General features: G+C 37.3%; 1 protein-coding gene and 1 pseudogene across 6 annotated transcripts; one reads left to right on the top strand and one right to left on the bottom strand.

The window, feature by feature from the left end:
- Nucleotides 1–21,546: 21,546 nt before the first annotated feature.
- Nucleotides 21,547–198,793, bottom strand: LOC129770253 (adenylate cyclase type 2). Of its 6 annotated transcripts, XM_055772963.1 has the most exons (19): nucleotides 198,491–198,793; nucleotides 197,480–197,741; nucleotides 173,357–173,687; nucleotides 90,337–90,467; nucleotides 89,902–90,099; nucleotides 79,521–80,063; nucleotides 78,720–78,847; nucleotides 63,766–63,924; nucleotides 63,534–63,666; nucleotides 52,996–53,461; nucleotides 52,425–52,657; nucleotides 42,843–43,069; nucleotides 42,554–42,755; nucleotides 42,216–42,472; nucleotides 41,609–41,771; nucleotides 32,028–32,348; nucleotides 31,397–31,411; nucleotides 30,741–30,983; nucleotides 21,547–22,887 (listed from the first exon to the last, which is right to left on the bottom strand). In XM_055772963.1, exons 3-19 carry the CDS (start codon nucleotides 173,430–173,432, stop codon nucleotides 22,756–22,758), a joined length of 3,627 nt encoding a protein of 1,208 aa, XP_055628938.1. In that variant the 5' UTR covers nucleotides 173,433–173,687; nucleotides 197,480–197,741; nucleotides 198,491–198,793; the 3' UTR covers nucleotides 21,547–22,755. The 6 variants fall into 6 exon arrangements, with proteins under 6 accessions (XP_055628938.1, XP_055628937.1, XP_055628935.1 ...); XM_055772962.1 differs by having other exon boundaries at nucleotides 197,480–198,793; XM_055772960.1 differs by lacking the exons at nucleotides 173,357–173,687; nucleotides 197,480–197,741; nucleotides 198,491–198,793 and adding exons at nucleotides 122,217–122,831; nucleotides 145,999–146,563.
- On the top strand, nucleotides 93,372–93,485 carry LOC129772398 (U4 spliceosomal RNA; annotated as a pseudogene).
- Nucleotides 198,794–238,353: the final 39,560 nt, after the last annotated feature.

Below are 238,353 nucleotides of genomic sequence, written 5' to 3'. Positions count from 1 at the left end.
CCGAAAGACATTCACCCGAATTCCACTCAGCCGAATGTAACAAATACCCGAATGCGACAGCTACCCGAATTGACACTTACCCGAATGCGACATTCACCCGAATGCAACAATTACCCGAATGTAACAGTTACCCAAATGTAACATTTACCCGAATGCGACACATACCCGAAAGAAAGATATATTCGATAATACTCAAATTTTATTATTGGGAAGTATTTTTATATTTTTTTCTGATCAGTGTTATGTAAAGATTATATTTGTCTCGTTCGTTCATTTCCATTCAAAAAGTATTTTTCGTGGGTATAGCAATTTGAGAAATAGCGGCGTTGAATAAAATCCCTTTCGAAGTAATGAAAAGTGAAAGAATGCAGTTTTATAACGTATTATGATGTTTATCCATTCATATGGATGACGCATCCCGTTTACTTAAAAGAAAGTTGTCAATTTTGGTACATACGCATTATGGCACTGAAGTGCAATTTTGATTATATATTTATTTTTTCGCTGGAATCAATTTTGAGGTCACTGTAATGAGGCGAAGTCCCCATCTAACGAAAACAAGGAACCGAGGCTGCATCTCGCAAGCAAACCTTTGTTCCACCGAAAACTCGGTTAGTTTGAAACACAGGAGACGATCCTCTAGTTAGGTCCGACCGAGCGTTAGCGAGCGTCAGACGGCATACGTTTATCTGGTGCATCATGTTTGCAACCAGGCAATTAAAATGCATGACATGCATAATTAAGCGGTCCTGACTAAAGGATCGTCTCCTATGTTTCAGACAAACCAGCCAATTGATGGAACACAGGTTTGCCTGCGAGAGGCCGCCGCTTTCGACGGCGGGTCGGCGGCCGACTCGGATTGCGTCACCTCGGCGGCTTAGTGCCGCCTCGGTTCCTTATTCTCGTTGCCTCCATTACATTGATCTCAGAATAAATTTCATCACGAAACAATAAATTCATGATAAAAACTGCGCTGCGGTGGTACATACGTACCATTTTTTCTCATCTATTCTTTTCACACTTTCATTTATTTTTTTTTATGTCAAAGTTATCTGCCTAATTTTCGGAATATTTCATAACCTATGCTCATTTCTGATTGATCTCTTGACTTTAAAGAGCAATACGGAAAAGAAAGAAGACATGTCAATTGTGTCTACACTAATTTCTAAATATAACATAGCGAAAACTTCAACATTTTTTTCGAATTTTCTCATTACAATTTCTCATTCTGCTTCGTAACTTCGTAACAGAAGATTCGAAAAAACTCATAACTTGATTTGTCAGAACTTTTCCTTCTTCATTCGGGTAAACATTTCAGTCGGGCAAATGTTGCATTCGGGTAAATGTCGCATTCGATTTTTTGTTACATTCGGGTAAATGTCCATTCGGGTATTTGTCGCACTCGGGTAAATGTCCTTTCGGGTATATGTTGTATTCTGGTATTTGTTACATTCGGGTAAATGTGCTTCGGGTAGACGTGCTTCGGGTGATTGTTATTCGGGTGAATGGGACACAACCGTACATTAGAGTGTATTGGAAAAAGTGCCTTTGAATTTGGTTCCCCTGTGAGATAGTCGGGTTGGTCGCAGCCCTCGCAAACCGCACTACAAAAACACAAAGCAACGAACGATGCACAAGAAAATTTTAAACATTGTGAATTAGGCCATGTTATAAAGACATTAGACGCATAGTTGACGTAGGACTCCGTTAGACTATCTGTTGTTTTTGGATATGTTTGAAGAATTACATCGTTAAACTCTTTGATAATGACTCGGTGGCCCTGAAAAGGGCCGTTTTGTTTGGTTGTTAGGTATTGTTTGTTCACTCCAGCAGTGTTTACCGAGTGATGATGACAGGATAGTAAACAGTCGTTGGATTGTGTGTAAGATAAAAGATACGAGATATGATGAAAACCTCTGTGATCCTAGACGAGATGCCTCCTGTGTTATGCATGGATGGAACAAAGAAAAAAAAACTCACCAATATAATATAATATAATATAATATAATATAATATAATTATAATATAATTACCAATACCGAACACAATTATCTAGTTTCCTGATCAGTAAAAACATGTTACTTTAATATAGAGAAAACATGTTTGAAATGGAAAGGTAATTTTCTTTTATAATTTTTACTTTCTGAGTGTTTATTCAACCCAATGCGAATTTTAATTGGACTAACAACACCTAATACTATATGTAGATAATATGGGAAATCACTTTTTCTAATATTTCTTCACTTTTCCAATCTTTTTCGCCGTATAAACTTTCCTTGGGTGACAATGAACACAATAAAACAGACAGCTTAAATCAAACGTCCCATTCTCGAGCGGGAACACACCTTGGTTTTTATTTATGAAAATTGAAATAAATCGTTTCATATTTCAAGTCATTTTTAACACAACTGCTACCATATACAATTTTACACTTACACTTGTGCTAAATTTTTCACAATACACAATCGGTTATTGATATGAAATTTCACGAAGCAACCATCTTTAAAGTTCCAAATTTAAATTTTATTTGCTAGAATTATTCGTATCACTCACCTTACTTGCAAAATAAAAATGCCCCCGACTTGCATATATTTGCAATGCCGATGTCCCTCGGGCACCTTGGTTACGATGTCTCTGTTAGGGAACACTTTTCGGTGAGAACAAAAGCTCCCCCTACTTTCATGTATTTGCAATGCCGATTTCCCCTAGGTAGCTTGGTTTTGATGTCACTGTTGGGGACATTGTTATAGAGTGCCAAAATCGTTTGATGCAAAAATCTCATCATTCTATCATGAAATGACTGAGCAATAAGCGTTTGAACTTGGACATTTTTCACGATGCGATCGATTTTCGTTTTTCAATTTGTACCCCCATATGTTCCCGAAAGACGTAATCCTACGCCAAAAGTCACTGGAGGGTTGTGTCCGAGACACAACCGGATAGTTGACTTAGGATTCCGTTAGGCTATCTGTTGCATGCTGATTGTGGATATGTTTGAAAAATTTCATCGTTGAACTCTTTGATAATGATTTGATGCCCCTTAAAAGGGTTGTTGTGTATTGTTTGGTCACTGCACCACCACAAATTTCTGCATAATTCGAGAACTAATCAAGCCAATTGAACCAAATTTAGCGTATGGTTTTAGGGTTTAGGTTTAGTTTTAGGGGACAAGAAGTGGTGGTTCGACAATTCTTCCCCCTCTATAAGGAAGCAGGGGGGCTACTGTTCAAATGAACCTCAAATTTTTGCATAATTCGAGAAAAGATAAAACAAATGGAGCCAAATTTGGCACATCAGGGTTTTTGGGAACGCGAAATGTTTCTGGGGGTCCCATAAAAATACAACATATATTTCAATCCACCATGTTCCAACTTAACATGAAAACTCTGAAGGAAAATGGGAAAATTCAGAAAATCGAATTACCTTATGGTCTTCGAATACATCGTGACAAGAGTTGTTAGTTTATTTGAAGGTGAAAACGAATTTTCAGGTTAAAAAAACGCACTTGTAACTATATACAGCCATTCCATGCCAAACCGATATAGTGGTTCGCAGAAAGTGGTAATTTTGTTCTTTAAATAATAAACTCGTATTGGTTTGTTTCGAAAAATCAAGTTTTTCCCCTTTTTTTTTTTCACAAAAATGACTTTTTCCAAAAATTCATTAATTCATTCATAGTTTTTACGACCGATATATTGGAGCCGATGAACAATGAACCTCTATGAAAACATACTGCACTGCCTGAAAAAAAATATGTTGTTTCCGTAATTATTGATTGTATTTGTTTTTTTGACGTAGGATTACGTCTTTCGGGAACATATTGGGGTACAAATTGAAAATCTAAAATCGAGCACATCGTGAAAATTGTCCAATTTCAAACTTTTATTACTTAATCATTTCATGATGGATTTATGTGATTTTTGCGTCAATCGATTTCGGCACTCAAGAACATTTTTTTTAATTGAATCAAATACTATATGTCATGAAGCTAACTATCGAACAATTGAAAAATTTCAACCCCTATTCTAATGGAAATACCCACTTCTGATTGGTCGAAATTGACGACACATGCGGCGGCTCATGTACTTACAATTATTGGTCAGTTATTTCCTGATGGATTTACGAGATATTTGCATCAATCGATCTGAGCATTCCATAACAATTCATCACAATGAATAAAATAATATATTATGTGAAAGTAATTATCAAACAATCGAACAATCTCCAAACAGAAATACCTCGTTCTGATTGGTCGAAATTGAGGATACGGAGAAATCGGCATTGCAAATACATCAACGTAAAGGGAACTTTTGTTCCCACCGAAGGGTGTTTCCTAACAGAGACATCAAAACCAAGCTGCCTGGGGAAAATAAGCATTACAAAGGGGTCTATTCCAAAAGTCGCTCCACGACGTGACAGTTAATTTGCGCACGTGTTTGTATTTTGAGAATCGGCGTAATTACAAAAATGCCAGGTGGAATAAACTATTTTCATTTATCATTGTACTTTTGAGTCGCCCGACTCTTAGAATTGAGTGAGAATTGTCATATAACTCCGAAGGGAAAAAATATACAAAATAATACCCCCAAAATACATGAACCCCCAAATACATGAACGCAGGGGGAGCTTTTGTTCCCACCGAAATGTATTCTCTAGCAGAGATTTCAAATTCAAGGTACCTGGGGGAAATCAGCATATAAATACCCTCGTGGTCGATAGTTTAACAAATGACGCGCACAAATGGATAGTGCTCATTGTGACTAGCGTGGGCATTGCTGATCGCATACGTGCTGGCGAATGAGTTGGGAGCGATGAACCTGTGTTTTCTTTTATTATTTTCGTTCCAATAAGAATCTTTTGATGGATTGATTGAAGAATGATGTTTCAATGAACTGTATAGAACTTATGTTTGGTAGAATATAAATAAAATTTAAATTTGGAACTTTTATGTTGGTTACTTCGTGAAATTTCATATCAATGACCGATTATGCATTGTAGAACTTTTAGCACAATTGTAAGTGTAAAATTGTATATGGTAGCGGTTGTGTTAAAATGACATGAAATATGAAACGATATTTTGATGCGACGAGAAAAATTGTAAAAAGAAGCAGTTCCATGAGTTTTGTTTCTACATTTTATCCATACATCACACAGGAGCCATCTCGTTCAGGGCCACATAGGGCGGCTTTCATGATATCCCATTACACTTTGGCATCTTCTGTCGTGATACGCACCATACAATGTCTAATAACCATCCTTCTATTATCATCACTCGGTTGTGAACAAACAATACCTAACAACCCTAAAAACAACGACCCTTTTTCGGGCCACCAAATCGTTATCGAAGAGTTTAACAATGTAATTCTTCGAACATATCCAAAACAACAGGTAGCCTAACGGAATCCTACGTCAACTATGCGGTCGTGTCTCCTATGCGACTAGACTACATCAATGAGCCAATTTTGACGCACGTGTACTATTTTTTCAAAAGCCATGTCATTTTTGGAAAAAGGGCAAAAATGTTTTTTGGACCATCGGTTAACTTTCAAGAATCATAACTCAAGAACAAAAAATTACACCTCTCTGAGTATTGGATATATTATGTTCAGCTTTCAAGAAAAAGTATTAAAAAATATAGCGTCCTCGGTCCCGAGACCATCTTCTACTTCTTCTTCAATGGCACTAACGTTCCTAGAGGAATTTCGCCGTCTCAACGTAGTATTACTTGCGTCATTTTTTATTAGTACTTAGTTGAGATTTCTATGCCAAATAACACGCCTTGAATGCATTCTGAGTGGCAAGCTCTAGAATACGCGTGATCACAGTGCAAGTCGGAGGAAATTTCTTTGACGAAAAATTCCCCCGACCAGAACGGGAATCGAACTCGAACACCCGGCATGTTAGTTATGACGCTAACCACTCGGCCAAGGGAGCACCCCGAGACCATGTAAACTATGAAAACAAAAACAATCAATAATTACAAAAACAGAATCCTTTTTTATCGCAAGTATTGTGTTTTTTAGAGATCTTTAGCTAATTGGCTTCAATTTAATGTGCAGATCATCGGAATCGGTCCAGTAGTTCGAAAGTTATGTGTTTTTTCAAAAAGTGATTTTCGGAAAAAGTGAAAAAAAAGGATTTTTTTGGACCACCCTTAAATGGAAATGGGCACTCTAATAAAAAACAAGATAAAATACGGGTCTAATATTTTGTGATAAGGACAAAACTAACGCTGTTCACGGAAGTTTGAGAACCACTTTATCGGTGTGGCATGGTATGGCTGATATATAATGCTTTATGTAACACAAAAAGTATTGTTTTATATTCTTTTATAACTATGATGTCTATATCAAAATCTGTGGGCAAATTTAAGCCTGAGATGGACTGTGGTTCACAATGTATCTTCAATACATTATGACACCTTCATCTTGTTTTTCGATAGTATCCACCATGTATCGTTGTAAGCTTGGTGCACACCTTTGGCCACACACACAAGACACAACTCATCACGTTCGTCAAATAACTTACATCCGGTCAAACAGCTTCTCACCTTGGGAGCAAAGCGGATGTAATCTTTCACAAGCTGAAATCTCTGCTGATTCCATTTGACCGACGATTATATCCCAACAGCAAGAAAAGTGGAATATGGTCGTATAGGCTTCCATTTGATCCGTTTCGGTAGAGCATTACTGCTGCCAAGAGACGGCGTTTGGTAGCAATCCTATCGGATTAGATTTTGATATGTTGCGAAATAAACGACAATCTGTTTTTCGAAATGCTGTGAATAAGGAGATGAGAAGAAAAACATCGTTTCAACGGGAAGTGAGAAAAACCAAACAATTCGCTGAATGTATATTTTTTTATGACATTTGCGAAAAAGTATGGTCGGTGTTAAGTCAGAGGGGATCAAATCGCTAACTCTAAAATTTCGAGTTATTGATAGCACTAGGTTAAGCATTTTGTGAGCTACATATCATATTTATCTGATTTCAAGCATACAGCGGGAATAACGGATCGAAGTTGTTCTGAATGATCAACAAAAACCTCTTATAGCACTAAATTTCAAGTTCGTTTTTCTCGAAATCATAAAAAAGTCACAATGTCCGGTCTGACTTAACCCGGACCATATCTGCTTGTGCAGTTAAGGTTTTTTTTCAGCGCATATTGGGTGTACGGATATTGCCGCTCTTTACAGTAGATTCAACAGAATTACTGTTAACATTGTAGAACGTAGCTGGAGTATTATTTTAAAATGGGACGCGACTTGGAGAATAATTTTCTAGTGAAACAAAAATTGCCGGGGGTCTTCGTCAGATGATTGCGCGGTTTGAAAACGACTGACCCGCACGTTAGCAGAACAACAAATGAACTTTATTTTTTATTTATGTTTTTTTTTTGTTATTACAGAGGCTATTATTTTTGCTATGAAATTACGAAGATCACAAAGTTCATTTGCTGCCATATTTGAGAGCGAAAAATCCGAAAAATCTTATTTTTTAACTGTAATACAGTGATAGACATTCGTTTAGCCGCACTTGAAAAAAACTTGAAACATTTACAAAACAACTAGGAATGTTCTTTTTATTAGGATACGTGCGTCACAATCACACACACACAAACATTTAAACGTCGTTTTTTCCCGAGACATACGTTTAGCCGCAGTGCATAAAAATCGAGTTTTCGCATAATCACCAAGCCTGTATCTGTGTTTTTTGAAAAAAATACTTGGGAATGTTCAATTTACAAGATAAATGTTAGATGTGCAACGTAAGAAGTTGGTCAGATTAGTGATTTACGTAGAATTTAAAGGTATGGCGAAAGGTATTCTATAGACGGAAGGGGCGGAAAGTAATAAAGATATTCAGTGAACAAAAGTTTTCTAATCGCTCGATCGTAACAAAAAATGGTCTATCTGAGAAAGTGGTACGGAATTTCTTTATATAGTGCCAGAAATATGGGATATAACGACCAACAAATGGGAACACCAAAGTTACTTTGCGTCTTAAAGGTCGAATAAGACACGAAGCAACCAGGAAATGATGTTTTGCTCATACATTAAGGCAGAATTAAGGCCAGTAACGAAGTGGCATATTGCGCGCATTTTGAATGAGTCACCAAACATCATGTGGAAGAAACTTCAAGGGAAGCCGAAACTGACCGCCACCCATAAGCAGAACCATCTCATTTTCGCCCGGCAATACATGGAATGGAAACGAGAATGGAGAAATGTTGTATTTTCCATCGAAAAAAGTTGAATTTGGATGGTCCGGACTGTTACAGTTGCTATTGGTACAATTTAAGTCAACGGCATGTCGTGAGATCGAAGCGAAAGCATTTGTTTCATTTTCACCCGAATGAACTTCGAAAAGTATCTTCAATTACTGGAGGACGTTTTGATTGGCCATATTGCGAATGACGCTACCGAGGATGTCGTTTTTTCAGCAGGATTATGCATACATCCACGTTTCCAAGCAATCGAAGGCATGGTTTGCCGAGAAGGACATTCCGCTTCTTGAATGACCTGCTCGCATTCGATTGCAATCCCATAGAGAGAACCTATGGAGAATCTTGGCCGAGATGGTCTATGCAAACGGATTTGACAACAACAACCAGTCTCAAGGCAAAAATTCAGGACTGTTGGGCTCTAATCAATATGGCAACGCTTTAAAAGCTGTCTAACTCGATGCCAAATCGAGTTTTCAAAGTGATCCGAAATGAAGGTGGACATACTAAATATCAGCTACCGATTGGACTCGTAATTTGCCGCACAAATTTTCTTTTATTGAAATTTTAGGATGCGGCTAAACGAATGTCCACCCAGATTCCACATATTTGAATTACTTAGAAAATAAAAAGTGAATTTATACTTTTTTTCAGAGTGAATTCGATGAAAATAAACAATAATCGTCTTTTATGAGCAAAACTGTACAAAGAATTGACTTATTTTTAAAAATATTGAGGAAAAATAGGGTGCGGCTAAAAGAATGTCTACCACTGTAGGTGTGTAGAGATATTTATATTCAATTGATTCAAACATCTTTGTAATATGTTCAAATTATACATACATTTTACACTCCATATCTTCCTGTTCAACGTAGTCCTGTGTTAAAAAAACCATTGCAATTATTTCTGTTTTCTATTCAGTGTGAACGATTCAGCTCGATTCAATGCCATAAAGCGCTAGAAGTTCATCAGAACACTGAATCGTTTCTTTATTTAACGACGATCCTTGTATTTCGGGAAATTGCCAATTCATGCAGCTCTCAGGGGAAGTATTTTTTTTTGTGCCCGCGATGCTATAGCTCAGCTGACAAATGCGAAATGTGACCCCGCGAGGGATACTACACGAAAAATGTCGAATCGTTTCATCCTGGTATTGATGTGTTCCAGCCGAAGAGAAGTAACTCGCGTAGAAAAACGAAAACGCAATTTCGCCACTGACATGGACCACTTTCTGGTGCAGTTACTGTGTTATATCCCAAAATGCCAGAAGAGAGATTGCGCTGGGCTTGGAAGGACGAAGAATAGAAGCAATGACATGCAGAGACTTACTTTGGGTTTGTGATTTTTTTTTGTCCCACGGTGTGTCATATTGTTCTTTTGACAAACTCGTACTGCACAATCTACGATAACTCGGGAAGTACTTCATGGGATAAATTTTATGAACCAGCTGTGGTAGTCCGGAAGCGGAATTCGAAATCATCGCGAATGTCGTCGAAATGTCGGTTAGTTAAGTTGTGAGTCGCTGTTTGGTGCATGCACTGAAATTATATTATCTTCTTATTCATAAATTAATTTATATCATCAATTTTGCTAAAGTTGGTGTGTAATGTGTTCTAATAAATTCCCGTCTTCGCTCCTTTGGACATTTTGTCTCCCCGAAAATGATTATATTAAAATATTAAATTTGTATGTATAAATGTATAAAACGAAATGTATAAAACGAAATTGTTTCATAAAAAATACACGTTTCTTGTTCTTAAATAAACTCGACAAAAAATTAGAGGAACAGAGTGCGAAGTCGGAAATTTTAAGTGATTTTTGACATGCTGTAACTTCGAGAAAAATCAACGCATATCGATGGGATGCGCATCATTTTGAAGCTACAACTTTCAGATATTAGTATATTTTACGTACTTATTTTTATCTTGGTGTGTGTGAGTTAGGGTGCCAATGAAAATGGTCATCTGGAATTTCAAAAAGTAACTCAATAAAAAATGTTTTTTTTTTATAATTCGTTTATTTGTACAGGCTCAGTTACATAGGTTTAAAGAAGCCAAACTCTCAACTATACTTTTACTATTAACATGTTTTCTTAATTCTACGGTTAATGAAATAGGAAACCGATTACTCGCGGTCGACTCGAGTTTAGAAGGGTGACACATATAAAAAATGTTCACCACCTCGAAAAAACACCCTATGCAAAATATCAGTTCATATAGTATTCATAAAATATCAGACTTAAGGGAGAGTGGCGAAAAGCGGTCAATGTTTGAGTTTTTTGAAAATCGGAAAATCACCCAAGGGGGGGAGTAAAGGAAATCGAGGTTTTCGATTTTTTTTATGCAAATGTCTTGAAATTGCATGAAACGTCGAGATTTAGTGTCATCTCGAAAAAAAATGTTTTGTCAAAAAACGACATTCTGGGACAAAAAAAATTTCAAGCTAACATATAATTACATGACACGTTGAGATTTACAGTTCTCGACGTGTCATGAAATTTTAAGACATTTGGCATCAACATTTTTTTAAAAAAAAAACTCGATTTCTGGTGATTTTTCGGTTTTCAAAAAACTCAAATTTTAACGTCTGTGACACCAGTAAATGAAGTCCGAATGAGCTAATATTTTGCATAGAGTATATTATCGTGAAAATTAACATTTCGTAGCAAGTTCCGAATGAAAAATCGAGATAACTATTTTTATTGGCACCCAAAACCATACTTTTCGTTTCGTACTCCGAAAAAAAACCAGAATGCCGATTTTTGACAAAAATTTTTTTTTCGAGATGACGCTAGATCTCGACGTTTCATGCAATTTCAAGACATTTGGCATCATTTTTTTCGGAAACCCCTCCCAAGGGGGGAGAGTGATTTTTCGATTTTCAAAAATCTCAAACTTTGCGCCACTCTCCCTTAAGTCCGATTGAGCTGAAATTCGGCATAGGGTGCATTTTCGAGGTGGTGAACATTTTGTATAGGGTAACTTTTCGAAATTTTAGGGTCGATTTTTTCCCATACATTCATTGGCACCCAGGTGTAGGTGTAGCGGGCGACAATATCGGGAAGAAACGAACAATCGATTTTTCTTTGTTTTTCCAAGAATATTCTAGACTAATTTAATTTAAATAAATTTTTATTTGCAAATTTAATTAACTTCATCAACCAGCTTTCATTTGGAACGTTCCTGCAGGACCTTCCCACACAGAGATATTTCAGTTTGAATGAAAAATTACCCCTTCGTCTTTGATGATGAATAATTCAATAAACAACCATTGCACCGCAAACCGAGAGGCAGTTTTGAAAACTCCAATAAATTCTACGTAAGGATAATTTGCTACTTTGACGAATAAAAAATATTTGAAATTTTTTGCATCGATTCCAAAAAAGTGTCAAAAACAGGATTTTTATAGTGCTTTACGAAATCCACTGTAATTCTGCAAATAAGTAAGCTCTAATGGTTGCAGGCAAATTTTTAGCCTAGTGTATTCCCTAAACATCTAGCAACGTTTCATATTGTACATATTGAGTCGAGCGTAGTTTGAAAGATTATATTCAATGTAATGGCCATAAGATGTTGCAAAATTTACCCTTCTTCTAGGCATGAATGTTATATAATAATAATTTTTAGTTTTTTGAATAAAACTCATCGATGAAAAATAATAGTAATCGGGAGGAGCTAAGTATGGTGAATATGCCGCATAAGGTAGTTGACACAATTGAGCTTTTCGATTGTTAATAATTAAACGTTCTACTGGCCGGTCTTACTCGGTGTGATGGGTCATTATCGTAACGAAAAATCGCTTTGTGTTGCCTTTCCTGATATTCCGGTCGCTTATTATTTTTTCATATATGTATTACAATAAAAACAACTAGTTTTAAACTAGTTTTTTTTTATAGACTAGGGGTGCGTTGCTGATCAATGGTCAGCTGTATCCCAATAGGAAGTATCCCGTGTCGGGCACAAGTACATATCATTGGAGACAGCAACATCCCAATTACGAAAACACTTGTGATACTAACCTTAAAAAACTTAAAAGACTTAAAAAAATTGTCATTTCAGAATTTGAATTTGTGAGATTAAAGACAATTTTCTTAGCTACAAATCATCCATACATTCATACATGTTGGAAAAAACTCCAACAACAACTTTTCACCTTTGCTCCATAATTTTTATAATTTGATATAATCTAAAAAAAACCGTAACTCCTATAAAAAGAAAAGAAATTGCGTGCGTTTCCTGATATTTCAATCTTTTATTATATTTTTCATGAATGAAAATTTAATTATATATTGTTTCTGATATTTGAACACTTCAGTATAAGGAGAACAAACAAGACTAGTGTGTGGGCTTCACATTGTCCTCGTTTGCCCACAATACGGGCTCCGTACGCCCTCCACATGCGTATCTCGGCGCACCACTTCTTGGTATACGATAATACCATCCAGCTTTCACTATAATGTCAGAGCCAGCCACCGGGGCTTTTCAAGTAACCGTGTGATGCAATTTTTCTCCACTTTTACAACCACTGCTGACATTGCAAACAGCTACCGGCTTTTGTGTGCCATGCTACAGACAGTCAGGATAATAAAATGAAACGCTTAGCGTGAAAGTAATAACCTGGCAAATCCGGCCATCAACTTCCCACACACAAGAGCCATTATTTGCGCCCGGAGCTATTTTCCAGTGCACATGGAGCGGATGAGAGTGGGTTTCGAAACGGACGGTACGAAAATCGCTACAGGTACACGGAAATGGTCGGAATCCGCTGAAGTTTTGCTTCCATTAGCGTGTCAGCAAAATGCATTATTTGTCACAGAGATGGTAACAAATTTCGGAATAATGAGAATTGAGAATTTGTGAATACAGGTCGGACTCGATTATCCGGAGACTCGATTATCCGGGATTCGATTATCCGTAATTTTAGACTCGATTGTCCGAAGTATTTTATTTTTGATTTTCGGAAATTTTGAATAATTTGTATAATAATTCTATATTGAACAGCTAATATGGGTATCAAAAGAAAGGGCTTGACTAGTAGAATGCAGTTATTTATGAAAAATGCAAATCCAAGATGGCGGCCACTACAAAATGGCGGATTACCTATTTTCTCAGAACCCCATCAATATGGGTATCAAATGAAGGGTTTGGCCAGTGGAATACAGTTATTTATGAAAAATGCAAATCCAAAATGGCCACCACCGCAAGATGGCGCCATATATATATTTTTCACAACCCCATCAATATGGGTATCAAATGAAAGGGCTTGACTAGTAGAATACAGCTATTTATGAAAAATGCAAATCTAAGATGGTGGCCACTACAAAATGACGGATTACCTATTTTCTCAGAACCCCATCAATATAGGTATCAAATGAAAAAGCTTGACTATTAGTTATTTATGAAAAATGCCCAAAAAAGTATCAAAAGGAGGTTCTCGACTGGTAGAACATTTCAGATAATGAAAAATCCAATTTCAAGATGGCCGCAGTCCCCAAACAACTAATTACTTTATAAATGGTTGACCTGTTTATATGTATGTTTGAATGTTTGTTGGGTTGTCCCACATCAATGGAAAATTGACCCTGTTCCTGTTGAATGATTGATCTGAAATTTGAAACATACATTTAATTCTACTGTCATTATAAAACTACGTATTCCATGATCTTGAAAATTTCAATTTGGCCGCCGCAAAAAAATGGCTGAATTTTGATTTGGAGAATACACTACACTATGAACAACATAAATTCAAAAAGGTCGCCGCCACAAAATGGTCGACTATGTATTATCAAATCGAATATTGGTATTAAATGGTATCAAATGAAATGATTTGACTAATAGAATACAGTATAGGTCGGACTCGATTATATACAGACTCGATTATATGTGATTCGTTTTTATACGATTTTGGACTCGATTATATTCAGTTTGGAAAAAAATATTTTTTAAAAATATTTCTAATATGGCTTATTTCATGAAGAAATGTAACCTTTCAACGTTAAGGTGAAGTTCCTAAACTATTAAACTGGCTATTAAATGTACAGTGGGGTAATAATCGTGATTTTTTAAGATTTTGCTTTAATTTTCACCAGGAATTGTTTATATCGATATTGCAGCCAAATTAAGAAAGATAGAAGTTGTGCGTCAAAGAACAAATTGTGGAGCAGTTACAGAACTTCATTTTAATTGATAGAAACAATCTAGTTTAATATAATTTTTTAGGATAAAATTAATAATAACACATTGAAAATTATTGTCTTTTAAGTGTTTCACTTCCAAAATGTTATTAAAATTCTTTGATTTAGTTGTTCCACTACTATATCCTGTACTAATTTTCTCATCTTTCAAATCGTCTTCCGTAGCGTACCTTTTAATGTACAGCCAGTTTGAAGCAACAGAGTCCGAAACAAAAAAAAATCTGTAACTCTGTCATTGTTGAAATTCGAACATATGCGTAGGAGCATTTTTTTCATCAAATATCTATCACCTCCTGAGAGAATCTGGATAGATTTTTTTTCATGTGAGAAAGGTATTTTCTGACTTTAAGGGGATGAATTAAAAATCAAATTCCTCTTTTATTTTCAAACAACGAAAAATACATGCAAAAAAACAAATAAAGAAAAAAAAAGTTTTGACTCGATTATCCGGAGTGAAAAAAAAAGAGTTTTGAATTATTGTTTTTTTAATTGTTCATCCAATTATCTTGTAGTTAAAATGTGAGAAATTAATAAAATTATTAGTTTTTTGGCTACTTCGGCATTGAATGGTATGGAATGACTCTTTTAATATGGTATCTATCAGTTGCTGTGGTTTATTCAAGAGAGATACAGAGGTCGAAACAACACTGAGAATATGGTTGTCTGGTGACAGTTTTCATTGGCTAACCAAGTAATAAGTCTATATATTCCAACAAGTTGAATTTCAAAATTCATCCTAATTTTTTAAACAAATTCATCAGTACACATTTCTCAACAAGTCACATTTTTGCATTTACAAATGCACTTATCTGTTTGTTATATTCTCAATGCATTTCGACATTATTTTACCAGTTCGAAATAAAATCAGAAAATCGAAATACAACAAACTCCCAAATTTCAAAAACGCAATTCTTAGCAGATTGTTTATGTGATAGGGTGATTCAAATATGATAGAACAATCCTAACTTCAGTGAAAATTTGTACACAAGAGCCCTGCTCTATCTCGAGATAGTTTTATAGGATAAAAATATTATGTGCTAAAAATTAGGGTTTTTGATTTTCACTTCCAGAAAAAAAAAACAAATTGTTCCGATTTCATTCTGATGGAATTGCGATCTTTTCTTCAAAACTATTGGATTTCCCTATTGAGCAGCCCTGCTATCACTTATGTTTAGTTGAATTTGAATTTTTTTTCTTTCGAATGAAGTGATTTTCATACGCCTTCGTTCAGCCACCAAAGAGTTATTAACGTTCTGAACCTTGCACTCACACTCGTCACACTCTCGTTTCCGAAACTTTGAACATACACCCCAGTTTGCAGAATAAAGACATAGTCCTACGTCAAAACATGGTCATAATAGATGACGAGATCTACCTGACGCTAGACGGCAACGACTGGTAGGGGATCGGGTACATTATGTCTACCTCCAAGGAGGTGAGCGATGACGTCAAATATATCTTTCATCACACCAAGTTCTCCAAGAAGGTACTTCTGTTCAGACGATCAGCAGAAAGGGCATGCGCATGAAGCTAGTCTTGCCTTCGGGGCTTGCGGTGAATGATTGTTTGCTGTTCTTACCTCACTCACTTGCTTAGGATCAAAACTAAGATTTTCGCCGACTGTCAGTCCCAGATGATGCAGGACGGAAACGAATTTGGAAGAAAGTTTCTATGATGTCCGGAGGAGGTGACCTCGATGTGCTGCAGTCGTTAACTCGTTCATTTTGCAGTACAGTAAGCGTAACACTGTTAATTGACGGCGCGACCAGGAATATAAAATAAGCTCAAAGAATTTTCGTACGAGCGGCAGCCGGATAATGAAAGAGGAATACAACAGGATGTATGGTAAGGTGCCAATGAAAACGGTCATCTCGAATTTCAAAAAGGTACACAATAACACTGTTCACCACCTCGAAAAAACACCCTATGCAGAATATCAGCTCAATCGAACTTAAGGTTAAAGCGGTTAAAGTTTGAATTTTTTGTAAATAGAAAAATCACCCAAAAAAAATGTTTGATTCCAAATGACTTAGAATTGCATGAATCTACTGTCATTTAGAAGAAAAAAATTTGTCATAAATCGACACTCTGGGGATAACTGTAAATCTCGACGTGTCATGCAATTTTAAGACAACTGTCATCAAATTTTTTTTTTAAATATAAATTTTAAATTATTTTTCGGTTTTCGAAAAACTCAAGTTTTAACGTCTGCGACACTAGTAAATGAAGTCTGATTGAGCTAATATTTTGCATTTGGGTATATTATCGTGCAAATCAACAGCACGCAGCAATTTCCGAATGAAATGTCGACATACCTTTTTTTTGGCACCCGAAACCATATTTTTTGCCTCGTATTCGGAAAAAAACGACGGAAAAAATGTCCCACAGTGTCGGTTTTTGACAAAAAAATTTTTTCGAGATGACAGTAGATTCATGCAATTTTAAAACATTTGGCATAATTTTTTTTCGGAAACCCATTTTTTCGTTTGTGAAATGCAACTTTCAGATTTCTTCGAATGTTCATTCTATTCGAAAATCAGTTTTGTAGAACTTTAAAAATAGGTCAAAGATACCTAATACAAAACAAACTATCTTCTCAAAAGACTCTTTTTAAACGAACTGTCCCCTTGGCTACCTTGAGGTTTTAAAACACTTGAATTGTTTACGAAGAATCGGCTCAAGGAAGTTTCAAAATCTTGGCGTGACATTCAAAAATCAAGGAAAGATTTTCCGGAGAAGATACGTAGCTATTGGATACATCTACCGGAAAATAAAGAAGCTCGTAAAGGCTTTTAGAAAAGTTATATAACAATTTAGTAAGTTCAAGCTAATGTTGAAATACATAAATGATATGAAAAAGAATATGTAGGATGAGTGCGTTTATTTTTTTTATATGTATTTTATTCGTAAAAATAGCTTTGCTAAATACAAAACTTTGTTTGATACATCTCAAGAAGTTTAAGTTTAGTTCAGATCGAAAAAGTCCACATCCGACGGAACAACCAATCCGAAATATGTACGGGTGACCTCAGTGAATCTATAAGCACTTGAAGTGACCGTAAATGAGCTACTGGAAAATTGAGACTTTGACATCCATATTATGAATTTCAGGGTGTCTCTTGTATATGGCCTTGGAACTCGTTTCAGCCATGTCTCCGGAGTCTGCGGAATTCGATTCTAAATTCTAATTCAGGACTGTGGGTCCATTTCGTATACAAAAAAAAACAACATATATAGCTGAAATTTGGTTAACCCTGACCATTTGAACAGCATCTGTTAAAAGCGACGTCATTATTACGTACAAATAGCTGTAATGTCAAATGTTTTTATTTTATTTATTCTCAATTGTTTTCGAACAAACACACCATGTTTATATGTTTGTCGTATGTAGAACATGGTAAAGGATGTGCATCGTAGAAAAGTGTATTTTGGTCAAGTTGGCGCTTACGTCAACCATACGTATTTGGGCAGTGCGGAAGTACCCTCCATCCGATGTATGGGTGACTCGTTGATTATTATATGAACTATTCATAAAGTTTCTCAGAATCAAATGAAAACATAACTTTTAAAATATTTTTTTCACGCATATATTTTTTAAAATTTATTTAGATGATTGTAAATGCGCATTTAAACAGAACTTTTAATTTCATTCTCTGTCTAAATTTTTTAGGGTTTTATAGTTTTTGAGTTAGAAATTTATAAAAAAGTGAGGAAAACTGAAAATTATAAAAAAATCTAACCCAAATAACTATGAGACCTAAAAAATTTTGGTCAGAGAATGAAATGCTTATCAACATAAATGTAAAATATAACAATTAACAATTTACATTAATTGCCGGAGTCTCGATCGGACAGACGTCGGGTGCAGACATGCTTTTTCAACGGTCCGCTTTGGCTCTCTGTTTTCTTTTCTCTTCGTCCGACGTGTTTTAACCTGTTTTGCTCAATCTGCTATACCGTTCTGAACCATATTTCTGACAACATCATATTTCGGACACTTTGCTCTAATATCTAGAAATGCTTGGTGCACTGATGATATAACCATTAAAATTATATCACAATTGCTTCTTTAGAGTAATCCCTTGGTTTCACTATCACTTCATTTGAGAATTACATTTGAATTATAACATAATAGGAAAAAATCCATCCAAAATCCAAAATCCACTCATTATCGTTTCTGTTTGACCTTTGCTTAGATAATAGTGAAACTTCCGGTGTTTTCCCCCTCGCGTAGACTCGCGGATTCGCGTAGTTTTATTATCACACAGCCGTATTTTTCGGTGAAGCGGGTTGAATGTGAATATGCGCGTTTGTTCTTCATGCCTCAACATTCGGTTGGTAGGGCTTTAAAAAAAACCCACGATTATTTACATTGAAAGTGTTTAAAGTTGTGCCTTGTGCGCTTGTGAATCGGTACGCGGGGCATTTGGTTGAATTCCCCGGAAAAATTATAAGCAGAATCAGATTGACGGAGTGATAAATTGAGCGAAGCCTTTTTTCGCTTCATATATGTTGGTGAAAACCTTGAAGCTATCAGAGTGTTTGCGATCTGGAACAAGACCCGGGAATGTGTGTGTAGTGTTCTTCCATCATACACTGAGAGGAAAATTTAGTAAATATGACGATTTTTTTGGTACATGTTACCAATTCTCTAGTTATTTTCTACCCTACCAATCATTGGTACATGTTACGAAAGAAAAATGGTAGGAAAAAATGTCAAACAAACTGCGATTTGTTGGTCCAACATTGGTGCAATATCAGTGAAAATGTTGCTTCTCATTTGTGATGATTACCTATCAGGGATTATGAAAATATTTTTTAATAATTATTCTTAATTCAAAATATATATTTGATTACATTTAACTCCACATATTTAGAATACATTATACTAATAACATATAACTTATTCTATAAACAGTATCAATTATTCTACAATATAAAAATTATCATTGTGATTAATAATAACAGTACTTAATAACATCAATTATTCTATGAGCAGCGTACAAAGGGAAAATTACTATCGCAGCCTCAACCACATAAATTTCATATGCATTTCCAAAGTCTCGAGTACTCGAAAAAGTTTCCGTTCCTCTTCCTGCTGCATCGCTCTGGTTTGCATTATTTAGGGACGGGGATAGCTGATTAACAGAGTGTCGGTAGCACAGCACGTTTCATCCGTATTTTGTTCTCTCGTGTCCCCATGAGCAAAGGAAAAACATATGTTAATAATATTAAATATGTATACATGTAATGAAACATAACATCAACAAAATGCTCACCTCCGAATATCTTCGTCTCCAAAAGAGAAATGGCAATTGCAAACTGCGCGCTTCACAGATGTTAGGTATGACAAAAAAAAAACAAGGTTACTAATGGTATGAAGTAACATATACGAATCCTTGGTAAGAACGTTCATTACGTCTGACACCACTTTTACGCGAATTTGGTAATATTTACAAAAAATATGTATATTTTACCAAAGTTTTGGCTACTAAAGATTTGGTAGCTGCTTTTACTAAACTATTTCTCCAGTGTAGCAGTGATAGCAAGTCAAATAGAGGTGTCTGAGTTCAAAAATGCAAACTAATGTGGCCTCGTGTATTATTGTTATGCATACAATGAAAATTGTGTATGCAGTGGTGTTGGTAGGGAAAGATTCAGAAAAACTGGTTTTGGACGCATAAGACTGGCAGCCTCTTGCATACGGCAGTGTGTCATCATCTTCTGTAGGAGCATTGTACCACTGCGACCATTAGTTTGATCTATTGTAGTGAGTGTTTCATCATCATTGACATGTGAATCGTCATCATCATTGACATATGATTGTGATGGATTTTTGCGGTATTTTTATCAGATAGTTTGATAAGGAGGTTATCTTCTTTAATCCAGATAGTCGAAATGCTGAGTTATTAACGGCAGAGAATGTCGATGAAGGGAGTCAGACGCGACGGATGGGTTCTAGTCGTGATATCTCTTATTGCTTAACTAATAAATTTCCTATTATTCAATTTCTTCCTAATGCGGGACTGGAGTTCGATAACGATGATTAATGGAATTTATCGTCGGTCCCAATGGTTTTAGCGGAGTTCTCTCGGTTACCTTTTCAGGTTTCTCAAAGTTATATAAAGTTCTAAAAAGCTTACCCGTGATGAATAATTAAATATATCGCCGGGTCGATTGTTTTTAAAAGAATTCTCTCGGTTACTTTCTTAGGTTTCCAAAAATTACTCTCAGCAGTTGCGATCGGAGTTCTATAAAAAGTATGCGCGATGAATAACGGCATAAATAATCGATGAATCGATGTATAACGGCAGATCAGATCATCAGAGAGATTGATTTCAGAGGAGTTATCTCGGTTATCTTCTCAGGTTTCCCAAAAAAATAAATCTCCGCCGTTGCGATTGGAATTGAGATGGTGTACCCGTGATGAGTAATTGAATATATATTGAATGATCGATTGGTTTTATAGAAGCTATCTTGGTTACCTTCTCAGGTTTCCCACAGTTTTATATTATATAGTATATATTCCATTCCAGTCCGGTTTTCCTTCTCACGATACCTAAAGATAATCTCTGTCGCGTGTTGTGACATATAGGATTTTCAGGATATCAGTTTCTAGGAATGGTCGATAGTGCCGTTTGCATAATCACATCACTTACCTCAGTGAATCCTGATTTATACCTATCCCTACTAACAACTATCCCGTCCTTGATATTCGCTAGGGAACCACGCTATAGAGGCGACCCTTCTGGCCTTCGGGCGCCGAATATCATACTAACATTCCTACCCTTCCCCTGGTGACTGCAAGGACGTGGCCGGCGTCGTTATTGACCATTTAAAGCTCGAATCATAGAAAATTGCACAACGAGAATGATTTGCTAGTCCCAAGCGTCAATCTGTGTGTTCTTTGTGCAATTTGGTTGGTTCAGGTCAATCACGGAGAGCAACTACGAATTGTACAGTCTACCCAAGCTCAAGCTCAAGCTCAAGCTCAAGCTCAAGCTCATTAACAATTTACTTTAATTGCCAGTTCATAACTTATACTACCCGTCTTACCCGCAATTCCCTCAACTGAGACAAGCGGAAAGTATTTCTTTTTTGTTCCATGCTAATGAATATTTTGGCTGATATTTCCATCCAATTGACATTTTTATTAATTCTACAACTGATTTTTTGGAACGACATTTTTAAAAATCTGATGATTTATAAAACAGTGAAAATCGAATGAGATTTATTCAATAAAATTTGTCACTATACTTTACATGGTTTTCTTTTCTTCATTAATTTTATATGCATTTCAATTGCTACTGGTTAGGCAGATGAAAGTGGTATACTTTAATGAACCTTTCTAACTATGCTACGAAATGCTTGCTCTGGAGCCGTATAACGTGCGAATGATGGGGGCAAATTATGGTAATGGCAATGTTAATGAAAGGTGCTTGGTGTGGAGTTATGCTTTGGAGTGGTTGATGTACAAAAATTAATTTGACTCCGGGCCGGCAACTGACGTGGAGCCGGCTCACAGAAGCTAACCTCCCCCCTTCTCTGCGATACTGTTGCTATTGTACTTTCTGTTTACTGTTCTTTGCTTAATAGCGCTTGTTATTTCTTCATCCTGACTGTCGTGCTAGATTCACTCTCATCTTGGCGAAAACGTACATTTTGGACCCGTTTGCTCGAGAGCAGCTCCATAGCAAACGTTCTTGGCACACGTACTTTCCCCAAACGATCAGTGGTCGGAACCAGCAGTTTGGTGCATGAATATTCACATTCATCTAGCAGTACGACATTTGGCATGCCGCCTTCACTCATACTTGATAACGATGGGGCTTTATGTTAATGCTTTGTATCATTTGGGCGACCTTTCGAATTTGTGTGGGGATGTCCGCTTTCGTATTGCTTCTCGATATCAAATAGATGCATTGTACAAACAGTGTAAATTGGAATCTAAATAGAAAATGGTAGTTTTTTTTGTTCATGTTCAATTGTTTACATCAAATTTGCAATCGAGAATGGGAACACGACAAAGTGCAATTAGAAAACGAACATCACTCGGCGTCAGTAACGCATCCTGTTTACATATCATCTAGAGCTCTACGCACTACATTGCTGCTACTATTTAGCCCTGTTTGCTTCCGTTTCCAATAAATCCATCTCACTCACCCACCATACCGATTGAGATGCCGCCCCGGGCCGGAACTGGTGGCGGTGAGTGTTCGGCATAACGAATGTATATGTGGGGGTGGTGAAACGGTATTACCTTATCCTGCAGGCACAGCAGGCTTCATCGTCGTCGTCGTCGTCGTGGCGTGCAAGTTTGCGCCACCAGGAGTGGCTCTTTAGATGCGATCATCGAATGGTGTCTTCACAAAGTACGTCGTGAGGATGCCTTTTCCCTTGACTGGGATGGGACCACGGCACTCGCAGGGATATCCGGCTGCCATCAGAACATTTGCCGTGTTCTCGGTCACCTGTGAGAGAGAGAGAGGAGGGAAAAAAGTAAGCAGAAGGCAAACGGATAAAAAGGCGGAATACAAACAGCGTGAGTTTTCGACGGATAGATGAGGGATCCAGCCGAGATGTGGGGGAAAATAGAGTGAAATATGCATGCTTTAAGTTCTTCTAGTGGGTGGAGAAGCACTTTTTCCGCTTCTCTGACAAACCGAGTTCGCACAGTGGTAATAAAAAGCACTGTGTTGCTATGTCAGTCGTTAATTAGAAACCGCCTTACCAACGAGGGTCGACTTAACGAAGGAGCTGCGAGAAAAGCGGGGTTTGATTGTACATTTTTCCTAAATGAACTCACAAATGGATGGTATGCTGGGTAGTTTGTAAAAATGTTGATTGTTGTATCACTACTGACGCTAGCTCTATTTTTACAGTTCATGAAACACGTAAACTAATCGGAACTGGTAGAGCATCAAGTGACTCTTGTTCATTAAGAGAATTTGCTGCTTTAGGAAGTTTCAAATTGATTTTCCTCGTTTCAAATCTAGTTATAATATACCATATTTGAGTGTACGTTAAACATAAACTGAAAATTCGAGATTATATTTATCATATATTGTACTTAATATAGGTGCAACAAAGTACAAACCTTCGTGAGTTTTCGATACTAGCTAGTGTCCCTTTGATTTCCACATCTCAAAACCGTAATAATTAACAAAGTTTTCGCTTAAAAGTAAAAAAGGCGCAACCCTTTCTTGTTTTATCTATTCGTTTGCCGTTTCTTCCCGATATTTTTGTACAATACATCTATAAACGGCAAGACAAAAATATGTACGTAAAATATGTTTTAAGGGGGTATTCTAGTCTAGAAATCTGAAAAAATCGAAATTTTTTTTTACCATATTTCTGTAGTTTAGGCATTCAAGAATATACTCTAGAAATGACTTATCGAAAATCCTATTATTTACCTAGTTAGAGCCATCTTAGTGATGTGGTATCTAACCTGTTACGGCCATCACAATGAACTTCAAATGCGTTTCTCTCGGAACTAGTTTTTTTCTAACTGGCGTACACGATATCTCAAGTTCTACTGAACCGATTTATGTCAAATTTATATGAAAATAATCTGCATACATCTCTCTATCGCATGAACCAATAAAAAATTATAACTTTTTAATTTTACTATTTTAAAAAAATCGGTAAACGCAAAAAAAAGCGTTTTAAACAGCATTTTTGTTTTCAAACGGCCGCCATTTTGTTAAAACCCATGTTTTTGACTTGTCCGAGGTTCATGCCATAGCGACATCTTTACTGATTCAGAATCTGTTCGATTTTTTTGTTTCAGATAACCAGAAGGACTCGAATCGTGTACGCCATGGCACACTTTTGTTTTGAACACCCTCACTTCACCAGCATGTAACTATTCTAATTATGAATATTTTTTTTCCGTCCTATTTTTGTTTTATTGTTGAAAGATAGATAAACGAATAATGATATAATGGATAGTAAAAATATTCTTTGTTTTATTTTTACGGAGTTCGAAAAAACGTCCGAAATTCGTGTCTCTACACTAGAATACCCCCTTAAACTTAAAAAGTTGAAGCTTTCAAATGACGTACATATCATTTTCATGCATTGGTGTAACATCATTTAGAATATTTATTTCGACTTCGTACTCTTTTTCTCTAATTTTCGGCGAGTGCATTTATAGCGGTCTTTGACGTAAATTGATATTTCAGGTAAAATGGATATGAACCTAATAACCAGCAATTTAGAGTTAGCGGAAAGCTTTAGCTTATAACAATCAAAGTCAACATTTTCATGTTCAACATAATAAATGATTGTAGTCTATGTTTTAAATTCGTTTATCTGTAAAGCTCAATCACCCTTACCTAGTCATCAATTGTATATCCATCAAAAAAGTAGAAGATATCTCCTTGGGAATCTGGTGTGACAAAATCCAGTGGCTTTTGAGCACATGTATTTTGTCGTGGACGATAGCAATGTTTGGATATCACGTAATACGCAGTTTGCTTCATAATCCAATTACCAAGAAACTGTCAACTTTGAGAAGGGGACAGAATGGTACAGTCATTTTATATCAGAGCATGTGACAGATGTTATCCTTCGATACGCAGAACGGCTTCGTTTCTATATACACTCGACAAAAAAATTTAAGTGATTTTTGACATGCATGACATGCAACAGCAAATCCAATTAACCTTATCAACCAGCTTTCATTTGGTTCCTAGAACGTTCCTGTAGGACCTTCCCGTACAAAGATATTTCAGTTTGAATGAAAAATTATCCCTTCGAGACTCATTCCTCTCACTTATGCTGACAAGTACAGCTATTTTGAATGTTCAGTTAATTTTTGACAACTACTTTTCTTACACGTGCTTTGGTTAATCTTCGATTTTTGCCTATTGCAAAAATGGATCAATGAATCAGTATCAACTTTTGTGTGAAAAACAAAATTAAGTGCGCGAACACATTCCGAATTCGGAAGTATACTTCTTGAACAGACCTCATACATTAACATCTTCTGTCGTTGAAAATCGTCCGTTATTTCACCGAAGCTTTTCTCCAAGCAACGTTAGCACCCTAAGACAAAAGAAAAGTAACTTGAAAACGGGCGGAGCTTGAATTGAAACTTTTCCTCTTTTCACATTGTCCGTAGAACGGACGCTGCATTTGCATATCTAGCGAGCGATTTACGCGCGCTCGATTCGCAATGGTATATAAATATTGTGCCTCGCTGATACATTACTTGCACGTTATTGATAGCACGGACATGTAAGCACTGAAACTCACAGTATGGGAAAAGTGGGAATGGTTCAATTTTTCGTTTTGAATACATCAATATCTTCTGCCGACGTTCTGACAATAGAACACCAAAATGAAACTATAAGGCAAATGTTCCGATAGTGGCTTAGTAGGTTTCCTCATTTCACCGGAGAAAGTGTACATGATTAACGGTACACACTATTTTGCATAGATGGACTATTTTACGTGTTTTTTATAAGCAATTTTATCACATGACTACTTTTTACTGAAAAAGAGATTGTTTTGGAAGACGTTTCGGCATGCGCGGCAGATTATACGGGTTCCAGCGGAGGCATATATTTTTTGACGTAGGACTATGTCTTACATTGAGGGTGCCAAATCAGAAAACAGGTCACGTTTTCATGAAATAGAGTTAACGTTAATAACTATTTTTGCTGCGAACGGATTTTAACGTTTTCCATAACAATCGAATCGGAAAGATTTGTTTGATATGCTATACATTACAATCCCATAGTATGTATATGGCTCTGTCTTTTTGTGTGCTTTCCCGAACAGAGCTGTCAATAACGGGCAACTTATGCAGCCGCTAGAATAGAAACAACGAAGGGGGATAGCGAAAAGAGAATATTTGCGAAGTAAACTCCACCCTTGCATAGTGACTAAACTGTCGCTAGCGTATAAGTATTGCATCTCCTCTGAAGAAAATTCTCAGAATTTTTCTGTGCCCGAAACAACAAAGGTCGCTTATTCTGCTCGTTTTGAGTTTTATGTTTTCCCTCGAGTTGTGAACGCTAGCGAATATCATCTGGCATTGCAATTGACATAACCATCCGAGCCATGACAAAGCAGGAGAAAAAAGAGAAAAGTGCAAATGATTACAGGTAGCTTCTAGCCATCAGTGTTTGGCTTTGTGTGTGTCGCTTGTTTTCGTTGCGCGAAACTTAGAACTTGTTCATTTCCTGTACATGTGAATAGCACACCTTCGATACTTTTAGTTGTCATTCGTATTTGATTTCGTGCGCATCGGTTCTGTTATGATGCAACAAGCTCCTAGCTTTGTTGGTGGTTTTGACCGAGGGTCGAGAAACGATTTTTTTGCGACATGCAACTCCCGCAGGGCATTAAACGAAAAGTACCCTTCCTTTTGATTTCTAGCTCTTAAATATAGTACACACCTATATTTATGTCGTTATTATAATTATGCGCTTTCCATTACATTAAAAATCCAATTTGGCCGCCAATACAAAATGGTAGATTTCATATTTTCTTTAAATAAATTTGTATATTATTGTATACTAATATATTTAGTATCAAATGAAATGATTTCACTAATAGAAGAAATACATCATGACCAGTGCACAATGGTCCAGGAGATGCATTAAAGTGGAAATTAGCATTTAGAGCTTGACAGTTATTCTCTAGACAAAAACTGTCTTAGACAAAGTTGTTACTCATGATAGAGCGCTCGCTCGTTGTCAAAAATAGGGTGACCAAAATTTCCGATGAAATAAAAAATCAAACTTTCTTATCTTTATAGATAGAGGTAAACATAGTTCGACAATATTGTAGCTCCAATTATTTGAGACATCTTTGTAAAACAATGTTTTTCTCTATATCTTGAAATAACCGATATGGCGCCTTTTTTCTATGTTACGTTAGGGTCACCATAAAAAAACTGTTTTATTTTGCTCTAACTTTTATGTTTAAAATTTTAAATGCAAACTGTCTTCGAAAGACTTTTAGAGCTTACTAATACAAACATTTTTCGATGCAGAACTTGACAACATCTCAACTTTACTTAAAGTTATTGATATTTCTTCCCAAAAAAATATGCTCTTTCCATTTGTTTGTCATTTTTTCTGGGGCAAACGTAAACTAAGTTTGTTGGCGGCATTTGAAAGAGCATATTTCACTATACATGATGTGTGATTTTCAAAACTATGTTATTTTTTGTGTTTGAGTAAATTTAAATTGAAATCATGACTTTTTGGGTAAAAAACCATCAATAACTTTGATTAAGATTAAGATATAGACAAGTCCTGCATCGCAAAATGTTAGTATCGATAAGCTCTAAAAGTCGTAAGAATACAGTTTTGATGTAGAATTTGAAATATAAATGTTAAAGCAGAAAAAACACGTTTTTTCATGGTCACCCTCATGCAACTTAGAAAAAAGCGTTAAATCGTTTATTTCAAAAGATAGAAAAAAGTTTTGTTCTACAAAGTTGTTTAAAATAACTGGGGCTACAACATTGTTGAACTATGTTTATCTCTATCTATAAGGATAAGAAAGTTAGATTTTTCATTTCATCGGCAATTTTGATCACCCTATTTTTGATAACATAGAAATGAGCGCTCTATCATATGTAACAACGTTGTCAAAGAAAGTTTTTGTCTAAACAATAAATATCTCCCACAAATTTGTTTTTAACGCCTTCTACCTCAGTTGCATTAGGGTAACTATGAATAAACTGGGTTTTTTACACTAACTTTTATATTTAAAATTCTACATCAAAATGGTCTTCGTACGAGTTTTAGAGCTTATCAATACCAACATTTTGCGATGCAGAACATGTCAATATCTTAATCCTGCTCAAAGTTATTGATGGGTTTTCATCCAAAAACTCATGATTTTAATTTAATTTACTCAAACACAAAAAATAACATAGTTTTGAAAATCACATATTATATAGAGTGAAATCTGTTCTTTAAAAATTGCGTCAATAAACATTTTTTATATTTGCCCCAGAAAGAATGACAAACAAATGGAAAGAGAATGTTTTTGGGAAGAAATATCAATAACTTTGAGTTTAAGTTGAGATATTGACAAGTTCTGCATCGAAAAATGTTTGTATTAGTGAGCTCTAGAAGTCTTTCGAAGACAGTTTGCATTTAAAATTTGAAACATAAAAAAACAGTTTTTTTATGGTCACCCTAACGTAACTTAGAAAAAAGGCGCCATATCGGTTATTTCAAGAGATAGAGAAAAACTTTGTTCTGCGAAGATGTCTCAAATAATTGGAGCTACAATATTGTCGAACTATGTTTACCTCTATCTATAAAGATAAGAAAGTTAGATTTTTCATTTCATCGGAAATTTTGGTCACCCTATTTTTGACAACATAAAAGCGAGCTCTCTATCATGAGTAACAATCTGTTTGATCATGAGTGTGCATCTGTTTGATTATTGTTGAATTGTTGAATGGCAATGCACGGAAGATGCCTCTCGTTAAATACCCAGTATTTGAATGCGTGCATTGATATAAAGAAACAACTCGCGACATATGACCAGTTAGTGTATTGTTCTCACAAAGGCAAGAAAGAATCGTTGCTTCTCGAAATGATTCTAAAAAATCACGCAAACCATTGAACCTTTTCAGGGTCCTCGAAATTTTTTTACTAAAAAGTGAAATTTCGACGTAATCGCAAATAATATCCGAAATGATAAAATAACAAATTTAAAAAAAAAAAAAAAGATTGAATAGTCCTACGTCTTAAGCGGTTGTGTCTCGGATACAACCCCTTGAATTTTATCAAATTTCATAAACAGAGCGTCAATGAAATTCAGGGACGCAAATTGTATCACACTTTTATCTATAATCAGATTGTTCCATCAGGTCAAACGGTTGAGGGAGAATATTTCCCCTCTGTGCCCTCGCTTCAATTTCAATTCAAAGTTTGAATGCTGGACTGTCCCAATCTAGAGGAATGTATAACAGGTTCTCGTTTGTTTATGGCAGTATTACCCTAAAAATACTGAAAAACATTATACGAAAAGTAATTACCGATTTTGTTCATTACAAATAAAACACTTTTTTCTGTACATAGAATGAACGTATAAAGATGGGATTTACATCAATTTAAACCTTAAACTCGAGTTTAGGAATAGTTTACGAACAAATTGGTTTGTGTTTTTTGTTTGGACTAACACGATTTTTTGTCAACTAATTCAATAGAAAATCCAATTGGCCTTATCAACCAGCTTTCATTTGATTCCTATAAAGCTCCTGTAGGACCTTTCAATACAGATATATTGTTGTTTGTATGAAAAATTTGGGCTTCATTTTCGATGATTAACTGTTCATCAAATAATGATTGTATTGCAAATCGAAAGACAGTTCTGAAAACTGCAATAAATTATGTACAGAGAAAATTTAAAAAAAATATTTACGAAAGAAAAAATTATTAAAATTTTTTACATCGATTTCAAAAAAAGGACCAATAACATGCGGTTTCGATTATCATTATTTATTGAACAATTATAATTGGAAAATTTAAGAGAAACCATCAAACCTCAAACGATTTGGATGTTGCAAATCACCAGCTTTGAAAATGAAATTCATTTGGAACAATCCAATTATTTACTATCGAAACATTCGTTAAAGCACATAGGAGCAGTATAAGCTCACTTCAATATTATTCCCTGAAGTGCGAACATTATCAGTGCTCAATATATGAAGTAACTGTCTCAATTGTGGTTTATTCCAGGATTATTAATCAGTGAAGAATGTCTACTCTCCTGCACCGTAGCGTCTAATTTGACTTCAAATTTACAGGATTACCCTAATGGACGAGAGATTAGTTTGCCGTTTTATGTTTCAATGAGGTTCGTAAATAGGCAGGAAATCGCACATATTAGGAACCTAGAAAACCCACTTGCGCATCATGCACTACTAAACATTAATTTAGCTTCATTACAGAATAATGCAGCAATTACAGCAATCGAAGAATGCGATGAGAGCTATGGTAATTTGGAGAAAAATTGCTATGTCTCCTTTACACGAAAATAGCCCCCATTCCTGCCATAGAAATGCTCGCCCAACGACAAAGGAATAACAAACATGGAATGGTTCACTGCTGTTCCAGTGTATACGTGAAACACCACCACGAAAAAGTATAACATTTCCGGCATGCTGCAAACTACACTCATCAATTGTCCCCAAAGGAACGCACGTCACGAGGGATACCTGTTGAGCGTGACATTTCCGCTGGACCAATCCAAACAAATAACCATGGTTGTGTTTTCTCTTTCGCTATTTGTAATGTCAACCGCACTGCGGCCAATACCACAACCACCATTCACAACTCACCTGCACCCGTCCCATCACACCGCAGGAGTCCATCCGGGAGGCCACGTTCACCGTATTGCTCCAAATGTCATACTGTGGCTTCTGGGCACCGATTACACCCGCTATCACCGGACCGTGGTTGAGGCCGATTCGGAGACGGAACCGCTGGAATGATTCGCGATTGATTTGATCTAGCGCTGTCATGAGGGCGATGGCGAAGTCCACCAGCACCACGACGTTGTGCTCTTCCGTTCGTTTCTCGTCCTGTTTTGGATGGGCGGTGGGAGCGGCGATCGAGAGAAAAAAAAGTAAATGAATTGATGATGGCGTGAATAGTGGGGGAACTAATTTGGCGGTCGAGCTGATGTCTGATGGCTGATTGCCTTGAGAGCTAGTGATGAGTTGTGATTGTAATTACAATGGAAAATGCGGTGGACTAAGCGGTGGGAGTATGCCTTAATTGGGGATGCTCAATTTTACACGTTATTTTGTCATTTTACGGGAGGGTAAATTAACAAAATAATCGGTTTGAATGCGAAACGAGTCTGTTCAAAATGTGGATCGACATTAAAGATTTATTGCTGGGTCTTCTCGTAGTTTACACCATTCAGACGAGGGTTGTTGTCTGGTTGACAAGAGCGATGTTATCGTGTTGGTTGAAGATACTTGGTACCTACCAGCTCATTATTTTTCTGCCCCAGCGAACATGAAAGTAGACACAAAGAATACAATGAAAAAAGAAATGGATAAGATTTCAACCGAAAAAAGTCACGTTGATAAATTCAGGTTGTATGTGAGCTATGCTGGAGGGGGATACATATAAAAGGTGGCTGCCCAACTCGCCGCCGGTATCCGTCCAGTGAACAGTGTAAAAGGATGGAGAATATATTTTGCTGCGGGGAAGGATCTTTCCCACGATGAGGGTCCTTCGATTTGCCGATAACCCGGCGGATCATTTGCTTCCTTTTTTATTATTTATTGTGTCCATTACAGCCTTTTGATAGTAACCAAACAAGACAGATTGGGTGATTGTTGAACTTTTCGGGAAGGAAAAGAGGAATTATTATTCCTCCCGGCGACTGCTCAATTATGCGAATGATAAAAGAACGAACTTCATATATTTCCCGGGTTGTGTTTTTTGGGGAGCTCCTTTGAGTGTGAGTGTCCTTCCACATCAATTGAAATGGATTTTCCATATATTTTATTCATGGGAATTAGTTAAAAAATCAGTGCACAAATGTTTGAAAACTATTTTACGATCTCCATAGCTCACATCAACTTCAAATGATTCTAGCCAAATGCACTTACCGTAGCCCCCTCCTCCTTACCGGGCCGCAATCCGGATGCAATCATGTATGTGCTTCCAATTGTCTTTATTTTCTCAATTCCACTGAATTTAGGCTTCAGTAGCAGCTTGTCGAAATCGCAAATGATCTCGTTGAGCAGTCGTAAGCACTCGAGGCCCTGCTTGTTGACATCGGTTTCGTCATAGAACTCCTTGTAGTTGGGAATCGAGGCGAACATAACCGCCACCGAGGAGTAACTCTCGTGGTACAGTTCCTGCACGGCGCGCTCCTTCTTCAGGAAGTGCTGGGCAACGTGGGCCGGTAGAATGTTTTCCAACAGGATCTGGATAATGCGAATAATAGAAGATGATTCGATTATTTCAGCTATACTTAAAAAAAATATCTGTGTGTACAGAATATCGAATGGATATTCGAGGCTGATTAGATTATATAAACGGACCACAAAATTTACAATGTCGGAAGTAAGTGGGAAAATATATTGAATTATTGGGTATGCAATTTAATTCGTTCCGTTTTTTGCATGAAAAACACATTTATTTGAATATAAAATGAATTAATACATCATGCATCATAACCATCGGTAGCCGCTACTTTTTCCATCTTTCTGGCAATATACGGATCCCGCCGCGAAAGAAGAGGTAGAAATCCAGGCAAATTTTGGATATCCTGTTCTGAAGTAAAGCGTATTTCACTCAAAACGTTCTACTCCTATCTAAAAAAATGGTAGTCCGAAGAGGCAAAGTCTGGGCCATGAGGCGATCAAGTGAACCATGACTTCCCATCCGCTGTTTTCGAAATAGTTTTTGACTCGAACAAATACTATAAGGCCGAGCGTTGTCATTATGGAATGTTATCGACTCGTGTCTGGTCGCATAATCTGGACGTGAAACCATTTTTCGGTAACGATTCAATTAAAAAAAAGTTCAGGTGATATTTTGGACATACAAAATCGTGTTGCTTTGTATCCTGCGACTTTGAGTCGTTTAGTTTGTGGAGTTACTCCCAATATATGGAAAAGTGCTATAAATCATTGCCATCTTCAATCATACTTTTCGGGTTCAATCACTTTATAAATTTATCATTTTAGATATGTGTGGACATGTCATAACGATTTTAGTTAGGGAAACTTCCGTTCTACGCATAGATGTCCCATGTTCCAAAATCAGCAACTGAGTAAACGCATTCAAAGTTTTATAGCATTTTTGTCTACCAAAAGCTTTAAGCGTTTCAATTAAGCAATTCACCGGGTTTTTTTATAAGCACTATACTATTGTTTAATGAAATGTGATGAGATCCTCTTACTGAATCAATCATGCTTGATTACGGGTGTAAAAGTTCATGCTGGGACTGTTATGCCTATAATATCAACATGGGACAATTGAACTTGATGTTGTTTTTTGATATACTGGGAACAAACAATAAGTTTTTTTTGTATTTTTCCGAAAGATTATGCATAAAACATTGTTTTATGAAGAAATGAGTGATCTGCAACACCTTTGCAGAATATGAATCTCATCGTTATTAGGCATTCGCTAACCAGGTGTACATGTGTTCTGTTCAACTTTTTCTTATTTGTTTGAGAATTAGTTCGTTCTTCCAAACCAGAAATGAGTGCATTAGGCCTGCTGAAAGTGTGACATGAAATTCTTGTACTTGAATTCGATATGGATCTACAAAAAATACATGGTGGGACAGTTATGAATAGAATATCAACATGGGACAAGTGAGCTTGATGTTGTTTTTTAAAGCTGGGAACAAACTATAATTTTTTTTGTTTTTTTTAAAAACAACGTTTTATGAAGAAAAGTGAAAATCGCCAAAAAGTAACATGCGACAACTAGGCGTAGAACGGCAGTAAACAGCTTTATTGAACTTAAAATGTTGAGAAAAGTTCATTGTTGAAGTGTTATAGAATTGGCAACTGAAAGTATCATTCAATTTTTCTTGAGTATACCAGTGTTTTGTCGCGTATCATTTATTTCTAAGCCATAACTGCCATAAATCAGACCATACTTTACATTCTATTTCGCTTCCTGAAGCGAAACAATCGTTCTGGAAACACCGTTCAATCAAACAGGGTAGTTTTCTTTAGCCGACCTGGATGTTTTAATCGATTCTTGGACTATGGGTTTCAATAAAGAGATATGTACGATTAATCAAAATATGAAGGTTGATTTTATAGAGGCTTAGAACTTAAATTTGGAAATAGTAATTTTTATATGCGCGCCATTTTGACAGCTGTCACTTGTTTTGTGTTTAGTATGATTTGCCATTTCATCGTGAATGGATTACGTCCTGCAAATTGTGATTATTTTTTATATTAAAATCATAGTTAAGTTCAAGAAACTCATTGTGTTGTTCGTCAATTTTACGGTTACGGTCATCGGTCATCAAAGGAATTCCATGAATTCATGAATCCGCACAACTTCAATTATACAGAATAATACGCTTAGCTAGGTAATCTTCGATACTAATGTCGGCCCGAACGTAGCAGGTAACGGTGATCAGAATCATGATCACCGAATTTTGGTATTAAATTTGAGTGGCTTACATATGGATGACAGGTGGTCTAAACAAGACGGTGTAACATGTCACGCGTGTTCCAATTGGACTTACACCAAACCAGCCGATGTAGCCGGAAAAAAATGCCTAAAATGTATTGTTGAGAAAATAAAAGTATTACTCCTTCGAGGAACAATATGGACTCGCACCTAAGAGATCAACTTGTAGATCAACTCTATGATATATAGTTCGCACATTCTCTAGAAAATTTACTTGTCGATAGCTTGGAATAGCAAGACGTCATTTCATCGCACTTCCGTTATACAGCAGTTTCCTGTTAGCTTCGCAGACAAGTTGGTGTTTTTCTGCATAAGTATTTTCTAATCGCGCGCGGTTCCCGTCGTTAAACAGATACAGTGCCAAATACAATTTTAATAGTGGATAGACCCTTTTGTGTTTTTTGACGAAGAACTACATCTTTCAGGAAGGGTGACAAATCAGAAAACAGGTCACATTTTCATGAATTAAAATTAACATTAATAACTATTTTTTTCACTAAGAATCAATTTTGACGATTCAAATGATTTGAGATTTGATCCAATCGAATCGGAAATTCGCTAATATTTGTTTGATGTGTAATAAATTACAATTCCCCATTACCTAAACGGTTTAAACATGAAATAAAAAAAAAAAAAATGTCGGTATTGTCGTTTTCATAATAAAACGGAATATTTCAGGTCACGATGGATCTAAAATTGGATTGTTCGATTATTTATCAAATAAAATTTTAATTTCATATTTTTGGGTAAAATTAGGGTAAATGTTTCAGTAAGATGATAGGCAAATCTACTTCATCAGAAAAATACAGTTGAAAGTGAAGCGTTTCAAACAGTCCTTTTAAACAGTAAATAAATATTCGCGTCGCTTATATGAAATATTTTTATATTATATCATATTGTGCTCGATAATTTTGAGAAAGTCGTTCACGTTTTGGTACAGTTTTGTTATAGCAGTTACTGCAAAACATCGTATGAAAAGCAGCGCAACGCTAGTTTGTGCTGGAAAGTAAGAATCACGCCTCAAACTAAATCAAAATTTCAAAATCATAGTTTGAATTTCTGTTACGCTTAGATATTTTTAACAAAATTCGTACAAATATTAATTTGCTAACAAGCAGCATCCCACACTTCCTTATACTTGCTTTGACATATTCCTTCACTGTAAGAAAGAGTGAGTGAACTGCTCAAAAGTACTAGTGCACTTAAGTGAACAGTTTTTACTGAACGGTTCATTGAAGTGATCCGTTTTGCCCATCTCTACTTGCGACTGTGATTTCAAATCGCGGATGGCTTATTTATACCGAATAAGCTAAACTGAATGAGAGAAAAGAATGTATTTATTGTTCGATTTAGACGGTGTGGGTAGGTAACACCCGTGGCCGAGTGGTTAGCGTCTCACATTATCATACCGGGTGTTCGGGTTCGATTCCCGTTCTGGCCGGGAGATTTTTCGTCAGAGCAATTTCCTTCGACTTGCACTGTGGTCACGCGTATTCTAGAGCTTGCCCCTCAGAATACATTCAAGGTATGTTATTTGGCTTAAGAAATCTCAACTAAGTATTAATAAATTACGCTAGTTAATGCATACATTGAGACGGAAAAAGTTCCACGGGGAACGTTAACGCCATTCAAGAAAAAGAAGGTAAGCACATAAATTGACAGCACAAATGCTTAACTGTGATTGGTTGATAAGTTATTTTCGTTAAAAAAATTTGAATTTTCGCTTCATTTGAAAAGCAGTTTATTCAATGATTTACTTATTTATTTTTTTTTATTAAATCGTTTATTTTTACAGGCTCAGTTACATAAGTTTAAAGGAGCCAAACTCCTATCTGTATAGTTACAAGTATACATAAACATTTTTTATTAATTCTAATGTTAATGAAGTAGAGAACCGATTACTCGCGGTTTGCTCGAGTTTAGAAGGGTGACATTTTGTTTCAGGAAAAGGATGGGATATAAGGATATGTTGACAATGTTCACACTCACATTCGCACTCACATTCATCACACTCAATTCTTAAGCCTATCTTATATCTAAAATGTATTTACATTTCACCTTATTCTATTGTTAGTAAGAAGGGATTTGATTTCTCGCGAAGGAAAAGGAAAAGGAGAATATAAGGATATAAGGACAATCACACACGAAGATCGATAGCTTTTAGGAAGACATATATTTGGGACATGTAATCAAGGTCTAACCGAGCCAACACATCTCTCACCGTATGATTTTCTTATGTTTTCAATCAAATAGGTACCAAAGTAGAAAGCTTAAAAGCATCTTGAACTAATATATTAAAAATATCATCCAAATAATACCTGTGCACAAAGTTTAGACCTGTTTTCTGCATCATATGCCTTAAGCGTCCGAAATATGATTCAGAACGGTACAAGGCTCGATACAAGAATGGAATGAATGGAAGACATTGCGAAAAAGCAGTGAGAATCTATTCACAATCACCCCGAAGAAGAGAAAGCCCTTTGTATCAAAGTGCGCTACGACAAGGAGGGTGCCTCATGTGCATACACAGCATTTATTTAGATACAATGTATCTTTCATGGAAGTATGTTTTCAAATCCCAATAGGAAAACATTACCGTGGCATGTGATGGGTTTCGTTCCCACCTTAAGAGGAATATAGGAGCAAAGTTTTTTTTTTTTTTACTGTATTATAGTGACTTTCAACTCATTTGGCTGGTTCGTCACTTTTACTTCAATTTTTGGAAGAATGTCGGGAGTGAGAATTGAACTCGTGACCTTTAGCGTGAGAGGCATGGATGTTACCACTACGCCAGATCGCCTCCTAGGAGCAAAGTTGTTCTTACATAGTTTGTGGTCATCTGAGTGGAAAGGAGAAAGTCGAGTGCGTGTTTGCTGCGCAGTTTAACTACTAACGCGGAACTTAAAAACGGAAAACGATGACAGCTTTTGATGATTCTCTCCAACAGTAATTTGTTGATAAAGATCCGATTTTTGCGTCGAACGTTAGTATTTTTACATTTCCAAATATAGATTCAAATCTTTACCAGTAAGCGGTTTTAATGTTTCATTTATCAGAAAAGTGGAATAAGCCGCGAAAAAAGATGTACAGTGTCGAAGCCTGTAGCGATATCCGACAAGTTGTTTTCTATCAGATTATAACCCCCGAAGGCTGTTTTGAATTGTTCATATTTCGGATGAAAACTTTTAGTTAATATTATTTGATTACATGAAACATGGTGTCTTGATATTTATGTAACCATTTGTGCATATTTCCACAAAAAACTCTTCATTATAATATACAAACCAAATAATATTTTTTTCACAATTTTCACATTCTTTCACAAATTTTGAATTCTCAAACTCTAAAAACGAAGCTCAATGTCATCAACGCGGATGATGGTGATGAAACAAAAACATAATCGCCTGTGGGCGTGTATGAGTCAACTGGAAAAAGACCATCACGATAACTCTTGAAGCTATAATACCAAGAATAAAAATAAAGCTTGCGATGCTTGCGCATTATTCTCGTGCTCGTCGTATTGTGCTCGTAAGAGAAATAATGAATGATGACTCAACCATCTTCAGCTGATTCTACAAAACTAAGACCTTTTCACTAGTAGTTCTATGTCCAATATGCGGTCGTGTCTTAGGCACAACCCCTTACAATTTTCGCTGAATCGATGCTATGACTAGCCATCGATGTCCCGAATTCACACACCAATATTAGTGTGAATCGCTGCTGGATGGCGACAATGTGAGAGTTATGCATAAGTTATTCAAATTTATGCAAAATATGATATTATTTATCAGCCACATAAAAATGTAAGAGGGTGGGGGATCTCCAGTAGTGAAGATTTCCTGCAATGATACTATTGACTCTTACTCTTTCGGTTGCTCAAAAAGGGGGAGGGAAATCTTTAAAGCACGAACTACATATTCCAAAGATCTGACAAAGTATACTTTCGCGACTGTGATTTCGAAGGTTAGTCCATGGCTGATCGAAAGTCCGCCAACCAGATTGTTGTCGACCAACATTTTACACTTGAATATCGCGTTTACATTTTTCACGTAGATGAAATTAAGGGTATGATAAACGAAACCTCATGAGTAAAGGTGTTGGCCATTTAAAAAAATTGGACTCGATGACTGTGAAGACTTCGACTGCCGCCAGTTCGGAACAGTCTCCCATGAAGGGAAAGAACCTGAATTTACGCCTTCCGACTCGTCTCGAGTCACTTCGCTGGTTCCGCTCTCCCTAATTACGTGATGGTAGAGATATTGAGAATATAACTGCAAATGTTTATTTCAAAGCCAATGTCAAATGTGTGAGTCTGTTGGTCACAGCTTATTGCGCCTATAAAGAACGCCGTTCCACTTGCGGAGAGCAACATGTGGGTGGGTGTAAAGACATTGGTTATTCAATCAACTTTGCATACTTGAAATCTTCGAGAAAATATTAGACTACTTTTTGAAAAGGTCCAATTTTTTTTCTTTATTCTTTCCAAAAAGTTAGAACTCAAAAATTATAATATCTACAAAATTCTAGTCAAAGGAAATAGTGTAGGAAATAATTTCAATTTTCATAAAAAAATATCAATTTTTTTAAGGAAAATTAAACTGAAAAAAAATATGTTCAACGTTGAAATTCATTTTTCTCAAAAACGTATTTTTTTAAATTCTTAAAAAAATATGAAAATATCCCTTGCAATTTCCAACAAGTCACCCAAATATCAGAAGATGGGTACTTTTACAGGGAAGAAGTCTTTCTAGCAACAACATTTTCATGTTTTTTTTTGAAAAAATTACTACTCATCTTTCAGATGAAACGTTCACGCAAAAAAATCGAATAGCTCCTCATAAAATATTTTTTCGCTCCGTCTATGGTAACACTGCATTCCTCACTTCGGAATTCGGCTGCTCGTTCAGTCTGATCGGATGGTTTTTAGTGACAAGATTGAGTTAAGATTTCTCGAAAAAAAATGGAAAAACATCAAATTTTGAACGAAATCGCTCAAAAATTATAAGATCTACAAAATATTGGTTGAAGAATAAAATGTAGGAAATTATTTAAGTTTTCATTAAAAAATGTGAATTTTTTTTTTCAATTTCATTTAAAATTAAAATTCTTTTTTCTCAAAAATGTTTTTTTTTCAAATTTTGTAAAAAAAGATTTGAACAGCCCTTACAATTAGCATCAAGTCATCCATAAATCGAAAGATGGGCACTTTTACAGCGAAAGAGTTTATTCCAACAACAGCTCTTTCATGTTTTCTTTGAAGAATTACTAATAGTGGTTAACTCATAACATTTTTTTATTTATACATAAATCATGTGATTTATATCTTCTGCAAATTTTTTTTTTATTTAGAAACGTGTCAAGAACATGTCACACGTGAGAATTTACACACAAACATGTTACGAGTAAAACAGTATTTTTTCAGTAGTTTTCATATAAAAATTCCATGTTTCTAGAATAACTATAAATGATAGAAAGTTAATGTCTTCGACAAAAGTTCATATTTCAATAAAATCTAAAATTTTGTCGAATACGTTATAACGCTATTTTGACTTTAAACAAAATAAGGATTAATAGTATTTTTTTTAAAGAAAACATGAAAATGTTGTTGTTAGAAAAGCTTGTGCCCATCTTCCGATTTATGGGTGACTTGTTGGAAATTGTAAGGGCTATTCAAATATTTTTCTTTAGAATTCAAAAATACGTTTTTGAGAAAAAATAATTTCAATTTTTAAAAACATTTAAAATAAATTTTTCAGTGAAATTTTTTAAATTTTTTTTGTATTTTAATGAATATGGAAATTTGATCTACATTTCAACTTTTGACCAGAATTTTGTAGATATTATATTTTTCGAGTTAGAATTTTTTGCAAAAAATAAAATTTTTTTGGCTCTTTTCAAAAAGTAGTCTAATTGTTTTTCGAAGATTTCAAGCATGCAAAATTGCTTAAATGATTAATGTCTTTACACCCACAATGTTTCACTGCAATCTGAGATGTTGCTGCCAACGGCCAATCGAGTTGGCATGAAATTCGTTTTTTATAACAAGAAGTGAGGAGATTCGCTGGTATTATTATAAAAATTCATAAAGAAATGCATCTATAGGAAATGGAAAACCGTGTTTTATTTCAAGTCAAATTGGCCTCGCAATTTTGTTTGACCTCATTGCCATTGAATCACGGAAACTTATAGGTCTTCCAAAGATTGTGCAAAGACGATTATTTTTGCAGAACTGTAATTAAACCATATGTGATAAATGCACGAATACACACAAAAATTCTTCGGCATTGAATTGATATTGAATGGAACCATGCAGGATTCGCGCATTAACCTACATAAATTTGGTGATGCGATATTTCTTTCGATCGAGGATTTCCGACAAACATTGGCTGTCATTCCGCGACCAACCACGGCCGATAAAAATTAATGCGTGACTAAAAACATAAAATTTTTGGAAATACATCAAAACGCTCAAATTAACAACCCAAATGCGTGTAGCATTATTAAATGGCCATTCAGATATTTTGTTTTCTAAACAATTGTTGTATATTGGAAATGGAAACAAAATTATGCTGACAATTTCAACCGAGTTGATAAACTGAGAGACGCTATTTTAACACGATCATCTCATTCTTGAGGAAAATTTCCACAATGTCTACAAGGTTGTAGCATACATGGCAGCGAGGGTGTTAACGGTATATTACACATTGTGTACAACAATAGATATAAAGTACTATCGGATATAAGCAAATACATTTTATTGCATTACAATGCATAACCCAATAATTTCATGAACAGTAAAAACGATCGGTATATGTAATCCTTTTCATTTCAAACATTATTTGATTTAACCTTTTTGTGCGTCATAGTTTCATTGTTAATCCATTGTTAATGCTTTTAGCAGTCCATCGATATTATATGTTATGGATTTTTTTTCATTCTCACGTTCCCCGTTTTGTGCAGAAATTCGATTCCTACTTACCACGGATATCATTAGGTGTCTCGGAGTTTCCCCCACACTCACCTTATTGATCCCACGCATTGTTTCCACCTCCTCCTGTTCGACCTTGAGTTTGGCCTTCCAGAGGAAATCAGTCCGGCACACGTACTCTCCTTGGCGATCGAGAGTGTGCAGCACGGACGCTATCAGCAGCAGGAACAGAGCGCCCTGGAACGCTAGAGGCCATCTGTGGGGCGGGGGAAGACAATCAAAACAAATGACAACACGAGAAGAACGACAAAAATGATTAATTAAAAACATAGCACAAGTCGATGCTTACAAGTTATGCGCATTTTGTTAAGGAAGCTAAAGTTTATTGAGATGCTAATTAAAATCGCGGACTGCTGGTGATGCGCAAGGGTGGGTGTAATGGTGTTCGCTTATTGGATGTACTTCATTTGCCGAGGCATTTTCTCCTTGTTTGTCAGTTTTAAAACATTATTGGATGGGAACATTGATTGAACCATTAATTATGCTATAATAGCAGAGTGATGATGGTAGTTATCATTTGAAGGCATGTCATTCATCCCCGATGATTAATACCCGTCTGCACGACATCATCCAAAGTTTTAACGGAAAATTCTGGGCGTATTAAATGGAAGCAATACAAAGAATAACTTTCTTTACTTACGAGTCGTAAAGTATCTGGTACGTTTCGAAGAGCGAGCTCTGCCAGAGCAGCGAGCACTGAACGCCAATAAAAAGTAGCATCAACAGCAGCTTCATGATGAAGCCCGACTTGAGGAAGCCCGAAACGGCAGCTAAACTGATGGCGCACATGTACAGGTAGACGGGAGCCACAGGGGCGTATTCCACTTCGAATGTGACCGTCTCGGTGGTGTTGTTAACCAGTTGAACATTTGCTATCACTAAATCGTCGAAATTTATCTAAGAAAAAAAAAAACAAGAAATACGACACGACGTTATTGGGCTGCTGGAGTGCGTCGGCGGTTGTTCGCGCTGGATTACCACACTAAATATGGCACAGGCTGCTACCAGAGCTGTTGAAATGAGAAATATCGCTATCCTGAGCGGCCGGCTGGCGGCTATAACTTGTCCGGAGCCGTTGGCTCCCGGTGGAGAAAGATCGGACATCTGGTAGTTACTTAAATATAGAAACAGACTTAGAGCCACCGCCGTGGCACTCAGTGAGCCAACCACGACAACATTGCTGTGCGTGTGAGCGAAAACGAAAGGAAGAAGGGAAAAAAAATCCAATAATTTATTACGCCTGATAATGGGAAATATATCAGCCTACCTTTTAAACACTACTATTTGTATCAATCCGATCGATAAGAACAGAATGAATGAACAGATGAGATCGTACCTAAAGCTGGGATCGGGTTGCGCGCGGTACATGGCCTCGCGGGCTGTATTTCTGTACCACATCGTTACCGGTTGTAGCTCCTTGGGTGGGCCCCAGCATTTGCACTCGTTACAGTGGCCGTCCTCTGGCAGAAGATTAGACTCAATCATGGCGATGCTCTGAATGGAGAAAGTTTTTGATTTATTTTTATTAGTTGTTGTGGATTTCATTTGGAACGGCGAGTGGAGTTGTTTGTTTATTACTTTTTTTCTTTATAATCATTGATTTGTAACTGTATTTGTATTTGTAACTTTAGGTTGCAGTGAACATGTCTATCTATTAACTACATTCACGTGCAAATCGAGATGAATTTTGCACCTGTAAGGTTTCATTCTTTAAAGAAACATGAAAAAAAATATTCCAAGAATGGAATTTCATTCTCGTAAGAATGAAATCATGTGGGCGCATGGTACTTTTTGAACATGGAATAATTTCAAAAAGATAGTGCGTTTGCATCAATAATTGAATAAAATACAAAAATTAAAATAAACTCACCCCGTCAGACGAAACTATTGATTTCTAGATTGGAAATGCACCAGAGCAACTTACAGTGTAGTTGATCAACCTCATACAGGGCCCTCAATTATTTTATGGATCTGGGTGTACAACTTAATTCCTTCGGCATTTTGGATGAAAACCACATTTATCTGAATAACATTATTCAAAGTATTGGCTATCACTAACTACTTTTTCCTTTTTCCTTTCTGGTAAATTACGGATTTCGTCGCGAAAGAAACGTTCATCTTTTGGAGCCAAGAATGAATCTAGTCAATTTTTTATATACTGTTCTCAAGTATTTTTTTTTTCATTGAAAGCATTTTGAATCGATCGAAATGGTAGTCGGCAGGGGCAAAGCGGGTGAATCAGAATTTCTCATCTATTTTCTCTCAAATAGTTTTCTAACTCGAACAGGAACATAAGTCCGAACGTTATCATGGTAGAATATTATCGACTCGTGTCTGGTCGCATAATATGGACGTTTTTCAGCAATAGCTTGCTTTAAACCGATCAAATGTTACCTTTAGAAGTCTCCATTGATCGTTTGACCTGGTTGAAAAATTATAAAATTTGTGAGAGTTTAATTAGCTCTTAACATTAACATATACATAATTGATTGCTCGCTGTCTAGAGCGGAACTGAAAGACTAAACTTATTGAATATCCAATTTGTTTCTCATTATCTCTTGGCAACTACACTTACAACTCTCCCAAATATATAATTTTTCAAAGTAACTATCTACAAGTTATACTATACAACATCTCTTGCTTCAAAAATTTCATCCAACTTCGAGAAGTTCAAAACCTATCGTAGTTTAAGTTTCTTCCGCTACATTCCTTCAGCTAAGCACATAATACGGCTAGAGAGATAAGTCACATCGAAAGCACTGTTACCTGCTTGAAAAAATATCCAATAATGCACAAGCGAGAACCGGTTTCCAAAACCGTCCGGATTGAAATACACTGCACTTTGATGCCTCTTTTGACCCGGAAACAATGCTCACATTCACAAAAATTCAATGATTCACCGGAAAAGGACACCAATAAGTCTGAACATATTCCTGAATTGACACAAGTTCATTCCTGATAAAAAGTTATAAAAATAAATTCGATTCGAGAACCACAAATTGGACAAATCAAATCGTGACACATATTTAGTGCATTTGGACAATGCTCGACATTTCACAATTATTCGATTGTTTATCTCAAGGAAATAAAATTTTACTCATTGTGATAGATGCGTACAAATATTTTCTATCAACTGATACAAACATCTTTTAGATCTATTAAGAAATTCTCGAGTTATAACAGATAGTAGTTTGGCCGGATACTGAATATCCGGCAACCTTCGAGGCCGTATAGCCGAATATCCTACAGCCGGGTATTCGGCTCGTTATTTTCGAATACGAAACTAGAAGACACTGCATGTACATATGAAGCGAGTGAAGGAATACATTTTAGAGACAAATAAGCACATTATTACATACAAATTGTGAGCGATGACTTAATTTTCCGTTTAGAAGGAAGTATCAAATTTTCTGCAAGGAATTTGAACACATTTTTCTGGCATGTTTTTTTTATCACAATCATGATATTTTTGTGGATATATTGAAATGAATTTAATTTTGATCGAGTTAAAGTGAGTACTACGAATTTGAATAATAATCTAAAATATAAATGATTTAAATTTGTAAGTATCCTTCAGTGATAATCTGAGAGAGCCACACAATTAGACGACACACCAATGATGCTTTATGGAGCAATGCACTATGCTTTTTCAGACATTTGAAGGAATAAAAAAACAGTTCTGGCCTCTCCAGTATATCCTATGTAATTTCGCAAAAATAAAAAGTATTTGGACAAGAACGAGACTACACATAGAATACAAAACTTAACTCGCATGAGAGCATCTTTAAACGCTCGATTGGGAAGTTATTTGAACTATGTAAGAGAAGATCAAAATTATCTAATCACAATCTTTTTGGGCTTGAGGTACAAGTCAGACTGTTTTGGAGTTCGTGAAACGAAAACAACCTGACAGAAAATCTAATTAGAGTATATAAAATATCTTGCGATGAATCTTCTGAGATTTTCAGAGCATTTATGAGCATTTCAGTAATCAACCTTATTTTTAATTATGAATGAATGATATTAAAGAGCTGTTTTGCTAAGATTTATCTTGTGTTAATGAGGAATTATTGATTTTTTCTCATATCCGATGTCCGACACAATAGTACGTCACTATCTGGTATCCGGCCGGATAGCAAATAGTGGCCGGATAGGCTGGACCCGGATAACCGTTTTATTCCTAATGATAATCACTCGAAATTTTTCGTTTGTTTCCTACTTGTTCAGTGCTTAGATTTTCATTTTACCCTCTATATCTTCCAGTTATACGCAATCCTACTTCAAAACGAAGTACCTTGTTTGCTCAGAGTATTATGAATGTCGAGTTTCGATTCAAATAAAAAAAAACTTTTATTTTTGTTCATTTGAAAGAAAATGTGATCGAAGCACATCATTTGCTTGTAGATGCTTATGGTGAATATGCTCCTGCATTGATATGATGTGAGATGGTTTCGACAATCCAAAGATGGTGATTTCGATCTGAAGGACAATGTACATCCTGGTGCACTGACAATACTGGCAGAAAAACTGAATGTGTTCCGCACAGCAATAGCCCAACCTTTGAAAGCCACAGAAAAAATACAGAAGCTTTGAAAATGGTTTGGAGACACGGTGAATTGATATTACAGCATGAAAACACACGGGCGCACAACCTAAACGCTAAAACTATGAAGAACGCAAAAAAAGCACCTAATAGTAAAAAGTTTTCACATCCGCCGTATTCTCTAAACCTGACTCCTTTAGATGATCACTTTATTGCTTCAATGGCTTCATGCACTTGAGGAGTGGTTGTGTCTGATGGATTGAAAATTAATTCAATTTTCATCGAATTCGAAGTGAATCGAAATACTGTTTTTACGGCTCGACCTAATGTGCTATGAAGGTTTTGCTGTGTGTTTGGTGGGACCATGTCGGTATTATTTATTATGAGCTGTTGAAATCGAACTAAACCATCATTGGAGAACGATATCGAATTCAACAGATTCGATTGGGCTGATCACTACCCGAAAAATGGCCACAATACGAGAAGAGGAACGAAAAAGTGATTATACAGCATGATAATGCTCGGCTTCATGTTGCCAAACTCTCTTGACACGGTCTAGCTCAGGGATTCTCAAACTATTCTCAAACTACTCCTCGCCTCAAATGTCCTCGCCACTAAATGTAGTTGAAATTTTGATATACTGTAAAAATTTCAACCGTATGGAAAGTCCTCTTCAAATGAAAGAAATCCAAATTAATATTCTGAATTCTTCTTTCTCGATAATTATGGCAACAGAGACAAGTTGGGATGATAGAGTTAGAAGCGAGAAAGTATTCGGAAATCTTTCTAACGTTTATAGAGATGACCGTAATATTCACAAATCCCATAAAAAAATCGGGAGGCGACGTCCTTATTGCTATTACTTCATCAATAAATTCAGAACATATTCCAACAAAAGAATTCGACGAGTTTGAGCAAGTGTGGGTCAAAGCACTTATTGCGGGAGAGATACATATATTTGCATATGTTTACTTCCCCCGTGATTGTGCTCAAATTAGTTGTTATGAGAAATTGTTTGAAGTTGCTGAAAATATTTTATCTTCCTTTGCACCAGAATCAAAAATCCATATATACGGAGATTTAAATCAACGAAATGCGGACTTCCTCACTGATATTGACAATGAATTTATCTTGCTTCCAGTTGTTGGTGATAATAAGACTCTGCAATTAATTTTTGATAAAATAGCCGGTCTTGGGTTGAATCAAATAAACAATGTTCATAATCGACAGAAATGCTTCTTGGATTTCTTGTTGACAAATATGACCGAAGATTTTTGTGTGACTGAATGATTAACTCCACTTTGTAAAAATGAAGCTTTCCACATATCTATCGTATATTCTACATTTATAAATAACACTCAAAAACCATTTGATTATGAATTCGAGGAAGTCTTTGATTACATAAAAGCAAATTACCAATTAATTAGGTGTAAGCTTAACTATATCAATTGGCAGGATTTATTTAGAAGTGTGGAAACATTGAAATAGCAGTAACGAATTTTTGCTCGATAATCAATGAAATTATAGAGGAGGAGATACCAACAAGACGCAAATGGAAAAATATAAACACAAAATATCCGATTTGGTTTAATCAAAACATAAATAATCTAAAAAATAAAAAAACAGAAGGCACATAAAATTTATAAGAAATACAAATCTGACGCTAATCTCGAAAGTTTCTTTGATTACATAAAAACAAAATTAAAAAGCAATGGTTTCCCATCACCTTAACGATACCGTGGGGAAAGACCCAGAAAAAAATTGCAATCTCTTTGCAACATTTTTTCAAAAATTTTATATTGAAACTAGAGATGGGCAAAACAGTTCACTTTGATGTACGGTTCACTCACTAACCGTTCAACTAAAGGAGTCAGTTCTTTTGAACCGTTCTTTCGCTCTTTCGTTCAGCGGTATTAAGAACAATATAGAATGTTAGCTAGAACCCAACATCAATAGACAGCTATTAATTGATATCGTTGGATTGGATAGTGTACGTATGGGATTTATATTTTTGAAATTTAGTGGGGAAAGATAAGATGCTTATTCTTTGAAAGTTGCAAACTGTATGTGAAAATAGGTTTATCGGTCGACAAAAGTTTATATAATATAATAATTTGATGCGCACAAAATATGTGCAATTTTTCATATTCCCTTTTTGGACAACACACAGGTTCCATGTAAGATCATATTTCATAATGTTCATTCAGAGGAAAAAATCAGCAGCGATCTTCACTAACAATCAATCATACAAATAATCACGATAACACGCACACGCAATAGGCCAAACAATGAATTGAAAGCAACGAAAAAACGTTTTTCTAAACATGCCGTCACTATAAGATTTTATGTTTACCTAATCCATGAATCGCCCCAGCTTCCCCCAGATTTTTTCTGATGATCAGGAAATATATGAATGTTACGCGGAATTGAAAGAATACATGAAATTGAAAATATATAGATTTGCTTTTAAAACTACGAAAATCTAATTTAATTTTTGACCCAAAATTGAGTATACGTTAACACAATGAACCCTGCGTTACATGCATTTTGCTCATAAATAACAATATTGTTTTATTTTCCTTACAAGCATTCTCGTTATATTTATCCATTCCGTCCATCGCAAATCAGTTCAGCTGCACTCGTTAGTTCGCAAACACTTCGTTCTCAAACAGTTCGTTCCAAAACAGTTCACTCTCAATCAGTTATTTCCCATACAGTTCACTCGCAAACAGTTCGTTCTGAACCAGTTCGTTCACAAACAGTTCATTCTCCATCAGTTCACTCTCAAACAGTTCACTCGCAAATCGTTCTTTCGGAATCAGTTCGTTCAGAAACCGTTCGCTCGCAATCAGTTCGTGGGGAAAACTACCGTTCTTTGAAAAAGAACGACCGTTCGTTCACTCTTTTCGGCGAACTAGTTCTTTCGTACCGTTCGTGAACGGTTTGCCCATCTCTAATTGAAACAGCCGAGGAGGACCGAGATCGTGACTTCTTTGCATTTCTTCCAGAATTTCCATGTGATGTTGGAGTCAGAAAACTAACTTACATTGAAACTTTTGACGCATTAAATAAGCTTGATGTCTCGAAAGGGCCAGGTCCTGGCGGAATTCCACCGGTTTTATTAAAAAAATTGGCATCTGAATTAACTCATCCACTTTTATGGCTTTTCAATAAGTCATTGGAATCAGAAAGGTTCCCAAAAATATGGAAAAACTCTTTTCTTGTACAAATATTTAAATCCGGTAAGAAATTATCGTGGAGTAGCAATTATTTTTTGCATTCCAAAACTCTTTGAAGCCATAATAAACCAAAAACTTTTTCAACAACTAAAGACACGAATTACGAAAAAGCAACATGGTTTTTTTTCAAAGGACGATCAACAACAACAAATTTGCTAGAATCTGTTACATTCACTTTGAATGCAATGGATAATGGTAATCAAGTTGAAGCTCTATGCACTGACTTTAGTAAGGCTTTCGATCGTGTTGATATACCCTTATTCCTTCTTAAACTTCAAAAAATAGGGATTGAAGTCAAGCTATTGAAATGGCTAGAATCATATTTAGCTGACCACCCGCAAATGGTGAGATTTAATGGAAAAATTTCAAAACCAATATTTGTTACATCCGGAGTTCCTCAAGGCTCTCATTTCGGGCCACTTTTGTTCATTTTATTCGTTAATGACGTTTGCGTTTTTCTTGCCAATGTTTAGGCACTTATCTACGCAGATGATATGAAGCTTTATATGGAAATAAAGAATGAGGAAGACTCTCAAACATTCAAAAATGAAGTTAACATATTTTATAATTGGTGCACTAAGAGTTTATTACAGCTCAATGTTAGGAAATGCACTTTGATGACTTTTACAAGAAGAAGAACATACTTGAACAATGGTGTTAAGCTGGGAAGTCAAACCATCAATAGATGTCAACGAGTAAGAGACTTAGGCGTGGTCTTAGATTCGAAACTAACCATCGTTGATCATTATAATACAATCATCCATAGAGCAAATACAATTTTGAGCTTCATCAAATGCTTTAGTTACCATTTCCACGATCCGTACACAATAAAAACATTGTATATTACAGATCAATTCTCGAATACTGTAGTATTGTATGGCCCCCCTTCACTTCACACTAAGACAGAATTGAATCTGTACAAAAACAATTTTTATTATTTGCACTTCGTAAACTAGGCTGATCTTCATATAATCTCCCTCCATATGAAGCACGCTGTATGCTAATCAATATTTATTAAAAGCCTAAAAGATCGTCGGAACTCTGCCATGATTCTATTTATTATTGAAATCATATCACAACAAGTGGACTAAGAAGAAATATTAGGAAACCTAAGTTTTTGCGCACCGATTAGGCACCTGAGAAACCCTAACATTTTCTACATAGATTACCGAAGAACGAACTATGCCAAATATAGTCTTATAAATCGTATGATGTGCCTCTGTAACGAACACAGTGAAATAATTGATGTAACCATGTCAAGGTCAATGCTTAAAGACTATCTGAATAGAATAAGATATAGTTAAATTTCACTGTAATATTTGGGCAGCATATTTGGTCTAAGATTTGACGAAATAAATAAATAAATAATTAAAAAAAAAAAAAATATTTTTTTATTATTGCTTGTTTCTTTTGAATTAAGCAGATAAATTATCCAGCCAGCTCTCTTTAGTTTTTTTTAGTTTCAAGCAAGTAGTTTTAAGTAGTATTAAGAATGTATCGGTATACAATTTTGATTGACGACAACAAATTCATAAATATTTTGGGCTAGAGACACCTTTCCCAGAATGAAGAGATACCATCGGCCCCTATGGCCAAATTTCTTTAAAAAAATCTCCTTTTTTTTCTTCGTACAAAACGCTTACCAATTCAATAACATACAGTCAAAGAGAAAGAATAGGAGTCACCGTGAAAAGTGGTTCGATAAACTCCAAGATGGTCGAGGAAGAAGTTTAGGCAGAATTTGAGCACCAGCTGAGAATATTACTTTGGAATGTCGCTAGAAAACACAAGGTGTCTGTATCTATCCAGAAAACTATGAAACATATTGATAAAGTGCAGAAGAAGCTAACCCGTGCCTGGAAACTCAACACGCACAAGGCCGACTTCCATCAACTCCTTGAACAGGAAAATTATGTCGCAAAGTTGACTTTCCGGAGTATTAAAAAATCGATTCGAAATTCGCGAGGAATTTTTTGATCTGACGAGCAATTTGCGGATGTGCAGAGGTAAGCGCTCTCTACATCTCTTGAGATTAGAAACGGTGAGATATACCAATAGAAGCGTCTTCCGATCGTCTCTTGTCATTTCTAAAGAATCACAAAGGTTCAACATTGTTTTGGATTATATTAGCATCCTGCCACTATGAACCCTCCAGATTTTTCGGAGCTTCGCCCTATTGAAAAAAAAGGGCTATCATGCAGTCAGCACTTTGTGAGCAAGAATGTTGAACACGAGTTGGAGAAAATTTGCACAGATAGTAAGAAAATATTGAAAAAGAGTGAAGAGATGTGAAGAGATGATTGCGGATAGTCGGAACGGGAGCAGTCCTTTATTTCTAGATGGTTTCATGATAATCCCATAAAAAGGCGCGACTTTGATTAGTAATTTTGTCGTAACATGTTCTATCGAATACACTCTTTATACTCCAGAAACAGAAGAACGTTTGGAACCGTGTGTAACTCCGTTCCAATGTGAAATTTACTAACAAATTGTTATTCACGAGATTCATCGGTAATAACACTAATCACGTGAAAATGGATGTATGAGAAAAGCATTATGGCTTTGTAACGTTTGAGCAAAGACACAGAAAAAAACATCGTTCATCGAGATAATGACTTTGAAACAAACATTAAAAAAGGTTTGATGGAATACGTAGAACGAGGAAGCCTTTGCTATAAGCCGTCATTAATCCATTAGCTTTCTTTCGTTGAAGCATATCTTTGTTTTCTGGAAAAATCTGACATATCCTTGGAATATATCGAATACATAATATCACGCATATCAAGTTGACGCAGGGAATTGAACTTTCTGACAACCAAAGTTGATTTAATCTTGGTGACATAACTAAAAATTGGCAGACACTAGTAGTGGGTGAAGAAATGGAAACAAAAAAGATCGTCATGCACTTTGTAAACGCTCAGATTGATTCAAAAAGTAGCTCCTGCTCACTCTCATATTCATTTTGTAACACACGTCGACGCTAGTAAACAAGCATCCTGCACCTACTATATTTGACAGCATAACCTACAACCCAAACAGACAGACTGTCTCCCCTAGTCTAACTTACCGCCAGTCCAATATTTCTCGCCATCTTCGAATCAGTGATGTTGGCAAACGGTTTGTCCGCACCCCAACATTCGACGTATTTGGTCATCTTTGAGGACGGTCGGTTGCGCAGCAGAGGTCCCGGAGTGGTCACCATCGGCGAACGGAGGCAGTCGATGTTTGTGATGGACATCTTTCGCATATCACCGAAAATGGAGCTGGTGGACTTTCGCCGCTCGGCAAACGCCATTAAACCTGCCGGAGAAGAATGAAACTTATTAAAAGTGTGTGACAAGGTGCGTGAAAAACGGGGGAAGAATTGATAGGCGTGGAACTGCGCGGATAAAAAATTCAATTTCTCAACGGGTGATAAATTTCTCGGGTACACAATATAAATCTTAATTCCGTCACTAGATCCTAAATTATTAGCCTACGCATCCAGCCGCGCTCTTGTTATCGGTAATCGAATATCGTCTGAACAAGGCGATAAGCGTAATAAAATTCCTGAGCAATGAAATTCAATATTGCCATCTAACCTTCTGCGTCCGCCAAAGATTTTTTTTTAGGTTCGTTCGGTAAAAGAATTACCCTACCTTGCACCGACAGTTTCCGGCTGCCGACCCGCTCGGGTAAATGTCCGTTGGTAGTGATGGGCTCGACCGGTAGGGTGAGGCAGGATTTCTTGCTGGGTTCCTGATCCGCTTCGTCGCCATTTTCCGCCCCTTCCTCGTTGATTGTCTCGGTGGTAATGGTGATGCTGGTTTGCTTGATGAGGGGTGACGGGGAGGGCGGCGGCAGAGGACTGGATGGGACGGACAGCTGTCGGGGCAGCAGGTGCTCGTGCTCCTCCTGGATGACAACGGGTGAGATGGAAGAGTGAGAGCGCCGCAGGTCATCCGGAGTTCTCGGTGTTCGGGGTGTCTTTGGTGTTTTCGGTGGTTCGCCGACCGAAGCGGTGTCCGTCGATTCGGGCTCGTTAATTCTGATGGTGGTGGTTGGCGAGGGGGTGCGCGCATTCGAGGTTGGGGTCGCCCTCGGCGGTGGGTCGCTCGCCGGTTTCTGTTTAAATTTTTGTGTGCAAATAAAAATGAAGAAAGAAAGAGACAAACAATGATTAGGCATAGGCTTTGGCGTGAATAAACTGCTGATGAAGTCGGGTTCCAGTCCCAAAGCGCTCATTTTTTTTGCGGTTCTGCTAATTTAGTTAAAACAAATTTGATTAATATGTTAATTTCGAAGTTTCAAATAATCAAGTTTGAAAATGAATTGTAATGTATGGTTTGATTCCGTTCTCGACAACGAGCTTTAAAGTGTACTGATTGGCTAATGGCAATTTTCAACACGTTCTACGTCTTGACACTCATAATTGAATACCTTTCAGGCGCGGTTCAACCATTCGCCAATCGGTTGGAGGGCAATCGAAGCCAAAGCTCTCAGAAGCGATGGCAATTAACGTTTCCGCTTCTGGACCTTTCGGGTTTTCCAGTTCGCTACGATAAGGCGATGGACTTGCTCACACTACCAAACGGGCCGAAGGAGCAGTGTTTCGATAAATTATGTTGTTTTCATTTACATAATTTTCGGTATTTGCCGCGGCTAAGCAAATTGTTTGAGCGCACGAGAAGCGAAGTTTAATTAAAATCGCTACTGTTCGCTTCGGGGAGGAAGCGGTATAATAATTTTTCCCCTGTAATCGAATTTAGCGAATGTTTTTGGGGCTGTTCTGGCGTACAATTCGCGTGTTTCGCCAAAAGCACAGCGTTACTGAACTGATTTTCCGAGCGGGATGTGAGGAACTATTACGTCGTCGTTCGAGCTCCGATCGTTGACTCGACAATCTCTGACAATATAATTACGTAATGTAAGTTTGGTTATAAAGCAAGCATTCAGCGTCAGTGAGTTCCTGTTTGTAGTCTGGAGAATTGATCAAATTTTGAGTGGGCTCGTTTTACGTTTCACTGCAATTTGTTGAACAAAGTGTAATGGTATATGTGGTAATTTACAAACTATCATGTGGTTACAAAACTGCTGATGAAGTTTGGTCCCAGTTCCTAGGTGCTCAATTTGGGACTGACACTCAATTTAATTACCTGAATATTTCAATCTATAATCTTTAAATCAATTCTGGATTGGGTGAAAGATTCCAATTCTCTTTTGATGTTCAATCTTTAAGAGTAAAGTTGGAATACATGGACTATTTCCATAGTAGAATTTTCTGCGTATTCCCGTTCGAGTCAGAAATTCTATCGTCATAGATTTTTTTTTCGGTTTGCACTGGAACAGGGGATTTGTCTACGGTGTGGTGGGATGAACATTGGGCATTGCTAGTCCCCAAGAAAAGCCACAAGAACCCGGAAACAGCTCCTTTAAGCGAATTGACGCCACTATAAGCGTCTTTGCCCAGTCCTGATGGTACTCGGGACGTAAAGCAGCATTATCACGATGGTCCTCCTGCGAGATAGTGGGGTTGGTCGCAGGCCTTGCCAGCCGCACCATTAAAACACCAAACAGATGTCGAAGAAAACTGCGAGCATTTGCATTCGCACCAAATTAACGAAGCACGAACGAACAGCTGCACAGTTCTCAGGAGACGCGAAAGTTAGAAACTCAATGCATCCCGAAAACGCTTCGTGTCACGAGCAGAGATGTGTCGGAATAAGGATGGGAGTATTCTGATAAACGAACGTGAAGTGAATGAAAGGTGGAGGTAGCACTTCGATGAACATCTGAATGGTGTGCAGGCAGAGAACCGAGATGACGATGGAAGCGGTTATCTTGGTGCAGTTAATAATGAAGATGTACCACATCCAACGATAGGCGATGTTTAGAATGCCATCAAACAGCTTAAGACCAACAAATCAACTGGCAAAGATGGCATCGGAGCAGCACTTGTCAGAAACGGAACAGCTACTGGATGAGTGGAAAGATGTGGTTATTTGCCCTATCTTCAAGAAAGGGGACAAACTAGACTGTGAAAACTTTCGGGCAATCACCGTCCTGAATGCCGCCTAGAAAGTGCTTTCTCAAATCATCTTCCGTCGTCTATCGCCACTTACAAACATATTCGTGGGAGGCCGACTTCATCGAAGGTCGGTCTACTACTGACCAAACCTTGCGGCAGAACCTCCAAAAATGCCGTGAGTACAGAGTCCCTACGCACTATTTATTCATCGACTTTGAAGCCGCATATGATTCAATAACACGAAAAGAGCTATGGAGAATCATGGACGAAAACGGCTTCCCGGTGAAGCTTACAAGACTGGTTAAGGCTACGATGGATAGAATACAGTGCTGTTTGCGAATATCGGGTGGATTATATGATTCATCCAATCCCCGCAGGGGGATTTTGTCAAGGTGATGGTCTCTCTTGCCTGTTATTGAACATTGCGCTAGAGGATGTTATAAGACGAGCGGCGTTAACTTGCTTGGTACGTTTTTGATAGATCCAGTCAATTCATCTGCTTCGCTGATGACGTAGACATTGACGACAGAATATTTGAGACACCAGACTTAAACGCGAAGCAGAGAGGATTGGACTGAAATCAATGTATCTAAAACCAAATACATGCTGGCTTCTGGATCCCGATCAGGTTGTATTGAAATGATTGACGGCGATGAGTTCGAGGAAGTGGACAAATTCATCTACCTTGGCTCAATGGTAACGTCTGACAATGATACCAGCCGTGAGATCCAGAGACCGGAGTCGTACCTACTATGGTCTCCACAAACACTTAAGGTCAAACAGACTTAGCAATATCGCGAAATGTTCCCTTTACAAAACGCTCATAAGACCGTTCGTGCTCTACGGGCACGAAGCATGGACAATGCTCGAACAGGCGAACCTGCGAGCACTCGGAGTCTTTGAACGACGGGTGTTAAGAACCATCTTCGGCGGTTTGCAGGAGCACGGCGTATGGAGGCGAAAAATGAACCACGAGCTCACGCAACTCAATGGCGAACTCAGTATCCAGAAAGTGATCAAAGCTGGAAGGATACGGTGGGCAGGACATGTTGCAAGAATGTCTATCCTGCAGAAATGGTGTTCATCGGGAATCCGGCAGGTACGAGATGACGAGGAGGTGGTTAGACCGAGTGGACCATGACATGGAGAGCACGGAGTGCTCGCGGAAATGGAGAGAGTAAGAACCGAATTAATTGGAGAAAAATTGCGAATTAGACCATGTTGTAAAAAAGTTAAGCGTAAATAAAAAAATTTAAAAAATCTGGTCTTCTCAAGCACGATTTTTCGATTATGTTAATCATACATTTCCGTGGAAAGTGCACGAAAAGTACAGATTCTCATTGTAGTTGATACATTGTTTGAAATCTTTGTATAACTACTTCTAAAGAATGCACGCTCAGTATGATCCTTTTCGTGATTCGCATAGAGCCTTCTATCAGAAACCTGCATGCCGCATTGGGTAACTGAAGAAATTCGGGTGACACTTTGAAAAAAAATTGGCTATAATGTTTGCACCGTTTCATACAATGTTTAGGTTTTGCACGCACGTAAGCTGTAATTCATTTTATAATAGAGCACGAGTGAACGAAGCCGATTTCCTAAGATTGACAGTTGCAAAATGACGAAGAGGCAGCGTATTCGTGATTTGTCCCACGCGTAAATGGCACAAAAAGATATTTCAATCGCCGAAGTGAGAGTGGACCGTGAAAAGGGTCTTAGATCGAGAAAAGAAAGGACAACTATCCACGAAGGTGCTGACAGATCGTTCGGGGTCAGCTCGGATTTCGAGGTTTATCTTCTTCTTAAATGGCACTAACGTTCCTAGAGGAACTTTGCCGTCTCAACGTAGTATTTCTTGCGTCATTTTCATTAGTACTTAGTTGAGATTATTATGTCAAATAACACGCCTTGAATGCATTCTGAGTGGCAAGTTTTAGAATACGCGTTATCACAGTGCAAGTCGGAGGAAATTTCTTTGACGAAAAATTCCCCCGACCAGAACGGGAATCGAACTCGAACCTCCGGCATGTTAGGTGTGACGTTAACCACTCGGCCTGGGAGCACATATCTCTGATTTGGAGGGTTATCGCAACCATCAAAAAGAAGATTCAGGCGAAGCCAAGCGTCCAATGAGGAAAATGGCGATGAAATCTGGGATTAGCTTGATAGAGGCTAAGGAGGAGGTTAGAGGGCCTTTGTCGTGCAGCTATGTTTGTCTTGAGACCCCAGTTTTAGTCATTATAATGGTTTGATATGACAATCAACTGGGCTTCGTAATATGAGAAATTTATGAAAACAATCTACCAGTGACTGCGACAGAAAGAGTCTCCGTCGCTATTTCAGCATTCCACGCACTGAATTGGATTCAGAACGATTCAAAATCTGTGTATTGTAACCTGCTTCCTGCACCTGCTTCTAAGTCTTCGTTCAATCAGGTTGCAGAAAAAAATTATAGGAGGTTGTGTCCAAGATACGATCGCATTGTTGACGTAGAACTACGCTGTTATTTTATATAAGTCGCTTGTGTATACCTTCGGATATTATTCTATAATGCTGTGAAAATTTTAGAATCAACTGCTTAGTAGAATAATCTCTGGAATGGTTTTTTCATTGTAGAATCAGTTGACGATAATTGATTGATGATTCATTCTTGCCCTCGCAAAACAATACACTAGCTAGCAATTTATTTCATGTCAATGCATTGAAAGTTTACCTCGAACGCTATTCCGGTGGCCTTTTTCGCAATTGACATAGACTCGGCTACAGTCGATTATATTGCACCAGTACCATTATTCCACATCTCATAACTACATAAATATATCGTTGGCACCGCATGGAAACAACAACAATGACAACACTTGCAAGTGTCAAATATCATGCTACATGTTAATTAGCATTGCCTCAAAGGAATCGCACCTCTAGGCATCGTTCGAACAACGTAAACCAAGCGCCAAACAAGCGTTCGCCATAGCATGCATACAGAGCCATACATTGGTGGCTTGAAACTACTAGGAATATAACCATATCTCATCATTTTGCGTTATTCTCAAAAGAAACGCTTCTGTTAATATTATTGGCCTCGAACAAAGTTGCATTACTTTCTCATGCTTGAGAGAAGCGCAGCTGTCACCCTTAGTGGAGGAAGTTTTGCTACTGGCAAGCGAAACCTAATCACATACAAAATTCCAGAACGACATTTACTTTCTTGGTTACTAAACAAGCGAGATAAACTATTTTAGTTAATATCAACAACCTCGAAAACAGTAGCACTGCTTCATTATGATCAATATTAGCTCAAATGCAATCCTAGTTGAAGGCAGTTTTGCGACTGGCACGCGAACCCAAATGACTTATAACATTCCAGTAAGACATTCAAGATGCTTGATATTCCCCAAATGATTTTTTGGTGCACAACCTGAACGCCTGTTTCGCCATAACGTCAGTTTGATTCGTTGATGCATTCTCAAAGGCACCAACGAAACCCTTATGATGACGGGAAACAAACAATGTTAACTGCTTGGAAAAAGACTGAATTATGCCACACAGCTTGTACTCTGATGTAACACCCATCGATGCGAATTCGCTGATGAGAGCGACCGCCTTCACCACCAGCAGGGGGAGCATGATTTTGGTTGCTGCCTGGGCGTTCACATTTTCGACCGACGCGCCGAAATCGCCTACTTCGCTGTTGTTCGATGCGGTGTCACACTCGCGAAGGCTCGGTTCAGTGTGAGCGCTTTTCACTGCACCAACATCGCGTGCATCATTAGATGACGCTTGTCTCGAAATTTTATTGCCCCTGGCAATGCGTTCATTTTTTGCAGGGCTCGAGCCTGCCTTCCACTTCTTCTTGTTCATCACACACTACGCGAAGCGTCCAATTTATGACGCGGAAAGAAAAACACACGATACGAATAACGCGAAAAACGAACAGAAAAACCAAACGATATATCCAAGTTGGATTACCACTGGTGGGGTCCAATCTTAGTTCGAAGCGCAGCGAAAGCAAAGCGGATTGCTGGATTGCTCAACAGTCCGATGCCGAATGAAAGTTTGCCTCAGCGAGATTCACTGTTTATACTCTAGGCAAGTATTCCCCTTCATTCTTCTACTTTTCCTTTGTTCATGGAGACTTTAAATCCTACGATTTCATCTTCGTTGGTCGTCGATAAGTTGCTCGTTCTTGACAGCTCTGTTCGGGAAAGCACACAAATGGACAGAACAAATGTATGGGAAAATGGAAACGCTTAAAGTTTTCATGAATTTTAACCATTTACAAACCATGGGATTCTAAGCATATAGCATATTAAAAGAATCTTAGGGAATTTCCGATTCGTTTAGTATGTAAATCGCCAAAATCCGTTCGCGGTAACAAAAGTTATTAACGTTAACTTTATTTCATAAAAACGTGACCTGTTTTCTGATTTGGCACCCTTCATGAAAGACGTAGTTTTACGTCAAAAATGGGATTGAAAGAGAAGAGCGTGCAAGCGGAGACTATTTCCCTATCATTTTGCAATGGAGGCTAATACCGTTCAATCCGGTTGCAGATAAGAAATAGGATTGGGAGAGAAGAGCGAGCGAGAATTCATTACTGACTGGACTTTCGAGCGGGCGCCTGTTTATAAGCCTTCGTTCAATCCGATTGCAAAAAAGAAATGGGATTGAGAGAGAAGAGCTTGCGAGTGAGACGGTTACAGAAAAGACATGGGATTGAGAGAGAATAATACCGTTTAATCCGATTGAGAGAGAATAATACCGTTTAATCCGGTTGCAGATAAGAAATGGGATTGGGAGAGAAGAGCGATCGAGAAATCACTACTGAAAGGATTTCCGAGCGGGCATCTGCTTATAAGCCTTTGTCACACCGGTGGCAGAAAAGAAAAAGGGATTGAGAGAGAAGAGCTTGCGAGCGAGACGGTTGCAGTAAAAAATGTGATTGAGAGAGAATAATACCGTTTAATCCGGTTGCAGATAAAAAATGGGATTGGGAGAGAAAAGCGAGCAAGAAATCATTACTGACTGGATTTTCGTGCGAGCACCTGCTTATAAGCCTTCGTTCAATCCGGTTGCAGAAAAGAAATGATATTGATAGAGAAGAGCTTTCGAGCGAGACGGTTGCAGAAAAGACATGGGATTGAGAGAGAAAAATACCGTTCAATCCGGGTGCAGATAAGAAATGGGATTGGGAGAGAAAAGCTTGCAAGCGAGACGGTTGCAGAAAAGACATGAGATTGTGAGAGAAAAATACCTTTCAATCCGGTTGCAGATAAGAAAAGGGTTTGGGAGAGAAGAGCGAGCGAGAAATCATTACTGACTGGATGTTCGAGCGAACGCCTGTTTATAGGTCTTCGTTCAATCCGGTGGCAGGAAAGAAATAGGATTGTGAGAGAAGAGCGAGCGAGACGGTTACAGAAAAGACATGGGATTGAGAGAGAATAATACCGTTCAATCCGGTTGCAGATAAGAAATGGGATTGGGAGAGAAGAGCGAGCGAGCAATCATTACTGACTGGATTTTCGAGCGGACGCCTGTTTATAAGCCTTCGTTCAATCCGGTTACAAAAAAGAAATGGGATTGAAAGAAGAGCGAGCGTTAAATCACTATTGAATGGATTTCCAAGCGAGCACCTGTTTATAAGCCTTCGTTCAATCCGGTTGCAGAAAAAAATGGGATTCGGAGAATATAATACCGTTCAATCCGGTTGCAGATAAGAAATAGGATTGGAATAGAAGAGCGACCGAGAAATTACTGAATGGATTTCCGAGCGAGCACCTGCTTATAAGCCTTTGTCACACCGGTGGCAGAAAAGAAATGGGATTGAGAGAGAAGAGTTTGTGAGCGAGACGGTTGCAGAAAAGACATGGGATTGAGAGAGAATAATACTGTTCAATCCGGTTGCAGATAAGAATGGATTTCCGAGCCAACACCTGCTATTAAGCCTTCGTTCAATCCGGTTGCAGAAAAGAAGAAGGGATTGAGAGAGAAGAACTTGCGAGCGAGACGGTTCCAAAAAATATATGGAATTGAGAGAGAAAAATACCGTTCAATCCGGTTGCAGATAAGAAATGGGATTGGGAGAGAAGAGCGAGGAAGCGATAAATCACTACAGAATGGATTTCCGAGCGAGCACCTGCTTATAAGCCTTTGTTCAATCCGGTTGCAGTCATGAAGCTGAACATTGTGAATGAACAGTTAGAGGTGCAACGAAGGTGATTTGAAGAGCTTTAACGAGTAGTATCCTCTGCTTAGAATGACATACACAGTACAATAAGGCGCAGCTTGCTCGAAACCACCCCGAATGGGTTATTTGAACTTATTGACAACTAAAGATGACCAACGAACTAGAAACTTATTGTAATTCATGTGAACTTGACGTTAATTTTGTGAAGGAGTGAGAGTTTTTCCATCTGGTTCTATGGTTATGACACCCTGGAATTTTAGTTTTTAAAATCTTTCGCGCCTGGACACAACAATAAAGTTCAAATGGACATTCTTATAAATGAAGATAGTTATTATATCCTACACTATATAATTTAATTCAACCGACCTCTTACATATCTCTGGAAACTCAGAAAAATAGGGTGGTTCTATAGTTGTGAAGCGCAGTATAGTAGGAACATAGAATGTAATAAAAACCCCACAAGTCACTGGGATAGCGATCAGTTAACATTCCTCAAATTGGTCTTTTTCAAGGCTAGAGGCGAATGAACTAGAGTTCCTAGAGTATAGCCTTTACAATCCATCACTTAACTGTACAAAATTTGCTTTTCTAGACGAATGGGAAAAAAATGGAAAAATCACAAATTAATGGAAATGAAGGCAAAATTGCATGAATTGGGCTTCGAATTGCTTCAGCATCCACCGTATTCTCAAGATTTAGCCCCCAGTGACTATTTTCTGTTCGCAGACCTGAAGAGGATGCTCGCTGGTAAGAAATTGAAGACCGATGATGAAGTGATTACGGAAACTGAGGCCTATTTTGGAAAAATCGAAAGAGTACTATAAAAATGGTATTGCAAGTTGCAAGATCGCTATAATCGCTGTATCGCTCTCGAAGGCAATTATGTTGAATATTATTATTATTATTAATTGAATTTTGCAAAAAAATAGTTTTACTGTGTTATCTTATAAACTTCTTAGCCGAACTGTTACTGATAAAAAAGACGCAAGTAATACTACGCTGAGACGACGAAGTTCCTCTAGGAACGTTAGTGCCATATAAGGAGAAGAAGAAGTGATTTCAAGACTTTAAAATACATAAAATCAATCAACAGAGTCATACTCCTCTAACTCCAACAGGCGATGGAGTAATGATTTGCTCGGCTTGTAATGAGTTCCATTTCATGTTATACCTTCAACAGATTGTAACTCAAATTGCAAGAGAGTAATATTTTTTCTGAATCACCAAAAACGTCTAGTAAAGAGTTAGTTTTCAAACTTCATTTTTTCTCAAATAGTATCAAAAGTACTACGGTTTTATGTTTATGGCTTGATGACTTGATGAACTTTGATGGAACGACTTTACCTTTACGTTACAGTTTTTCACCTAATCTTAAAAGTAATCTTCATTTTTTTTTAATTCGACAAAGAAATAAAAAAAACACCCAGTTTGATAAATCACGACCCAAATAGCACAGTGTTTCGCACAATGCACAGTCAATTTCCTCGTTGTAACGAGAAATGAAGTTCTACGCTTCCATCTAAAGGGTCATTTTTACAACTTCAGCGCCGACTACGCAGTCGTAGATAATAATTCTCATATTAGCCAAAAGCTCGGTAAAATTTATTTCGCAGAAGGTAAAAATTTATACGGGTCGATACCCGGAAATGAGTTTGTTACAATATAAAAAAAAGGTTCACATAAAACCGTACATTTGTCGGATGGCCGTGTAAACACGAAAGTGTAGAAAGTGTAGTCCCTCAAAAAAGTTTATTGCCTTTTTGTGATGTAAATGGTGTTATTTACTGGCGAAGCAAGCTTCTATTCTATGTAATGGTAGTGTCGAGTCTTCCTATAATCATGTTTATCTCTTACATTACAATTAAAATTTTGATCTGCCAATCAAGAAGTTTATTTTACTACCATGAGACTGCAACAGCATAAAACTCTCACAGGAATCTCGCATCTGTGTCTATTTGAGCAAATCGTGAATCCATTTGGCTTACCTTCGGTGGTATGATCAGATACGTTTCCACTTTATGATCCGCCAGATAGGATTCCCGTCCAGCACCTCCCCCCGGCTCGACCTCGAACTTGTCGCCCAGATAGTCCAACGTGGCTTTCGTGATGTGAACACGTCTGTGTGTGTGTGTGTGTGTTTGTGTGCATCGGCAAGCAGGGAAACATAAAACCGTAATCATTGATTTTGAGTCGGATTGCTCGTTCGATTGTTCTTACCCGGCCACGCCGCCACTCTCCATGTGATTCGCCAACGTAACGTCGTCACTCCACACATCGAATTGCCACTTGCGAAGACCGAGGACACCGCACAGTACATTGCCGGTGTGGATGCCGATACGCATGTCAACGTTGAATCCGGTGGCCTCACGAACGAATCTATTCCGAGGAGAAATAATCAAAGATGGACAAATAGCTTGCGTAAGAACAGGTATGGTTTAATTGAATTAGAAGTACTTTCACAAGTTGCACTCAAACGGATATTAGCTTATAATTATAATGGAATGCGCTGGTGTCGGAGTGGCGTTATTGAAGCTGCAATCTCTAGTCCGTGACCGTGAGAATGGGTACTCGTGAATAATGGTACTGTACTGTCTCTGTGCATTTTCTAGTTTGAATTCCAGGAACAAAGAGTTTTGTTTTGCGTCACATTAAAATCTCCACCCCAACAAAGAACCACATCAAAGTGAATTCTTTTCATAATTGTTCACAAGATTGTGTTCATTCGACGCTTATTAGCCACAGCAAGTACCCCCGCCCCAAAACAAGAGGCTCCCTGGCCAACTTGAACATTACCGGTGGTGTGTTTCTAATAAGTTGTCGAGCCGTGGGCTGCCACGCACCGGATATTGTGATTCCATTAAATTGTAATTAAATGGTGCTCCCGGAAATTCCATGAAGCCATCATGCCAGCATCATATATACATCGCACAGACATCATACGCGAAATTACCGTAACCCTGGTGGGTACGGTCTCGGCCTAAACGGTGTAAGAAGTGATCCGCACCTGAGGCAATTTTGCCCAAGCTAAATATCTTTGTTGTGGATCCACGGCTTTTTGCGACAGGAGAAGCTTTGTCGAGGGGGAGCAGATTCGAGCTTCGAGCTGTGTGTCATAACGTGAAGTGTTTTCAAACAGGGAGCATAAAGCCACCGTGCTGTGAACTAAAGTACCGATCTGATCATTTACGAATGGAATATACCACTTGTACGCGAGAAGAGCTATTGAATTTTGTTTTTGAGATTCGCGCTTTAATTTTAGCTGTGTATTTTCAAAATATATGCCTAAATTGCATAAGATAGAGGGAATTACTATCAAAATTTAGTCAAACAAGAATCCGTACGAATTTATAAAATTGTTAATATTGAAAATCACTCTATTTTTCTATTTGGAGTTCAATTAGTATGAATTACAGAAACAATATTCAGCCATGGTTTTGATTGATCTCGTTCACTTTTTTCGACGCAGGACGCCTTTGTTGAAGAAATTTTCAGTCGTTGGCTGAAATCATCTCTGTACCAGTTTCCCTTTGATTGCTTCTCGTTTTCAACAGTTTTTTGGGTCTCATTCAGGTTCCGTTTGACGATGGCCCAATATTTATGGATTGAGAGGAGATTTGACGTATTGGGAGGGTATTTGACCTTGAGCACCGCCTGATCTGCGTTGGCGGCATACGACTCCATTACATTTGTTCCGTCATGGCAGGATGTCGAATCCGGCCAAATAGCATGTAACAATTGTGTTGCTTCGGGAATGATGCGACGATTATGAGACAAGCAAGGCTTGTAAAGGATGTTCCACGTCAAATTACACCTCGTAAGAAACGCTGTAGAAATCTACTTATTGGATTTTTTTTCTTGAAAAATTTTGGTAGATGTAGTTTAGAGTGTATTGTTTACAATGTATTTTTATCGCTGTCAGTTTTTTCCAAAATTGGAAAAATGGGGTCAACCGAAAAAGCAACGTCGCGAATTGATTTTGCGTAAGCACCTGAAAATTCTCAACTTTCACATCGGGACAACAGAAAAAAACAAGAAATCGTGCAGTCAACGGTGAGTCGTGATATTAAACGTTACTACAAAACTCTGAGCATCGAACGGGAGGAGAAATACGGTTAGAATGAATGTTATATTAGTGATAAGGATCACAAGCGTGTATTTAAGCGGAATCCCTATGCTTCGGCCAGGGATGTGGCCAAAAAGTTGAATCTGTGCAAGTCCTTCGTTCAGAGAACCAAGTACCGGGAGGGACTGCATACGTGAAAAGAGCAGAAGGCTTCAAATCGTGACAAACGGAATATCCGCAGGCTACTGTTCTTCATCGCCCAGCACAAGTTTGATGTTCCGGAGGTAGGGAGAAAGCAGAAACTTTCATAGTTTGCCAAGAAATACATGACCTGGCAAGCGATCTGCTCATGTGGCAAACGGATTGCGCCGTTCATGACTAGCGGGACTGTAAACGGCCGGATCTACCTCAAGGAGTGTCTACAGAAGCGTCTGCTTCCTCTGTTGAAGCAACACTAGGCCCTACGATCTTCTGGCCGGATCTAGCTTCGTGCCACTATTCAAAGGATGTCCTGGAGTGGTACGAAGCCAACGGGGTCACTTTCGTACCCAAAGACATGAACACCTTAGTGGTGAAATTTTCATCAGGATTGATACACGCGTGGAAAGTTTATCGAAGATGGAACACGAAAAACGTGAAAAAAAATCTACACACTCACGTTGAAAGACCCAACCTGGTCAACCTGGTTGCTGAGAAACATTGACTTTAGATCATGATAACGACGCTGATGATTTGGCAAGGCATTTGTAGTTGTGGAAAGAAAACAAAGGTTTTCATCACTGGAGCAACTATCAATGGACTACTTAACAAAGAGAAATCTCTTCAGAAGATAATTTTCCCATTCATTCGATCACATGGAGGTCCCGTGAAGTGCTGAACCAATTTAGTTGCCACCAGGATGTCGTAGAATGGTACAACCAAACTAGCGTTGGCAGAAAACATTTCATCTTCGGCAAAAAAAATGCTTTTTCGTTAGCTGAAGGATGAAATGAACAAATAAAACCTTCTTCAAAATCTTGAAAATGTTTGTATGTATGGTAGTAGACATCTCTTTTTCTCAGGCTGAACGTCAGTTTGGGATTGTACAAAAAAAAGTCCAAATGATGTCAACTAGGATCGAATCGATCGAAGGTCGACCGGAATACAACGCAGTTTTACACGGCCACGCTATCCACATAACCAGTGGTACTGTTGCATAAATGCGTGATAATTTTAAAACACCTCATTATAGAATGAAGTTGGAACGTGTTTTCTAAGAGTTAAAAGAAGAACATAAACGTGAATATATATCCCTTTCGGTCTGGGCCGTGTATGTGCCAATGAATGCGAAAAGTTTTAATGCGTGTTTCTTTGTAATGTGTATCTTGTTTCGATCGCTCATATTGCTCTTATATTGATATAGCATATATATTATACAAATGCTATAGAAGTATAGGGGAGTATCTTATTTCTTGTTATTTTTGAGCTTATTTAATGTAATAAATCGGGATGTGAAAGCATGTGCTAAAAATATGAATCCATCAAATCATCCAGATTTTCGTCCCTTCGAAAAATATTGGGCAGTTGTCTATATATAAAACTATCTGATACGTAAAAGTGGTAGGAAAAGATTAACATGTCACTGTTCGAAAGATTTCCAGGAAAGCAGAAAAATATTTTTTGTTGGATTTTTTTATTTTTATTTAAATATATCTTTACCGTTTTTGTACTTTATTTTTTATATGGAGAAATCGGAAATATTGTGCGGGCAAATTATAAATGGAACAGTTTTTAGGATCTTTTGAGTTCGCAAATTTTACGGTAAGTTCACGAAAATTTGATTTTCATTTGATGGATCTGACGTTTAGTATATATTTTCAAAAGTATGGATAATGTCGCCGGGTGAATTTCGGGAGAACATTGAGATTAAAACCTCTTTTTAGCTACGTTATAGTAACACAATTTTAAGCTAACATGTATTAACTAGCTGACCCGGCAAACGTTGTTTCGCCATAAACATTATTTTTAGGGAATATTTTCGTTTATTAATAAATAACTAATGTATCGTAAGCGTGTTTGGAAGTTTTAACGATCTATACATTGAACACATATTTGGTACGGTAGAGGTAAATTTCATATGTAATTTTTGTTCTTTAAACGTGCTTATTCCGCACATTTTTCACTTCACAGAAATGGAACATGGAAGCTCAATGTTGTCTATGTCGAATTGCTTGGCAAGGTTGCCACATTTGCAAAACTCGATTGGACTTGAGTTGAACGGATTACAGAATGCAAAATTGCGATCCGTTCGGGTAATTCTGACTCGATCGGATTTGAGAATGCGGGCGGACAGTATATCAATAGGAAGATTTGAAATTTCATAGGGAAACTATTTCCTCAGGACGTATTTTGTTAACTAACCAAACTAAAAAAAAAAGAATGAATTAAATTGCTTCCGCCATTCAACCGAATACATCCAGCAAGGCGTGGTACGGAAGACGTGTAATGTTGTAATGAAACTAATTAAAAACTTCAATGAGTTTCGGCCTGGCAATAGCAAAGGCTGTGTCGATTTTGCTCATGATAGCGTCTCGCAAGTGAATGTATTCTTCCTCACACCGCTTTTGTTGATTGTGTCGTAGGAATCGCAGGCAGTCGCTCTCTACCTTCGCGTACATGTCGATCATAGATTGTTGGCACATCTAACGATGTCTTCGAATGGCGTTGTCCTGACAATGTCGATCCATCATATGATACATATAAAAATGCATGGAGCGCTTTGAAAATTTTAGACAGTAAAATAAAAACTATTAAACAACTTTTGGCTTTTTCTTTTTATTCATACTTCGAGCCCAAGCCCGTATGCTCGCACCTTCCTCTTTACCCCGTCCATAAGGTTCTGTACAACGTCAGGTTGTAGTTTTTTTTGAACAGAAATCCATTTTCTCTTGAAGTCCGCCTCCGATTTGACAACTTTTGGGTTCTTCCGGAGGGCCTGCTTCATAATCGCCCAATATTTCTCTATTTTTTTGTAGAAATAGTTAAATAGTTTTATTTGTCAAATTTAATTTTACAACATTTTGGTTTGTTCATCAATTCGTTAAGCTTCTACATCTAAATGAAAATTTAATTCAGCTACATCAATTCTACCGTTATATCTATTAACGAAGCAGATATAGTTACTAAAAAGTTTTAAAATTCTCACTTTACACGATTCGTTCATTCCTGCTAAAGCAGGTTTAGCCAAGTCCTCGAAATCGAGCCTCCTCCATCCACCTAAGATGCCTGAGATCCTCTGTTGAAATACCGTCCAAGCCGGTCTAACGCGAACACAAGTGCAAAATTTGTGAATGAGTGTTTCTACAGTTCGGTTGTCGCAGTTTAAACAAATATCGTTGTCTACTCGTCGCATCACGAATAACAATTTACGATGCTCAATTTTCTCGTTCACGAGCAAGTATAGATTTGTCCGCTGTGCTGAACTAAGCTGCCTCGACGCAATATTTCGCCACGTACGCCGCCAGTTTATTGCTGGGCTATTTCGTTCCACTCTTAGTATTTCGGTTTGATTCACAAAATGCTGATGGATTTGATCAGCGGTGGGGTTTTGTCGGATTTGGTGGGGAATTTGGGATATATGTGAAAGGATTAATTTTAGGTCGGGAAGGTCTATTGGGATTCGTGGTCGAGGATTTGTTTGGGAAAGAAGGGAATTATAAAAAGGAAGGGATTCGATTTCTTGTAGATGACGGTTGATTGCAAGCGATTTAGTCTTCAGCGCTGGTAGTTGGAGCTTCAGACCTCCATTTTCCTTACTGCGCGTAAGTTGTATCATCGGGACACGAGCAACTGTGCCTCTCCAGAGAAAATTTCCCATCGTTTGTGTTATTTTCGCCGTATGTACTCCCAAAGGTGGTATGATGGACGCAAGATACCATATTTTAGAAGTACCAAACGTGTTAAGCATGATCACCTTTTGATGCAGCGTCAGCGTTCGCAGAGATTGCAGCCATATTTGTTGGGAAAATTTTCCCACCAACGTATTCCAGTTCAACATTGTCATTGAATGAATCGAGTTTGTGAAGGTGACACCCAAAATTTTGACCACTTCAGCTGTGTGCAGCCACCGAGTGTTCAAAGTTCCGTCTTCGCTAACCCCAACATCAACAGCGATCGTTTTCCGCAAATTCAATTTGGCGCCGGCAGTTCTCTCGAAGCGAGAAAACAACCCATTCATCGTTTCAATTTTGCTCGTAGATGTGACGATCACACTGATATCATCCGCATATGCCACCAGTAAATCGTCGCCGCACACCCATTCGAGCCTGTAGACTAGCGGATGAAGATACAGTACGAAGAGGTGCATTGATAACGGGTCCCCCTGTCGTACTGATCTTCGTATCTCGAAAGAACGAGAGAGATGACCGTTGATCAACAGCCGAGAAGTGGATCGACTGGCGATGCGCGAGAGTATAGCAATTAGATCATGGTTAAAACCGAGCGCACGCATGGTCTCGAAGAGGAAAGAGTGCCGAACCCGATCGAACGCATGATCGAGATCAAAACTAATCAGTTTTCCGGCACGACGATTATGACGGAGACTCGCTATCCGATCCTTCAGAGCAAGAGTGGCTTGGAAGATGTTGTGCTCTGAAATGCTCGAAGCATTTCTGCCCATCGCTTAGCACGTGGTGTTCTCTCATCACTCGTTCCAATCTGGATTTGAGGATCCGAGACAAGAGCTTGTAGTCGTTGTTTAGTAGTGTAATGGGACGATATGATCGATCCGTATGGTCGCCGCCTCTCTTCTTAACAAGCACGATGATACCTTCTACGAAAGCTGGAGGAATATTGCCGCTGAGCGCCTCGTTTAGCAACAGGTTCAGCTCGCGGTGAATGACGTCGAACATGCGGTGGTAGAACTCTCTCGGGATACCATCACAGCCAGGAGATTTTGGTGCGCTCGCTGTTATTGCAGACCAGATTTCTGCCGTCGTAATTTCACTCATGCACGTTTCGTCGTTTGGTGGAATAACACTTTCGCAGACAAAACTGTTCTCATTATTTCCACTCGCTTCTTCTGAGTAGAGTGTGGAGAAATATGTGACCATGTGCGTTTCAATCGCTCGCGGCTCTGTTATTGCTTCGTCCTGCTCTGTCTGCAGCTGTGTTATGACAGTTTTCTTTCTCCTCCTCTCCCCCAACTGAAATATTGAAATGGGTTCTCCTGCCACGTACGTTTCATTGATCCGCATGAATGTGTGAGAAAAACGTCGCTGAAGTGCTAACATATCGCCTTTTAGACGATTGATGGTGGTCAGCATTTCTGGATGCTGATAGTACCCGTCGTAAGCTTGCCGTAGCTCACTATAGAGACGCTGATGTTCGCTATGAAATGCATCGAAAACGGCTCGAGACTTCCATTTGAAAAAACGTTTTATTTTTGGTTTAGCGAACAAGATCCACCATTCAACCCATGAGTCATAATTTCTACGTTGACGGGTCCAGTACTGCCACTTGTACTGGAATTCCGCAATATTTTCGTCGGTCAGAAGATATGGTCTGAGAGACCAAAAGCCACGGCCATGCTCTGAACCAAGATTGGGGAGGCAAAGTCGGAGTGTCAGTGCCTTGTGGTCCGTGAAAGAGCAAACGTGGGCGTGTGCTAGTCGCAAATGGTCGCGCAAACCACTGCTGACATAAATGCGGTCTAGGCGCGACTGAGCGTTGCGACAGACGTATGTGAAGCCATTATCACGAGGGCACAGTTTCTCCCATACGTCATGCAGCTGTAATTGTTGGACGACTGCTTTGAGAGCGGGACTCGCATTCGGGCTGCTTGAATCGTAGGTTCGAAGCACGCAGTTGAAATCGCCAACCAAGATTACATGCGGTGTGTGATGACGAAGATAGTAGGGAAGCGTTTCGTGAAAAAAGTTCTCCCGAACGGCGCGTTGCGAAGAGCCGGAGGGAGCGTAAATATTGCAGATCGTCGTGCTTTGCACTCGTAGCGCGATCAGTCGGCTGTCCAGACTTCTCTCGACATGAGTCACCTGTATATGTTCCTTCAGAGCGATAGCCGTTCCTCTTCTCGTGTGGTCTACATTAGAGAAAACGACGTAGCCGGGCAACGAGAGCTGTTCGTTTTCCACTTCTTGCAGACACACGATATCTAGGCTTTGACTGTTGATGAAGCTTCGTAGCGCATTTAGTTTCGTGGGGTTCGTAATAGTGGCGATGTTGATAGACGAGATGTTGTACGACGTGAGAGCCATTCAAATGAGCATTACCTCAATCCTATCGTCGTCTGTGTCCTCCCGGCGGGTTTTTTTACCAGCCGGTCGTCCTCGGTTCTGTTTGCTGCTTATGGATGTGGTAGAATCGTCAGTTTCATTACCATTGCTACTCTTACTTTGCGATCGTAGCGGCGGCTTTTTGAAAAAATCGTCGACTGCCACGACAGCCTGTGGTGGCGCTAGTAAAGACGATGAGGCTTTGGTTCGTTGCGTTTGAGCTACAGGCTGGCTGCTTGTATTCGCTCTCGACCCCGTGACGGTTTCGGGCTGGCTATTTCTGAGCGTTTTCGAACCTGACGGATCATCTTGGTTCGTGGTTTTCGGTAGTTCTGGGAAATCTTTCGATGATGTTAGTGCTGGAGCGGCGGACTTATGATCGAGTAGCTTCGTGTCTCTTAGTCTCGCCCCAGCTGATTTTCTGAGTTGTTGACCGGTCGTTGGCCTGTTAACCTTTCCCGATTGCTTCGTCACGTTTGCGTAACTCTTCTGGTATAGAAGTTTCTTATTTTGGGCACATGATATGCCTGTGTGCGCTTGTTCTTTGCAGTGGCGGCAGGATTGCAGCTGCCCCTTGTACACAATAAACGCCTGTTCTCCGTCGATAGTGACCCACGAGTCGATGTTCTGCTTCACTAGCATTCGAGCAGACCAAATGCCGAGTGGTATGCCTTCGGCCTCGGTGTTTTCGCTCCACGACACTTCGCGGATCGAGATTACTTCACCGAATTGCGTTAGGAAATTGACGATCTTTTTTTCCGATACATCTTCGGGGAGGTCGTGAACACGCACTTCAACACTACCATCTTCCAATGTGATTCGAAGTTTGTGTTTTTTCCCCTCACTCTCCACTTCATGCTTCCTGTTCGTCGACGATTTTGTGTGCAAGCGCCAAGTCACTGACCCTTACGAACGCACAGCCTTCACCTCTGTGACATTGAAGTCGTTTGATGTCTTCTCTTTTTAAACCGAGAACCGATGTACAAAAACCAAAAAGTTTCTCAACTGACGGCTTCACGACGAGTTGAGAGTAATCGATTTTAAATGTGTTTTCTCGCCTCATCGCGGAACACTTATCGCGCGACGCGGCACAGTAAAATAAAGAAGCTTTCAACGGTGGATGCTTTACTTTGTGATAAGCGCAATCGATAAAATACGTCTGCACGTCTCAAAAGCTGAGCGAGATATGTTTCTATTGGGCGAAGCTCCGGCGCGTTGGGCGGGTTTCATTTCCTTTGGCACGAAGGTGACCCCGTTGGCTTCGTACCACTCCAACACGTCCTTTGAATAGTGGCACAAAGTGAGATCCGGCCAGAAGATGGTCGGGCCCCCGTACTGCCTCAATAGTGGTAGTAAGCGCTTCTGTGGGCACTCCTTAAGGTAAACCTGCCCGTTTACCGTGCCGGTCATCACGAAGGGGGCGCTCCGCTTTCTGCAAGAGCAGATCGCTTGCCACACCATGTACTTTTTGGCAAACTTGGATAGTTTCTGCTTGCGAATCTCCTCCGAAACGCTGAATTTGTCGTCTGCGGAGAAGAACAACAGGCCCGGCAGCTGACGAAAATCCGCTTTGACGTAGGTTTCGTCGTCCATTACCAGGGAATGCGGCTTCGTCAGCATTTCGGTGTACAGCTTCCGGGCTCGCGTCTTCCCCACCATGTTTTGCCTTTCGTCGCGGTTAGGAGCCTTCTGAACATTGTATGTACGCAGGCCCTCCCGCCGCTTGGTCCGCTAGACGAATGAACCTGACAAATTCAGCTTATTGGCGACATCCCGGACCGAACTTTTCGGATCACGTCTAAACTGCTTAACTACGCGCTTGTGATCTTTTTCACTGACGGAGCATCCATTTTTGCCGTTCTTCACCTTCCGGTCGATGGTTAGGTTCTCGAAGTATCGTTTTAGTACTCTGCTGACCGTGGATTGAACGATTCCCAGCATCTTACCGATGTCCCGATGTGACAACTCCGGATTCTCGAAATGAGTGTACAGGATTAATTCACGACGCTCTTTTTCGTTCGACGACATTTTTCCAAATTTACGAAAAATTGACAGTGAAGCATGGCCAACGTGATCTATACACTCTTATCTGATTATAAGCGAAAGCTGAAGATATAATTCCTAAAAATTAAATTTCTACAGCGTTTTTTCCGTGATGCAATTTGATGTGACACACCCTTTATACAGTTTGGAAAAAAATATATTTTTTTTATATTTCAAATTTGACTTATTTTAAGAAGAAGTGTGACCTTTCAACGTTAAGGTTGAAAGTGGCTATTACATGTACAGTGGGGTAAAAATTGTGATTTTTGAAGATTTTGCTCGAATTTTCACCAGGAATTGTTTATAGCGATTTTGCAGCCAAATTAAGAAAGATAGAAGTTGGATGTCAAAGAACAAATGGTAGAGCGGTTAGAGAGCTTCGATTTAATTGATAGAAATATTCTAGTTTCATGTAAATTTTTAGGATGAAATTAATAATAACACATTAAAAATATTAGCTTTTAAGTTTTTCACTTCCAAAATGTTATTGAAATCCACTAATTTAGATGTTCCACTACTATATCCTGTACTAAATTTTCTCATCTTTCAAATAAAAGCAACATAATCGACTTCAGTAGCATGCTTTGTAATGCAGAGACAGTTTTAGGCAACAGAGTCCGAACCCAAAAAAAATCTATAACTCTGTCATTGTTGAAATTCGTACATATGCGTAGAAGGATTTTTTTCATCAAATATGATCGTCTATCACATCCTGAGAGAATCTGGATAAATAAAGTTTTTTCATGTGAGAAAGGTATTTTCTGACTTTAAGGGGATGAATAAAACATCAAATTCCTCTTTTATATTCAAAAAACGTAAAATATATGCAAAAAAAAAAAACGATTAAAAAATAAATTATATATTCATTTATATACAGTGAAAAGAAAAAGAAACAGTGTATAATCGAATCCGCGCTGTACTTGCAAATATTGACACTGTGTTGTTTTTATGGATTGCCAAAGATATAGTGAAGTGGTTAAGGAATGTGGAATAACGGTGGGTGCTGGTAGAACAATTATTCAATTGCATGTGGCCGAGTGTGTGTGTGTCAAATGCGAAAAAGACCACCGAGACCACGATGAATACCCGGTGCAATGCGTGCATTGAAATAAAGAAACAAATTGCGACATATCACCAGTTCGTGTATTGTTCACGCAAAGAAAAGAAAGAATCGTTGCTACTAGAACTACTTCTACAAAGCCCAGAGTTAATGACTTACGCTTTTCAGGCTCACCGAAACTTTCTACTAAAGAGTAATTTATGAAATTTATTTGCATTCATGAATAATATCCGATATGTTAACAAGCAACATAAATAAAACGGATGCGTAGTATCCTAAGCATTCGTGTCATGGATACAACCCCATATTTTTTTCCTTCCCTTTGAAGGAGATATAGTCTTACCACGAGGTTGAAGCATTGAAGTTTTGAAATGAAGTATAAAGTTTGAGAGAAGTTTTCATTATTGATTTTCTTTAAGAGTAACATTAGGTCGGGAAAAACTGAATACATTTTTTTCCAGTAGATGGCTGTGGCGATCGATATCTGCAGTCGAATGAGTACGACCGGTTTATACTAGGTTACTTTATTTTTTTAACCCAATAGCTTATTTTTGGGCTGATTTGCATTTTCAGCTGTAACAGAACCGGATTGAATCGTGCGGAGACTGATATAAACATTTTTGGGATTGATTTCCTCTGTTTTGTTCATAGATGGACACATAAACGAAACTGGCACAACACAATGAGTATGGAAGGATACTTTTCATTCAGTTGTGACAAGTCACCTGATGATTTTGTGTTGTTGCTCGAGACTTCTCGCTACCCACGGTATTTATTATTAAAATTATTTATAAAAAACGAAACACACATCTATAGGAAAATTTGTCGTGGTTGACAAGCTAGATAGGGTTCTTCGCATAAAACTGAAAACTATATCTCTATAATTTCAATAAAGAAAAACCCGATAAAAATAAAATCACAGATCAAAAACAAAATAGGGATAAAATGACGGCATAAGTCATACACATGGGTCATAAACAATACATTCAACACAACAACGACACATTAAAACATCGCAAAGGTTGGCACGACTTAAGGCAGTTTAAATGAATCCGAACGAGGTTCTTTTGGTGGGTCAAGACAGTTCCGATTGGATCGAGTCGGCACTTATTGGAGCCACCGTAACAAAACCAGATGTGTTTTCGATGAAACTAAATTTCCTCACCATCAAGTCCATTTACAAAATTATGGCGGTACGAGAAGTACATCAAAAATCCATCTAGTTAGGAAACCTAAAAACGTGTGTTCCCTTTTCATATTCTAGTTTGGCAAGGATTGAGCCGACCCTGGGAAGTGAAACGAGAGTCCATGTGGACAGCTTGGACAAAACAGTCCTTAGTTTCCATCTGACAATATCATTGAAAACCTGTATGACATTGATGTATCAAGACGTCCTGAAGTAAATAGCATCTCCTGATCTCTATTCGAATATTGTGGACGTTTGCTTGTTTTCATGACGTGCGTCGAGCGAAATTATTTGGTAAACCGATTCGATTTCCCAACTCAGGTAGGTAATCGAAATTGTATTGAGAATTACCGAGCAATAACACATCACTTTTCTAGCTCCTTCTCATCAACCTTAGGAATAAGTTTTCCTAACAAAACCTTTTTCATGTTTTCTTTGAAAAATTACTATTGATTTGACATTGACATTGACAATAAAAATGTTATGATTCCAACATTATTTTGTTCAGGAGTATCCATACAAAAATGCCATTTACTCTAAAAATTATAAAAGATAAAAAGTAGACGTCTTCGACAAAGCTTCATATTTTAATAAAAAAGTGAAACTTTGTCGAATACAATATATCGGTGTCTTGAATTTAAACAACATTGGGATTAGTTAGATTTTTTTTTCAAAGAAAACACGAAAAAGTTGTTGTTCTAAAAACATTTTCCCTGTAAACGTGCACTTATTTCGATGTATGAGTGCCTTGCCGGAAATTGAAGGGACTATTCATATTATTTTTTTCAATATCAAAAAAAATGTTGTTTTAAGAAAAATTAATTTCAATTGTTGAAATACTTTTTTCCAGTGTATTTTTTTTAAATTTGTTTTATATTTTTTATGAAAATATAAACAATTTCCTATATTTCATCCTTTGACCAGGATTTTGTATATATTATTGTTTTTGAGTTACACCCATACCTTGATTTACGGCCTAGATATGTCCCTTGGTCGCTAGGAAAAAGCCGTATAACGAATCAATTATTCTCATACAAATGCATACAAATTATATCGGATCGGTTCCAACTTTGTTCGGCGAAATGCCGTATAACGAGTGGCCGTATAGCGAGGTATGGGTGTATAAATTTCTGTAAAATACTAAGAAAAAAATTTAACCCTTTTCAAAAATTAGTCTATTTTTTTTAAAGATTTCAAGCATACGAAGTTGCTTGAATGACCAATGCCTTAACACCCACAACGTTTCACTGCAATCTGAGATGTGGCTGTCAATGGCCAGTCGAGTTGGCGTGAAATTCCCTCATATTCGCCATGTTATTGCTGATATATTGCTTCTATTGCTCAATTACTGCCAAAAGAGATACAAAATTGGAGTTTCCTCACAGCTGTCCGAGGTAGCCGTATGCCGAAAATCATATTCGAATAATCTATTACTAACAAGTAATCCTTCGAATATAGTTAAATTAATGGTAATTAGAACAATTTATCTTTGTTTTAGTCCAATTTATAGTTCTATTTCTCTTTACAAACGGTATGTCTAGATGGCAACGACTCATCCTACTACCTAATTCAAATCGAAGAGTACAATATCAGGATTATTTAAGATTGATTGTTTTTGACGAGATTTTTTTTTATTCAGTCTGTCTTTATGAGATGCTAAAAGTGATGTTCAGTCTTTATTTTGTTTATTTACAAGAAGGGTCCATTTTGTCTCCCAAACAAGTGATTTCTATGGGAAATAAATTGCTGAAATTGAACAAAATTCTGTTAACTGTTAACTCTCCTAGAATATGTGAACAGTAGTCCAAATTGACGATTTGTCGAAGATATCAGATCGAATATACTGAATTTCACGGGAAATTTATTAAATACACCAGTAATTTTGGAAAACGCGCAGAAGGCAGCCGGAAGATTGCAAGGAAAATCATTTCATTAGAATCGTAAAAGTTTCGTGAGATTGATCCGAATCAAAATGAAAATTACTGTTTTTTTTCATTTTCATGGAAGATAACTTTGAACTCTGTTGATAAATCTATTTTTTCTATTTTACGACACTTCTCAATCGTCGTTTAACCGAATTAAAAATCACAAACAATTCATTTATTGGAAGATATCTACATTCGTTCATAAATTGCATTGTTTTAGCTAATTAAATGGTTCGAGAACTACAACTCCAGAAAGAGTAGACAATTTAACTACGTTTCTACACCTGGAATTTTTCTGAAAATTTACTAGAAAATCAGGGAATATCAGTGAAATTTTTTTCCGGTTTTGAGTCGACACCCTATGGGACATGTATTATTGAAAATGATCATAATTTTTTAAATGCTTAACATAATATTAGCACAACACAAAACTGTTTTTATATTTCATTTCGCCCGCGAAATTTAAAACTTCTCAAATAAAACTCCCACTCTACTGGGGACCATTTCTGCCGGAAACAATCTACAAACCGTGACAGTGAAAAGATCGCTGAACTTATGCTACCAAAAGTGATACCAAAAAAAGCGAAAGAAAACACGGCTGGTGGCAGCCGGAATCACTTACCTGATGGCATCTATCATTTGCAGTCCCATGTTGACACAGTTGGCAGCATGATGGGGTCGGGACACGGGCAGTCCCGACACGCAGTAGTAGCAATCGCCGAGGATTTTGATCCGCAGACACTGGTTCTCCTTTGAGCGTTTTATTCGAAGGGAATCGGAGGCAGTGGAAACGATAAACGGAAAAATAATGTAAAACTTGATACCATGAGCAGAAAAATGGGATGAAGCTGAAGAATCAGACACTAAGGGGAATTATATAAATGAATAAATATAATTTTTCACGGCGACGAGCCTTGAGGGTGAGTGGGGCGAAATGACAGCGTTACACGGTTTGATAAAATTGGATTTTATTACCAGCAAATTGGAGCGGTGCCGATGATTATGTAATCGTACTTGAGAAAATTAATCGCATTACGAGCAAATCTGTTTGGGAAATTTATTAGTGGACAGGCTCATTGATAATTATGGTTTAAGTTGTTTGCTGTTGTTGAACGATTGCTTTGTAATTGGTTTAATTGAAAGGACATACAATTGAAAACAGCAGATTTACTGTTGCGTATTCAACACAGCACTGATTCTTCAGGATATGTACGGAGACATCATCAGAGACAATGTACTTAGTGACTTCATATAGTTTGCCTAGAGCCGGTATTCCACTGATGCTAAAAGTCATTTACATAATTGATGCGTCGAAAAGTGTCGTCCTTTATCTCAGTGGAATCCCGGCTAGGTTCGGCTCTTGTTGTCTCACCCGATGATTACAAATAAGCAAACTACACTATCGAAGTAACGTGATACTCACTTGTGCAATCTGGTCGAACCGCCCAAACAACTCGTTTAGTGTCTTGACCAGATCGGATGCGGTCAGCTGCTCGGAGAGGGGTGTAAAGTTTACAATGTCCGCATACAGGATGGACACGTTGTTATGGCGCTGTACGTGCATCTCGTGGAAACGTGTTTGAGTCTGGCCGCCGGCTGTTTGGCAAGCGTCCGCCATCTTCAGCATTATGCTACGCTTCACCTCGGCGGCAATGTAGGCCGGTATCACACTCAACAGGAGCTGTTCCTGCTGCTCTCGTTCGCATTCCAACCGGACCCTCTGCTCGATCCCGGTGCGGGTACCATCAACGGCATCAATGTGGGCCGCATCGGACATAATGCGATAGTACAGTCCCGAGATGGATGCCGAGGCCAGGAATATCAACTCTGCCAGCAGCTGGGGGAAGAAAAAGGTTGGCAGGTCGTGTAGGCCGGACCAGAGGCGGTACCCGATGTGAACTAGACACAGAATCACCGCCAGCACTACTGACACCGGCCAGGAGATGGGCAGCATCGTGTGGACACCCTGTCGTGCGGAGAGAAAGAGTAGACAGACCGGATAATGGAAGAAATTTAAAGCATGATTGCACGTAAATTGCACCGGCGATGAAATGACAAAACATGAAAATGACCGTTGTAGAGCAGTGTGACGTCGGCGGTTGTCCTCGTTGCCTGAAGCCCATCTGGATTGATGAAGATTGAGTTTTCGTTCAATTAGTCCGCAACTACCATGCTGCTCCACAACTTGTCATTTACGATGGAGACGCGGTATATATGCTGAATGTGATACTCATGAATATGAATAAATTGAAATGTTTTCCATTTTCCATACCGCATCAAAATTCAAATCTCAATACTTTTATAGCCATTGGTTTGAGGGAGAGGAAATATAACATGTCGAACAGTCAGCCCTCAGGGTAGGGTAGAGTTAGAATTTTTAACGCTGCATTTTTCCACCGCAGTGAAATCATGTAATTTACGACCGACTAAGCGGTTACTGCCCTCCTTTGTCCTATCGCTTACCATCCGGCCCCAGTTGAACAACGGAGAGCACAGCGGTCTTCGGATGGTGGATTCATCATCTTTTGTCTTTCACTTAGCGTTTGGAAGCATTAATGTCGCTCATCGGAGGGCGCTTTGAAGTTTACGACTCTTGCTTCTCAGGAGATACGTTTCACGATTTGTCTGCCACGAAGGACGGAGAATGTAAGTACAGGTCGGACTCGATTATATATAATCGCAATTTCACTTTCAACGTTAATTTTCGAATCCAATACATAATCGAATCACAAAAAGCTATTTTTCTATTAATGTTTGACATTCATAAATTAATGAAAAATTTATTTTCATTAGATTCGATTATGCATAGGATTTGAAAATAATTGTTGAAAAAAAATGGTCGACTATATATAATCGAGTCCGACCAGTATATCAATTTACTGGCAGCATATAAAAAGTTTCAGCATGAAATTTATTTGCTTTTTTTATGTTTGATAAGGAATGGATTTAATCGAATAGACGTTAAAATTCCCGTTGTCTGTCTCCCTTAAATGATACGTATGGAGACAGGCAAATTTCAGGGAAGTACGACAAAGTTACGACTTCGTTGAAATTTGTTTCACTTCGAAGAGTTTCTCCAAACATAAGAGTCAACAATGGAAAAGTCGATACTCGGATGGGAACAACAATTATGATTAGCTAAATATCATGCATCGTGTGAAGCCATATAGGAATTTGTCCCTTGATGTGTTCGAAGAATGAAAGCGGTTAACATAACTGAAAGTCTATTGGCAGAGATCCTCTACTAACTAACTTGATAAATAGGTTCACATTAAACTTGTCAGTATCATCATTCCTGTGTATGAGTTTGTTTGAGTTTGAGTTCCATTGTACGCTATTAGATCCATTTTCCTCAAACAGAGAAATAGCGTCCATCATTAAAATGTTATATTTTAATCGTACAGTTTAATGAATTTGTCCGAAATGCAATCAAGTGTCTGATCTCTGATTGATGGTACTGAGAAGCTTGAAGACAAAACGAACGAGAATGATTTCGCTTCCATTTTCACCCCAACTGATATCAGAAACTTGGAATGATTCAAACATTGTGTAACTTTTTACGCATGAAAAACTTAAAATTGTTATGTCAAGAGTTAAGGGTAGAAACAGTGACAGTTTCTCACAGACAATTCTCTCTTCTTGTTTAAATTCGAACTTAGTTGAAACGAAATTAATCATATGAGGTAAGTGATGGGATGGGCGAGTGAAATATGTGAAAAAACTATAATTTGTCGTGGTATATCATAATAGACGTACTTAAGTATTTTCTCGAATTTTAATTTCCAAGCCTATTGAGTATGTCGTGAAAAACGTAAAACTACGTTTTTGACTACAGCTCTTATAGTGAACCGTATAGGGATTCAATAAAAACTTAATTTTCCTAATTTGATGTCTTATACAACATATTCCATAGCGCTGGGATAAGATTTGGAGGCGCTTTTCACGAACACATGAATAAAAAACTATTAAAGATTTTAGGATAATAACAAAATATTTAAGAAAATGAACAAAATAGATCTAATAACCCTAAAACTTTCACATGCCAACTTTGGTTCCGTTTGATTGATTAATTTCCGAGTAATGCAAAAAACTGTGTTTCATTTGTATGGCAGCCCCCTCTAAGAGAGGGGGAAGGTGTATCTTATCACCATAGAAACATTTATTGCATCCTAAAACCTCCACATGCCAAATTTGGTTTCATTTGCTTGATTAATTCTCGAGTAATGCAGAAATTCGTGTTTCATTTGTATGGCAGCCCCCCCTTTGAGTGGAGGAAGGACTGTCTAACCATCATAGAAACATTTATTGTACCCTAAAACTTTTACATGCCAACTTTGGTTTCGTTTGCTTGGTTAATTTCCGAGTAATACAGAAATTTGTGTTTCATTTGTATGGCAGCCCCCCCCCCCCTTAGAGAGGGGGGAGGGGTCTCAAAATATCACGAAAACCTTCCCCGGCCCCAAAAACCCCAACATACCAATTTTCATGTCGATCGGTTCAGTACTCATTTTTTCATATCTAAAATAGCTTCCAGCATTCGGAATGACAGATTCGGATTACGTTCTAAAAACCGCTCTGCTGATTCGTCCATGATATCCGGCTGCTCTTGCAAACCTAGTTAGGCATCTGTTAAAAAAAAGAAAGAGGAGATAATCAAATCGTTTTCAAAACAAAATGTTTGTCTTTCCCTTCGGTGGAGTGTCGGTCCTACCCGACTCAATTATTATTCTACTAGCTGACCAGGCAAACGTTGTTCTGCCAAATAAATTATTTCTAGTGAATATTTTGGGTGTTGAATAAAACACACTAATGTATTGTAAGTGTGTTTGAATATTTTAACGATCTTTAAAATAAATCGAATGTGACCGATAAAAAAACGAATTAAATGATTTGAACGAAAGGTTATATGATGTTTCTTGTGTATTTCATTAACGTAACTGTTTGATCTCTTAAAAGTTAAACGTCAACTTAAAAAAGTATTATAAGTTTGTCGGAAAGTAGAAAAAATGAAATATAGAAAATCAATATTTATTGCTGTCTCCTTGTTAGAAAATACATGCATGTGATTTTCAACATGGCTTAGTTTATAACAGCTTGGTCTCGTTCATAAATTGGAAAACAGCGATACGCCAGCTAACTTCAATGGAGCTGATTATTCGGCCTGTTTGGAATCGCGTTATTTTATCGTTGTCATTCAATCGAGGAGTATTCACATCGGTAATATAAGTTTGAAACACAGCCATATTGCTTCCTTTATTCATGGATGTTTTTTATTAGTCTTCACCGATTTGTAGAACTCAATATTCATATATGCATATGAGTGATCGGATTTTACAATTCTATCGAAATCGACTTTTACACTCTTAAATTCGTTCGCCTTGTAGCGAAACAATGGTCAAAATAAGTCATCCGTATTTGTGGTTCAATTTACTCTCTATCTGATCGGCATAATTCCGGGAATAATTCTAAATTGTTGAAATTTGAATGAAAATTATTATTCAATTTCCTTTGGATGCTAAATTTGTTTTGAATGTGTTTGAATGCTAAATTTTGCGTGTTTATTCCACCCGAAAAACCATTACTATTCTTGCTTCATAGAAATGGAACATGGAGACCAATGTTGTTTACGTCGAATTGCGTGGCAAGGTTGTCACATTTGCCCAACTCGATTGGACTTGAGTTTGAACAGCATGCGAAATTGCGCTTTTTCCATTCAACAGAATACAACCAACAATATGTGGGGATGAATACGATCGAACTTCATTTTGTGTTTGAACACACGCGCAATGTCATGACAATGCATTGCGCTTTGGCCTGGCTATAACTAAAGCTGTGTCGGCATTGCTCATGATAGTGTCTCGCAAGTGAATGTATTATTCCTCGCACCGCTTTTGTTGATTGTGTAGTAAGAATTGCAGTCGTTCAATCTCTACCTTCGCGTATATATCGACCATAAATTGTTGGCACTGCTTACGATATCTTGAATTGGCGTTTCTTGACCATGTCAAATCACCATATGATAAACATAAAAATCCTTCGAGCGCGCCCTCTGTTTGTTTCGTCGTTATAAAAATACTAAAAATACTCATACCTCTGAATATATTGACCATACCTTGATCGATATTTACCAAACTTGATATACATATTCCTAACACATTAGAGGTGGTTAAAAGCGTATTAGAAATGGGAGGGCAGCCACTGAAAGAGGTAGGGGCTGAGTTCCGAACAAATTCATGTATATTTTCCACTTTTCATAAGAGAAATACATGTCCCTATCAAAATTTGTTCGTAATATAGTCACAAATGATCTTAAGCAACTAGTTTCGATCATAACAAGCAGAAAAAATATCATATGGATTGAAAAAATGATGACACATTGTGACACTAGTAAATAAAGCCCGATTGAGCATAGGGTATTTTTTTATCGAAAATTAACAATTTACAAGAAGTCTCGTGCGAAGATTCGAAACTTCCACGAAAGGGTTTTTAAAACACAATTAAATACAACAGTTCGATGCATTCTGAAGTGATATCCGAAAAAATTATTAAAATTTAAGCTGATCTTGTTTGCTTGGGGAGATCTTGTGTGAATTTTGGAGTGTTTTAGGCCTATTTAGGTTAGTGATTTGATTCCGATCGATCATGAAATTTCTATGAATTTTTGCCGTAAACAATGGTTTTAAGTACATCTTGCGCATTTGAGAAGTGGTCCGACCGCATGTGAAAGTATATAAAGTATATACAATTCCACGATAAATTGTGCTGTATTTTTTTTTGTCTTTATTTAAGAGACTTTCAGCACTTTCGTCTCTGATGTGCTGTATTGTTCAAACCTTGTTATGTGTTTAATCGTTTTCGAAAAATTTTAGAAAATTATTTTTACTCTCCCTTTTGGATGCAAAATTCAGACTACGAGTGCATTAAAAAATCGATTGTTTTGCCAAAACGCTCATTTTTAAAATCTCGTAACTTTAGAACCGTTCAACCGATTTGAGATTTCTTGAGTGAATTTCAGACTTTTCCGAAAAAAAACTATATATGAGCTTTGAATGTTGAGTTTTAGGCGAAACATTTGAAGAAAACTTGTTTATTCATGCGTCTCCATTGGGTTTACATAAATATGGAGGCGCATGTGCGCATTTTGACATTTTATGGGAGCAAGTCTGTACTTTCTAAAAATATATAAAAATGATCTTTCGCCTAAAACTAGGCGTTTAGGTTTCATATAACATTTTTCCAGAAAAGTCTTTCATTCATTTTCATTTGTGAATCGGTAAATCGGTTGAGCGTTTCAAGTTAATTATTTTTTACAAATGAAGATCACAGTTGACTAAATCTCGATTGGATTCTAATGACATCTCTGTAAGCGTGCGAACGAAGCAGCAAACTCGGTTGCGCCAAGGAATCAACCGTAATGAGTTTGGCTTGCACGTTACAGGTTTCGAAGTAGAGTGTTGTATGTATTTTATCAAGAATAAACTGGATAGCACTGATTCCCTACGGAACGCGTGACGAACGGAGGTCGATCAATCTATCGAAATTATTCCCTCAACGAGTGGATTGAATTGCCTTCGCACAAAATTCCCTACAGAACGCGTGGCGAACGGGAGTTCGAACAATTTGTCGAAATCCACTAAGCGGAAGGGTCAACGAGAACAAGATCTTCACGAACTCCGAGCGCAAATTATACAATTATTGCTTCGAACGTTGGAAGTCTGGATGCTGCTGATCTCTCGTTAGCGGACTCAAGACTGTGATATATTCAAGGAACAACATGGGTCTCAATTCTTCTTAAGAGAACTTCTGGCTGCAGAAGGCAGCCTGAGACTACTTACTTTGTTTAATTTTGGTCGGGTATACAGAATTTTTGCTCACATGATATATTCAAATCCTAGGTCAAACACTGTGAGTGATGGAGAAAGTGAGTAATGCTTCTTCATATAGTCAAAAAATATATGTGTCACTCGGTCAAGCATCAGAGTGACTATCGATATGAATGATCCCTTTGTTACTGTTACAGCCACAATCGTCCGTTGGTTTTACGATTGCTCGCGCGCTCGCCTTTTTTAGTCATCGCACCGTACTAAATTCTAAACCAGGGTTTCTCAAAGTGGTCGATATCCCCTTGGGGACGATCTCGGTATACTGTATAAGTTGTATTACGTGGAGCAATTTGTTACAATAATGACTAATATTTTAGTAGAACGAATAAAGCCATGATCAAATTCAAGTCCAAACAAACATAACAAGCTTGCATTTAGGTTGCAAGTTGTTTGCAAAATAAGATGAATTCATTGTGAACAATGGGCTGAGCTACCAAGTTTGGATCATTTTGGTTTACCACCAAACATACTTTGTTCATGGAGGACCTCGCTCCAATGTAGTATTGCCATGCGACAGAATGAGGATCTCTTTGACAAAGTCAGACAAGTTTGTATATTCTTTTCCCGCTGCGCCCATGAGTTTCTTCACCCACAAAAGGTCCAAACGTTCTTCTTTTCGACGATAGTTTTTTAGCATACCGCACGAACCCAAAGTATCACAAAACTCGATGAATTCCTGTTTACTTTTGCTCACTACGGTACCACTGATTCTATTTTTCTCGACGAAATGTTCAAGCGCTTTTTTGAAAACTATAAACTGGATACAACAAATATATCGTGTGTGTATATATATAGATGATCGTTCCTTCATTTCTCGAAAAAATTAAATGTAGTACTCTTTACAGTTCTGACAAAAATCAAGATATTTATCTCAAAAACTTGATTGTTTCCACAACACTGTTGATTGCATCTTTTACAGCGAAAAATGGTTGAACTGCAGCAGCTGATGTTAAGAAAACACACTAACAATTTATCCTCGAGAGCCTCTGCAACTACTCTAAAGGTACTGGCTGTGAACACAGCAGCGAAGCTCCTACGGAAATCTGGATGTGTATCTTTGTATTTACGTTCCTTTTGTGCTTAGATTGTGGCTACGTAGGTTTTAAGGTACGGCAGCATGTCCAGGGCTATTTATGCCATCGGTTGGGTTTCGATCCATTTTACTCCGCAAAACTTCAGCCGATCCAATTATTCAAGAATACTCCCCACATCTTACCGGAACGTTCTCAAACAGCCTGTAGAAACACTGGAGGAATTCATCAATTTTCCATACAGTCTTTTTCATTCCTTCTTGAATGAATTATGAAAACTTGCAAACTGCAGCTACCTATATTCGTGAACTCGTAGTTTTGGCTGCTTCGGATTTCACGAATTTCTTCATTCAGCTGCTTCACTACTTTCCAATTAACATGGGGACCGTCAATGCTGCGTTGACCCACTTCAAACTAGGTTTAGCTTCAAAATATTTCTTTAATCCGTCGAACAAGTCCAGTGCACGCGTTGAGCTTAGAACAGCTGAGCCAATGTTTCTGGATTCCACCGTTCCCTTCGTTACATTCCAGTAACGGACGCTAACATCCATCTAGTGAAATCTTATTTAACGTTTCGTCGAAGCCGATTACGATATCCTTGCGATTTTCGAGTAAACGAAGGATGTCATTCAAAAAGTATGGCTCAATACCGTATGTGATCAGGTAGCTCATTTTAGTTCTGCTGAGATGCATCTTTGGTACCATCCCACTGTCCGGAAACATATGCGGAAAGAGCTTAGCACTAGAGCATTTGAGTTTCATGGGATCATATCTACCACTTGCTGAGGAAGATTGCCCAAATGAGCTCACGACCTTACTCGTGTGTGTATTCTACGTATTATACGTTCTGTATTCTGTTTCAGTGGAATGGGTTTTTTTCAACAGTTTGAATTATAAATCAATCGAAAGAAATGGTGTAATTCTTTATGTTTGTGTTTGTTGGAAGATGAAAAATCAATCTTGCGTCGACTAGAGACTCTGACTCTAGATGGGACTCAAGTGTCTACGAAAACTCCGTTGATTCTTTGATTGAAGATCAATGTATATAAAACATACAAGTGCACTACATTTAAATAACAATTGAAAACATTAATCCATCTGATTTTTCCTAGTTTTGAATGAAAAAAATTTACCGGTTTTACCGGTTTTCCTGGTTGAGTTGCTACCCTGAATGATAATACACTCGTCGGCTAATTTAATTCAAGAGATTACAACGTGATTGCACAGTGAAAGTGAACTTAAATGATTGAAAATAATTTAAAAGAGCGTAGCGTTAAGGATACTTGTCACCGAAAATTATGAATGTTCGATTTTCTTGGTTTTCGTTGTTTACGTTGATTGGGGTGCCAAACACATATTTTGGAAGTCCACCAGAAATGAATGAAATGAACAAGGTATCATGCCATACGACTTGCAACAAAGAAAGTAATCTTTTCACAATACATGAATTTACCTAAATTGGGATTTGTTCGCATCTGAATTCGGAAATTGTTTAATTTGATCACTGGTTCAATCAATGATTCAATCAATACACTCAAATGTCTACTAAGCCAACGGTAGTCCTACGTCAACCTTGCGGTTGTATTTTAGGTGTAACCCACCCATAGTTTTTGACGTAGGATTGCGTTTTTCAGGAACACATTTTTATTTTTACTTTGCGGATTTAAATTAGTTTCAAAAATAAATTACCTACTTAAGTATTTGTAAGTAATGTGTATTTAAAAATTATTAGTTACACTTGATAATTACTGAATTTCATGTATATATTTATTTTGTTGAATTTTAAGAAGAAAATAAGGTCAAGTTTTCTCATTTCATTAATCGCAAAGTTTTTTAAATTGGTAAGTATTATGTATGAATAAAAAAAACATTTTTTTGACAAAAAAAAATTCGATATAACTGTAAATCTCGACGAGTAATGCAATTTTAAGACATTTGGCACAAAACCATAACAAAAAAATTTTAAAACCTCGATTTTCGGTGATTTTTCGTTTTTCAAAAAAAACTAAAATTTTAACTTTTGTGACACCAGTAAATGAAGTCCGAATGAGCTAATATTCTGTAGAGGGTATATTATTCTGCAAAGCAACATTTCGTAGCAAGCTCCGAACGAAAAATCGAGATGATTATTTTTATTATCATCCTAAACCATATTTTTCGTTTTGTATGCCGAGTGCCAGAGTGCTGATTTTTGACAAAAAAAAATTTGAGATGACACTAGATCTCGACGTTTCATGCCATTTTAAGACATTTGGCATCAAAAAAAATTTTTAGAGAAATTTTGCTATAGGGGTCTTTGGTATCACATCATTCTGGAAAAGGGGTCTCTCGCCCAAAACAGTTTGAGAACCTCTGTTCTAAACTATATTCTCAACTGAGTCAAATATACGTTCGTTTCAAGTGATAAAAATCTACGCGCCAACTGTTCGAGAAGCTATGAATGAAAATAGGGAAAAACACGTGATTCTTATCTTGATCTTCGTTTGCCTACCATTCTTATTGGTCGATTTCTTACACATCTCCATTCATCAACTTTTTATGAGTTCATTTTGATACAAATAATCTGTAAGTGTTCGCCTCATAATGTACATAAAACATTCCACAATATTGCAATATATCTTCTGCGGGGAACTGAAGATTTAACAAGTTTCAAATTGCCAGGGGTGCATTATGCAGCCAGCTTCCCCGTGAAATATCATTATTATTTGTATCGGTGCCTTCCCTATTCCCGAGAAATTCTATAATCTCTGGCACCGTGCACGGAATGCATAATCGAACGCGGGAGGGAAAAAATATGCAAGCAGTAAACCGAAGGATAATCGATGGGGACGTGTTCAAACACTCGAACCTGGTACTAGTAGAAAGCTTAACCTCTCGACTCGGGACTTACCAAAATGAGTGCAAAGAGCGGCAGTGGCGCCAGCTGTGCACCGACGGCAATGGCGACGGCTCCGACGGTCCCGGTGGTGAGCAGTGCGAAGGCGAGGGCGGCCAGCGGTGAATTCATCACGACGGGGAAATGCAGCGCCACGAGGATGCCACACAGCAGCAGGAATGCAACGCCGAGCATCGTCAGGTCGGCCACAATCTGTAAATCAACTGTTTTCAATTTGGTTTCACTTTTGGTTTTGTTTTGCTAGCTTAGAGCTATGGTGGTGTAGAGTGCGGGGATGGTGGGCTGTGTATGTGTGTTTGGTTTTTGTTCCTGAAGCGTCCGATGCCATCCGTGCCTCGAAAAACGTTTCACAGCACGGGGCAATTCGGAACAGTGCTTGTGGATGGGATGCTGTGGGAGTGGATACACGAGAGCACAATTTTATCTTACCGCTTTTTGAAGCTGGCTGAGGGCGATTGATACCAGACAGGACAGTATCGATATTCCCAGGCCTGAAATGAATAACGACTTTCGCAATCGCTGCCGGTACCGCGTGTACAGATCGTCCAGATGGGAGTTTTCTGTGAATTGGGGAACGAAACAGAATGGAAACGATAGTAGTAGATCATTGAATGACACACTTTAAATCTGAATGTTATTATGGCTACAAGATGATTGCGATTGGATATCGACCAGATGAGAATGAACCAAGTATTGAATATAAATATTTACTGTGCGATGCTCTCAAGGGGGAGGCTTGAATTAATTTGCCCATTCAATTGAAGATGGATAGTAAACATCATTAGATATGCAGGAATGGAAATCTTAAGATTTCATTTGCATTTTCCGTTATGATTTTGTGTTTTGCTGTAGATCTGATTTAACTTTCTCTTCAATGGCTCGATGTTTCATAGTACGACTTTTGATAAGTACTATTTTGACACTCCGTTTCTAAACAGTGCACATTTGGTGAGTTTCGAGAAGTATATTTAATGATACGGGTGTATTAGGGTGCCAATGAAAATGGTCATCTCGAGTTTCAAAAAGTTACCCCATAAAAAATGTTCACCACCTCGAAAAAACACCCTATGCAAAATATCAACTCAATCGGACTTAAGGGAAGGTGGCGCAAAGCGGTCATAGTTTGATTTTTTTGAAAATCGGAAATCGGAAATCGGAAATCCGGGGTTACGAAATTTTTTTTTGATGCCAAATGTCTTAAAATGGCATGAAACGTCGAGATCTAGTTTCATCTCGAAATTTTTTTTCGTCAATACAATACAAAAAATACAAAACGAAAAATATGGTTTAGGATGATAATAAAAATAATCATCTCGATTTTTCGTTCGGAGCTTGCTACGAAATGTTACTTTGCAGAATAATATACCCTCTACAGAATATTAGCTCATTCGGACTTCATTTACTGGTGTCACAAAAGTTAAAATTTTAGTTTTTTTGAAAAACGAAAAATCACCGAAAATCGAGGTTTTAAAAATTTTTGTTATGGTTTTGTGCCAAATGTCTTAAAATTGCATTACTCGTCGAGATTTACAGTTATATCGAATTTTTTTTTGTCAAAAAAATGTTTTTTTGGCACTTGGTCGTTTTTTTGTCTGAAAAATTGATTTTTGGAAAAAAATTTTTTGAGATAACTGTAAATCTCAACGTGTCATGCAATTTTAAGACTTTTGGCACCATTTTTATTATTATTGTGCAAAACAACATTCCGTAGCAAGTTTCGAATGAAAAATCGAGATAACTATTTTTATTGGTACCCTAAACCATACTTTTCGTTTCGCATGCCGAAAAAAAACTCTCAGTGCCGATTTTTGACAAAAAAAAATTTCGAGATGACACTAGATCTCGACGTTTCATGCCATTTTAAGGCATTTGGCATCAAAAATTTTTTTTCGAAAAACCCGATTTCGTGATTTTTCGATTTTCAAAAAACTCAAACTTTGACCGCTTTGCGCCACTCTCCCTTAAGTCTGATTGAGCTGAAATTTGACATAGGGTGTTTTTTCGAGGTGGTGAACATTTTGTATAGGGTAACTTTTTGAAATTTTAGGGTCGATTTTGTAGGACCACAAGTGTTGATTTCAAATTATATTTAGTTCACTTTCAAGTAAGATACAATATTTTATAATCATTTTGCTGCGCCATGAGACTCTTTTTACAGAAATCAAAAACATCGAAGGATTGTTATTCCATAAAATTTCGATAACAGAATACCAAGAACAAATGCAAAGCAGCGAAAAACATTGAACGAGGCATTCGCATGAATTTTTATATTGTAGACGAGACTCGTCCGTTTATTTCTTTTCCGCCGAAGGACGAACGATTCCTCGAAAAATTTCGAGAAGGGTAATGCAATATCATCGTTTTAAGCAAACATTCCACTTCAAATAAATTCCCCAACTTTAACCTAATCCAGGCTGAGTGAGGCGCCCATTGAAGGTGCTTGAGCGTGGATGGGTGCGTAATGGTTGGATTTTCTAAACGTCTAGTTTGGTTAAGGGATAAAGGTCTCCGTAAAAAAAACACTCCGTGGGCATCTTGTTTTAATCTCTCTTCTGTTCATTTTCATTCCCACTTCGAAGCTGAATCAAGTGGCCAATGAACGATGAATTGGCCCTCTCGTGGATGCAAAATGGGACTTATTGAAGCGAAAGGTGATCCGTAATTCTCCCTCCACGACCACCTCAGCCTCCGTTGACCATCAGAGGATTATGCAAAGTGGTAAATACACTGAGCAATTTGCCCTACCCGATCATTTTTAGCAGGGGGACACTTCTTCGGAAAGATGTTAATCGAAATGATAAAAATAGAATGGTACTTTTTGGGCACTTCTGTAGAAGTTATTATATTCACGAGGATGTCACTTCGGGTCGCATTGGTATTCGGTATTCCACCTAGCGAAAATTGTATCGCGAAATTACAGCACTGCCAGGGGACTCGGTAACATGAAAGGGACAAATTGTACCTTTTGTGCCTCTTCTTTCTTTGGTATGATGTTTATGTATTTCGAAATATAATTTAGTCTCGTGACTACACGCAGATCACATATTTATTTAAGTATGGCGAATAAAAGCATGCATGAACTTGGGCTAGTTTTATGATACTTGAAATACTTCTTCGGTGTCCGTTGAAATGATCATCTACTAACGATTCAAAATTACAATCTATCATCCTTTAGAGCAATCAATCATGTCTAATCTGGATTGGCCAGATTCATCACCGAAAATCTTGTCATTGGCAGTTTAGAACACACGTGCTCTTTGCGCTGGAAATAGCCTCAACGGCATACTTACGTCGCGCTTAATTTGGTTATACTAACACCTTCCAATGCGTGGGAAGTTTTGCATGAGCGAGTTTGTATGGGCACGAAAAAAATGAGTTTTTGTTTGCGCTGTCAGAAAATTATACAGAAAACAAAATATTCACTGCATATTGCATTCAAAGTAAGTCCCTTTCGAAATGATATACGCTTTGCGTAGTGACTATGTCGTTACCAATGAGGTTTTGACAAGGTGCGATTATTGCGAATTGAAAAAAAAAATTCAATTATTGAAACATTTTTCAAGCACATCTTCCGAAATAGAGTTCAGTATTTACAGCGAATTCCGTTTTATGTCTTCTATCGATAAGAAAATGGTGTCACGAAATGGTAATTTAAGTTGGTCGGAGCTATATCAGAATAGGTATTCGATGCTCAGGTTTTCGACAAGAAATTTGTTCAAAGCAATTCGTGAGACCTTCCTTATCCTGGCGCAATTTATGATTTTTTTTTCCTCAAACCATTCCAATTAATAATTAACAATAATTAACTTTGGCTTTTGTTTACGGTCAGGAATGCGTCGAACGCGTTCACGAACGGTAGGGCTACCGATCATGGACACTTCTCAATCTCGCAACATGCCCTGAACATCGCACTCGTCCAGCCTTGGCGACTTTCTGGATGCTGGGTTCACCGTAGAGTTGCGCCAGTTCGTGGTTCATTCTCCTTCTGCATACTCCGTTTTCCTGTACACCACCGTATATTGTTCTGAGCACTCGGCGTTCGTGAATACCAAGCACTTGTGAGTCCTCTTCAAGCATCGTCCATGCTTCGTGCCCATAGAGAACAACCGGTCGAATTAGGGATTTGTACATGGTACACTTCGTATGGGATCGGAATTTGTTGGACATTGAGGACTTGCAGAACCCATAGTAGACACGACTTCCATAGACTAGACGGTTGTTGTTGATGTCAGTTGTTATCAACGATCCAAGGTAGACAAATTCCTCTACCACCTCGAGCTCGTCGCCGTCTATCACAACACTACTACCAGGAAGAGTTCGGTTGCGATTCGGTCTCTCTTGCTAGCATGTATTTAGTCTTAGACGCATTGATCCCAGCAACCGAGCAACCAGGTATGAATCCGGTGCATACACGGTGCATACACTCTACAAGTTTTCTCGGACCTCCCTTGAAGAGCTCCGTTACGAGGCCATCCTTACCAGCTGCTTTGTGGTTCTTTAGCTGATTAATGGCTTCCTTAACTTCATCCATCGTCGGGGTTGGTACGTCGTCGTTGTTAACTGCGTTGTCAACGGTGTAGTCCTCCTCAACGCCGTCTTGGTCTTCTGTCTGCACGCTGTTTAGGTGTCCATCGTAGTGCTGTTTCCACCTTTCGATCACTTCGCGTTCGTTCGTCAAGATGCCTCTTTCCATGTTCCTGCACATTTCGGCCCGCGGCACAAAGTCTTTATGCGAGGCGTTTAGTTTCTAGATGAACTTCCGCAATTCTTGAGAACGATAAAGCAGCTCCATCTTCTCACACTCTTTCTCTTCCATGCGGCGCTTTTTTTTCCCAAATTTCTGCTTTCAAGGTGTTCCAGCTTTCATCGAGGGGAGTAGCATTCAGTTCATTTACCCCCGGTAACGCAGCTTCAAGACGCTGCGAATATGTTGCAGCAACATTCGGCTCCTGTAGTCTTCGTAGGTGGTACCGTGGTGAGCGCTGGTCTCTTATGTTATTGACGACTGACAGTTTAGAACGCAGTTTGACCATCACCATCACTTTTCGAACTTTTCCATTTTTTTAGAGTTTTCCGAAAATTTTCAATTGTCATGTTTGGTTGAAATATGTGTATTATTTTTATGGGACCTCCTCTCCATTCCAGAGGAGGGAGGGGTGTCATATCATCATAGAAACATTTCTCGTACCCAAGAACCCTTACATCCCAAATTTGGCTCAATTTTCTTGATTATTTCTCGAGTTATGCAGAACTTTGTGTTTTATTTGTATGGCACCCACCCCTTAGAGATAGGGGAGGAGTGTCTATTCACCATAGAAACATTTCGAGCCCCCTAAAACCTCATCATACCAAATTTGGTTCCATTTACTTGATTAGTTTTCGAGTTATACAGAAATTTGTGTTTCAATTGTTTGGCAGCCCCCCATGAGAGGAGGGAGGAGTGTCTATCCACCATAGAAACATTTGATGCACCCTAAAACCTTCACATGATAACTTTGGTCCTGTTTGCTTGATTAGTTCTTGAGTTATGCAAATATTTATGCTTCATTAGTTTGGCAGCCCCCCTTTTGAGAAGGGGGAGGAGTGTCTAACCGCCATAGAAACATTTTATGCATCCTAAAACCTTCAAATGCTAAATTAGGTTTCATTTGTTTGAATAATTCTCGAGTAATGCAGAAATTTGTGTTTCATTGGTATGGCAGCCCCTCCTCAGAGAGGGGGGCGGAGAGTCTAACCATCATAGAAACATTTGTTGCATCCTAAAACCCCAATATGCCTAATTTGGTTTTATTTGCTTGATTAATTCTTGCGTAATGCAGAAATTTGTGTTTCATTTGTATGGCAGCCCCTCCTTAGAGAGGGGGGTGGAGAGTCTAACCACCATAGAAACATTTATTGCAACCTAAAACCTTCACATGCCAAATTTGGTTTCATTTGCGAGTAATGCTGAAATTTGTGTTTTTGTATGGTGTTAGTCAGGGTGTCACGGACCGCAAAAAAATGAAGAAGAATGATCTTCAAGACTCGATCGCACTGGTAACATAGAACTGTGAAGTTATTGCCGACGAGCACAAAAATTAAAGAAATTCAATAATAAAACTCTTGGACACAAATATTTGATAGGAAGGACAATTGCCGATAAATGAACGCTTCATTGAGTGAAGAGCGCGAACGCTTTGCGAAGCAATTCGAGTAGATTGACAAATTAATTCTAAGGCGGGTTGTTTAGTTTTTTTTTTCAGATTGGACTATTTAAAGGCTAGAGGCGTATGAACTAAGAAAGCCCCTATAAATCAAAACAACCTAACTACACCAATTAATCCAAACACACTTCTGGATTCACAGAAGCTCCCTCCAGCCAGAAATAAATATAAAATAGATTTTTAGAATGCATCGAAATTTCTAAATTAATACAGGGTTTTCCATTTCGGGCTTCCGAAAGTATACAGCCCTGCGCTGACAACCGTTTGACATAGCTGTCAACCAAAGCGTGATATCGTTAGTTGAATGTCTGCCATTTTACAATATGGATCGTTTTAGCATCGCACAACGTGTTAATTTTGTTAAATTATACTATAAAAATGATGAAAAACCGGCAAATGTTTTTCGAGCACTACGGACGGATTTTGGTCGTCATGGACGGCCTACAGAGCACACAATCGCTAATGTAGTGCGTAAATTCGAACAAACTGGATCCGTAGCGGATATTGTGAAACCTGTGCATCATCGTAATGTGCGTTCGGCCGAAAATATTGCTGCTGTTGCTGCCAGTGTGGAGGATGACCCGAATGTTTCGATTCCACGGCGGGCTCAGCAATTGGGCTAGTCAAACACATCATTGTGGCGAATTTTTCATTTGGACTTGCACCTACATCCAAATAAAGTCCAACTGGTACAAAAATTAGAGCGTGGTGACCATGGAATGCGTCGGGCATACGTCGGTTGGGTGAACGAACAACAGCAGCAAAATGCTGAATTTTCGCATCAAATTTTCTTCAGCGATGAGGCACATTTCGAGCTCGGTGGCTATGTGAACACCCAAAATTTCCGGGGCTCAGAAAATCCACACGTGATTGTTGAGAGTCCATTGCATCCGCCAAAAGTCACTGTTTGGTGCGCATTATGGTCTGGTGGAGTCATCGGGCCGTATTTCTTTGAAAATGAGGACGGCGAGACGGTAACTGTGAATAGTGAGCGCTATGGCCGCATGTTAACCAATTTTTTTTTTTGCCACAAATTGAAGATATGGATACGGATGACATGTGGTTTCAGCAGGACGGCGCCACGTGCCACATAACACGACCGAACATGGCCATATTGCGAACGAAATTTGAGGGACGCATATTTTCGCGTTTTGGTGATGCCAATTGGCCGTCCAGATCATGCGATTTGAACCCGCTAGACTTTTTTTTTGTGGGGTTATGCGAACTTTCTATGCCTACTTTCCGCAAACTCTTGAACATTTGAAAGACAACATTCGTGAAGTTATGACCGAGATACTGACCCATATGTGCCGAAAAGTCATCGAAAATTACCTGTTCCGGATCAAGGTGTGCGAGGAAGCCCTAGGTGGACATTTGAATGATGTTGTATTTCACACATAATGGCATAAACCAAACTTTAATTGGAAATAAAAGTTTCATCGAAATTCGAATTCTAAGTGTGTTTTATTTCAATTTACTTTCGGAATTTAAAGTTGGAAAACCCTGTACTTTAGTCGAAAGTTTTATTGGTCTTGAAAAGGAGCGATGAGATTGCGTTGCTTTGTAGACACCGCTAAAGACGGTTGATTCTGGATTCATTATTGTTCTCGCGAGAACAATACATGTACTATTTGCATTTGCATGCACGTGTATTGTAACGCACTCAGCATGCATCGCAACATTTTTCTCATACTACATACAGGTTCCAGGCGATCATATATTTGACCCATTCCAGCGTGACGTGACAACGGTTTGACTCACTAAAAATAAGTTTTTTTCTCGTTTTCATGTATACATCACACGATTTCCAAATGGTAAACGATTTTAAAGTGAATTGCGATATACTATTTTTTATGTTTTTTTATTACTCTGAATACTTCTTACTTTCCTCTGAGATCTCCCCTTCCCCTTCCAAAAGTCCATCCTATAGGGGAAAGTGGTCCAAACGCAACCGTGCATCCTACTGAATTTTCAATGGAGTCATAACGCTGACGTTTTGATAATATGGTGAATTCTCTTCATTCTAGCGTTTTAGAGACATTTTACCTTTTTATTCCTCCAAAGTCAGAGAAGAAATATATTCGACCTGTGTGCAAAATGAGTTCTATGTTCTTTTAGTTTGTGAAACATTGCGAAACAAGGCAATTTTAATTGTTTATGGTATGTTCATCAAAAAAAAGGTATATAATTTGAATCTACCTGTTACCTGTAATACACGGTATGTCTTTATTTGGGAAAAGTCGGGGTGGTCCAAAACTGACCTCCAGTTTTTATATCGTGATTGTTTAACACGTTCACTCTGGCGCTTGTCATCAGTGGCTAGCACAATCCTGGTTCATCGAGTGGCGTTCACTACAGGGGGAACGCATTTGATTTTGCTATCAGAAACTTTTGATAAACTCACATACCTGTGCAAGGGCGTTTATGTTTGCGTATTGAAGATGACTTTGACTTTGACGTTGACTTCGATCGTTGATCGTTAATCGTTGCTGTTTGCGTGTACATTTGTATGTGCACTTTCTTTGTATAACTCCACACACGTCGCTCTAAGGCTAGGTTCTTCCCACTCAAACATTATCTCCCTCTCACTTATATCCTATCTCTCACTATCAAACATTATTCTTTTTTTATTCCTCTTCGTGCACCCATGGTTATATGCCAACATTACCATTCACGATCGTATTGTGGGATTTCATGCCATTCCCGGCCTTTTATATCCGCTTTTAACGAACCGGAAGTCAACATCCTCGATTCTAAAATGGCATCGGAATACGACATTCGACTTCCGTATGGGTTTTCCATATTTTTTTTAGCATTCAATAATACCATCAGCAAACCGAAAGTTGAAATAAGATTATGGAATCTACGTTCATATATTGTTGATAAAACATAGGAGAAATATCATTCGTATGTTTTGAAACGAAACGGTAATTAATGAAATTAATCATTAATGTTCAACAGTCCGAAACAGCAAAAAGTCAGGTGACCTGTGAATACTGTAATTTGAAATCGCGAATGGCTTGTTTATACTCAATAAATAGAATACGGGGGAACTAAGATTGCAATATTTTCTCTATCCACATTGTCCGTAGAACGAATGCTGCATTTGCATTTCGAATGACCGATTTACGCTCGTCTGTTTAGCAGTGATGTTCAAATATTGTACCTCGCTGTACATACTCGGCCACGGGAACACGAAAGAAAAATATATATTTATCCAGTTATCCTTAATTTAAATCATTTGTGGCTTAGGACACCGTATTGTCTATCTTACCGAAAAATTCTAGAGAATTTCCGATTCGATTGGAATGCGAACCATCAAAATCCATTCTGAGCTAAAATAAATATTAACAGAAAAACTATTTCATAAAAAAAACTTGACATGTATCTACTAGTTTATTACTAGTTTATATTTTCATATCCATATTATAATTTTTATTCAATAATGTCGACAGAATTAGCGCAAATTATCGGATTAAATATATTTAATAGATTTTTAACCCTTTGCGGTCGTTTGTCTGCTCTCAGCCACCACAGCAAGGAATCATACGAGTCATACTTCTTCTTCTTGAATGGCGTTAACGTTCCCTGTGGAACTTTTGCCGTCTCACCGTATGCATTAACTAGTGTCATTAATTATTATATAATTGAGATTTCTTAAGCCAAATAACACGCCTTGAATGTATTCCGAGGGGCAAGCTCTTGAATACGCGTGACCACAGTGCAAGTCGAAGGAATTTTTTCTTTGACGAAAAATCCCCCGGCCAGAACGGGAATCGAACCCGAACACTCGGCATGATAATGTGAGACGCTAACCACTCGGCCACGGGTGCACTACGAGTCATACGAAATACTTTATTCAACTGTGTAATAGTTTACATTTTTTTTAAACGAATTTTAATCTCTAGTAAACTTGTTCACGGATGAATACGGAGTTTCTATGAATAAAAGATAACGGTACTCGGTGTGAACAGAAAACGGTGTGAAAAGATATGAAGATTTCTTTCAAAGGAAATTAATTCCGACCGCAAAAGGTGAATCCCCTAACTAGACAGCTAACAGTTCGGCTAAAAAGTTTATAAGGAACACAGTAAATTTTTTTTTGCAAAATCCAATTTTATTATTCAACAACAGCCTTTGAAGGCGATACAGCAATTATAGCGATCTTGCAACTTGATACCATTTTTATAGTACTTTTTCGGTTTTTCCTCAAAATAGGCCGTAGTTTTGGTAATCACTTCATCATCGGTTCTAATTTTCTTGCCAGCGAACTTTCTCTTCAGGTCTGCGAACAGAAAATAGTCGCAGGGGGGCAGATCTGGAGAATACGGTGGATGCGGAAGCAATTCGAAGCCCAATTACGAATCACGAATTAATCGACCGATTGCTGTCAAATTTTGACACGTATCGATCTCGAGATGGTGCTTTGTGATAGTCAAGTAGATTTTTGCAAGAGGCGCCATCTAGACGTCAACCTTATGAACTTTACAGTTGAACTGTTAACTAATGTGTAAATGCGTAATGTGTGATAATGTGTAATGTGTCAAACTCCATTATTCTCATCTCATATTTTCTAAATGATATCTTAAGTTTTCCTGATTTTTACACATACAAAATAGTAACGGGCCAGGCGGGCCAACCAGAAGGGCTCGGTGGGCCGCAGGTTGAGTATAGCTGTCCTAGACCAACATTACATATATTGTTGGAAGCAAGACCTAAACAATGAAAACGTGAATTGAACACAAATTGATTGGGCAATACATACAATACATACAATACAACAACTGATAAAAGTCTATTACCGGCAACTGGAGAATAATCCAAATTATGCATCGATGAACATTGTGCACTGACGCCCGAATGTAGGCAAAAAGTTGCGTCAGGAGGAAAGCGAGTGGTTAGTGCAATGCCCATTTTAATCGTGAAATTGTTTTACTTCTCACTATATTTCATTTAAATTGCTGAATAAATTTCTTGTATAATGGTATATACCACAACATATGTCGTAATACTGATTTTGAGTAATAGGCGTTTGAAAACTTTTAATTAAACCAACCTAAAATGGGAATGGGCATCCCAATGGAAAAATATGAAAATATGGGTATAATATTTTCCGATAAGGAACAAAACTACCAGATTTCTAGACAATCTGAGAATCACTATATTGGTTTGGCATAGAATGGCTGCATATGGAGGTGCATTGCATAAACGAAATAGACCAAGATACTTATAAAACGTAGCAATATAGTGGCTACTCTTGAGAATGCTAATTACCCTTCGTTATAGCTATCGAAATCAATATGTTTATAATTAGCGATGAATTTGTCAAAATTTAGGATTGTTACAATTGTTACAATTAGGAGAAAAAAAAACGATAACGAAACATAGAAACCGAGCGCTTAGCTTGACTTTGAAAATTACAAAATGTGTGAGTGGATCATCCTGAAATTGAGGTACTGAATTTATGCGAATGAAAAAAAAAATCAGTTTAATGCTCAGTACACATTCATTTGAGCAGCTCAAAACCCGATGTCTGAAGAATTTCCTGCTGCGCGCGGCAGCAATGTCCCTTAAAACAGAATATAATGGCATCGCATACGAAACTGATATTTCATACCAGAGGCTACATATTTTATCGTGCACCACTTGTGGGTGTGTGTATATGCGCGCCATCGTCAGCGGGTTAATTAGAAGCGAAATGATATTTACATTTGGAACATTGCCATCGCCGGCTAGCTTGATGGTCACTCGTTTCGCACATGTCCAACAGCTGCATCAATGGCTGCACGAGTAAATGAGTCCACTCTGAGATCAACTGTAAATGGAATATTGCCACAGTTTCGGCAGCTGATTGCAATCAAAATTTCCAACCTCGCTTGAAAAATCAATTGAATAAATCTGCGTAAAAGTTTGTTCTTCCATTTCCATTTTCAGTTCCGTAACAATGGGTTCATTTCACGGCCCTTCATTATTCACGGGTGGGATTTAAAAGATACAACCAGGAAAAAATCCAAACGATTGCGAGATATTCTTCTTCGCTAGGAGCAACGACTGAAAACTTTAGAAGCTGGAAACGTCAACCCAAGGTGGGAATATATAAATCAAGCAGATTGGAAGATTCTGTTTGTCGCCCGTTTGGGGCGGAACGGAAGTTGCTGCTCGGTAAAAGTTTTATTCGAAACACAAATGCTGTAGATTTGTCCTACCAATTGTTCCCAGGAGAAGAGCATGAGGATGATTTGGGGATGAGGAAAAGTAAATTTACTACCGCTCTGATGCTTTCGAAGATCCATGTCACGTTCCGAGTAAACCGAGCGATGAATGATTGGATGTAATTTGTGCTGCAATTGTTTGCGACAAAGAACACGTGTTTGGGTTTGGTTAACCTCATTCTGGCGATGTGTTGGTTTGATGCTGTAATCGATTCAAGATATGTTGTATTGTGATGCCACTTATATGAAGTTTGCAGAACTACATTTTAGCTCTTATCAAGTTTGAATGATCTTGGTGCCCAGAAAAAGTCTAGTGATAGTAATGGAGGTGAACACAACATTATATGTTGGTTATTTTAGGTTGCGTGTACCCTATTCTGGTTCATATTTTCCGCTACAACTGTAATCGAAGCAAAACCTAAATTTACCTCAATTTTCAACAAAGCCTAAATTTACAGTTCTCGAGGATAACTAAATTTTGCTTACATGTAGAGGTGGCAGGCTATTCAAGTGATTACGAAAATCATACATATAATTTCATGGTTATTTGACGTTTAATTGATATCGAATGACTATGCTCAAAGATTTTTCGCACGCTCATGTTTGACTGAACTTGTCTCATTAACCACGAAATTAATCGAGAACGTCACATAGTCAAGCAGAACATTATTTTGCAACGTTGAATACTGCTTGCCGAGGCACTGGTGCGTTGGCTGTTTTCGTTTTCCCGTTCGGGCAATTATTCACTCATATCTCTAGCATAAGTTATGTTCGCCATATAGATGACAGGTGTGCGCTCAATCATTTCACTGATGATATTTATTCATTAGTGTAGGACGCTATTGGTATGCTTGATACGCTTTCAGTTTTCTTCATTTTTCTTCGGACGTTTTGCTATCTGTCCATTTCGTATTCAATCTGAAATTTTCCATTCAATAATGAACAGTAAAATAGCTGTTCATCCGGATATATGCCTTGTAGATTCGCATGATATCGATTCTATGCGGATACATGAAACAAAACCGAAATCATGCCTCTGGTAACGACGTCCGACATCCACTCCTCGTTCGTATCTTCTCTCAATATATTTGAATTGCGTTCGTTTTTATTTCTTGGAAATATGTTTTTCGATTAAGTCAGTGTCGGTCCGTTATTCGGCCTGAGGATTTCGTTGGCTGTTCATCTGTTCCATACTGTAGGCGCATAATTTGAAACGAACAGCAGCTTTTTACCGGCGGTTTGGTTTTGAAATATTTTTTTGGCATTTGCCTAGTTTATGCTTCTGGTAACAAGACTCAATCGTGGGTGTGTGTTTCGTAGAATTTGTTCCACAATAGTTCAATGAAGTATTGTGGACAGCTTTTGTGATAAAACTCAGAGCGTAATACAGAAAAAATGTGTTGTGTGCATTCGCGTCCCGGTCATAAGAACCACAGAGTTCATATACCACTTCATGGGTCATATGTATAAGAACAGCATTGTGCAACGTTATTGCTTTGTTGTTGGATATATTACTTTTGTAGTTTTTGCAGTCCATAAGACAAGGAATAAAATCCGGAATTCATTCCTCAAAAGTTAGCAGGACAAATTAAGGTCGGCTGAGATGTAATTTTTCTAGTGTCGACTTCCTGGAATTTGGTTTTTGATATAGCAATAAGTGTCTGGAGCAGTGTCTCAGAATATCAACGAATAACAACTAACGAATATGATTTTGTTTCAGTGTAAATTGACTTTGTTTTTAGTTTGAAACTCATAGCTTCTTTACTATACCGGAAACAATAACACTATGTTCATTTCTTCTTCTTCTTCTTCTTTCCCTTTGTTCACGGAGACTTCAGTTCAGTTCAGTTCTTTGTTTTTAAGAGGCTTTAAACTCTTCAGTTCATTCGTCTCTAAGGGCGGAGACTTTAAATCTATGTTCATTCTATTCATATCGCTGACGCATGAACAAATTTGTTGTATTGGATGCACACGGCATTGAGTGAGGTTCAAAGCTTCGCTGTTGTTTAATCTTTGAATGTCGAAAGCAACAAATTGAAATTCATCACGATCGATTCCAATATCGTTCTTGGGAGTGAGGTTGAGTGTAAGTTGAAAAAATTTAAAAAATGTCTTAGGCTTTTACTTGATGTTTTCGATTGCTAACACACAGTGCAATGAACTTTATTTAACCATTATATAAATTTCCTAATATTTCCAATAAAACACACCATTTTTTTTAATTTTTTATCCAAAATATATATTTTTATTAAGGCTCATATGGCGTCAACCTGACGGGGCCGGGAGTTCAATATTTTGACAATGTTTGCCTTATAATTATGTTAGTAATATATAACCGATTACTCGCGGTTGGCTCGAGGTTAGTATTACAAGTGTTTTCGTAATTGTGATGTTGCTGTCTTCAATGATCTGTACCTGTGCCCGACACGGGATACTTCCTATTGGGATGCAGCTGATCATTAATCAGCAACGCCCCCCTAGTCTGTACCCCATATCTAGCGTGGTGCGTCTTCTCGAGGAATCCAGGATAGAATGGTCACTAGCCGGCGCAATCATCAGTTCGTGTAGAGTTGTCATGAGCGGTACAACCTTTGGCTTTTGCTGAATCATCAGTGGACTGCACAACCTTTGGCCCGTGTATCTGTAAAGAGTGTGTGTATGTATTGCCGCGACTAAGTAAAAGTTTATAGATCGGATAGGAGGGATACGAAACAGGGACACAACGAAGGAAACATCATTAAACGTTGACATCGGCGTTTCTGAGGAACAGGTATAGATGAAGCAGAAGATCAGGATCACGGCTACCTAAGATATCCCGGACGGGGATATTCGATTGTCTGCCTTTTGCTCTCAGTGCTCTAGAGAGCTGAGAGCGAGCAGCATGGAACCGGATACACGACCAGACAATATGCTCGATGTCGTGGTAGCCATCGCCACAATCACAAAGATTGTTTGCTGCGAGCCCAATGCGATAGAGATGCGCGTTTAGGTTGTAGTGATTGGACATAAGCCGAGATATCACGCGAATTAAATCACGACCGACATTCAATCGCTTAAACCAAGCTTTCGTCGAAACCTTAGGGATAATCGTGTGTAACCAACGACCGAATTCATCTTCACTCCACATGCGCTGCCAACTAACGAGTGTGTCCTGACGAGGAATGTGAAAAAATTCGTTATAAGCAATTTGCCTTTCAAAAAGTGTGCCTTCTGAAGCGCCCACCTTAGCTAGCGAGTCCGCTTTCTCATTCCCCGGAATCGAGCAATGAGAGGGAACCCATGCTAAGGTAATCTTGAATAATTTTTCGACCAAAACACTTATTCTTGTTAGGAAATAAGATGAGCGTTTATCAACTTTCATTGAGCGGATTGCCTCTATTGAGCTGAGACTGTCTGAAAAAATAAAATAATGGTCGATGGGCAATGTTTCAATGATCCCTAAAGCGTAGTAAATCGCACCCAGTTCAGCGACATACACGGAACAAGGATCTTTGAGTTTGAAAGAGGCACTGGAATTTTCATTGAAGATGCCGAAGCCAGTGGACCCGTTTATGTATGAACCGTCAGTAAAGAACATTTTATCAGATCTAACTTTCCCATCATTCAGATCGCGCAGTCCGAAGACATCGGTCGCAAATTTGTTCGCGTCTATCATACAGTGGAGATTATACCGTTATCAGTGGCTGGTGAAGTTATTTCGCCCTAACGGGGTTCTCTTTATTGCGCGAGTGAGAAGAGCAGCAATCACAACCAGCGTGAGGAAGAAGTTCTCCACCGCGGGCGCGGTGCGTGTGCCGTATCATCGCTGTGTGTGCTTTATCATCGTCATCGATTCCATCATCGTGTGGTGGTGCGATTTACCGTTGCAGCTGTACCGAGCGATTGCCACGCGGTTCGATTGGGACACCGTTTCATTTCATTCGCATTGGTGTGAGATTTAGGTATAATATATATATTAGGTTTAGGAAGATAGAAGAATCCAAAATAATATTATTTCATATCTGCCGTAATGGCAGAAGGTCAAGTTGAAATGGAGATTGAAACTACTGTTTCCTCCTCACTAGCTACAACGGGGGCTGGGAAGTCGCTCAAACGCGTTCCCCCCTCAGAAGATGTCTCTTCAGAGAAAGAGTTAATTAACCTCAACAAGCCTCCCTCAAGAAAATTGGCAAACTTTTCCTCTTCGCCCCCTCAATCTCCCGCTTCCGTTCAACTCCCGAACTTGCCTCCCAGTCCTACTGATCCCGCTCCCGCTCAACAATCGACCTCGTCCTCCCCCTCAGTTGTTTACTCTCCTCGTGTCAAGGTCTATCCAGACGATGCACCTGGAGCTGGTCCATGGGTTGTTTTTTTCCGGCCCAAACCTAAAGGAAAATCTATTAATGTCATCCAGGTTTCGAAAGATCTGGCAAGATTTTATTCCTCCGTGGTCGAAATCTCTAAGGTTAGGCCGAACAAACTGCGTGTTGTCGTGAGTGATCGGAAACACGCAAATGCAATTGTGATCGACGAGAGGTTCACCCTAGAGTATCGTGTCTACGTGCCCTCCCATGACGTAGAAATCTCGGGGGTGGTAACTGAAACGGGTCTGACGTGCCAATTGATAAAAGAAGGAGTTGGTAAATTCAAAAGACTCCCTTTGGTGGGCGTTCAAATTTTGGACAGTCGCCAACTAGGTAAAGTATCCCAAGAAGAGGGAAAAACGAAATTCACGCCGTCAGACTCGTTTCGAGTAACTTTTGCTGGTTCGGCCCTCCCTGACTACGTCATGGTGGACAAATTGAGACTGCGACTCTTCGTGCCAAAGCCCATGACTTGCAACAAATGCAAGTCAGTTGGTCACACTTCAGATTATTGTGCCAACAAGGAGCGCTGTGCAACTTGCGGAGATCAACATGTGGGGGAATCCTGCAGTGCGACTGAGCATAAGTGTCCATATTGCGGGGGATCCCCACACGTGCTCTCAGCTTGTGAAACTTACAAGAGTCGCTGGGAGAAACAGAAGCGCTCTTTGAAGGAACGCTCAAAACGCATTTTTGCGGATATTTTAAAGGGCGCTTCTCCACTTGCCCAACAACAATCAATCAACACTCAAAATGTCTTCGCCACGTTGCCCGTTGACGAAATGGAAGCGGACACAGCTAACGGGGGCACACCGTTCATTTTCCAAGGGAATCCCCGGCGCAAAAATGTGACCACTCCCAAAGTTCAAGGACAAGCCCCACCGGTTATACCCCCTGTTAGCATGTCTAAAAAATCGAGTGCAGCGGACAAGCAAAATCAGGTTCCTCCTGGTTTCCGTGGGAATGGTTCACCTTTGAACGGCCCAGCACTCGAGGGGACATCAAAAACCCCAACTGTCCCTGTTTTTCCGTCTAGTTCAACTTCCCAATCGGGATTTATAAAGTTGACTGACCTTGTGGATCAAATCTTCACGTGTTTTAACGTTTCCGACTCCATCAGAACCATTGTCATCTCAATGCTTCCAGTGTTAAAGACAATTTTGCAGCAATTGATGCAAACATGGCCCCTTCTTGCAATGATTATCTCTCTTGATGTCTAATTTAAATAGAGAGGTCGGAGATATCACTGTTTTACAGTGGAATTGTCGTAGTCTTATCCCTAAATTGGATACTTTCAAATTTCTAATTCATAAATTCAATTGTGATGTTTTTGCTCTGTCCGAAACCTGGCTCTCTTCTCAAAATGATCTCTCTTTCCACGATTTTAATATAATACGCTTGGACCGCGATGACAGATACGGAGGGGTACTATTGGGGATTAATAAGTGCCACCCATTTTTTAGAATTGACCTTCCACGTATTGGAGGGATAGAAGCTGTTGCTTGTCATGCAAACATCAGAGGCAAAGACCTCTGTATTGTCAGCTTGTATTGGCCTCCGAGAGCTGCGGTTAGCCGCAAGCAACTTGTTGACATGTGCTCACTCCTTCCTGAGCCACGATTGATCTTGGGAGACTTCAACTCTCACGGAACTGCCTGGGGGGAACAGTACGACGACAATCGTTCATCGTTGATATATGACCTTTGTAACAGCTTCAATATGACCGTTTTGAATACTGGGGAAACAACACGTGTACTTAAACCTCCTGCTAACCCAAGTGCTCTTGACCTCTCGCTTTGCTCGAATTCACTATCGTTAGATTACAAGTGGAATGTAATCCAGAACCCCAACGGTAGTGATCACTTGCCAATCAAAATTTCCATCACCATTGGGTCGAATTCTTCTGAATCTATAAACATGGCATATGACCTCACAAGACACATTGACTGGAAAAAATATGCGGACGCGATTGCTCTAGCCATCAATTCCAGAAATGGTTTACCTCCATTGGAGGAGTATAACTTCATTTCTCGTTTGATCTATGACAGCGCGGTTCGCGCTCAAACGAAACCCATCCCAGGCTCCACTATTCGTCGAAGGCCTCCCAATCCATGGTGGGATAGCCAATGTTCCAAGCTTTATCAGGATAAATCGAACGCATTTAAAGCTTTTCGAAAACGTGGAACCATTGAGAATTTTCAAACGTATTTGGACCTTGAAAATCAATTTAAAAACTTGATCAAAGGGAAAAAACGTGCTTATTGGCGAACTTTCGTGGGAGGTTTGTCACGAGAAACGTCAATGAAAAAATTATGGAAAGTGGCTCGAAACATGAGAAATCGCTCTTCATCGAATGAAAGCGAAGGATATTCACATCGATGGATTTTTAAATTTGCACGGAAAGTTTGTCCCGATTCCGTTCCTGTGCAAAAAATTGTTCGAGATACATCACAAGATAGGTGCGATCTTGATTCCGAGTTTTCGATGGTAGAATTCTCTCTTGCTCTCCTTTCTTGTAACAATTCGGCTCCAGGAACAGATAGAATTAAGTTCAACTTGTTGAAACACCTCCCTGATGTGGCGAAACATCGCTTGTAGAATTTATTCAATCGGTTTCTGGAGCATAATGTTGTTCCAGATGATTGGAGACAAGTGCGAATTATAGCTATTCAAAAACCCGGAAAACCCGCGTCCGACTTCAATTCGTTCCGCCCAATAGCAATGCTGTCTTGTATACGGAAATTGTTGGAGAAAATGATCTTGTTTCGCCTTGATCGATGGGTTGAAACGAATGGCCTACTCTCAGATACACAATATGGGTTCCGCAGGGGCAAGGGGACGAATGATTGTCTTGCGTTGCTTTCTTCAGAAATTCAAATGGCTTACGCCGAAAAAAATCAAATGGCTTCAGTATTCTTGGACATAAAGGTGGCCTTTGATTCTGTTTCAATAGAGGTTTTGTCAGACAAATTACACTCTCGGGGTCTACCGCCTCTATTGAATAATATGTTATATAACTTGCTTTGTGAGAAACATTTGAATTTTTCTCACGGAGATTCGGCAGTAAGTCGGGTCTCTTACATGGGCCTCCCTCAGGGCTCATGTTTAAGCCCCCTTTTGTACAACTTCTATGTAAGCGACATTGACAATTGCCTTACACAAAATTGCAGCTTAAGACAACTTGCAGATGATGGAGTAGTGTCTGTCGTAGGATCAAAAGAATCCGACCTGCAAGAACCCTTACAAGATACTTTGAACAATTTTTCAACCTGGGCCATTGGGCTAGGGATCGAATTCTCCACGGAGAAAACAGAGATGGTGGTTTTTTCTAGGAAGCACAGACCAGCAAAACCAAAGCTTCAACTTTTGGGTAAACCGATCACTCATGCTATGTCATTCAAGTATCTAGGGGTCTGGTTCGACTCCAAATGTACTTGGGGGGCCCATATTAGGTATCTGAGTAAAAAATGCCAACAAAGAATAAACTTTCTCCGTACAATTACCGGCACCTGTTGGGGAGCCCATCCCGGAGATCTTATAATGTTGTATCGAACAACTATTCTCTCAGTGATGGAGTATGGCAGTTTCTGTTTTCAATCAGCTGCCAAAACACACCTCATTAAACTCGAGAGAATTCAGTATCTTTGTCTCCGTATCGCGTTGGGATGTATGCCCTCAACGCATACCATGAGTCTCGAGGTTTTGGCAGGCCTACTCCCACTAAAAGATCGCTTCAATTTATTATCTCTTCGGTTCTTCCTCCGGTGTAAGGTCATGAACCCATTGGTGATCGGAAATTTTGAGCAGCTGATTGGGCTAAATTTTCATTCTGGATTCATGACTTCATATCATGAATTCATCTCCATGCAGGTTGATCCTTCTTCGTATATTCTCAACCGTGTTTGTTTTCCTGACTACATCAATTCCTCTGTATATTTTGATCTGTTCATGAAGGAGAAAATCCATGGAATTCCAGATTATCATCGATCGGGGATCGTTCCTACGATCTTCAATGCAAAATATGGGCGTATCAATTGTGATAATATGTACTTTACTGATGGGTCCTCTATGAATGAGTCCACAGGATTTGGAGTGTTCAACGAATTTTTTAGCACCTCCCACAGTCTTCAGAATCCATGCTCAGTGTATATTGCTGAATTGGCAGCAATACACTGGGCGCTGGACAGCGTCGCCTCACGACCTGTTGAACACTATTACATTGTAACGGATAGTCTTAGCTCTGTCGAAGCTATCCGTTCAGTGAGGCCGGAAAAGCACTCGCCGTACTTCCTTGAGAGAATACGAGAAATTTTGAGTGCTTTAACCAGACGCTGTTATGTCATTACCTTTGTCTGGGTCCCCTCACATTGCTCAATTCCGGGTAATGAGAGGGCTGACTCATTGGCAAAGGTAGGTGCAATTGAAGGCGATATTTATCAGCGTCAAATCGCCTTCAATGAATTTTATTCTTTAGTCCGTAAAAATACCATCGTTAACTGGCAACGTAAGTGGAACGAAGATGAATTGGGTCGGTGGCTTCACTCGATTATCCCTAAGGTTAGCCTCAAACCATGGTTCAAAAGTCTGGACTTGAGTCGGGACTTTATTCGCACCTTCTCTCGACTCATGTCCAATCACTGTTCGTTAGACGCGCTACTCTTTCGTTTTGATCTTGCCGATGGCAATATCTGTGCTTGTGGCCAAGGTTACCACGACATCGAACACGTTGTATGGTCGTGCGAGGTGTATCTTGTTGCCAGATCGAATTGAGAAAACTTTCTTCGGGCCAGAGGAAGACAGCCCAATGTGCCGGTGAGAGATGTGTTGGCTCGGTTAGACCTTGATTACATGTCCCAAATATACGTCTTCTTTAAAGTTATCGATCTTCGTGTGTGATTGTCCTTATATCCTTATATTTTCCTTTTCCTTTTCCTTCGCGAGAAATTAAATCCCTTCTTACTAACAATAGAATAAGGTGAAATGTAAATACATATTAGATATAAGATGGACTTAAGAATTGAGTATGATGAATGTGAGTGTGAACATTGTCAACATATCCTTATATCCCTTCCTTTTCCTGAAAAAAATGTCACCCTTCTAAACTCGAGCAAACCGCGAGTAATCGGTTCTCTACTTCATTAACACTAGAATTAATGAAAAATGATTATATATACTTGTAACAATACAGATAGGAGTTTGGCTCCTTTAAACTTATGTAACTGAGTCTGTAAAAATAAACGATTTAATAAAAAAAAAAAAAAAAACTTTCCCATATTCTGCCGAAAATATCTCCGGAATATAATCGGAGCGTAGATGATCTGGGATTCCATGGTACCAAAACATACCATTGTTATTTAAAATAACTATTAGACAAAATTTAATCTCTAAGAAATACAGAAAGTCCTGGGGTTTCAAATATGGACAATACATAATTCGTAAATCTATCCAATATAGCACGATATTTTTATGTGTCCATTTCACCCTCATCTTTTTAACACTTTGGTCGCCCAGCGCGATTCTGCAGAGTCTATCTTTTATCTACTTGTTTGGACACCCATGTCGTCAAGTCAATTGCCGAGACTGGATTTGAGAAAAAGGGCCTCGCGTCAACCACGAATTAGATTAGTAATCTTATATTTGAACACATTTTTAGTCAAATTGAGCTACTATACGTCATTCGATTCGAGCGATTAGAATGATCAAAGGAAATTATTTTGCATTTATTCTCATTGACCCGCAATCCGTCATCACCACACCATTCCAGTAGTGTATTTATATCTTCTTGAAGAATTAAGTAATCAATGGGGTTTAAATCGCCCCGTAGATTTTCGGGTCATTTGCAAATGCGAGCTTGGATAATGAAAGCAATGAGCACAAATCGTTGATGTACATGTTGAATAAGGGCGGTCCAAGCACACTCCCCTGCGGAACACCAGATAAGACACTAAAACTACAGTATTTAGCTGAGTTGACCACGACATGCTGTACGATCAGATATGGAAAAATCCACTCCGTAATCGAGCTTCTCAACAATGAGAATGTGCGGAACAGTATCGAAGGCTTTCGCGAAGTCAATATACACCTCGTCAAATTGTCGTCTCTCTTCAATTTCATGTGACAGTGCAGTGACGTAGCACATAAGGTTCGTTGTAGTAGAGCGATGCTGAATAAACCCATGTTGACCTTCGAAGATAATAGGTGACGCCAAAATCCGGATTTTTAGCGTTACGTAATTTGTGCACGACACCTTACTGTAATTGCCAGATTTGTGAATAGGGATGACGAAGGCAGATTTTCAAGCCGCTGGAAAGGTTCTTTCCTGAACCGATCGATTAAATATGCGAGCAATTGGATTCGCAAGTTCTTTGGTGCAGCTTTTTAGCAGCAAGGGTGGTATGCTGTCAGTACCACATGTCAAGGTCATCAAAAGCTTTTTCTACTTCCGCAACAGTGAATTGAATGTCAGGTAGTGTTGCGTACGCCCCTTACGTGACGCCGCACCTACTTTGGTATCACATAAACGAGATACCTATTATTTAAAAACTATTACTAACGAAGTGAAGTTGACATTTACAAGTAGGCAGGGAAACGTCAATGCATAGGGAGAAAAATGTAATTTCTAGATTATTCTGGAAACATCAATTGAAAGAACAGGAGTGATAATTTTTTGAATTTGAATTTAAAGTTTTATAAAATTTATTTGCGAGCATTAGAGTCGCGAATAGTCCTTTTCGAATCCATAGATCAGGTACAAAATAACTAATTATTTAATGACTCGATCTCGATACTTTATTGAATTATGATCATTTGTAGGAATTGAATTGGATCGTCCAGGCTGTTTAGAACATCCAACGTCAGTTTGCGGACGTGAAAAGATCAAAATCATTATTGAAATTTGCTGAAAAACGGTAAAATTAATAGAAATTAATACAAAAGAAACAATTAATACAATTGTAAAAAAACATAATTTACACAGGCTGAGTAGGTTCCAGTTAGAACAGGAAGATTCCCGATCTGGGTGAAGCTTACGAGTAACCACGAAATGTAAGCGAAGCAATTATAGATTTATAAACACTAAATGACAAACTGTAAACACTTTCAGGAAATTTTAACCGTGCCATTTGAAATACACGCGTTTAGAATTCAGAAGTTTGTTTTATCTCGTTGCTAAAGCAACAGGTAGGTTGATGTGGTGTGAAGGAATCTGTGTGAAACAGTCATTCTTTTGTACAGGAGTAGCTCTGCTAAACACGCTCTCGAAGAACCTCACGAACAGGTGAACGGCATCCGCATTGGTGTTAACCTGGACATCGTTGGAAATAACATTTCGTGGGATGCTAGAGGAAGTTTGCCGTTCCTTTACAAATTTCCGAAAGAGTGATGGATTTTGTCTGATGCTGGCTTGATTAATAGTTATTGTAGGTGGATGAGAGCATCGATTTGTACGACACTTATATTTCTCGAAGATATTCACGGTCACGCTCTGATTTAGAAATGAAAAAGCGGCGACGAGCTTTCCTGAGGGTATTACGGATATGTCATAGTTCAGATGTCCACCATGGTCTGATGGAAGTGGGTGATGTTGTTTTTTTTCGCTGTACATGTTCTCTAAGCAATATCATCCAAAGCCATTTTAAGCTGTCCAAAATCGCAAGACTGAATATCGTAAAGAAGGTTGTCATCTGGCTTGGTTTGTTCAATAAAATCGTCGACATTCTCGTCCAAAAATAGTACAACTGGCACATGATGATTGTCAACTGGCAACGATGATACGGAAGTTTCTAAAATGTCAAGTTTGTTCTGGTCGATTGACGAAAATAAGGTTGAGAAGTCTGGCGTTCACATTCGCATATCTGTTAATTCGCTGTAGTCCAGTGGTGAGCATAGTTACAATGAGTGTTTGCTCGTGCTTCGAAAAAACATTCGAAGGAATGAATCAATAGAGGTCCTCCTCCAATTGCCAATGTAAATTTGGCAGGTGGAAGTCACCAAGAGTTACGATGATATCGGTTGTAGAAGCAACTGAAACTGTTTTTCCAGTCGGCTAAGGAATTCGAACCGTTGCGCTGTTCTGGTTTTAATCGAGTTTCGGGCCTGTTGCTTTGCTTGTAAAGCCGATCGAACGGTGGAATAGTGTTTTCTTTACATAGAACCATAATGGGAGTGCGTCGTATTCAGTGCAGGCCGCGACAGATGGGAGGGTACGGGAGGAAACAAGAGGTTATTCACACGGCGCGATGGTATATGAGGGTGAATTAGTCCAGTAGGTTCTGAATCAGAGATGGACAAACCGTTTGCGAACGGTACAAAATAACTACAGGGTAACTTCGATATAACGTACATTTTACTTTCAAAATTGTACGTTGTATCGAAATGTACGTTATATCGAAGCATAATAAAGAACTCTGAAACGTAGCTTATATTACTTTATTGTGTTGCTGTTTGAGTAAGGTTGATGAATAAAATCAATGGGAAGACGAAGACAACTTTTCTCATGATGTTTTCCTTCGTTCTGTTGATTGAAGTTTGATTCATTTAGAATCCGGAATCACAAAACAGTAGTATTTCGGGATTGGTTAAAGCACAAGCTTTAGTATCAAAATACAGATAATCTATTGTTCTTTCAGAAAAAAAATTTAAAAAAAATATTTTTTTTAGACTTTGATCATGTGTACGTTATATCGAGGTAAAATGTACGTTATATCGAGTGACGTTATATCGAGGGTACGTTATAACGAGGGTACGTTATATCGAAGTTTACCTGTAGTACGATACAAAACATTTGTAAAGCGAACGGTTTGCGAACGAACTGATTGAGAGAGAACTGATTCGGAACGAACAGTTTGCGAGTGAACTGTTTGCGAAGGAATGAGTGCAGCCGAACTGAATAGTGGAAATGTGGAAAGCAGATCGCGCTAGATGGAATGGATAAATACAACGAGAACGCTTGTAAAAAACTTAAAAAATATAACGATATTGTCATTTACAAGCAAAACGCATGTAACGAAGGACTTTTTTTTTTTGTTAAAGTGTACTTAATTTTGAGTTCAACATTAAATTAAATTTTTGTAGTTTTAAAGACAAAGCTACATATTTTCAATTTTATTTTTATGATTCCGTATAATTTTCATACACTTCCTTTTTTATGAACATAACAGTTCGACTGAAAAGTTTCAAAGGTAACACAGTTTTTTTTTGCAAAATTCAATTTTATTATTCAACATAATTGCCTTCGAGGGCGATACAGCGATTATAGTGATCTTGCAATTTTTCGATACCATTTTTATAGTACCGTTTCGGTTTGTCATTAAAATAGGGCTCAGTTTCGGTAATTCGGTAATGTCGGTAGTTTCGGTAATATTTCGCAGTTGCAATAGCTCGAGCAGAGTCCGGATAACGTTTGTTATGCCATGCTTTGGTTTGGTGTTGGATCCAAAATGAACTTTGTTTGTGAATTATCTCCAATTAAAATGCCATAAACAAAAATCTTAGGTCAATTTTTATGACTAACTAGAAGCAAATATTCATTGGAATTCGTTCTGCGACACCCCGTTGCTTCAGAACCGATACCACCAGCAAGCTACCGATTTTCAGACAGCATCTACGTATCCAGCTGTTAACAACGTAATAATCATTATTCGTGCACTCAAAAAATGGGAAATATATCTTCAAATTTACCTTCAACAATAATTGAAATACCCAAACACTTTATACACTTTCACATCGAATTCATATCTATACAAATGAGTGCTCTAGAATCGCCTATATTTTTTGACGTAGAACTACGTCTTTCATTGGCACCCAATCAGAAAACAGGTCACGTTTTCATGAAATAAAGTTAACGTTAATAAATATTTTTGCCGCGAACGAATTTTGGCGATTTACTTCCTAAGATTTGTTTGATATGCTAAAGGGTGTGTCACATCAAATTGCATCACGGAAAAAACGCTGTAGAAATTTAATTTTTAGGAATTATATCTTCAGCTTTCGCTTATAATCAGATAAGAGTGTATAGATCACGTTGGCCATGCTTCACTGTCAATTTTTCGAAAATTTGGAAAAATGTTGTCGAACGAAAAAGAGCGTCGTGAATTAATCCTGCGCACTCATTTCGAGAATCCGGAGTTGTCACATCGGGACATCGGTAAGATGCTGGGAATCGTCCAATCCACGGTCAGCAGAGTACTAAAACGATACTTCGAGAACCTAACCATCGACCGGAAGGTGAAGAACGGCAAAAATGGATGATCCGTCAGTGAAAAAGATCACATGCGCGTAGTTAAGCAGTTTAGACGTGATCCGAGAAGTTCGGTCCGGGATGTCGCCAATAAGCTGAATTTGTCAAGTTCATTCGTCCAGCGGACCAAGCAGCGGGAGGGCCTGCGTACATACAAGGTTCAGAAGGCTCCTAACCGCGACGAAAGGCAAAACATGGTGGGGAAGACGCGAGCCCGGAAGCTGTACACCGAAATGCTGACGAAGCCGCATTGCCTGGTAATGGACGACGAAACCTACGTCAAAGCGGACTTTCGTCAGCTGCCAGGCCTGTTGTTCTTCTTCGCAGAGGACAAATTCAGCGTTCCGGAGGAGATTCGCAAGCAGAAACTATCCAAGTTTGCCAAAAAGTACATGGTGTGGCAAGCGATCGGCTTTTGCGGAAAGCGGAGCGCCCCCTTCGTGATGACCGGCACGGTAAACTGGCAGGTTTACCTTAAGGAGTGCCTACAGAAGCGCTTACTACCACTATTGAAGCAGCACGAGGGCCCGACCATCTTCTGGCCAGATCTCGCTTCGTACCACTATTCAAAGGACGTGTTGGAGTGGTACGAAGCCAACGGGATCACTTTCGTGCCAAAGGAAATGAACCCGCCCAACGCGCCGGAGCTTCGCCCAATAGAGAAATATTGGGCGATTATGAAGCAGGCCCTCCGGAATAACCCAAAAGTTGTCAAATCGGAGGCGGACTTCAAGTTAAAATGGATTTCTGTTAAAAAAAAACTACAACCTGACGTTGTACAGAACCTTATGGACGGGGTAAAGAGGAAGTTGCGAGCATACGGGCTTGGGCTCGAAGTATGAATAAAAAGAAAATGCCAAAAGTTGTTTAATAGTTTTTATTTTACTGTCTAAAATTTTCAAAAGGATCGGTCTACTGGGCGAATTTCTACAGCGTTTTTTCCATGATGCAATTTGATGTGACACACCCTATATACATTACAATTCCATAGTCTGTATATGGTTTAAATTGATGAAAATTGGAAGCATTCCAATTTTCTCATACATTTGTTCTGTCCATTTGTGTGCTTTCCCGGATAACAGCGGTCAATAACGGGCAACGAAGGGGAAATCGTAAGATGTAAAGTTTCCGTGAACAAAGGAAAAGAAGAAGAACGAAGGGGAATATTTGCCTGGAGTATAAACAGTGGTTCTCGCTGAGGCAAACTTTTAGAGGCGAATGAACTGCAAAGTTTAAAGCCTCTCAAAAACAAAGAATAGAATGGAAAGGCATACTTTTATTCTTCGTGAGGAAATCGACTGAACAAGGCAAACTTTCAGTATCGTTCTGTATTCAAAGCAATGAATATCGCGTGTTCTTCCTTGTTTTGCGTCATCACATGTCTTCGTTGCGGATTGAGTTGTGGACGCGACCAAATTACTTACTTGCTGATGTCTCTGGCATTGCAATCATTGCATCAAACTGACGCCGTTGCATTAAGGTTCTGAGCTACATAATTGTGTGGGGAATCATCAAGCTAGGCTATCATCAGCTCATTAAGAAAATAAATGTTCTTGAATTTTGTCAGTGATTTGATTTCGCATGACGGTGGGAAAACTCTCTCCACAAATGATGACAGCTAAGCTAATCTAGACTGGCAATATTAACAGAAAAGTGCTCTAGCTGAAGCATATATTTAGCCTTTTTCCAAGCAGTTAACATTGTTTTTTTTGTCATCAATGCATTGAACTGACGCTATGGTGAAGCAGGTGTTAAGGTTATGCACCAAAAAATCGTTTGGAGAATACCAATATTTGGACTCGTGTGCCAGTCGTAAAACTGCACACACTAGGATTGCATTCGCGCTAATCTTGATCATAATGAAGCAGTGCTACTCTCTTCAAGGTTGTTGAAATTAACAGATAGAGTTTATTTTGTTTATTTAGTCACCAAGAAAGTAAATGTCGTTTTCAAATTTTGTATATGATTTGGTTTCGCTTGCCAGTAGCAAAACTTTCTCCACTAAGGATGACAGCTGCGCTTGTCTGGAGCATATTGTTCTGCGAGCGCAAGATTGACCCATCAAGCAATTCTACAATTAAAAAAAAAATCAGGGTGAGCAAACTGGTAGAATGGTTATTTCAAAATTTGCGTAGCATTATGAAATAATATTCGCAGTTATAAACAAGCGACTTGAATAAAACTACAGCGTAGTTCTACGTCAACAATGCGGTCGTGTCTTGGATACAACCTCCTATAATTTTCTACTTGCACACTGTGTGTAATCAAGATGCAAGATGGTATTTCCACTAAACACAGCTCTCGGACAGTTCTATAATTGCTTGACTTACTTTTGTTTCGGACACTATGTAGTACTATCTTGAAATGCTTGATGCCCTGATGATACAACTATAAAATTGATACCACAATTGATTCTTTAGAGTAACCTCTTGGTTTCATTATCATTTTATACGAGCATTACATTTGAATTATAAAATAATAGGCAAAAATCTAACAGCACTACTCATTATCGTTTCTGTTTGTTTGTTTGTTATCGTTTTGTTCGCTTAGCGTTTTGTATTTTTCAAGTGTCAAGTTTCTATAAGACCAGTTACATTTTTCCGTTGTTTTGGTTGTTTTGATCAACAAATCTGGAAAATGCGAGTAACAATCAACAATCAACTTTTTACTTTCGTTCTACGTAAGGATAGTCCCATTTGATATCTGATATCATTAGGTGACATCGTTTTTTTTTTACGCGGATTTTCCAATTAACGCGGTTTTTTTACGCGGATTTTCCAATTAACGCGTTTTTTTACGAGGTACGTATCTCCCGCGTGAAAAAAACCTGGATGTACTTGAATAATGCTGAATACATGAAGAGGCACGATGTACGAATCGAGTTTCAATCTGGGAATCGCTGCTGGGTCGCAATATAATCTACGGTGTTTCAGAAATGGTGTGTTTTTGAAAAGAGGGGCACTTACGAAAATTTAATTGAAAACGGTCGTGGCCGAAAAGTGATAGACTGGCGCATACGGTGACCAAGACAGAAAGACCTTACCTTGTGTTTGATGGGATTAAACTGTCTTCAATAGTGAACCGACTTTTATAAGCTGCTCTGCTATGGCCGTTCTTTGAATTCGGACACATACTTTACACAAGCAGACCATCTGAAGAAACTGATCGTCCAGTAGATGATGAAGTTTCCTTCATCGTGACAACGGTAGGTCACATATCGATAGTGACTCACCAGAAACACCAGGATTTGCCTCGTGATCCAGTGTTGGTATAAAGTGATGATTACCTGTTGTCTATGGTGAAAGATTTCTCGGATGGAAAGATCGCCTCAAGAATCGTTTGAGAAATTGACAGTTTCAGTTTCAGTTTTCGCAAAGAATACGGAAAACCACCAAGCAGACACGAAACTGTAGAAATGCAAATATGATTGAACGAAGATGATAACAAACAACAAAATCACTCTAGGTGCCATTGATCCTTAGGCGACAAATTGTTCTCAATCGCCTCAGTAGGTTAGAAGGATATGGACGACTGGGAGATGGATTACACATAGGCTGGACATGAGACATATAGAGAGGTGCATAAAATTTTGCTTTCATCACTGGGGATGAAAAGTGATGGGATAGGGCAAGGCTGGCAGATTTCATGCTTGTATACCCAACATGGCTCTCCTTTTAATTGAAGTGAATAACGAATGTATTCAATGTGACAATTCGTATTCTGTTAGAAGTTCATTTAGTAACTCGATTCTAGTTTAACATTCTCTTCAAACAAAAACTTGGAAAGCGAGAGAACAGTACTGAAAACGTTGCTTCAAGTTTGTTGTACTACCTTCTCGAGAACTCAATTAAACAAACTCGGTAATCAACAACATTGTGCGCAATCATGTTGCTCCTTGAGAGGTTGTTTCTCCCTCGAGCAATTTCACATAACACAATCACGGCACACCGGAGACCAGGTGGATAATCCTATCTTCTGTGATCCTATGTAACATCAAAGACGTGAAAGGTTTTTTACTCCTGTTTTTGAGTTTGCCAGCCACCATCAGCTATGTGTATGCTTAGATTTCAGAAGCAAACGACGTTTTACAGTCGGTGTGCGAATGCAGCAATCAATGACATACGTACATACATGCACACACATTCACTCGTGTCTCACAGCACCAAGACTACTTCTCACCGAATGGTAACTCATGGGAAAATGAATGCTTGGTATTTGCCACGTCTCTGGTTTGGAGAGAATCAATTTCCAATAAAGGTAGCGGGGATATATTTTCCGTTTTACTGACACATCTTTTACCGGTGAATTCCGGTATGGAGGTGGGAATGGCTAAAAGCTTCAACATAGGAGAGACGTTATTTGCTTCGCATCAACATTTTCATGTAACGGAAGTTATTCTGTACTCATCGAACGCTTAGGAAGATAGTTAATAAATGTTTCGTCTGCGTATACATTTTCAGTTTTTCAATAGCCACAACAATTTATTGTTATCAGTTACTGATAACACTGAACCAGTTAGACAACACATCTTCTTGACGAATTCGGGCGAAGAATTGACTTTTTGATGTGATTCGATTTCTTGAAACATATCTCAAGCGCCGCTAAATTGTCTATCACGTTTCATGTCACAGACCAATGTCTGACATCCTAAAAAATGTTTTCGAAGCTGCTAAACCGTGACATGGGGCATGTGTATCGAGAGGTAAAATGTTCAAATTCATCGGAACACCCGGTAGCAGTTTCGAGAGCACTGTTAAAGACGGTTGCTTGTATGTAACGTACCCAGACAGCATGTTTCACCGCTTTGGATGTATCATATTGGATTTGTTTTATCCGACAACGTGGAGTCTTGATAATGTTTATTGTTCGTTGCTTCCTCGGGGGTAGCGATTCCACTCGAAGGATATTGTGCATGTACGCTGCGCGAAATGAAGATGTACCTTATCCGACGCTCAACATGTAGCATCGGTAAACTTTGGCTCGATTGAAAAAGTAGAATATTGTTTCATGTTAGGTTAATATTCTGTTCCAAAAAGTTCCTCTGCAAGGGCAGATAAAAGTTGAAGAAACATTTCATGTGGTGCCGAAATGACGAACGCTTTAATATTAGCACGCGTGGAAGACTACCAATCAATCGAACCTTATTGCTCACGTTTCATTCGTAGGCGGCTCATTTCTTATGCTGTGGAAGATGTTGATTAGGATACAGGCAAATAACTAATGATGTAATTAGGTGAACGTGCGGTTAAACGACGTGAGCGAAGTTTGCTACTAGACGGGAAGAAAAGGAAAACAAATAAGTATTCCAAATAACCTGCTATTATATCCTCCATTTCAGCGGCAGCATCATCCTCGTCTGCATTAATCTCCAAATCTAATTTGTCCGGCTTCATGTTGTTTGTTGGGTTTTATTGGGTTGATACACATACAACAAAAATTCCCACTAAGTGCCTTATGCTAGGCTGCGTTGTGTTGTTACGTCGATAAAGAAAGCTAGCTTTCACTTCCTTTTTGTGCTTACATTTCTACACACAAACACCGCCCAACAAGTCCGGGTGGAGCAGGGTGGAAATTGTGTCCGTACACCCCCATGATGTCCTTCGTGCGGGTTGATGGTGATAGTCCGAAGACAAAAATAGCACTCGAGCACACTTTGGAGTACTGCAGATTATTTTGCGATGCTCATATTGTGCATATTCTGCGACGGATATACAACTATCACTGGGCTAAGCTATGCACAAAGTCCTACACATGCTCCTCTCACTTGTAATGAACAACACACATTCGCACTAACCATTCTAGGTCGGCCACTGCACAATGCGGAGAGGACCAGCCGATGGGGGGCCGGGGAAGGTGTCATCGGGTTGGCTTTTAATGACTCACTTATATTCATTTCGATTCTGCACTGTTTGCATAACAAGAACGACCGCTGCCGACCGATTGGAATGGAGATTTATGATCATGAGTGGTACTTTTCATTAGCAATACCGGTGTTCCGATGTTTGCGTTTGCTGTTATGAAGTGAAATGGGATTAGCTAGCAATCAGTGTGATTTGTGTTGAACACGAATAAAATATTGATTTCACTGCACTCGAGCTGCCATCAGCGATGATTGGTTGCATCTCTATTATAAATTTTATAAATTAATTGAACGAAGATTAGCTAGTTGCTATAATTAACTACAATGTTGATGTGTTCCCGATGAAACTAAAAGCTGGTTGAACTCCGTCATTTTTATGAGCATTACTAGCTGACCCGGCAAACTTCGTCTCGCCCATAATTTATTTTTCGTTATTACATCCACGTTTTCTTACTAAGCGCATGTTAATGGGTCCAATCCCAGAACTGTTCATTGATTGATCTTCTGTTCATTCATTGATCTTCTAATCTACCCTTTAAAATGATTTTTTACTATAAAATTTTAGTACTTCTACCAAAACTCGACATTATGATATCAGATTATTTTCAGACACAATTCTCGTGCAACATTTTTCATCCACTTGCAAATAACATGTTTCTCCGTTACATGGGATAAATGTTTGATACAGAAAATATGATAGAATGAAGACAGCCCTAAATCGGACAATTCCTTTCTTGAGTTTTGTTCTTATCAACCCATTCGGCGATCTATTTTTATTTATATAGATAGAAGACGGTATAGGAGTGCGTTTTATCACATTAAAACCCATTTCCACTTTCGAATGAAGATCAATTTCGTTACGGCAAACATCAAATGGACTAACAAAGCTTGTCAGTATGTAATTGTAGAACACTTCTTCTTCTTCTTCTTCTTATTCTTATTCTTCAATGGCACTAACGTTCCTAGAGGAACTTCGCCGTCTCAACGTAGTATTACTTGCGTCATTTTTATTAGTACTTAGTTGAGATTTCTATGCCAAATATCACGCCTTGCAATGCATTCTGAGTGGCAAGCTCTATAGAATACGCGTGATCACAATGCAAGTCGGAGGAAATTTCTTTGACGAAAAATTCCCCCGACCAGAACGGGAATCGAACCCGAACACCCGGCATGTTAGTTATGACGCTAACCACTCGGCCACGGGAGCACTTAATTGTAGAACACATGCGAATTGAATTTTTCGAATTTTCCCATTTTCCTTCAGAGTTTTCCGAAAATTTTCAATTGTCATTTTTGGAATATATTTGGTTGAAATATGTGCATTATTGTTATGGGACCCTCTCTCCTTTCCAGAGGAGGAAGAGGTGTCATACCATCATAGAAACATTTCTCGTACCCAAAAACCCTCACATCCCAAATTCGGCTCCATTTGCTTCATTAGTTCTCGAGTTATGCAGAAGTTTGTGTTTCATTTGTATGGCAGCCCCCATGCCCTTAGAGAAGGGGTAGGTGTGTCGAACCACCATAGAAACGTTTTGTGCCCTCTGAAACCTCCACATGCCAAATATGGCACAATTTGCTTGATTCATTTTCGAGTTATGCAGAAATTTGTGTGAGGAGTGTCGAACTGCCATAGAAACGTTTATTGATCCCTAAAACCTCATATGCTAAGTTTGATTCCATTTGATTTATTAGTTCTCGAGTTGTTCACCCTCCTCACCCCTCTTTAGAGAGGGCAAAGGAGTGTCAATCCACCATAAAAACATGTATTGCTCCCTAAAATCTGCATATGTCAAAATTTGGTTCCATTTGCTTGATTAGTTCTCGAGTTATGCAGCAATTTGTGTTTCATTTTCAGCTCCCCCTTAGAAATGTGGCAGGAGTGTTGAAGCATCTTAGAAAAGTTTCTTGCCCACAAATGCCAAATTTGGATTCATTTGCTTGATTGATTCCCGAGTAATGTACAAATTTGTGTTACATTTGTATGGCAGCCCCCCATTAGAGAGGGGGGAGGGGTCTCGAACTATCATGAGAACCTTCCCCGACTCCAAAAATCCCTGCGTACCAATTTTCATGTCGATCGATTCAGTAGTTTCCGAGTCCATAAGACAGACAGACAGAAATCCATTTTTATATATACACTGCGTTTCACAACTATAGAACCACTCTTTTTTTTCTGAGTTTCAAGGGATATGTAAGAAGTCGGTTGAATTGAAGTATATGGTGTAGGATATAATAACTATCTTCATTTATAAGCCAGGCCATTTGAACTTTGTTGTTGTGTTCAGGCGCGAAACATTCAAAAAACTAAAATTCCAGTGTTTCATAACTATAGAATCAGATGGAAAAACTCTCACTCCTTTACAAAGATAACGCCAATTTCACATGTATTACAATAAGTTTCTAATTCGTAGGTAAATCACATTAAAAATCACATTCTGGGTGGTTTCGACGCAGTTGCGCCATGTTGTGGTGTGTTTTTCGTTCTACGCAGAGGATACTACTCGTTTAAGCTCTTCAAATATCTCATATTGCTGGTAAGCTGCGTCTACTATTCGTACGATCACTCCTCATAAATCTTTGATAATCTGGTAAACAAGCTGACCAGTCCAGAATCAGAAGCCCTTATTCATGAAACCATGCCCTGACCTTCTGGATTCTAGAAATTACTCAATTATCACATTGTTTTTGATGCAAAAACAACACTAAATGATTCGTGTTGTACTTCGTTGTACTTCTGACTGTTCATTCGTGTTGATGATAAACTATCTGAACCAAGTCCTTTTGAGAACATTCTCCCCAAACCATAAAAATCTTATCTCCAAAACTGTGGGTTCAACAACTAATGTGTAATCTAATCCCATGAATTTAACTATTTCAGGAGAACTTCTCTGAAAAAAAGAAATTCAACTTGGAAAGAATTTCTTCATACTAGAAGGACTAACGGAACGTGTCATGTAATTTTTCAACTCGTAACTTTGCAGGCGGCAGTTTGATGCTTTGAGGGAAATATTTTCAGAAAGATCTGGTTCAGATAGCTTTTCATCAACACGAATGCACGGTCAGAAGTGCAACGAAGTACTACAGAATCATTTACTTCTGTTTTTGCATCAAAATCAATGCGATGATTGGTTAATTTGGCATCAATTCATAAAATCCAGGGCATGGATTGATGAATAGCCAGCAGTACAGTGGTAGACATTCGTTCAGACGCACCCTATTTTTTCTCAACGTCTTTTTTTTAAATAAGTCAATTCTTTGTACAGTTTTGCTCATAAAAGACGATTATTGTTTATTTTCATCGAATTCATTCTAAAAAAAAGTATAAATTAATTTTTTGTTTTCTAAGTAATTCAAATATGTGGAATCAGGATGGACATTGGTTTAGCCGCATCCTAAAATTTCAATAAAAGAAAATTTGTGCGGCAAATTTCGAGTTCAATCGGTAGCTAATATTTAGTATGTCCACCTCCATTCCGGATCACTTTGAAAACTCGATTTGGCATCGAGTCAGACAGCTTTTAAAGTGTTGCCATATTGATCATAGCCCAACATTCCTGAATTACTGTCTTGAGATTGGAAATGTTGTCAAATTGTCATCCGTTTGCATAGACCATCTCGGCCAAGATTCTCCGTAGGTTCTCTTTGGGATTGCAATCGATTGTCAGTAGGTAATTCGAAAAGCGGAATGTCCTTCTCGGCAAACCATGCCTTCGATTGCTTGGAAACGTGGATCTATGCATAATCCTGCTGAAAAAATGACCATCCAAATTGAACTTTTTTCGCCGGAAAATAGAACATTTCTCCATACTAGTTTTCATTCCATGTATTGCCGGACGAAAATGAAATGTTTCTGCTTATGGGTGGCGGTCAGTTCCGGTTTCCCTTGAAGTTTCTTCCACATGATGTGTGGTGACTCATTCAAGATTCATTAAGGCAGAATCGGTTGTTCCAGTAACGAAGAGGCATATTTCGTTACTGGAACAACCGATTCTGCCTTAATGTATGAGCAGGACATCGTTTCCTGGTTGCTTCGTGTCTTATTCGACCTTTAAGACGCAATGTAACTTTGGTGTGGGAGGCGATCTGGCGTAGTGGTAACATCCATGCCTCTCACGCTGAAGGTCATGAGTTCAATTCTCACTCCCGACATTCTTCCAAAAATGGAAGTAAAAAGTGACGAACCAGCCAAATGAGTTGAAAATCACTATAATACAGATATGAAAAAAAAAAAAAAAAACTTTGGTGTTCCCATTTGTTGGTCGTTATATCCCATATTTCTGGCACTATATAAAGAAATTCCGTACCACTTTCTCAGATAGACCAATATTTGTTACGATCGAGCGATTAGAAAACTTTTGTTGACTGAATATCTTTATTATTTTCCGCCCTCTTCCGTTAATAGAACACCTTTCGCCATTCCTTTACATTCTATGTAAATCCCTAATCTGACCAACTTCTTACGTTGCACATGTAATATTTATCTTGTAAATTGCCAACATTCCCAAGTATTTTTTCAAAAAATAAAAAACAGGAAGTGGGTTATATCTATGGTATAACCGCAAGAGTGACGTAGGACTATCGTTGATTTAGAGATCATTTGTATGAAGTTGAATCTGAATTCATTCTGAATGAATGAATATTTGGAGAACTTCGAAAACGAGAGCGTTACGTTGGAGGCACAAGGTTTTATGCGTCCAATATTGGATACGGAAATATCCTACTAATGGGGAAGAATAATCTTCAGAAGATATCCTGTTGATTGCGATTGATTGAAAAATCACAAAACCTAATGTATTTGGTTACAGTGTTACATGGATAGAAAACATTAAAATAAACTCTTTCATATGAATGTAATTTTAAATTCCCAGAGGAACTGGCAGATTATTTTCAGTAACGATTAAATATTTCCACATTTTCCTCGATACTGGAAGCCCACCAGTGGTTAATGCTAACTCGATAACCATCTGTTAATAGCACTTGATTGAAACATATTTGGTCACAGTGTTACATGGATAGAAAACATTCAAATAAACTCTTTCACACGAATGTATTTTTAAATTCCTAGAGGAACTGGCAGATTATTTTCCGGTTCTTTCTCGATCCAAACGGAAAGAATTCCGTGCGTGTATGTGTGTGTGTGTAGCGGCTGCTTCGAGATCTTCCCGGGGAACCGTTTGTAGCATCACTCTCCTCCTGATGGATTCCCTTCTGGCCTAAGGTGCACAAACAGGCTCTTGGTGACACCGTTCATCCGCGCTTTCATGATAAATGAAGAGCTTCACCACAACAGCGACAACATGCTCCAATCGCTGTTCAATTAGAACTGAGTGGATTTCCGAGCGGCGCTCGCTTATATACCGATTGGTGATTTCAATAGCCTATTTTGAAAGCAAATTTAAGACTATTGAAACAAGTTTTTGGATCAGAAAGTAACAAGTATAGAACGCGTAGACATTTTATCTTTCGAATGAAGTGTTTATCATACCATTTCGTTTAGTTGTTTAGGAGCTATTAACACTCAAAATCTCGGTCTCCGGCGTAACGCTTTCGTTTTCGAAACTTTGATTTTACACCCCGGTATAGAAATGAAAGACGTAGTCCTACGTCAAAACATAGATAAAGGCTCGGTGATTATGCGAAAACTCGATTTTTATGCCCTGCGGCTAAACGTATGTCTCGGGAAAAACGACGTTTGAATGTTTATATCCACCGATGCCGATGTGTGTGTGTGTGTGTGTGTGTGATTGTGACGCACGTCCTTTCAATAAAATTGACTTAAATATACTATCACTACAGCAAATAAGTATCCCGATAAAAAGAAAATTCCTAGTTGTTTTGTAAGTGCTTCAAGTTTTTTTTTCAAGTGCGGCTAAACGAATGTCTATCACTGTATGAGTGATTTGAAGAACTTAACCGAGCAGTATCTTCTGCGTAGAACGAAATACACACTACAACATCGTTGCAAAGCTTGCACATCGTTCATCGTATGGTCAACATGAGCCGGTTACGGAAATGATCAGAACCTTTTCATCCGTAGAGCAGTTTTATGACTTTGGAGAATCATCACTACGCTTCAGAAACCGAATTGAGAATCCCGATGTGTTTAATGTTATGTTTTAATTTTATGTTTCCATGTTTTTGTTCGACTATTTTACAAGTTTTTATTAATTAAGACAATGTTGTTATTGATGAATGTTATATCTAAACAAATAAACAATTAAACGAATAAACAACATGGCGCAGCATGGTCGTAACCACTCCGAATGGGTTATTTGAGCTGGTTGAGAACTAAAGATGACCTACGAATTAAAAACATATCGTAATTCATGTGAAATTGACGTTCATTTTGTATAGAGAGTTTTGAGAGTTTTTCCATCTGGTTCTATAGTTATGAAACACTGGAATTTTAGTTTTTTTAATGTTTCGCGCCTGAACACAACAATAAAGTTCAAATGGCCAGGTTTATAAATAAAGATAGTTATTATATCCTATACCATATACTTCAATTCAACCGACTTCTTACATATCTCTGGAAACTCAGAAAAATTGATTGATCCTATAGTTGTGAAACACAGTGTATAGAAGAGGAAGATTAACATCATTTTCTACATTTTCTGGAATTATATTCCAAAAGTACGTCAGTTGGTGCGAAATAAACAAAATTGACTCGATACACGTATCTCGAGACTATTTATATGGCACTAGTTCAACATAAATACGCATTAAGGGAGTAATACAACATGGAAACTTGAAAAAATTAAAAATAATATTTCTGGCTTAAAATGTTCCCTGTCTACTTTACTGTGGTTTTTGTCCCAGGTTTGCCCGATTCTCCGTTCCGAAGTTGAATGCCAATTAGTGGACCTAAGTCTTTGCTCAAGGAGCGCGTGAAAAATGCGCGCAACGCATACGTCAGTTGCTTACAGGAATTGGATATCCTGCTGTACCAATGCTATCAAACAATATAATGGATGGATATATCTAGATTGATTTCTGAATTGGTCCTATGTGCATTTGTCGATCAAAGATTCCAACAACTTGATTCGCCTGCTATCGCGACCAGAGCGATGGATTTTCAATATTGATGCAAGCAACCAAAAGTCAAAAGTTTCGGAAATTGCAGCAAATATAGCAACCTGAAACTATAATGGTGATCTACAAGACGTTTTGGAAATAATGAAAGAACTTTAGATTGAAATTGGACCGGAGTGCAACAATTTCTGCGGAAAATTGAATAAGGAACTAATCAAACGAGCAGAGGTGCGGATGTCAGAAGCAGCTAGAGAAACTCGCAAGTCCAATTTGGCAGGAAGATCACCTTTTAAGCGTCGAAGGTCAGTTTTATGATTCAGGGATTACAGACTGAGGATACGATGTGAAATAAACGAAATAAATGTATCGAAAATTTAAAACGTGTTTTTCTCGAAGTCATGTTTTGCAAACTGGTGGAAGTTCTACCTCCGGAACGGTCCATCCAATTTTGATGAAATTGATATCCCAGATTCTGCACTAAATTTCCTGTCATCGTACGTAGGATTTTTTTTCGATATTTTGAATTGTCTCGATTTTTGAGACAAAAAAAATTTTTACAAAAATGTCGCCATTTCGTTGAAATTCAATATTGTGAAAAAATCTTACGTACAATGACAGAAAATGTATCCAAGATCACGTAAAAAAACAATTGGTTGAAATCGTTCACTAGGTCCATTAGGAAAACTTGCAGAACTTTCACCAGTTTACAAGGATTTGGCTGCAAGGGTTCAACAAACTGCTTGCAGCTATTCAGAAGACAGTCCCATTGGCACCAGTTTATTTTTGTTTGTTGAATAATATATCTATATATATATTTATATATAAATAAATGGATTTCTGTCTGTCTGTCTGTCTGTCTGATTCTTATCGACTCGGAAACTACTGTACCGATCAACATGAAAATTGGTATGTAGGGGTTTTTGGGGCAGGGGAAGGTTTTCGTGATAGTTAGAGACCCCTCCCCCCTCTCTAAGGGGGGGCTGCCATACAAATGAAACACAAATTTCTGCATTACTCGAGAATTATTCAAGTAAATGAAGCCAAATTAGGCACATTGAGGTATTAGAGTGCAATAAATGTTTTTATGGTGGTAATATACCCCTCCCCCTCTCTTAGGGGGGGCTGCCATACAAATGAAACATAAATTTCTGCAATACACGAGAATTAATTAAGAAAATGAAACCAAATTGGCATGTGGAGGTTTTAGGGTGCAATAAATGTTTCTATTAGGCTGCCAAAAAAGTCCTGCGGTATTTCCGCGAGGTGTCGTTGTAAGCGCGTAGTTCTAGTTGTATTCATTGTATCGAGTCATACTATAGCTTGTTGGAAAGGTATTTTTGCGCGCTATAATATAGTTCTTGACAGTGTTTTGTTTGGTTAAGTCGTTCGTGAGTTATAGTGTCGCAAATATGGAGCAAAATAAAGAGAAAATCCGACATATTTTACAGTACTACTATGACAAAGGCAAAAATGCATCTCAAGCTGCCAATAAAATTTGTGCAGTTTATGGACCCGATACAGTTTCCATTTCCACCGCACAACGATGGTTTCAACGTTTTCGTTCTGGTGTAGAGGTCGTCGAAGATGCGCCACGCTCCGGAAGGCCTGTCGTCGAAAATTGCGACAAAATCGCTGAATTAACCGAGAAAGACCGGCATAGTAGCAGCCGTAGCATCGGCCAAGAGCTGGGGATAAGTCATCAAACCGTTATTAACCATTTGAAGAAGCTTGGATTCACAAAGAAGCTCGATGTATGGGTACCACACACGTTGACGCAAAAAAAACATCTTTGACCGTATCGACGCATGTGAATCGCTGCTGAATCGCAACAAAATCGACCCGTTACTGAAGCGGATGGTGACTGGCGTTGAAAAGTGGGTCACTTACGACAACGTGAAGCGCAAACGGTCGTGGTCGAAGCCCGCTGAAGCGGCTCAGACGGTGGCCAAGCCTTCATTAACGGCCATGAAGGTTCTGCTGTGTGTTTGGTGGGATTGTCAAGGAATAATCTATTATGAGCTACTTCCCTATGGCCAAACGCTCAATTCGGACCTGTACTGCCAACAACTGGACCGCTTGAAGGTAGCACTCATGAAGAAGAGGCCATCTTTGATAAACAGAGGCCGCATTGTCTTCCATCAGGACAACGCCAGGCCACACACTTCTTTGGTGACGCGCCAGAACAAATTTCTGCATTACGCGAGAATTATTCAAGCAAATGAAACCAAATTGGGCATATTGAGGTAGTAGAGTGCAATAAATGTTTTTATGGTGGTTAGATACCCCTCCCCCCTCTCTTAGGGGGGTGGGGGCTGCCATACAAATGAAACATAAATTTCTGCAATACACGAGAATTAATCAAGCAAATGAAACCAAATTTGGCATGTGGAGGTTTTAGGGTGCAATAACTGTTTCTGTGACAGTTAGACTCTCCACCACCCTCTCTAAGGGAGGGCTGCCATACAAATGAAACACAAATTTCTGCATTATTCGAGAATTATTCAAGCAAATGAAACCAAATTGGGCATATTGAGGTTTTAGGGTGCAATAAATGTTTCTATGGTGGTTAGACTCTCCGCCCCCCTCTTTAGGGGGTGGCTGCCATACAAATGAAACACAAATTTCTGCATTATTCGAGAATTATTCAAGCAAATGAAACCAAATTGGGCATATTGAGGTATTAAAGTGCAATAAATGTTTTTATGGTGGTTAGATACCTCTCTCCCTCTCTTAGAGGGGGCTGCCATACAAATGAAACACAAATGTCTGCATTACACGAGAATTAATCAAGCAAATGTAACTCAAATTTCTGCATTAGTCGAGAGTTAACAGCTATCCATTTATTAAACCAAATTTGGCATGTGGAGGTTTTAGGGTGCAATAAATGTTTTTACGGTGGTGAGACACTCCACCCGCTCTCTAAGGGTGGACAGTCATACAAATGAAATACAAACTTCCTTATAACTCGAAAACTAATCAAGCGAATGGAGCCAAATTTGGCATGTGAAGGTTTTACGGGACACGAAACGTTTCTATGGTGAATACACTCATCCCCCATCTCTAAGGAGGGTGCCATACAAACGAAACACAAACTTCTGCATAACTCCAGAACTAATCAAGCACAATTAGGGATGTGAGGGTTTTTGGATATGAGAAATGTTTCTATGATGGTATGACACCTCTCCAAACATGACAATTGAAAATTATCGGAAAACTCTGAAGGAAAAAGGGAAAATTCGAAAAATTAAATTCCCATATGTTCTACAATTACATAGTGACAAGTGCTGTTAGTCCATTTGATGTTTGCGCTAGCGAAATTGATCTTTGTTCGAAACTGGAAATGGATTTTAATGTGATGAAACACACTCCTATATCTTTTTCTATCTATACCAAAAAAAAGGATCGCCGGATGTCAAAGAACAAATTTTGGGCGGAACGAAGTTTGCCTGGTCAGCTAGTACCTAATAAAACTGTGATACCAGATTAGTCATAGTAATTTGTTTTCTCGTTGAACTCGCGAAAATCTCATATTTTTATGGTGTTCGTAGTGTACTACCCCCATAAGCCTCCAGGAATGACTGAAGCCTTCATTGTAGACACACTCGCAGTTCTGTTTGACAAATTATTGTTCCGGATGGTGTCCATGGGGGACATTACAAATGACGCCCATAAATGATTCGCCTGGCTTTCTTAGCTAATTCAAATATGTTCTCTTTTGGAACGATAAAAACTTGTAAGGACGATGAAATATTGCCGTCCAGCGTGTCCAGCTTGCGGAAGTGGGTCAAATGTTATATTGCTCGCAATACTTCGAAATTGCAGTCCCATTGTGCGTCTATGGTGGAGCCATGCCATACCTAATTCTCTTACCTACAACATCCATTCATTCTGTGGCAGAACTCATTCAGCAACTGTCGTAAAATATGACCCTGCTGCACCACGCCTACAGTAATTAGCATAGGAAACCAATTTAGAATTAATTTCTGCCGCAGCCCACCTCTGAATTGTTTAATCGTTGCAGTGGTCATTTTTCCCTCCCACAATGACGTCCACATCGATCAGCATAATTGCGGCCAATGTATTCAATTTCCTTCTCTCGATTTGGTTTGCAAGTTCTAGTTCCACACTAGTAAATGCCCGAGTGACACATAGCGAATAATTATCGTATCACATTAGCCGACAGTTTGAAACGTTGATAGCCACAATTATCGGCAGTTTTTCAATTCTCGCTCGACACCCACGACACCTGAAACCTGACTCGCTCGTAATTGGAATTGACCATCTCCACTCACCCTCATCCACATCACGTAGTGAACAAAAGCTAGAAATACAAGCGATGAGATTGATTCCCGTTTGCCATCGTTTCCATCGGAGCAATTTTTCCTCCGATTGGAACTTTCTGAACTTGACTTTTCCATGGCGATAGGAAATGCTTCAGTTGCCGGAGGACGTGTTTCACAATACCGTTGAAGATTTTTTTTTTCTCGCGTTGGGAAATAGCGCTGGTTTTATGAGAAGGTTGTACACTTTGGTTGACGGCACACATTTACTGGGTGGCGACTGTGCGCGCGGGTGGGCGAAACTAATTCCCCACCTATCCCGCTGACAGGAATAACTTTGCATTGTCAGTTTGGAGTTGCGGGAGTGCTTCGGGCACTTTGCGAGAAGGGTCGATCATTCGTGTGAGGAAGAGGATGATTGTTGGGATTCCGTGTGGTTGGGTTAGCGTTCGACTGCGGTCCGAAGTTGTGAAACTTTTATTGGGGCCAATATTTCATTTGCTGCGAAAGGTTTCTTTCTGCTTTTTTTTTGTTGAAACTATGTTTTTGCAAGTATCTAGATCGAAGAAAAGAACCGAGAAGTAACGTGTCGCTCGGTCTAAAAATATTCGCCCGTTCCAGTACTGTTTGTACACAAAGTATCCATTCTGCGCGTCCCGGCCCGGTGGAATATACCGATGCACATCTGGTTGAACTGGCAAGTTAAAATAGCAAGCTAGTGGGTGGATTGGTGATCTGCGGGGGAGAGAAACTGAAACCGGTGCCTTATTCTGCACCCCATTGTGTTCGCGCGACATTTATGGCCATGTAATAATTTTGATAATAGATTCCACGGGTAAATATCCCCAGCGTTGTGCTATTGTGTAATTTCTCTGTAGCTACCATTGTACAAGTGTACCAAGTAGACAAAGTTTGCTCAGAATGAACTGCTGTGGGAGATGATGCATCTGTTATATCGAATTTCAATGAAGTGCATATGTGCTACATTTTACGGCGAAACAATTACACACGAGATTGTTATTGCTCGGCATGTATGAAAGAGGGACTAGGTTGATTACTGTTCTCTTCAGTATAAAATTTGAGCTCAGGTGAGCTATATGATTAATTTGCGGGTGTCATCGTTACACCCAAAATCAATTTTTAACACATGTTTTGTCATCCCAACGTCTCTCAAATACTGGTAAACATTTGTATATTATTATAGTATTATTAGTGCCAATGAAAATGGCCATTTCGAATTTTCAAAGTGAACTTGATTAAAAATGTTGATTCCCACGAAAAAGTACCCTATGCAGAATATCAGCTCATTCGGATTTCATTTATTATTGTTGCAGATGTGAAAATTAAGATTTTCTGAAAATCGAAAAATCGCCCAATAGGGGAATAAAGAAAATAGGGGTTTTCAAAAAAAAAAACAAAAAGATGCCAAATGTCTTAAAATCGCATGAACTTGTTATCCTAAAAAAATCGTCAAAAATCGATTTTCAGTCGAAAAAACTACTAAATGCCAAAAAAAGTTTATTTCTGACCAAAATTTTTTTTCGAGATAACAGTAAATTTCGATGTTTCATGCAATTCTATGACATTTGGTAATAAAAAAAAAAACATTTAAATTTTTAGGCGATTTCTCGATTTTTAGAAAACTTCAATTTTGACATCTGTGACAATAGTAAATGAAGTCTGAATGAGCTAATATTTTGCATAGCATATTTTATCGTGCAAATCAGCATTCAACAGGAAGTTCCGTGTGAAAAATCGATATGACGATTTTTATTGGCACCCCAAACCACACGTTTTGCCTCATATTCCGAAAAAAGAACGACTAAGTCTCAGAGTGTCGATTTTTGACAAAAAAATTTCTTTAGAATGACAATAAACAGTAGAGTTTCATGCAATTTTAAGACATCTGGCATCAAAATTTTTTTTTAGGAAATCCCGATATCTTTTACTCCCTTGGGTGATTTTTCGGTTTTCAAAAAACTCAAACTTTTGACGACTGTGCGACACTAGTAAATGTAGTTCAATTGAGCTGATATTTTGCATAGAGTATTTTTTCGTGGTAATCAACATTCTTATTCAAGTTCCCTTTGAAAATTCGAAGGTCACTTTTTTCTCATACGACCATTGGCACTCTAATATATATGGTATTGCAATATAAGATCAAGATGAGCGAGCGAAGCAAGATACATATAAGCCTCTCTCATACTTTGCCACACACACGGCCCAGACCGTTTTTCTCATAGAAAACACTTTCCAGCTTAATTTTGTAATGAGATGCAATATTTTCACGCATTTATGCAACAGCACCAATGGCTATGTGGATAGCGTGGTCGCATTCCAACCGGCCTTGGTTCAATCCCCGAAAGAGATGTCTGCTCCCACACATACAAACATTTTTAAGCTTTTGAGGCAGATGATTTTATTTGCTCATTGAACACTTCAGGACACAAAGAAGCACATTATCTGCCGAAGATTAAATACTTTTTGACAACGCTAGTTTGGGTTATAATTCAATTTTCTTTCTCAATATCGTACTCTTAGTATGTTGAGGATGAGACTTAAAGTGAAGATGATTGTACTGCCAAATAAAGTATACATGTATATTATTATAATATTATAGTGCCAATGAAAATGGCCATCTCGAATTTTCAAAGTGACTTGATTAAAAATGATGATTCCCACGAAAAAGTAACCTATGCAGAATATCAGTTCATTCGGATTTCATTTATTATTGTTGCAGATGTGAAAATTAAGATTTTCTGAAAATCGAAAAATCGCCCAATAGGGGAATAAAGAAAATGGGGGTTTTCAAAAAAAAAAAAAAAAACAAAATGATCATTAAAAAGTGGAGGGGGGGGGTAAGTTACTCAACAACTCGAGAACTAATTATACAAATGGAATCAAACTTATCATATTTTTTGTTTTGGGGATTGATAAACGTTTCTACGGTAGTTCGACGCTCTCTCTATAAAGGGGAGCTCCCATACAAATTTAAACACAAATTCCTGCATAACTCGAGAACTAATCAAGCAACTTGAGCCGTATTTGACATGTGGAGGGGGCACGAAACGTTTCTATGATGGTATGAAACCCCTTCCTCCTCTGGAAAGGAGGGGAGGTCTCATAAAAATAATGCACATACGAGGGTCACTATTTATATTTCGGGAATATGAACAAAAACAAATAGTTAAGCTGCGAATATATTTTCATTGTTTTTCAAAGTACTCGCAACGATAATCGATACACTTTTGCATGCGCTTAAACCAATTTTCAAAGCATTTATTCCAATCGACACGAGCCTTTTTTTGAGCGATTGTCAAATTATGTGGGATCCAACGTGAACATAATTTTCGCACAACTAAGTGTTCATGTAAAATCGCATATATGCTGGTGGAACTAATGCTTAGGGATGCCTCAATCTCACAATAGGTTACATGACGATCTTGCTTAATCATTTCGTGCACAGCATCGATGTTTTCTGGCACTACAGTCGATTTTGGACGACCTTCACGAAACTCGTCGGACAGCGAACTACGACCACGATTGAATTCACTTTACCAGCGATACACAGTGGTTTTTGATGGAGCTTCATCGCCAAAAGTCAAATTAAGTTGATTGACGCACTCTTGTTGTGATAATCCACGTCGAAAGTCGTAAAAAATCATCGCACGAAAATGTTCACGATTCAGTTCCATTTTTTTGCCGAGTCCGTATGACAAAATGTTCTGAGTACGTATATCGTCAAAAATGTCAAACTTTACGATGGAACCGTCAGATGGACTTACATGACATCAGTGTTGCCAATTCCCGAAATATAAATAGTGACCCTCGTATTCCAACCAAACATGACAATTGAGAATTTTCGGAAAACTCTGAGGGTAAATTCGAAAAATTCAATTCGCATGTATTCTACAATTACATATTGACAAGCGTTGTTAGTCCATTTGATGTTTGCGGTACCGAAATTGATCTTCGTTCGAATGTGGAAATGGAATTTAATGTGATAAAACGCACTCCTATATCGTCTTCTATCTATATAAATAAAAATGGATCCCCGAATGTGTTGATAAGAGCAAAACTCGAGAAAAGAATTGTCCGATTTAGGGCTGTCTTCATTCTATCATATTTTCTGTATCAAAAATTTATTGCATGTAACGGAGAAACATGTTATTTGTAAGTGGATGTAAGTGGATTGTGCTCCCGTGGCCGAGTGGTTAGCGTCATAACTAACATGCCGGGTGTTCGGGTTCGATTCCCGTTCTGGTTGGGGGAATTTTTCGTCAAAGAAATTTCCTCCGACTTGCACTGTGATCACGCGTATTCTAGAGCTTGCCACTCAGAATGCATTGCAAGTCGTGTCATTTGGCATAGAAATCTCAACTAAGTACTAATAACAATGACGCAAGTAATACTACGTTGAGACGGCGAAGATCCTCTAGGAACGTTAGTGCCATTAAAGAAGAAGAAGAAGAAGTGGATGAAAAATGTTGCACGAGAATTGTGTCTGAAAATAATCTGATATTATAGTGTTAAGTTTGGTAGAAGTACTGAAATTTAATATTGTCGAAGACAATAGAAAATTTCAGTACTTCTTGTCAGGTCAACTAGTAAAAATATAAAAAAAATACTTGTCTAACGTTTTGCGATGAAGAAGAAAATCACCACTTCTGACGAAAATCTGAGAACCACTTTATCGGTTTGGCATGGAATGGCTGTATATAATTAAATATTAAATAATGATTTTCAAGAGCACATGAGTTCGCTTCCTACAAAGTTTTAGAACAATGCGAATTCTCTTATTATACGATCTATTCAATTATCCTGATCAATTGCCTATCATCTGTCAGTTGTTTTCACAATGTTGTTTTAGAGGTGTGTTGACTGACGAGGGGCGTTCGCAACAGTCACTTTAAACTTCCACAAGCATTCGATGCGCTTCTGCTGCACTTTTATTTCGATGGAAACAGAAAATCCAAATTTCCCGCAAACGGTGCTTATTTGCAATGAAACTCGACATTTTCAGCGTAGTAAAAATTTAATTTGTTGTGCAAAATTCAAAGACTTGTGAACAATATTTGGTATGATTCAGCAGAAATCAGCTGTCACTGCCGATTATTTATAGCACCATCGCTCATGGCATGTGGAAACGGAACGAATTAAGTTGCACACCTAGTACTTTTCATTTTTTGGTTAATTTTTTTGGCTCCACAATCTGAATTCACACACAGTTGTATCGATGGAGTTAAACACTCCTGTTAACCGAATTCGTCCCTCAAAATATAGAACATTCCGATTGTTTCCGTCCTAGAATCGTACGGAAGGGGAAAACGAATGATGTCGTAAGTACCACCCCATTTTCATAGGAAACGAAGTGATTCAGCATAAAAGTGCGCCCCGACCGTGCGGAGGGATCAGTCTTCATCCAACCACCCAGCTAGCAACAAGTGCAAGAGTGCAAAAGTGCAAGTCGAGACCAAGCAACAACAACAGTAGCAGTATCGCAAGAGTGCGACTTCACTAGCAACAATATCAGCAAGAGCAATAGCAGCAAGAGTCGCTGCATGACAACGAGGAGCAAAAAACCGTCCGCATCGCAAGAGTAGCAACAGCAGCATCAGCATAACCTTAACATCAGTAGCAGCAATGACGCAGTGGAATCGCATCAATTAAATAATCATACCTATTCTATATTCCGATGGATTTCCGTTTCATTCGAAATCCTTATTTCGTTCGAGTTTTAATTTCGTATCCCCTGTTTTGAACGTTTTGCCTATTTGATGTTCGAAGAGAAACAGATCGAACGAAATGCAAAAACAACTCGAACGGAATAAAGAATGGAATTTTTATCAAGTCGCTCGAAATATTTCGAATCGATCGAAATACAGAATAGGGGTGAATGTCAATTCGATCAGTGATTAGTCATGAATTAAGTGTAAATAGTTTGAACACCATGTTTTCACTCTGCACTGCTCAAACCTTTTTTTCTGAAGCACATCCCAATAAGTAAAATTTCCGAAAGAGTAAGGAGTTTTCCATGCATGGAGCGGAGCCATTGGGGCTCCCACCCGTCGATTAAGGCGTGAGGAACACGAGGGTTCCTTCCACGCACCCGTTGTGTCCAAGAGTGGAACAACGCACCAATTGTACAGTCCACCCCAAGTTCCCAGCAGACGGAACACCGGTGATTTCGTGATTTTCTTGAATTTTCGTTTTCAAACTTTTATTTCTGACAGCTCTGTCGTAATTCGTAACCTGTCAAAATACCCAGTGGGTATGGTCGTTTAATCGTGAAAAGACTTAAACCCAACCAGTGTTTACAGATCACAGAATCTTACTATCGAAGTTCGTGGACCGTGAAAAATTACATTATTCCGATGATGATTCGAAGATTTATGAGAAAGCTGAAAAACGTGTTATCAATTCAGATGGTTATTCTGAATAAACGTTCTATATGCTGTGTGGGACTTTGGATGAAGCATGGATCCATCGCAAAACTCCAGAAGCACGTCAATCAACTGTGTGGATAGCAAAAATTAATTCGTTTAAAATGACTGAGATGTAGATATCAGGTAATAATGTTTGTCCTTCATTTTGAAGATTTTACATACCAAAACACGAATGGTTCAGGAAATGAAATTTAGTGATTCTCGCAAATAAAGCATTGGAATAAATGTATCACTCTCGAAGGAAAATATGTTTATTGATAAATTGAATAAGTTGGTGAAATCTTCAAATTCGTACTTTCGTACTTTCGTAAGGCTTAAGGCTTATATTAATGATGTTTCAATGCGAAAAGCCAACAAAATTATTAATATTGCAACTATAATATCAATGTATCAATATTCAGAATGACTGATGCTCTATCTAATGTTAGCTCAATAAATTATTCATGGTATTCGCGATTTTCATGAGCTCCATACATGCATCCATCAAGAAATGTTGGGAAAATGTGAGAAATAATAGGATAAATTACTTCTTGTATATAAGAAAAGTTTTTACAATTGCATAGATTGGACCATAGTTCGCGGCCCTAATTGAGAAAGACGGAAAGAGAATTAGTTTTAACACTAGAACTAGCTAAACCGTCAATTTGACGGATTTCAAATTTCATGGTCACCAATTTTATAAAATTTTTATGTATTGTTCTAAAATTTTATGATGACTTTTCATGAGATGTAAGGATAGTTTTTTATTCACATTCAATTTCTGTTTATCGGCTTTAACTTCCATAATCAGTACCACCTATACCTATTTCTACCGAGACCCGTCAAATTGACGGATCTGGCAATTTCAAAGTTTATAACAATATATGCATCATCCATGGAATGGTGGACAATACGTGTTTGCATTCAATTAGACATGCAACTTCGTGCAGTATTCTCACAATAGTTGTCCGATATGTTTGGAGTTCGGAGTAGTTAGGAAATTTAGACTGTAAACAAAAGAGAAAGTTTGATCACCCTATGATAACAAAATTGTTGTAAAAGAGTAAATAATGCTTCTCCACAGGATGGTATTGAATAGGAGCCTAACTGAGAGTAAAAGACAGACTCTTTTCTTTTCGAGTTTGCAAAACCAAGAGATTTTAAAAAATGAGAATTTTATTCCATTGTTATAACGTGTATTTTTGTGTCCAAAAAATGGAGACCTTCTTTTTTTGACGAAACAATGTGCAGAAATCGATTTTCAGAAATCATGAGATTCATTCGTTTCGACAAAAAAGCGAACGGAATGCTCGATTACAAACTGATGAATTTGGATTAGTTTCTGAAACGTGGAAATCATTCATTGAGAACAACCAAGCTTGTTACAAACCTGATCAAAATAAAGCAATAGACAAACAATTGTTTCCTACAAAGGCAAGATGCAGATTTCTGCAGTATATGGCAAATAAATCGAACAACTTCGGAATCAAATTTTGGTTAGCTGTAGATGTGGAGAGTTAATACCTTATAAATGGTTTTTCCTACTTAGGCAAAGATGAACTTCGACCATCAGGGGTACCATTGAGCGAATTTGTAGTATTGAATCTACCAAGCAATTATGTGAACTGTTGAAGAAATATCACCACAGATAATTTTTTTACAATTATGGAACTCGCAAAAAACCACGTGTCAAAAAAAAACAAGTCTTGTTGGAACGGTGTGATCAAATAGAATATAATTGCCAGGAACAGCTAAAGTGGTGAAAGATAACATGGCTCTTTACTCTACAAAACACTACAAATAAGATAATATTATTCTGACAATTTATAAAAGTAAACCTCGCAAAAAAGTACTGCTTCTTAGCTCTAAGTATAGATCGGTAAAAATAGATTCCAATAGAAAACAATTACCTGAAATTTTATCGTTTTACAATAAAACCAAGTTTGGAGTAGATGTGGTTGACCAGATAACACGCTAATATAGCGTAAAAGCAGGGTCTCGTAGATGGCCATCGCAAGTGTTCTACAATATTTTGGACTTGGCAGCAATTAATGCTTGGATTTTATGCAAAGACACTTGTGATGGGAACATTACCAGGAATCAATTCTTGTTTCAATTGGCAGAAGAACTTTCCAATGAATATAAGTGCTACAGAGCACAAGCTTCCTCCAAAAAACAACCAAACAAAGCAATGGATTGTACTACAGAAAATTTAACTATAAGACCTCAAAATCTTGCCAAATACAATTGTGCAACAAAAACAGAGCGATGTATACTTGCAACACACGCAACAAATACGCTTGTGGCAAGTGTTCATCCAGAATAACATGTTCTTGTAGACATATAAATATAAACATAAACCGTTTTTGTTTATTTTTTATTATAAAAATATAAAGTGTTATTTTAAATGTTGTTTTTGTGAAATCACATTCTTTTATTAACATAAACTAAGTCAAAAAATACAACAAAAGCGCTTATCAGAAATCCGTCAATTTGACGGGTGCGGTAGGAATAGTTATACATCAAACGTCGGTAGTTCTAGTGTTAATCGAAATTGATTATGCTAAAATTGCTATAATGCTATGGAAATGGAAATCTCCTCCAAAAGCGGATACCACGACCCTTCAACGACAATGTTCGGTTTAGCAATAATTTTGTTTTTAGAATATTTTTTGCGGCATTCCCTCAGTAAATGTTTCCGTAATATAATACGGAAGGATGTTTTGATATTTAGACAATAAAAATACAGCTAATTGTATTCCGTCATATCGTCTTTGCACTTCTGGTCGTATTTTGATTTTGTTATTCACGGAAATGTTATTGCTTTAACACTTTAGATCATTTTCTGCCTATATAAATCAATCGACGAATCAATGAGGTTAATCTATTGGATTGTCCGAAAAGTAATTGCCGATTGTTTCATTCCAAATAAAATACAATTTTTTTTTGTACATAGGATGAACGCATAAAGATGAGATGTTCATTTTAAGGCATAAACCATCATGGTTTCGAAATTTTACGAACAAATTTTCATCTTGGTGTATATAAGTAGTGGACAAAAAATAGGGAAGAAATAAAAAATCGATTTCTTTCTGTTTTTCTAAGATTTTGGGGACTAACATAATTTTTTATAGGGGGTCTCCGTAGCCACATTGGTTGCGCGTTCGCTTAGTAAGCGATCGATCGTGAGTTCAAAACTCAGGGCCCCCATTGACCATCTTTGTATTGTTACAGAATAACTACGTCCACGCAACAATCATCAGCGATGGAGATCGATCCACGGTCGAAATAAGATCGATTCATCCATACAACTGCTCTGCTCTGCAGAAATATCGGGCTGCTGTTCTATAAATAACTCAACAATGGATCAACGACTGTCTCCGCTGTCCAGTCTTAACTGTGGATAATGGAAGAACAGATAGAAAACTCTTTCGCCTAAATGGCTACTGTGTAAATATGTACCATTTGCAATGGTATAGAAGGGAATATTCTAACGCAGAAAAATGGCAACTGTGTAATGTGCTAATTATAGATATGATAAATATGTGACATGTACACGATTAAAATTCGGCTCTGTTACAGCTAAAATGCTAATGAGCCTAAAATAAACAAAAGGGATAAAAAAATAAATAATTTTTTATGCCAACAAATTCAGTAGCAAATTCAATTAGCCTTACCGACTTATACCTTAGACTTATACGACAGAGATATTTTCGTTTGAATGGAAAATTTACCCTCCGTCTTTGATGAATAATGGTTCAATAAATTATGATCGCATCGCAAATCGAACGTATATAGGAATATTCTCACGCCGAAAAAAGACGACATGCGTGTATCGATAGAATAAGAATACTCTAACGCCAAAAAAAAGGCTACTGTGTGATGTACAACAAAATTATCGTAGATAAAAATGTACACGAATAAATTCGGTTCTGTTACAGTTGAAGCGCTAAATGAGCCTAATAAAATGAACAAATGGGATAAAAAATTGCAAACCGAAATAAAATGACAACAGTTCAATGGGTGTTCGAGTAATTTACGGAAGGTTGAATAATATTTCTCACCTCGGAACTCTGTTGTCTGTTCAAACATAGTATAAACAGAAATGTTGGGCAGCTGGAATGTTCAAGATAACTTCTACATCCTTCTAAATGAACAGTACGGATTCGAAAACAATTTACGTATAAGAAGGACAATGCAGCTATTCATACAAGCAAGAAAACATAAATATATCACAAAGCGTATCATAAAGGGCCCTCACTTATACTTCAGAAAAAAAATTGATGTAAATTGATGAGGTGATTCAAAAGTTACAAATTTTCAAAAATGAGCATTTTGGTAAAACAACTTATTATGCTCTCTAAGGGCAAAAAAACATATCTTTAGTTCTCTGAAAACGGCATACATTAAAGGGCGTTTTATAGAGGTTGAACAGAGTTTACATGAGAGAGGATTTCTTAATATTTTGATATTAAAATATAATACTGGAAATATGATTTAGGAAATTCTTTACACTGATAGTTTTTGTCTACCGTTTTGTTTTGACTACCGTCCGTGCCTAACTGACACAATTTTGCAACACATTATGAATTCTGAAATGTTACATACAAAAAAAAAAGGTTCGTAAAATTAAGAATTTTGAGTTTTTCTCGTTGAGTTTATAAAATTTATTAGTTTTACAGATTTTCTATTTTATCGCGTCTAGCGCAACACATGTAATTACTATGAACTCTTCACCGTTTTGAATAGGAAATGTATATATTAATTTTATCGAAATATGTATATTGATTTTATCGTGGTATGTTTAATTAGGTATTCCATATCGCTGGTTAATAATGACATGAGAATTTATTATAAAATATGGGCCCCACGAACGACTTTGATGCTTGTTTCTGAAACGGTAGCTCCGTTCAGACTGTCTCTACCCTCAGAAGTCACACATATAATAAGAAATAACAACATTGATGTGAGAGGTTGGAAAAAATATGAATAATTCAGGGTTTCAATTTAGTGGTGAGATTATTGTAGAATACAGTTTCAGTGCTCCACCATAGTGCAAAATATTCTGTACATCTGGGCCGGAATGGCAAAGCTATAAAATGTGAGTAATAAACTCAAACCTATTCACCCAAACAGACTTCCGTAGAAAATTATTTTCACATCATTAATGCCGGTTATTTGCTCAAATGAATCGAATGTCTGCGATACTTATATTGCGGCGTTAACTACTAGTCCAGATATGCAAATCAAATGCAAATTTGATTACGTTTTATCCAACACAACCTATGAATTTAAGTAATAAAATCCATCCATGAGTACAACTAATTTCACTATAATGCACTCAGGAAGTTTCAACGTCGGCTGTTAAGATCAACTAATCCCATTACAATTCACTCAGCTTGTCAGCATTCACCGCATCACCATTAGATTGCAACGATTGTAACATAATCTTATTATGGCAGATTATCTGCGTCACACTGATTGCACTTTCGTTACTTCAACTTTTCGACATACTCAGCATCCAGATGCGCTCTACATCACATATGCGCGGGACCGCTCGAGATGGCACACCAAACTTCGGGTACACATATCACTCAGTATGCCCTATTATCTCGAGCATTCAACTTTTAGCATCTCGCACCAAGTTTCACTTTATATGGGGTGTGAATGTATATCGTATGAAATTACTCATCATTAGTAGTAGCACTCCCACACACAACCTTTCGGTTCCTTTCCTTTGCGCGGTCTTGTGCGGGTGATTATCTAAACCCTACTTTACGAGCCACCCAACCGCATCGCGAAAAACACAACATGTTGTTGAAAGTATGTATGTGTACGATTTTCGAGTGTCTCGCCACAGGCCGCTTGTTGCTGGTCAGGCACAACCAACTCACAGATCCAAAATCCTTTTCGGTGAAGGTGAAGGGCGCGAATGACACCCCACCACCCACACTCACACCCAAACACAACAAATTCCCTCCCCACAGGAAAACTGAACCGAATCGTTAGGAGGGCTAGGAGTAGCCCGCTCTTGTCGAGAACCGAACCGCATCGGAGCAGATGTCGCCGAAGACTGAAGCTCTGCTCCGACGCTGTTGCTTAATTTATGCAGGACGAACTGTTGCTTGTTCGAAAAAAAAATCGTAGAATCACTTCTCGCTATCAGTTCCACCCGAGGGGGGCTCTGGATTTTCGAACTCGAGCCTGCGCTGTTACCGTTTTCCGAAGCAGATAACTCCGAACATGACCTTGGCTGCAACACGTGGTTCTTCCGATCCACGAACCCACCGACCGTGTTTGTTTACACCAGCACTAGGATTAGGGGGGCAATCGTACCACCTTAGAGGAAGGGCAGCAAAACCCTGCGGACTATCACGGAATGTGGTTGGGATAGCGCTAGAGAGTGGCGTGTTCATTCACAAATGCCGGCTATCGGATATCCAAAAATATATGAAGGCTTATTGTAGTTTATTTATTCGAAAAAAAATCGATGCAACTTTTGCTTTCGTTTTTCAATCCCCGTTCTCTTCTTATTAAAAACGTTTGGAAATGTTGTTGGGTGTTTGGTGTCATGGAATAAATATTGGGTATCGCATTACCTAGACACAACACCAGTTGATCGGTTAGTATTTCTTTCTCTTTCATTGAACGGGTTAAACATTATTTACAAACAGATTATTGTGGCTGTAAACGCTGAATGGAACTTGTTGATATTAATACAACACTGCTATCTCGCGATAACTTGGTTATTAATAGAGCTGGAGCTCGATAATGGATTGATATAAATAAACCTGAGGTGTGTAACGTAGCACTGGACAAATGTTGGCTCTAATGAGATAATTGTGTAACAAAATGTTAGGCTAGCGCGGAACAGGTTGTTGTTTCCTAGACTTCAGAGAAATGCACAGAAACGAGAATATTGCATTTGATGGTGAGATTTTTTATTTTCAAAAGACTGATTAATTCCAAAACTTCGTTTATTCACTATATCCTCGTAGAAAAAAAGCTTTGAAAAAAAGAATGCGATGAAAATGGAGCGGTTTATAATTTGAGAGATTTGGGTCATTGTTACCGGATCAATCGACCTTTCTTAGCATAACGGTGACACAACATATTTTCTGAGGACGGATGGGTCACAAAACATATTTTAACATTTTGACATAGTCTTACGTCTTTTGGGTACATATTAATATTGATGTAACATTGAGATGGATTTACGAACTGAGCTACGATGTAGACAGTTAAGTCAAGCTTAAACTCAAGTCTCATTTCTTGTTGGATTTACGAATTTTTGGCACCAATCGATTTGGATGCTTTCTAACATTCTGTTGCTATATTGATGATCATAAAATTTCCGATAAGTAATATGTTAGAATAGAGTGGAAACAAGAGCTTCTAATAACACTGTTATATGGGAACAGTATGAGAAATGTGAAATTAAAAACAAGAGAGTGAACTCGATGGAAAAATCGTGCGGTTAAGGCTGATGGAACGTTTGGCACGTGTCTCCGATATTAAATTCGAGTGAATGTTTTGTTTCAACCTTTGTGGACTACACTCGGTACGGATGACTGTACTGCCAAATACTTGACTCAGACAGGGAAAGATATAGATTCTCGTTTTTGCTTTTCTTTTTCCTCTCAGAAAACACTTTCCAATTTCATTATATAATGAGGTGTAATATTATTACGCATATTTGCAACAGCACCAGCTATGTGGATAGCGTGCTCGTGTGAAACAGCCTTGCATTCCAGCCGGCCTTGGTTCGATCGATCCCCGTTAATATCGTTTTGGATTTTTTTAGGTACAATCCCAAAAGAGATGAAAAACAGAAAAAAAGAAAGAAATGTCTGCTCCCATACACACAAACTTTTTTAAGCTTTCGAAACAACTCATTATTTGATCTTTCGGCACATGAAAAAGCATTATTTCTGCCGAAGAAAAAATGTTTTCTGTCAACGCTAGTTTGGGTGTAGGTTACTCCAAAACTTGAAAGTTGAAGCTTCAAAATTATGTATATCTCATCTTTAAAGAATGTATGAACATTCCCCCCCTCTCTGGGTATTCCGTATCCATCAATAAACAGGATGACCTAAGGACTTCAAAGGGCGGATACGTTTAGTACAGGAGTCGTGTCTCTGGAGAAATGTTCATCACAGTCCTTTTTCTTTTGTATCTGAATACACTTATACTTTCCAAGATACACGAAATTGTACAGAAAGATAGGTAGATGTACCCATTACCTAATGTGGTCGATGTCCCCTAGGGTGCCAATGAATGTATGGGAAAAAATCGACCCAAAAATTTCAAAAAGTATTCCTATTCAAAATGTTCACCACTTTGAAAGAACACCCTATGCCAATTTCAGCACAATCGGGCTTAAGGGAGAGTGGCGCAAAGCGGTCAAAGCTTGAGTTTTTTGAAAATAAAAAAAATCACCCAATGGCGGAAATCGGGGTTTTCGAAAAAAAAAATGTTATGCCAAATGTCTTAAAATGACATGAAACGTCGAGATCTAATGTCATCTCAAAAATTTTTTTTTGTTAAAAATTGGCATTCTGGGACTTGTTTAATGCTAAATGTCTTAAAATTGCATGACACATCAAGATTTACAGCTATCTGAAAATCGATTTTTCAGGCGGAAAAACGACCAAATGTAAAAAAACTTCTTTTTTCGACATAAAAAAACTGAAATAACCGTAAATCTCGGCTGAAATTTGGCATAGGGTGTTTTTTCGGGGTGGTGAAAATTTTTTATGGAGTAACTTTTTGAAATTCGAGATGACCATTTTCATTAGCACCCTAGTGTCCCCGTTGCGGGACATTTTCAAATCGCCCTAGAAGTCGGTGACTTCACAGCAGGATCCGTTTCAAACACAACAAACCAAATTCAATAAATTCTGTATTCTTCAATAACGAATTTGTTATCGTACATTGATAAAATGACTACCTAATGTAGTAACTCAGAGGTAGTTACTACAGACGTGACTTCTATATGGGTATCAAATGAAAATGAAAATGAAAATCGTGGGGCACATTGGATTCCCATTATCCACAATTATTGACTTCATCATATGTCCCACTATTTTATTTTAGTCTTATCAATGCCCTAGCCTAATGAAGAATAGGTGTGATATCTGCTAACAGTTACTTGCCTTATTATTTTCTAGCTTTTAGTACTTTATTATGTTTAATCACAATGAAACCGTTTAACTTAAAAAGTTTTTTTTACTCATTTTATTTTTGTTTCAGATAGGTTTTTCCGTCATTGGAACTGTGCGGGGTTATTTTTGAAAAGCTATATCGTGTTTCGTCGCATTGTGTGTGGTGGTTTGTTAATGCAAAACAAAGGGTCTCCAATAGTTGATTGATGGAAATAGCAACAGAGAGAAAGTGTGGTATCAGTTGATAGAAACGGAAACGGCTTGATATTAATAATCTTTGGAATCGATAATACAAGAAAATACTAGGCGCAAAAATCATACAAGTCACCAATTCGAATCATTGTAGAGCTCATTCGTTTACCGTTGATAACATCCGCTATTGTTACTTGAAACATTCGGTTTTCGGGCCCATGTTTTGTCGAGTCGTTTCGAGTCCACGTTAACATAATCACGCTAGGGAACCACGCTATAAAGGCGACCCTTCTGGCCTGCGGGCGGCGAATATCATACTAACATTCCTTCCCTTCCCCTGGTGACTGTATGGACGTGGCCAGCGTCGTTATTGACCATTTAAAGCTCGAATCACCGAATATTGCACAACGACAATGATTTGCTAGTCCAAAGCGTCATTCTGTGAGTTCTTTGTGCAATGTGATTGGTTCAGGTCAACCACGGAGAGCAACTACGAAGTGTACAGTCTACCCAAGCACAAGCTCAAGCTCAAGCTCATTTTATTTTTGTTTCAGATAACCAGAAGGGCGGGAATCATGTACGTCATGGCTCAACTTTTTTTTGAACTCCCTTACTTCCTCAGCCTTTAACTATTCTAACTAAGAATAATTGCTAAAATATAGATGAACAAATAATCGTATAATGGATGGTAAAAATAACCTTTGTTTTATTTTTATGGAGCTCTAAAAAGCGCCCGTAACTCGTGTCTCTACACTAGAATATCCCCTTAAACTAAACTATCGGCCGTGAAAAAGACCATTTTTGGCGTTCTCACAGCCGAAGACTGAATAACTGATGAATTGTGAATGATAGATGCTTTTTTATGGCTTTTTGTGATAACTTTTGCGGTTAATAAATTCCATAAGTATTCTAGGTGTATTCTAGTTAAGGAATCAAAGAGAAACGATTTCAAATATGATATGAATACCAATATTTTTTTTTTATTTCAACTATTTAAAAAAATGGAATCGTTACAAAAACGTGCTAGAATTTTTTTTTCAAACGGCAGCTGTTTTGTTTGGAAATATTTGATTCATAACGTACCATCATTACCATCTTTGATATTTAAGAATCTTCTGATTTTTTGTTTTGAATAGAAGGGTTTTTTGACAAGATGATTAAAAAATGGGTGGGTTATATCTATGATATAGCCGCAAGGTGGACGAGGGACTACCGTTGGCTTAGTAATTATTTGTTTGTATGGATTGAATTATCGATTGAATGAAACAATTTTCGAATTCAATGAATTCAACCTATTATTTGAATATATATAATTTTAAAAAATGCCATGTAACACCAATTCATACATTGCAATAGATTAGGTTACCTTTGTTACCAGTAAATTTGATGACAGGATTTTGTCTAATCATCAAACGGTATGCGAGCAGAAGCTATGAAGGCATAGTGTCTTATATTTGCTTTATACTTTTATTCAAAAGGGTTTTATTCATTTATCGTCACCCCACGCGTGCATCCGCGTCGAGTGTCATACAAGAACTGTGTTAATGCTAGTTACATGTGTCTTAAGCTAACTTAGCCAACAGTTTGTGGAGAGTTTCATTGGGAGGAGCCAAGTCGATTTCAAAGGGGAATAGCCAATCAATCGAATGCAGTGTTCGATGTGAATGGTGTCAAGAAATAAAATTGCTTACTGCGCTCATAAGCGCGCATATCGATTTCATGGGAAATCGTAAAGTGTCACGACGACTTTGTGTACGGTCGCGTATTTAATCAGAATAGAACTGGGTTTGTTTTGGTTTCTGGTTTATTGCCTTTAGCTGCGCGCGACATGATGTAAGGGTGCATTCATATCGCCCGCGCATGTTGGCATGGACGAATGTGGGAGAAAAACAATTAACGAAATAATGCAGTTGCGCTTGAGGAATGTTTCGTGGGAATCGTAAATTGAAGTGACCACGCATGAGTCATTTATTTTGAAACAATCAACTGCTTATGAGGAGGAGGATAATTTGTATATTGGGAGTTTTAAGATGGACTTTGGAACGGGGTTTGAAATCATACTACACCATCCCTCTTTAAGAGAATGATGTAATGCAATGGAATCATTCTTAGTATTCAGATTATGGATTAATTATTCCTTGGCTTCTCTCAATGTTACAAATATTTTATAGACTTTTTATAGGTTTCTAAACTTTTATTTTCCAAAGCTGTTGGTATATTGTAAACAATGGTATGTGGTTTTGTATAATATTGGTAATTTGATATATTTCTAAAGATTTCTATAAATAATTGTAATATAATTGGTTTTTGCGAATGAAGTAACTTCTCTAAAAATGAATGTTGTTTGATTTTATATTTTTATCAATCTGTTTTTGTGTACTGTCTGTGTATGTTCTGTTTTGGGGTTCTGAATCCTGCAGTTTGTATCTAGTATTTCTTGAACTATATATGGTCCGTCATAGAATGGATCAAGTTTTCTTCTGTTTTCTATTTTTAGATAAACTTTGTCGTTTACTGTTAAATGAATTGGATTAATGACATTTTCTGAGTTTTTTGCTCTTTGAATTTTCTGCTCAATTAATTTGGTTCTTGCTATTTCATTAGATCGTTGTAATTTAAATTTTAGTTCTTTACTATATTGTTCAAAATTATATATTGGTTCAGTTCCTTTTTCAAATAATTCTTGTGGTAATTTAGCTTTAGTTCCAAAAATTAATTCATGAGGGGTAAATTCATGGTGTGAATGTGGGGTTGTGTTATAATTGAAAGCATAGAATTTTAACCATTCATCCCAATCCGATTGATGTTCGTTAACGAAAGATCTCAGGTATTCATTTAAACATCTGTGATTTCTCTCCAAAGAACCAATCGTCTGAGGGTGATAGGCTGTACTAAATTTTTGTTCAATTTTAAGCATTTCACAGATCTGTTCAAAGACTTCGTTATTATACTCAGTTCCTTGATCAGAACGTAAAGTTAAAAATGTTCCGTAAGTTAAAATAAAATTGTCTACTAATGCTTTAGCAATTACGTTTGCTTCTTTAGTAGGTACTGGAATTAATACGACATATTTCGTTAAATCGCATTGAATACTAACTACATATCTATTGTTGTTGTTACTTTTTGGTAATGGTCCAACTGTATCTATTGAAATACTTTCGAATGGGTGATTTGGTGTTGTAGTAACTACTTGTTTTTCTTTTGTATGCTTTATGACTTTGTTTCGTTTGCATAATTCACAGGCCTTGATGAATTCTGCAATCGATCTTTTCATATTGCTCCAATTATACACTTCTCTAATTTGAAGGTACAACTTATGTTGACCAATGTGACCTCCTGTAGGGGTGTTATGGTAATCATTCAATACTTTTTGGATGTCTTTTATTTTTGTTAAAAACATTGGTGGATTGTAAATAATAATTTCTATTGAATACACTTGAGTATTCGCTAATATTTTAAAGTTTTCAATTGATATCATTTTAAATATTTCGTCTTTTGTCGACAGCGCTAATTTCTTTTGGTTCATTTTAATCATTGTTCCTTCTATTTTCAGAAGTGCAGATTCTAATGTCTGACTTCCATGTAAAATTTGTTGATGCACTTGGGCAATAATTTTATTGTTTTTCTTTAAATAAAATATCATTCCATATTTGTCGACGCGTGTTTCGAGTTTAATTAATTTCTTCGTTTCTGATGGATTATTTGTCATGTACGTAGAGAAGTGATCAGTTTCTCGTGGTACAGAAATTTGATTATCAGATGTTTTCATATTTGAATTATTTTTCGAATTACGAGTCATCGCTCTTGTGCTTACTCCTAATATATTTAAATTTTTTAATTCATCAGAGGAGGTTACTATTCTTGATAAAGCATCTGCTCCTACATTTGATTTTCCTGCTATGTATTCAATTGTAAAGTCATATTCTTCTAAATCAAGACGCATTCTAGTTAATTTTGAAGTTGGATTTTTCATACCGAATAAGAAAACTAACGGTCTATGATCCGTTTGTACTAAAAATTTTCTACCGTACAGGTAAGGTTTGAAGTAATTAATAGCCCAATGTATGGCTGTTAATTCTTTTAGAATCACTGGTTTATTCTTTTCACCAGGTGTAAAAGTTTTGCTTGCAAAAGCTATTGGTAAATTTCCATGTTGTGTTTGTTGAGACAATACAGCTCCACAACCTATATCTGAAGCATCTGTTGTTAATATAAATTGCTTCGTAAAATCTGGATATTGTAATAATCTTGGTGACATTAATGAATTTCTTAGGGTGTTGAATGCATTTTGACAACTATTGGTCCATATAAATTGTGAATTTTTCTTCAATAGTTGATTAAGGGGATTTGCTATTAATGCAAAATTTGGTACGAATTTACGATAATAATTACAAAATGCAACGAATCTTCTAACTTCGTCTGCATTTTTAGGAACTGGATAATTTTGAATAGTTGAAAATTTGGAATCATCTGGTAACATGCCATATTCTGTTATTTTATGACCTAGAAAGGTAACTTCAGTGCTAAAAAATTTGCATTTCTGCGCATTTAGCTTCAAATTGTAATATCTTAATCTTTCAAAAACTTGATTTAGATTTGAAATATGATGGTTTACAGAACATCCTACGACTATAATATCGTCGATGTAAATGAAAGCTAATTCTGGGGTTAAACCAGCCATTGCAATTGTCATCATACGTTGAAAACTGTTTGGACTTATATTCAATCCAAACGGTAATCTTGTATATTGATAATGTCCGTTTTGTGTTGAAAATGCCGTAAATTTTCTAGACTCATTGTCCAAAGGTATTTGATGAAAACCTGACATGAGATCTAATGTTGAAAAATATTTTGCTCTGCCAAGTTGATCTAAAATATCGTCAATTCTTGGTAGAGGAAATTTGTCTGCTAAAATTTTTTTATTTAGTTGTCTAAAATCAACGACTAAACGCCATTTTTTGTCATTATTTTGGGATTTTTTCGGTACTAGAAGTATAGGAGAGTTGTATGGTGAAACTGAAGGTTCCACTATATTACTCTCTAACATTTTGTTTACCTGTTGATTAATTTCGGTTTGTTGCGCATGAATCGTCTTGTAATTAGGGATATATACAGGAACTTTATCACTTAGAACAATGTTCTGTGAATAGAAATTGTTTTGAGTAACATCCTCCTCTGGAAGACAAAATATGTCTTGATAATCATTAATTAATTTTTTAAATTTATCTTTAGCATATGGAGGAATTTTGTCCGTGTTTATGCTTTTAAAAATCTCTTCGGATCTCTTATTATTAATATTTTTGGTATTTACATTAAGAATAGAATAATCGTTTAAAATACTTAATGTAGGCTTAAATTTAGAATAATGTATGTACAAAGGTTTATTCGTAGTATTTACAAATTTTACATAAGGCTTTAAAGGTGAAATTATAGTGTTACCACAGAAAACTCCTGGGTAAATTTCTTCTGAATGGACTACCATATCCTCTCTAATGTTTAAATATGGTATCCTTCTGATAACTTCACTACGACTTGGTAGCATGAAGCCTTCATTTAAGTTGTCTTCTATTGGTACTGAAATTTGTATATTGGCTATATTAAATGTAAGTAGCCAATGTTCATAATCTATTAAACATTTATAATTTATTAAAAAATCTCGACCTAGAATACCATCAGCCGTAATTGGTAAGTCTGCGGTAACTAGGTGAAAATCGTGATTTAAAGTTAATGTATTATTAAAGCATAAAGATGTATTTGTTAAACCTAATGTTTCTACACTATTTTCCGTAATGCCGGTTAATTTAATCTTATTGTTAGTATTTACATGTTGATTTGGGAGAATATTTCGTGCTTTGAACAACGAAATATCTGCACCGGTGTCAATGATCAAGTTGCATATTTTATTTCCAGTCATGTGCACTTTGACTTGGATAAAATTTGATGCATTTAAATTTAATGTCAAAATCGGTATGCCTGTCCGTAACAATTGTTCAGTTAGTCGACATCTGTTAGCAATTGTTACTGGTTGGCTAAAAAATAATCGGTATTTGCTTGATTGTTCCCATTATTTGCAATATTGTTGTTGAACGGTACCATAGCTTGGCAAGTATTATCTGATTCGTTTTGTGGGTGAAATCCATTATTGTTTGCATGATTATTCAGTCGAGGAATGTCTTGCTGATTTACTACGTACATTCTCGCTGGTACATTATTTCTATTGAAATTTCTGTTAACGTTTCTGTTTTGATTTTGATTGAAATTTCGTTGAAAAGGGTATTGTTGTAAATTTTGATTGAAATTTGGTTGTTGTCGGGAATTTTGGATTGAATTTCTATTAGTAGGATACTGATGGTTAATGGGATATTGTCGGTTGAGGTTTCTATTGAGGTTATTTGGATATCTTGCTTGATATCTTCCCTGGAAATAATTTCTTTGATTATTTCTTTCATAAACCATAGGGTTTCTGTAATTGAAATTTCGGTTTGTGTTATAATGATTTGGTTGTCTAGCCTTAATCGACTGCAGTACGACTGCGTTTGAATCAGTATTGTCCTTTTCATTTTCTACCATTACGTTGATGGCCTCTTGTAAATTGTCGAATTTGCCAATTTTCAGCATCATTTTGGTCTCTCTGTTGGGTGTTTCTTTGATAAGTGTTTTGATCGCTACCTTTTGAGACATTTTCCTTGCGACTGTGTCGGGAATTTGTTCTCTTATATAGGTATCTTTGAGCTTATCTGTCAATTCATCGAGTTGTTTAGTGAATTTCTCGATTTCATTTGTCGATTTGAGTCTCAAATTCATCAGATTAGCTAAGGCTATGTCTGAATTTGATTTCTCTTCGCAATTTGTTTGGATTTTTGCGACTATTTCGTCATAATCCGTTGGAGATATTGAGAATAAATTTCTCGCTTTTCCAGTTAATTTTGTTAGTATAATTTGAATTGCGGCTGCTTTGCTTTCGATTGGAACTATGGTCTTTGCCAAGTTCACCGCGTCTATAAATGATTTAACACCACTTGCGTTTCCGTCATAAGTGGGTATCAGCGTTGCTAATTCAGCGGCTGTTTTAATATTAAGAGCCATGTTGGTTACTTTGTGTATTTTAATATACCAAATTAAAATTTTTGTCAATATTTTAAATTTAATTTTTCTTTGTTTTAAATTAATTTCACTTTTCACTCTCAATAGTGAATCGTCAGTGCTTAATTTATAGGGTTTTAGTAAACCACTTGATTTACCAAGTGTCTCTGGTTCACTATCGTATTCCCTTTGTATTACTTCTGATTCATCTAAAATTTTGATGGCCTTCTGATATATTTGTTTCAGTGCACCATAAGTTTCAACTTCGTCATTCCAGACTGAAGCTCCAAGTCTATACTCGAAAGATTTTAGTATTGTTCGATATTTGGCTAAGTTTTCTTGTAACTGTTGCCTTTTGACTTCAATATTATGTAAAGTTCTTGGTCTGTTTTTATTTTTGTTCAAATTCTGATATCCCTTTTTCAGATATGATTCAATTTCTTTGAGTTGTTCCATTTAGGAAGACTCATTTTTATTCATAAATTCTCAGAATTTTATCTTTTCGGACTAATGATAAGAACAAATTTGCGAAAAAATATATATATTATTTTATTGATTATTTTTCATTTGCCTTCTATTCCTTTTTGCTTCGGCCAATCTTTGTCGTCTTCTCTCTTTCTGGCCGGGAAGTTTTAGCCACGTAATCGGATCACATCCGGGTAATTCATCTATTCTGTCTAGTAATTCTTCATACGATTCGAGTTTAGTATTTTCTCCAAATACTACTATATCAGGTGCGAAAGCTCCTTCGCCCTTTCCTTTGCTTACATCGGCTAATAATTTCAGAAAATCTTCAAAATCGTCTTTAATCATTTTTATAAGATTTTTGAAGTAGAGGTAAAAAAAAATAATATATAATTTTCGTTATATTATTTTCTTATGATATTATTTCTTTGCTGTAATTTTTGTATATTAAGTTATTCTATTAGCGGCCATTCATATATAGTCTAAAGCTTTAGGCAATTGATGCCATAGTTTGTGCCGACTGTGCAGCTTTCAGTGCTTCTTTACGTACACACTGCTTATAATTCTTGTATAGTTTAATGAAAGCAAATATTAATAAAATCGCAAGTATAATCCATAATAATAACTCTTGCGTTTCGTGGAATAAAGTGTGTTGTTCCACGTGGTTTAGGATATTTACTTGTGGGTCTCCTGTATTTTGAATAGTTTTCTTGTCAAACAGGCCCATTTCTACTTTCTCGAAGCATATTCAATTAATTACATGCATTGTTTTTCATTATGCATTATACATTATAGTCATTGGTAAATGTATCGAAATTTATTGTTTCTATACCGAATATATTATTATCAAAACTCATTATTTGGAAATAATTTTTATAAATACTTTGTAACCGAGGGTATGTAATTCGAACACTTCATAAAGAAACATATAATCATTCTAGCCTATGCGTTCAGTTCGATAAGTGCGTTTTATTTTGATATACATCAGTTTCAATTGCTTACTTCATATCGTCGGTTTCATTCCAGATTTAGCTCCTTCTGCTCTCTGTTGGTCCCGCCTGTCAGTTCCTTATTGCTGACAATGGTCTCGCCTTCCGATGTTCCTGCTTCTGTTCATTTATCTTCGCGTTACACTTTCCGCTGCTGCTCTTGCTGTTTCTCCTTATTAAGGTTAACTTTTCATTTTATTCACATGGGAAAATAAGTTGTCTCTGTTGATTTTCTCCCAGCACTTTTGGTTTGATCTTCATTGAAATTATTTTCGTAAGGAGTTTTTTTTTTTTTTTTTTGTTTCCCTCCTATTCAGTGTCAGTATTTATATTACACCGCTTTTCTGGCACTTTTCCGATCACATTGTTTGTAACACTTTTTGAATTTCTCCCAGCACTATTTGTTTAGATTTCGCTATTGTTCCAATGTTTGCTGTTCGAATTATCACTCGCCTGTTGGCACGACACTTAATATTCACTATTTAAGCTTGTCCAGTTGTCCATAATAAATATATATTTCATATATATTTTTTTTTTCAGTCTGCGCTAAAGTTGATTACACAAACTTCGGGGATTTTTCTCCCTTTCCTTAACTTTTCTTCTCATACTTTTATTTTGGCTTTTCCATTGAGCTGTGGCGGTAATTGCACTCAAGTTTACCACTCGCCATGTAATTATATAGTTTATATTGTAATGCCAATAATATTGTTCACATCACCAATATTGTTCATCACACGCGGCCTTGTACTTATTTTCAATATTCTTCACATAAATCACTTCCGAAGATTGCAGGTTTAATTTCACGGTCGCCATGTCTTATATTTGCTTTATACTTTTATTCAAAAGGGTTTTATTCATTTATCGTCACCCCACGCGTGCATCCGCGTCGAGTGTCATACAAGAACTGTGTTAATGCTAGTTACATGTGTCTTAAGCTAACTTAGCCAACAGTTTGTGGAGAGTTTCATTGGGAGGAGCCAAGTCGATTTCAAAGGGGAATAGCCAATCAATCGAATGCAGTGTTCGATGTGAATGGTGTCAAGAAATAAAATTGCTTACTGCGCTCATAAGCGCGCATATCGATTTCATGGGAAATCGTAAAGTGTCACGACGACTTTGTGTACGGTCGCGTATTTAATCAGAATAGAACTGGGTTTGTTTTGGTTTCTGGTTTATTGCCTTTAGCTGCGCGCGACATGATGTAAGGGTGCATTCATATCGCCCGCGCATGTTGGCATGGACGAATGTGGGAGAAAAACAATTAACGAAATAATGCAGTTGCGCTTGAGGAATGTTTCGTGGGAATCGTAAATTGAAGTGACCACGCATGAGTCATTTATTTTGAAACAATCAACTGCTTATGAGGAGGAGGATAATTTGTATATTGGGAGTTTTAAGATGGACTTTGGAACGGGGTTTGAAATCATACTACAATAGTGAAAAAAAACCTGCGGGTACAGCCCCGCTTGCATGAATCAACAACTTTAATTTCTACTATTTATACTATAGAGGCTTCAAACTTCAAAGGTTCATTTGCCTCTGAAATGACGATTTTCACAGGCTCCTCAGTTTATTCATAGTTATTCAATTGTTCATGTCATGAAAAATAACATTTAATTATGATAGATGTGTATAAATAATTCCTATCAAGTGGTGCAAACATCTTTCCGATCCATTAAAAAATGTTCGAGTTATAAGCATTTTAAATCTTTAATTTGTTCCTGCCTGTTCTGTGTTTACGTTTTCATTTTATCACCCATATATTCCGGTTAGACATAGTCTCACGTCAAAATGGCTTTAGACGAAAATTCAAATTACCTTCTATTATTCCCATTATTCAGAAAAGCCAGGAAAACTCACAATCTCAGGTACACTACGCGGGACATTTGCTTCATGAAAATGTATTGTACGTTAATTATTAAATTACTCTCGCCCGTTTTTGTGCCAGCTTCGCGAAGAAAATTTTAAACGAATTATTAAGCGATTGACGTCCGACACAATAGCAGTCACGACCTGTCGTCTATAGCACGAGCAAGTTCGTGTAACTTTACTTGCTGCACTTCGTTGCCAGTGCAGCTAATTATCAATAACGTAAATAGGAAAATTGCTTCCAGCGGCGGACGCCTTTTCTTATCCCGTGTATAGGGGAACTTTGGGTAAGACGCACCATCATGAAAAATCATGGAAAACGCGGTAATCGGCAGGATTTTTCTGTGCTCATAACTTCCATTTTTCATTATGAATACAATTAAATGTATTGTAGCACCTAAAACCACGCCTATCTTCATAAAATAATAATATATTAAAAACTGCATGATTTCATGCAACTTTGATCGCTTCTTTCATAAAACTTTTGAAGCATTAAAAAACTTATTTAAATTTTGCAAACTCCAAAACATTCTCAAATGTTACCAACGCTACCAATTGAGTTTGAATAAAAAAATGTCAAAAAATCATTTTTTATACCAAAATGCAATTTCATAGTCCATCTCATAACGGGAAACATCGCACCAGTATGGAGATTAATAGAGAGTTGGTCAGTTCCAGTGTTACCAATACACTCAGATGTTTTCTGCAATTGTTTTATACCCCAATGTTTTCTGAAAGGGATAAAACCTTTTTCGCATACCTTTTCTTGTATTATGTAATAAAAATCAGAAAGAACAAAATTATTTCAATGTTACTGACTACTAAAATCCATCCACTATCAAGAATAATGCAAACTTTAGATCCAGAATAAAAACTCATAAATACGAAGGTCAAAAGTCTGGCAGCACAGTTGTGAACAACGGCACGTAGCATGTAGTTGAACAGCGGCACATATTAATACAAAAATATCGGATTCAAAATTCTTTGGCGTATTCGACGTTTGATAACAAAAATGCCTCGAAAATTCGTGATCATCTGATTATTCTAACTGGTAGAAACATTACGGAAGCGGAAGATACAAGCAGCGAATAAAGAGCATTCCAAAGTAAACGCTTCGTTGTCGTTTGACATCTCGGCCCGTTGTTGTGGTGCATTTTGGACACGCATAAGGGCATCATACCTCGCCTATTTCAGAATAGTGTAATATGAAAGCGTTTGGAATTCTCGTTATTTTTGTTGGTTTGCATATTTGTAATCGTTATTACTCATTTCATTACAAAGAAAACAAACGTGGCTACATTTAGGATGTGAAGAAACGTTGAAATGTGTAGTAAAAATACATGTTTCATCCTGTTCTGCTTAACAGGGGCGTCTTGCCCGGACTTCCCCTATTTTCGCGTTTCGTGCAATGCTAGCAACGAAGGTGCGCTCCTTCTTGTGCCAGTTGATGCTCTCAGCTCTCAAACCCAACACCACCACTCCATCGTCATCGTCATGATTACAATCGGAAGCATGCTCAACGAGATCAAAACACTGGCTGACGGCAAGAAGGATAAACAAAGAGGTGCGATGGGTAAATAAATAAACAACAGTATTACATAAACAACGTTTTATTGTACACCGCGTGTGTCGCTTCAAGTAGAGCTGCACCTTTCAATGGCAGCAATGACTAGGTGAGATGATGCTGCGAGAGTGCTGGGCTCGGTGTTGGAAGTATGTGAAGCATCGTAAACCTCTCTTTTGGAGTCGTTTAATATAAACTACTTTCAGCTCCAACGTAATGCATCATGCGATCATCCTATAGCAAGTAGCTGACAGCATAAGCGCCCACTTCAAACTAGCGCATACACACAACCGTCTGGGGTAATCTTATCACCCAGCAAGCGCGTTGTGCAGATTATGCTGCAAAAGTCTCGTTAAGTAAACTCGAGTATGATAGTCAATCGCAGCGTTTCGTGCTTTTTTATTATTATTTGGAGGCAAGTGCTTCCATCAAATGATGGAGATTTCCAATCGCATTATTTATAATTTTTATCAGTGCAATTCCAAATGAAATCGTCCAAAAAATGCAGATTTTAAAAACATGTATTTCTGATTCGAATGTAAGTTTGTATTCCGTTTGGGTTGGAGGAAATATGAGTTTTCCACAGCAATTGGGAATTTTTTGACTCAAGCGTAACTTTTGAAAAGGGCGTTTCGTACATATTTTTACACATTTTTTAATTTAAAAAAAAAAATTTCATATAAAATAGAAGTCATGTTTCTACATGATATAAAAAATGGGTCCAAGATGGTAAAACTATTTTTGACAAACTTTGTGGAACATCTAATTTTTATGAATTTTCGAAACTTCGAATTTTTGTATGTTAACAATCATTTTTAGCCACAAATTATGATTTTTGATGTAATGAATAATCTTCCTTATAGAGTGAATGACAGTATACAACAATGAACTACAAACAAAAAATTTCGTGGTGTAGACCGTTTCCGAAAAACGGTAAGAAATGTTCTTCCAAAAAACGTTTCTTAACCGTGTCAATGATTGAGAAACTTAAGTCAATGGGATGCAATATCCTTTTAGATACATCTTTAAAAATTTGCGGATCATGCCGTTTATCTGTATACTCTTCCAAACCAAAGCAGTGTAATACTGAGGAGCAGATCAGTACAGCAGTAGGAAATACTTTAGAAGAAGTACCATCAATAGTTTCAGTCGTTTCAGCATCTTCGCAAGATTCCCAAAACAGCAATATATCAGAGTATTCCCGAGCGTACAACATTGAGCTATTCAACAAGGGAATCGCCGGTATTAACGTTTCACCAATAATGACGAAAAGACTTGGACAGGCTAGTTACCCCGGACAAAAATTCAAAGAAATTTCTAAAGGTAATACAAGAAATCTATTTTCCGTTTCACATGAAGAAGACGAAGAGTCGAATTTTAAACAAAAGGCAAATGAGTTTGATGAGATTATCAATCAGCTCAAAGAGAAATTTGACCACACAACAAGATCAGAAAAAGTTAGAATTTTAACAGTTTTGCCTAAGTCCTGGTCCGTGCAAAAAATGGAAGAAGAATTTGGCGTTAATAAATATATGGCAATTCAAGCCAAAAAACTGGCAAATGAAAAAAGTATATTGTCGACACCACATAGCAAATATGGACCAAGTTTAAGTGAAGATGTTAAAAATCATGTTTCGGAATTTTATAATGACGACGATATCAGTCGATCATTACCTGTAGAAAGAGATGTTTCTGTAGCCAAAGATGGGAAGCGTCAATGCATCCAAAAAAGGTTATTAATAACAGCATTACGGGAAACTTTCAACAGTTTTAAGGAACTTAATCCAAATTGCAAAATTGGATTTAGCTCTTTTGCATCAATGCGTCCGAAGCATTGCAAATTGCTGAGTAGTTCAGGAAATAATAACGTTTGTGTTTGTACATTCCATGAAAATGTAAATCTTATGCTTCATAGTCTCAAACAATATTCCTTTAACATTGAAAGCAAAGAATATATGGAAAAAAAACTATGTAACATATCAAATAGATCAAAATACTGTTACCTTCATGAATGTAAAAAATGCTCAACAATGGACGAGTTTGGAAACTGGATTCTAGATGAGCTTCAGGAACGCAATTTAATTGAAATCACTTATGCACAATGGATTTCTACTGATCGATGCGTCATAGAAACTCTTGTAAAACCGGTGGAATAATTTGTATCGTATTTTTGCGAAAACAAAGAAAAATTACTTATTCATGATTACATTAGAACACAACAGTTCACATTTCTTAACAATATAAAAGCTAATTTGCACGAAAATGAGGTTGTTGTGATATGCGATTTTTCCGAAAATTATTCATTTGTTCTTCAAGATGAAGTTCAAAGTCATCACTGGAACAATGATCAAGCAACAATCCATCCATTCGTTGTTTATTATAGAGATGAAAAAGGTTCTCTGGCAAATTTAAGCTTTGTAGTTATATCTGAAGTTTTAAGTCATGACACAATAGCTGTGCAAGTATTTATTTCTAAATTGTTAACATTTTCGAAACAACAAATGCAGGTAAAAAGAATAAAATTCAAGTCGGATGGTGCTGCATCCCAGTATAAAAATAGGAAAAATTTTGCGAGTTTATGTCAGTTTAAATCGAAATACGACATTGACGCTAAATAGCATTTTTTGCAACATCACACGGCAAATGACATTGTGATGGAATTAGTGGTACATTAAAACGGATGGTAACAAGAGCTAGTGTGGCTAGGCAGCATGAACATCCGATTACGAGTGAAAAAATGTTATTCGACTGGGCCAGCAAGCGAAAAGAAGACTATCTTACAAAATTGTCATTTTCATATATGTCACAAGAAGAATATGATCAGGGTGTGGAAGAGTTGAGTAGCATGTATGATAACACCAAACAAATTCCAGGTACCCAAAAGTATCATTCTTTTGTACCTGTATCCGAGAATGAAGTAGCAGCAAAGTTGTACTCTAACGACAATGCAGCAAGTTATCATAATGTGTATAGAAATATAAGAAAATAATGAAAAAAATAAATTATATACAACAGAATTCTTAGTTGATAAAAATAAATGTTGATAAAAAATAAACGCTAAAAATTCTAGTATTATTATTAGAACCTCTTAAAATCCGATAAATATAGGAATTATTTGACCAAATTGTAGAGAATTATATTTTTTCCTTTTATTAATGTTGTGTTCTGTTCGCGCAACATGTATAACATGTTAAAAGTTTGTATTAAGATAAAAAAAATCATTTTTTAATATCGCTTTATATTAACCCACATGTGTTCAAATGATTTTCAACGTAACTCCTAAACATATATTTTTACCATGATGATGTATTTGGAAAAGTTGTTGGAAATTATAAGCAAATTCATAAAATTTCATGAACATGACGGTAGAACACGACAAACATATTAAAAGAGAATATTTACTATAAAAAAGACAATACATTAGAAATATGTTTCAAAATATCTCGAGAATGGCTACATTTAGAAGGAAATTTATAATGAGCTTTTTTGTTTTAAATCACATCAGGAATCATAATTTGTGGCTAAAAATGATTGTTAACATACAAAAATTCGAAGTTTCGAAAATTCATAAAAATTCGATGTTCCACAAAGTTCGTCAAAAATAGTTTTACCATCCTGGACCCATTTTTTAAATTTTCTACATGACTTCTATTTTATATGAAAAAATAAAAAAAAAATATGTATTTTGGATATTGCAAATTAAAGTTTTTTTTTGTAAATAAAAAAAGAGTACTATTTTTTTTTCTCAGTGTATATTTTTTTCGTGTTTAGACATCAATACTCTATAACTCTTTTTAAAACACTATTTCGGTACGACTCATAGTTTTCGAGATATTAATTATCAAAGATTTCTCCTACTAAAATCGATACGCCCTCTTCAAAAGTTTGCGCTTGAGTCAAAAAATTTCCAATTGCTGTGGAAAACTCATATTTGCTTCAACCCAAACGGAATACAAACTTTCATTCGAATCAAAAATATTCATGTTTTGTAATTTGTCGAATTGCTCATCAGTTAAAATATTCATAACTTCGAGATAGCAATTTCGTTGCTTAAAATTGAAGAAGTTTTAGCTACATTCCTATTCCACATCAACTCGGGCGAATGTTTTTTGTTATCTCATCACATTCGATTTAGTGGAAAATAAGTTCGATGTTTTTTGTACAATATAATAGCGGAAGTTCTCATCAGCCTTCCGTATGACACATCTTCATCACAGATCAACTTTTGACAGTTTTCAACTTTTTTCTCCGGCGGTTGTCAGCATGTCGAAAGGATACCTTTTTCATCCCTCGACATACACGACGACGAAAAGTTTCCATTTTTTCCGTTGCTTTCCCGATTCGCATTGCCACAAGCAGTGGAAATTTATCTTGTTTACGGTGTGTCCCTTGAACTTGCTCGTTGGAATCGATTCCGAGCAGAACATTAACATTTCTGGGCATTACTTCAGAAGTCGATTAAATATTCAAAACAACAAATTGGATTGTCAGGTGGTGGAGACTTCCGACCTCGTACTCGTGTGGTACAACGTTTTCCACTCCGGGTTCCAGGTCGACTGAAACGCTTGTTGAACAATAATTTCCGCCAAGGTGATGCGGGTTGAATGGAGGGCGCGTTTCGGCGTTTGAAATTTTTGATGAAATTATTCATTTCGGTAAGAATTTACATGGCCAACAAACAGGGAGTTTGGTGGGAGGTTGTTTTTCTTCACAGCCCACAATGAAATTAAAAGATGCGTGATGGAAGGAAAAAGCTATACCATGAAAGAAAGTCTACCGTAAAAAGTTTTTAATCTTTGTTTGTGGTACTTAAATGTTTTGGAAACTTCGGAAGCGGGTAGTTCGCGGAGCGTTCGAAGTTTGAAAGTGTTTTTACTCATGTTTGTGTAGAAGTTTTTGAAGTAATAGAATATGCCTCTGTTCGTGAATTTTAAACTGTCAATTCACGATATCCAAATAAAGAGAAGAGAGAATGAAAAGTTTGTTCGTCTAAAACGACATACTATAGCAAAGCCGATTGGATATTTCTCTTTTTTTTTCTGCGATCACACTTTTTTCAAAGGTTTCTGAAACAAACTGATCAGCGTGAGCAGTTTTTGAGCTACATTGTAAGCTGTTATGGTCTGTTAATTTTCTTACGTAGGAGCCTTTAGGGAACATGTGAATGTGATCCTGCTCGGATCTTTAAAATCTACGACTTTCGCGCCAGAGGACGAAGGTCCTCTGTCGGGATTCAAAATTTAAGGTTGCCCGGACTAGCGTTTTCGCTTGGCCACGCGACAGTATCTATCTTCAATTGACCTTTTCAACCAAATTACCAAAAAACGATCCGAAGTTTCCTATTTCCGGAAGAAAACCAAATCGACTGGACCAACCAAAATGTTAAAAAAAACTAAAGAAATAAAAAAAATAAAAAATTAATAAATAAATCGAAACTAATCCAGAAACTTTTTTTAAATCATCTATTTTTATCTCCTGTATATTTCGACATTTTGGGCTAACAATTATTATCAAACTATTAAAATTGCAATTTTTGACACGCAATATAGCACTGTAGCTTGGAATGGTTACTGTAAGCTCGCTTGGATAGTCAACAATACAATTAATTCTGATCATTCACTATTCATTCACAAATACAACAAAATATATAAAGCAATAACAACAAATTTGTAATACAATGGTTTTGTATCAAAACCATACAATTTTTTCTGATTTCATAAAAATGTTTGCAAGGGTCAGATTACATATATTTCTCAGTCAAAAAATTCGAGGGATTGTATCCGAGACACGATTGCTTAGGACGCAGGATTACGCTTTTTTTTTTAAATTTGTTGGTTTATCATTTCGGATATTATTTGCGAATACGTCGAAAGTTCATAATAAACTCTTTAGTAAAAAGTTCCGGGATCCTGAAAAGGTTTAATAGCTTGCGTGGTTTTGTAGAATCATTTCGAGAAATAACGATTTTTTCTTGCCTTTGCGAGAACAATACACTAATAGGTCGTATGTCACAATTTGCTTCTTTATATCAATGCACACATTGCACTGAATTTAACGAGAAGCATCTTACGTGCATCGCCATTCAACAAGCATCAAACACGCGTCTAACAGATGCACATAGTTGCAGCGATAAACTTCAAGTGAATTATTCGCTGGCGTTCACAGTTCGAGGGGAAACATAAAACACAGAACGAGCAGAATAAGTGACCTTTGTTGTTTCGGTAACAGAAAGATTTTAAGAATTTTCCTAAGAGGAGATGCAATACTTATACGCAAGCGACAGCTTACCTACATCGCAAATATACTCTTTTCGCTATCCCCCTTCGTTGTTTCTATTCTTCTTCTTTATCATCTTTTCCTTTATTTACGGAGGCTTTAAATCCAACAATTCATTCGTCTCCGACTGTTTCTAATCAAGCGGCTGCATCAGTTGCTCGTTATAGACAGCTTTGTTCGGGAAAGCACACAAATGGACAGAACAAATGTATGGGGAAATGGAAATGCTTCCAATTTTCATCAATTTAAAACATATACAGACTATGGGATTGTAATGTATAGCATATCAATCAAATCTTAGAATGTTTCCGTTTCGATTGGTATGCACATCGTTAAAATACGTTCGCAGCAAAAATTGTTATTAACGTTAACTTTATTTCATAAAAGCGTGACCTGTTTTCTGATTTGGCACCCTTAATGTAAGACGTAGTCCTAGGTCAAAAAATAACAAGAGAGGAACACACACTGAAAAATACATTCGATGTATGTTTTAGGAAAAGTAGTGTAGGCGAATGATGTTGTGACAATGTAATTCGCAAGAAAATTTCGATTAAAAGTTTGAAATGGGTCTTTTGACCCCTCGTGGTAGGTTTAGTGTTAATTGTATTTATTAATGCCCTGTTTTGTATCCCTAAAAATGTTTCATTTCATATTACCTCCATTGTCTAGGCCCACAGAAAAACTGCTGCAACCGTATTATCACAACAAAATAACTAAATTGCTCTTATTGTTTGAACAGAAATATTTTGTAACACAAAAACTTTTGTTTCCTATTCAAAATAAAAACTCACTTCTTTTGTTGCTCAATTATTTGCACAACTTACGACTTTTGATGGTTCTCAAACTGTAACAAACTCCGAAAATTTCTGAAAAAGATATTTTGCTGAATAGCTAACAAAATCGATCCTTAAATCCTTATTGTCTCACCAAAACAACTTTTGAAATTTAACACTCAAAAAATCAACTGATTCGCTTGGCGGCTCAGAAGGAAAAGATCGAGTCGGTTTTGTTTCGTGAATTCGAATACTATCGAATGTTCTAGAATGTTAGTTTCGGTCCTTTTTCCTAACTGCTTCCGGTTTCACGAATATTGTTCTAGACTTGATTTCCGCCGCGTCATATTTGAAATATGGAGTCCTCATCGAGTATTCTATTTAAGTCTGAATCCATTAGGTTATTTACTACTACACTCTGTCCAACTTCTATAAGACCAGGGGATGATCTTACTACTTTGTGTCATTGTAAACAAACGATGCTTCAATTTATATTCTAGTGTGTAGGTATTGGTGACTACCATACACTGCATGATTTTCATATGTATGTGTGCAAGCGCTGAGCGTAAACGAATGTTTTCGTATTTTCCAAGTGTCAAGTTTCTATAAGACCAATTACATTTTCCGTAGTTCTAGTCGTTTTGATCAATAAATCTGTAAAATGCCGAAGGGAAAAGTGTTCACGGAGAGGGAGATAGAAAAATCGGTGCATTTTTTACCAAGAAAATGTTGATATTAGAGAAATTGCTCGTCGGAAAGCTAAAGATAGCTTTCACATCATTCATGGATTACACACATGTTCTGGAATCCTCTCTCCTATCGTTTTTGCGTGGATATCGTCACAAATAATTCACATTCTAGCAAAACAATGCTACTATTCATTCCAGCAAGTAAACTAAGCAATGGATTAAGGACCAAAAACTTATTTTTCTGGACTGGCCGGCTTGCTCTTCAGATTAATCTTAGGGGGATCCTTGTACGCAGAATCTACACTGAGGGAAAACGATACACCACGATTGAAGAGCTCAAGGTCGCAATTTCGGAAACATGGAAAAATATCGAGAAATCCGTTCAGCAGAATTTGGTAAATAGCATTCCAACACGAATTTTCAAGGTTATTAGTCGAAATTGACGTTAAACATACTTCATTCTAAGCATTCCACAATGTATGAATGTATCTTGTTGAGATTCCAACCATTTGTGTTGCAATGAATTGAAAAACCATCATCGAATAAATTAAGTAACACTTGTCCTGTTGTAAACTATTCTTTTGAATATTTTAAAGCGTTAATGTTACTGACAAGAACAATACGAATATTCTGTTGTGAAAAATAAAATCAAATTATGTCAAATTAGTTCTTTTTACTTGCCTATATAAGGAATAATGAAATATTATTTTTTGTCAAGGTTCTATCGAAATTTTTTCAAGTCTCTTTAAAGTATCAAGTTCGAGCAATATTATATTTAACCATTATTAACTAGTTTTGTCATGAGGTATTCTATTGGTTATTTCTTAATCATTTGCTTCGAGTATAGACTTAGCTGATTGTCCGTTTTTGCCTTCCGTCGTTGCTTTTAGAAGTGAACTTATTATATTGGTTAGACAATTCAGTTGAAGAATCAAACCAATAGAGCTTACGTCTTTTTTCTACAAAAAAAATGCATTTATTTAAAATGAAAAAACGGCAACCTGTGGTCGAATGTGTTTCTTCCGAAAAAAACTACTGCGATAGCGTTTGCTATGAATACTACATTGCTGCATTGTGATAAGTACATAAATTTGAATATATTCACCTCTATTCCGGAACCCGAACGAGTTTGGAAATTAATTTCGCAAACCCTATCGAGATCGACTTCTGAATTTCAAAATCCATCCGACATATGCAAAAGTGGTAGTATTGCCTTGATCCCTTGGTCATGCGGAGTCAATAAAATTTAAATTTCTTGCACCTTTTTTCCGCATGCTGTCAGATGTTTCTCCTATAAAAGTAAACATTTTCGCGACTCAGGCTTTGTTTATTTACCTTTTTGACCCAATCAGAATTGAAATAAATGTTGTAGTTTGTGTAATTCGTATTTTAAGTTGTTTTAATGAATGAAAAGAAGTTCTTATAATAATTCTATCGTTCGGAATAAGAAAACCTAACATTTGGCGAGAAGTAAAAAGTTCGAAGAAAATAAGAAGGAAAAAAAGAAGTAAAAGATGAATTATGTTATGTTTAGAAGTCAATAATACTAATTTCAGTATCCGCCAAAATGTCAGTTGAACCCTGTTGATTTGAAACGCTAGCATTATTTGATAAAGAATGTAGTTTGTTCATTTTTATTGATTTTCACCTTTAATAACAATACTTTATCTATGTAGTGGATTACTATAAGAAACGTAACACTTCCTGATCATTAGATCTTTTATGACATTTCTATTGGATTCTTTTTGACAACCAATTTTATTCTATCCGCTTGACTCCGTATGATCCGAACAAACGTCAAACGCAATTTCCTATCTCTAATACACAGTAAGTAACGCAACCTCCCTCCCCCCCTTCATGTGTTACGTAATTTGTGCACGACGCCTAACACACAATTTTTTTTCGGCTCAGGGCAGTGGAGCCACTCTTGCATATGTCGATTGGGTTTATATCTCGGATTAATTTTAAAATGTTTGAATTTATATAGATTTAGATAGATTTTACAAGTCGATCTCGGTCGGATTACAGAATGCAACATCGTGCTAATTTTAAACCTGATCGTGTTCCGGAATAAGGGTGATTATCAGCTATCACGAGGACAATTATGAATCATCAATCCATATTCTACAAAGGAGTTATTTGAATTGCTACGATGCATTCTCATGTAATATCCGAGATAATAAAAAGCGAATTATTTTACATCACTTTTTGCGATGAAAGAGCTTGTGTGAATTCAAAAGTGTGCTCGGTCTTTTGGAGACTTTATCCGGTCGTTCATTATATTTTCGTAAATTTGAGAATTGTTACCGGATTAAAAGTGGCGGCAAAGTGCAGCGTATGTGAAGAAGGTATTTCCCAGTGGTGAGAACTGTGTGCTTTGGTGGAACACTGAAAAAAAGCCAAATCGTTTCGGTCGAAAGATGATGCTCTGTGTGTGGTGGGATCGTTGTGCACCAAAAACTACTAGACCCGTGTAAAACGTTGAATACAGATCGCTACAGACAACAAATGATAAATTTAAGCTTTGAATTGATGGAAAAATACCGGAATGGCCCAAAGACATGGACAAAATTTTAACGCATCTATCACAATGAATAAAATTTTAATTTTCTTGACACAAACATTTGAATAATTTTGAAATGTCAAGCATTCTTTCAACGCGCTAAATCCCACGTTTTGATTGGCCCGATTTGTGCTACTTAAATTTTACCGCCCAAAAGGAGCAACCAGATTAACAGCGGAATACGAAAAATTTGTCCAACATAGCCTTGATGGCCAAGTTGCCTTATTTTACACGGCGTTTGTTCGGCGTTTGAACACTGAAATATATTCAGAACCAGCAATATTGAAAACAGATTATCGTGAAATTGTTCTGACGCCAAAAGACGCTTGGGACGTTTGCACGAAATAAAATTAATATAATTCAACGTCAGAATGCCCCACACCTTAAATAACTTGCCGTCCCTTATTCTCTTCCTCCGAGTTGGACTTGTTGCAATATGGAAAACCTATTCATGGACAGATTGTTTCCATACTATTCGTGGCAGCGGCAAATCGTTGTGTCTGGATCAGACGCTAATTGATATATCGCGTGCTCGCGAGCTCGGAAATTGTTTGTGTTAGCGGATAGTTTACATTTCCCACATAGGTTCGAACGAGTCGCTCGTTTGAACTTGACCTGTAGTAAACGGAATAGCATTTCCCTTCCGAAACGTCCATCAGGGCGGACCAGCGTTGTCGATAAACAGCTGCTGACAGCTCAGCCCGCTAATGCGTTTATAATTTTGGGAAACACACCTGGCGGTCGTTAACTTGTTACTCCGGAGTTCCGATACAGATAAAACAATGGACTGACAGGTTAGATTCATTATGTTTCGGTATCATTTTACGTAGTGCATTTTACGAACAAATACCTATAGTGCATTGTATTCGCTTCATTGATTGTTTCAGTTCCAGCACTTCCACGGATCCGCTTTTACACGAGCGAATCATAAAAGTCAAACCTGGATAGTGAACACATGTTCGAGCATATCGGAAAGTAGGTTTGCAATGGAGAAGCTTGGATGAAGCAAAACCAGATTGCCCGCTCGGAAGTGATTTGTTTATGAAAAATAGATTCTACCAATCCAGATTTAAAAGCATTTTTATTTCTGTTTAAATATAAAATGATTCCTCTGTTCGATATTATTAGTAAATAGATTATTCAGTTTTAACGCCAAACCATTATTGACCTGATTGTATCCACCAGCTCGTGTACTTATTTCGATTGAACCATTTGGTAAATATTTACCTGAATCGATGTCATCCTGAATACGTTGAGCACGGGATCGAATTTTCCTGACCTCCGCTCTGTAATGATTATTCATATCGGAATCGTTGGATCACTGTTGGTCGTGCCTCGGACAACAATTTGCTGTTGCTTCCTTTTTTTCGACTACGCAAATATTTTTCACCAATCAATAGCCACTTCGTTGACACCCTTTTCCACTCATCGTGGTTTTTTTTCGTTAAATTTTATATTTATTCTCCTGTCGCATCATCGACCGCGATGAAGACATGGCGCTGATTTCCACTAGTTTTTTACGTTCTCCATCCATCGCTGATTTATGCTGAGTGAAAGGCTGCAATTGAGAAAAAAAAAGAATCATTATTGGAGCTTTTTGTGAGTTTATCTGTATTGGAGGGTATATTTAATTGAATTTTTCCGTTTTTCATTGGGATAATATCACGATGTCACGTATGGAGGAACGTTAATTAACAATTATGTTTACTCTGCTGAACATCTCTTTAATTGCATTTTCAGAGAGACCAATGCCAACCGTTAGTGGGCTTATTGTAATCGATCAAAATACTGCGTGGGATCCTTTTACATGTTGTCGAGTTGATTAATTAATTGATTATTATAAGATTTTCCCACAATTCGCCCTGCCGGTATCAGTTATCTTCTGATTTTGTAGATGATGCTTTCATAACATTCTTACTAGCTGGATTTAAATCGAGTAATTTGCGATGCATTTCATGTGGTGGTTTTGGTTCTTAAATACTTGAACGCTGTTTGTTAACGGGTGAAAATTTTCAAAGGAGAGACAAATATCAGTACTCAACGCTTCCAGAAAAGTGATCTTGTCGACGAAGACCGGAATCAGCTGCCCAAAAAACAAATGCTGTAGGTATGGCCTTGTCTTAAAACATTAAACGCGTTTTTAACTACTTTTTTCAAGCTGACATATCAAGTTATACTTAACCGATTTATTTAAAACTTTATATGACAATTTTTTATACATCTCTCCATCGTATTAACTAACAAAAATATTTTTACTATTTTACTATTTTGTTTTTAAAAATTGGATCGTCATAAAAAAATATGCCGTAAAATTCATATTTTTTGCAAACGGTCGCCCTTTTGTCCCACTCGTCCATAACTTTAACTCGGTTCATAACTTAGCGGAATCTCTATTAATTAAGAATTCATTTGATTTTTTGTTGTAGAAAACCAGAAGGATTGAAATCTGGTACGTCTGGGTACTAATTTTTTTAGGCCTCCTCACCTCTCCAGCTTGCAGCTTCTCTAATCTAGTTTTTCAAGTTTTCAGTCATTACATGGCAAACCAATATAGTGGTTCTCAGATCTCTATTAAAATTTGTAGTTTTGTTTCTTATTGCAAAATTTGAGAACCGTATTTTTTTATTTTTCCATTTCGATTATAGGGTGGTCCGAAAAATCTTTTTTTTTTTTTTCCAAAAATGACATTTCAAAAACTCATAACTCATCAAAAAATATCACACTCACAAAAATTTTGGATTTTGCTTTTGTGATTATTGATTGTAGCTATTTTCATAGTGCCCATGGTCTCGGGACCAAGGGCGTTATATTTTTTTATATTTTTTTTCTCGAAAGCTGAGTATTTTTCACATAACGTATCCCAAAATCAGAGATGTATTTTTTCTTTTTTTAGTTACGATTTTTCACAGATTACCGATAGTTCGGAAAATCATTTTTTCCCCTATTTCCTTTAAAATTCAAAACTTTTGAACTACTTGACCGATGATCGATACAAAAAAATGAAGCTAATAAGACTAGACTTCTTTGAAAAATATTACAATTGCGAAAAAATTGAATTTTGTTTTCGTGTTTATTGATTGTATCTGCTTTTCATAGTGTACATGGTTTCGGGACCAAGGGCCCTGTATTTTTTATATTTTTTCTGAGGATCTTTTACATACCATATCAAAAAATGAGAGATGTGTTATTTTTCGTTTTTGAGTTATGATTTTTCAAAGCAAACTTGTTTTTATTCTTCGTTCGATATTCCTATGCGACTAGGATAGATATATGCGAATAGAACTCAAATTATTTGCAAGCGTCATATTTTTTCAGAGAAGACTAGTTCATTGACTTCAATTTTATATGCCGCATACCTGAAACGATGGAGTAGTTCAAAAGTTATGAATTTTTGAAAAACTTATTTGTTGGGAAAAAAGAGGAAAATGATTTTTTAGACCATCGGTTAACTTTGAAAGACCGTAATTCAAAAACGAAAAGGAACACATCTCTGATTTTGGATATGTTATGTAAACAATCTTCAGCTTTCGAGAAAAAATATAGCGCCCTTGGTCCCGAGACCATGAAAACTATGAAGAACACACCTAATCAATGATTGCGAAAAGAAAATTAAATTTTTCTGCAGGTGTAGTATTTTTTCAAAAAAGCTATCTTGGTTCAATTTGATTTGTCGATCGTCTGAATCGGTCTAGTAGTTCACAAATTATGAATTTTTGAAACAAGTCGTTTTAGGAAAAAGGGGAAAAATTAGATTTTTCGGACTTCTCTAAAATGTAAATAGGTACCCTAATGAAAAAAATAAAAAAACGGGTCTAATATTTTGCGATAATGAACAAAACTACCAATTTTCACGGAAATCTTAGAACCACTATATCGGTTTGTCGTGGAATGATCGATTTCTATAATATTTATAAACAAATAATAAAACAATGAATGCATAACAATTTTTTTTTATTTGTTTAGAGCTTGAATAAACATTCGAAGTGCCGCTGAAATATCTTTTTAACATATTCGTCGCCCAACGCGATCCGGTTGAGTTTCCTGCGGGGCCCAAATTGCGGATAAAGTATGGAATGAAGGTCAAAAGTTGTTTGTATATAACTTTTACCAGATCTGGAAATATTCAATTTGACAACAATAACACATGCCAATGTCATATAATATGGGTTTTGTATGAACCAGTGATACAAACAAATCGTAATGTAAATCAATAATCAAAAATTTATTTGTCCATATTTCTGAAGTTTAGGCAATCAAGAATATACCCTAGAAACGACTTCTCAAAATATAATTATTTACCTACATCCAAACTAGCGAAACATTTCACCTTCAGCAGAAAACAAAAACGCTTTTTCGTGGGCTGAAGGGTGAAGTGAACGAATGAAAGAACTTTTTTCAAACGTTTTAAAATGTTTCTATGTATGGAAGCAGACATCTTTTTCTCTCAGACTAGGATTGTACCAAAGAAAAAAGTCCAAACGATGTCAACTGGGATCGAACCAAGGCCGGCTGGAGTGCAAGGCTGTTTTACACGATCACGCTATCCACATAGTCACTAATGTTGTTGCATACATGCGTGATGATATTACACCATAAAGCGTGCTTTTTTGCAATGTGTCTGTTATTTCGCTCACTCATATTGCTCTTATATTATATTGCATTATATTAGGCTGTCAAAAAAGTCCTGCGGTATTTCCGCGAGGTGTCGTTGTAAGCGCGTAGTTCTAGTTGTATTCATTGTATCGAGTCATACTATAGCTTGTTGGAAAGGTATTTTTGCGCGCTATAATATAGTCCTTGACAGTGTTTTGTTTGGTTAAGTCGTTCGTGAGTTATAGTGTCGCAAATATGGAGCAAAATAAAGAGAAAATCCGACATATTTTACAGTACTACTATGACAAAGGCAAAAATGCATCTCAAGCTGCCAATAAAATTTGTGCAGTTTATGGACCCGATACAGTTTCCATTTCCACCGCACAACGATGGTTTCAACGTTTTCGTTCTGGTGTAGAGGTCGTCGAAGATGCGCCACGCTCCGGAAGGCCTGTCGTCGAAAATTGCGAAAAAATCGCTGAATTAGCCGAGAAAAACTGGCATAGTAGCAGCCGCAGCATCGGCCAAGAGCTGGGGATAAGTCATCAAACCGTTATTAACCATTTGAAGAAGCTTGGATTCACAAAGAAGCTCGATGTATGGGTGCCACACACGTTGACGCAAAAAAACATCTTTGACCGTATCGACGCATGTGAATCGCTGCTGAATCGCAACTAAATCGACCCGTTTCTGAAGCGGATGGTGACTGGCGATGAAAAGTGGGTCACTTACGACAACGTGAAGCGCAAACGGTCGTGGTCGAAGCTCGCTGAAGCGGCTCAGACGGTGGCCAAGCCCTCATTAACGGCCAAGAAGGTTCTGCTGTGTGTTTGGTGGGATTGTCAAGGAATAATCTATTATGAGCTGCTTCCCTATGGCCAAACGATCAATTCGGACCTGTACTGCCAACAACTGGACCGCTTGAAGGTAATACTCATGAAGAAGAGGCCATCTTTGATAAACAGAGGCCGCATTGTCTTCCATCAGGACAACGCCAGGCCACACACTTCTTTGGTGACGCGCCAGAAGCTCCGGGAGCTCGGATGGGAGGTTCTTTTGCATCCGCCGTATAGTCCGGACCTTGCACCAAGTGACTACCACCTGTTTTTGTCCATGGCGAACGAGCTAGGTAGTCAGAAGTTAGCCACAAAAAAGGCCTGTGAAAATTGGCTATCCGAGTTTTTTGCCAATAAGGAAGCGAGTGTCTATAACAGGGGTATTATGAAGTTGGCATCTCGTTAGGAACAAGTCATCGAACAAAACGGCGCATATTTGACTTAAAACAGATGATTGTAACTAATTTTATGAACAAATGAAAATTCAAAAAAATACCGCAGGCCTTTTTTGAAAGCCTAATATAATACAAATGCTATACCAGTATGGAAGAGTAGTACTTTTTTTGTTTTTTTTTAACTCATTAATAAATTGGGATGCCAAAACATGTGCTAAAAATTGATTTTCTGTGTAGTTATAGTCATTTTAGTGATGCGATACCTAATCTAGTACGGCAATTAAGTTCAAACGCGTTGTTCTCGAAACTAGTTTTGTCAAACTGGCGATATCTCAAGTTCCGCTGAACCGATTTATGTCGAATTTATATGGATACAATCTGCATCTCTCTATCGCATGAATAATAAAATAATAATAATAAAATATATATATTTTTTGAATTTTACTATTTAAAAAAAAAATATTCAGATGACCGTCATTTTGTAAAAAACAAGTGAAGGTTCTCGAACGCATTAGATTATGAGCATACCAAGTATTGTGCTCATGAGTTGTGGTCGGTAGAATGAGGTTACAAAGCATATTCTGATTTTTAATCACGTCGTATACAAACAAGTAAGACTGCAACTTGCAAAGACAATGTAAAGGGAGAATTCTGTGCGACGCGTTTGTATACAGTTGAAAGGAGGAATATAACTGCGGCAACTTAAAATTTTTTTTTAAGAATCTGTTTTGTAATACTTCAAAATTTTGAAGCTTGGATTTACAAGCATGACCCCAAACGATTATTAAATACTGCAAATGGGAAATGAATACAACCATGATAGAAAGTCAAAAGGGCATTTCGAGACACAAATTTACTAACATGATACATGATACCACATAAAGATGCAACCTTCCTTCGTACAAAATCTATTTGATTTCCCCATGAAAGCGTGGTATCCAACACCAATCCTAAATATTTGAAGCTGGGTACTTTTTCGATAACTACAGACCCAAGTGATGGGCTGTCATGCAAAGGAATTTTCTTCCACGGAGAATGGAACACCATGTATTTGGTCTTCCTTCGATAGATTTAGTGAAAGCAAATTTGTGTCAAAATATCTCGTGAGTATCTGCAAATCGTCATTGATGCATGAAATAATAGAAGATATACTATGATTTGGGTAGAAAAGTGCATATATATATATATATATATATATATATATATATATATATATATATATATATATATATATATATATATATATATATATATATTTTGTTGTTGTTTACTGCCGCCAACTTGCTGAAACTGAAATCACTGTTTAATATTATATTTTTTTCTATTTATGGTATGTTTGAGTTTGCAGGGCGCAGTTTCACTCAAAACCGGCCAAAAACTGATGCATCAAACCAGAACTACTCAAAATTTGCATACAATTTTGCACACTATTTTTTCGCCCTAGGAGTCTACAGAAACCACACAATGGGTTACTAGTAAAGAACTACTTCAGCACCCATATACCAAGACCATACCAACGACTTAGATGTGTACGACGCCTGTTCGCTTCTATTTTCACTAAATCTGTTCATTAAGCTAGTACCAAAACAATATGTGTCACAGTGAGCTGTTGGAAAGCTACTTCAGCACCTATACACCAAGACCGAACTAACGGCTTGATTGTGTATGACGCCCGTTCACTTCTATTTTCACAAGATCTGTCGATACAAACCGTAAACAACAAGAATTTGATACGCGCAAAATAAACAGAACCAGAAATGTGTGCCTATTTGAGCCACAGAAACTGCAAAATCAAACCTAAAAATACCTTAACTTCCAGTGATTTTATCCGTTTAATCCATGCAGCTAAACAGCAACATCAACAACAGCATTCAGCGGTTCAGCAGAAAAAAGAACAATACACAACGTCGTTCACTGATAGTGATATGCCAAGCCAACAACCAATTTTATGTTATTTTCCTTGTTCCGGTGTAGTACTTTTATAAATTATTTGTAACCATAAACCATACACTATTGACTATCGGAGTAATACTTTATCGTTATTTTATTGGACAATTTACACTCCTTTAATACACATTTAAGATACAGATATGAATGACTCGTACAAACATGGACGGACAGAAGAGAATGTTAAGCCATTTGGACATACAGGGTGGCCATTTAAAGTGGAAGCATCTGGCAACCCCATAACTTTTGACAGAGATGTCAGATTAACAAATGTCATACCGCGTTGGAAGCGTCATTTCAGTACAATTTTAACCATGGAACAATACACACCTAAACAACGCGCTGAAATTGTTCAGCTGTACATTCAAAATAACTTCTCAATTGTGTTAACTAAACGTGCGTGGAAAAATAAAAATAAAGTTAAAACATCGCCTGGAGACAACACTATACGTCGATTATATGCCAAATTTATATCGTCTGGTAGTGTTGGTAATGCCAGTAATCTGTCCAGACAACGACCAAGACGTTTCGACGAGAATATTGATGCCGTTCGAGCCAGTGTTGCAGAGACTCCATCGACATCAGGTCGCCATCGTTCGCAAGAGTTAGGCATCGCTCGAACCACTATCCGACGCATAATTCGTGTTGATTTGAAAATGTTTCCGTATAAAATTCAAATGGCTCAACAACTTAACCCATCTGACTTACCACGTCGATTTGATTTTGCGAAATGGACCATCAAAATGGCCAAAAATGAACGTGGCTTTTGGCAAAAAATCATAATGTCTGATGAGGCGCATTTCAACTTGAATGGAGAAGTGAATAAACAAAATTGTCGGTTTTATGCTACTGAAAACCCTCAATTCATCGAAACGCAACCTCTTTACGACCAAAAAGTTACTGTGTGGTGTGGCATTTATGCCGATAAAGGTATACACTGGTAAACCAAGGACCCTGGCTGCGCTGAAAGACAATATCCGACAAGAAATTGCTGCCATATCTGCCGAAACATTGGGCAAAGTGATGGAAAATGCCGAAAAAAGGGCACATTTTGCGGTCAAGGCCAGAGGCGGTTATTTACGAGATATCATAATCAAAAAGTAGTTAGAACAAATCTCCTTGGACCAAAATAAATGAATTTCAAAAAAAAAATTAAAATTCCACTTCTTTACTTTGCTATTGCAAAAACAAATCCTTCCGCTTTAAATGGCTCACCCTGTATATGGCCTGATTCTACGCGGCGTGTGATGAGACGGAGTGTAGATTCAAGGGCCTCCATTGTATTGATTGCGTTTACTACTGTTCTATTCTTGCAAGTGTGATTATTTGAACCCCACACAAAAAAAAACGTTCGATTTTACAATTTTATCATTATTTTGGAAGCATTGTCTTCGACAGAGCAGAATGTACTGATGCCTTACAAATTTACTCCAGTTGATGCACCGTCACCTAACACGTTGAGCCCCGTGTCGGTTGGTTAGAAAAACGTTGATCGCTGAGACTGTTTGTATGATAAAGATAGAGGGCGCTATATTTTTTATATTTTTTCTTGAGAGCTGAGGATTTTTTACTTAATGAGAGAAATGTTTTTTTTGAGTTATTATTTTCAAAGTTTTTTTTAGTCTTCGTTCAATATTCCTATGCGACTAAAATCCAATTTATTCGCATTGATTCTCAATCGCATTTTTTTTCGCAAATACAAAGACTAACTTATTGGCATCAATATGATATTTTGATATTTTTGGATAAAAGGAGAAAAATGAATTAACTTTGAAAAATCATTGCTTGAAAACGAAAACAACCTCTTTGATTTGTTATGTAAAACACCTCAGCTCTCAAAAAGAAAAAATTAAAAAAAAGTTGATGGGTCTGAGCCTAGGGGCACAGATGGAATCTTGACATAAGACTGTAATCGTGAGTAGTAATTGTACTTGAATTGAGTTTATTCGATGTTCAAAGTCTGTAATATTTTCTCTTTTGATACATCGAATGGAAGCACTGAAAAAACTGTTTCCTGTATGAGCGGGTTAGATGACGTAACGTGGTAGAATCCGGAATCACATTCTGTTCAAAAATGTACACAAAAATACCATTAAAGCAATTACTACCCTTTTCTACTATTTATTCTATTATTCAGACAAGTAGTCATCATTTATCATTTTTAAACACAGGTCTAAATAGTTTGTAGATCTTAAAATATAAGCCTTAGTTAAATGAAGTTGAGACTACAAAAATATATTATAGATAAAAAATAGCATTTTTTCAAAATTATTTTTTTTCGTTGCCACGTGCGTTCGTTGCCAACATTGTTTGTAGAGGGTTGTAATAACCATATAGCCAGGTGGTGTATATTGAGTATCCTATGGCCATGAGAGCTCTCTTGGGAAGGATCGTGTAGCTGCTGTAATGTACTGATCTCATTGGATGCTTAGTTCTGCTTATGTATAGGAAAGGGAAAGGAGAATGGGCAAGTGCATTCGAGGAAGTGAAGCATGCTTCTAAGGAAGACACACATATATTAAGATCGCGACAACTCAAGCTATTAGTTAGTGCAATCGAAAAAACATACCCATTTCAATCGTCAAATTGTTTAACTTTTTTGCTATATTTTCTGTTACTGTTACAAGCAAAAAAATGCTGGATAAATTTACTGTCTAATGAACACATAATATGTCGCGATAATGATTTTGAGAACTGAAAACTCTTAACGAATCGTTACATTCTTCGTGGAGTGACACCCCTGTATAGACATAGACATAGTCCTATGTCAACATAGCGCCCTCCATCTTTAACCAAGTAAACTGTAAAAAAAAAACTAATTCAATCAATAATTACAAAATGGGGGTCTTCGTAGCCACATTGGTTGCTCGTTCGCTTAGTAAGCGATCGATCGTGTGTTCAAAACTCATGGCCCTCATTGACCATATTTGGGTTGTTACAGAATAACTACGTCCACGCAACAATCATCAGCGATGGAGATCGATCCACGGTCGAAATAAGATCGATTCATCCATACAACTTCTCTGCTCTGCATGAAACTTCGGGTTGCTGTTCTATTGATAACTCAACATTGATCATATCAACTGTCTCCGCTGTCCGGTGGTCTAACTTGAAAATGGAAGAACAGAAGGAATACTCTTACGCCTGAATGGCTACTCTGTAAATGTACCATATGTAATGGTATAGAAGGAATACTCTTACGCCGAAAAATGGCAACAGCGTAATGTTCTATTTATAGATATGATAAACATGTGACATTTACACGATTAAAATTCGACTCTGTTACAGTTGACTGCTGAAGAGCCTCAAATAATCAAATGGGATAAAAAAATAATTACAAAAACAAAATCGCAAGTGTAATATATTTTCAAAAAATACAGTGGCTTTAATTTGTTATGTCAATCAACTCAATCGGTCTGGTAGCTCGACAATTATGAGATTATAAAAAGTCATTTTTGTAAAAAAGGGAAAATGATTTTTCGGGCCACCCTAAAATGGAAATAGGCACCTTAATGAAAAAATAAAGGAAAACGTGTCTAATATTTTATGATAAGGAACAAAACTACCACTTTTCATGAAAATCAGAAAATTACTACCGATAACTTGGTTAGGCATGCAATTGCTGTATTGAAGTGTTAACTCGATCATTTGAATCAATCGTCTAATTTTCGTCAGATCAGATTTCAGAAACACTAGCGAACGAACATATTAAATAAAAATTAAGTGACAAAAAGTTGTAATTGTCGGTAGATGTCCATAAAAATGCTACACACTGCAGCTTCTTGGCTGAAGTATTCTAGTGATCCAATTTCAACAAAGTAGATAAATACGAGTAAATAATATAATGAAAAAATAAACATTTCTCCTCGATGAGGAACCTGTAAACATTTGACCGCGAACAAATGAGTTTCTGACGCAGTTTATGAATGGATCAGTTAGCTGCGAGTAAAATGTTTAATCCAGCTGAAAACACTTTAATACATGTGTTCGGCAATATTGTGTCAATATTTATATTGCAAGTAGCCGATAGAATTTTTGATTCCTTCACCCTCAATGAGCACGGACATTGTACATTCGATGTTTTTGAACTCTTTAATTCCGGTAAACCTTTGTTCGGATTTTTCCAGACAAAAGCTTAAATTTTCCATAACATTCTTTTCGGCGTAGAGTGAACGTTATGCTTGAAAATTTTATCATTCCACTTTAACACCGCCGCCTGCACAATTGTCTCAATGTTGCGAGACTTCGGAGAAAAGGCGCAGCCAGGAGAAAAAAAAAAACATATCTCAATGCCGACGAGAATGACGCGAAGTGCGGAAAACTTTTTCTTGTCATGAATAATTTCACCCTTTATTAAATTTCCTTTGCGTTTGTGGGGAACGTGACTCTCACTGGTACAAACGACACCCATGCGAATGATTTTATTACTAGTCATGATGAAAAACATTTAACGTTTGTGATGTCTTCGACTTTAAAATGTATCTCCGCTTAATCTATCCAACAGCAGTTCAATTTCTCGCTCGATTTGCACTGTGTCAGCGATTGATGCTAATGGCCGGATCTCATCGTGAACGATTTTGTATTTATAGATAAGCTGTATATGACCTAGCCCTCCGTTGATTTACAAACGATGTTTCGAGCAAAGCTACATTAAATTTGCAAAAGCGAAGGATCGAAAAAAAAGTGTTTTTGAAATGAAAATTCAAATTGTTAGTATTCCTCTTGGTACTCGCACTTGGCCCGATTTCTTCACAGCCTCAGCTGGATCTCAGCGAAGGAAACGTAAACAAAACTAGACGCATCGATAAGGCTTTGCGAATTTAATAACGAACACCCGCATGGGAAAATGACACATGTTACACTGGGTGGCATCTTTTCTACACAATGAATATTTATGAAGATTATGATATATTTCGCTGTCGGAAGTCCGGAAGGTGTGAATCATTCATGAGCGCCGGAGACTCGGGTATTCGACTCGCGTTTGCTGACATTCTATGTCTTATCGATATGTTATTGGTTACTGGGACACGTGTCGATAATGGACTGCGTGACAGCTTTGGCTAGTTTTGTATTACTTTGTGTGGCGTTTTGTTTTCCGAACTGGAAGTTCATTATTGTGCCGTGGTTATTTATTCGGGAAACTTTGTTTTTGCCAGAGCAAAAGCGTACGAAAGTATTTCCAAGAACTGTGTCAATTTCCCTGCAAGAGAAAGTATGCGATATTTTTTTCCGAATCGCATGGCTGCAAATACTTCTTTTCACACATTCGAGTGAGTAGGATTAATCAAAAATATCGACACCAACACCATGCGTCTTATGTTGGATTTAGCACATAAGCTGCTCACCATTGCTCATCTGAACTTAATAATGATCCCCGGATGTATGCATCATATATAGGAGAAGTGTGTAATACGCACCTTCTAAGCGAGAATGGATTTATCTTGACCGTGCTCTTAAAAATTGAGGTAACACCTACGTCAGTTTGTAGATTAGTTAACCCTCAGTTTGTGTATTTTAGTGTATTATGTGTATTGTTTCTGTATTTCTGATACTGAATAACAAAAGTACTATGAATTTTATTTTGTAAGTCGCCCAAATACTATAGTTTCCAATCATACGGTTTTAAATGGCCCAGCAAAAGTATAATATGCTTATAAGCTGTTTCTCTCAGAGACTATAAAGCTCAGAGAAACAGCTTGTATGAATGAGAGATTCCATCAATCTATTCACTTCATGCCCACCAGCGAAGAGAAGAAACCGTTTCTCCGGTGAGTGTGTTCTCCCAGTATTCGTGCATTAATTCTACAGTCCGCCCGCTTTTTTTCCTACATACTCTGAGCACATCATATAGATGCCAAAAAATATTGAGGGGGATTTCCACAAAGCGACCGCATTGCTAAAATAGTTCTACGAAATAATTTAATTCAATTCGATTATTTATCACTTTGGATATTATTTGAAAATGAATCGAATCATTCTTTTTTTTTGTGGGTTGCAACGAAAAAAAGTTTTTGAGTTATAAAATTCATTCGCCTGTAACCTTCAAAATTACTATTAGAAGAATTTAGATCAAAATCAACTCAGATACAGCGATTATATGTTTGTCCCACCATTATTCCATATCTATACAGCCATTCCATGTCAAACCGATAGAGTGGTTATCAGATTTTCGTGAAAAGTGGTAATTTTGTTCTTTTTCGCAAAACATTAGACCCGTATTTTTCCTTATTTTTTCATTAGGGTAACCATTTCCATTTTACGGTGGTCCGAACAATAAATTTTTTCCTCTTTTTTCCAAAAATTACTTTTTACAAAAATTAATAACTTTGGAACTACCGCAACGATTCTGATGACATATTCGACAAATTCGACATATCAAATTAAGGGCCATGAACTATTCTTCTTTGAAAAAATACTAGACTTGCAAAACAAATGGATTTTGTTTTCATAATTATTGATTGTATTTGTTTTTACGGTTTTCATGGTCTCGGGACCAAAGGCGTCATATTTTTTTATTATATTTATTTATTCATATTCTAGTGTCGCAGATATCAAAATTTGAAAGTTTTTTGAAACCCGAAAACTCATCCAAGGAAGGAGTACATGAAATCGGGATCTGAAAATAATTGATGCCAAATGTCTTACAATTGAGAATGTCTTGAAACTTTTTGGCACTCGGTCTTTTTTTCCGTCTTAAGTGGATTTTTGACAAAAAACCATTTTTTTCGGTTTTCTAAAAACTCAAACTTAATTACTTGTGTCAATGCACAATGGTTAAGGAGATGCATTTAAGTGGAAATTAGAACATAGGGCTCGACAGTTATTCTCTAGGCAAAACTATCTTCGACAAAGTTGTTACATATGATATAGCGCTCATTTTTATGTAACCTAAAATAGGGTGACCAACATTTTCGATGAAGTAAAAAATCTAACTTTCTTATCTCTATAGATAAAGGTGAACATAGTTCGACAATGTTGTAGTCCCAGTTATTTGAGACATCTTCTTAGAACAAAGTTTTTTTTCTATCTCTTGAAATAACCGATATAGCGCCTTTTTTCTAAGTTGCGTTGGAGTCACCATTAAAAAACTGTTTTTTTTTTTGCTCTAACTTTTATATTTCAAATTCTACATACAAACTGTCTTCGATGAAAATACTGAAAATACTGATACAAACATTTTGTGATGCGGAACTTGTCAATATCCCAACTTCACTCAAAGTTATTGATATTTCTTCTCAAAACTACGCTCTCCGCAATTGTTTGTCATTCTTTCTGGGGCGAACATAAACAAAGTTTATTGGCGGCATGTGAAAGAACAGAGTTCACTCTACATAATGTGTGATTTTCAAAACTATGTTATTTTACGTGTTTGAGTAAATTAAAATTGAAATCATGAGTTTTTGGGTGAAAAACCATCAATAACTTTGAGTAGGATTAAGATATTGACATGTTCTGCATCGCAAAATGTTGGTATTGATAAGCTCTAAAAGTCGTACGACAGCTTTGATGTAGAATTTGAAAGAGCAAAAAAAACAGTTTTTCATGGTCACCCTAATGCAACTTAGGAAAAAAGCGCTAAATCGATTATTTTAAAAGATAGAAAAAAGTTTCGTTCTAAAAAGTTGATTAAAATAATTGAGGCTACAATATTGTCGAACTATGTTTATCTCTTTCTATAAAGATAAGAAAGTTAGATTTTTTATTTCATCGACAATTTTGATTACCCTATTTTTGATAACATAAAAATGAGCGCTCTATCATGTGTAACAACTTTGTCTAAGACAGTTTTTGTCTAAAAAAATAAATATCTTCCACAAAGTTGATTTTTATCTAAGCTGCATTTGGGTAACCACAAAAAAACCGGCTATTTAACTCTAACTTTTATATTTATAATTCTTCATTAAAATTGTTTTCGTGCGACTTTTAGAGCTAATCAATACCAACATTTTGCGGTGCAGAATTTGTCAATATCTCAATCCTGCTCAAAGTTATTGATGGGTTTTCAACCAAAAATTCATGATTTCAATTCTAATTTACTTAAATACAAAAAAAATAACATATAATTGAAAATCACTTATTATATAGAGTGAAATTTTTTATTTCAAATTTCGCCAACAAATATTTTTTATGTTTGCCCCAAAAATGATGGCAAGCAATTGAAGAAAGCGTGTTTTTTGAGAAGAAATATCAATAACTTCGAGCGAAGTTGAGATATTGACAAGTTCTGCATCACAAAATGTTTGTATCAGTATTTTCAGTATTTTCATCGAAGACAGTTTGTATGTAGAATTTGAAATATAAAAGTTTTATAAATATAAACTGGTTTTTTAATAGTGACCCCAACGCAACTTAGGAAAAAGGCGCTATATCGGTTATTTCAAGAGATAGGAAGAAAATTTGTTCTTCAAAGATGTCTCAAATAACTGGGACTACAACATTGTCGAACTATGTTTACCTCTATCTATAGAGATAAGAAAATTAGAATTTTTATTTCATCGAAAATTTTGGTCACCCTATTTTAGGCAACATGAAAATGAGCGCTCTATCATATGTAACAACTTTGTCGAAAACAGTTTTTGTCTAGAGAAAAACTGTCGAGCTCTAAATGCTAATTTTCACTTAAATGCAAATCCTGAACCATTGTGCATTGGACTAAGCACGTGGGAATTTGATGAGATAATGCTTCGCATTTTTAAGCCGTTCAAAACAAATTCTTATCAAGGTTGTGATGAGGGATCGACCGCATTGTTGACGTGGGACTATGAAATTGTTTCAGTCAATTTGCTTGATATAACATCGGACATTATTTCAGAGTGGAATAATTAGAGAATTAATGTTGTGTTTGTATCACACCTAAATGAAAAGCACTTGAAACGACAATATACACACACTTCGATATTACACTCTTTAAAAATAGCTCTGTTTGTTAATATGATTGGCTTTCAACAATTGGCCGACTTTTTGGTGAGCTCCAGCTGCAACTAAATCACTCCAATATGCTTCAGATTAGCGTAAATGTCGTCCTTCGTGTCAATAGGGTTGCAACTTGAGTGTCCACTATGAGAAATAAGATCTCACGTAGCGTTCCAGCGAGTAAACAGAACACATGTATAGAAAAATGGAAATGGAGAGTCCCGAGCGGGCAGTCTTCGAGTGTAGACGTATTTTAGTTCGCTCCGCGTTTGTTTTTTTCGTCGTGCAAAATCATGTCAACGCGTGTTTCGGTTTTATCCGCCGTGCGGGAAAATCACAATATGTCGATTGAGTTTCTGTGTTAGTTACGTTAAAAATCGATGTTCAATTGTAGTCGGATGATTTTTTTTTAGAAAATTCAAGATATGATGGTGTTAATTTTATGTTACTTGAATTCATCGAATAGGCTCAGAATTGTTGCGTTTTTTTTCCTCATGTTTAGTTCAGGTTGTGTGTGTGTGCATATATCGCAGTGAATGTATCACCGAGGCAGAATTTGCAGGCGTTATACAATGGTCACATCGAGAGCTAAGTTCTTCATTTCTTTTCAATCCTCTTTAACATTTTTATATAACACCCGGGCTTGCCCCGTTCCTGTGACGTTCTTCTCTTAGATGCGTGTGTATGTGTGAAGAAACTGTTCATTTTGGAGAGAGCTGTGAGATACTTCGAGTGTTATTTGGAAATAACGAGAGCGGAGCGGTAGTACTGCCGTACAGGGAGTTGCTTGCAAGGCTGAGCCGATCGGGCGGCGGCGTCGTCAGTTAAGTTTATTAATTTTCCCCTCATTCTCACATACCGTCGATGGGGGTGGGATTTGGCCGGAACGAATGAGGTTGCTGTTGGTATTGTCTTGGCGGGTATTGCGGGTATTTTTGAGGGCTGTGAGCCGTTTGGTGGGAGACATGTTTTCACTACTTTCGATGCATAGAGCTTAGCTGTGGTGCGGGTGCTTGTTGTTTGGTGATTCATCAGGGTTTGATGTGTAAATACATCAAACTTTGGTGAGTTATTCAACGGTAACTATTTGTACTGCAGTTGAGTGCTGTGCGTTGGGAGTGTTGACGATATGTCTCCTACTAGGCGGTTCGCAGCTTTCGGAAGTATTCGCGGTATTTGGGGATATTGTTAGTAGTGGCTTTCTCCGTTTTGGCCTGGTCTCGCCCCCATCGACGGTACATCAAACGGATGGTAGCATTATTTTTAGGAATGCAAAATAGGTCTGTGTGTTTTGTTTATAGTTTGTTTCTCCTCCATAGCTGTTTATGTGTACGTGGGTTTGATATTCTGTGGTATTCATGGATGCCAGGAGATTTTTTACTTCTACTTGTTTTCCACACAGTTTTAGGTGGTCTATAATTTTTTCACATATTTCGGAATGCCTTCACAAAGGTGCGTGTTTTCACAATATGTCTCTATAACGAAGTGCTATAACAGTACGCCCGACGATTACCGGAATTCTCTCGGTTACCTTCTCAGGTTTCCCAAAGTTAACTCTCCACTATCGCGATTGGACTTCGATGAAAATGCGTGCGGTGAATAATAGAATATATAGCCGGTCCACTTAATACCACAGGTTTTCTTTCTCAAGATACTTAAAGATAATATCTCCCGCGTGTTATGTTTTATAGGATTTTCTGATTTTCGTTTCGTCAAGCGGTCAATAATTTAGGTATACATAATCACATCACTTACCACAGTGAATCCTGATTCATACCTCTTCCCACTAACAATTATCCCTCCCATGATATTCGCTAGGGAACCACGCTATAGAGGCGACCCTTCTGGCCTTCGGGCGGCGAATATCATACTAACATTCCTTCCCTTCCCCTGGTGACTGTAAGGACGTGGCCGGCGTCGTTATTGACCATTTAAAGCTCGAATCACCGTAAATTGCACAACGAGAATGATTTGCTAGTCCCAAGCGTCATTCTGTGAGTTCTTTGTGCAATGTGATTGGTTCAGGTCAATCACGGAGAGCAACTACGAAGTGTACAGTCTACCCAAGCTCAAGCTCAAGCTCACATGTATAGAAAAATGGAAATGCTTCCAATTTTTACGAACTTAAACAATATTCACACTATGGAGTCGTCATGTATAGCACATCAAATAAATCTTAGGGAAATTCCTATTCGTTTGGTATGCAAATGATTAGAATTCGTTTGCAGCGAAAATTATTAATTATTACATATTTCTAAACGTCAACATTATTTCATAAAAAAAGTGAACTGTTTTCTGATTTGGAACCCTTGGCGTAGATTAACGTCGGAGGATGTATAATGAGTTTTATTGTAATATTAAATGTTATCCTCTGCGATCTATAGGGAAGCGGTCGAGTAGGTAATTTTTCGCTACATGTTAAATTTATAGATTTTCATTTTACACCCCATAACATTCCTTTTAAACGTGATTCTATATTAAAAACGATTGCTCGATTTCCTATTAACTATTTAGTATGAACAATTCATTTCAATTCGATGCCAGAAAGCAGTGATCCCGTTGCAAGATTCGTTTGACCGTCAAATCGTTTTTCAATATGACGACGATTTTTGTATTTCGGGAAATTGCCTATTCATACAGCCCTCGCAGGAAGCATTCGTTTTATTTTTTTTCGTGTATCTGCGCTACTACAGCTTCGTTAACAAACGCGAGTTGTGGCCCCGCGGAGGCAAGTACCTACACAAAAATGTCAGAAGCTAGGACCGTTTCATGCTGTGTCGCATACGCAGAGAAACAACTCGCGTAGAAAAACAATCCATTTTGTGAACTGAAAACTCAATTTCGCCATCGACATGGACCACTTTGTGGTGCATCTGCTGTATTCTATCGCGTGCTACCAGAATATAGGATGCACTGGGGTTGGGAGGTTTGGTGTTTCATATTTTTCTTTCAACAAACTCGTCCTGCGTAACCAATGGTAGCTCGGGAAGAACTTCATTGGATAAATTCGGTGAAAAAGAACAGGCAGCCCAGAAGTGGAATTTTAAATGACGGTTTGTGCAGTTTTAGGCCTGAGTTTGTATGGGATAAAATGTCGGTGTAATAATTCGGTTAAACTCAGTCATTCATATGTTCATATAGTCTTCCAAATTAAACCTTAATTTGCAGTGAAAACCAGTTATAGCTCCGTCCCAACTTCTCACTGACGCGAAATACCGAATTCTTAGTCGCAGTCATTACTGACTGTTAAACTGTGGCTGTCAGAAATGTCTCAAGCAATGTGAATCAAAATAAGGAAAAGCTGAGAGTAGCTCTGCCACGAAAATAGTTATGTAACCTTCACAATGTACGATTTGAAATCAACACCTTAATTGTGAGAATAATATTCAAAATGATTCGTCGATGATTGCTGTTTTCTGAACTGTTTTCAGTCGAATGAATATTAGAAAGCACTATTTTTGGGATGACCTGATCAAACCGAAACATGATTTCAACTTGAATGCTTCCGGATTATGCCCAGCTTCCTAGCCACCCAACCGACCGGGCAAAATTTATTTGCACTCACATATTTTGAAACGCAAATGACGTTCGCGATAATGGAATTCATCAATATCTACATTGGTGATTGGTGCATTAAACAATCAATCAATCGCTTGGTGAGTCAATTAACTGGACCACTTCAGCACCGATTAGCATGAATTATTCGGGGTAGCATATGATGGCTACGGGAATTAGTGTCCGGGTTGATTCATTGCCCGTGCCCGTGTGACAGGAAAGTGTGGAGCCAGCTATATTTAAGTTCTCTCCGTGCACAGCTGCCATCACAAATCAAAATAATTCGTTGTGTTTCATGCAAACGTTACTTAGCATTCTGCAGTGACTCGAGCCAAAGTATCCAGAGCTCGCTTCTCGGTGTATTTTTAGATTTGGAGAGAATGCTTTCCGTTTTTAAAAAGGCGTTGAAAAAGATTAGCAACAATGTGAACTAGGTTACACGTTGTTTTGGACACGCTTGTCTATATCTTATAATCGAACCATACCAAACCGAATATCCGAAACATAGTCCCGTGACAATTGGTTAGGAATTCCGTTTTAACTTGCTATTCACAATCGAGCGGATTGTCCAAATTGAATTCTGATTGATGTTAATAGTCAATCAGTGCAATTCAAAAGTGCTTATCTGTTATCCCTCATTGGATCCCGTATTCTTGCAAAATCTAAATTACGTTTTTCCAATTCAATTTGCTTGTGCTTTTTATTCGAAAAATTTTCGTTATATCTAAGCACCAGCTGACACGGACTCATGGCACCGAATCATTTCCTCCGCCCAGTTTGCTACTAGAGATCGCAAAATTGTGCTGTCACTTCAATTATCATTCATTTCGAAATTAAATCACACGTTTGGCTGCTCTCGCCATATGTGTATACATTTGCAGCATCCATCCTGGTACCAGTTAGACGATTTCACAAGTGTCGCATCTGTAGGGACCATACATGTGCGGCGTGGAAATTAGTTACAGCTGATGGTGTATAAAGCTATTTGGATCGGTTTGTTTGGTATATAGGAAGGGAATCGGCAGACCAGACTTGCGAGGTAGATGAGACAATAACTTAAGAAATTTGTATACAGGTCGGACTCGATTATATACAGACTCGATTATATGTGATACGATCATATACAATTTTGGACTCGATTATATACAGTTTGAAAAAAATATTTTTTTTCATATTTCAAATATGGCTTAATTCAAGAAGAAATGAAACCTTTCAGCGTTAAGGTGAAGTTGAAGTGTCTATTACATATACAGTGACTTAAAATCGTGATTTTTAAAGATTTTGCTTGAATTTTCACCAGGAATTGTTTATATTGCAGCCAAATTAATAAAGATAGAAGTTGGGCGTCAAAGAACAAATTGTAGAGCGGCTAAATAATTTCAATTTAATTGATAGAAACAATCTAGATTAAAATGATTTTTTAGGATAAAAATAATAATAACACATTAAAAATTTTTACTTTTAAGTTTTTCACTCCCAAAACGTTAATAAAATCCACTCATTTAGTTGTTCCACTACCATATCCTGTACTAAATTCTCTCATCTTTCAAATGAAAGCATCAGAATTGTTTATTGTCAAAAACCAAAAAATACACGCAAAAATAACAAATAAAAAAATTTTTTTTTGACTCGATTATATACAGGATTCGATTATATACAGTGAAACAATTCAAAAACTGTATATAATCGAGTTAGCGCTGTATGTCCGACGAGATGACGCGGTAATTGATTTCAATTTTCAATTTTCAATATTCAATTTTCAATTTTCAATTTTCAATTTTCAATTTTCAATTTTCAATTTTCAATTTTCAATTTTCCAATTTTCCATTTTTCCAATTTTCCAATTTTCCAATTTTCCAATGTTCCATTTTCCAATTTTTCAATTTTTCAATTTTTCAATTAACCAATTTTCCAATTTTTCAATTTTCCAATTTTCCAATTTTCCAATTTTCCAATTTTCCAATTTTCCAATTTTCCAATTTTCCAATTTTCCAATTTTCCAATTTTCCAATTTTCCAATTTTCCAATTTTCCAATTTTCCAATTTTCCAATTTTCCAATTTTCCAATTTTCCAATTTTCCAATTTTCCAATTTTCCAATTTTCCAAGTTTATAATTTTCCAATTTTTCAATTTTCCAATTTTCCAATTTTCCAATTTTCCAATTTTCCAATTTTCCAATTTTCCAATTTTCCAATTTTCCTATTTTCCTATTTTCCTATTTTCCAATTTTCCAATTTTTCAATTTTCCAATTTTCCAATTTTCCAATTTTCCAATTTTCCAATTTTCCAATTTTCCAATTTTCCAATTTTCTTTTTTTCCTATTTTCCTATTTTCCTATTTTCCTATTTTCCTATTTTCCTATTTTCCTATTTTCCTATTTTCCTATTTTCCTATTTTCCTATTTTCCTATTTTCCTATTTTCCTATTTTCCTATTTTCCTATTTTCCTATTTTCCTATTTTCCTATTTTCTTATTTTTCTATTTTCCTATTTTCCTATTTTCCTATTTTCCTATTTTCCTATTTTCCTATTTTCCTATTTTCCTATTTTCCTATTTTCCTATTTTCCTATTTTCCTATTTTCCTATTTTCCTATTTTCCTATTTTCCTATTTTCCTATTTTCCTATTTTCCTATTTTCCTATTTTCCTATTTTCCTATTTTCCTATTTTCCTATTTTCCTATTTTCCTATTTTCCTATTTTCCTATTTTCCTATTTTCCTATTTTCCTATTTTCCTATTTTCCTATTTTCCTATTTTCCTATTTTCCTATTTTCCTATTTTCCTATTTTCCTATTTTCCTATTTTCCTATTTTCCTATTTTCCTATTTTCCTATTTTCCTATTTTCCTATTTTCCTATTTTCCTATTTTCCTATTTTCCTATTTTCCTATTTTCCTATTTTCCTATTTTCCTATTTTCCTATTTTCCTATTTTCCTATTTTCCTATTTTCCTATTTTCCTATTTTCCTATTTTCCTATTTTCCTATTTTCCTATTTTCCTATTTTCCTATTTTCCTATTTTCCTATTTTCCTATTTTCCTATTTTCCTATTTTCCTATTTTCCTATTTTCCTATTTTCCTATTTTCCTATTTTCCTATTTTCCTATTTTCCTATTTTCCTATTTTCCTATTTTCCTATTTTCCTATTTTCCTATTTTCCTATTTTCCTATTTTCCTATTTTCCTATTTTCCTATTTTCCTATTTTCCTATTTTCCTATTTTCCTATTTTCCTATTTTCCTATTTTCCTATTTTCCTATTTTCCTATTTTCCTATTTTCCTATTTTCCTATTTTCTTATTTTCCTTTCTTTCCTATTTTACTCCCCCCATTTTTATACTTTTCTATGTTCTCATTTTCCTATTTAACTATTCTACTTTTTTCCTATTTTAATATTTTGATATTTTGGTATTCCGGTGTTTTAGTATTTTATTATATCGGTATAGTGACTATCGCTTTTTTGTAGAATATATTAATTTTTGAAAATTTGTTGCTTTCGAGCTGTTGGATCGATTTCTCATATACAATTAAGTATTACAAGAAAATGAAAGGTATGTAAATGAACTTGTAACTTGTAAAATGTATTTTTGTGGTTTCAGGATTAACGGGACCAAAGATTATATTTGTTTTTAATTTTTGGACAGCTGCGAATTTTTTACATAAATAACATAAAAAATCAAAACCATTGAGTATTTCCTATAAATTAGGGAGAAACCGCCAGTTTGGACCGGAGCCTCACCGTTGTTTTTTTTTTAAATTTTAGTACACACAGTGGCAACCACCCAAAACAACAATGTTTATTATCATATGACCAATTTGAATTGCATGATTTTTCTAAGAAGTCGTGTGCAAAATCATTTAGCTTTTCTAAACGAATCATAGAAGGTGTCCAGGATACGATCGAATTATTGATGTAGGACTACGAAATTATTTGATCCAATCCGCTTGTTTATCAATTCGTATATTATTTTATCTTCTTTTTAGTCTTCTTCTTTTCTTCTTATTTTTTTCTTCTTCTTCTTCTCCTTCTTCTGTGTAATATAAGGATGACGATGTTTTGAAATATGATGGATTTAAACAATCTCAGTTCATTCGTCACTTGCCTGGGAAAAAGCCAATTGAAAAAAAACTAAACTAAACCAACCTTGAGACAAGCCGAAAGTCGCAGCCGTTGCCGTCTGGTCGCTAGCTGGATGACTCGTAAATGTGTTATAAAATAGGAAAAGCGTATCCGCTCCGCACCGTATCAACAAATTGCAAGCGGGCGAAGTTTGAATTGCAATGCCATCTTTTCACTGTGTCCGTTCATTTGTTGGTCTGCTTATTCACTGCACTTGCTTTTTGAGCGATCGATTCAAACGCGCTTGATTCCGCGGTAGTATATAAAAACTCGCAGCTGCATGAGTTGCATCTTCATCGACAAGCACTAAAAGCACATAATGAATAAATGACAAATGCGAAATCTAGAAATATGGGTTTCGATGTTGTTGGGGAGTCGATAATTTATCTAGGAAAAATAACACTTTAAATACACTGTTCAGCAAACATTCTAAAGCATTAATTTATTATTGGATTGATTATCTCAAACCATATATTTGAGATATATTTTGAATGAATATTGTTTCTTTTCAATAAAGTTTAACGCATAGTGGTGCCTTGATGAACTCATCAAAGTGGAGATATGAATTTTCAAAAGTTGATGGAATTTCAATACTTTGTGAAATCGTTGCCATTTGAGCCAATTAATATAAATATGCCATCTACATTTTATTCAACATTTAAAATAATATATAATATTTTATCCCGAGGTTAACCGTTTTTAAGATTTTATCAAATTAGTAGAGTATGGGTAGTATTGTAATCAATGTTTCATTGTTTGGACGGACTCTAAAAAATCGCTCGTCCATCTGAAATGATTAGTTAAAGGTAAGGAGTTGAGAGAGATAAATGACTGTTTTACAGCTCAATGTTTTTATAATCCAAACCATCCACAGAAAAAGAAGTTATGAAAATAAAACAAACACGCTTGATTTCTGATAAAATTGTAAGTCACATAGAGTCGTGTGGATCATGTTCCATTTATTTAATTTTATATCGGCAAAACATACTTACTCTCTGTCATTGAGGAGCTTTAAAGCAGTATCATAATTGGCACATCACAAAATTTTCCAACCGCAGACTGTGGCTAATTGGAACAACCACTATTCCAGCATCACACAGGACTAGAACCACACAATTGACGTAGGATTGGAACAATTTTTTGTCCGAATCGCGCTGTCAAAACAACAACATCAACATTTCAACCGCAACCAATTCACAACTTTTTTCTTCTTTGCCTGTCGTTATCCATGTAAATGGATTCCTATAATCAAAGCTAATGACACACATGACACTCTATTATTGGAACTTCATTCCATTCCCAGATTCGAAGATTCACAGCGCGCAGTTCACATCCGTGGACGGTTACGCAAATTCTACGCCTAAACACGCCATTGGTCCTCTGGGAGGCGCCGAGGTAACGGGGCCAAGTTTGGGATCCGCAAATGATGAATGACTTTGGCGCGCGAAGATGATTGATTATCGCAAACAGTGACTGAATATAGATCACCTCGTTGAGTGCAATAAAATCAGTTCGGGAGCAGAAACACTGATCCGTTTACGTAATGAATATTGTTTTCACTGCTGGAATTGAAACGAAGCGCGTAATGTTTGTGAGTAATAAACTAATTATATATTTTAGGTGTCGAGAACTAATACAAATTTTTAATTGGCATTTGACCAGCAATTTATTTACTCCCATACATTCTATAAACAAAACCATTGAACTTTTCTTGAAAACATTGCATTCTTTGTAATCCCGACACCCGGCGAATCCACTTGTGTGTACAGTCGTTATCGGCGCTGCAAATTTAATCTCCAAAAATACAATCTTGCAAATAATTAAACCATCGCACAGACAATGCACACTATCGTTATCTCAGCGTACACAAAACAGAACGTTCGACCAATGGTCGGTGACCACCGGCTTCACTGATCCCGCCAAGTTCACGGTCCCTGACTGCTGTAATACTCTCTTGGCTTCCAATCTCTGTTGACAGACAGAATCACTTGCATCATTCCGACCTATATACGTGTATGTGGTTCACACTTGACCGCGAAATAAGATTATGAATTATCTGCCAATCGATGGTATTCAATCATCGCGTATTACTCTACGAAGACCACGACGACGACAACGACGCTACGTGACAACAACGACCAGTACCCGATGATGACGGCAGCGATTTGTGCCGCCGTTTGAGTGTTTGCCAATCACAATACGACGAACATCACATATTGAGCAATGATTTTGGCGACGATAAAACGGCTGCCAGCGCGATTGGTGAGCGAGAATTAGCGCGGAACGCAGAATTGTCTTAGCGGTTAGACGAGCGAGTGTGAACTGAAGCTCCCGAAACCTCACAGCGGCTCACACGCGGCGTCGTCGGTGGGATTTCACCGTTTAGGATGTAATTCGCGCAGAGCAGACAAAAGGGATGTAACGCCTGGCTGAGTTCTGTTGGTATAATAATAGTTAGTAGAATTGTTTGCAATTCACTGTTGATCAGATAGTTTAAGAAAATTTGATGAGTACTTATATCTATGCCCTTGAATTTGCTAAGGGCAGCGATCATCATTGATCATGAAAAGTGTTAAAAAGGCACGTTTAATTAAATACTTACCTCTATTGAACGTATTTTCGTAAAAAGTTGAAGTTGCGAAGAACCAAAGCTCGAATAATGTTGAAACACGAACAAATTTAGTCGGTTTTAATGATTTTTTAAAAATGAATTGTTTATGTTGAGGCGAATTTTTCTTGCCTTTTTTTAATGTGATGCTTTCAATTTCTTTTCAATGCTTGGTTAGTAAACTTGAAAATCCATTTTATCCCTCCCAATGTCTGCAGTATCCCGACATATGAGAATTCATTGTAAAAACAGATCACAGACCACTGTTGTATTTGTTTTCTGTGAAAAATACATAACAAAAATTGAAGACCGTGTTTGGATTTAGAAGAATTTTATTTTGAAGTTTAATATGTTACAAGTAAAATGCACCCGTGGCCGAGTGGTTAGCGTCTCACATTATCATGCCGGGTGTTCGGGTCCGATTCCCGTTTTGGCCGGGGGATTTTTCGTCAGAGAAATTTTCTTCGACTTGTACTGTGGTCACGCGTTTTCTAGAGCTTGCCCCTCGGAATACATTCAAGGCGTGTTATTTGGCTTAAGAAATCTCAACTAAGTATTAATAAATGACGCTAGTTGATAGTTGAGACGGCAAAAGTTCCACAGGGAACGTTAACGCCATTCAAGACATGTTACAAGTAAACATTATATTGGAGCAGATGAACTTTCTTACAGTATTGTTGAGTTTTATGCTCAGAAATATTGTTAGACTTATCAGTAGTAAAAGTCACAACGAAAGCAGAAAGTAGGAAGAAAATACAGCAACATGAGCTCAGAAACTCACAAGAAATTCATGTGATGTCAGATACAGAGCCTGGTCTTGTCTTAGAGTGTGTCGTGACCAGGCTCGCGAAGCTGAGAAGCCATCTTTGAATTTATTAGCTTCGATCCGAGAAGCACCTTCCACTCCAAAAATCGTACACAGAATGATCTCTCAGCTCGATGCAATGCATCATCCAACCAAGAGAATCAAATTCTCTTGTCTCTCTTGTCTTCGGCTCGGCCTTTGGCAATCAACGTTTTTCTCAAGCGTATCATCTTCCGGTAGATCTTGCGTTTAGGAAACTTTGCGTTTTCCTACACTGTTATGTTAAGTGTACAAGAAGTGGGTTACATACTTTTTATGTCAGCTTTATTTCCCACAGAGTGGTCCAACCCAAACGCGAAATCCTTGAACGAAACGCAAACTTGGATAATTTATTAGAATTCATTAGTGCTGAAACCCGGGAGGAAGATCAAGAAGTGATTGATAGCTGTGGATCACATCGCCAGATCACCTTGACGAATTATGGAGAAACTACGAAAGCATAGAGGGTGAGATTGAGGTTATCGATGATAATCAAATGGGTTTACTGAGCTAGCCAGCAATTCCAAGACTCATATTTCGAGCTGGAAACTGCTTTAATTGGTAAGGTTTCGCAACATGGTGTTAAACCAAATGGGTCCGCCTTTGCAACTAGTGTTGCCATGTTGTCAAATCCATACAGTGTACAAAATGTGAAGAAAAAAGAATTCTCCTTTCAAACGGCCGTCATTTTGTCAAAAAAAAATCAGTTCAAAACATTCAGAAGCCACAGTATCTTAGAGTATGACAACACACCGGCGCTCGCCGCTTAAGTCGTCGAAAAATTCAAATGATTTTCGTCGAAACAAAAAAAAAAAAGGAGGTTGTGTTCAAGACACGACTGCATTGTTGACGTAGAACTACGCTGTAGTTTAATTCAAGTCGCTTGTTTAAAACTGCGGATATTATTATATAATACTACGAAAATTTTGAAATAACCGTTCTATCAGTTTGGTCGCCTTGAAATGTTTTTTTCTATTGTAGAATCATTTGACGATAATTGTTTGATGATTCATTCTTGTGCTCGCAGAATAATACATGCTCTAGTTAAGCGCAGTTGTCATCCTTAGTGGAGAAAGTTTTGCTTCTGGCAAGCGACTAAATAAACGAAATAAACTCTATCTGTTAATCGCAACAACCTCGAAAAGAGTAGCACTGCTTCATTATGATCAACATTAGTGCAAATGCAATCCTAGTTGAAAACAGTTTTGCGACTGGCACGCGAACCCAAATAAATTAATAACTTATTGAATAACTTGGTTTTCCCCATATAATTTTTTGGTGCACAACCTTAACACCTGCTTCACCATAGCGTCAGTTCAATGCATTGGTAACAGAAAACGAACAATGTTAACTGCTTGGAAAAAGGCGGAATGTTTGCCTCAGCAGAGATTCATTACTAATACCCTAGCTTAAATATTTCCCTCCCGCTATGTCCCCTCCTTGTTTATATTTATCATTACGATTGCATAACTTCCACACAATCGTCAATTATAGCATAAAAAAATTAGGCGATTGTTGCATGCACACAATGCACATGGAAGCAGATATAAATGGGGTTTCAGCGTAGCGAAGATGCATTATTTTTAAATACAGAACGAGACTGAAAGTTTGCCTTCCTTCCTTGCTTGAGTCTTTAAACTTCTTCAGTTCATTCGTCTCTAACCTTCAAAAAGGCCCTTGGAAAACTTTACTTTATCCATCTTATCACTCCTCTACCTCCATTGCCTAGAGAATGGCATTCGATCCCTCACCGCCCAGCTCGCCCAGTTATTCAGTCGATTTCCTCATGAAGAATGAAAGTTTGGCTTTTTTAAATTTAAAGCATTTTTATTCAGATTTTTCGTTTTTATAATACATATTTTTACAGTGCAAGTGACACAGTATAAACTTTTCATCTTTGATTCTGTTTTTGATGATAAAATCATACAATTTTTTTGAATGTTCCTAATTTCTAATTCGGCAATTGTTCACCATCTTGATGGTATTGTTAAAATTGAAAGTTTGCCTCCACTTTTTATACTCTAGGCAAATATTCCCCTTCGTTCTTTTTCTTTTCCTTTGTTCACGGAGACATTACATCTTACGATTTATCATTCGTTGCTCGTTATTGACAGCTCTATTCGGGAAAGCACACAAATGGACAGAACAAATGTATGTGGAATGGAAATGCTTCCAATTTTCATCAATTTAAACCATATACAGACTATGGGATTGTAATGTATAGCATATCAAACAAATTTTAGTGATTTTCCGATTGGTTTGGTATGTAAATCGCCAAATTCCGTTCGCGGCAAAAATAGTTATTAACGTTAACTTGATTACATAAAAGTGACCTGTTTTCTGATTTGGCACTCTTAATGAAAGACATAGTTCTACGGCAAAAAGATTGGAAAGCAATCCACAATTTGCCTGAGAGATGGGCGAAATATATAAAATCAAATCGGGATTACTTCGAACATAAATAATTCGAAGTTTTCCTAAAAATGTAATGTTTTCTTCATCGAAAAAAACTGTACAATTTCACCTTTTCTGGGCTATGTATGGGCTATATTCCGAAGACTTTCAGTTCACTGCGAAAAAAGTAATCAATATCTCTATCTTGAGGCGTGAAACTGTTTACAACTACTAGATAAAACTTGTTCAGCTTTTGATGAGCCACTGAAAAAAAATCAATAAAATGCCCGAGATTCAAACTCATGACCTTTGCATCGATGATCCTCAATCGAACCATTTGCTCCGTTAAACCACTCAAAACTGTTATGCCAATATGTGTTGTACAAAAGCTGCTTTGTAGATGAAGAAACGTTTCAACACGTTTCTCTGGCAGATTATCCAAGTAAATATCACTGGTTTAACAAAAACTTTAATTTGGTCTAAATAATCTCTCATACAAAGTATAGCTCACCAAATCATCTTAATAAGCACTCAATGCTATTGTTCGAACGGTATTCAACTGATTTGTTTAATAACAGCTAAACAGCTAATGATTGTTTGTTGGGTAACACATAACTTGACAATTTCGTAGGATGATTGATGAAACAACTCTAGAGTAACCGACGATTTCATGCATCATCTAAGCTTCACAAATGATACATTTATTCTTATTCCTCTGTATTTCAATAACTTTATTGGAGCAAGTTAAATTGCATAACCGTACACTTAAGGGGGGACCCCGATCTGGAAGGTCGAAAAAAACGATTTTTTCGATCTTCCAGAACCTATAGAACCACTTATTTATTTCTGAGTTTCCAAAGATATGTAAGAAGTCGGTTGAATTGAAGTATATAGTGTAGGATATAATAACTATCTTCATTTAAAAGACTGGCCATTTGAACTTTATTGTTCTGTTCAGGCGCGAAATATTCAAAAAACTAAAATTCCAGTGTTTCATAACTATGGAACCAGATGAAAAAACTCTCACTCCTTTACAAAATTAACGTCAATTTCACATGAATTACAATAAGTTTCCAATTCGTAAGTCATCTTTAACTCTCAATCAGTTCAAATAAACCATTCGGGGTGATTTCGACCAGGCTGCGTCATGTTGTAGTGTGTATCTCGTTCTACGTATAGTATACTGCTCGTTTAAGCTCTTCAAATCACTCACACTGTTTGTAAACTGCATTGAAAAACATATTTAAAAATTGATTCGTGCGTGATCATATGAAAATTTAGTACATTTTCCAATACTCGATAATTTTTGTGGGATGATGAGAACATTTTTCAAACGTGGCATACATTTGAATGATGATGATGACTGTGCCGTTTAGAAAATTATGAAGAATAGTGAAAGAACAAATTTGTATGGCTTTTTCGGCAAACTTACGTCAATCTCCCATAAATTTTCGATGAATTCGGTAGTATTTAGTTAGTTTCAAATGTTTCCAAACATATGAATAAAATCGTCTTTTCATGATTTATAGTAGTTTTACAGGATATTTTTACGGATTCACATGTGTTCCCGAAACTTTTGAGGGATGCTGTGATTCCCGGTTTTCTTTCAGAGTGAGCTACACCGTTTTCGCTTTTCCGTGTAACCTAGCTTTTGCTGTAAATTTATTTCGTTTTAATTTCAATTCTTCATTTTTTCAATTACTTCATACATACATAAATCAGTTTGCAGGTGTTAAACCATCGATGGTCGGACGTTTCTTGGCGTTGCCCGAAGTGCTGCCAGTATCGCCAACATGTTTCAAAGGTTTATAAAGTCCCTATGTTTTCATTATTTCGCAAACAATCAAGCACTTCTATTTTCTAGTATAATATTTGGTATTGTTGATCACCTTTACATATTCATTTCACATTCCTTGAGTTGTTTCAAAAGTTGCGGAAGAGGCGTTACTATTGAAGTGCCCTGATTACATTTATTATTTCCGCGTATGGTGGACCTGCTACACTTTAGTTTTTATTTATTCGCCAAACCCCCGGAGGGGCAACAACGCGGAGTTTGATTTCGCTCTGTTTGTTATAGAACAGGATGCGTGCAAGGTCAGCGCAGGCGCGTACGATTCTAGCACGACTTAAATTTAAGTTAGTAAATAAGGAAATAAATGTAAACATTAATTTGAATAAAAATAACCGGGTCAGTCGGGCTCGAGGAAGTATGTTTAAAAATTTGATGCGCGCCGTTTCTTTCGCTGTCTGGTGACTAAAACCATTGTCATGGAGTTTTTGAACTTTTGTTTGGAGCTTAACCCAGCTGACCAGCTGAAAATTAAATCGTCTACCAGAGCAGTGCTGACGGAAAATAAATTGTCGTTCGAGGGGTAAACCCTGTTTAAGAATTAAATGTATTTGCTATCGTTTACTTAAGAAATTATGATTCTGATTATACTTGAGGGGCTCAAAGTGAAAGGGGTGTAAGTGATATCATCGATTTCGCTACATCGGCTCTCTCTTTTGGTCATAACTTAGCTGCAAACCCATTCCCAGCTGTATTTGACGATGTGGAAGATATGTCAGAATTTTCATCTATAGGATTTTTTAGCAAACTCAAATTGGAACGTTTCTGCAGTTGAGTTATTAACCAAAGAAAAAGTTGATGAAGAAAAATCAATCAAGTCACTAACACCCCTTTCCATCTATTAGTACAAGTTCCAACATCAAACCTAGGATCGAAACTGAATAGGACATTATACTAAAGCGGTCAAGCATCAGTTTTCGATAATTTTTAACCCTCCTGTACTCGTGTGCAAAATCATAACACGTATACTCGCGTACGGTATCACAGACCGAAAATTGAACTTCTCTGTAATGTTGCCATTGTGTATTTTTCAGGCTTTATTGGCATTTATTTGACGGAGAGGGTATGATTGAATGAAAAAACTCCGAAAAATATGTTTTCTCCGTCTTTATTATGTTTTAATAGTCATCTAATTCAGCCTCCTCAAAATAGAATAATTTTTGATACTCCAACACAAATAACGAAATTCAAATTTTTCACTGTTATTAATTAAAAGTTAGCAACTGAATATAATTCATAGTGTTGATATCTTCTGAGAAATGAACAAATTATTGATTTCTCGGTCTGACAGACCAATGCGCGAGTGTAGGAGTGTTAAAAATTGCGAGGAACATTTCTAAATATATTATACGCTGATTTGGTTTCATTTGGTTTCAGTTCATTCATTCAGTTTCATATTGATTCTCTCTAATCCTCCTGATTCAAGTTGCATATTGTATCAAAAAATCGAATTCACCCCTGCCATTTTGGTTCATCTCATGTGTGGATGCTACAAAAAAATATTCCGCGCGAGTGGACTATGTTTACTTTTACTTCGTGATCTCGTTGTTATACGCTACTTGTAAACATAGTCCATGATGATGATGATGACGAGGAGGATGATATTGCCGACTACTCGACTAGCTTTGTATCACCATCTCTCCCGAACTAACACAGGATTTTGGCTGGCACATGTTTGGAAAAGTGCGTGGGACTAGAGGTGCGATACTTGGCAAATGTTTTGAGATGGTTCCCGAGAGGAATAAGAAACAGCAATAAAACCTCAGCAGTTGATAGGTTATTTTGTAAACATCAGCTGCTACTGAATGGCTGCCATTGATGTGGTATGTGTAAACAAAACTTTGGCCAGATATTTTGTAAGTCAGTACGAGCAACATCAATTATCCAGTTAAATACACAATGTTTGTTCAATTGGGGCACCGATTGCCAATCGATCAGTTTAATTAATGGGATCTCTCCCACTTATCTCGTTTCAAATTAATCTTCAAAATCGTGGTTCAGATAAATATCTAAGAACTAAGTTTCCCCTACAAAACCACATCTAATCGTGATTGAAACCGACGTAAATGAACCTAATCAATCAATCTTACATGTTCTGATATCGCTCTCGAACTATTTTTCTGAGTGTACCAAGAAACAATTTAGAAGCAATTAAAAGTATGATTGAAACCATACTTCACTTCGACGAGACTATACAATTATTTTACTAATCCAAATACCGCTCAGAAGTCGACCGGTTGAGACCGCGGTGTTATGAAGTATCCAACCGCAGTCAAACATAGCGCTTGTTTCGACCGCCTGACGCGACTCTGCACCTGTTTCAATCCAATAATGTCTGGCGTTTGTGCGGATTGCACTATTCCGGACGCGATAGAGTGTTATTTTTACACCAACTGAGAAACATTTTTGAAGTTCAGTGTCTGCCGATTGCGATGCTGCTGTTGATGCTATAAATTGCGAAAATTTATAAAAAAGAAAATTTCCCTCCCGACAATAAAACTGTCGCTTCTTCTGCCGGTGAGGCGCTCGTTTATCTCTGAGTGTGGGTGGGTGAATTTCATAGTGATGATGATGAAAGGTTTCCGTTCATTCATTCATTGAGCTGTGCACGTGCTACTGGGGATGGGCCAACGTATATCGTTTCCTCAATTCGGAAAATCTGCCATCGCTGGTCGGAGGAGGGATGCTGTGCAACTTTTAATTGATTACTCATTCCAAAAATCCACTAACTAAGCAGGAATGACCTTTTCGTCGTAAATAAGAGATTTTGATTCAATCGTCGGGTTCGATATGGTGAACGGTGGCTTTTCTACGATCTGTATCTGATTTGTTTATCTACTTCCAGCACCCTCCAGGGGCTTACGGTCCAAAATTATGATTGATTTCGTTTGTCGACTTGTCTTTCCCGTTCAGTGGAATCAATTGATTTCAGATTCGATCAACATGGATTCAATTGGATTATATAGTCTCGCTCGCTTGCTCGGCAAATTGGTTCCTTTTAGGGACGCGATGAGTTCGTTGTGTCTCACAGAGGAAAGGTTGGTAATGGATGAACACAGAGTGCTACCGAAAATGAAAAACATGCTCCATTCATACCGCGGATTGGAAAATAACAGACAAATTGCACGGAGACGTTCCGTACTCTCATTGATTTATTGCTAGCTGTTGTTTCCACATTGACTGTGGGAGTTTTGTTTATGTGTATTCAATTCCAACGGGTTTGAAAGTTTGAGTTTTGGAAAGGATGAAGAGTTCTGTAAGATTATGCCTCATCGTTGTGCAAAAATCGTGAGCTTTTTTCCCACAATTGTAGCCTTTTTAGACAAACTTTTTTTCTCATGCGGCGTCTTTTTAACTTACCGCCCATATAATTATCTCAATTTACCTCTGATACCTCTTTACAGTTTCGGCTCAGTTTGAAAACGCCATCCCAAAGCATATTGACAAGTTTGTATGGCAAACTAGCAAAACCATGTTTCTTCACCACTAGGAGCGAGATCAGCGACCATTACGCGACATCAAGGTCGGAGAAAATTGAGATTTTTGCAACTGATTATGCAGAAATGCTGCTCGCTGGCAGTAGCAAGATCTTTTAGCAGAAAACAGGAATTGCAAGCACTCTGCTTTTACGCCACGGACGATTCAACAAGTTGTTATCGGGCGGGGCTTATTTTGAAATACTTCCTGTCTTCACGGTGTCCGTTCACACAACATGTGTTTGTTCTCTGCATTTGCATTTCAGTAAAGCCTGTTTTTGGGCGTTTTTAATGCGATTTTTTTATGTGTAATTTTTTTGTGCGGTATTTGAAAACAAAATGAAGTCATCGATCATTTTTTTTCTATCTTTGATATGTATTTCATCGCTCTACATAAGTCCTGGTCAGATACTTCCCATTCTCATGTTTTGTTTTGTTTGTTTAAAGGTGTCAGTAGGAGCATATTGAAAGGAGCAAAGAGTTTATTTTATGATCTGCGCAAGTGAGTAGGCCGCTTATTATTGTGTGAAAAGGAAATCGAATGTTGGTCACGAATAGAATCATTAGGATTTGGGTTATTTCCTTAGGGAAACTTTTTTTATGCGGTCTCTATCCACCGCATAAGAAAGTTTTTTTTTTCAAGTTGTGTTGTGAACACTATTTTTGAAGCTACTGTTGAAGTTTAGTACGATTTTTTGTGCGGTCCCTATCCCTCGCACAAAAACAGGCTTACCTGTATATAAAAATAGTCCCTCGTCGATATATGCAATCAATGTTGATCCTTATTAACGGTAAGGTTAGGTAAGTACACAAATGGGTAGAATGGGAAGATATATGGGAAAATGGTAATACTTCCAGTTTTCATCAACTATAATCATGTACAGACTAGGGGGTTGTAATGTATAGCATACCTTAGATAATTTCCGATTCAATTGGTACACAAAACATCATAATGTCCTCGCAGCAAAACGTCAACGTCAACATGGAAACGAGACCTGCTTTCTGTTTTGGTACCCTCACTGAAAGAGGTAGTTCTAAGTCAAAAAGAAGGTTTCATAAGTTCAGTGTAAGCAAGAAATTATGTAACTAATTCTGAATAATTAATTAATTAATGCATAGGATTCACTGCCAGTTTCCTATTGGTCAAACAAGAATCCAATGAAACAGTGGAATTCTGAGAAACAATAAGCAATAACACATTTTACAATCGGTTTATTTTAGCATAGAGAAATTCCATCCCAAATCAGCCGATTTTTACACGACCTCTTCGATTTTGGGATGGCTTTCATTTGATTCCTGGAACGTTCTTGTAGGACCTTTCCATACAGAGAATTTTTGTTTGAATGAAAAATTATCCCTTCGTCTTTGATGTTGAATTGAATAGTTCAATAAATAGAGCAATTCCACGACAAATCGTCCGGCCGCTGACCCGAATCGCTGCGTTTTTTTTTCGAAACTTGATACTTATGATGAAAAATTGTTGAAATCACCGTTTTTATTATGATACTAGCTGACCCGCCAAACTACGTCCCGCCCAACATTTGTTTTTTGTTAATACCTCCAAACATTCACGTTTTCATACTATGAGCAAGTTCATGGGTCCAATCACAGAACTGTTCATTAATTGATTTTCTAATCGACCCCGCTGAATTTACCTTTTACTATAAAATTCCTAGTATTTCTAACAAAACTCATCATTATAATATCAGATTATTTTCAGACACAATTCTCGTTCAAGATTTTTAAACCTCTTGCAAATAACATGTTTCTTATTGCCAGATCGAATTTAGAGAACTCCCTTCGGGCTCGAGGAAGACAACCCAATGTGCCGGTGAGAGATGTGTTGGCTCGGTTAGACCTTGATTACATGTCCCATATATATGTTTTCCTTAAAGCTATCGATCTTCGTGTGTGATTGTCCCTATATTCGTATACCCTCCTTTCCTTTCTTTGCGGGTAATTCGTCCCCTTGATATAAATAGAATAATAGTAGTGTTCATCAACATTGTAACGAGTTTCTTATATTCCAGCCTTCTCCTAAAAATATGTCACCCTTCTAAACTCGAGTACACCGCGAGTAATCGGTTACCCACCTTACTAACTATAGATGTAAGAAAATTGTTTGTATATATAGTTTTAAAATTTTATTTAAGAATTCGGCTCCTTTAAACTTAAGTAACTGAGCCTGTAAAAATAAACGAATTAATAATAATAATAATAATATATAATAATAAAAAATAAAATAACATGTTTCTCCGTTACATGGAATAAATGTTTGATACAGAAAATATGATAGAAGAAAGACAACCCTAAACCGGACAATTGTTTCCTCGAGTTCTACTCTTATCAACACATTCGGCGATACTGTTTTATTGGTATAGATAGAAGAAGATATGGGAGTGCGTTTCATTACATTAAAATCCATTGCCAGTTTCGAACACAGATCAATTTCGCTAGCGCAAACATTAAATGGACTAACAGCACTTGTCACTATGTAATTGTAGAACATATGGAAATTTAATTTTACGAATTATCCCTTTTCCTTCAGAAAAATCATAGAAACATTTTTCATACACAAAAACCCTCACATCCCAAATTGTGCTTCATTAGTTCTCGAGTTATGCAGAAGTTTGTGTTTGTGTGCCCCCTGTAATTTGTGTTTCATTTGTATGGCAGCCCCCTCTTAGGGAGGGGGTGGAGTGCTTAACCACCATTGAAACATTTATTGTACCCTAAACCCTCCATAGGCTTAATTTGGTTCCATTTGCTTGATTAGTTCTCGAGTTATGCATAAATTTGTTGTTCACTTTTATGGCCCTTAGAGAGGGGGGTGGAGAGTCTAACCACCATAGAAACATTCATTGCACCCTAAAACCTTCACATGCCAAATTTGGTTTCAATTGCTTGATTAATTCTCGAGTATTTGTATGGCAGCCCCCCTTAGAGAGGGGGGGGGGGTGGAGAGTCTCACCATCATAGAAACATTTATTGCACTCTAAAACCTCAATATGCCAAATTTGGTTTCATTTGTATGATTTATTTTCGGGTAATGCAGAAATTTGTGTTTCATTTGAATGGCAGCGGAGGGGTCTCAAACTATCACGAAAACCTTCCCCGGCCCCAAAAACCCCTATATACCAATTTTCATGTTCAGTAGTTTCCGAGTCCATAAGAATCAGACAGACAGACAGAAATCTATTTATTTATACTTAGACTTTATACTCTGTTCTCCTGAATTTTTTTGTCAAGTGTATTAAAAAAAATCATTTTAAGTACACTATTAAAAATGTTATTTTAAAATTGAATTTAATAGGAACAGCTTTTATCAAACTCTGAGAACTGGGGTTCTCCATGAAATATATATAAAAATATTATATATATATATATATATATATATATTTCATTATTTTGAGATATAATAGTTTTTAATGATAACACAGCCAGGGTTGCTAATAATATTTTTCAAAAAAACAGGAAGATCGATCGTGAAAAAAATAGAAGAAAACTGGATCCTGTAAAATCGCTTTATTTTAATAACATTCGCTTTGTTTAATTTAAATTATTTTTTCCATTCCAAAGCTTTAGAAAAAGAATTTCCTTTGAAGATTCCTGTAGTATTTATATGTAGTTCATAAAATGGCCAAATCCCAAAATAACGTTTCTCACCGCTCGAACTTCACTGTGAAACAATATTAGAGGATCTTTTCTTGTAGAACCTCTAGAAAATACGATTTTGTTTGAGTAAAAATCGAAAAATCTCGTATTTATTGCTTCATGTTCAAAAATCGTTGATAGAAGATCGTCGCAAAACTACTCCATAATGAGATTAATTGAGGGACATAGGGACATGATTTCTAGTTATAGATCACTGCATCGAACCAAACTTCGATCTTCTGCTCTTCTTATTTGAACGCAAATTTTTACATTTCAATAGTGTTTGTTTTGACCTTTTTCGTTGATATCTTTTTCACACTCACGAAAAATGTAGAATAGAAGAAGACAATAAATCAATACATAATATAATCTTTCCTCCTGTTTGACGTTTCTGCTTGGTTTGTTTCAGCTCCCATTCGCTATTATTTGAATAGCGGCTGACGTCTCCGTGTACTGATTTATGCAGTGGTCTATTCATTAGAGTTCTGCAATAATTTTAGGTTACGTTGTACCTGATAACATACACCATAGCAGATAACAAATATTTCTGAATTGAGAGTTCTAATAAAAAAAAAAGTTTTACCCAAGTGTATCGTAATATCTGAAAATAAATACAACGTTTAGGCAACCCGATCCGGGTCGAATATTTCGATACCTCAAAAAACTGTGAATTAGCATTAGATACGAGGTAAAATACTAAAAGAAAATATCGTAAACACCATCCCACAATATTATTCCATTATTAAAATAAGCACATTCAATACCAAAACAACACAATATATTTCTACATTGTGAATTTATTTTACGTAAAATGAGTAGAAGCATACATATAAAAAACTGAATAAAACTGGATAGTAGTTTTAAAAACTGGAATATTTGAAGATTTAACTGTTTGACTAGATCGCGGAAAAAAACTGGAACATTGGCAACGCTGAATACAGCCATTCCATGCCAAACCGATATAGTGATTCTCAGATTTTCATGAAAAGAAGTAGACTTGTTCTTTATCGCAAACAACTAGACCCGTATTTTTTAGTTTTTCGTTAGGGCGACCATTTCCGTTTTAGGGTGGTCCGGAAAATCACTTTTTATTTCACTTTTTTCTAAAATGACTCTTTTCAAAAATTAATAACTTTTGAACAACTGAACCGATTCTAATGGTCGATATGTCCAATTAAAATTATCGTCTTTTTAGGAAAAATACTTGAGGTGCAGGTTTTTTCCCCATTCTCAAAAATTCATAACTTTTGAACTATTAAGCCGATTCAGATGATCGACATATTAAATTAAAGCCAATGAGCTTGAATTACATTTGCAAAAAAAAAAATTAATTTCGTTTTCATGATTATTGATTACATCTGTTTTTTATAGTTCACATTGTTTCGGGACCAAGGGCGCTATATTTTTTCATATTTTTTCTTGAAATCTGAGGTTTTCTTTACATAACATATCCACAAATCAGAGATGTACTCTTTTTCGTTTTAAAGTTATGATATTTCAAAGTTAGCATGTTTTTTTTATCTTTGTTCAATATTTATATGCGGCTCTACTGGATATATGCAACTAGAATTCAATTTATTCGCTAGTGTGGTATTTTTTCAAAGAAAACTAGCTGAAGTGCTTTAATTTGGTTTGTCAATCATCTGAATCGGTACAGTAGTTCAAAAGTTATGAATTCTTGAAAAAAGTAATTTTAGGAAAAAAAGAGATTTTTCGGACCACCCTAAAACGGAAATGGTCACCTTAACGAAATAATTAAAAAATACGGGTCTAATTGTTTGCGATAAAAAACAAATCTACCACTTTTCACGAAAACCTGAGAACCACTATATCGGTTTGGCATGAAATCGCTGTATTACTATTGAAAACTATTGTATCTCAAAACATCCCTCTCCCCTTCGATATTTTGTGTGAGATTTTTCAATTTTTTTTTTATCCCATTTATTTATTTAAGGCCCATTAGCATTTTAGCTGTAACAGAGCCGAATTTTAATCGTGTACATGTCACATGGTTATCATATCTATAATTAGCACATTACACAGTTGCCATTCGCCAGTATTCCTTCTATACCATTACATATGGTACATTCACACAGTAGCCATTTAGGCGTAAGAGTTATTCTTTCTGTTCTTCCATTATCCAGTTGGACCACCGGACAGCGGAGACAGTTGATTGATCATTGTTGAGTTATTTATAGAACAGTAGCCCGATGTGTCTGGCAGAGCAGAGCAGTTGTATGGATGAATCGATCTTATTTCGACCGTGGATCGATCTCCATCGCTGATGATTGTTGCGTGGACGTAGCTATTCTGTAACAACACAAAGATGGTCAATGAGGGTCCTGAGTTATGAACTCACGATCGATCGCTTACTAAGCGAACGCGCAACCAATGTGGCTACGGAGACCCCCGAGATTTTTCAATGTTATTTATAATTATTATAATTATTTATAATTATTTCATTCAATCTTCAACAACTTTGTCAAACATTATGTTTTGATCAGACCTCTGGATTTCGAGTTACGGTTTTTTTTGAAGAAAGATCAATGATTTTGAATACGCCCTTTTCAAAAATCAGTAATAATTTGAATTGGTTATCTGATAATGAAAATTGTGATTTTAGATAGCTGCCATAATATGTAACAAGTTTTAAAAACAAAAAAAATCGGAGAGTGTCGGGGCAGTGGCTGGTTAATTTGGCATGGAATTGCTCCATGTCTCCCGGAACCTCTGATACTTTTCCACTCCGTCATCCGGACCACCATCTAAACCAAGCAGCCTTGGGGAAATCGGCATTGCAAATACATGAAAGTAGGGGGACTTTTGTTCTCATCGAAAAATGTTCCCTAACACAGACTTTAAAACCAAGCAGCGAAATCGGCATTGCAAACACACGAAAGAGCCTAGAGGCGAGTGAACTGAGAAGTTTAAACCCTCTTAAAGCCAAAAAGAAGAAAAAGAACACACGAAAGTAGGGGGAGCTTTTGTTCCCACCGAAATGTGTTCCCTAATAGAGATTTCTAAACCAAGGTGCCTGGAGAAATCGGTATTTCAAATTCATGCAAGTCGGGGGTATTTTTGTTCCGACTGGAATGTGTTTCCCTAACACAGACTTCAAATCCATGAAGCGTGGGGAAATCGGCATTGCGAATTCATACAAATCGGGGGTATTTTTGTTCCGATTGAAATGTGTTTCCCTAACACAGACTTCAAAACCGAGGTTTCTGGGGAAATCGGCTCTGCAAATAAATGCAAACTGCGAGTACTTTTGTCCTCGCTTGCCTTTGTGCAGAGTGGAATATGTCTGTCCTAACATGATCTTCTAAACTTAGGAACCTGGGAAAATCGTGCAGCCACTAGAAGCGAATGAACTTCCCAGTTTCAAGCAAATTCGAGATTCGAGAAGTATGTACACTTTTGGGATGTAAACTTCAGAGGGAAATGTAAAATAAAATAATCGTTTGATAATTTTTTTTTGTCTTTATTGGAAAGATTTTCAGCCTTAGGCTGGTTCATCAAACGTTTGATAATTCTTCCGTACATATATTTTGTTCTAGTCATCATACCAAACGTAAAAGGTCCCTCATTAAATTTACTTGTAACGAAGAACAATCAATCACAATAAATTAATTGACTTTACACGGCATTTGTTCATTTTTTTCACTCACAGAGCAAATATATTGAACTCAATTGAATTTGGAAACTGTTTCATTCAATCAAGAATTTAATCAATACAAACGAATGATTGCTAAGCTAAGGTAGTTCCACGTGAACCTCGCGGTTATATCATAGATATAACCCACTAATTTTTTTATTGTTTCGTCACATAAAATTGTGATACATTTGCGAAATAAGTTTCACAATCTATTTTTATTATCGATTTGCAGCATGAGAAAATATCGACGTGGAATGTGAGCTATATTGCATTGGAAACCTGCCTTTATATGTTAACATGGCACGCAATGTTCCGTTCAATCTTGCACCGAATGTGGAGTCCGATCAGTGGTGTGCTTGTGCTAGGGAACGAAATTTCTTCAAAATCCAGTTGGGGTGGAACAGTGGACGAAGTATAATTGGATTAGTGTAAAAGTAGTGCCGTCATTAAATGCAAATATAAATAAATGTACAAAAACTCACGATCTTATGATATTTTGCATCGAATGCTCAGAAAATAATGAAAAACGGTTTAATTTCTAATGTTTGACAATTGTATTGTGATTCATTTCCATTATTGGTGTGACCACAACCCTTTCACAACGGAATCTGGTTTGATTGCGGACTACTTTTTTGAGTCCTATTCAACGACACTGTGAGACTTGAAAATATCGTCTTGTGATCGATGAAAGATTGTTTGTTTCAATGAAGGTGAAGGAATGAAAATTACGATTTTAGTCGTTTTTCCCGACCTTATTTCGCAAATATTCTCTGTACTCTGCCACATTGAACTAATATTCAGCGGGCACTTGAGGAAAAGACGTTTGTCAATTGACGAAACTCACTGATAATACCGTTTTCACATGGAAACTGTAGATACCTAAATGTAAACATAATTGTCTATGTTACATGGTAAATATTGTGGAAAATCGGCGATCTCATACACTCTCCAACTTCTCCACCACCCGTATATCGATGCACTGCTCAAAGTCGTAGCGAAGACAACACTCATCGTGATGGATGGTGAATCTCTGAAGATGGAAATTGTTGCATGCAATATTCACTTTATCAATATCTAGTCTTTTGCACTCAGAATACAAATGCCCTTGCGCATGAATGATTTTGAACTCTATAATGTTTACCACTTTCGATGGATTTTGTTCTTCTCAATCATTGTATGAATTGTATTGAGTTAGAGAATAAGTTCGTAGCGTAGTTTTTATTTAAACGAAAAACCTTAATTATATTAATAAAATATTGAATTATATATTCGCCACAGTTCCTTTTTTCCGTCAATTCAGGATTGGTTTGGCGATTGTTCTCCTTCAAATGTGATGTGAGACGTTCTTCGTCGAATTCGGAAGGGGCGTGTCATCGACGCCAAAGTCGCCATTTTTTGCCAATTTTGCCAACTTTGCAAACTATTACCGTGCTGTAAACCTTCTCCATATACGTGGCTAATGTCCCAGGCTGGTTCCGCAGCTTTTTAACCCCGATGAAAAGTAAAGCAGAGCAGGTGTCGAAAATGTTGATTTTTTTGGGTATTCCATTTCTTAGCCTCAAAACTAATAAAAAAATTAATCTGCAGCATCACTACAGCGAAATGCCAAGAAATCAACATTCATAATTTCTCTGAATTCATCGTCCAAACTGTGGAATAAATCTTTACTCACCAGATGAGGAATTCATATTACCAGTGGATAAATTGTTGAATGTTTTCTAATTTTGATGTTTTTTGATTCGAATATATCACATTATATATCAACTATAGTTTCACCATTAAAGTTTATTCTAAAGTTGATTAAATATATTGATTTTGAATTCAAAAAGTTTCTCTTGAGTAATATTACACTCTGAAACTAATTTCTTCATCAATAACTCTGCGGCCACTGGTATATACACATCATACAAGATATCTAGATCATTTCCTAAATTCGTCAGATATTCTGGTTTCTTAAAATGATTTAGCACTGTTTTTGAAAACCTCGAAACATTTGTGAGAATAATGTGAAAACAATTCGGGATCTTTACCCTGGAAAAGTTTATTCAGCCGATTTAAAACGTTCATACTGCCGTTCTACGCATAGTTGTCCCATGTTCCAAAATCAGCAACCGAGAAAAACACAATCCCAGTTTTCAAGCATATTTGTCTACCAGAAGCTTTAAGCATTTCAGTTTGGCAATACACCGGATTTTTTATAAGCATTTCATTGAACAATAAATGAAATGTGAAGAGTTCCTCTCACTTGAATCAATCAAGCTTGATTACGGTTCGAAAAAACATGGTATGACACTTAGTCTAGAATAACAACATGGGACAAGTTTTTAAATTAATTTTTTTTAAATGAACTTGATGTTGTTTTTTGAAAACTGGGAACAAACGATAAGTTTTTTGGTGTTTTTTTCCGAAAAATTATGTATAAAAACATCGTTTTATGAAAATGGGAGTGATCTGCAGCACCTTTATAGAATATAAATCTCATTGTTATAAGGCTAACACGGTGTTCACGTGTTCTGTTAACCTTTCTTTATTTGTTGGAAAATTAGTTCGTTCTTTCAAACCAGAAATGAGTGTATTAGCCCTGCTGAAAGCGTGACATAAAATTCTTGTACTTGAACCGATACCTTCATTAAGGATTTACAAAAAAAATTAGGCTGTCAAAAAAGTCCTGCGGTATTTCCGCGAGGTGTCGTTGTAAGCGCGTAGTTCTAGTTGTATTCATTGTATCGAGTCATACTATAGCTTGTTGGAAAGGTATTCTTGCGCGCTATAATATAGTCCTTGACAGTGTTTTGATTGGTTAAGTCGTTCGTGAGTTACAGTGTCGCAAATATGGAGCAAAATAAAGAGAAAATCCGACATATTTTACAGTACTACTATGACAAAGACAAAAATGCATCTCAAGCTGCCAATAAAATTTGTGCAGTTTATGGACCCGATACAGTTTCCATTTCCACCGCACAACGATGGTTTCAACGTTTTCGTTCTGGTGTAGAGGTCGTCGAAGATGCGCCACGCTCCGGAAGGCCTGTCGTCGAAAATTGCGACAAAATCGCTGAATTAGCCGAGAAAAACCGGCATAGTAGCAGCCGTAGCATCGGCCAAGAGCTGGGGATAAGTCATCAAACCGTTATTAACCATTTGAAGAAGCTTGGATTCACAAAGAAGCTCGATGTATGGGTGCCACACACGTTGACGCAAAAAAACATCTTTGACCGTATCGACGCATGTGAATCGCTGCTGAATCGCAACAAAATCGACCAGTTTCTGAAGCGGATGGTGACTGGCGATGAAAAGTGGGTCACTTACGACAACGTGAAGCGCAAACGGTCGTGGTCGAAGCCCGCTGAAGCGGCTCAGACGGTGGCCAAGCCCTCATTAACGGCCAGGAAGGTTCTGCTGTGTGTTTGGTGGGATTGTCAAGGAATAATCTATTATGAGCTGCTTCCCTATGGCCAAACGCTCAATTTGGACCTGTACTGCCAACAACTGGACCGCTTGAAGGTAGCACTCATGAAGAAGAGGTCATCTTTGATAAACAGAGGCCGCATTGTCTTCCATCAGGACAACGCCAGGCCACACACTTCTTTGGTGACGCGCCAGAAGCTCCGGGAGCTCGGATATAGGTTCTTTTGCATCCGCCGTATAGTCCGGACCTTGCACCAAGTGACTACCACCTGTTTTTGTCCATGGCGAACGAGCTAGGTAGTCAGAAGTTAGCCACAAAAGAGGCCTGTGAAAATTGGCTATCCGGGTTTTTAGCCAATAAGGAAGCGAGCTTCAATAATAGGGGTATTATGAAGTTGGCATCTCGTTGGGAACAAGTCATCGAACAAAACGGCGCATATTTTACTTGAAACTAATTTTATGAACAAATGAAAATTAAAAAAAAAAATACCGCAGGACTTTTTTGACAGCCTAATATATGGTTGGACAGTTATGCCTAGAATGTCAAAATGGGGCAATTGAGCTTGATGTTGTTTTTTGAAAAGCTGGAAACAAACAGTAAGCTTTTTTGTGATTTTCTGGAAGATGAATGCATCGTTTTATGAAGAAAAGTGAAAATTGTCAAAAAGTAACATGGGACAACTAGCATATACATTGGTTAAACACTTAGGCGGCGGTGACACTGGATGCAGAAAAGTGGTTGTACGAATTGTATGCAATAGTAAAAGTAAACAAGCAATTGAGTTGTATTGGTGTCGTTACATTGCTTCCTCCTTGCTTCGTTCGAATTCGTCAGCTTCTATCGAACAAAATTGTTTGTTTCCATTTGTACAATCAAATTTTCGTGCGTACTCCGATCCAAAGTAACCTTAGCCTTATGTAGAACTTTATATCAGAAGAATTTAATTTGATCGTGAGCATTATAAATCCGAAGAGCTATTATGACAGTTCTTATTTCCAACCAGAAAAACTTGAATTAAAATAAAGAAAAAAAAAATACTGGACCCTATTATGTAATTATAATTGAACAGAATTTTGCTCGTTAGCTCTTTTTTACAGATACAGTCGGGTGAAAGCTATCGGCATCTTTTTTCGAGCTGTTTGGTTTGCTTGTTGGATTCCTGATATTTTGTTTTGGCAAACATTTCAGCAACCTTTCAAAATATGCAATTCGCGTTCGAGAAAGAACTCGATTCGATAAGATTCTATCGATTTTCAAAATACTAAAATTTGTTCGGTGTGATAGTTATAGGGATCGAATTGACCGTTTGATTCAATTTACATAATAAGGGCTATTGTGCCGAATGGTTAGCGTCACACCTAACATGTCGTCAAAGAAATTTCCCCGAGCTTGCACTGTGGTCACGCGTATTCTGAATCTTGCCACTCAGAATGTATCGAAGGCGTGTTATTTGGCATAGAAATCTAACTATCAATAAATTATGCAGGTACTAAGTTGAAACGGTAAAGTTCCTCTGGGAACGTTAGTGCCATTGGGGAAGGAGAAGAATAAGGGCCATTATTTCCGATAGACAGTTCTTATTAGTAATGAAACGGATAGTAGTTTGGTCGGATATCGGATATCCCGCAAGCTTTGAGGTCGGATGGCCGGATATTCGGCTCTTTATTTTAAAATATGAAACTGGGAGAAATTGCATGTGTGCATGAAGCAAAAAATTGTTTACATTTTAGGTAGTAATAAACACATTTTACACATTTTTAGGTAATAATAAACACATTTTTACATTTTTACATGAAAATTATCTATGATTAAATTTTCCATATAAAACGAATATTTCCTAATAGAGTATCAAGTTTTCTTTTTCTTGTTAAAAATTTTCTATTACAATTACGAAATTTTTGTGAATATATTGAAATAATTTTAATACTAGTCGAGTAAGAGTGACTACTACGAACTCAAATAAGCAAAGACCATCAATCAATAATTTTCATTCAGAATCAAAAAAACTTGGAGCTGTCCTCAAGGATGATAATCTGAGAAAGGTGCACTTACTTTACCACAAATCAAATTAAACGAAGCAAAAGTTACGAAACTGAACTTAAACCTTACGCGCGAAGCTCAGGACACCTTTTGGTGGCAGATGGCTGATGAAAATGATATTCAGTTTCCATTTAAAACAAATCTATTACTAAATAAATCGACTGTTATGCGAAAACATTTCGATTCGATCGTAATCACGTTCCTTACGTTTGGTGGCCATCAAACTCTAAGCAGTACCCCCAATAATACTATTACTGAGTTTATGTTAAAAAAAAAATATTTTTTTTTCTAGTATCCGGTATCCGGCCTAATAGCAAACATTGGCCGGATAGTATGACCTATGATTTTCCTCTAATTAACTTGAGCATACAGACCGAGAATTTTGTTTTCATGAGGCTAAATTAAATGAATTTTGAACCTGAATGAAGTTGAAGAATAATAATTCTTGGAGTTTTTTTTTCTTTTAATTATATTTGTTTTTACTTTAAATAAATACCAATAATGCCTAACAATGCACAATAGCAAAATTACAGAGACACGCACAATCTGTGAAACCGTGCGCGAGTATACGAGTTATGATTCTGCGCGCGAATACAGGAGAGTGCTCCCTTGGCCGAGTGGTTAGCGTCACAACTAACATGCCGGGTGTTCGGGTTCGATTCCCGTTCTGGTCGGGGGAATTTTTCGTCAAAGAAATTTCCTCCGACTTGCACTGTGATCACGCGTATTCTAGAGCTTGCCACTCAGAATGCATTCAAGGCGTGTTACTTGGCATAGAAATCTCAACTAAGTACTAATAAAAATGACGCAAGTAATACTACGTTGAGACGGCGAAGTTCCTCTAGGAACGTTAGTGCCATTGAAGAAGAAGAAGAAGAGAACTTTTGTTTTATGCGTCTAGTACTACATTCATTTTCTAATGACTATTGATATAGTCAATCTTGGTAGACCGCATTTGAACAATGAGTCGTTCGCAATGCACAAAAGTTTGGCCACCTCTGCTCTATATCATGTGCAAACAGAGTGAACTATGTGTCAATCAATTGCATTTGAATAATTTTCAAGCACCGAATTCAAACCAATTTTTTTTTCTTGACGTAATAGGTACCGTGTTAAAATATAGCGCTCTCCATTGACGGTAACATGACGGTCGTTCTCATCGATGAAGAAATATGACCTAATCACTCCTTCGGCATGAAAACCACACCAAATAGCTACAATGGTGTTTCTTGATGCACATGTGGGTTTGCATCTGACCAATCACGCATGTTTTTCGATGAAAATGACCATTTTCTTTATGATTCGCCAGAGCCCAATCGGTGAAGTTTCGGCACTTCATACGGTCAAGTGGCTCTAGTTCCTGAGTCAATTTGATCTTGTAAGGATGTAGCCCAAGATCTTTTCGCAAAAATTTGGGAGATGCCTAATTCTTGAGAACGCCGTGCAATTGACTGATTTGGGTCAATTCGGATGGATTCGCTTGTGGCTGCGATATGTTCATTGCGTCATTCTCGTTGGAATGGAAACATCGAAAAGCAAAAATGTAGACTCAAATTTGGTCACTGCCGGCAGAGACGATTATTACGGCGGAAAATTGGAGTAAGCGCTCTTAAAGTTGCAACCACCGACTACGAATTTCGGTAGTAATTTTTAATAATTATTAAGCGTTGCTCGTTCGTGTACTTCACCATGATGAAAATGTTGATTTTGATTGACGTTTCGACATTGACAGATCATTAAAATGTTTTAAGGGTTCGTTCACACGAAGACACAGACTAAAGGATGACCCTTTATAATAAGTATCTTTGTGTGCTGGGACCGTCACTGATATTGTGCAAACGCTCTTGATGCAGGTTGAATGGAAAGCGCAGTAAAAACAATTCAGAGCTCAAACTGTTAAATGCAAGTTAGGATAATAGAAATTGAACCAAAACGTCACACTTATTTTCACTTATTTTTCTCATTAAGCATAAAACATTTACCATGATAACATTGTTATATGCGTCATTATATTCGGGATATTTTGATTGCACATTACTTCTAGAGTCAATTAACAATTTTTTTTTTGCAATTTGCAATGATTAATTTATTTCCTAGAAAGTTTATGCATTGTCACAATAGAGGAAGTTCTTAAATCTAACCTAACGATCAAAAATGGTGTACGAATCTAATAAAATAATTTAAGATAAACTTATTTGATCGTACAATTTTTTGCTCCGCTCTTGATATTCTGCATCACTACCGCTCAGCAACAAGCACCAGAAACAAATAAAACGTTCTATTTTAAATGTTCCATCCGCTAAGACCCCGTTAATCAAGCTAAAATTTATCTAATCCAATTCAATGTTAAGCCAACTTCGAAACATGGTCGGTTGGAAGAAGAGGCAACAAAAAAAAGTGCGGATAATTTGAGATTTCGCGTTTTACTACCGACCGGTCGTGCCTTCTGGCGCAAAATTCAATAAGTGTCGCGCCGAAAATTGAGCAACCGCGCGCCGTTCGGAAGTTCAGCACTTAAAAAGGGTGCTACTCACGGTTTCACATATCGTGGCGGAGAGGATGATCATGAAGATTGCGCGCTGTGATGATAGAAGCTCTCCAAGAAGTCGGCATCAGGTAGTTGGGGTTTTACTGCTTCTGGTGAATTCATTAGCCTCCGGAATCGGACCCGCGGACCCTTGAGTTGAGTCTTAATTTCAGTATTTCAGCGACGGAAATAGTTTAATGATGATGCGTTTCGCCACGATGACGAGGTGTTGAAGTGCACCTCTAGGGGCAAACTTTGCGCGATAACGGGACAAAAAGTGCGGCGCGTTGGCGCTTCACAAACCAACAGGCAACACAGGAAGTCGAGCGAGGATCGTACGGTCAGCTCTAAATTACTGTGGGAATTTTAGCTCGCGTGACGTGAATCGGCTACAACTTTGTTTAGCAATTGAGCTTGTTACGATAAATGCGTAATCGAGGTTCATTCATTCGGACGCTGTCCATAAAATGCCAAAATTTTACTAAACAAATGTCCACTTTCAGCCGGTATTAACTGTAATATTTTATCAGATGGGTAAAAACCGGCCAAACAAGGTGGTCTTCTCAGAGAGGCCTCGAAACAAACAAAAACAACATTGAAGGGTATTTGTACTTTGGCACCATGAATTGATGTTCAGCATTAAAATGATGTCACTGTTCATATTTCACGTAATTTATGATATAGTTCCCCTACTCTGTGAGTCAAGTAATATCCCTACTCAAAGACAGCGTCTCGCTCCCTATCATTTTCCACGCTGCGCCGTTGCTTCAGAGTTGTTATAAAGAGTGCTCCTTTTTTCGGTTCCATTATCTATCCTAACGCAGGGCAAACGTTTTGTCGCTTTTTTTTTCTCCCGGCAGATCCTTGTGAATTTATTATTATCATAAAAGTCAATATGTATGTTGGTCAACAAACAATCCATTGTTTCCGCGCCGGCTGGCAGGGTGCGAATTGTACTGAACTTCACCTTTTCACTCTCCCTTTATTTCTCTTTGAATCTTCTTTTGAAAAGTCCAAAACTATGATTCGTAATCTCGAGCGTTTCCTCCGTCGCGTTCGAGTGGCGCAAAATAATGGTTACAAACCAGAACATAGGTGTCGAAAAACGAGGCTGGTGATACAAACATATCAAAACATTGTTAGAAATTCATACATCTCTTATGGCCGTTCAAATACGGTTTGTACGTATCGGTTCCATTCACCTTCGGCACTCACTTTGGTGGCTCATAAATCAGGGCACGGTGGTAATGAAAAATTGTGCTTCTTTTGTAAAGCGATCCCTTTGATAGGACTGTGTTGTAGAGCATGACGGTTGTTTTACTTTTTCCAGCTAATGTATGTTGGCAATTGTGACAATGACTTTATGACACAGAGTGCAATGGTTTACCATGGTCATTCTGTGGGTCGAAAACAATCTAACGACGATTCAGAGTATGATCAAGCGGGGTACGGGATAGATATTCATCCATTTCACGTCTAACCGATATAGTGGTTCTCAGATTTCCATGAAAAGTGGCAAATTTGTTCCTTATAGCAAAATATTAAACCCGTATTTTTTATTAGCGTGCCATTAGGGTGGACCAAACAAAATCAACCTTTTCCCCTTTCTCACAAAAATGACTTTTGTTTTCAAAAAATCATAACTTTTGAAGTACTGTACCGATTAAACGCCATTTTTTGAATATTTTTCTTGACAGCTGAGGTTTTTTGAATAACATTTCTAAAGGTTAGAGAGACGTTTTTTCGTTTTGAATTATGATTTTCAAAGCTAGCCGAGGGTTCGAAAAATGATTTTTTCCCTTTTTTTATCAAATTCATAACTTTTGAACTACTGTACCGATCCAGTTGATCGACATATGAAATTAAAGCTAGTCTTTCTTGAAAAAATATAACATTTGCAAAAAAAAAAATGTATTTTGTATTTGTAACTATTGATTGTATTGATTTTTCATGGGTGATGCGAACAAGACGTGCCCATTGCGCTTGGTGCTGGAGTATCGGTATTTGTGCGGCGTTTCGTTTGAAAAATTATTTTAATCTCGTGAAAAGTGTCCTTCTGCCTCGGCATATTTGAATCCAGTAGTGTTAGCTAATAATACCAGGATTATTTTACGAAAAAGTAGAAATGAAAAAATTATTTGCCCGGCGAATGTTTTCATTTTCTCATGTTTAGTGTGGTCGCGTTCGCTGCTCTCTCTCGATTTCTTGTTGCTACTTGTCTTTTTTTTCGTCGCGTGTTCATCGTATGTGTGGGTGTGTGTATATGTAATGAAACCATTGATACGTGTTGAGTTGTGTTTTATTGAATTGATGAACGAATAATGTTCCGATTATGTGAATATTGCGCTGCAGTGTGTTGATTATTCGAATTCTCCGATGCTAAGTTATGGTAAAAAGGTTATGGTCTTTGGAAATTAGATAAAATCGAATTTTTGCAGAGATTGTATCACCATGCCCTAACAGATGGACTGTGGTTTCTTATGACAGTGTTTATATTTTATATTTTGAATCCATATTTAGTTTCATATTTTAGATTATAGATTATATGAGGGGCTCAGAATGCAAGAGGTGTAAGTGACTTGATCGATTTCTCTTCATCAACTTTTTATTTAGTTAATAACTCAACTGCAAAAACTTTCCAATTTAAGTTTGCTATAGAATCCGATAGATGAGGTTCTGACCTATTTTCCACATTGGTAAATACAGCTGGGAATGTATTTGCAGCTAAGTTATGACCCAAAGAGAGAGTCGATGTAGAGAAATCGACCAAATCCCTTACACCAAATCCTCATCTATATATATAAAAATGGAGTGATGTCTGTCTGTCTGTCTGATTCTTATAGACTCGGAAACTACTGAACCGATCGACATGAAAATTGGTATGTAGGGGTTTTTGGGGCCGGGGAAGGTTTTCGTGATATTTTGAGACCCCTCCCCCCTCTCTAAGGGGGGGCTGCCATACAAATGAAACACAAATTTCTGCATTACTCGGAAATTAACCAAGCAAACGAAACCAAAGTTGGCATGTGAAAGTTTTAGGGTGCAATAAATGTTTCTATGATGGTTAGACAGTCCTTCCCCCACTCAAAGGGGGGGCTGCCATACAAATGAAACACAAATTTCTGCATTACTCGAGAATTAATCAAGCAAATGAAACCAAATTTGGCATGTGGAGGTTTTAGGATACAATAAATGTTTCTATGGTGATAAGATACTCCTTCTCCCTCTCTTAGAGGGGGCTGCCATACAAATGAAACACAATTTTTTGCATTACTCGGAAATTCATCAATCAAACGAAACCAAAGTTGGCATGTGAAAGTTCTAGGGTGCAATAAATGTTTCTATGATGATTAGACAGTCCTTCCCCCACTCAAAGGGGGGGCTGCCATACAAATGAAACACAAATTTCTGCATTACTCGAGAATTAATCAAGCAAATGAAACCAAATTTGGCATGTGGAGGTTTTAAGATGCAATAAATGTTTCTATGGTGTTAAGATACTCCTTCCCCCTCTCTTAGAGGGGGCTGCCATACAAATGAAACACAATTTTTTGCATTACTCGGAAATTAATCAATCAAACGAAACCAAAGTTGGCATGTGAAAGTTCTAGGGTGCAATAAATGTTTCTATGATGATTAGACAGTCCTTCCCCCACTCAAAGGGGGGCTGCCATACAAATGAAACACAAATTTCTGCATTACTCGAGAATTAATCAAGCAAATGAAACCAAATTTGGCATGTGGAGGTTTTAGGATACAATAAATGTTTCTATGGTGATAAGATACTCCTTCTCCCTCTCTTAGAGGGGGCTGCCGTACAAATGAAACACAATTTTTTACATTACTCGGAAATTAATCAATCAAACGAAACCAAAGTTGGCATGTGAAAGTTCTAGGGTGCAATAAATGTTTCTATGATGATTAGACAGTCCTTCCCCCACTCAAAGGGGGGGCTGCCATACAAATGAAACACAAATTTTTGCATTACCCGAGAATTAATCAAGCAAATTAAACCAAATTAGGCATATGGAAACTTTAGGGTGCAATGAATGTTTCTATGGTGGTTAGATACCCCTCCCCCCTCTCTTAGGGGTGGCTGCCATACAAATAAAACACAAATTTCTGCATTACTCGAGAATTAATCAAGTAAATGGGCGGGACGAAGTTTGCCGGGTTAGCTAGTATATGTATATAAGCGTTTTTGTGTTGAGTACATGATGCCAGATTCTAGAGGTGATGTCTTACTCTGGAGAAAGGAGTGGAAGCTTTCTCGGAGAGAATATGAGAAAGCACAGGGTGTACCATGCAATGAAAAATAAGTAGTAATAATAAAAAATAAAATTTAAATTTAAAATCACAAATCATATGGTTCAATTTAACGGAATATATCGTAAGTATGATTGGTTTTGGAGGGGTTCTCTCGATTGCCTTCTCGGGTGTTCCGAGAATGGCTCTTTTCCGTCGCAAGATATCTAATCGCAATACCGCAGTGTTGTCTTTCGGTGACCTGAGGGAGAGCTCCTCTGGGACCAATCGAACCGGCGCAAAAGCGTACGCGCGATGAATAACGGTAAATGTCACCGGGACGTGTGTTTCCGGAGAAGTTTTTTTTCGGTGACCTTCTTAGGTTTCCCAAAGATAGCTCTCGGTCCCCGCGAATTAAGTTAGATACAGAGTACAATTGTTTCTAGGGAAGCATTTCGTCGGGACGATTACTCTTAGATGAGTTCCGGCGATTACCTTGTCAGGATTCCCACTGCTAACTCTTCGTAGACGCGTTTTAATTTTACAGGTTTTCCTTCTCAGGATACCCAAAGATAATCTTTGCCGCGTGTTGAGATTTTTTGTTCGCAAATGGGATTTTCAGATTTTTGTTTCATGGAGTGGTTGATAGTTAGCGTTTACATAATCACATCACTTACCACAGTGAATCCTGATTCTTACCTCTGGCCACTAACAACTATCCCTCTCATGATAATTGCTAGGGAACCACGCTATAGAGGCGACCCTTCTGGCCTTCAGGTGGTGAATATCATACTAACATTCCTTCCCTTCCCCTGGTGACTGTAAGGACGTGGCCGGCGTCGTTATTGACCATTTAAAGCTCGAATCACCGAAAATTGCAAAACGAGAATTATTTGCTAGTCCCAAGCGTCATTCTGTGTGTTCTTTGTACAATTTGGTTGGTTCAGGTCAATCACGGAGAGCAACTACGAATTGTACAGTCTACCCAAGCTCAAGCTCATTATTGATTGTATTGATTTTTCATAGTTAACATGGTCTCGGGATCAAGGGCGCCATATCTTTTGAAATATTGTTTCTTGAGAGGTGAGTTTTTTTTCATAACATATCCGAAAATCAAAGGGGTGTTGTTTTTCGTTTTTGAATTATTGTTTTTAAAAATAACCATGTTTTCAATCTTCGTTCAATATTCTCATGCTACTAAACTAGATCTACGCTACTACAATTCAATTTTCTTCGCAAGTGTGATATTTTTTTCAAAAAAGGCTAGCTCATTGGCTCCAACTTGATATGACGGTCATCTGATCAGTGCAGTGATTCAAAAGTTATGAATTTTTGAAAAAAATGCACCGTAAGATTGAAATGGGCACCCCGATAAAAAAAAAGAAAAATATGGGTCTAATATTTCGCAATAAGGAACAAAACTGCCTTTTTTAACGGAAAACTGAAAACCACAAAATTTTTTACGAAGGATGAGACACATAGGCTCCACTTCATTTTATATCAAAAATCAAGAGTGCCGATCTGCATTAAATTTTATGAATTAAGTTCATTTCTTTGTTAAACTAATACGTCATTTAATCGAAAGGATACGAGAATCCATCAATGGCAAAACTTAATCTTCATAACATAATTGGAAGAGGAAATAAATGTTTTCAACTTATCGATACCTCGCATTCCTACCAGATATTTTAACCTTCAAAGGGTCTGCTCAAACTTTCTTCGGTGCGATTTGGCTAATGACCGATAGTTTAACAGAATTAAAACTTTGAAACTTTCAATACAACAATATAACGTATAACAAGTGAATTACATCGTATATGTTTCAGAAATCAAATATGTGAAGAATAATCTAGGGACACTTAGAAGCAGGGTTACCATATCTAGAGAATAATCTGTATTTATACAGATTTTTCAGAATTTTTGAAACGAAGAATCTGTAGATACAGATTACAGTTTTTTTTGGCTTTCATCCAGATTTACAGATTTTTCAAAATTACAATCCAATATCAGTTATGGCTTGATCTCAATAATTTTTTTCACAACTCACCAATTTTATTCCTATAACATTCGAATCAGTCTGAATGAGAGTCATTTATCATTCATATGTAGCGTGCAGTACTGCTTTGTAATATTCAATCTAAGGAGAAAAGATGCAAAAGTCTGCGTCATCGGCTAACTTTAGAATAAATAAATAACATTGTTTAACTTAATCCTACTAAAGCACCGTGAATACGATTTTTTACGTGGATACCATCAACATTGTCAAGTTCATAATAACTATGATTATCAATGATACTAAAGCTATGATTATGCTTCAATATTAAACTTATAAATTTAACCCTTTGCGGTCATATTAAAATTCGATATGTGTGTCGTACTGATCTCAATTATTTTTACACGAAAAGCAGTGATGTATAACTTTGTGAGATTATAAAGGACGAACAAAGTTCCTTTATTTTTTGTAAACTTCTGATAAATATCTACTAAACAATGTTTTTATATTTAAGTTTAAAAAATATTTGCCATAATTCTGCTTCGTGTGATATCTTTCGCATGTATCACAAAAATAAATAGTTTAGCGTCTTTCGTCTTTTATTTTTCTGTTTGAACATACAGAACAATGCTATTTACATCTACACAGTGCCGCAATACATGGAGTTTTCCATCAATCCTTTCCTCAAGCATGGATGACGACTTATGTTTATACTGATTACAGTTCTCTATTATACAGTTATACAGTTTTGGTTCGTGAATAAATTCACAAGACATTGAAATTCGTTCAGAAAAAGTGTGAACTGAACATTGTTGCATAAATGATAATATTAGTATACTTCTTTGCAGTGGTGGCTGAAGGCAGACAAACGATCGCAGAGGGTTAATACAGATTTCGATACAGATTTTCTGAGATAAAACAGAGATAAAAAAATTGTTTGAGACCAAAAACACAGATTTTATTATGGCAACCCTGCTTAGAAGAGTCTAAAACGAAAAGTCCAGTCAAAGAAGTAATCAAAAAGTTTAAACAAGTTTATAAAACATTCTTGATGTTTTATGCGGTCTAGATGCTATTGATTCATCTTAATGTTTTTATGCAAATGCAGCGTAGACGGATGCAAGGCGACTTGCTCTCATTCCTGTTTTCGTTTGAACAGGAAGCGCTCGAATGTATACCCCATTCGTATTTCCGTTTTCGATCGAATGAAACTTTCGAGCATCATTCGTTCAATCGAATTACTATTTTTGTTTGAATGGATTTTTGGCTGTCAATCCAACGTTACTCTTGACTTGAGAATCCGTTCCAATGTAAAACTAATTTCCGTAGATTTTTATGTTTTTCGTGGTTTACTGAGGAAAATATATTGTCAATTTCGTTTGCACTTCATACATTTTCATTAAAGAAGGATGGAATCTATATAGAAATATTTTTTTATATCGTTTTTTGTTTACAAGCTTTCCGAGTTAGTTTAGTTTCCCAAATCGAGTTGCAGGAATAGCAAATTATTATTAGCTTTATTAGTTTAGTCAATTGCTCGAGCTAAGTTTGGGTGCCCACCGCAATCGACCCTTTGTCCAAGATTGAGCAATGTAAGTAACCAGATGCTTGTAAAATAATGTTTATTTGTTCTCACCGTTCCGTTTTTAGGTTAAATATTGGAAAACCAGGAACACCAACAAGAATCAATTCAACAAAATGGTTGATCTTCTGGAAGAGCAGCCGGATATCGTGGATGCGCCAAGTTTAATACTTGGTCCTTCTGTCTAGCATGTGATCAAAATAATCTTGAGCTCCCAAAGTTCTGCATTAGGGAAGTTGAACAATGTAACGTATAAAATAGGTATGTTTTTTCCCCGATTCTACATTCTCCCTCAATGCAACAAGTAAAATTATTGCATGCAATTCGGGCTTCAAAGCTTGAAACATTTAAAATCTGGAATCACAAAACCAGTTGTGTCTCGGGATTTGTTGAAGGTACAAACAATGTTTATGTATCAAAATGGGGATAATTTATTGTTGTCATCAGAAAAAAATTTGAAAAAAAAAAATTCCGTAACAGTTTCGATGAATTTTCGTACTTTTATTCCCTCGTGATTCAGATTAGATACCTTATGTCCATGGGTGTGAACTGATCCCAACGGGTGCTGCTCATTCATAGAGAAAGGAAAGCGAAATGGACAAGTGGTTCTGGGGAAGTGTAGCTGACTAAATAAAACCATTAGTACTTCTTGATAAAATATAACAAAATGGTATGCGTAAGTGTGCCTTTTCGAACCTCTCAATCGGAAGCCAGTTTAGTTCTTGCATTGCTAAATTTTCTACATTACAGCGTACTCAATATCATATCCTACACGATGGAGACGTGCATTGAGTACGATATGATTAGACAACGACCTTTCTAAAAAAATCACTATCAACGCTCGAAGCTTTAAACCAGGCTCTCGTCGAAACTTTAGGGATAATAGAGTGTAGCCATCTTCCAAGTCATCTTCTCTCCTCTGATTTTGATAAGTGCTGGGAATCAAAGTTCAACAAAGATCATGTTTAATAATAGATATATCTGAGAAGAAAAGCCGTAACGAGATTTTCCAATTTTCCCAAACATCCGGTAATGGTTATCACGGTAACAGGTATACGCAGTAGGCCAAACAATTAATTCAAAGCAACGAACTTTTTTTTTCAATTTACACACCTTTACACACATTTACACACCAATACACACCTAAACAACGCGCTGAAATTGTTCAGCTGTACATTCAAAATAACTTCTCAATTGTGTTAACTAAACGTGCGTGGAAAAATAAAAATAAAGTTCAAATATCGCCTGGAGACAACACTATACGTCGATTATATGCCAAATTTATATCGTCTGGTAGTGTTGGTAATGCCAGTCATCTGTCCAGACAACGACCAAGACGTTTCGACAAGAATATTGATGCCGTTCGAGCCAGTGTTGCAGAGACTCCATCGACATCAGGTCGCCATCGTTCGCAAGAGTTAGGCATCGCTCGAACCACTCTCCGACGCATAATGAATTGGACAATTACTGGTTCCAACAGGACGGCGCTACATGCCATACAGCGGCTGCCACGACCAAATTATTGCGCGAAATGTTCCCCGGAAGAATAATATCGAAAAACGGCGATTATGACTGGCCACCGAGATCACCTGATTTGACGCCTCCTGACTTTTTTTTATGGGGATATTTAAAATCCAAGGTATACACTGGTAAACCAAGGACCCTGGCTGCGCTGAAAGACAATATCCGACAAGAAATTGCTGCCATATCGGCCGAAACATTGGGCAAAGTGATGGAAAATGCCGAAAAAAGGGCACATTTTGCGGTCAAGGCCAGAGGCGGTCATTTACAAGATATCATAATCAAAAAGTAGTTAGAACAAATCTCCTTGGATCAAAATAAATGAATTTCAAAAAAAAAAAAAATATAAATTCCACTTCTTTACTTTGCTATTGCAAAAACAAATCCTTCCACTTTAAATGGCCCACCCTGTAGTAGACGTAGAATTCCGTTAGGCTATTTGTTGCATAGTGATTCTCGAAATGTTTGAATAATTACATCGTTAAACTCTTTGGTAATGATTTGGTGGCCATGAAAAGGGTCGTTTTGTTTAGTTGTTGGGTATTGTTTGTAACACTTCACCAGTGTTTACAACCGAGTGATAATGACAGGAGGATGGTGCTTTGTCGTTGGATGGTGCGTATCAAGATAGAAGATGCCGAAGTGGAATTATATATGATGTAAGCCGCCCTCTGTGGCCCTGGACGAGATGGCTCCTGTGTTATGTATGGATGAAATAAAGAAAAAAAAACTCACCAATGTAATATAAGTTAATTCTTATTATTGAACGCAATTATCAATTTTTCTCACCATGTTTGAAATGGAAAAGGTAATTTTCTTTTATAATGTTTATTTTCTAAGTGTTTATTCACCACATTTCCGTTTTCGCTTCAAACCCAATGAAACGGTGAATCCGAATAATGTTGCCAGAATTGGAACGTTTTTGCAGTTGAGTTATCAACTAAAGAAAAAGTTTTTTTTTAATTCCTAAAAATATATGTACGAATAGCTCTTACAATTTCCAACAAGTCATTCATACATCGGAAGATGGGTACTTTTACAGGGAAAAAGGTTTTCGAACAACAACTTTTCATGTTTTTTTGAAAAAAAAAACTTATCCTAATTTTGTTTAAAGTCAAGATAGCGATATAGTGTATTCGACAAAGTTTTAGATCGTGTTATTATTATTATTATTTTTATTATTATTTATTTCTTTGTTCATCTGACAAATGTCTTAATGAATATAAACATAAAAAACAAAATTTTAAATTCAAACATTAAAAACAAAACAAAACATTAAAAAACATGAATGCGTCCAATCCTTTGATGAAATCTGGTAGATGACTCTCCAAACTCGAACAGATCTTCTACTATCGAGAAAGTACGAATCATTCCCGTTACGGGTTCATTATGACCAAAACTAGAACGGTGTGTCGCGGGCTGTAAAAGGCTTGTTGAGCGAAGAACTCTGGATGGCGCACGCATATTGATGCGGGAAAGCAGCACGGGTGAGTCAATTTCATCGTTGAGTATCTTGGCGACGAGCGTACATTGTTGATGTTTCCGTGTCTTCGCTCAAGAGTATCCAACCCTAGCAAGAGACATCTGTCAGGATAAGGCGGAAGATTCTGAGGACAGCGCCATGGCAGGGAGCTGAGAGCACGACGAATAAACATTTTCTGTACTCGTTCAATACGTAGGATCCACGATAGTTGATAGGGCATTCACACTACAGAAGCATTTTCCAAAATAGGGCGCACTAATGAACAATATAGCGCCTTCAAACAATAAGGATCCGTGAATTCTCGGGAGATCCTCAAGATGAATCCAAGTTGACGGTAGGCCTTGGAAGCTAACGTCGAGCGATGTATGCTGAAAGTAAGCTTCGGATCCAGTATCACACCGAGGTCGTTCACCTGATTGACACGGGCCAGCACATGGTTTTCCAGAGAGTAGTCAAAGGATATTGGTTCCTTCTTGCGATGAAATGTCATGATAACACATTTGGCAATGCTTACTGTCATTTTGTTCAATTGACACCACACCCAGAAGCTGTTGAGCAAGCTTTGTAACTGACGGCAATCCTCAATGCATTTAACGGTGAGAAAAATTTTCAAGTCATCTGCGTAGATGAGAACACAACCTGGTTTCAAAAATGTGGTGACGTCATTGTAAAAAATGGCAAACAATAGAGGTCCCAAGTTACTGCCTTGAGGAACTCCGGAAGCGGCGGTGAACGGTATTGAAAGATGGCTTCCAAGCTTCACTCGAAGTGATCTCCCGGAAAGATACGACGACAACCACGAAACAAAACGGTCTGAAGCACCCAGGCGACGCATTTTTCCAAGTAGAATCTGATGGTCGATGCAATCAAACGCGGCTTTTATGTCAGTATACACTGCATCAACCTGAACCTTGTTCTCCAACTGATTGATGCACGTAGAGGTAAATTCCAACAAGTTTGTTGTCACAGAGCGCCCGGGCATAAAACCGTGCTGTGCTGGCGATATATAATGTTTAACGTGGAAGAATACCGCATCCTTTACGATCATCTCAAAAATTTTCGAAGCTGCAGATAGGCTAGTTATTCCACGATAGTTAGTTACATTGCGGTTGTCTCCTTTCTTGTATACGGGAAACATGAATGAGTGTTTCCAGATCACTGGAAAGGCACCGTTTTCCAGCGAAGCGGTAAATATTCGCGATAGCGGTACTGCAAAACTAGTCGCACAACGGCGAAACACTAGCGCCGGAATTCCATCAGGGCCAGGAGAAGTGGAACATTTTAAATTGTTAATTGCTTTTTCGACCATCAGCGGACTGACAACAAAGGTGCGCAGATCAATCAAATCCTGAGGAACGTGTGCTGCAGCAGCGTCAACTTCAGATGCAGTAGCCACATTGGAGGCGAAAACAGATGCAAAGTGTTTAGAAAACAATTCACATGCGTCAGGTACGGTAGTCGATTCACTCTCACCAAGAAAAACCGTTGAAGGGATGCTGGTCGATTTTCTTTTGGAGTTGACGAAATTCCAAAAACTTTTGGGGTTACGCTTTAGGTTAGTTTGGACACGCAGCACGTATGACCGATAGAGACCAGCATTCAACTGACGATATGCGTTGCTGGCACGATGGAAGTTTTGCTTCGATTCATTAGTACAGTGTTGACGCAGCTTGCGTTGGCATGCATTCTTAGCACGTCTTAATATTTTTAGAAGTGGCGTACTCCAGGCTGGCGTTACAGATGGTATTTGTCTAGGCGTGTTCTCAACAATCCAATCACGTACGATACTGCAGAATCTAGACGCCATTTCGTCAACATCATCTAACGCCAAAGTGCTGTTCCAATCAATGCTGCTCAAGAAGTCAATGAGGGCGATACAGTCAATTTTCGCATAATTGATAGAAAGTTCGGCGACACTTAAGCTTCCAGCTGGATCAACTACAGTCGGTAAGACTGGTAACTCAATCACCAAAGGAGGATGATGTGCGTCAACCGTCAGCATTGGCGATGCCGAGGCACGAATAATCGCGTCAACATTCGGACTACAGAGAACAAGATCCAAAAATATAAACTTTTATCGAAGACATAAACTTTCTGTTTTTCTTTTTTTTCTGTCTAGTTTTTGGAATATATGTCATTTTTGTATGAAGACTCCTGAAAAAGATAATGTTTTGCTCGTAACATTTGTGTGTGTAAATTCTCACGTTTGACATGTTTCTAAATAGAGGAAAGTTAGCAGAGCATTTAAAATGCGATAATTCATGCAAAAAAATGTTAGGAATTGAACATTAATAGCATTTTTTCAAAGAAAAACATGAAAAAATTATTGTTCGAAAAACTTTTCCCATGTAAATGTGCCCATCGTCCGATGCATGGAAAACTTGTTGGAAATTCAAAGGGCCATTCATATCTATTTTTTTCAGAATTTTGAAAGCATATGTTTTCAAGAAAAATTAATTTTAATTTTCAAAATATTGTTTTTTAATGAAATTTTTTCCAAAAATTTTTTAATGAAAATCAAAATAATTTCCTGCATTCAATTCTTTGACTAAAATTTTGTAGGTCTGATATTTTTTTTGCATGTTTTTCTTTAAATTTTGAGTTTTTTCAACTTATTTACGAAAAATCTTAATTTAAAAACTATGACCTCTCCAAAAAGATGGTCAGAGAATGAAATGTAGGAAATTACTTAGGTTTTCATTAAAAATTATCAAACAATTTTTTTTTTTGGAAAAACTTCATTGGAAACAAAAATTTTGAAAATTAAAATTAATTTTTCTCGAAAACTTATGCTTTTAAAATTCTGAAAAAATAGATATAAATAGCCCTTAGAATTTCCAACAAGTTTTTCATACATCGGACGATGGGCACATTTACATGGAAAAAGTTTTTCGAATAACAACTTTGTAATTTTTTTCATTGAAAAACTATTAATGTTTAATTCGTAACATTTTTATGTATAACTTATCGCAATTTACATGCTCTGCTAACTTTTCTCTATTTGGAGACATGTCAAGAACATGTCAAACGTAAGAATTTACACACAAAAATTTTACGAGCAAAACATTATTTTTTTCGAAACTTATTAAAATTACTTATATTCAAAAAACTATAACAGATAGAAAGTTGACGTCTTCGATAAAAGTTCACATTTTAATAAGATATACAACTTTGTCGAATGCACTATATCGCTATCTTGACTTTAAACAAAATTAGGATATTTTTTTCAAAGAAAATATTAAAAAGTTGTTGTTAGAAAAACTTTTTCCCTGTAAAAGTGCCCATCTTTCAATGTATGGACGACTTGTTGAAAATTGTAAGGGCTATTCATATATATATTTTTTTGGGAATTTGAATTTTAATTTTAAAATAACTTTTTTGTTGTCAGCAAAGTTTTTCCAAAAAAATTTTGGTATTTTTTCGTAAAAATTTATACAATTTCATACATTTCATCCTTTGACATGAATTTTGTTGGTATCATAGTTTTTAAGTTATAATTTTTTGTAAAAATTTAAGAAAACAAATTTGGCTTTTTCCGCAAGGTTTTCGAACATTTCAAGTATGCAAAGTTGCTTAAATGAGCCATGTCTTTACACCCACAAGGTTTCACTTCTATCTGAGATGGTGCTGCCAACGGCCAGTCGAGTTGGCATGAAATTCGTCTACAGTTTGTTCCCAGCTTTTAAAAAAACAGCATCAAGCTCAATTGTCCCTTGTTGATATTTTATTCATAACTGTCCCACCATGTATTTTTTGTAGAGCCATATCGAATAAATCGGTTCAAGTACAAGAATTTCATGTCACACTTTCAGCAGGGCTAATGCACTCATTTCTGGTTTGGAAGAACGAACTAATTCTCTAACAAATAGGAAAAAGTTCCCCACAATGTTTTGACTTTCGTCGCGGTTAGGAGCCTTCTGAACCTTGTATGTACGCAGGCCCTCCCGCTGCTTGGTCCGCTGGACGAATGAACTTGACAAATTCAGCTTATTGGCGACATCCCGGACCGAACTTCTCGGATCACGTCTAAACTGCTTAACTACGCGCTTGTGATCTTTTTCACTGAAGAAGCATCCATTTTTGCCGTTCTTCACCTTCCGGTCGATGGTTAGGTTCTCGAAGTATCGTTTTAGTACTCTGCTGACCGTGGATTGGACGATTCCCAGCATCTTACCGATGTCCCGATGTGACAACTCCGGATTCTCGAAATGAGTGCACAGGATTAATTCACGACGCTCTTTTTCGTTCGACGACATTTTTCCAAATTTACGAAAAATTGACAGTGAAGCATGGCCAACGTGATCTATACACTCTTATCTGATTATCAGCGAAAGCTGAAGATATAATTCCTAAAAATTAAATTTCTACAGCGTTTTTTCCGTGATGCAATTTGATGTGACACACCCTTTACTTTTTGTATACAAGGTATCCGATGTATCGCGCGCAATTATCTCTCTAGCAGACAACAATTTATTACATAAAATTATGGCAACATTATTCTCTGCAACAGTCATTTTCGTATGATTCATCGGCGCCAGTGAGAATATTTTACTTTGTCTAGACAAGTAGAACGAACGATTAGCAAA

The sequence above is a fragment of the Toxorhynchites rutilus genome, chromosome 2 (assembly GCF_029784135.1).
Source record: "Toxorhynchites rutilus septentrionalis strain SRP chromosome 2, ASM2978413v1, whole genome shotgun sequence".
Classification (NCBI taxonomy): domain Eukaryota; kingdom Metazoa; phylum Arthropoda; class Insecta; order Diptera; family Culicidae; genus Toxorhynchites; species Toxorhynchites rutilus.
This window is presented reverse-complemented; position numbering and strand designations above follow the sequence as displayed.

What these genes read in the sequence shown, in the direction of transcription:
- LOC129770253 (XM_055772960.1), bottom strand. Translation starts at nt 122,295, where the DNA reads ATGAAGCCGGACAAATTAGATTTGGAGATTAATGCAGACGAGGATGAT. An exon ending in CAAATGATAGATGCCATCAG is followed by an intron (nt 63,925 to 78,719) that starts GTAAGTGATTCC and finishes TCCTCGGAATAG; the next exon opens with ATTCGTTCGTGAGGCCACCG. An exon ending in CCTGTGCCATATTTAGTGTG is followed by an intron (nt 42,473 to 42,553) that starts GTAATCCAGCGC and finishes TTTTTTTCTTAG; the next exon opens with ATAAATTTCGACGATTTAGT.